General features: G+C 46.7%; 2 protein-coding genes across 5 annotated transcripts; one reads left to right on the forward strand and one right to left on the reverse strand.

Annotated features, from left to right (window-relative positions):
* Positions 1-39,120: 39,120 nt before the first annotated feature.
* On the reverse strand, positions 39,121-40,050 carry LOC138525894 (nucleophosmin-like). The gene has a single exon (XM_069636182.1). It carries the CDS (start codon positions 40,048-40,050, stop codon positions 39,121-39,123), a length of 930 nt encoding a protein of 309 aa, XP_069492283.1.
* A 686-nt stretch (positions 40,051-40,736) lies between these two features.
* On the forward strand, positions 40,737-241,644 carry TIMMDC1 (translocase of inner mitochondrial membrane domain containing 1). 4 transcript variants are annotated; one of them, XM_069635718.1, is made up of 8 exons: positions 40,737-40,910; positions 116,720-116,912; positions 157,729-157,894; positions 178,831-178,919; positions 214,337-214,404; positions 222,070-222,148; positions 224,443-224,553; positions 240,704-241,644. In XM_069635718.1, exons 2-8 carry the CDS (start codon positions 116,731-116,733, stop codon positions 240,852-240,854), a joined length of 846 nt encoding a protein of 281 aa, XP_069491819.1. In that variant the 5' UTR covers positions 40,737-40,910; positions 116,720-116,730; the 3' UTR covers positions 240,855-241,644. The 4 variants fall into 4 exon arrangements, with proteins under 4 accessions (XP_069491819.1, XP_069491821.1, XP_069491818.1 ...); XM_069635717.1 differs by having other exon boundaries at positions 40,789-40,914; XM_069635719.1 differs by lacking the exon at positions 40,737-40,910 and adding an exon at positions 73,146-73,167.
* The last annotated feature ends 46,714 nt before the right edge of the window (positions 241,645-288,358 follow it).

Consider the following 288,358-nt stretch of genomic DNA (forward strand, 5'->3'; position numbering starts at 1 on the left):
GGCAAAAGAAATGTCCAACCTGGGAATGAAGATGATGATGGCAGAGTGTCCCCCTCTGCTGACTGTCTCATGTACGGACACAGCAGCTGGATATGATGATGAAAAGGATGAAGAGAATGGAAAATCCACAGCTGCAGCAGTCTACCCTGATGATGAAGAGGATGAAGAAGAACAACTCCCCAGCAGGATGATGAAAAGGATGATGAAGAATGAAAATCCCCAGCTGCAGCAGCACCTTGTGGGCACAGATGTTCCAAAATTTGAGTCAAAGGAGAACTTTGGGCTAAGCAGGCCTAGCCAGTGTAGCCCTCCTCCTCGCTTTCACTCGACGTAGGAGACCCAACGATCAAAACAAATTTGAAAAATGGGCATGGGTATGCAGGTATAACTTCCTGCTAGCAGTGTGTCCAAAAATTTGGCCTGGATGCCACTCACCGCCCAAACCGGAGCTCTGTGAAGTTCCACGACTGAAATTCAAAATGGCCACCAGACGCGTGGTCGAAGCACGGCCTACGGCATGAAACGAAATTCAATCAAGATTCCGCTTCGGGAAAAAAAATTGATCTTTCAATCACCGCCGGGCCCAGGCATCATCCCCACCTCGTCACCACTTTTGGGGGTTTGTCCTTACCCCAAATCGCGATGCCCATAAGCCCCACAGCGAGTACAGACTCACTCACACACACACACACACGTCCGTACTGCTCGGGCTTTCCGGTCACTCTGCCGCGGCCGGGAACGCCCCTTTTATTTATACTGCATGCGGCGGCGTGCAACGCCACGCCGCAGCGTTCACGTCCCTTCAAGGGGCAGCGCCACACTCTGCATTTGATTCAATCACGCCACCCTGATCAGTAGGCTCCGTGAGAACCTTGGCAGCACAGATCAGGCCCTGGCAAGTGTGGGGTACATTTACCCACCCAGCAAAATTCCCCTCCATCACCAACCTGCACTTCAGCAGTTACCAGCAGAATGGCGGCGCTGGCTCCATTGAGCACCATTCCCTTGCATCAAAACTACATTTTGAACCTAAATAATGATGGCTGCGCTGTCTTTGCCGAGCCCCTATTGGGCAAGATGGAACAGGGAACACAGAGAAAGGCTGTCAGTGTGTTTCCTTATGCGTACCAAAGAATAGAATTGAAAAGCAGCGCTGCTTGGCTGCTCGCTCAAAATTCCCCAAATGAAAAAGAAATATTTTGCATTTAAATAATTGAACCTGATACCCTTTTTCATCTGTTCAACAATACACAGTCCTGATCCAGGAGACCCAGCTATGCCCAGCCATATTCAGGTTGTGCTCCAGCAAAAGAAAGCATTTCTCACTGAATGACAGCCTGTGTCAGGCAAAATCGTACGGGGGGGGGAAAAAGGCTTCACTTTGCAACAAAATATCACAGATTGCTGTGTAAGAGAAACTGACTAGGGCTGCTAACAATGTTTAGAATCTAGATGGAAGAGAAAACCGCATTGGGAGTCGACAGAAAAAGGAAAATTCACCACGTGTAAAAAGAGTTGCTTTTGTAAACAAGAAAAATGGCTGTTTTAAAAGTGTAAGGTTGAATAAGGCCCTCTCCTTGCCTCAAAATGTAAGGGGGGTTTTGTCTGAAAACATATATGGGATGTTTAATTTCAACAGACTTGCTTCTGATTGAGAGAAAAAAAAATAAGTACATTAATAAGTGCATGTACTGTGAAAGCCACAAAACAGGTTTCCTGCTTGGCTTCAATGGACATTTGCTTGCTGGGAACAGGATTTGCCTTCCCCCAAAGGGGCCAGCCTCTTGGAAACTATGATTGGACCAAGAGGAAGCATCTGACAGGTTTGTCAGACTTTGTGGCTGGGCTCGAGCATGGTACAATAGATTCTAGGACACTTACGTGTGAAATTGCAAACAACACCTCCCCTCAACTTCAACTGGGGGGGCATCAAAGCCAACTCCAAAGCAACCTTTGAAATGATGCCCTTATTTGGGAGACAATGCTGGCCATCTGGCTCAAAAGACTACTTTAATTAAGAAACTTCAAGGCTGTTATTGCTGCAACCGGACAACGCAGTAATGCGAGTGTTTTACAGTTTAAATGCAATTTCTGTGGCTTTAAATTAAGACGTGGTAGCCTTCACTAGCATGTTGGGAATGGAAATGACGGAAAATTGTGTATTCTGAGGAAAGTGTATATGGTGCCACTTTGAAATTCAATACTAACATGCCTTATGAAGCTATAGAATTGTAAGTGAAAGATTTCCCACGAAAAGACTGCCATGCTCTGTGTGGAATATATCATTTGCTTATGTAATTTGCAAAAGTGCCACAACTGTAAAAATGTGCGATTTATGACCTAACTGATTTTTGGCAAAAATTACTGGGGGGGATGGCTCTGTACCTCATAGAAACACACCCCATAACACTCAGTCCCCTCTTCCAGCCCAATCTGCTTCCAGGGAGGAGGCGACATGACATAGGCTGACCTATCCAATTCTTAGGGGGAGGTCTAGCTTAGTTCTTCCCCACAGTAAATCCTGTGAGGTCATCCCAAGTTCACAGAGACAAAGGACAGACTCTTCTAAATTTTCCAGCTGCTGCGTATCCAGACATTCCATATTCATCCTGCAGATTCCAGATCCACTGCCAGGCCAGGGCATAGCTGACTATCCAGGCAGAACCACCCTTCAGAACTAAACCCCATACCAAAAATCCCACTAACTCAGGGAGAAAGGGGGAAAAGCTGTGGTACCCTTTAGAGGGTATCCTGTGACCAGACCGGCTTTTTGCCCCACTACCTGCATGCCGCTGTGCCGTGACCAGACAGGCCCAGATGTTTTCTGCTAGGAGAGTTCCACCATGGAACTCAAACTCCCCAAACTCCAGCGCTGATTGTGTATCTCCCTGTCCGAAACAACACAGCCTACCCTATCTTGATACCTTCTCTTGGTTCCACCTGCCAAGTAATCCCATCCATACCCTTATAACGTGTTTAAGTCTGAATCCTCTGTTTATCCTGTTTCTTAATTTCAGGTGTTGGCGCCACTCTTTCCCATCCCTTTAGTCCATTGCATAAATCCATAGTCATATTTGGAGTAAATGAATTAATTTCCACATAAAGAGACACACGGCATGAAGGGGGTTAAGACGGCCGCTGAACCTGTTTCATGGGCAGCGTGATCTAGTTACAAAGATATAGTTGTATTAGCACTTCTTTCCAAACGATGTTCTCTGTTAACTGCTTTTATTTTCCCAAAACCAAATATCCTTTCACATTGAAAGTCTCATCCAGTTATTCAGCTATAGCCCCTCTTTCGCCTTGCTATTATCCCTGTGATGTGCATCTATCACCCAGCCTACAAACCACATTCCGATTCTGTCTATTTCACATGGTTGTTTTCCAAACAGTTTTGACATTTAAAACTGTAAAAAGAGGAAAATGCAACTTTTCAACGTGTGATTTTGGCTGCACTGCGTTCTTACTTTCAAGTTGATTTTTGAACTGTATGCCCTTTGTTCATACCTTGCCTTGTAGTTGTAAGTGTTCTTCCATCCCTGATACTGTTAGAACTCAGATTTATCTCATTTATCCAAACGCACATGTAAATTATTTACCAATTCCCAGTGTTGCAATTGCAAAGGTTTTCAAACCCGATTTTGCCTCCCATTTCGTGAAAAGTCAGATTTGAATTCTGTTTGCTGCCTAGTATCCCTGACTCCTTGCTGCTCCTTTCTATCCACTCGAAATTCGATTAGGGGTTTGAGGGAACATTGCAGGGGGAAATCATAACTCGGGTGCCATCTACCCGAACAGTAAAATTGCTCCTATTCATCTGTGGTTTGGATATGTTCAAGTGTATTTCATCAGTTTACATTGTAATGATCACCCCATTGGTGATTGCTGCCCAATATTAAAATTGTGTGATTTTCTTTGAATTTAAAATAAATTATTGTATTCCCACCAACCGGCCTTGTTCATGGTCCATTGTGACCCAGGGTATTTGTAAAAGGGGGTATGAGACAGGTTGGGTGCCAGCTCACTCTGAATTCTAGGAAATAAAGAAAAAGTATTATAAATTGTGCGCTACATCCTAGGATAAGGGCAAGAGTCCTTGTCCGGTGTGTGACGCCCGATTAGAAACATTAACAACTTGGGGGCTCGTGCCAGAGATTGGGTAAGTGTTGCCACCCGTGGCAGCTTGAACACAGCAGGCTACCCTTCAAGGTAGTGAAACTTTGTGTGGCTAGAAAGCTGTGTTACGCTGTAAAAAGTGTGTCGTCAAACATAGACCCTAAGTACCAGGCCTATGTATAAAATTAAAGCTAAATCAACCCCAAAATAGACAAAAAGCAACAGAATACAGATTACCCTTATATACATAAATTAATAAAGAAATAACACTTTCCAAAATGACATCAGTAGAGATAAATATGGCCAGGGAGCACCTTCTGCACAAATTATTTGTCAGAGGAGAATGGGCGCACCAAGATGAGGAGGTCTGGCTAGGAGAGATGATGCAACAGGTCACCGCCATGGACATATGGCAAGACGGTAGCCTGTTACATCAAGCCTTATGTGAGTTCTACATGACTCCAAATCTTGAAGAGCAGATTAAAATGGTCTGAATCACAGCATACATGTATCTCCATGTGGGATTGAGTCAGTCAAAACATGACTAACTGTATGCACTTTGTTGATACCTTGCCTTGTAGTTGCTAGTGTTCTTACATCCCTGATACTGTTAGAACTCATATTTATCTCATTTATTCAAACGCACATGTAAATTAATTATTTACCAATTCCGAGTGTTATTTATGCAATTGCAATAGAACTATTGTGCAAAACCAATCTGAACTCTTAACTCAAACCCAGACGGAGCTAAAACTAGTGCAACAAAAATTGCAAAAGAGCCAAGATTCTGAGGTCCACGTTGAGAACTACATCAAACAGTTAAAAGAGGACTTGGATCTAAAACAGCAAAATAATGCAGACCAAGAGGCCCAATTAAATGCCATTGTGGAGTGTCAAGAAATAGTTGACTCTTAACAACAAGTGAGATACAATAACGCCAGCGCAGAGAAAATGGTCACTTTAAAGAATCAGATTTAAAAAATAAATTGGAAGAGCAAAGTAATACATTAATTATGAAAGAACTCCACTTTCAATCAAAATTTGATGAAGCGCGCCAGAAATTAGGTGCCATAACGCAACAAAGGGATGACCTGACTGAACAAAGGGGCACTCTGTATCAGAAAAAAAACAGGCCCTATACCAGAAAATGTGCAATTTCAAAACGAATCTGGAGAGAAGGGAGTCAGACCTCCAGGGAGTGGCTGGCATAAAAGAAGAATGTGACAGCCTAATATGGGACGACCTAAAAATGAATGCAGACTCAGACAACAGCACTGCCTTGATACTCCTAGACCTATCAGCAGCATTCGACACAGTTAATCACAACAGCGAGATTAGAAGGACTCGAAATAACAGACACCCCCCTACTATGGATCAAATCTTTCCTAACAAACAGAATGGAAACCGTATGGATGAAACCCTTCAAATCCAGCCCGAGAGATTCCACCTGTGGAGTACCACAAGGATCATCCTTCTCCCCGCTACTATTCAACATCTACCTATATCTACTTATCAGAACCATCAAAAGTCAAGGCCTCACCTGCTACAACTACGCTGACGACACACAATCTTCAAAATACAGGACAACCTGGAAACAAACTCAACGCTACAAAACTGCCTCTGCAATGTATTACTCTGGATGAACTCTGCCTCAAAATCAACCTAGGCAAAACAGAAATAATGATCGTCACAGAAAATGGAGGAGACAACCACTTCCCATGGCCAAGGGAACTCAGGACAACCCCAGCAGCCTCAATGATTGTAAAAAACCTGAGGGTCCTGATGGACAATAATCTCACGATAGAGCCACAAGTAAAACGCTCTTCTCAAGAAATGCTTCTTCCTCCTGCGAGCAGCAAAGAGGATCCTACCGTTCCCATCATTCGCCAACAAAACAACCACCATCATTGCCCTCGTCATGTCCAGAGTAGACTACGCCAACAGCCAAAGAAATAAATAAATAAATACAACGCATATAAAATGCGGCAGCCAGACTGCTTCTGAAACTACCCCAAAGAGAACACACCACACCAGCGCTGAAAACACTACATTGGCTACCAATAAAACAACAAATAAAATTCAAAACAATGTGCATCACGCATAGAGCAGTACACAACCAAAGCACTGAATTACTGAGAGACAAACTGCATCTTCATCAATCAACAAGAACGCTCCGATCAAGCATTGACATGAGCCTGGAACCGAACGAAACATTACAACAAAAGAAAACTCTGAGGATCTTCCTTTTCTCACCAAGCACCGAAAACCTGGAACGACCTTCCAAAGTACATACGTAACACAAGAAACCACCTACTATTCAGGAAACTACTCAAAACGTGGCTCTTCACGTCATAAATAGATGGTCCGGCCACAGGTGCACACTCGCAACTAAAACATCGATGAACGAAGAGACAGACCCTGGTCCACGCCAAGCAATCGACAGAAAAACCCTAAGGAAAACATTCCATGACATACCAAACAACTAACCGAGGACAGCCGTAATAGGACCAAAGACCGAATACATAGCCAGACGAAGACAGAAACACAAGGATGACTGATCAATAGGACCCTGACACAAAACTATAGCCATTCCCAAAAGACCTAATCATGGCAGACAGCAAGGGAATAGGAAACCCTTTACCATTAGCTCCAATCCAGAGGGCGAGAAACAGAAATAAGCACCCACACTACACAATGCTCAAGACACAGCAGGAAGCTAAATGCGCCATCACACACAAACCACAACTAAACAATAGCCCTAAGGAAGTCACGGAAACCAAAGAACTAACTGAAACGTAATCATGATAGAAGGAAACTAACGACTGACTACACAGACTGAACAAGACGGATGCACTAGGACACCTCATCAACAGCACTTTGACCCTGAACCATTTAAAGCTTCAACTGACCAGTGTCACATTAGATAACAAGAGAATAGATAGTACCAACCCAGTTCCACACCCGAAGAAAAGGTTCAGACACACCTATCACTCCATAAAATATTCACTATGGTACATTTGGATCTGCGCAGCACCACCACAGCGAGATGGCCCATAAGGAACCAGCAACAACCCCACCCACAGTGATACAGCTCAAACAAAACCAGAAGTACTTGAATCAGGATACAGACCCCACTAATCCCAACCCTCAATTTTCTGCATACTCAACCCACACAAAACACTCACAACCATTTCTCTCCCAGCAATCCGCACGCACTTTACCACACCGCATCAACAACACATAAACAGCACATGGGGTCTCGCCCGATCCAATACTTGCACAAAAGCCCAGCACTCGGTGTATACTGAGCAGAAGCTGCCAACAGCACACCTCCTCTCCCACACACCTACTCCCCTCATCTGGACTAACTGTACCCGGCCTCCATCCTGTTTACAGATCTGCCAGAGCACCTGGGGGACCAATTCCGTTGGTGACGGTGCACTATATAAGTACCTTTAACATAACATAAATTAATGGGACGTAGGAGACAAATGGAACTCTAGTTGGAACAAGCCATAGAGGCTCTAAATGTGCAGAAAAAAGGAGGTTCACCTCCTGCAACAGAAATTGTCTGTGTTCCCAGACCATACAGGTAGCGCAAAGAGACGAGGCCCTCTGTGAGGAGAAAAATGGACTCCACAAGCAGGTGGCAGCTCAAGAGAGGGTCATAGAGGCCAGTCAAGCCCTGATCGAGCAAAAAGCTCAGACCTTTGCCTATTATCAAGAGCTAGGGGCTGAGAAGGAGAAACTATGGGAGGTTGGAGAAAGAGTATGCCAGGCTAAACCCAAACTTGAGGGACCCTGAACAAGTAGAGAGGGACAGGGCTACCCCTGATCCCAGTGGGAAGCCCTCTGTACTAAGGGACTCAAACACATTTAATACTTTGTGCACTGCAGACTTCAGGTCTACTGGTTCACATGAGCCAGCAGCCATGAGGCCTTCAGAATTAAATAGGCTTAGCATGATGGAGCTGACAGGTCAGCGCCCCTCAGAAATTGATGGGCGGGCTTCCCTGTGTAGATACAAAAATACTAGGGCTGATGTCTCTGACCAGGAAGCCTTCTATGAGGAGATCAGAGAATTGTATCTGCAAAAGCACTATCTCCAAAGGGACCATTTGGTTCGATTTGCACAAAAACAGCATGAAATAAGGCCCCAAAAGATCATTCTGAAGATCTCCACCCAATCAGGGCAGTGGGGGGGGGGGATCCTCCGCCAACCCTGGAAGCAGGGAGGAGTCAGAAGACTACCGCCCTGTGCGCCACAGGGGGGAAGAAACTAGTCCCCACCATTCTGCAAGCCCCTCCCAGGCTCAAAGAATCAGGGTGCGCCTAGAAGATCATGAGGGGACCTCAAACAGTAGCGCCTCTGAGTCTGAGGGCGAGTGGACTCAGGTAACGTGGCAAAAGAAGGCAAATAAACAGTAGAGTTATGGTGAAAGACCCCGTTAGGTAGTTCAAGGCCATTCATAACACCATACCACAAAAACGCAAAATATTCTGTTTGGGAGCATTTGCAACTCTATGAATAAACAATGGACACTTTTCACCTTAAAGATAGCCAGAACTGCATAGATTATGACAGATGGACGTTCTCTCCGGAGTACTCCAGCTTCTTTCCTGGACTGGAAGGCCAAACCCATTCAAGATGGTCCACCCACAAGGCAGCCATCATGAAACACTTTTCCACCCACAGAAACGCCCAAGAAGCTCACAAAGTAGCCTACAATTTGCAATGCGGAGAAGATCAGGCCCCACGAGAATTTGTGCAGGAGCTAAAACACGCCTTTGCACAAACTAACAGGAGGGTGCGCACGGATAGCAGAGAGTTTATAACTACCTATTTTCATGCACTCCCAAAATACATCATGACCCAGCTGGTGAGGGATGTTCATGATAAAAGGACCCGGGACTGGGTAATAGAGCAGGCTACCCGGATCTAAGAGGTCCAAAAACCTGCAGAAAATAAAAAATCTGGTAAAAAACCCCAAACCAACCAATACCCCTGCTGCTGCTAAGGTGGCAGAGGTGAAGGTTGCCCTATTTTGGACCTAGAAATGGGGAGCCTAAAAATGTACCTACCCAAAACCAGCAAAATCAGAGGCAAAGAAGGTCTTCTAGCCAATAAGCAACAGGTTGCAGTCAGGAAGGTAATCCCACCAATGGGACCCCAAACTCTCCCGATTATGTAAGTCCCAGATACAAGGGCAATCGGCCTATCTTGGGGTATGTATGGACACCGCCAAGGGGGGGGAGATCCAACCAGGTAAGTACTGCCCTGGTAAACTTCCCTCCTAACTTCTCTCAGGAGGGCAGTAATCCCCCAAATCCTGGGTTAAGTTTCTTTCCCCGGTATCCACAAAACCCTAATTTGCAGGACAACCCTAATTTCTTTCTCCGCTTTCAAGAGCCCAGACTACCCAATCTGGGAGAGGGGAGGCCAAGGGTGGAGGGTTATCAAAATCCCCAATACTTGGGAGAAGGGATAGTGACCCTTCCCGTGAACCACCTAGGTATGGACAGGGACTCCCGTACCAACCGGAACGGGTGTCCCAACTGGAGCGCCAGGTCCAGAACCTAACACGGGATCTGAGTCGCATGTTGAGGGCTCAGCAGAACCCTCAGAGGTTTATGGTGGTTCAGAACCCCTGAAACCAAGGGTCTGGCACCCCACAACAATGACAGGGAGAGAACCCCAACAACTCACTAGTTCCAGAGCAGGAGGCATGGGGGGGTTCTAAAGCCCTAGAGGAAGCTTCCTTCCTCACCCGTGCAAAGCCCTTGGACACCCCGGAACTAACATTTCTTGCCCCCGAAAACCTGCAAACCAGGGAACAGAGGGTGGGTAGGAGAAATAAAGACATCCAAAATGCTCATTTTGTGGAGGAAGTTAGTGTCCTCCAGTTTGAAGGGGAATAATCCTTAGAGGATTCTGGGAAAAAAGCTTCTCATTCAGGGGCGGGGGAATTCCTCCCAATGAAAAATGGGTCCCAAGAGATCTGAATGAAGACTGGGTGGGTGTGGGGACTGATTCAGAGTCATCCACCCCTGAACCCCAGAATTGTTATCCTGAGAGATAAATATTAATGGAGGCATCCTCCCCACAAACTGGTTCTAGTGACCACCTCCAGGTATGAGGGGGCAGCACAGAGCTAAGGGAAAGAGGGGATTCCAAAATCCCATCTATTTCAGGATGTCCATTTTTTTATTACAGATTCCCAGACTCCGGCACAGAAAATTGTCCAAAACTTCTCGCCGGAGTCTAAAATAAAGAAGTTGACCACCCAACTTGCCCAAAATGCCCATTTCGTGGGCCCACTTGAGGAGAAGGAGGGGAGATTCTATGCCCCCGTTCGAGTGCAAGGGCAATGTGCATTTTCAGCACTGGAGGACACTGGATCCCAAGCCACTCTTCTGTCAAAAAGGGCCATTGAACAGCTAAATTCAGGAAGGGGGAGAGACACCAGATCCCTCTCACCCCTCTTCCTGGTCAACTCCAGAACTTCGACCGGAATTAAATTCCTGTCGAAGGAACTGCAGATTTGGAAATAAAAGGCAACATAAGGGGAAACACCCGGTCATAGTCGTGACTCCAGAAGGAACCCCATGTGTGTGAACAGGGTCCTCTGGACTCAGACTAACCGGCCAATAAAATTAAAACAGAGTGTCAACCACGTTAGTTTAAATGGCACACGCCACATGGTTGAACAAAAGTCTGATCATATTGAGTTTCAGTTCCAAAATAATCAAATACCCGACATTACAGTAATTGCTGTAGGAAAACACACAAGTGATGGGAACTCCTCTCCATTCCTGAAAATCAACCTTCCAGTTTGTGGCATTCCACACTGGAAGGAAATACTTTGAAATTTTATACCAATTCACAATCTGAAAATCCCATTCGATACTCAAAAGTGATGAGAAACCAGCTCAAAGTTTAGCTGACATTCAGATAATTAGAGAACAGTTGTTCCTACCTATTCAGTTAAATGAGAAGGAGTCTGTTCTCGCCAGAGTGTGTGTGAACAACGGAAAGAGCTTCATCAGCGAAGCCATGTTCAGAAAGCTCCCAAGAGATCCACCCATTCCCACATTTAAATTGATTGATAAGTGGGAAATGGGCCTGGAAACTCCCAATTCCAAACATCTCCTGCCTAGCAGGTGTATGCTCAACATTTCTGTAGGTGACAAAAGCATAGAACATAATTGTTGGGTCGTGCGAGATGTCCCTGCTTTATTTTATTTAGGCAGTGACATTCTCAATCGGTTTGCAATTAATTTGGACATGATCAATTACAAGGCCTGGTCATGACTAGGGGGCAATCCCATGAGCTTTGATGATTCAGAAAAAGCAATTCAGTCAGCCCAATTGCTGCCATATGCAGTTGAAGTTCAAATTGGAGAGGAGGTCACCATCCCAGGACGGACCCGACAATTCCCACTTGAATTAAAAAAGGACAGAAACTGCAAAATCCTGACGCCTATGTACATCTCAATGCCCATCTCCAACAGCAGGGGTTGGAGTTAAACCCAACACCATTAGTCAATGTAGAACAACACCATTCCAATATTGATGGATAACAGCGACCCTAGCAGGATCACTCTGGGTGCAGGCACCATTATTGGAATGGCGGTACCAACATTTTTCCATGATCTAGGAAATGAACTGATAGGACCAATCCCCAATGACTGCTTTGACAGTGACAATGACATACCACCAGACAGGATCTTCACCCGGCAAGGGGGGGGAATTTCCTGGTGTACTCTTCCTGCCCTTACGCGGTGGAAGAGGTGACCTGTGATAAACAGGATGAGGTGATATTCCAGGTCCACAATGACTGCCTCTCCTACCGGAAACCCTCTTTCCAGGTCAATACTCTAGCCAGAGACGCAGCTGGAGGAGGCCGCTGAGATAGCAAAACCCAAAGTAGTCCCAGGCTTCAGGCAAATGGTTGAAGAGCAGTTCAACCTAGCTGATGCCAGTGAGACTGGGGGAGCAAAAGCAAAAGTTGAAAGAGGCGTTCTTAGATTTTCAAGATCTCGTTGCTGTGGACTCGTACAACTGGTCGCACCAAGATCCATACTACCACAATTCCCAAGGACCCTGGGATGACTCCTGTGTTTGTGCAGCAATATCGCTTGCATCTCACATCCATGGAGTCCCTGACAGAAATAATCAACAACCTTGAGTCCCATGGGATAATTTGTCCAGTCCACAGCACCTTTAATAATCCAGTGCTGGGGATTTTAAAACCAAATGGAGACTATGCGCAGACCTTAGGGAGCTAAACAAATGGCTCCACATGTCCCAATGGCCTCTCCCCTACATTGTCCAAGGGCTGGCCCAGATCCAGGGGTCAATGGTGTACACTGCCATTGACCTGACGAATGAGTACTGGACCGTGCCCGTCAGTAGGGAGGACCAATACAAGCTGGCCTTTACCTTCGGGGGCAGCAGTACACGTGGACCCAGACTCCCTTCGGATACATAAACTCCGGCAATGAATACAACATCTTCTTACAAAGGCCATGCCCGACTTGGGTGAAAGGGGTAACTTGGCCTATGTGTATGATGTCTTGATGAAAAGCTCAACTGTGGAGGAACCCATAGCGGAAATCTGTTATGTTCTGACCCAGTTGAGGGTTGCCGGAGCAAAACTGTCCTTCCAAAAGGCACAGTGGTGCAGGACCAGTCTGACAACTTCTTGGGACATGAAACCTCCTGAGGGTCTCTGTCCCCAGGAAAAGAAAGTGGAAGCACTATTAAAACTAAAAGACCCCACAACTCTGTGTGAGCTAACAAGCCTCCTTGGACGGACTAATTACAGTAGGAAGTTCATTGAGGATTACGCAGAGGTCACAAGACCCCTGATCCATCTGTCGAGGGGGGGGGGGTCAAGTGGGAGTGGGGTCCAGGACAAGCAGAGGCAGAAAAGCAACTCAAAAGAAGCCTCTCACAAGCGCCTTGTCTAGCTTAGCCTGTCAAAAACAAGGAGTTCTTCTTGGAGACAGGGTTCTCGAATACATGCTTGACAGCAGTATTATATCAAAAGCATGACAAGGTCAATAAAGTAATCATGTATGCAAGCAAGACGTTATGCTCTGTGGAGGAGAAATTCAATGATTGTGAGAAGGCACTCCTGGCAACAGTGTGGCATTGAAGAATCACCGGCCGTTCATCCAGGGAGAACACATCATAGTGGAGACTCCACACCAGCCTTTGCAATACCTCCAAAGTGACAGAATCTGGGCTGGAAATGGGAGCAATTCCAGAATGACTTTCTGAATTCTGTCAATGCAAGGCTTTCCTGTGGAGGTTAGATATGGACAAAACAAGAAGAATCCCCTTGCGCAAGGTCTGGCCGACTTGCATGATTGTGCCAGCGAAAACTGTCTCGAGGACGAAAGTCTTAAATCCCAGGACAACATGGAGGCATACCTGAATTCCCCACACAAAGTCTATGAAGAAGTCTTCTTTGCTTCCTGCATCCTGGAGGAGCAGGATCGCCTTGCCACTGCTGGAGCAGTGGCCCCCCCCACACCAGGTGAGGCCAGGGATGTAATTCCCGAATTTACCAGGCCGCCACCCCAACTCATGACGATTTCGGAACCGGATGCCTTAAAACAGACAAAGTGCTTGTAATCGTGCAAGCGTTTGCCAAAAATCAACGTCTGGGCAAAGTGTTCTTTTTCTGCTGAATTGGCTGCTTTAATCTCATAGCCGCCATTAGACTCCATGAGGCCACAGAAACTCCAACATGGCCGCCTAACCATCTTTCTTGTTGTCACTGCCCCCACCAGGCTGAGACTGCTCTGATTGGAGCTCAACTTTGGCTTAAAGCGCTATATAAACCTAATAAATACAATATTGTATTTTGAGCCAATGACTTTCCCCGGCAGGCAAATGCCAGCCCACACACTAAGGCCACACAACAAGGCAGTCTCCTGTCCAGAGCCTGTCACAAGCCGTTAGAGCCTTTGGGGCAGGAACGCTGCCCCGTCGACCCGAGAGGTCTCCTTGGATCCCCTGCACTGCCTGAACACTTCGCCCGGGTAAGGCCCACACTTCTAACTTATACGCACCCAACCAGTTGTGCTGCCTAAACCACCTCTTCAATCTCTACTCGAGACTATCTCCCGTGCCCATTACGTGTAGATGCACTATTGCGGTGTGCCCGCGTCCAAACCCGTTGCTACGGGCTATGTACCTACTGTGTCCCATGCCATCCGGATGTACTGTATTGTCTCATTGCATATGTCGATGTTTAAGTAAACTCTCCTCCCGCCATATCTGCCACATTAGCACGTTGCTATTAGTGAAACACCTAGCCTGCCTCTATAACTGAGCTGTACGCGCCCATCTCCAGACCTCCTCTAGGCACACTGTGAATTAACACTGTGATTTGCTTCTCAGTCATTTCTATGTACCTACCTTAACCAAGCCACCGGCACCTGCAGATCCATTAGTATCTCAACCTGCCTGCAGTAGGAGCTGAGTTGCTAACTCGGTTCTAGCCATCGTTCACTTATACCCAACTAACATGGAATTAATCCATTGCCAACCTTTGCTCAATTCTGCACCACACACTACAGGGCCCCATGCACCTAGCGTACGATATTTAGCCCATTGTGCCTTCATTATCTGAACCTTGCATTCACCTATTGTGCTACCCTACCATTTGACTGATGCATTTAACCTACTGTACATCACCATCTGAGACTCTGACCCGCGTCCTACTGTGCTTTAACATTTGTGATTTGCATCTAGCCTACTTTGTCCCAACATTTGAGATTTGCATTTAGCCTACTGTGCCTTTACATTTGTGATTTGCATCTAGCCTACTGTGCCTTAACAAGTGAGAGCTGCATCTAGCCTACTGTGTCCCAACATTTGCGATTTGCATCTAGCCTACTGTGCCTTAACATTTGCGATTTGCATCTAGCCTACTGTGCCTTAACATTTGCGATTTGCATCTAGCCTACTGTGCCTTAACATTTGCGATTTGCATTTAGCCTACTGTGCCTTAACATTTGCGATTTGCATCTAGCTTATTGTGCCTCAACATTCTATAGTTTCTGTGCCACACTATTTGACTACTGCACTGAGCACTTAGCCTATCCCCAGCATGTTCACCTATCTTACTATGGTTGCAACAATACTCCTTGCTACCAGGACCTTAGACCATCTCAATGAGACCTTGCCAGTTAAGCCGGAAATAGTCCTGTATAGTCAACAAAATATGACCGCTAATAACCCTAGCCCTGCCACTCCCAAATACCTAATTGATATGGGTTCAGGAGATTCTGATAATATCCCATGTACTACTACCAACAGAAATCTTAAACTTCGTGCTAGACTATTCAAATTGTATGTACCACTCACAAGATCTCCACCACCAACAAAGATAAACTGTCACACTAGTATGAACACTAATACTACCAAACGGCCTACTCCCTCATCTGATCTCTGGGCCACTGCGAATCAGACTAGGACATCCAACCCTAAGCCGAGGATCCCCAATATTCCTACTCCCCTCCAGATTTCAGCCAAAACAGAGGCTCATTCCCTCAAGGGAACACTTCTAAATGTGAGATCCCTCATGGCCCAAGCCATAGACATAGCTGATCTAATTACAGAAGGTAATCTGGACTTCCTTCCTATAGCAGAGTCCTGGCTACACAATGCCGCAGGACCTGGGCTTCTGCTAGCCATACCAGATGGACACACTATCTCCAGACAAGATAGAGATGGAACCCGAGGTGGAGGAATAGCCATGATATCTAGAGAGAGCCTATCATTGAGACTAGTCCCCCACCTAACTCTGCAATCATGTGAAATTCTCACGGTAAAACTCCCTCTAAACAACTCCCAATCACTTACTATGCACCTAATTTACAGATCTCCCAGGCCCCACGGGACATTCGAGGAAGACTTGCATAGTATAACCTTAAACCTACCTCCCAACTAGTGTTGCTAGGTGACTTAGGATTCAATGATCCAGTGGACAAGCACGCCTTAGAAATAGCCAATACCCTTAATGCACTTGGCCTGTCGCAAAAAGTCAACAAACCTACTCATATAAAGGGCAGAACTTTAGACTGGATAGCCGGCTACAATTGCACAGGTACCATTACCACCATCACTCCTCAACCATGGACTGACCACTCTCGTGTCCTTCACTCTATCAACTACCAGACCCCAACAAATGATCTCACATAAGGCTCCACCTTGTCTAACTGGAAATAAAAAGAACATCACTGCAAATAAAGTGATTCCTGCTATCCTCCCCACTTTAAACGCACTGCCAGATAACCTTGACCTGAGCACCCTGGTGCATGAATACAACAAAATCATGCTTACTACATTGGATAAAATTGCTCCACTTATATAAAATTAAAGGAATGGTGCGGTCAGAAATATTATTGTCCCTATGTTTCGGCCATGTGTTTTTAACCATAAGTCGATCGATCATACAAACATACAGATCCGTATATTGAACGAGAGGCATGCGGATCCAAGCCGGTGCACCAGCTTGCTGATGGTGATGTTAGAGTAAATAAGGTTTCAAAGAAAAGAAAGAAAAATAAGGTTAGTCATAAACAGTTTAAATTTTTAGCAATTGTTTTGTGCCGAGGCCTTCATTATATGCTTTTTTAATGTAAATTGTACGATACTGTATGTTGGAGTTACACTGAACATCCTTTTTCCTATCTGTCCTGTAGTTGCCCGATGGAGTACGGACTATGCAGACACAGACAACGACACAAATGAGAGATGCTGCTTGCCAAACTGTTTTCACCATGGTGGAACTATTAATTGAGGCGCGTCGTCTTCAGACTTGAGATGCCTTTGTCCAATGGCCAGAAAATGAATTTAATGTGACCGGCGAATCCAGCAAAGTGTTTTTGGACAATTGCTACAATGCGACTGCTCCGCCAGATGAAGATGAAACTGAATGTATAGAAGATAGTTTTACATTACTCGATGACCACTTGACACAATCGACACCCACCAAAGTTGTCGACATTGATGTTTTTTCCTATCCACGGTCAAGTAACAGATGTTAAAATGACAGAGACTGAAGCCTCAACACAATTGACCGACGAACTAGACAAAGATATCAACTATAGTAGTATGTCCAGTTTGGGTGGTGTGTCCACAACGGTTCAGTCCGAAACATTGATGCAGGATGACAGTCGAATAAAAGAGGCCAACTACATAGTATTCAAAAGCAGCTTGATGGAGATTATAAAGATGCTGAAATGCGTCCATTCAGTGAGAGGGGAAGCATGTGGGAAGCCATTGGTGAATGTGACTCGTCTAACACAAAGCAGTAACCTCAAAATACATGCCACCTGTCAAAAGTTACATAAAACATTTTCATGGTCTGCTCAACCGATGCTGGGGAAACTGCCAGCTGGCAATCTACTGTGTGCAGCAGCTTTACTTTTCAGTGGCTCTAGTTTCAGGAAGTTATCCAGTTTCTGTCAGTTTGTGGGACTACATTTCATTTCTAAAATGGGGTACTACAAATACCAACGTGATTATCTATTCCCTGCCATTAGTGAAGCTTAGAAAATTGAACAATTGTCTATTCAAAGTACATTCTCCGACAAACGGTTCAGGCTAGCCGGCGATGGACAGTGTGACAGCACCGTATTTTCTGCGAAGTACTGCACATACCACTTTCAGGACATGGAAAGTAAGAAAATTGTGAGTTCGGTGGTCGTGCAGGTGTCGGAATGTAAATCCTCAGTGGCCATGGAGAAACTTGGTTATATAAAACCACTGGAATATCTACAATCGAGGGCGATGCAAATCAACCTCATAGCCACGGACAGACAGGTTTCAATAGCCAAGACAATGAGAGAGCAGATTCCAAATATTAAACATCAATTTAATGTATGGCATGTTGCCAAATCAATTAAAAAAATCTTAGCTGCGGGGGGGGGGGAGGAGGAGGGTTGGAAAGTATTTCACAGTGGTCCCAGTCTTTCAGCAACCATCTTTGGTGGAGCTCCAAAACATGTGATTAGTCTGTGGAAATTCTACTGGAAAAATGGCAGTCACTAATGCATTTCTACCAATGTGAACATGGCCATTTGTCCCCAGAGCAGGCACGGAAGAAGTGGATGATTCCATCTTCACCTCCACACAAAGCCCTTGTGAAGATTGCGTTTGATAAAACTCTATCAAGAGATCTGAAGGGACTCACAGAATTCTGTCACACATGAGATTTGGAGGTGTTCCACAATATGTGCCTAAGTACAGGCCAAAATTGCATTTCGGCATCGGAGGCATGAAATATAGGACATTACTACGGTATTAGCGCATAACGAGAATGCAGGCCGTGAACAATCGAGGACTGCAGGAAATTTAGGGATGCTTTGCTACACTATGGCCTTTACGAAAGCAAAAAATGGGTGGTCAAGCAAGTATATGATGAAATGGAATTCGATTTTGTTAAATATCTTATTATTAATGTCTTAGAGATGCATAACCATGGAATTGCGCATGAATCTGCTCAGAGCACACATACATTGCCACAAAACATTTCCAACGTGCCATGTCCACCCAAAGCAGAGCTCGTTGAACAGTTCAAATCCCGTTACAAATGATTACCATCAGTTTTTATTTTAGCCAAAAATGTTTTTATAAAGTGACAAAGTATGCAATTTTTCTTTTGAAATCTATCCTCTTAGTCCTTTTTTTTCTTAAAAATAGTACAATTATTACGATTGACATACAATGTAACACTGCTTTCACATTTCACAGTTTAGTCGAGCTACTGTGGGACCTTCATTTATCGTGTTAGTGCCCGATGGATAACAGTGTTTAAGAATCTTTGGGTTTTGGCAGTTGCCTTGCCATACAGTTCCCCTAACAGCTGAATATCTGCTCGTCACACAAAAGGGATGAGATCTAGGCTATATAAGATACTAGTCACACAAGAAGTACTGACTGTGAAAACATGCTATGGGGTAGGAGGCCGTGAGATAAGCAGAGGTGGGCCTATTACTAGACACACTTTGACTCTGTTTTTGTGTTTCATCGACTACAATTTTGGAGTAGGGCGCATTCTGTCATTGGCAAGTTTCCCCTACCCCTCAGCAGCACCACGAACAGCGAGCAGTGACAGCACCCAATTCTTTCCTCCAGGGCCCGTGCTTCAAAATTCAAGTTCTCATGGATGCATTGAGACGGGACGTTTCAAACTAAGAATGTATGTTCATCGTGAGTGAAGGTCCCCAGCTTTGAATTTTTGCTTGGGAGGCCCACGCGTCGCACACACAGGATAAGGTTCTATTGTTTTTTTACCTTGAGAGACAGGGACCATTCTGAAAGGGATTGAATTCAAGGAGGGGTGTAATAACGTAAGATATGATAAGGTTGTCCATTTTGAAACTGGACCTAGCTACATGTAAGTTCAGTTTATGAAAAATCGTTGACAAGAACGGAGTCTGCATTACACCAAGAGAATGGAAATGCCGAATATAATGCAAGTTTCTCTTTAGACGATTTTATACTAGAACTAGTCCAAATACGAATAGCTGACCATTATTGCTGGGTTACATTGTACTCGTTCGTTCTGTGTGGCATATTGCAATGAAGTGCAAATACAACCTTTGTGTGTTGGTCTTTCTACCGGGCACATGGGCAGTCCAGCATCGACACACATGTAGACCACCACTTGTTTCCCCCTGGTTCAATGCTAATAAATCATTACATTGTGTGTGCACCTCGAATTGTTGCCTCAGTTTACGCATTACGCTTAGAGCTGAACATACTATCCCCAGAAGCAAATAGCAGAGTACTTTGATATTCCACATTGTGTTCTCTCGGTTCACATTGTGTTACCTCTGCACGAATGGATCGGCTACTGAGACACATTTCTATTTTTATGTTCTGCAAACAGGTACATCCTGCCATTCTGCGATTGTCATCTATTCCAGACCCCGACGGTTTCTTCAACCGCCAGCTGCAGCTACATATCAATCACTGGATTTGACTCTTTTTTGGGACGATCGACAAAGGCCAAGATGCCCTTATGCTGTACCAGCGATTAGGAGCAACATAACCTTTACGGCGGTCTAGTGCCAAGTTGATGCACCAGCCTTGCAATTCACATTGCGGTCAAAGTGCTTCATTTACCCAAAACAAACACTGTACCAAAAAGGAACAGTGCGTGACTCACGATAAACATTTGTAGATCGAGAGCAAAGAAAAAAAAATTCCATTTTGATTGAATATGTCAATCGCTGAATGTTCTCGAAACATTTAATGTGAAATAAATGTACTTTACCAATTGCACAGTCTTGCTGTTTCCTTTTGAAGTACAGTTTCATATTCCAAATTGTGACGCGCTGTGTTGTGAGACAATGTGTGTTGTTTTCTGGGTTCTGCATCAAATCACGTAGGTGACAACTGAGCGCGTTTGGCTACGCTGCCCAGTAACGTGGCGGAGAATATCAATGATTTGGTGATGTCAGGCTCAGGGGTGGGGGATATGATTTAGTGCCGCAAAGGCAGGTCACCCAGGACGATGCGGCAAGTGATAAGATTATAACAAGATGGCCGCACCCTGCTGCCTGATTTTGCTTGTGTTCAAAAGACAAAAAGTCTGATAAGGTGCATAAGAAATGTTTGTCGACTTATGGTTAAAAACACATGGCCGAACCATAGGAACAATTAAAGCTAAAGCCCACCTTAACAAGTGGTTCACTCCACAACTAAAGGACCTACGCCTAGGTGCCCCTCCATTGAGAACAAAAAGAAACTAACTACCTCTGCGCATTGTAAAAATGAAGTCTGCCTGGCAAAATGGAACTCGTATAACAAACGCATTGCCAAATCTAACTCAAGAATGAAGGAATTATTCTCCACACTAAAAGAACTTGAGTCCCCGATCCCTATACCTGACTTATGCAACAAAAATAAGATCTGGTGCTCAGATATTCAACAGGTACTAGCTAATAAAATAAATACTCTCCAAAATAAAATAAAACTAAAGAAAGATTCTCTGAACCTACCACATTCCAATAATACCCTTCCACTTAGTGATACACCCACTGACCAGATCAATAGTTTCCGCTTTACCAAAACATCTGTTTTAGAGGTAGAAAAAAACTATCCCTTAAGCCATCTAAGGCAATATCTGCCAGCAACAATCATAAAAGATGCTGCTAGAGATCACCTCCTCCCTCCCCCCCATTTATTTCTAAACTGATCAATGCTTCATTTTACTCTGGCATTATCCCGGCCAATTTAAAACAATCCTGGGTTCTCCCACTCCTAAAGAAGCAAACTTTACATCCAATTATTGCTACCAACTACCGCCCCATCACGACGGTACCATTTCTACTCAAAACACTCGATAAAGTCGCTTATACGCAGATTCAAAAGTACCTTGAGCTGCATAAACATTTAGGGGTCAGACAGTCTGGCTTCCACCCTCTACATGGGACAGAAACTGCCTTGATAGACTTGAAAACACAGATTGATGAGCTGAGAGATAGAGGGAAGACAGCATTGCTCTTATTACTTGATCTCTTATCTGCATTTGACCTGGTGGATCATAAGGTCCTCTGTAGGCACCTGGACTCAGCAGCCCACTTCTCCACAGAGGCTATCAAATGGATAGAATCCTTCCTGAGCGAGAGAACTATGAGGGTGTTCTCCCCATCGGCAGACCCTACCCCGATCCTGTGTGGTGTACCTCAGGGTTCTTGCGTTTCCCCTACTCTATACAATATATTCACCAAACCTTTGTTCGAAGCTCTGGATCTTCTGGGTATCACCTACACTATGTAGATGATACACAGATTCTCCTCCCGCTTTCTGGGGATTATTGTAAGGACTTGGCGCTGGTGAATAGGGTATATCTCCTCATCCAGGCATGGATGGCCACCCACAGTCTATGCCTGAATAATGACAAGACAGTTGATAATTCTAGGTACTCATATCAATAAATTAGGTAACAAATACTCATCATTTACCATTGATGGAACCATTGTTAAGGTCTCCAAGGAGGTAAAAACTCTTGGCTTCTACCTTGACTCAACCATGTACTTTGATAAACAACTGACATCTCTTGCCTCTACCACAGCCTACACATGTAAGCTCATCAGAGCTGGTAAGCCATTTCTCTCTAATGACAGTTGCATTATCCTGGCTAGAGCATTAATCCTCTCTAGGTTAGACTACTGCAATGCTCTCTACAGTGGTGCTAACAAAGCAACTATCCAGAGGTTACAAATTTTGCATAATAATGCACTAAGAGCCGCACTATGCCTGAACAAAAGAGTACACATTGCCTCGACTAGACGTCAACACAAGTGGCTCTCCACCTACAATAGAATACAGTTATAAATGGCCTCCTTGACCCACAAAGCCTAATGTTGCCCCTAGCTACTTAATAGCCAAACTGTTGAGAAGAACTTCTAGCAGGCCAACAAGAGTTAGCAATTCTAACTGCCTTGTGGTACCAAGATTTAGGCTTACCAAGATTGGTGGTAATAGCTTTCCTGTGAAGGCTGCTAAATTTTAGAACTCCCTACCTCACGCTCTGAGAGTAGACCAACCTTACCTACACTTCAGAAAGAGATACATCACCCATCTCAACCTGACTGAAGGCTAGTCTTTCAAAACTGCCTATACAATACTACACTTCGCCAATGGTGCCCATCACTGTAAATAATAGTCAAATTGTACTGTATAGACTTGAATTGTATATAATCTGAACATTTTTCCTATCTTCTGCCTGTAATTAATTTAACCTGTACATTTATGTGGTTATTTTGTGATTTGAAACTTTGTAACCTTTGCATCTTTGTATTGTTGCACCCTGTTCCCTCCGGGTTTGGTGCGCATTATAAACAAACAAGTGCCCAGGGATGCCCCCAGTTTATGTGGACGGGTGCTCCTACCATGTTGACCACAGCGGGAGCAGGAACTAGTGGCCGGTGTTGGGAATGCCTGGGTAAATCATGCCCCAGAAACCTCTGCTGGGCACAAAAATCAGTCCCCGCAGTACTCAGGTGGCAGAGTTGATGGCAGTTCATCAGGCCATCCTCACTGCTATCCAACACCAACTCCACGAACTGGTCATAATCACTGATTCAGATTATGTCCGGAACGGGTTCGTGGAGCATCTGGTTAATTGGGAAGCCTGAGGCATGCTGTGTGCTAATAACAAACCACTAAAACATGGCAAGCTAATACAAAATATTGATGATCTGGTCACCTCTAATGGGATGACCATCTATTGGAAGATGATTAAGGGTCATTCCAGACTAGAGGGGCCAGACAAAACTGGAAATGACCTAGCTTATCAGCTGGCCAAACGCCGGACCCATCCAGGAGGGTGGGGGGTATCTCTTCGAGAGAGAGTCCCGGTTGGGAGAAATTCGGGTCACTGCTGTCACTAGGCCCCAGTCAAATGCTCACAATGTACTCTCAACTGCCCAGTGGAGTAAGGAGAACCCAGATACTGATTTAATCATGGCACAAAAAGGGGATCCAATTATTGGGAAATGTTATCAACACATTGAGGACCCAGGGAACTTTCCTCTGACGGATACCGATTACATTGGGAAAGAGGACCTCAGGGCATTGATGAAGTGTCCCAATATGTTCCAAATCCAAGACGGTTTGTGGGTAAGGAGATCCTTTTCTGGGTGTGACCAGTGGGTGGTAACTACCTCATTCTAAAGCCTGAAGCTAAGTCTCACCCATGACGTGGCCAAAGCCGGTCAGGGGTTTCACACTACTCTAGAAATCTTGCGGGAGGTTGCATACTGGCCACACATGGGGCAGGACCTCGACCAATATTTGAAGGGGTGTCTTGTGTGGGCACAATTTCAGCCAACTTCACTCACACACCGAGCTCCCCTCTAGAAGAGGGGGCTGACACTGCCCTGGTCAGATTTACAAGTAGAGTTCATCGGGCCCGTTATTCGCTCCTCTAGGGATAACAATTACATGTTAATCGTAACATGCTTGTTTACCAAATGGGTGGCCCCATATTGCAAGGCAGTAACAGCAGCTGCCCCGATTATCAACCACAACTTCACGTTTTGGCCTACCCCAAAGGATCGGGTCAGACCAAGGAAGTCACTTCACAGCGTAGTGATGACAAAGATGTGGGAGATACTTGGGGTAAAAAGGAAACTTCACATATCACCTGTCCTCTAGTGGGGGAGTGAGCGGTACAATAAAACAATTGTGGCAGATTCTGGGCAAAGTTGGGACATCCAATTACCGCTTGTCCTGATGCCCATCAGATCTACACCATCTTCTGCGACCAAGATGTCTCCATTTGAGCTAATGACTGGATGAAGGATGGTGCTACCTCAGCATCTGCTCTACAGAACACAAGAGCAGACACTGATAAACGCCTCCACAACACATGAGTATGTTGAGAATCTAAGAAAACACCTTCAACATGCTTGTGTGTACACTCAGCGGAATCTGGAAAAATCTGCAGAGGGGATGAAGACTCAATATGACTTGACAACCAAAAACGAATACCAAGTAGTAGACAGGGTCTACTTGTACAATTTCCAAAGGAACCAGATCAAGGAGCGGAAATGTCTCCCTAGCTGGCGCGGTCCTTTTGAAATTGTAGATAAAATTTCACCTGTCGCCTACAGAATCTGCATCCCCAAAGGAGAGTTGGCAGAAGAGAAATGGGTCCATATTAATCAGTTAAAGAGTTGTCACCACAGACACACTTTGCAGCCGATTGAGGAGCCAAGAGAAAGTCAAATAGAAGAGAGATCTGGAGAATGCGAACAAGAAAAAGAAGTACCAGAAGGGAACCGGTAGGTTCATAGGTATATCTAACGGAGTATTTTTTGTCGTTTTCATTTTCAGTGCAAAAGGAGATCACCAAAATCCCTAGCAAAACTATCAATAGTTATCTTTGTCTTGTAAGGAATTATTTGTTGTTATTGTCCGAGTGCTTGAATGACCGTAGGTATGCATGTCCCACTGCCATCAACCATCCGGGAAGACAGTTGGTGGGAAAATGCTGTAACCTTTCTTTATTCATCCATTAGGTTAGTACGGATTCAGGCTCCAGATTACCAAGGAGGACTTCCCTGGGGGCCCAGAAAAGAAAGACCAAAAGAAAATCTGGGGGTGTCACTCCACATTCCAAGGAAAGACTGAAGGAAAATCTGTGGGTGTCACGCCACACTCCAACGACAGATAACGGGAGGATTGTGGCGTACCGCTCCCTGATGAACCCTGTTGCCCAACTCTCCCTCAACAAGAAGTCTCAGGAGAGTGTGGTGGGGGTGGGAATTTATGGGGTACATTTACCCACCGAGCAGAACTCCATCACCAATCTGCACTTCAGTAGTTACCAGCAGAATGGCAGCACTGGCTCCGTGGAGCACCTTCCCTTGCATCAAAACTGTGTTTTGCAGCTAAAAATTGATAGCTGCACGGTCTATGCAGAGCACCTATTGGGCAAGATGGAACAGGGAACACACACAGATAGGCTGCCAATGCGTTTCCTTATGTGCACCAAAGAAGAGAATTGGTGCTGCTTGGCTGCTCGCTCAAAATTTCCAAATGCAAAAGGAAATATTTTGCATTCAAATGATGGAGCCTGATGCCCCTTTTCATCTGTTCAACAATACACAGTCCTGATCCAGGAGACCCAGCTATACCCAACCATATTCAGGTTGTGCTCCAGCAAAAGAAAGCATTTCTCACTGAATGACAGGCTTCGTCAGGCAAAATCTGTGAAATCACAAACTACTACCAGCTGTACGGGAAGAAGGCTTCACTTGGCAACAAAATATCACAGCTGAACTCTTCAAAAGAAGCCCTATTCCTCTGTCCCTATATAGTATCAGTGGGCCTTTGCCTTGAACAGATTGCTCTGTAAGAGAAACTGACTAGGGCTGCAAACACCACGTGTAAAAAGGGTTGCTTTTGTAAACAAGAAAAATGTCTGTTTTAAAAGTGTAATTTAGAATAATGCCCTGTCCTTGCCTAGAAATGTAAGGGGGGGTTTGTTTGAAAACCTATGGGATGTTTTATTTCAAACAGACTTGCTTCTGATTTAGAAAAAAAAAAGAAAAGTAAATAAGTATATTTACTGTGGAAGCCATAGAACAGGTTTTCCTGCTTGGCTTCAAGAGACATTTGCTTGCTGGGAACAGGATCTGCCTTCCCCCAAAGGGGCCAGCCCCTTCGAAACTATGAATGGACCAAGAGGAAGCATCTCACATGCTCGTCAGACTTTGTGGGTGGGCTGGAGCATGGTACAATAGATTCCAGGACACTGTGAAATTGCAAAGAACACCTCCCCTTAACTTCAACTGGGGGGGCATCAAAGCCAACTCCAGGGCAACCTTTGAAATGATGCCCATATTTGGGCGACAATGCTGGCCATCTGGCTCAAAAGACTTAATTATTAAACTACAGGCTGTTATTGCTGCCACCGGACAACACAGTAATGCGAGAGTTTTACAGTTTAAATCAATTTTTGTGGCTTTAAATTAAGACGTGGTAGCCTTCACTAGCATGTTGGGGATGGAAATGACGGGAAATTGTATATTCTGAGGAAAGGGTATATGGGGCACTTTGAAATTCAATACTAACATGCCTTATGATAATATGTACACATGAATAAAGTTATCGAATTGTAAGTGAAATATTTCCCATCAAAAAGTGCAAAAGATTATTAGAAGGATGAAACAATGTCATACAAACCTGGGAGTTGGACTGCCATGCTCTGTGTCGAATATGTCACTTGTCTATGTGATTTTGCAAAAGTGCCACAACTGTAAAAAAGTGTGATTTATGGCCTGATGCAAAAGTGACAGCTCTGTACCTCATAAAAACACACCCCATAAAACTCAGTCCCAATCTGCTTCCAGGGAGGAGGCGACATGACGATTATTTGTACAGCACCTATACACAATGTGTTTCAAAGCATTTCAACGAGGGAGGGAACATGGGAGAATACAGTTACATTCTTAAAAGGGCCTTGAAACAATTTAGAAAGTGATAATAACTATCATATCATAACAGATAGTACAAGTGTGTGAAAAACATTAAAGGAGAAGTGAGGGAGGAAAAAAAAAAAGGAGACAAAACTAGCAGTAGCATTACTATGCCTGACAGCAATTGTTGCAGTGCAAGAGTGACACGAGGATAGGCAGACCTATCCGATTCTTAGGGGTAGGTATAGCTTAGTTCTGCCCCACAGCAAATCCTGTGATGTCACCCGCATTATAAAAGGGGGAAGCTCACAGAGACAAAGGACAGACTTCTGAATGTTCCAGCTGCTGCATATCCAGACATTCCATATTCATCCTGCAGATTTCAGATCCACTGCCAGGCCAGAGCATAACTGACGCTATCCAGGCAGAAACATCCTACAGAACTAAACCCCATACCAAAATCTGACTGACTCAGGGAGAAAAGCTGTGGTACCTTTTTGGATAGTATCGTGTGACCAGACCGGCTTTTCACCCCACTACCTGCATGCGACCAGACAGGACATGCTTTTTTCTGCCCGAGAGTCCCACCATGGTGCCGTGACCAGATCCCTTGAGTCCAGAAGCCCGGTTATCTGTCCCATATCCCAAACTCCAGCGCTGATTGAGAGGATCTCCCCCTCCCCCTCCCAAACAACACATAGCCTACCCCTACCTTGATACCTTGACTTGGTTCCGCCATCCAAGTAATCCATCCATACCCTTATTGTGTATCGTGTTTCTTAATTTCAGGTGTTGGCGCCATTCCTTCCCATCCCTTTAGTCCATTGCATAAGTCCTTAGTCATATTTGGAGTAAATTAATTTCCACATAAAGAGACACAGCATGAAGGGGGTTAAGACAGCCGCTTAACCTGTTTCATGGGCAGAGTTATCTTCTTGATAATCTAGTTACAAAGATATAGTTGTAGTAGCACACTTTTCTTTCACAACCGATTTTCTGTTAACTGCTTTTATTTACCCAAAACCGAATCTCCTTTCACATTGAAAATCTCATCCAGTTATTCAGTTAGAGTCCCTCTTTCACTTTACTATTATCCCTGTGATGTGCATCTATCACCCAGCCCAAAAACCGCATTCTGTCCATTTCATCCGTTTTTTTTTTCCAAACCGTTTTGACATTTAAAACTGTAAAAAGGAAAACTTTCCAACATGTGATTTTGGCTGCACTGTGTTCTTACTTTCAAGTAGATTTTTGAACTGCATGCCCTTTGTTGATACCTTGCCTTGTAGTTGCTAGTGTTCTTCCAACCCCTATACTGTTAGAACTCATTTTATCTCATTTATTCAGCCGCACATGTAAATTAATTTACCAATTCTGAGTGTTATTTATGCAATTGCAAAGATTTTGCCTCCCATTTCGTGAGTTTGGATTTTAATTGCGTTTGCTGCTTAGTATTCCTGACTTCTTGCTGCTCCTTTCTATCCACTCAAAATTAGATTAATAGGAGTTTGAAGGGGCATTGCAGGGGGAAAATCTTAACTCAGGTGCTATCTCCCCCAAGAGTAACATTGCTCCGATTCATCTGTGATTTGGATACAATCAAGTGTATTTCATCAGTTTACATTGTAATTAACACCCCATAGGTGATTACTGCCCAATATTAAAATTGTGTGATTTTCTTTGAATTTAAAATAAATATTGTATTCCCACCAACCCGCCTTGTTCATGGTCCATTGTGACCCTGGGTATTTGTAAAACGGGGTGCAAGATGGGTTGGTGCCAGCTCAATCCAAATTCTAGGCATATTATAATTGAGCGCTACATCCTAGGCTAAGGGCAAGAGTCCTCGTCCGGTATGCAACGCCCTATTAGGATCCTCAACTGCTGGCTGACCGCTTGCCTCCAGAATCGACTCTCCCAGGCCCAACTTGGGTCCTTTTCTCTCCACCATGTTTCTCTCCACATTTGGTGTCCCCCAGGGCTCCATCCTCTCACCCTGGCTCTATCTGGCCCTTTTGGCCCACCTGATCACCTCCTCTTCTTTCAGTGTTATGCGGATGACACCAGGCTCTTTTTCAGGCTTCCCTCAGCCCCCTACCCCCCCCACTTCCCCATCTTCGCTGACTGATCAGTGATTCAGGATTGGTGCATATCCAATGGTCTCTGTCTTAATGCCAGTAAGACAGACCATTCTCATTGGGACCTTTGCTCCCACTTTCCCCCTCCCTCTGGCCGTCCCTACTTGGGCCCTCTACCCTCGCCTTCCTGTGAGGCAAAAAACCTCTCATCTTCAACCCAACACTCTCCTTTACTCATCACATCACGGATCTTGCCAAGAAGGCCCACTTCCCACTGCAACTCCTCAGAGGTATTCTACCGTTTCTCACCTTTGGCCAGAAGCTCACTGTCTCAGAGCCCTGGTTCTCTGTAGGCTGCACTACTGCAACAGCCAGTTTCTCAGTCTGCCCAACTCTTCTCCCCCTGCAACTAATCCAGAACAGGACTGCAAGACTTATCCTTGGCTTCAAGTCCAGGGACCACATCTCTCCAGCCCTGAAATCTTTCTGCAGGCTCCCAGGACCAAGTTCAAGACACACTGCATTGTCCACAGGGCTTTCTGGGGATGGGCCCTCACTATATCTAACTCTCTGCCTAAATACCTTCCTTCTCAAGCTCTTGGTTCGGCAACCTCTAACTCAGAGCGTCAGACACTCCTCCAAGCAGAGAGTGGGGGGTAGATCTCTCTCCTCTGCAGGTGCCTTACTCTGGAACAGCTTCCCTGCCCTTCACAGACTTGAGTTGGACAAACTGAAGTTTCAGAACCGGCTAAGACCTTCCTTTTCTCCTCTGCCTTCTCTCGCTTCCTTGCTAACTTACCCTCGCAGGGTACCAGGCTCTTCCATTACCAGTCTTCCTTGCACTGCCTCCTGTCCTACCGTGCACTTAGGGGCTGTAACTGTAACCCCTAAAGTGCTCAGCGCCCTGCACTTACCAGAGCCATGCTGCCCTGATCACACTTTCCCCCCTACCCTTCGCCATCTCCCTCACCCTGCACTTCCCATTGTCACACTTGCACAATCCGAATGTCAAATGGGGATCATTTGTCTTGTCTTCCCAGTCACCCCTCCCTTGTCTTGTGGCGCCTAGAAACACTCATGTATAGGGGCGTTATAAATATTATATTGATGGGTTGTAAATATAACAAAGGGAAAAACCCTCTGCCAACATACATGATCATGTCACCAAGCCTTGGTACATGTGTTTATTGTCTCCCCTTTGCAGGTGTCAAAAAGGAGAATCAAACCAATTTGTTCAGAAGACATGAGGCCTGAAATCCGACTACTGGCTTCATGAAAGAACAGTTAAGTGACCTTGGGTGCTGAAGAACGTGTCAGAAGTAATCAGACCACCAAACTCGGCCAACCTTTCCTATGGGATGCTCGTGTACTAAGTGCCCATTCTAATTCAGGGGTCAAAATTAAGATTGCAAAAGCAGGAGGGAGCTAAAAGTGGCTCATGGGTATGCAGCATCAACCAGCGACCAGGAGCTACCAACGGGGATCGAGGAGCTAGAGCATAGTGTTACTGCTCCTTATGCTTTAAATGTTGCATTTATAAATTGTCGTAAACACAGAGTTACATTCACATAGATGTGTCTGTTAAACATCAGTAGGAATGGGTAGCCAAAAGTAGCTCCTGGTAGGTGTCGGTGCAAAGTTAAGCAAGCTCTTGTGGGCTACAAGTAGGAGCTAAATAGCTCCCCTCAATTTCAAACCCTGAAATTGCTTTGTTTTGAAAAGGAGGTATTAAAAAATTGGGAACGCCCCTCCCCTATATGCACCAAATTTTTACCCATGGTGGTTTTAAAAAAATGCCTACTGGGACAGGGTCAGTTCTCTCCCCCCTATCTTTCACCCTAGATGGGCACACAGCATAGCCTAGGGCAAAACACACACCCAGGGCCAGCTAGCATTGGTTGGAGGGATAGAAAAGGGTTTATAAAAATTAAAATAAGAGAATTTAAATTTATGGACCAAAACTGTGTGTGATGCCCTTTAGGCCTCCTTGTGTTGAAAGGACACACCACCACTGGTACTCCCCCGTCTCTCTGCACATTCGACAGCATTGACCATACCATTCTACTCAACATCCTATCCCACAGGATGAAATTCTCAGGCACCATCTTAGACCGGTGCACCACCTCCCTTCCTTACTGAAAGGACACTGTCTCCATGCCGCCCTTTTTGGATCTGGCCCCAGCCTGGCTAAATACGGGGTCCGACAAGGCTCTTGCTTCTCTGCACTCCTTTTAAACCTATATACTGAATCCTTTGGACAGACCCTAGTAAACATCCATTTCCACTCATATGCATTTGACACAAATATACTCCCAAATCTCCACATCCTCAAAAGCGGTCCCTCCATTATCACCACCTGAATGGCCACCCACTTCCTCAAGTTCAATCCTTTCAAAACTTAATACCTCCTTATATATCCCCCACCAAACTCCTGGATCAAAGAACTCACCACAGACAACCCACACATTACTCTCAACAGCAATCAAATCCATTTGCTTCACAGTCACCACCTTTTATTCACAAACCACCCAGTCAACAAAACAACCTACAACTCCTACAAAAGATCAAGCACAATCTACCTCCTGATTACTTACACACTGCAGTCCAAGCACTGGCTCTAGCTGAGCTGGACTTTGGCAATGCTCTACTCACTGCACCCCAACCCCCCCCCCCCCTTGCACCTCCCTATGCCTCACTCCCCTTCAAGCCATAATCTTTCTTGCACGTTGCAAAACACACATTACCCCCAGCACCACTGGCACCCTGAACTCCAAAGAATTTCCTTCCAAGGATGTTGCACTGCTTTCAAAGCCATCCACCACAAAACCCTATCTAGCCCTCAAGACAAACTCAAACCTATCACATGCCAGCATCTCCTACACATTCCACTCCACAAACGAACATGAACACAAAAGCAAGCCTTTACCCACTGGGCACCCAGCCTACCTTTTCACATTCATGCTGCACCCTCTATAACCACTAGAAAGAGCCTCAAAACATACCTGTTCCACCCACACACCTCCCCTCGATCTACCCTGCTATCGCTTCACTATCCGAATCTTTCCATCATATTCTGAAAACATTTTGTAACTTTCACCGCCCACCATTTTCACCTTTGATCCTTGCAAGGCACATCAAGACCCTGTCAGTAGTGCCAGCACTTAAAACAAATCCAATAAATCTGCATCAGCGCCACATTTATGTTCATTTCAATATTTTGAAGGCAGAACTGAGGCATGGCCAGCATGATCAGGTAAGCAGCAAAGCGTTTTCTGATGAGGTCTCCTTGTCAGACATGAGAAATACTCCAAGCCTCTCAGATTTTTCAATAGTTTTTATTGATTTGCCAATGGACCTTGCGGCCTCTTCTCTGAACATACAAAGCACCACAACCCTGAGCCTGTCATCCTCAGTCTTAGGTTAGTCGTCAACACTAAATATTGAACCACCCTGTATACGTTCTGTCTTAGGCTGGTGGCGAGGATCTAAAAGGCAGAACACCTTCTCTACCCAACCCTACTCTAGCCGGATGTTCACATTGGAAGGGTTTGGGACTGGTGTCTTTCAAACACTCTGCTCAACTTGATGCATCACCTTTACATCTCACTCATTCTCCTTTTCATATCTACCCATCTCTCACTGCACCCTCCAACTCCAGACCTTCTGTTCTCCCCCTTGTCTATCCCTCTGAAGTTCCTCATATGCCTCGCTTCCACCCTTTGATGTTACCAACTCATCTCCGATCTTATTCTCCTTTGCCATCATACTCCTTCCTGCTGCTCTACTACTCCCTCCTCCACACTACCCCAAAACACCACCCTACTTATCCCCCAACTCTACTCTTACCCCATTCTCTCACACACGCTTAACATTCACTCACTCTTTGCATTGTTGAAAGAGTAAAACTGGCAAGCAGTGTGCAAAGTATTTGGTGAGACAAGCTTTCACTGCACAAGAACATACTGGCAACAACCGGGGGGCAAGGGGGGTTTGGTGAGGATTGGGGGCCCTCAACTACTACTGTTTTGAGGGGGAAAGATTCCCTGGATTTCTCCTTAGTTTTTCAAGTGAAAGACCGCACAAAGCTCCAGCAAGATTCATGCCTTCTTTCTCATGCAAAATTCATACATTTGTCAGGTTGGTATGTTGATGCGCACTTTAAGCTATACAAAAGAGCCCACAATCAACTAGAGCTGGGATCATGTGTGGTCAAGTGCCAAAGTTGGCGACTATTCTAAAATCCTGCACCTGTAACTACACATCAGGTTATCTCAGTGCCTTAAACTGTCAAAATTAGAAGATCCTGGAAGTCATTCAGTTTACACTGTGTGCCATTCAAAGGGCCTTTGCTAGAGTATCAACAGTAGCTCAACAGCAAAGTCAACGAGAAGAGTGCAACAAATCATTAAAAAAAATCCCAGAACGAACGTATTGGAAACATTCCAAACAAGCTTGCTTTTTAGGACTTCGAAGAAACATTTTTTTTCAGTTCAATGTTCCGCCCTCTTAAAACTGGACAAATCTCAACCCACCTTTAAAAAATAAAATAAACATCTCTCTGGCCCAGACTTGCCAAAATGTACTGCTGTGCCTTACCATACCAGAATCATGGAACACTTAGTCACTGCCCAAGGGCAGCAACACATCAACAGAAACAACCTACTCAACCCCTTCCAATCTGCCTTTCGATTGGGACACAGTACTGAGACTGCCACACTTCACATCCTCAATAACCAACATAACATCACCGACAATGGACGCATCCCTACTGGTCGTCATCCACCTCTCTCCAACCTTCAACTCACCGATCACGGCACTCTAACCCAACATCCTATCCAACAAGATGAAAGGCACCACTTTGGTTCACCCCTTTCCTTACTGACGGTACACTGTCTCCATGCTCCCCTTTGGAGTAGACTCCACCCTGGCCAAGAACAGGATCCTGCAAGGCTCCTCCCTACCTCCACCACTCGTCAACCAATATATGGAATTCTTTGGACAGACCCATAGCAAACATCCATTCCCAGCAATATGCAGATGACAAATGTACTCCCAAATCTTAAACCCCCTCAAGTCCACATCCATCATCATCACCTGAATGGCCACCAACTTCAGTTCATAACTGAATATCCCCTTATCTATCCCACACCCCCCCCCCCAAAATAGACCCAAACCACTCCCTGATAAAAACAACTCATCCTAGACAACTCACACATCCCTCTCCACAGCAGTCAAATCCATTGGCTTCACCATCAACTGCTTCCTTGCTCCACAAACCACATAGCTAATGTCACCAAAACGGTAATCTACAACGTCTACGAAAGAGCAGACATTTTTCCTCCTGATGCGGCCAAGCTGGACTATGGCAATGCTCTCCTAGCAGGACTCACCAGCAGCACCCTCCACCACCGCAAATCATACACAATGCAGTAGCCAGAATCTTCTTACACGTTCCAAAACACACATTACCCCAGATCGACTGGCACCCAATACACCAAAGAATTGCCTTCAAAGGGCCTTGCATTGTTTTCACGGCCATCCACCACAAAACCCTATCTAACCCTCAGGAAAAATTCAAAACCTACAAACTCCAGACAAGCACGCTAGCATCTCCTACACATTCCACTCTGAACACTAACGGACACAAAAGCAAGCATTTACCAAATGGGCACCCAGGGAACAGAACCCCCCCCCCCCCATTCCCCCCACACAACCCCTCCCCTCAATCTACACTGCTACCTCTTGTCTATCCCAGACTTTTCATATTCTGAAAACATTTAGCATTTTCTGTTTCATCTCACCTGTTAAACCTGTCGAGACAATGTAGGGACAGCGCAAAACAAAAAAGTTAATCTGCATTGGAGCCAAATTTTATGTCCGTTTAAATATATTGTAGGCAGAACAGAGACAAAACCGACGTGCTTAGTAAGAAGCAAATAATTTTCTGATATCTTCACCATGTGTTACAGATGACGAAAATACTCCAAGACTCATTGTTCAATGGTTTTTTATTGGTTTTCCAATTGACCCTGTGCCCCCCTCTCGCGCCTTGTAATGCACCTCCCCTCCCTAACCCAGGCATCCTTAATCAGGTTTGTAAATACTAACTATTGACCCCTACTGTCCCAAGTTCTCGCTTAGGCTGGTGGTGAAAAGCTAGAGGCAGAACACCTTCGCTAGCTAAACTCCCAAGGACTTCCAAAAGCACTCCCTACTCTATCCAGTTGTTCAGGTTCAACATTCTGCCCAACTTGATCTCTTCATCTCACTCACAATCACATTTTCATATCGCCTTCTCACTGCAATCCTTAAACTCCAGACCTTCATCTGTTCTCCCCCTTCTCTATCCCTCTGAAGTTTCTCATTCCTTCTATACCTCGATTCCACCCTATGATGTTACTAACTCCTCTCCCAATCTTATTCTCCTTTGCCATCATACTCCCTCCGCCATACCACCCCCTCCTCCACACTGCTACCGGCCTGCTCTATCCCCAAAACACCACCCTACTTCTCCCCCCCACACTACTCTTGCCCCATTCCCTCACACACGCTCAACAGTCACTCACTCTTCGCATTGTTCTTCCAATCTACCACTGTGCTTCTGAAAGGAGTAAAACTGGCAAGCAGCCTGCAAAGTACGGGGTGAGACAAGCTTTCACTGCACAAGAACATACTGGCAACAACCGGGGGGGGGGGGGGGGGGGGGCGAGGATTCTCTAGATTTCTCCTCAGTCAAGTGAAAGACCTCACAAAGCTCCATGCCAAATTCATACATTTGTCAGGTTGGTATGTTGATGTGCACTTTTCAAGCTAAATATCCCACAATCAACTAGAGATGGGGTCAGGTGTGGTCAAGTGCCAAAGTTGGAGACTAGTCTAAAATCCTGCACCTCTAACTACACATCAGGTTATCTCAGTGGCTTAAGCACTCGAAGACCCTGCAAGTAATTCAGTTCACACTGTGCCATTCAAAAGGCCTTTGCTTGAGTATCAACAGTAGTTCACCAGCAAAGTCAAAGAGAAGAGTGCAACAAATTAGCCGATTACAAACATCCCAGAACAAACGTATTGGAAACATTCCTAACGAGCTTGCTCTTTAGGAATTCAAGAAACTGGCATTTTTTCTGTTTAATTTCCCCTCCCTCTACTTCCAAAACTGTACACATCTCCCCCCACCTTTAAAAAACATCTCTCCCCCAGACTCAACAAAACGTACTGCCCTGCCTTGCCTCACCAGAATCATGGAACACTTAAGTCACTATCCAAGTGCAGCAACACAAACAACCTACTCAACCCATTCCAATCGGCCCATCGACCTGGACAGAGTACTGAGACTGCCACACTTCAGTCTTCACAACATCACTGACAAAATGACATCCCTACTGATGGTCACCCACTTCTCTGCAACCTTCAACAGCACTGACCACGTCACTCTAACCCAACATCCTATCCCACAGGATGAAACTCTAAGGCACCACTTCAGACTGGTTCACCTCTTTACTTACGGGTGGGGCACTCATGCCCCCCCCTTTGGAACCGACCCCACCCTGACCATGTACAGGGTCCTGCAAGGCTCCTCCCCATCTCCACTACTCTTCAACCCATGTATGGAATCCTTTGGACAGACACATAGCAAACATCCATTTCCAGAAATATGCTGACGACACACAAAAGTACTCCCAAACCTCATTCCCCCTCAAGTCCACATCCTCAAAAGCTGTCTCTCCATCATCACCACCAACTTCAGTTCAATACGGAATACCTACTTATCTATCCCACCTGCCCCCAAAGATAGACCCAAACTCACTCCCTGATCAAACAACTCATCACAGCCATCCCTCTCCTCAGCAGTTGAATCTATTGGCTTCACCATCAACCCCTACCTTTCTTCACAAACCAGCACCAAAATGGTAATCTACAACTCCTATGAAAGATCAGGCATCTTTCTTCCTGATAACTTCAGTCCAAGAACTGGCCCTGGCCAAGCTGGACTATGGTGATGCTTTCATCGCAGGACCCGCCAGCAGCACCATCCACTACCCCAAATCATACAAAATGCAGTAGCCAGATTCTTACATGTTCCAAAACACATTACCCCAGCTCAACTGGCACCCCCATACTCCAAAGAACTGCCTGCAAAAGGGTGTTACATTGTTTTCACAGCCATCACCCACAAAACCCTATCTAACCCTCAGGACAAACTGAAACATACACAAACACCAGACAAGCATGTCAGCATCTCCTACACATTCCACTCTAAACACTAACGTGGACACAAAAGCAAGCATTTACCAACTGGGCACCCAGGGAACTGCACCCTCCATCACCACTTTCAGAAAGAGCATCAAAACATTTTCCTCACACAAACCCTCCCCTCGATCTACACTGCTACCACTTGTCTATCCCAGACTTTTCACGATATTCTGAAAACATTTAGCATTTTCTGTTTCATCTCACCTTTTTAACTTTGCGAGGTGTGTCGAGACAATGCAGGGCCAGCGCAAAACAAAATAGATCTACATTGGAGCAAAATTTCAGGTCCGTTTAAATATATTGTAGGCAGAACCGAGACAAAACCGACGTGCTTAGTTAAGAAGCAAATCTTTCTGATGCTTTCACCATGTCACAGAGGACTAAAATACTCAATGACTCATGGTTCAATGGTTGTTATTGGTTTTCCAATGTACCGTGGCCCCCTCTCTTGCATTATAAAGCAACACCTCCCTAACCCAGGTATCCTTAATCCGAGGTTAGGAAATATTAACCCCTACTGTCAAAGTTCTCGCGTGGGCTGATGGTGAGAACCTAGAGGCAGAACACCTTCTCTAGCCAACCTCCCAAGCACAACCAAAAACGCTCCCTACTCTATCCAGTTTTTCAGGTTCTAAGGGTTTGGGAAAGGTGCCTTTCAAACACTCTACCCAACTTGATCTCTTCATCTCACTCACAATCACATTTTCATATCTCTCTCTCACTGCAGTCCTTCAACTCCAGCTCATAGTGTTTTCTCCCCACTGTCTATACCTCTAGTGTGTCATTCCATCACTGTCTCACTTCCACCCTTTGATGTTTCTATCTCCTCTGATCTTATCTTATTCTCCTTTGCTATCATCCTCATTCCTGCTGCTCTACTACTCCCCCCTCGCTACTCCCTGCTCTACCCCCAATACTCCACCCTACTTCTCCCCCTCCAGGTTACCGCACCCCTCACACTACTCTCAACCTTTTCACATACATGCTTCAGTCACTCTGCTTATACACTCTTTGCATGGCTCTTCCAATCTGACACTTTTTCTGAAAGGAGTCAAACCCAGGAAAGTAATTTGCAAACAAATTATGGGGTGAGAAGGAAACCTGTGAAATTCTGTTTGCCTCACAGGGCATTCTGCCCCATACGCGTGGACCTGAAATGACTTATCAAAAATAAAAAAAACTTGCTTATCCCTTCTTTAGATACCCGGTAAAACAGAACAAAATGGTATTTGTTAAACAGGGATTTATTACATGGGAACTTCGTGCATTGCACCGACAGAGTCAATATTTGTCAATACACAAAAGGCGTCCCTTAATTCAGAAGCACATTTGAACAAAAAGGTTTACTGGATGAAAAGTAAAGTACATCTACCTCCAACTGCAACTGAAAAAATGCCTAATTAAACAAACACTGAAACCTTGCTGATGGTTTGACTGCCGCAGCACCTGCGCAATCTACATGCCCTTCAGGCAAGCGTTTAAAAAGCAACACTTGGGCAAGAGAAAAAGGCGCGTCTACAGTGGCATGAATATTGTCCTGTGATAGAGCCCGAGTCTTTAAGGTCTGGGATTTGTTTGGAAACATTCCAAACAGGCTTGCTCTTTAGGACTCTGAGAAACTGGCATTTATTCAGTTCAGGTGCCTGGCCAGCAGCGACCATGCCCAGTTATCTCCTCTGGAAGTTCAAGGTGTCCCTTTCGGCCATGGGCCTCACTTCAGAAGCTGCCACAGCTCCTCCACGACCTGCGGGTTTTCCGTGTTAAACGTGTACTTGATGTACTTCTGGAAGTTTGTGAAGAGTTTGGGGGGCTGGCTGCCCTTGGCTAAGTTGGAGATGAACTCGGCCCTTATCTGCGCCACAGTCAGGGCTTTTTTCTTCCTGGTGGGCACGGGCACAGGCTTCTCAGAGAAGGGGGTCTGCACCTCTGCCCCCGCCACACCCTGGCCGTCTTCCTCAGCGGTCAGCACCGAGGCATCATCCGCCTTCTCCTGGACAGGCTGCGGCGGCTCCTCCTGGGCCTCGGTTTGCACGGCAGCATCTTGCACATCCTGCTTCTCCGCCATGCACGTGCCCTGCTCCTCGATGGCTGTTTGCACGGTGGCGTCTTGCACGTCCTTCTGGCCTTTGCATGCATTCAGTTCCTCGCTCGAGGTCTGCACGGTGGCGTGCTGGAAGCCTTCCTTGGCTGGGCACGGCTGCTCGCGTAACCTACGCCTCCGGCCACTGGCCTTCTTGCCAGCGTGCACCGCATCGCACTGACCGTTCACCGATGACCTAGTGGCATCACCACACCCCCCAGAGGCCACCAGGTGCTCGGCGCTGATGTGCAGGGGGCCGGAGCCCGACACGAGGCAGAAGGTGACCGGCGGGAGCAGGTCCAGGTCCCCCACGAGTATAGCGGACTGCAGAGAGGGCCGCAGGGCGGCCACGGGCACCCGTACGAGCGCGCCGCTGCGCCCCTCGCCTTCAGCCGCCAACACGTGCATCTCGTCCCGGGCGCCGAGGCCCAGGCACACCGTGCGCAGGGAGAGCTGCTCCTCCAGGTCCTCGCCGCCGGGGAAGAAGAACTTCTTCTTGTTACTAGTGAGCGTGCAGCCGAAAAGGAAGGTGTGCGTGCGCTTCAGCGCCGCGCCCGCCATGTGTACCGCCCGACCGAGTACCGGCCCCGGGGACCCCCTATCTATCCACAGAGCTCCCGAGCCCAGCGCGCGCAGGCACTTCACAAGCGCAGCGTTTCCCGTTTGAAAGACGTGAGTATAACGTGCACACGTAAAATCTGTGCGTGCGTGCGTGCGTCTGGACTCTCTCTCCGGTGTCGGCGCCGCGGCGCTCTATGGTACCGACCCGTACGTCCGGGTGTAGTAGCGCATAGAGATAGAAAGCGGCTCCCCAACTAATTCTTGACACGTGCTGCATGTGCAATTCCTCCTCAGTCAATCTAGCTGCCATATTGGACTCCCTAAAATCACCTTAAACTGAATGCGGACCGGTATTCCGAGGTGATCTATACTCTTTTCTTTCGAGCCTTTTACGTTTTAAAAGACAATAGAACACATGACAATATTACTTCAGAAGTTGTGATCGCATATAATGTGAGGGAGCACGAATATCTGGTCCCATCAGCCTGAACGGCAATGCCCAAGTGAGACGTGCTGAACTGAACCCCTCTCGTAACTGGTTGCACCTTGCCTCCCTTCATATAGTGCCTTGACACAAGAACTGAAGTAAAATAGAGCATGGCCGATGGGCCCTGGTAAATACAAACCAGTCTTTTTCCAAGATGGCTGCGCGCTTCACTGCTGTAATGGGGTGGGGACTTTGACCGTTTTCTCTTCCCTGTTTTCAAGGTTACGTAGATCCTGAAGCTACGTCCAGAGACTACAGTTCCCGACATGCCGCGTTGTCATTGACCCGATGTGTGCAGCTTGTTGGGACAGTGGGACAGTAGTTTGACATGTGAGAGACAAGAGAGAAATACATGAACGCCAGACAGTGGGCGGTAGGTGTGCACTCAGGGGGGTATGCAGCATGGGGGAGGGGGGCGAAAGTCCTGCTGCCTTTACCTTCAAATGCAGTGCTTGCCATTCCATAAATCTCATTCGCGCCCCCCCTCCCCCCTCCACCCCCATCAACTCTTTGGGTCACATTAGTGGCAGATGGTATTTTCAGACACATGACACAAATAAGAAAACTGCAGGACCATTACAGATGCAGGAATCTCCGCTAGGACAACACACATGCAAACCTCCTAATTTGCATATGATGTACACTACATGCATCGCCATAGAAATATGTTGAGCAATAGAGGTATGGCTTTAGTTTAATTCTCCCCATCTTGCATGCAAAGTCACAATAGCATCATGTAGATTAATTTCAGTCTAACAAATCCTCCGTGGATTTTAAAGCGGTAGCCATTATTTACTAAAGCATGCAGCATGTGCGCCCTTCTCATTTCTGATCACCCTCATTCACATTTCTTAAGGGACAAAAGTCCCTGCTAATAGTCCCCACTCCCTCCTATCGGTGCCTAATGGCTCACATTGTAATTCTCTGTTGACACAGAGCAACGTGTCTGGTTCTTGGGAGAGCTGCTCTGCTGCCCAGAGCTCCGCGGGATATTGTCCCGGCAAAGGGACACCTCCCCCATTCGGCACCCTCATGGACAATGAAGGTGCAGAACTGGAAAGCTGTCCTGCTGCCAGGACGATGAGAGTGCTGAGCAGGAACACTGCAACCCACAATGCCCTGCCAGCGGACTCGAGTCGAGTCCCGCTACCAAGTGTCCTAGTCTGGCTATTTAAAGAGCCGCTGGGATGGCAAGCGGCGCCGCTCCGTACGCCACTGTGTGGGTATGTGCTGTACAGAGCAGATTTGGCATGGGAGGCGGGAGAGGAAAGGCCGGGTACAAGGCATAGCATGGGCAAGGCCATACAAGAATACGGGATACTTCATGGGCCTGACAAATTAGCCAAATATTATGGGATGCATACGTTTTACATTCTCAGTATTGAACGTTTAGGTGTTCGTTTTTTAAGAAGGTCTATTTTGCTTTACTCACTGTCTTCTTTAGTGACATATAGAGACATATTTTGCTGTTCTCTCTGCTAATTGTGGTGGTTGTCCAAGGATGAAGCAGAGTTATTATTGCCCTTTTTTACCTGCAAAGACTTCTTCACTCTTGCAAGTCTGGGGGAAATGGGGTGCAAGTATGGTACCATGGTGTATATATTGTTAAAACGGAAAGCACGCTTGCAGCCGGGGTTCTGGGGTGTTGTAAACCAAGCACTTACAATTCTCGAAGGCAGTCATATGAGATAATGGGAGGGATGGGGAATTATTTCCCTCCATAAACAGGTGAGGCTAGTGATATAACTCAAAGGGGGCATATCTTCACACACAAAGAACAATCCAGGGAAGTAAATATAGAAACAATTCAAATTAAATGTGAAAATCTTGCATGCTGATGTAAGCAGGTTTTCACGTGTGGCTCACTGGGAACAAATAATGTCTCTTTATAATAAAAAGTACCGTTTCGTTGTGTTCAGAGCATTATTGAAGTTGATTCTCAAAAACCCATTCATACCATTAATGTATATTTCTTGTAATAAAAAAGTATATTGACAATTCAGTGTAAATGTTAAACTGTAAGGTTATTGGTCTCCCGTGTTTATACTTTCGTTTTCTCAGTCCTACACATCTGCCATTGGCTAGTTATAATTGACTTTTGCCAAGTGAGAAATCGTGTGCTGTGTATGTATATGTAGATAAGTGTGTGGGCGTAGGGGGAGCAAGTGTCTTTTACCCCCGTATCTGATATTTTGAACTGTTTTGGCAGTCAGGAGTTCAGGCTTTCTCACTAAAAGGTTCAACTGGTAAACCAGCCTGATTGCAGACATACAGGAAACACATCATTGGGTAACATGAGGAGTCAAGCAAACGTTGAGCTCCAATGAATGTGCAAGTGAATTCAGATGAAAAGGGACATTATTTCTTGAGTTAGGAAGGCTAGGCTATATGTACTTGCCGACAAGATAAAGTTCCGCTTTAGCCAAGGGTGGCCTGGAAAGGGGCACGAGAGGCAATTTCCCCCAAAAGGCTGGCTGGGCTTTGCTCCCTGCGCCAGAACTGCAATATGTAAGAACAATTAATGAAAGGCCAAATCCTTCAGAATCCACCCTGCCCCATAGGAACTAAATGTGTAGATGACGCAAGTCGCTTGTCTGGATTTCAGCAATGTTGTGCCTTGGTAGCCTTCAGTCGACAGGGGAAGAGGCCGTGGGGACATGTTCAGACCACCAAGGGGAAATGTACACCTTTCAATGGCAGGTTTTGTGACCTTGGATGGTAATGTTGGCACCACTATACCCCATACAGGATTGTTCTGTCATTATCCCCAGCAGCTATATCCTGTTAGTTTGTCCTTTGTTTCATTCTGTGAGAAAGCTTTCCCTGTGTTCAGTTGAATTTCTTGATCCCTAGTGAGTTTGTTTTAAAAAGAGTTATATAGCACCCATGGGCGTTACTATACAGGGTTATCGAAATGATTTTGCATTGTTTGTGGTACTCGCTTTTGGGCACTGTTGAATAATATACACAGAAAGATGAGGTATTCATTATTAGTAGAGCCATGGGGCGGGGGTCATTCAAAAGGTGATTGAATTTATTTTTAAATTATCTACCGCTGGACAAAGTTATCCCTGCGCCAGTGGTATTTCTGTACATGCACCCAATTCAAAGTTTAGCAATAGCGGGGGTGGTATTTCAGAAATACCACTTGAGCTATGTCAGAAATGCCACCTTTGCCGTGGGACGCAACAAGGTGTTTTTTAATACATTTTTTTCAGCCTTTTTCACCTTCAGTGTGAGGTAGACTTTGATTATGTTCAGTAGTGGCTCACACCAACACTGTACATTGTTTATGCTCAAAGGTGCCAATTCGGACCCTTTTCTGCGTTACATGTGTAAGACTGTGAGGGGGGGGATCCGAGATACCCACCCTTTCACCCCGTTAACATGGCTCTTTGTAAAAACATTTTGTTCACTCTATTGAAGAACAGTACTTGCTCCTCCCTTCGTACAGTTGAAACAATATTGTGCACATTTTTCACATCTGTCTATTTGCTTGGTGTGAGGGACAAGGACTTTGTGATTGAGCATTTTAGGTAAGAGAAGGGGATGCATGCAAGGTAAGGGAAGAGGGTTGAAATAAGGCTTAAAGGATAGTGCAAAAGGGGAACAGAAGTTAATTATACGGAACAGGAGGGCGAAGAGGCATCAGAAATGTGGTGCAAGGGAAGGACACTGGTGGGTGATGGGTAAGAAAAAGAGAGTAAATGAGACAGTTGTACACAGTTGGAAAGGTAGGTCAGCAGCTTGATTGACTGTTGCTGAGATCTGTGTCTGACCTGCATGGCACTGCACCCGGTTGTGGGACTGGCACAACCCCTTTCTTTTTTCTGTTGACGTGGAGCATACTTGCTTCAGGAATATGTGTGTTCAATTGAGACATTGCTTATCTTTTTTAAAGGCACTTTATCATGAGGCTTGGTGCTTTGAAAGTATACACAATTGTACAATACAAAACTATCATTAGAGTGATGTTGAATTGGAATGTGGCGTTGTTAGGTGTGCCAGCTGAAGTTGGCTATGCGCCCTAGATGTGGTTGTGATTTCTACGGTGTCGCAGATGTGTGAGGACGGAAGGAAAAAGGTCAATACCCAACCACTTATATTGTATCAAAAAAGGTAACTTGTCCTCCCACCAAAAAACCTGCGCCACACAACTTTACTTGACTGGAGTTTCGATTTATTTACATAGAATCAACATTATTACAAGTATTGATCTGAAGCTTCTTCCATATCGATGTATTTGCCCTCTCTGATGACACGTGTTTCAACGCTGCATGTGACTTTTTCAAATCTGGGCCAATCCCACCCGTGGATTTGGGGGGTGGGATATGACCCCGGGAGTTTCATTGTGTGCCTGTGCACCTGGGAGAGAACCGCCTCCCGTTCTGTGCTAGTACAGCGACTGGAGTCAGCACCCAGTGAATGTCGCAGTTGGAGCAGGCAAGGAGAGTTCTTTGTTTATTTAAGTGACTGTGAAGACGCTGGAGGGGCGGTCTGTACGTCTGTACTTCTGCTTTCTATGTGGTAGAGGAGAGGCACAGAGGACCCCTGCCGAGATTCTCAATATTGGTACGTGGTCGAGCAATCAAGGCCTCGCTTCTCAAGAGGTGATGCGAGCTGGTGTAGTGTAGTCCCCAAGCACCCACAAAGGAATGTCCGCTCACTGTATCGGTTAAAACACAGTCTTTATATAATTAATATTCAAGGTTATATACAATTTTACGATAACGCATTTTGTACTCGGTTATCTATAATGGCAAATGTTATCTATAATGGCAAATATAGAATTCTACGTAGTACCACAGTCACTATTAGATCTCTTTAAAGTGCATCAACTGTACGGTTAAATGGCACACAATCAAGTCGTAAAGGAAACCAACCAACCATAGAGGTAAGAGGAAAGCAGTTGGTTAAGACAATTGGCAGAATACTGGCCCCTACCGAGACACAGTTCTGTGTGGAGATCCCCCCCCACCTGGCAACCTGTAGAATAAAGAGATATCACAAGCCCAGTCCACATATTGTTCACCAACGATTTCCCAATGGTTCTGCAACCCCAAAGTACCTGGCGTTGTAGCGTTCCTCGTCAGGGAATCGACAGCCCTTCTTGAGTGTCCTCCCTTTAAGGCAGGAGTCACCGGTCGTCGAATGTCCGACGGAGAGCAGCGTGAGCTACGACGGTAAAGTGGCCGATTCGTTCCTAGCGGTGCTCGTTGACGGGGAAGAGTAAACATCCTGCTAGGAAGAGGCGTGCGGGGCACCTCGTTGTCGATAGTTCTGGACCACAAAGAGTTTGAAGAACTGTGGCCCAGCAAGGGCGTCAAGTCGTCGGTGTCTTAGTGGTCTTTGGGTGGCGGGAAACATACCGGTGGATACTCCTCGGCACGTCGACGGTCGGGCCTTCTCCAGCGGGATACAGCAGCGACGATGCGGACGAGAGCATCCTTGGATTAAGAGTTCTTAGGCAAACCGGAGCACGGCGGCTCCGGTCGGCAACAGCGGTCGTCGACAGTGGCAGACAACAGTCCGGGCGCTTCTGCTTGGGATTCCGCGGTAGTCCCCGTCTCGGGTCGGCAGCCTGTCGAAGGTCTGTCTACCAGGGAGCTTTGGCAAAGATTAGCTGGTGCACAATGGTCCCTCGTAGCTCGGGAAGAGGGTGCCTTACTAGGTCCCCTCTTTGGGTACGTCCTTGGTGACACAGCAGCTTTCAGATTGATGAAGGAGAGCAACAGCAATTCTTCTGTTCCAGCAGGGCTTCAAGGTCAATCGTCAGTTTCACTCCAGTTACTCTTCGTAGTTTGGACTTCAGCTCTGAACACTTCTGAACATGATTCCTAGCAGTGAGAGGTCCCCAGATATACTGTTGATCTCCCATTCATTCCCCGGGGTCACACTCGAGCATCCAATCACTACGAAGGGCATTCAGCAGTCTGTCAGCCAATCAGGCGCATGGTGCATTCAGGCCATTCTTCTCCATCCAGACACTCATAACACAGAATGTGGATTCGGACAAGTACGACGCCATTCAACACTACACACTGCATTCATACCAGTTTCTGGCAGGGCTGTCTCAGTCATTGTGTCAAACACTAGATACCAAGGAGTTGAAGGAGGGCACTACGTGTCGTTTCTGTGCGTTAATTATACAATCGTATTGCACTTGTTGAAGTTTTAGCCTGGGGCTACCTGTCTATATAGTTCCTATGGCATAAGGACCCAAAAATATGACCAAAGAAAAATAGAGTGAATTGACTCTATTAGGACTGGTGCTCTCAGTTTGCCCTAAAAATAGGGAATGTCCACTTTTGCAATGTATGTTCGTATTTTCGTGAAGATTCAAATTAGAAACTGTGCATCATTTTCTTAAAAATATATATTTTTATTTCACATCTAGTTGCTGTGACGTCTTTCTTCAATATTCTACTCCATATTCAATGAGGACTGGCATAAAGATATTGGCTCGAATTCTATGTACGTTTGCCAATGCATTTCGTACAATTATTTAGTTATGCCTAATCGTTCTCTATTTCAAAATAATGAATCAACATAATCATAAAATAATCACAGTAATTCCGAAAACAAACGCATGCAGTCACACATACCCGTTCCAAGATGTGTTTTTAAATGTTCCAACAGTGAGGTGGTGAATAGGAAAAACAGAAAAGAGAAATCTTTATTAGAGATCGGTAATGTTACTCGCCTTGCGATATTCACTTAAACCGTGTGGCAATTAGGTAATTAGTTAAACGTACCTTATGGTTCAAAGGGCTCTGGGTCCCGTCGAAGAAGTGTCCTCCCGTCGAAGAAGTGTCCAATCTGAGTATACCTGTTAATGTTATGTGAAAAGTTATCAGACTGAGGTATACGTCAAGAGTCTTTATACTTCCATCCCGCATGACTTGGGTAGGGAGGAAGTGGAATGGTTATTACTACAAGAAGGTGAGATACAGGCACAGAAAGAATTTATAATGACACTCTTAGAATTTATCAGCAATAACTCCTACTTCCAATACAAAAACTCATATTATTTACAAGTGGCAGGCACATCGATGGGGGCCATCATGGCACCCTCTTATGCCAACGCATTTATGTACAAATTTGAACTGGAACATGTACTCACAAATCCTCAATGGCAAAACAATCTGTCAATATGGATCAGTTACATAGACGATATTTTTGGTATTTGGACAAACACAGAACCTGAACTTCTAACTTTTTTTGACTATCTGAATAACATAGACCCCCGCATCCAGTTTACACATGAACACTCAAATAAATTCATACATTTTTTTGGATGTGGAGATAAAAGTTACTAACTGCGAATACCGCACCATGATCTATCCCAAGAATACAGATCGCAATAATCTCTTCCAAAGATTATGTTTTCACCAACCCAGCCTGATTAAGAATCTCCCTTATAGCCAAATGCTAAGGGTAAAAAGAATAGTCAGTGACCCTATGGACTGCCAAGAAGCATTGAAGGAGATGGGGAACAGATTTTTGGAAACAGGGTATTCTCAAGAAGAAATAGACATAGCTACTGCTCGCACAGCCACACAAAATAGAGAAGAACTCTTGAAACCCAGAACAAAAACAGAACAATTGCCCCCACTGGTCTTTGTATCAAAATATTCAAGGCAAAGCAGTCGGATAAAATCCATAATCAAGAAAAATTGGAATACCATAACCTGTGATCAGAGACTAGAACATCTCTTCAAAGAACTCCCTACTTTTGCGTATCAACGGAGCCAGAACCTCAAAGATAAGTTGGTTTACACGAAACCAATGCGCAAGAAAAGGGCAACAGAGCGGATAGGCACATTTCCGTGCCTTAACTGCAGTAACTGCAATTACATCATCAAAGGATCGAGCATTAACCACCCATACTCTGGAACTAAGATCAAGTTGAAAGACTATGCCACGTGTGACACACAGAATATTGTGTATGGAATCAAATGCCCCTGTGGGCTATTCTACGTTGGCCAGACACAACGGACTGCTAAAATTTGATGCAATGAACATCCTTCATGCATAAGGAATCACACAGTAAATTCGGCGGTGGCCAGGCATTGGCAAGAAAAACACCATAATCTGGCACAGATCAGATTTGTAATCTTAGAAGTGGTCCGCAAATATAACAAATATGAGAATCTTCAAAAAAGACTCGCCCAACGAGAAACATTCTGGATTGATCGACTGAGCTCTCTGACACCCAAGGGACTAAATGAAGAAATAAACTATATGTGCTACCTATGAATATCCACTTTGTGGATTAGCATAGTTGTCTTCTTCTAATCCAGTATCACTATCCCGTCATAATTTGACTTTGGCCTAACTGTATCTACAGCCCCCTTTTTTGAGTTGACCCTTACATGTGCCTTTGCAATTTTCCTATCTTGCTTACTGATCATTGACTCCCTCCCACCCTTCCAGACAAGGTATTCATTCCATAACTTTCCCAGTTTGTTTGTAGAGTATTGACTCCCTCCCACCCCCCTAGACATTGAACTGGCCCCTTATTTGGTTTGGACCTCTGCCCGCATTAATATCTTTGACAACTTATCTTAACATCGGGTCCTCCTTTAGGACCATTTTTTGACACCTGGGTGTAGTAGACACCCCGCTTTTAAGATGTGTATCACTTTACCTACTAAGGAACTGTTTTCACTGCATTCTCGTATTGCGCTATCAAGATGTGTACCTCTTTAACTATCCAGTACTGGTTTTCACTGCATTCATGCAATGCACAACAAGATTTTTCAACGCACACAGGCGTTAGACCGCCGATGAACAACATCCAGTACTACTTCAATAAGGACAGCGTGGTCATGGCAACAGTCCGCCTTCTGTGCATGCACAGAGGTGTGACCTAAGGCGTACGTGTTCCCACGCCACACCTTTGGATCCCCATGGCAACGCATACATTCTGCTCCCGTCATTCGCGCTTGCGCCCCTGCAGACGCGTTTGACCAGCACGGAGCAATTTTGTTGAGTAACGGTAAGAGTGTGTCCCGCGCTCCAGTTTAGAATGTGCTGAGTGATATACCTCAAACTGATAACTTTTCACATAACATTAACAGGTATACTCAGATTGGACACCTCATCGACGGGACCCAGAGCCCTTTGAACCATAAGGTACTTTTAACTAATTACCTAATTGCCACACGGTTTAAGTGAATATCGCAAGGCGAGTAACATTACCAATCTCTAATAAAGATTTCTCTTTTCTCTTTTTTCTATTCACCACCTCACTGTTGGAACATTTAAAAACACATCTTGGAACGGGTATGTGGGACTGCATGCGTTTGTTTTCGGAATTACTGTCAAATGATTATTTTATGATTATGTTGATTCATTGTTTTGAAATAGAGAACGATTAGGCATAACGAAATAATTGTACGGCCCTGACGAAGGTTTTCATAACCGAAATGCATTGGCAAACATACATAGAATTCGAGCCAATATCTTTATGCCAGGCCTCATTGAATATGGAGTAGAGTATTCAAGAAAGACGTCACAGCAACTAGATGTGAAATAAAAATATATTTTTTAAGAAAATGACGCACAGTTTCTAATTTGAATCTTCACGAAAATACGAACATTCATTGCAAAAGTGGACATTCCCTATTTTTAGGGCAAACTGAGAACACTAGATACCAGACATCCACAACAAGAAGTGCATATTCGTCACACACTCCATTCACCCAGGTCCACCCACAGGTGTACCCACAACATACAGTCGTTGGGAAGGCTCCAGCCAGTCTGGTCGGCACTTCCCTATACTACCATATATGGAACTTCCACCCAACAGCCAGTCAGGGGGAAGGGACAGAGTCAGCGCTTCCTGGGACTTCGGGAAGATCCAGGTAACAGGCGATGGAAGGCAAGAGGCCACAGGGGCCATCTTGTCTCCATCAGGAATCTACCGATTCCAATGACAGGGCCTGGGCATCCCAAAATGGAAGATGCTCAAGGCACTAGTCATTTCAGCACGGAGCTGCCACCAGCCCGTACCCTGCTCTGTGGGTCACACAAAGGTGCCCAAAAACATACACTAGGTGCACAGGGTTGTACCCCCACCCATGGGTGCCATAAGGCTATCCCTTGGGTCCGTTCACCAAAACCAAAAGAGAGAGCTGCACCGCCAGGAGTCCCACATTAACTCCTTCACGGAAAACACGACAGAACACACAATAAAAAGCAGTAAAGGACAAGGATACGGAGGCCCTGTCCCTCCGATGCATTTCCAGCATCACAGTGACCTCCTCACAATTATTAGAAATTGGAGTTGTACATTTGCACATTTCCTTATCTGTTTCGTGAAGTGAGGCTACTGCAAGTGGTTTTGCCTCCAAGTAATAGAGGACAGTAAAGGGCAGTCTTGGCAGTAGAAGCTGCCTGTAGCACTGTACTGGGATATGCCATGTCGGCAAAGGAGCGGACACTGTGGAAAAGCGTAAGTTTGTTAAAACTACAGTTAGTCCCCCATAGCTGTTGGTGAATGTGTCAGCCTGGGGCAAGGAGAAGGTTTACCCCTCATATACCGGCGCTAAGCAGTGCACAAGGTAGATTTGGCAGTTGGGACCGTTAAGACTGTACCCAAGGAGACATTGCCAGGGACGCGGCATGCTTGGAATATAGAGTTACTTCACCCGATGAGTGATTTTTAAAAGGATACAGTAACTTGTGTAAAGTGCATCGTCCATCTCTATTGTGTTCTGTCCTCTTTTGGGAGTGCCTGCTTTTCGAAAATGAAATCTTTGAATAAAACAACTTGTGCGTTGTGATGGAGTAACCGCACACAGAAATCCCAGAAGGCTCTGGAATCGGACACGAGGGCCACCGGAAATCAAGCGTTGCCTACATTAAAGGGGATAAAAATAAGAGAATAACAAAATTCATTAGACTGGTTTCTTTCAGGTAACGGTTGCAAATACATTTCCACTAGAACATTTGGGAGGAATTACGTTTGCTTTGCCGCTGCGTCTTAATAACCAACCAGTAAACAGTCATAACTCACCTTTAATTGATAACAATCACTCACTTTTAAACGTGTGCTTAAATCTTCAAAAGGATAGCGTTGGTGGCACGTAGGCAGAAGCAACGGCTTTACCCTCACAAGAATTTAATAACATAATTGGCACAAATTTGTCAGCTTCTGCTGACCTATCTAGGTTGCAAGACATTTAAGTCCTCTCCGAATCTACAGACAGCGAGATGGAAACGTCTGTCTAATAGCATTGAAGGAGTAACCATGACAAACTTGGGGTGGCGGCCACTGTGGATGCAATTTTTGCCATGTGTTCTAAAATGGCCAGTGAACTGAGGGAACTAAAATGATACTTGCAATAGTGGTCAACATTGGCCCATAGTGAAGACCCGATATTAGTAACTCTTCATGGGACTGTTCTTCGTTCCCATCGTCTACACCATGCACTGAATCTAGTCCCAGATTAGAAGTCAAGGATGGGCCATTGATGGAAACCTCTGGGGAGATGTTTGCAGAGTCAGCTATAAACACTCAAAGAACTATTTCAGAGGGTAACTCTATTTACTCTCCTCAAGAAATGGACTGATTCAGTCGCTGGCAATCAGTCAAGATAACGATACTACTGGTGGAAATATCAAACACCCTTTACCTCGTATTGGCAAAAGAAAGAGAGGAAGGAGTAAAACTTGAAAACAAATGAAAACGGTGAACGTGCGGCTAAAACGAAAATGGGGAAAGAAGCTGATGAAAATGGGATGAAAAAGCAGCCTTGTGCATTGAGAAGCCAAAACTTGCAATCCAAGAACCTTGCTCATGGTACTATACGAAGACCCACAGATAAGGAATTCTACACTGAGAAGGGGTAAGTTAGATAAATGGGTCCATTTTAAGGACGATAATGGAAAGCAAGAAGCTTTGAAATGGAAGCCGTGACTTCAATACAAGATGACACATCATCCCATTTCAGATACTGCAGTACACAGAGCGGCCAGCAATTTACAAAGCCATATAAGGCACCGATTAGTAACTCAATCAATCTCATCCTGGACCCAGCAAAGCCACCAGTGAGCAAGTGGATACAATGTATAGAAATTAATTCTACTAAGGAAAGTCCATTTGTCAATCGTAGCTTTCTATTGCATCTACCGAAACAACTTGCGTCTTTAAAATCATTAGTCACTACAGATATCAAGCATGTAGAGCTGCCTGAATCTGGTTGTCTGGAAAATTGGGTGTTGGTGGAGTTTGTTTCTCCTCTGGTTGTGAAACTACTTTGCGTAAACTTTGCATCAGTACAAAAACTGGGTTCAATATGATAGTTCGTCGTAAACATGAGGTATCCCCCTTTCCTATGGAAATTATGCATCCCAAATTAAGTACGACAATTGAGTCAAAACAAGGTCATACAGCAGAGCGATTATGCCTGCTATCTTCTGAGACAAAAACAGAATTGGGCCTGAGGTTGGGCCAAATTGAATGCTGGATACCGGAATGTTGGAAGAAGAAAACCTGTGATCTGTAGTCTGTGGGAAATGTACGCTGCTTTCTTGTAATACAAGGGGTTACCGCTACTTTTTATGTAATGGATCCGGCTTGAAAGTACTTTTGGAGAAAGATATATTTGCATTCCAAGACACTTTTTCCATTAGAGATTTTATGATTGATGGGCATAAAATCATTCACCATGCTGCTATACGTCATGAAAGAGGCAGACGTGGGGCGGGCCTTTGTATTGGGGCAAGCACATATTTGAACTTGGTAGACTTTGTGGAGGGAATCCCCTGTGTTTTTGTAGTTTGGAGGGGTTTCCCCCCGCTAATGAAGATCTTGATAATACATGTATACAATCATTACATTTCAGTAGCTCAAATAAGACTACTGTGATACCGAGGGGAATACCCTTATGGTGAACTGGTGTAGAAGTTGCTCAAAGCTGAGAGTTGTAGAAGTAGACATGTTGTGAAGTGATCCTGACAAAGATACCTACTTTGACCCCAATCTTGTAAAGAAAGACATATTAAGAGTTAACCAGGAACTATGTTTCATTAACATTTGCAGAAGTTGCATTTACTTTAATCTAACAACAAACTGTGGTGTTTTCTTTTCGACAACTGGAAGTTGTGGTAAAGCATCGTGGCCAAGAATAACACTGATGCTACTTTGATGAAGTGTAAAGTCTGTATTTCACCAAGAAGAGAAGCTTTTCTGTTGTTGGAACTTTGGTTAACAGAACCTTAACTTTGACGTTGAAGGAACCAAAAACGGAACTAAAAACTGAACTAAGACTGTATCACACATACAGATATCCTTGTTTCTTTTTGTTGAACACTGAAGTTGGAATTTACCTTGAAACCTGGGGAAGGGCAGTTCACCCAGTTTACCAATAGGAACTGAATATTATTGTTGATGTTATGAATTGCTATATATATTTTCTTTATGTATATACACTTGAGACTTTGTGTTATTGAGTTTACTTTTATTGGAAGTTGGAACCACTGCTTTGTGGGCTTGGGCCAGTGCACCAGGGGCTAGCAAATTATACTTGTCCCACGCCAAAAATTGCCAGCCCTCCCAGGCTTTGTCACCCAAAAGTGAGAATTATCCCCAGCTCTGCTAACTGCTGCAGAAGCCTTTTGTTTATGTAATTCTGCATACACAGCTATTTTATAGCTCAGTGTGAGCTGACCTCGCTTCAAATGAATTACTGATATATTTTTATAGTTTAATTGGGATCCTATATTTTCTGGGAGGTGTAGGGAGTGTTAGGCTCCAGAACCTCTAGAGCCTAACTCCTTTCACACAGAGAATCATTGTAATAATTTGAAGGTGTGAAAGGCTTCGGTAATGAAGTCATGAATTATTTTGCTGTGCTCATGGGCTGCAGTATATTCAATATCAATATGGCGATGCTTTGGGGAGGGGTACGTATGATCAGGATTGTTTGATGTGTTTTGCTGGTGTTACCTCCAGTATTGACCTTGCAGCTGCTGCTACTGCATATCTAATGAAAGTAACCTCTCCTAAATTGGAGCATAACTCTGAGTAGTTTGTGGGGTTTTAAGTTTTAGTACTCCATATAATAGTTTTCTCTGCTCCGCATTTGCTGTATCCGAAACGGAAGGAATGTCCACCCTGAGCTGGGTCCATAGTATTAAGGAGCACCTCTTTGTTTATTTCTGCCTCATTCCGGAGCACGAGGAAGTGCCCCCATCCAACATGGCCGACCGTCGCTTCCTGGAGTCTCATCTGCCCACACAGACTCCCTGCACAAGCCAACGGCATCCGCTGATTGGCTATTGAGCATTCTTACTCCCCATTGGGCACCGGCAGGCGAAGCCGGCCCACGTTCACTAAGGCCCAAGGAACGAAGGCTGCTGCCTGTTTTACGCCTGTTCTATGCCGATCGTATGCCGATCCCAACTTAATGGGGTAACTCTACTCTCCTTCTCAGTGCGCCGATTCACTGTCAAGCTGCGCAGACTACGCACTGCACGCCCAACACCATAACCTGCATTGGAGTGGATGCTCCATCCTCCCTGTGTAAGTCATTGCCTTAGATTAGCATCACCACGTGACTTGATTGCCATCTGCTCGTTCTCTTATTGCCCACCTAAGAGGAGCACATGCCCTGTGCACTCACTGTCTGCTCATCCCATGTGCTCTCCAGTGGCACTAAACTTGTCCATTGCAACATCGTCTGCTACTAAAGTGAATTCACCGGCAGTTCATTACCTTGCTCTGTTTATTTAGCCTGTACTCACTGTCTGATTACGGTCTACCACATTCACAGTAATGTGCATCTGCTCATAATTGCATACTGTGTACCACCTTGCCTTGCTGCATACAGCTGCCTTACCTGATTATGCTATCCTTGACTACTCATATCCCGTGTACACTGTATCCCACGATGTGCATTAAGCTACAGCAGTGGTCTTCAAACTTTTTGACCCCCAGGCCCCCCCTATACACATGTACTCCAAAATGTTACTCGGTTGCGAACGGTTATCGGGCGCTGGAGTATAATGGTGCCCCCAACGAAGGAGTGCATGCCACACACCACGTTGTTTCAAAATCATTGCTTGCAATGATTCAAATCAGATGAGGACAAATATTTGTGAACAAAGCATTCCGATTATTTTGCTATAATACAGAGGACTCGACTAAAAATAGTGTTGGGTATTTATTTCACACAAACGAAAACACCCAATATTGCAGTGAGAGGTGGCATACGGCATGAAGAAAATGGGGCCTTGTGAAATCCATACCGGCAAGGGGTGGTGGTGGTGGATGGCAGAGCTCTCAGTTTTGGGAAAAATGGAACGGTAGCGCAATCTGAGCAGGAACGAGGAGGGCAAGCATTGACTAGGGGTCCATAGATAGCTTGCGTTTAGGGGAGGAGAAAGGAAATGAGCTTAGTGTAGTAGTTGAATTTGCAGTAGTGACAGATGTGGTATTACATACCATTTGGGGATTTTCCCTAGAGCCAAGAACCTTAGTTATGGCCAAGTGCCATCAGTTTGTAGGAGAGGCTTTGCCGAAAGGAGTATCAACCTCAGAATTGGGAAAGAAAAAAGGTACCACCAAAAGTTGAAAAACATTCTCCAAAAGTCAGTAAATCATCTGTCAAACAGGACCAACACTGAAAACGAACCTGACTTCATATCCAGAGAAATAAATTTCAAGCTGCAAGTTACTACCAGGCATGAGAAGTCACTCACCACTTCAATTCGCCAAATGCACACCATATATATACTCCCCATGATCACTCGCTATTGGCGGGTGAAGGTTGAGAGCCCTGGTTTAACCAACACATTTTTTCCAGAACGAGGAGCATTGCGCAAGCTAGGGATCCAATGGATGACTGGAAACACAGCCATGGCAAATGAAGCAGGACCGGTGCTGCATTAACAACGCGGCTCCCCCATGGCAGATTGCTGGGCTCCAGCAATCTGCCATGGGGGAGCCGCGTTGTAAAAAAAAAACACCAACAGAGCAGTTCCGGTCCCCCGCTCGCCTCCTCTCCCCCATGCATGCCCCCCAATGTGGGGGATGCAGGGAGAGAGGGGCGCAGGGGGACCGGTGCTGCATTAACAACGCGGCTCCCCCATGGCAGATTGCTGGGCTCCAGCAATCTGCCATGGGGGAGCCGCGTTGTAAAAAAAAACACCAGCAGAGCAGTTCTGGTCCCCCGCTTGCCTCCTCTCCTCCATGCATGCCCCCCAATGTGGGGGATGCAGGGAGAGAGGGGCGCAGGGGGACCGGTGCTGCATTAATAACGCGGCTCCCCCATGGCAGATTGCCACGGGGGAGCCGTGTTAAACATAAAGCGGAACGAGTCACTTACCTCGGACTCGTCGGCGGCGGCGGCAGCAGCAGCAACAACAACAGGGAACACAGGACACCACAACGCAGCCTGGACGCGCGATCCAAATGCAGGAAAGCGCGCGTCCAGGCTGCGTTTATTTCCTGTTTCCATGGCCACGCCCCCACCACATCGCACTGGCTGAGCATGTGCATGGGAGCCAGTGGCTCCCCATTGCACATGCTCAGTTCAGTGCGGCCAAAAAAAAATCAAATAAAAACCTTACTCGTTTTCATTTTCTTTTGGGAGGCATCACGCGCCCCCCCAGGCATGGTGGCGCGCCCCCCAAGGGGGGCGCGCCCCACAGATTGAAGACCTCTGAGCTACAGGGTCAATAACTAGCCACATACTATTATCGCTATCAATGCAATTGTGTTGTGCCTTATTGTCGCTAACTGACCACTGCAATTGTGTTATGCCTTATGGTCGCTAACTGACCACTGCATTTGTGTTGTGCCTTATGGTCGCCCTTCTGGCCACTATCAGACCACTTGCTCTTAGACCATACTAGGTCAACATGCCCCTCACCAATAGCCTAACTGCTATATACTCACCCTTGTACACTTTCAGTGCCCTACCCACTAGATTACTGCCTACCTTTCTCCTCCTTATACTGCATTCAGGTTGGACCGTATTTAACCACACCACCACCCCTGTCCGCCACTCTCAACTGCATCACACCACAACTATGCCATCCTTCGCTCACCACACCAACCCCTACCTTAACAATCCAGCCCTCTGGATCCAACACTTCGCTACTAGACCTTTACCAAACATACCCTGCTCCATCACCTTGAGAAATGCTAGACTTGGCGCACGACTCACCCACGCTTCCCATCACTCTGCGCATCGTAGCAAACCCCCCCAGACCCCCACACCGCCTACACTCACGCCTAATCCTCCACCATCCCTTTCCAACTCCTCTAACTTGAGCAATATCAAAGGTGCGCTTATCAATGCCAGATCACTCTCGGCTCACGCCCTTGAAGTAGCGGACCTCATCCTCAACATCGACCTTGACTTTATAGCAATCACCGAAACCTGGCTCCATCCAGCCTCAGGTCCTCTTCTCTCCCTCGCCATCCCTCCAGGCTATAACATTATTAGACATGATCGTAATTCCAATCAATCCAAAGGTGGTGGCATTGCCATCATCCATAAAAATGCTCTAAACTTTCACCTCTCGGCCACACACCACTTTTCCACTCTGGAAGCACTGACAGCCAAACTGGCTATAACCCCTAACCACTCTATCACCTTCCATCTACTCTACCGGCCACCCGGCCCGCTCTCCACCTTCGCGGAGGACCTCTCCAACATCTTCACTCTCAACACCAAAACCAATTCCCAGGTCACAATATTGGGGGATTTCAACCTAGGACACTGCTGCCATGACTATTGACAATATCCTTACGAATGCTGGATTCACACAGTTCATAAACCAACCCACCCATGACAAGGGTAGAACCCTTGATTGGCTAGCCGCCCATAACTGTCCCATCAACATCACCTCTAACCACCAGTGCTCATGGACTGACCACAACCTAATTACATTCAACATCGAGTCCAAACCCGTCAGCCACTCAAGCATCGCACCTGCTACGGCCACCCGTAATAAACGTGATATCACCTGCGACAGACTTCTCCCTCTCCTCCTTCCAGCTCTCAATGACCAGGCTCTTTCATGCTCTGACCCTACGGCCTTGGTCGACGGCTTTAATCGGGCTATGCTTAAAGCCCTAGATACCATCGCACCCTCTAAACTGAGAAAATCCAAACCTCGAGCCCACCTGAACTCCTGGTTCACACCCCAGCTTAGAACTTTACGCAAAGAAAAACGAATTGCGGAATCTCACTGGAAAAGTAACCACTCTCCAGCCAACAAATCATGTCTACTCCTGGCCACCCTTAACTACAAGGAAGCCATACTCCAGGCAAAAAAAGACGCATACAATAAACGTATCGAACAAGCCAAATCCAACACCAAAGAACTGTTTAAAATCCTAAAAGAACTTGAAACTCCCGTCACTACACCTGACACCTGCACCAAAGATAGCACCTGGTGCTCCAAAATCCAAGAGGCTCTCCTAGGCAAAATTGCCACTCTCCAAATTAAAATTAATAACAAACAAACTAGCCTCCAATCTAACCCTCTACCGATCCTTATACCTACCATAAACTACTCCATCCCTGACTCTCTGACTCCTTTTAGCTTCTCTCCACTTTCCATTCCTGAAGTGGAAAAGATCATCGCTAGCCTTAAAGCTTCCAACTGCCATGGTGACCTTTGTCCTGCGCCTATTATTAAGGAAGCAGCGCACGACCTAGCACCCATCATCACTACGCTCATCAACTCCTCCTTTAGCTCTGGGATTGTTCCGGACAACCTGAAGGATGCGTGGGTCATCCCGCTCCTGAAAAAAACTACTTTGGACCCCAGCATACCTACAAACTATAGGCCAATCACCACTGTCCCATTTCTACTAAAAATCCTTGACCGTGCGGTGTACCTACAAATTCAAGAATACCTTGAATCAAACAAACTTCTGGGACTCAGGCAATCGGGGATTCGGCCACGCCACGGCACTGAAACTGCCCTTATCAATTTAAAAACGCAGATCGAAGATCTCAAAGACAAAGGCAAACTTGCGCTATTACTTCTCCTGGACCTCTCGGCTGCTTTTGATCTTGTTAATCATAAAATTCTTTGTCACCACCTCAAATCAGCTGTTCACTTCTCAGACAAAGCCTCTACTTGGATCAGTTCCTTCCTCAATAATAGAACAATGCGTGTGTTCTCTCCACTAGCAGCCGCCCCACCTGCTCCGGGCTCCTGTGGCGTGCCTCAAGGGTCCTGTGTCTCGCCCACGTTATATAACGTGTTCACCAAACCCCTTTTTGATATTCTGGACCATCTGGGTGTCACGTATACCAATTACGCGGACGACACCCAGATACTAATCCCTATCACAGGTGACTACACTACTGATTCCCTCGCCATCAACGCCATCTACCAGGTTATCCAAGCTTGGATGGCTCAACACGGACTGTGTCTAAATGATGAAAAGACAGAGCTCCTCATTCTTGGCTCACCACAAAAACTCACTAAACTCGACCCTGCTTTTAAGTCCTTCACCATTGATGGGAATACCATCCTTATTGCTAAGGACACGAAAACCTTAGGGATTTACATTGATTCAACCTTATCCTTGACTAGACAAACTAACTCAGTCTCATCAGCAGCAGCTTATACCTGTAAGCTTATTACTGCATGTCGCCCGTTCCTTTCTACAGCTAACTGTGTGACCTTGGCCAGGACCCTCGTACTGTCCAAGGTCGACTACTGTAATGCCCTTTACCTTGGTACCAATCGCTGTAACTTAAATAAGTTACAAATTGTCCAAAACAATGCGATTAGAGCGGCCCTCAACATTCCCAGGCGCCAGCACATATCTGACACTAGGCGTAACCTTCACTGGCTCTCTATCCCAGACCGCATTTCCTTGAAGTCTTTGGCTCTCACCCATAAATACCTTCACAACCAAGCACCCTGTTACTTGACGAACAGATTTGCCCTCCATAGTTCCACTAGACCTTGCAGATCGGCTCAAGCCAACTGCCTTGTCATCCCACGATTCAATCATCTCCAAAGATCAGGTGGAACCAGCTTCCCTATCTTGGCAGCCAAACTTTGGAACTCACTCCCTAATGAGCTGAGAGCAGAACCTTCCTTCCTGAAATTCAAACACCTTACCAAAGCCTGGCTGTCCTCCCAAGACATCTAACACTGCTCACTGCCCTATTTGTACTCTGACCTACCTTTGTTTTTGCATTCTGCTTAGCTTCTTACTGCTACTCTCCTGATTGCAAAATCTTGTAATTCTACTGTAAAAACATTGTTATACTGCCATGTTATGCATTTATCATGTTGTATCCAAGTTATGCGCCGGGTTGCCCCTGGGCCTGGTGCGCTATATAAATAAATAAATACAAATACAAATAGCTTGTGGGGTAAGCACTAGACATGGACATGGGCTAACCCACACTTTGCACGTGTGAATCTTGAAAGGGCAGACTTAGACCTTCATCTTCTCAAAGTCCCTTAATCTTGTTGAGGTCCTTTTATCATTCTGAGGTTGACACATGAAGTTGCATTAAACTGGTTAATAATAGCTGCTACTATCTGTAGCTATCCGTAGCTACTATCATAGAGATTAGAAGCAGGAGTAATCCAATATGAAGTGCTTTATAAAACCTGGGTTTTATTATTATTCTAATGAAATGCATGCCAAACCAACTTAACAATGCTTTTGACATTACAGACCCAACTGTAACCAAGGGTCTACGTCATTGACGGCTACATTTCTGTACAATTGTCTGTAACACTTAAGTTTTCCAGCACCCAGTTACCTCAGGGTTCGGTGCACGATACAAATACAAAAATACATTCCCCCACGTGTATCCTGGCATGTTAGCATAAGTAGCAGTCTGTTGCTAGAGCTTGTGCAGCACAATGACAAATATACTTAAAATACTGATGCTGAGAATACGTGAAGCTTCTTTATATTATCCACAGAGAGAACACTTAATAGGAAGGGGCAGCTGTGCTACATCTACAGTAGTATGTTATTATTGTTTTTAGGGTATTTATTGAGCGCAAGCCTAGCTTCAGCCAGAAACAGAGCACTTTCCAAACATAGGTGGAAGAACAAGGTGAGGGAAGTAGAGAAACAAGGGAGTGTGGAGGCTAACCGAGGAGGGCAGGCAATTATCCATCAAGAGATCAAGAAGCAACCAGGTGAGGAAACAGTGGGGATCAGATCATCCAGTCTCAGTTAGGGTTGGGAGTGGAGGGTGTGTGGGCAGGAGCTCCTTCCTGAACATGAAGAGGTGAGTTTGATGTGGATGGGGGAGGAGTTTCCAGAGTTTTGAGGCATAGATAGAGAAGGCCTGTCCTCTCTGTCTATGCCCCAAGACTGGAACCTGCAGTGCTGGCATAGTGGTGTCAGTGAGGGTCACGCCTATCTTTTTAAACTGCTTTTCTATCGATTATCCTATACCTCTCAAAAGGTCTGCCAAGAAGAAGCTCAAAAGGGACATCCTGGTTTCCAACCCAGGCATCCCCATCGCTGATACCTATACTAGTGCTTCCTCCAGACAGACCCTTACTGACATACTCTTTGTCATTCTCTCTCTCAAGGCCTATGGACCAACATATAGTCTCTGTTCCCTTTCCTTTTTCTTCTTATCCCGTTAATGGTGGCACCCAGTGGGAGGCCCTCCTGGCCCACTTCTAAGACCATCTTTAATGTCTACTTAAATGGCACCTTCTTGGTCCAGGGCCCTCAGGCCAATCTCCTCTCATTTGATAGATGCTTCCCGCGCCTTATCAACTTCCTTTCCTCTCTTGCTATCCCTTCTTACCCCTCTCTGGCTCCTCTGCCACCTCTTCGGCACTCTCTTCTCCCTCTCCGACTACCCTGCCTTCTCTTCCTTCCTCTTCTGCTCATCCTCAGGCACCTCCAACACTTCCGCAGGGTGTACCTCTGGCCTGTACCCTTCCCAGGAAGTCCTTCAAATGTGGCAACCTGCTCCACATTGCTACTCTCAATTCTTGATCAGCTGTCAAACACTCCTCTGACATCTGCCGTCTCCTGGAAGAGCTTGATTTGGATGTACTTGGTCTCGACGAGACTTGGATCATGGCCAGCTCTCCTTCCGACACTCCCCTTCCCGATGGCTGCAAGATCCTCTCCGAACCCACAACCAACCGCCCCGGTGGGGGTGTAGCCTTGACTTGGATCCCTGCTTCCATCATTTCAATGCAGCACAACTCCTCCTTTGAATGCCTGGTCTGCATGCTCTTTATCTCTACTGGCCTCTCTCTCACTATCTACAGGCCACCTGGCCAGGTCGCCATCTTCCTCTCTGAGTGGGCTGACCTCTCCTCCTCTCTCCTTGCCTCTACTTGTCAACTTCTCTTCCGTGAAGACTTGTGCTACCAGCCCTTCTTCAGGACTCTTTCGCAACCTCTGTCTCTCTGTCTGTCTCTCCCCCCTTCCCTGTGGCCCAACGCACTCTGCAGGGCACACTCTGCATGTTCTCATCTCCCCAGACCCACCCCCCCCTTCCCTAACCCTCTTACCACTCCCTCTCTTGGAATGATCACTTTCTCCTTTCTTCCCACCTTACTCACACTTCCCCGCAGGTCAAGCCGACTCCAGCACTGCCACCTACCTTCTCGGTCATCCCACCCATGAAGCGCATGTCAGTTGAGGCTTTCACTGCTACTTTCTCTCCTCCTTCTGCACCTTTGGCTGACTCGCACCGTGACACAGCCCTCTCTAACCATCAGCTCTCTATCTCTAACACTCTGCCTGTCATGAGGATCCACTTGAAGCCCAAATCCAAGTGCAACTCTTGGTACGATTCCAACTTCGCCGCAAGCGTAGGGCGGCGGAGAGGAAGTGGAGGTCACCAGGCGCACCGCCTGACAAACTGGCCTACCGCCTGCTCCAAAGGCAGTACAGACTCTCTGTCCGCTCTAAAAAGAGAGCCTACACCAAAGCCAGCATCTCTGCGGTGTAGAGGAGGGTCCCATCACCCTCTCTCCAGGGCATTGGCATCTCTGGGGTCAAGAAAACGCTCTGGAGCACATCAGCAGACTGAGGCAGACTTTTTCTAAGTCAGCAAGTTTATTTCTTCCAGCAGGCAAGAGACAGGAGACACAGGATACAGCATCAACGACATCTCTGGGACTCTGCTAAAAGTGATAAAATGTCCCTCCTTATGTACCCTTCTTGGTTGTCTCAGCTCCCTATCTATGAGGCAGAACACTCTCATTGGTTCAGGCACTCAAAGCCACGCCCCTTCCTCCTCTGACTGAGCTGCCAATTCACAAAAGCTCCCATGTCATACTTATACCTGTAACTGATTAAAACTGTGTGTGCTGTACCTAACCTTTATAATGGGACATTACTGACGTTAGTCCTGAGACAGTTTTAGCAACAGCATCATGGTTTCCTGTCCCAGAGGCCCAAATATGGGTATCTGCTGTATCCGCTCTGCTAATTGAACCAGCTGAATGCAGCACCCGATATCTTCCCTTGACTGCTACCTCGCTCCCACGTCAAGATTAGTGATAGGAAGCCCAGATACCATGTCCTTGACTACTGAACTCACTGAAGTATAATGAGGTAATTGTTTTATCCTTTCAGCATGGTTTTGCAGAAGTTCACATATTTGTATGCCCAGCATCCATCTTAGAGTGCCTGACTTTGTCCTGAACCCCAAAATGGCGAACAAACCCAATTTTTACCTATAACTTGATACCTGTTCCGAATCCCATTTTTTGGTAAAATATACTTATCATGTACTACTTAACAAGCCTTCTATCATTCAAGACATTCTGACCTCATAAACATGGATCGTCCTTTAAAGCGCTTTCCTGCAAAGCACCATAATTCTAATTTCTGCAACATTTGAAGGCATTGATCAACCTAATAAGTTACATTCAGTTTGAGGTGGAGGGGATCTGTCTCCACTACATTCAGTTTGAGAGGGAGGGGGTACTCATTCCTTTACACTCCGCCCTCTGTATAGTATTTAGTCATCCACTTGTTAGGCAGAATCCTATGCAGTTCCCTTAGGGAGCACTACAGAAGATTAAGACTACAGGTATGAGCAAGAAAAATCCCCTTTGGCTTCAGTCTGTAACACAAAGATTTAGTTGGTTGCTGTGGCTAAGCAGTCAGACTTATCTCAAGAGGGAGATGAGCAGTATTCAGGGTTTACACAATAGGTATCACAGTACTATGGTACAAGGAAACACTGACCAAAGCTTTGTATTAAAAAGAGAATATATATATTTATTTTATACACATCTAGTTCAACACATAAATCACAGTTGAAAAAGTAAGTTAAGTTAAGTTTAGTCAAGGAAAGTATATACAACTCCCTAGACAAGTTTGCAGTAGAGTGAAAACTGAGCAAAATGGCACAGTGAAAACCAACTACAAAAGGCACTCTAGCAATTTAGCGAAAGGGAGGGAAAGCACAAGTTAAACCGAAATATCTTCAGACACCCCCTAGCAACACTTCCCTGAAGTTTTGTGAACAAGTAATGCACAGTAATACTTTAGCAGAAAGATAAGTAATTGAAAACTGAGCAAAATGGCACTTCACAAGTTAAAACAGTAGGAGGGAGGAGGGGTTTAGAAGATTCAGGTGTATCAACACATTTCTCATTGAGAATCAATCTAGTGAGAGCAGATCTAACAAATCAGCCAGAGTCAGTAGGCCTGTGCCAGAGTCAGTGGTACAGGACCAAGAGCTTAGGAGCAAAAAATGTTCTTGTAGCTGCAGTCAAGTCTTTGGTTAACGAATATTGAAAAGGTAGATGCAAGGCGAAAGACGATGTTAGACGAAAGGGCGGCCGACCCCACAAGTAGATAAAGGATTTAAAACACCTTTAGGGCTACCGCGCAGAAAGGGAGGCCTGGTGGAACAAAGTACCTTTAAAATGAAGAAGTGGCTCCTGCGGCGGCGGTTGTTCCTGGTAGTTCCTGCAGTTCGGAGGATCCAGCAGAGGAAGAGAGGCTCTCGTCGTGGAGGAAGGTTCAAGTTACTGCACTAGTCGTGGTGCTGCCCAACGAAAACAAAAAAAGGTACGCTCCTTTAAATCGCGGTCCGGGTGGATGGCTGCCTGGCTATCCGGCCTCCAAGTGCTGGGCACTTCGACCAAGGTAGGTCCGAGGAAGCGATTGGTGAACCGGTTGGTCCCACCAGCTCAAGGGAAGAAGTCTCTTGCGAAGAAGATCTCCTCTCGTTGTGTGGAAGAAAAGTGGTGAGACGCTGCAGCAGGGCTTCACCGGTGGTGCAGGTGCTGAAGATGTCTGTGGCTTCTCTCCCCTTCTGTTCCGTAGTTCCAGTGGCGACGTCTTGCTCTTCCAGTCCTCAGGACCCTGCTTTTATGCAAAAAGAACCCCATTTATACAGCCTAGTTGTCACTCAAACAGTGGAGTGGTCATCTTGGCAGGAGGAAGAGTACAAGGAGAGGAAGGAAGAAGAGGACAAGGAATGAAAACACAATTACAAATGAATCGGAATTAGTAGTTAATCTATCAACCAGGAACCTTACAATCAAAGAAGTTAGAACACTTGAAAAAGGTCTAAAGTTCGTACCAACTTACAGCAATAATATGTTTAACACAAAGATCGAACTGTATAAACTAGTTCGTAAACTCAAACTGAAAACATACTTTGCTGAAACAACTAATATCATGGATACTCCCAACCAAGATGAAAATGAATACATTGAATTTAAACCTAAGAGCACATTTAATCCACCAGTGCACATACCAGCTATTGATATTTTTCATAATATGGTACTAAATGACTTGAAGAAAATACAATTCCACCAACCCAAAAGGAGAAATTTGAATCAAGGAGAATTATCGATTATTAAAAACCTTTTCACAGACGACTCTATAACAATCAGATCGGCCGATAAAGGAGGCGCTATAGTTATACAGGATACTGCACAATATGATTCTGAGTGTTTGAGACAATTGTCAGATACTGAGACATATCAAATCCTAGCGCACGATCCAACCAAAGACATTAAAGCTGAACTCAATGCTTTATTGGATACTGCATTGGAGAACAACTGGATCAGCAGCAAAACTAAAGCCTATCTGTGGACCCAATACCCTAAAATGCTGCATTTATACATTCTGCCAAAGATCCACAAACAACTCATTAATCCTCCTGGGAGACCGATAGTGGCTGCCACGGAAAGTATACTACAGCCCTTAGGCACATACATCGACTATTTCCTTCAGCCTATTATTCAGCAAACCTCCACGTATGTAAAAGATACCACTCACTTTCTACAAATTCTGGAAGGAATCGAGCTCACAACAGAAGATATTCTTTTCACCATAGATGTTGCTAGTCTCTACACAAGCATTCCACACAAAAGCAGTGGAGAAATTACTATTTGATGCAGGATGCATAGGAGCCAACAAAGAATTCCTCTTGATCTTATTAAAATTTATCTCAGAAAATTCATGTTTTAAATACAAAGAAACGTATTACAAACACCTTACTGGAACCGCAATGGGAGCCACCATGGCACCATCGTATGCCAATACGTTCATGTATGATTTCGAAACCAGGCATATCATTAATCACCCGCAATGGAGCATACATTTGAAAAAGTGGAATCGATACATCGATGATATATTTGGGATCTGGACAGGTAACCGAGAGGAACTCAACATTTTCTTACTGTATTTGAATAATATTGATAAAATAATACAATTTACTATGGAAATGGGCAACCCAGATATCCATTACTTAGATGTCTAAACAGCGATTAACGGTTCTAGGATTCTAACAAAATTGTACTCAAAACCTACCGACAGAAACAACCTTCTACACAGAATGAGTTTTCACCCACCCAATATCCTTTGTAATTTACCATTCGGTCAAATGCTGCGTATCAAAAGGATCGTAAGCAACCCAGCAGAATGTGATCTGGAACTAAACAAATTACACATGAAACTCAAGGAAAGAGGATATCCTGAGGATGATCTCCTAGCTGCCAGGACCAAAACAGACACACAAGATCGTGCACAACTGCTGTCCAAAAAACCTGAACGCAAGAGCCCAGATTTCATTTTTGTCACAAAATACTCGATTCAGAGTCGACAAATTAAAGACCGTGTACTTAAAAGATGGAACATACTGCAAAACGATCAGAGGACAAGAGAACTGTTTGCACAACCATCTGTGTTTGCATATCAAAAAAGCAACAACCTACGCAATCTATTGGTTGACACGGATAGCAAGAAATCTAAACAGAGAACTGCTGAGAAACACCCTGGGACATATCCATGCATGAGTTGCGGTAACTGCAATAACATTATCAAAGGACCCTATATATCACATCCAAGGACAGGAGAGAAAATCCAACTCAGACATCATGCCACTTGTCTATCTGAGAACGTCATTTACGCATTAAAATGCTCATGTGCTAAGTATTATGTTGGCGAGACTGCACGTAAGGTACGAGTACGTATCAATGAACACAAATCCTGCATTCGAATCAATAACCAAGCATCAGCCGTGGCAAGACATTTCACTCAAAATGGCCACACAGTAGCACAACTCAGATTTGCGGTGCTGGAGGTGATCCCCACTAAAGGACAGAGTGCGAACATGAAAAAATTGAGAGCCCAGAAAGAAGCGTTATGGATTGTAAAGTTGGGGTCCATGACACCAGAAGGGATGAATGAAGAATTTGATTTGAGTTGTTTTTTATAAATGATTTATATTATTGATGTCCAATTTTTGCACTACATTCATATGAGGATTACGTTGTGGTTTCCAGTTTTAATTTTGGTTTTATCTTCAGACCTATAAGTATCTTAGACCAATATGAATTATTATTTCACTATTCTTTTTTGCCTATCTGTCAGTCTCTTTTTCCATTTGAATTTTGTTTACTATTATTCTCACCACTTTTGATTGAATTTTTCATAACTAGGCATTTCTTTATCACACCCATACAATCTTTTATTTCCAGTTATTTATACTTATGTTTTCACATCGTCTAGTCTAGTGAGCCTTTGCTTTTCATACTCATCACATTACCCATATGAGCCTTTAACACCATCCCAAGATGGTCGCCTTGTTTTCCAAAAAGCGCAATGCAGAGCGCATCCAACCACGTTAGCATTTTTGGTTGCCACAGCAACCTCTCATGACTAAGCTAGTTTCCCTCTGCACGCGAGTGCACACAGCATTCTGCCGCTGCTCAGCGCTGCGCGAGATTTATTCATGTACTGACACTTTCCAGCCCCGGGTTTGGCCGCCTGTCATTCTACTTCATCTAACCTCCTGACAGTTCACCATTCGTTTTTTAGACTCGCTAACAGGCCCACTTAAATACGGACACGATCGTCTCCGTGAAAGGAAGCTATTTAGCCTAGTAACACACACGCGAGCAGCAGGTCAGTTTACCTGCTTTTACTTTGTCGCATTTCTTCTTAAATAGTCTGGTTTTAATAACATCGCTCTATGCATAGACATATCCTTATTTCCGTTTCATTTTTGTTTTTGTTTTCGGATTTCTGCAACTTGATGAATCCTGTGATGATAATGATCTGCTTATACATGACCCTCATGACATTCAATTGGTAACGTACAACTTCTAATGTGATATACGCATACACGGATGATTTGTTACATTGAATATATTGTATGATGTTTTCTTTTGCTGGGACATTGATACTGTTTCACTATTTCACTATTTACAAATGGTTGATTATACATTTACCATGCAAGTAGATTTGACCACAAGGCAGCTTGAATTTGTACGTTCACAGGCCCTGAGGAAGGGTTTTCAACCCGAAATGCATAGGCCTCCAATGTGACATTTCCAGCCTCTAAATCACAATACCCCGAGAGGGTGTAAAAGCTTATGAAACGAATAAGCAATGAATAAAGCTATATTTAATTTTTGGCTACAGTGAATAATTATTGTATGAAAAATACTTGAACTCAACCACTTTTGAGTGGTCCACGGGTGTGCAGCCCACACCGCTGGCCTCACGGCCAAGGTCTTTTTTTCCACATCTTGGCAGGAGACCCTCCAGCCTATCAGGATAGAGTGTGACATGGGTTGCGAAGGCAACCCTGTCCAGAAGGCCTACTCTCCCTCCCACACAATGGACCCACCCCAGACTCAGTGGCGCCGAAATGAGGGCTTCTTGGCAGAAGCCCGCCAAACGGACGAACAAAGGATCCCCGACCTGGGTTAGGAGTTAAGACTAAGACACGAGAAAGAATTTATATTAAAGTTCTGGCAAATAAAACCTACCGGAGTAAAGTTAATAATAAAATAAACCGGCGGTATGTTAGAGGCTGTCAGAAAAAGTGGTAGCCTCGAACAATCCCATACGAAAATATTTGCGGTCGAATATTTATGGTAGTGGCCACTTCCACCAGCTAGAAACTTTAGAGAGAGGGACTTTACGGTACCCCTTCGAAAATGAACCTAAGGGAAAAACTATGAACCCTTTCCAGTACCTCCATAGTAAGATGGGTTGTACTGGTTAAGTTCATAAGAATTGACTAGTAAAGTCAAAGGGGAATTTACATGCCCTGGGAGACAGTAGTCAGTCCCAGGGTATGGAGTCTATGTTTGGGGGTCGCTACGACACCCCTGTGTCACTGCACTGAGGGTGCTGTGTAGCACAGTTGAATAAAGATGGTTCCTATGGGGGAGAGAAAATCCCATAGGCGTTAAACACAAAAATAGCCTAGAACACACACAGCAAAAATGCCTAAGAGTGGGAAAAAGTCTCACTCTTAGCAGGTAAATAGAAACAAACCCTTCAAATCCAGCAAAGCTGCTGGTGGACTCTATAGGTAAGGGAAATTAGCCATAGAATGAGAATTCTCCCTAACACCACTCAATACACACAACTACACCCATGTCCACCCTCTTCAATTTTTAATATAACTACACATCCCTGACCTAATCACCTGTTTCTATAAACAATTTACTTCAATCTAATAGGTATCCTAACACATTTCTACAACGTCAGTACTAACACATTATACTCTCCTAGTCCAAACATGTATGTGTCCCTAAAAACTACTTTTATTTACTTTATCTGAGCCCCACCTCTATTCCCCAGTTTACTTTAAACTAACTAAATGCCTCAGATAATTTTACAGCCACTTTGAGGTAACCCATTGTCTGCACACATTTTGTCCATCTCGTGGCTCATATTCCACATCCTTTCCGCAGTCCCACCCCCCAACATTTTCTTTTCCTTGCTCCCATTGTCTTGCCCATTCATGTTTTCAGTGTTAAAAAATGTATTTTACTTCTCCTCAATACATCTTCTACCCGACTCATCTCGGTTTAGCATCACTGGACCGTCTGTGTCCTGTTGATTTTGTCCTCCTTTTTTTATTGGCTGCCTTGCAGCAAGTCCTTAAACCCTTTAATCCAAAGGCCGGTCCTTTCGCTTTTGAGTGTCCTTCTTTTCCATGGAGCACTCGTATTCGTTGTTCGTATGTCTGTTAAATGTCAATAAGAGGGGGCATTTTAGCAAGGGAACACAAGGATGAGGGAGTCTTTTGCAGAAACATTTGGAAAAATGGTTACTCTAATAGGGCTTTTAGTTGGGTTCCTATGTGACTTCTCTCTCCTCACGTGGTCAATGCTTTTAATTTCCTGAGGCATACAGGTCCTTTGTTGTCCATCTGTAATATAAAACTGAATGAGTTTTCTTTGACAAATAAGTATGTCTCTATTATCAATATATTTTTTTTCAACCCAGCCCCTTAAAACCCTTTTTACGTGTCCTGTCAAAAATTCACCTGTCTTCTAAACAAAACTAGATTTAAACAACAGTTTTGAGCGTCCCTGCCTCCTAGAAAAAGCTTCATCAGACGTTTTTGTTCTTTGCGTATCAAAGCTACTAATTCTCTCCCTTTTGTGATGCGCCTGCTGGAACCTGATTTGTTTACAATAAACATATTCAATTTGTGTAATATAATATTTTTAGGCAATAAATGCATTTGCCTGTCTCATTTTCTCAGCCCTTATGTCTTCTGGGCTTTCTTTTTATCTATACAATCAATGTCCCTTAAGGGGACTTTTTTCATTTTTTCTCTATATCGACATTCTCAGATATAGAGACACTTGAAATACTTAATAAATGAAAAAAACATTAATAAAGGCATATCGTCGACTTCTAGGCACACCCGTAGCAGAAGAGGACATCTTTTATCAGGGATCCCTGTTCTCTGTTAAAAATCAAAATAGAGACAAAAGTTATTCGGCTACTGGCAAGTGGGCCAAGTTTCTTCCTGACCTAAACTTATTTCTTCCTTCTGTGTTAGGGAGAATTCTCCAGAATGGCTAATTTCCCTTACCTACTGAGTCCCTCAGCAGCTTTGCTGGATTTCTAGGATTTGTTTTTCACCTGGTAAGAGTGTGAGCCTTTTCTTCCCACTCTTACATGTGTTTTGCTGTGTGTGTTTAACATTTTTGTGTTCATAGACTGTGGCGCTTCACCTACTCCATAGGCATCATCTTTTTACTGTCTGTGACACAGCACCTTTAGTGCAGTGACACAGGGTTGTCTTTTTCAGACTTCCCACTTTAAACTCCCTATTCTGGGACTCACTACTGTCTCCCAGAACATGTAAAGTAGCCATTGACTTTATTAGTCTTTTTAAATTCACAGACCCAGTACAACCTATCTTCCATAGAGTACTGGAAAGGGTAATAGTTATCCCTTTTTGTCTGTTTCTCATGGAACATTATTTAGTTCCCCTTTCTTTAAGATTTGGCTGATGGCAGTGGTTTCTACCCTATTTTTTTCTACCGCGGTCTATTTAAATAGCCTTGGTACTGTTTTAGGCTAAGCTAGTAGCCTCAAACTTAAATCCGCTGGACTTCATCTACTTTTATTTGGTTCCGGCTGGGTTTATACGTCATTTCTTTTTGTAAAGGTCTTTCTCTTGTTTTACTTTGCGCGCCAAACCAGGTTTGGTTCCTTTGTTCGCCGTCCTTTGGCGGGCTTTTGCACAGAAGCCCTCCATAGGAGCCTGGATATCTGAGGGGGACAGGATGTGAGGCAGGGGTTTGAGACTCCCTGCACAGGGTCTCCTTGGAGACCCATGTTGCACTCAGTATGATTGGCTGTGGTGACTGTGCTGCCAGGACAGCCACCCTGCTGTGTGATTGACAGCCAGGCTGTGTGAATGGGGAAAAACTGCATAAAAAGTAGGTCTCTGGGACTGAGAAGGCAGAGTCGCCACTGGTTCGAGAGAACTGAAGAGAAGCTGACAGAAAAGGACCTCTATCACGATTGAACCTCTCAGTGAAGCCCTGCTGTGGGTCCGAATCTCCAAACTTCGACGACAGGGAAGATCTGCAAGGAATCTACTCCCTTTGAGCTGGTGGGATCAACCAGTTCGCCAAACTACAAGCCAGGCCTCCCTCCTCTGGTCGAATTTGCTGTGCACAGCTACAGTGAATCGGATAGCCAGAAGGACCGGACCCTGCTTGGGTTTTAAGAAGCGCACCTTTTATTTGTTGCTTTGCTCTGCTGCTGGTTTCTTCCCTGGGCAGTGCAGGACCCTCTAGTCTTTCTACTTCGTGTCAGTGGGACAGCCGCTTCAGAAACCGTGAGCCTGACCTGCCAGGAACGTCTGCCTCAGCTACAGCCTTCTTCTTCATTTAAGGTACTGTTCTAACCCAGTTGTTCGTTCCGTCCGACCGCAGTGAAAGCATTTGAAATCTTTCGCCAATCCGAGGGCTTGTCCTTCTCCATTCTTTAAAGTAACTTTTCTTCCAACCAACTTCGTTCCGAAGTCTTGGCAAAGACTTAACCGCAAACTACTCTGAACTGTGTGATCCTCTGCAAAGACTCTGGTCCACTGACCTTGGCTCAGGCCTCTTGATTTGATTTCCTCACCGTAGTAGCCTTTTCTAGATTGCCCTGCTTACTTGGTGCTGCTTAATTTTTGTCTAACCTTGTCTTTCCCTCCTTTTTAAATTGCTGGAGTGCTATTTTGCTCACACTTAATTTTGAGCTTAACCTGTCCAGAATCTATTGGGTGGTGTGTAGTATATTAAGAGTGTGATTTTTCTATTGCTTTGCTTTAGTGGATTGTTTTACAACTGATGTATAAATGAATGTATATTCCTTTACTCAGAAACCTTGAGTCAGTGTTTGTCTGAATCATAGTAATTGCTGTCCTTTGTGTAACTATTGATACTGCTCACTTACTCTTGAGATAAGTCTGGCTGCTCAGCCATCGCTACCACTTTACTGTGTAGTACAGGCTTGTACCAAAGCGGAATTTGTCACTTGTAGTCTTAATTGTGTGTGGTGTTCCCAAAGGGTACTGCATATGATTCTGCCTAACATTCTGCTTAACAAAAAATAATTTCTCACTATTTTCAGCCCATTTAACTCACAGACTTTCCCTAACTCGTTGGTGCACAAAAGTATCACATTTCTCATGAACTCGCTATGATGCTAGGGCTGATACGTAATTCTCTGCTATTTTGGATGTGCTTCCTGCTCAGCTGTAAATGCTTCATTTGCCTTTGCTTCGCCATCTTTCTCCCGATCGCGTTGGATCATAGTCTTTTCATCTGTGCTTTGTTTTCATCCTGTTGAGACAAATAAAACATTTTGCTGCACATTATCTCTTCCTTACCCCACTATGCTTAATCTGGTCTACCCCTGTTTTTCTAGACTATGGCACCAATTCTTACTATGTGCCTTCATATTAGAACATAGGACACTCATTGTTTGCCTTTGTAAAATAGTAGGCTGTAGTCGGATGCAGGTTTAGCAATTTTAAGATTTATTGCGGTGATAACTTAAACAACAGCTCTTCTTGTGCTCATCAAACAGTATTAGTTTTCATGAGGTTTGGTTTCCGTGAAAGGGTTAATGAAGGCCAGAGTTCAAAATAAGCTCCACTTGGCTTCTCGCATCTTTAAAAGGGAAAATAAAGTCAACTTAATTCTTTTCCTCCACGGACCTTAGCCTTCAGTCTGACTCACCCTCTGTTCACTGGGTTAAGAAAACAAAAAGACAAAAATCCACACGGAAGGCACAATCCTTGATTTAATGGTCGACGGCTGGCGCTTCTCCTCAGCGAGTCCGCCTCTGATAGGGATCTCCCCTGTGCCTCTCAGTGAGCCTTTTAGTACGCCCAGTCGAAATCACCTTTCCATTCCTCTCTCCATTCCTCTCTGGTCTCCGGCTCGGCTTGCAGCTGTAATCAGAAACACCTGGTGAGCTTTCTGTTGCTGCATTTAAACCCCTCTCTGCTCCACCCCTCCCTTCAGTCTCCAGCCAGTTTTCCCTCCCATTCCCCACACCTGCAGGGCGTTTTCTTTCCGCAGTCCACCCAGTTTCATGCACTGTTTGACCACACCCTGTATGTCTCTGGGGCCACCGATCTACATGCGGGCTGATTGCATTATACCAGTGCCAGTCTTTGGTACACCTATTTCCATGCTGTATGATTGGGTTGTACCTATGCCGTTTTCCCTTTTTATTTCTGTCTCTGCCCCCCCCTTGGTTTCGTTCCTCGTGGTGGTTTCTGGGACATGTAGTTTTCTTTTGATTTGCTTGGCTGGGTCTCATTACTAGAATAGGATCCTCCCTTGGTTCTGTTGCCTCTGTGACCACCTCACATACTCCCCCCCCTGGAACTAGGCCGTTCGGGCATGTTCAAGGCCCTGGACAAGTAATCAGCTACTAGCTGATATTTTCCGGGTTTATGTACTGTAACAAAATGATAGGGTTGAAGGGTTAAGAACCACCTAAGGACTCTATGGTTTGAGTCTTTCTGGGTGGCCATCCATCGAAGAGGGGCGTGATCTGTAAAGATGGTAAATTTTCGACCTAGTAAATAATAACGAAGAGATTCAACGGCCCATTTTATCGCTAAACATTCTTTTTCTAAGGTGGAGTATGGTATCTCGTGTGGGAGGAGTTTTCTACTGATGAATGCTATTGGGCAGAGGTCTTGTTCTGATCCTTGGGATAGCACGGCACCTAGACCACATCCTGATGCATCGGCCTGTAAATAGAAGTCTTTTGAGAAATCTGGGCAGTGTAGAACTGGTTGGGTTGATATTAGTTGAATTAAGTGGTGAAAAGCTTGCACAGCTTCTGGCTTGATTTGAAGAGGCCGGTTTGTTTTTAAGGCGTCTGTCAGTGGTGCCGCTATGGTAGAAAAATGCGGTATGAATCTCCTATAATACCCTACGAACCCTAGGAAGGCTCGGATCTCTTTCCGGGTTTCCGGTATTCGTAGTTTTTTCAAAGCCTGTATTTTGTCCACCAACGGTGTGATTACTCCACCTCCTACAGAATATCCCAGATACTTGGTCGTTTTGGCTGCCAGCTTGGTTTTCTTGGGATTGATATGCAGTCCTGCCTCTTGTAAGGACGTAATTACTTTGATTAGATGTTCTAAATGTTCCTTCCAGGTTTTACTATAGATCACTATGTCATCCAAATAGGCAGCTGCGTATAGTTCATGTGGCTTTAGTACCTTATCAATTAAGGCCTGAAAAGTGGCAGGAGCCCCGTGCAACCCAAATGGCAACACCGTAAACTGAAATAGACCTTGAGGTGTTGCAAAGGCTGTTTTCTCCTGATCCGCTGGGTTGAGTGGTATCTGCCAATATCCTTTGGTTAAGTCCAATGTACTCAAAAAGGATGCAGCTCCCAGCTTCTCTATTAGCTCATCTATTCTGGGCATAGGGTAGGCTTCATATCTGGAAATGGCGTTTAGTTGCCTAAAGTCCATACAGAACCGGGTGGTATCATCTGGTTTGGGTACTAGTACCACCGGTGAACACCATGCGCTCTTGGAGGGAATAATGGTACCTAGTTTCAGCATGCTCTCTATTTCTTGTGCTATTTCCCCTCTTTTTGCTTCAGGTATTCTATAGGGTCGGAGGCGTATAATCTTGCCTGCCTCTGTTGGTATTGAGTGAGTAGCCATATGAGTCCTTCCAGGTAGACTCGAGAATGTCTTTGCTACAGAGCTCAGGGTGTCAAATAATTCAATTCTTTGGGTGTCGCTTAATTGTTCCCCCAAGTCCACATCATGTAGGTTACCAGCCGAATGTGTGACCATTTGTTCAGGGACCTACATCTCTCCTAGGGACGTACACAATATTGCTGAGTCTTTTTCTTTCCACAACTTGAGTAAATTAATGTGATAGTTCTGATGTTTGTTTTGTCTATCTGGTTGCTCCACCTCATAATTAACTGGACCCAACATCTTTGTTATACTATATGGGCCTTTCCATTGAGCAAGCATTTTGTTCGTGTGAGTGGGTAATAACACCAGCACTTTGTCTCCTATTTTAAGCGTCCTAGGTCTGCTTCCTTTGTCGTAATATTTCTCTTGCGTTTCTTGAGCTCGCCCCAGGTTTTCCTGAGCATAGTCCCTGAGTTTTCCCAGGTGATCCCTTAGTTCATTCACATATTCTGTTAGGGTTGTTTCATCCTGCTGTTCCCAAGTGTCCTTTAGTAATCCCAAGATAGATTTTGGCTGTCTCCCGAATAATAATTCAAATGGGGAATACCCTGTTGAGGATTGAGGTCTATCACGTAAAACCATCAATACCCATGGCAGTACTTTCTCCCACCCCAGACCAGTGGGACTGGTGGCCCTTTTTTATCATTTGTTTGATGGTTTTGTTATATCTTTCCACCAGCCCATCAGTCTTTAGATGGTACACCGAGGTCCTTAAATGGTTGATGCCAAGGGTCTTGCATACTTCTTTCATAACGTTCAACATAAAATTACGTCCTTGGTCTGTTACAATCTCAAGGGGAATCCCCACTCTAGCGAAATAGGGTAAAAGTACATCACATACTTGTTTTGCAGACATTCCTTTTAATGGAAATGCTTCTGGATATCTAGTGGCATAGTCCACTACCACTAGTATGAACGGTATCCTCGGCTGGTAGGCTCCATGGGACCCACAATGTCTAGCCCTATCCTCTGAAATGGCTCTTTGATCAATGGCATTATTTGTAAAGGTGCTCTTGCTGGTATATGGGGGCTTGTTTTCTGACATATATCACACTCTTGGCAATATTTGGTTATTTCAGCGTAAACTCCGGGCCAATAGAAGTTCTGCAACACCCTTTTTATGGTCTTGTTCTCAGCTAGATGTCCCCCTGTGGTGTGGTCATGTGCCAGCTGAATCAGCCCTTTCCTGTAGGACTGGGGAACCAACAATTGCTCCTTCTTTATGTTATCAGATCCTTGGGTTATTCGATAGATTAACCCCTGTTTCTCTTTAAAGTAGGGAGTAGTGGGTTGGACCCCGCTAGTGTCTAGAGCTTGTTCCCTGGCCCTTTTTAACATTTCATCCAGCCCTGTTTCTGTTCGAAATGAAGGCATATGGTCCCCCACCTTCCAGTCTATAATGGAAATGTCTTTATACGCTTCCTGATTCACTCGGTTTCTCCTTTTCTGGGCCTTAGATAATTTTTCCCGACTACATGGTCCCAATAGTTCTGTTTTTGAAAACGGGGCTTCTCTCAACCATCTATCGAATTCAGGTAGATCTGTTCCTATTAGGACCGGAGCGGGCAAGGTAGGAATAACGGCGGCTTTGATTGGAATCTCCTGCCCCTGTATTCCCAACACAATGTCTTTAGATGGATACCCTTTTACATCCCCATGCACGCACTTTATGTCAATGGTTCTCACCTGTTCGCTATCTTGCTCGCTCACATGGGGCTGTATGGCCGCCTGCCGGCTTCCGCTGTCCATCATTGCTTGACGGGGATGTCCATCGACTGTGACTTCTATCACATAAGGCAGTCGCTTCTTACGGTATTCCTGTGCTTGCAGGGATCCGATTTCCATTGGTTCAATTTTTGGTTTTTTGGAACAGAAACGCGCAATATGCCCCCACTCTCCACACTCAAAACACTGGGGTGCCTGTCCTTTGCTTAAGCCAGTCCCATTAGTGGTTCGGGGTTCGGCCTTGTTCCTGGGTTCGGTTCCTGGTCCTTTATAGGTTCCGATACGTACTGAGGAAGCTTCCACACTTGGTCTCAATTGGGTGGAAGGGAAAGGTCGGGTGCTCCCTGCCTTCTGATATGCTGTTGCCACGTCTATTGCCTCGGCCAGTGATAGATGGTGATGTTGCCTCACCCACCTCTGAATTGGTCCTGGTAAGGCATCAATGAACTGTTCCATCATTACTTTATCCTTAATCTGTTCTATTGTGGCTGTGCCTGTTTGCAGCCATTTTTCCGCCAAATCTTGTGCTCTGTAGAACAATTGTCTTGGACTTTCACCTGGTTTCAATCGGGTTTCTCGAAACTTGAGCCTGTAGGATTCTTCGTCCATGCCGAGTCTTTCCAAAACAGTTTTTTTAATCTCGGTATAAGGAGTGTCTCCGGTGGGGTTAGCCGCTTGGTATGCCCCCTGCATTACCCCTGTGAGCAAGGGAGCCAGATAGAAAGCCCATCTGTCCTGTGGCCATTGGGCTGCTCTAGCTATTCTCTCAAAATTTACGAAGAAAAAACTGGGGTCTTCTCCTACTTGGTATTTTTGTAGTACCGTAGGCGGTATTACTGGATGCGTCCGGTTTGTGGCCACTGCTTCTCCCAGTATTCGTAAAGCTTCTCGTCCTTGCTCTTGGGCAGCACTTTGCACTTGTATGGCCTGTTGGAGGGTTTGTCTGTCCGCCTGCGCCTGGTGACTTTGCACTTGTAAAAGTTGCTGCAGCTGCTGTTGCCCTTCTGCGAGTGCCTTTACCACAGCTTCCATGTCTTCTGCTTGGGCGTTCTCTTGAATCCCACCGCTGCCACCACTGTAAAATAGTAGGCTGTAGTCGGATGCAGGTTTAGCAATTTTAAGATTTATTGCGGTGATAACTTAAACAACAGCTCTTCTTGTGCTCATCAAACAGTATTAGTTTTCATGAGGTTTGGTTTCCGTGAAAGGGTTAATGAAGGCCAGAGTTCAAAATAAGCTCCACTTGGCTTCTCGCATCTTTAAAAGGGAAAATAAAGTCAACTTAATTCTTTTCCTCCACGGACCTTAGCCTTCAGTCTGACTCACCCTCTGTTCACTGGGTTAAGAAAACAAAAAGACAAAAATCCACACGGAAGGCATAGTCCTTGATTTAATGGTCGACGGCTGGCGCTTCTCCTCAGCGAGTCCGCCTCTGATAGGGATCTCCCCTGTGCCTCTCAGTGAGCCTTTTAGTACGCCCAGTCGAAATCACCTTTCCATTCCTCTCTCCATTCCTCTCTGGTCTCCGGCTCGGCTTGCAGCTGTAATCAGAAACACCTGGTGAGCTTTCTGTTGCTGCATTTAAACCCCTCTCTGCTCCACCCCTCCCTTCAGTCTCCAGCCAGTTTTCCCTCCCATTCCCCACACCTGCAGGGCGTTTTCTTTCCGCAGTCCACCCAGTTTCATGCACTGTTTGACCACACCCTGTATGTCTCTGGGGCCACCGATCTACATGCGGGCTGATTGCATTATACCAGTGCCAGTCTTTGGTACACCTATTTCCATGCTGTATGATTGGGTTGTACCTATGCCGTTTTCCCTTTTTATTTCTGTCTCTGCCCCCCCCTTGGTTTCGTTCCTCGTGGTGGTTTCTGGGACATGTAGTTTTCTTTTGATTTGCTTGGCTGGGTCTCATTACTAGAATAGGATCCTCCCTTGGTTCTGTTGCCTCTGTGACCACCTCACAGCCTTCGTTAACATTTTTCTTCATGTGTCTAAACTCTACCTGTGGTGGCATTTTGGCAACTATTAAAAGGTTACCCACCTTTCATTTGACGTCTTATATGTTCTGTGTTGTCTTAAGTGGCCATGCTTTCATCTATATACTACTCTTTTTTACCCCTGATTGCACCTATCTTGGGAAGAAATGGCTACATAATTGAAGACACTGGGCCTCATTACGAGGTTGGAGGTAAGGGAAAAACGATGCCGGTAAAGGATTACCGGCATCGCTTACCGCTACGGGCTATTCTGACCAACCAGACAGCTATTAGTGGCATCGTAAAGTATGTTGCTGTTAATAGCGGGCTGGGCGCGCGCACGCGACACACCATGCCGGCATTAGCGGCATACCGTAAACCGGAGAAGATCACAAGTGAGGCGGACATGCAAATAACAGCCTCATGAAGGCGGAAAAAGTGCCTACCGGCATGGCGTAAATACTGGCATTGCCGACCAGGCTTAAAGAGCCCTGAGCAGTGTTTCCAACTGCCACAGGTGCACACAATCAGCACAGGTGGAGGCAATGGAGTCAGGCCCAGTACAAAAGGAGCACACCCACACACCACACCCCCTCCCACACCAAAATGATAACAATATTAGTAGTTATACTGGGCCTGGAGGACATGCTGGCATTGCTACAACAGCAACAACAACAACAGGCAGCACAGGAGACGCAGGAGAAGGAGGAGGGTGAGACAGGCACAGCTTGCCCCACCAGTGCAGGCAGTTTTACCACGCAGGCAGCCCCCAATCCCTCGCATCAGAGCCAGTCCATTCAACCTAACCCCAGAGCAGATCCACACCCTGTACCGTCTGGACCGGGACACCATCACCACCATTGTGGACATGATACACGACGACATTGCCAGCCTCATAGACATCCGTACCACCATCCCCCCTCTACTGAAGGTGGTGTCTGTGCTCCACTTCCTGGCCACAGGCACCTACCAGCACAGGGTATGGCAGATGCATGGCATATCAACCATTATTCTCACGCACGCTAATCCAAGTGCTCGATGCCCTCCTGAAGCACACCAGCGACCACATATCCCTGCCACGGACCGCCCAGGAGATCTCCAACACCAAAATTGGCTTCCATGCACTAGCAGGCATCCCAAATTGCATCGGTGCCCTCGACTGCAACCATGTGGAATTGGTGGTCCCACATGCCATGGAGGTAGTGTACCGGGACCGTAAGCTATACCACTCCATCAATGTGCAAATGGTATGTGACTCAAACAAGATCATCACACATTGTTGCGCCCGATATCGTGATATGATATTCAGTGGTCCTGCAGAACTACACGATACCACGCTATATGGAGCGACATGCTGGACAATGTTCCTGGCTACTTGGTGAGTTGCAGAGCAAGCACATGGCAGTGAGAAGGGGAGAGATGCATACTTCACCTGGGTGAGATTCGGGGAGGGAAGAGATGCATACCTCACCTGGGTGAGATTAGGTGGGGGGGGGGAGAGATGCATACAGCATGTGGACATCAAGCACGAAATGCCAGATCATCAAGATTCTATTACCAACGGTGACAGGATCAAAGCATACGATTGACTACACATCACCCAGATCATGTCTACAACTGCCGTAGGCAACCACAGTGCATGAACACACCACAGTGCATGAACACTAGAAAGGAATAGGACACTCCTGCATCAACTAGACAATGCGACGGACACCTGTGGATAATGTGAATTCACACATTGCAGTTACCTTGAATATCTCCATTCTTGCAGGGATCTGTGGATGTGAGCAAGAAATCAATGCAGGCTTGTATGTGATAAGTACAGGTTACAGTTGATGACATCACTTACACATAACCATTTTTGCACCCATGCAAGTGATGCTGGCTATCCCTTGAAGAGGTGGCTCCTTACCCCTGTCCGTAACCCGCAGAACAGGCATGAAGAGGGCTAAAATTGTGCACATACGCGTACTCAGGTGGTGATTGAGCAGTCCTTTGGCCTTTTGAAGGCACGTTTTCAATGCCTCAGCAGGTCGGGAGGGGCACTCCTGTAAGATCATCATGGCATGTGTCATGCTGCACAACATGTGCATCAGATGGAACATGCCTCTGCCCCCTGATATTGAACTGCAACCGCTGGTGAGGCTGAGGTAGAAGAAGAAGATGGGGTTGCAGGTCAGGCAGGTGGCGATGCACATGAGGGACGTGCTGTGCGCCAGAATCTGATAGACCAATATTTCTAATACACATGGATGCGGAGGATGCAATGGATGTGAGACTCAGGCCACGTGTGTTGGGGGGACATGGACACTGTGCACTCTTCACCAATAAAGCACACATTCACAATAACAAATGTCCAGTCATGTGATTTTTCTTGACACAACGGGTGTATTAACCATAAAGTGAATAGGAAGTGCATGAACCCTCCACCCCAAACACCCTCTCCCCCTCCCGCCACGACTCCCCAAACATCCTCTTCCCCCTCCCGCCACAACTCCCCCAAACACCCTCTCCCTCCTCCCACCACAACTCCCCCACACATGGTGTGCACTTCAGTGCAGCATTTGTCTCCAAGAGTCACCAATAACCGGCTGCCCCTACTTCCCATGTCCTCTTCCAGCATTGGGTGGTTGCATGTCTGGCTGGCCAAAGGTCCGCGCGGACCTGCGCAGTGGACTGGTCTGCCTGGAGCTGGCAGAGGAGGAGGTGCTTGGTTGCTCCTGTTCCTTTTGCGGGACGCTGGCTCTCCATTGCATCCGCGTTGCGGCTGTGGGCCTGCCTCACAGCTGCCAACTCATCACAAATGTGTGGTGTACTGGCTTCGATTGTCAGTTTTATGCCCGTAGCGTATTCATGACACTTCTCCCTCGCCCGGGCACCCTCGCTCACATGCTGCCCAACCAGCTCAGTGAGCTCCTCCTGGCGCTGTTGGATGAGGGTGATTCCCTGGTCTCTGTCCCTGCCTTTCGTTGATGTTGGCAGAGATCCGGCATGGGTCCGCCATCAGGTGAGCTCTCCCTGGGTCTCCATCTCCCTGCCAATGACTCTCCACCAGACAGCTCATGGCTGCTGGCATTGGATGTGGGGCGTGGGCTGAGGTGGGGTGACAGCTGCGGGCTGAGTGTGCCCTGTCCTACGGGTGTTTGGCATGTTCCCTCTACATCCGACGGGGGTGCCGTGGCAGCTGCTTCTCCAACTGAACTTTTGACAGCAGACAGTGAGCCCTCTGCCACTCGCTCCGGTGTGGTGGGAGCGACAGGTGTGGGTGCTATTGCATTGTCAGTACCCCTTTCATGCCTTGTTGACGTGTCATCCTGTGTGGCTTTCGCTTTCTGTTGCATTCCTGGTTTGCCAGTGCCCCTTGATGCCTGTTGCCTCCTTCCATGCCCCTGGCCTTCTTCATTGGGGTTGCCGCCTGTGCTGCGGAGTCCTGTTCCTCACTGTCAGATTGTTAGCTTGTGGGGGACCAAGAGAGGGACAGCATTGGTGATGGGTCTACGTGCATCATGCATATGTTGGTATTGCTGCTGTTCTATGCATTTGGACTTTGAGTTGTGACATACAGGTTGCTTGCCATATAGGTGGGTCATACAGGCATACGTCTGGGTGACACATGTATGAGGGGCTGCATGCATGGGGATGTGATGTGGATGTGGACAGCCTATGGGCAGGGTTGTCTACATGTGTGTGATGCAACATGCATTGCCTCATTTCAGTGTCACATTTGGGGAACATCATCATGCTTTGCATTACAGTGTTTTGTGTGGACACTTATCTCCTTCAGACAATGACGGCACACCACGCTCCATTTCACCCACTCCCTCAATTGTCTCTATGCGCGCAGCACCTTTCTTCAGGGCCTTGGGCATTCTGATATGGTGTTGGGTGAAGTTGGGGCAGCTGTAGTGCTGATGCAGGTCCTAGGTGCTGAGGATGGCAATGGATTGTGTTATTAAAGATGGCCGCCATGCTCTTTTCCGTTCCTGTGAGATGACGCTACTTCCGGTTCCGCTTATTTACGGTCACCGCTATTAGCGGTCACCGCTAATGCCGGATCCATGGATGGTGGTAGTGCTATCAGCGCTTCCTTTGATGCCGCTAAGGGCCATTTTTGGGTCTTTAGCGGCATGGCGTTAATGTCCTTACCGGCATGGCGCAAATCTTGTGCCCGTGAACTCGTAATGGACCGCAATTAGCGGGCTCTTTACTGCACGGACACAGTAATTGCTCCATGCCGGTAAGGACCGTTACTTACCACTTACCTCCAACCTCGTAATGAGGCCCCCTTTGTCTCTACCTCTTTTTCTGTTACTCACTTGGATCCTCTTACTCTTAATAATGATCAATAGTGTGTCCACACCCTTCTAGTGTGAACCAATACTTACCTCTTCTTTCTTTTCTCCCTATTTAAGGCCATGCAGCCATTCCTCCTATGTTCACGCAAGGACCATGATTTTCATCTGTAACATAAGCCAACATCGTTACAGGCACTTAAGAAATTGTAATTTACTTACTCTTGTACGTTCTTCTTGAATTGGCTCTTTAAAAACTTGTCCTTGTCTGGTTAACCCAATTTTGGTCAACCATACCCCTTTTCAGGTTCTCCGTTACTTCCTGATGCTTTTTTATTGCTCTGCGCAATTTCTTTCAATGTTGGCTTTTAACCCTCATTGATGCTGTTTTTTTGTAAATTATTTTATTTTTGCATATTTTATTTAGTTCCCTATCCATTCATTCATCCAATCATTTCTTCATTCATTTTTATTTATTTATATATATAATCCAAATGACATGAATTTTTTAAACAAACTCTTTACTCCTATGTTTAAAGTAAATTATTTATTTTTATCTTGTCCTAATTCATTTTCTGGACCATGCCAAAACGGCCCAAAGTCCACCTATCGGTTTTTGACACTCTCTCCAAATGTCTTTAATTTATACTGGATGTTGCTACAGTATCGCCATATATACTGAAACGTTTCCTTTCCTTTCCTTTTAATGTGTGATGTTCCTAAAGAATGCACCACTTCATACCTCATTAAGCCCTATCTAGATTTATCGCCATTTGTGACGTTACTTAACCTAAACCTGTTCATGTGAACCATTACTGTCCTCCGTGATCCACTTTTATTATTCATAGCCATGTTTCCTTACTCTATGGCTGTTTCATATTTTATGGAGATCATCTGTCCCCCCTCTTTGTTCATAAATATCTGTGGTCTGAGACTGAATTCACCAAATACTCTCACCATCTTCCCACTAGGTCAAAATGTTATCTATAATAGTGTGCTTTCGTTACAACAATAAAAAACCTCTCTACCAAAAACGTCTTATCAGGCTCTTGACCTGTACTTGCCACTATAGATGCACCCTATTCGAATGGTGCATTTCTCAGAACAGAACAAAACGCGCTTCTCCTCGATCACCTAAACAACATCATCATGCTTAGACTTATATTGTCCACTTCTTTCCTCAAACACTGGCAGGTGCCTGTTACAAATATACCAAACATTTGTCATAACACATTCTACTCCAGAGACTGCTGATTTCTCACTAAACAAAAATGACATTTATAGTCTTGAAAAAACATCATCAACCTTCCAATATTCATTCCACCACCTTTCTGTCTCTGCTCCATGGACACACAGTCCCAATGTCTACCACTAGAACAAAAACTGTTCTCCCTTTGCCATATTAATTCTTGGCAACTTTAGAACCTAGTGCCACTAGCAATTCTGAACGCATCAAGCCACTTCTGTGAGGCAGTCCCACTGTGAAAGCATGCATACCCTTGTCGTTATAAAATCATTTCTCCCTTTTAAAACCAACACTTTCACTCTTGCGTCTCACTTGTTTATTCCGTGTTTACACATTGCTGAGCCTACATGTGGGCTCACTTACTTTCCCTCTTCAGTAAATCTGTTTTACAATTTTCCTCAGCTGCTGCACCTGTTGCACTCCCAGCACTTATGTCTGATACAATGTCTGATCCTGGGGGAAACCCTTCCTTGACTTGTGAAGTACATATTAGGGGGAGTGCTGTCCCCCTACTTGAAAAATGCCAATTTCTGCACAAATCCTTGGCTGCTACACATGCGTGCAAAGTGCTCTGATGTACCTCATGTCCAATATACAGGAGGAGGTCTCCTAACCTGCCCATCCTGCATGTTTTGATTGTTGTTCTGCATATTTTGAAACCCACCCTGATTATTCTGGAAGCTTCCCTGATTTTTCTGAAAGCCTCAAAATCCTCCCCTTCCTCGTGGAGCAAATCCATTATTACCCTGATCAATACTGCCTTTGGTTATTCACCTGTAATTTGTTGGGAGCATGACCCTTCCCCACTAGTCAAACTCGCCCCTTCTATGGCGTATTTTGACAATTCTTTCTGCTTTAATTTCACTTCTTTACTTTCCTAGCATCATTTTTCTTTCAATCCCTCTCTTGCAGTAATCTGCAATAATATGTGATGGTCAGCTGTATATCTGACCATGACTCTGCTTCCAGGCCCACTCATTTCTTAAGCCGTTTCTGTACGGTTTCTGACAGCCCTTGGTATCATGATGGTTCTCTCATCTGACGTGTCCGGATACAGCACTCTAAGCACTTTCCAGTCTGCCGCCCTACAATTATTTAAACAGTGCTCCATCATGAGCGGTTAAAACTCATATATCTTGCCTTTGACCAAATGTCATCAGTTCTATGTATTTCCTCCTGTATTTATTTCTAGTTCATGTATACATTTCCCAGCACCAGAAGTCGAAACTCGGGAGTTTGCACCTTAAGTTATCCTTGTCCATCTGGGGCCATGGTATATACTGTGGTCTGGCTCGCTCCACCTTTCTCTAGCAAGGGGAACTGCGAAGCCCCAACTCACTCTCATTTCTCATTGTTTGTCTGTTCACAGCAGGGACAATATTCCTGCACCGCCTTCTTCGTAGCACGACCTCAATTTTGCTCACATAAGGTTTCGATTCCCCCCTCTCACCATGGGGCTGCTCTTTAGGTCAGTCTGACTGCGTCAATGATTCTGATGCCCGAGGTCCAAATGCATCTAAATCTGACCATCTCACTTCTTTATTCACTGAAAAACACCCTTCAAGGCCACAGTGTCACCTTCCTTTTCTCCACGGAAGGTTGCTCTGTCCTGGCCTGACATATCCTGTCCCCACTAATGTCACACTTATCATTCTAGTCTTTATTTTAAAACACCTTGTCTATAGACATGGCTCTCATGCTTGAGGCAGAACAAGCCTCTCACATTTTCACTGTTGATTCTATAGCTTGCCAGCGATGCACTCACTTGTTTGTGATTCGTAACTTTTCCCATTACTCCTGAATATTTTCTCTGTTTAATCAGCTTTGACCATCGCAGGCTGTTGTGTACAAAAGCCTTCTTAATTATTTGCCCGCAATGCATGAGTGCCGCATTCCTAACTCTCTTTATCACGAGCCAATTTTAACTTTGGCAGACTTTTCCCTACTGCCGCCCAGTGCTACATTTCTTTCCTGCCATTTTCAACACTACTCCCCATTTTCCTAGCCTGCTTTTCTCATCTATTTCATTCACTATTTTTCGAATTTTGTCACATTAGCTCGAACAACATTTGTCAAATAATATTTCTTCCCATGTACTACTGTCATTTCCCTTAACCTATTTACTGTGCCTGGTTCATGTACATCTACCAGCACATTGGCCTGCTTTTTGCTGCATTTGGCACACAAAAACACAATTTGAATCTCGGTTGCACCTCTCTCAACTAGTGTGACCCTGGACCCCTTTTTTCCTGATTTTATTTCCAAATGTCTTCAAAATTCACAGATATAATATATATATATATATATCACTGGAAACCTTTTCCCCTCACTTGACACCTGTCTTCTGTACAAATTCATTTGGTGCACAACATTTTTAAACTTGCATGTATGCTACTATTGTAGTGCAATATTTCCCTGTTCTTAACTCCTAGCTATGGCGCAAAAGAAAACCCATTTCCTTTAAAAAAAAAAGCCTAATTTTTTTCTTATGTGCAAAAATTATTTGCCACACATTAAAACCAAATAACCTTTACACATTTCTCAAAATGCACTTATCAATAAGGCATTCATTGTCAGCTAGCTTTAGCCTGATCAAAACACTCCTCTCATGTTTGGGACACAGTCCATGAAAAAGTATTCAACTAACCATGAGACTTCAATCATGATTTCAACACATAATCAATCCCCTTTTCATAATTACAAAAGAAAAGAGCTTCTGTCATTTTTCAAACACTATGTCACATGTAGTCTAAATCACATTTCCATTCAAAAGACTGTTCTCTGCGAACATGGCTTATCTCATCTAACGGCGTAGGTTATAAAACAACACACTGTCCATTCTCCAACAGTGTGCACAGCCTTATCTTAGCACTCTTTTAACTACGCACTTCAATTTCCTTTTAAAAGGAATATATTTTGGTCTCCACATTCCTTACGTGGTGCGATTGTCCTTATCTATAGCTTTTAAACTCTAAAAGCATTTGTTGACAGGAATACAGCTCTTCTAACTAGCAGTTAGCTGCAAAAGAAAACACAATTCTTTTCTCCAACTCCTTTTCAGCCTTCTCTGATGTTGGTTTCTATCAAGATCGATGAAGATTAATTTTTTCGCTGTGTAAGGTTAATTAAGTAGGTTAATTAAGTAGGTTGACTTGTCTAGTTTTAGAAAATACACAAATTAACTCCGTAGTTACTGGATTTTGGTTTCTATAGGGTTTGAAAGTGAACTACTTTTTTCAAACTTTTTTCACTAAATATTATTATCAAAATTGAAACAGTGCGCCCCTATGTACTTTGATCCATAGCATATATTTATCTAATTTTTCATCCATAATTAAACATTTAAGTTTTCTTGCTTGGTGCCAATTTTTTCTTAAAACTCAATAAAATGCAATTCTTTCTTAAATTCAATAAAATACATTCTCTACAATACATGCATACACAAATGTACAGTACACAACACATTAAACACGACAGACAGATGAATGCATTCGAACGGTCACATATATTCTTCTCTCTACAGCCCTTCTCTGGGACCTATCTTACCCAGTAGCCAGTCATAATGGCCAATGCAAAAAGTCGAATCCAAAAATGTCGAAAAAAGAAAATGTCGAAAAAAGAATTTGTGTTTTTTTTATTTGTATGTTTTTTTGGCTTTAGCTAGTAAAAATAAACAGGGGGTTGGGAGGAACCCCCATTATAAAACAAAATTTAAAAAACACATTCTAATTTTTTTCCGACATTTTTGCGTTCAACTTTTTGGAATACGACTTATTCACTATAAACCGTCTTACCCCCTAAGATATCACATACAGAGTTTAAATCAACCTGTTTAGGTCTGTCTTTAACCAGACCCGTCGTCTATGCTTCCACTATGGGATTTTAGGTTAAGATTTCTTCTGGTACATTCTTGCAGGCCGGGGGCTACTCTATTTATCGTGGCGTCTCTCACGATATGCTTGGCCACACTCAAGTCAAGTTCTCAATAATTCAATTGCTTGGCCTCTCAAGTAAATTGCTCAATATATACAATACTCATATCCTCAAGTTACGTTTAACTCACCTTCCTGTTACATCCTAAGCTACTAAAAAAACATTGATTTTTTTTCTCCCAAATATTCGAAGGGGGGGGTACCCTATAATTGATAGAAATTGTTTCTTGAAAGGCCATCAACAGATAACCCCAAAATATTTTCTCAGAGAGGTTCCCTATGAGTGCTAAAATTGTTTCTGAAAGCTGTGCAAACATTAACTCAAAAAATATGGTTTAAAAAAAGCCTAAAAAAGAAGTTTTTTGTTTTTTTTCTCTAAAATGAGTCTTCCAAAAATGGAAAAATAATAAATTAATTTTTTTTGAAGACCCCCCTGAATTACCCAATTAAAAAAAAAGCCATAGACCAAGTGACATTACAAGAGAAAGAGTTAACGAAACTCCCAACAAAAAGTTAGACTTGTTTTCTATTATGTCCACCCTAACCATCTCCTTGCCCCCCTTTACAAAACTATGAGGCACTGAACAACACCTTAAAGGACCATCTGACTGTGGTCTCCTACATCCAAACTAGACTGTCCCTCGTAGAAGGATTTATCACCGCCAACAAATCTAAAAGATGATTGACAAAGGAGTCGACCACTAAGAGTTGGCGAAAGCCCATCAAGCAATTGCTCACACCCAAACAGATCCTCGAATATCTAAACCATTTGTTTTTGCTGCCCTTCCCACTCGGGAAGATTTACGCATAGCAGTGGAAAGCGTGCCCTCTCATTCACCACTGCTATCAATCCCAACAACCCTGATACCACAATCGGAGGCGTTACAACAAAGCCTGTCCACTGTACTTAAGAAATTGGTAAAGGAAAAACCTCCATCTGATTTTAAGCCTCCTGTGACGTCTCAAGCGAAGTTGACTATGTCAAAACTTACTACTACTCAAAAGCGGTCGACAAAAAATGAATGCCTGTTGCCGGAACTGGACTCAACTATCCAGATACTATCAAAGGGATTAACTGAGTCCAAGCCCTTAGATCAACGAGATATACAGCCCGGGGAGTCAGTAGCCAAATCTAGAAAACCATCATACCCAAACAATCTGCACTTTCCTTCGAAAAAAGAAGAACCGTTTTAAAAGGTTGCAGAGAGTTACACCAAAAGCCTTCGAAGTCATCTGTAGGTAGCCAACCAGATACAGACCCGACCTCGCCAACTGAAAGCAACCTGATGGAAATAGCTCTTGATCTGCAAAATTAATTCCTGGAAATTGAAAAAAATGAACCAGTCAAGAGCTAACGGGGCAAAAGAAAAGCGGTTTCCCCTCTGCAAAGCCCTTGCCTTGTCGAATCTGAATACAAGACCTCACCCAGAGCTCCTAGATCGTCAAGATCCTTCACCCAGGAAGACAAAAGGAGCATTACGCAGAGAAAACCTGAGAACGCTGAGCTGACCAGGAACCACAGGTCCAACGATCCTGACCCAGCAAACGACCAGGGCGGGGAACATTTCAAAACCCAGAACTCACATAAGGAGAGAGCAGTCAAAGAGCATCAACTCAACACTGGACATGAGACACATAGGATGCCCAGATGGAGATCGAAGGCGCTCGACACTACAAGGTCAAGATCCCGCTCTAAGGACCCCAGAATAAGTAATATGTACAAACCACTAAGAGCAACGAGACCTATGAGGCGACAAGGTGCTCTTCTGCAAGAATAAACAAATCAATAACGCAAACGAGCACAAACCAGGTTTCAAAACGTTTGCTCTCTACTCCCCTAAGAGGTAGGGAGCACACAAAAACAAGGTCCTGGAGGACTAGAGAAGAGAGAATAAAAATGCTAACGAGAACAGCAAGATCCCCCAAAACGCGCTCGATCCTCCTCGACCGCGTGCTGGACGACGGCAAACATATCATCCTAAATACAACAATGGCTCTTCTACATCACATCCCCTCTCTGAAGACACTCGCGTCCGAAGACATTGACATCATCGAATTTCCCAACGATAATGTGACAGACAGAGTGTACTTACACATTGAAATTCCAGTGGTGAAAAATCTGTTGATAGAAGCCAGAAGGAAACTGAGGTCATTAGGCTATGACCTGGAGGAAATAAGCCACCTGTCCTCTGACGTTATGAGGCCGTCTCCAAGGGCCTTATCAAGGCAAAAACGAGTCAATCAACGTTCACCAGCCGTTGCCATTGCCAAAACCCACGCCGGCTTTAACTCTAAGTTGGTTGATGTTAGAAACCCCTCACATTGGAATGCCTCGATCCTATGCGGCAAGAAAAGACAAGCAAGATGATTCCAGGGAAAAGTCAAAGACCCTGCAACCCAAGTCCAGCCTTAGCAGTTCGTCAAGACAAATGAAAGAAGAGGACGACCGGGGCCCCCTTCACCCTCCTGTAACTAAGCTCAATAACCCGAGAGCTACGAGGTCGGCTCGAGTTGATCAAGGGGCCGTTCACCAGGAGGTGCGGCCCTCTGGAGCCCCAACTAGCTTTCTTAATAGCAAGCTTCTACCGATCAGTACCTCCAAAATCGATTTTGATATGTCGTTTGAAAAGGAACGGGTCCCTCATGGCCCTCAAAAAAACTGGAATAGCACAAGACAAACCTAAAAATATGAGCAGAGGCCCCACCACTGGAAAGATCACCACAAACTGGGATTGGCTGCCGGGAGCCTTGGCAAGGCCTAAGCGATTCTAGCAATCAAATCAACAGTTAAATCACGCCCAGAAAGCATCACCGCAAGTCAACCCAAATCAGATGCTTCCACAAATAAACATTGGATCTTGGAATGTGTGAGGTTTTGCGCATTTTACAAGCATTTCTGATGTCAACCTGGGCAGTTTCGACGTCTTGTGTTTACAAGAGACCTAGACCATAAACAAACCCACCATTGATGGGTGTGACTTGGCCTTATCTCCGGCAATCAGAGCCCCTCGAGGAAGACCCAAAGCTGGCCGGATCATAGCCATTCGAACAGGTAGGGCTCTCCGCTTGGAAAAACGCCTCCTGTGTGAGCCTCACATATTGCCCATTATAATCTTCTGGAAAAGTGCGCTGGCCCCCAAAGATACGAAGTAGACGGAAAAGTTCCTACTGATCAACCTCTATTGGAACTCTAAGGACCCATCTTCAAATCACATCACCTCTAAAATCGAAGCCTAAATGGATGTTTCCCGAGATGAGCTTCAAGTGGATCACATTATAATCTGTGGCGATTTGAATGCCTCCATACATTCGGGCCCGGCGACTCGACCCTCCCACATGTTCTCGGAGGCAAGAGGGAAACTTTGGACCACTTGCCTGGATGCCAACGACATGCACATTTTACACAGCCTGTTGAAGCCTGGTTCCCCTCCAATCGCTACATGGGAATGTCGAGGATTTAAAGCAACGCTAGCTCACATATACATTTCCCGGGACCTTATGGCAAGGGTCTCGTCCTTTGAGATACGCACACTGAATAGCGACCATAATATCTTGAAGGCAAGTTGGAAGCAAGCAAACCCAGAGAATCAATACATGATGGCCAGAGTGGACTCTAATAACGGGGGAACCCGACTACGCTTACAGACATGGGCAATCGAGGTCATCACTAAAGAACATCTGCAGGCCAGAGCAAGGACCAACAATGCTGCAGACATGGCCAAACTTGATTATTGCCCACTTTTAGCACCTTACAGGATCTCAACCAGAGGGGACCAAAAGAGCAAATGCCACCATCATGCAAATAATCAATTTTTGAAAGCGCAAACAAGTGAGCTTCGCAAGTCCATCAAGAAAGCCAAAAACATTCCTACGCAGCGTAACATTGAGGAAACTAACACTGCCAAAATAACTAAAAACTGGCTGAAAGTTTACAAAATCATCTTGTACCAAGAAGACTCTGAAACCATGCTGAGAACACTGATTGGAAAATAATCTAAAGCATTTTGGTCACTAATATCGACAGGGGGGGGCGAGCAACTCAAGACTCCCTCTTAAGTAGTGTGAACGAGAGAACCTGGATATCACACTTCTCAAACCTGTTCGGCCAATTGTCAATAACACCCAGGAGAAAGCAACTCACTCTAGATGACTGGGACATCGAGCTAGATAAAAATTTTATTGCAGATAAAATCGCCAAGTTGAAACCGTCCCGAGCCCCAGGTCCGGATGGGCTTTCAAATATTGACCTTAAGGCCAACATTGATGCCTGGGCCCGCTTGATCTCAGAAATCTTTAAATCCTGCTCCATCTCGAAAACGATCTCTCCTTCATGCAAGACATCCAATGTTGTGGCGATCTTTAAGAAAGGGGAAAAAGGGGGCCCCTGCAACTATCGGGCAATAGCTTTGTTAGATAGCATCAGGAAAATCTTTGGCTCATTTTTACTTGAAAAATTCCAACTCTGCGTCGCATCTTCAGCTGGCTTTGATCCTTTCCAAACTGGCTTTACTAAGAATATAGGAACAACAGCTAATATCTTGCTGCTTAGTATTCTTAAAGCCAAGGTGACAAGAAGGCGCACCGAGTCTTGCACTGGCTTTTATCGACCTCTCCCAAGCCATCGATAGAGTCAATCGAGATAAACTGTGGGAGAAATTGAACAACTGGAAGTGTCCAGGTGTGATGCCGGAAATGCATCTGAGGGACAGGGCCTCTGAATCCTTGTCCTTTTTCTGTTTTTACCGTGTGTTCTGTCATGTTTTCTGCCCAGGAGTCCATGAGGGACTCCTGGCAGTGCAGCTCTCTTTTGGTTTGGTGAACAGACCCATGGGATACCCTTATGGCACCCATGGGTAGGGGTACAACCCTGTGCCCCTAGTGTATGTTTTTGGGCACCTGTGGGTGGCCCACAGAGCAGGGTATGGGCTGGTGGCAGCTCCATGCTAAACTTGACAGGTGCTCTGGGTGTCCTCCATTTTGGGATACCCAGGCCCTGCCATTGGGATCAGTTGATTCCTGATAGAAACAAGATGGCCCCTGTGGCCTCTTGCTTTCTATTGCCTGTTGTCTTGTTTTTCCCAAAGTCCTGGGAAGCCCTGGCTCTGTCCCTTCCCCCTGGCTGGCTGTTGGGTGGAAGTTCCATATATGGTGTTGTTGTGAAGGCCCAGCTAGACTGACTGGAGCCTTCCCAGTGACTGTATGTTATGGGTACCTCCTGTGGGTGGGACCTGGGTGAATGGAGTGTGTGACCAATATACACTCCTTGTTGTGGTTGTCTGGTTTCTGGCATGAGAGACAAAGACGGAGACAGCCCTGCCCGAAACTGGCCTGAATGCAGTGTGTAGTGTTGAATGGCTGGGTACTTGTCCCAATCCACATTCCTTGTTGTGAGTGTCTGAAAGGGAGGAGTGTGGCCTGAATGCACTGTGTGCCTGATTGGCTGACTGACTGCATGAATGCCCTTCTGTGTGATTGGCTGCTGTGTGTGTGCCAGCAGTGTGGATGAGAGACAGAATAGTATATCTGGGGACCTCTCACCACTGGAAATTGTTCAGAAGCATTCAGAAGCTGAGTCTCCACTCAAGAGTAACTGGATTTGCTGATCCTCGACGTCCAGCTGGAAGAAGAAGACTTGCTGTGGCATTTGCTTCGACGGAACTGAAGGTTGTCGAAATCGTCGAGGACTGACCCGAGAGAGGACCTGGTAAGGCGCCCTCTTCCCGTGCTCCGAGGGACCATCGAGCACCGCTGAACCTTCGCCGAAGCTCCCTGGACGCCAGACCATCGAAAGGCTGCCGACCGGAGAAGGGGACTGCCGAGGAGACCGAAGTAAAGCACCCGGACATCGACGCTGTCGAAGTCCATTGCCGTCGACCAGGGTTCGCAGGTCTGTGCAACCGCTGGAGGCCCGTCGAAGTTGTGTTGCCCAGCCGTGGGAACCACTTGACGCCGAGCCGCCGACGACCGGAGCCGTCCGCTCCTTGCCTAAGAACATTTGACTCGAAGGACTCCCTCGTCCGCACCGTCGACCGCTTTTGTCCTGCCGGAGAAAGTCGAGGACGACCAACGCGCCGAGGAGAATCCGCCGGTGGGTTTCCCGCCACCTCACGACCCCAAAGACTCGAGCGACTCGACGCCCTTGCTGGGCTCCCGTCTCTACAATCTTTGCGGTCCAGAACTATTGTCATCGAGGTGCCCCGCACACCTCCGCCTTGCAGGACGCCGACGCCCCGACGCCGACGAGCACCGCTCGGACGAAGCTGCCGCCTCTTCGACATCGTTCTACCTCGTTTGTCGACGGACGTTCGACGCCCCGTGCCTCCCGCTTGAAAGGGAAGGCATTCAAGAAGGGCCGTCGATTCCCCGTCGCCGAACCCCGAGGTCTTCGACGTTTCTCGACGCCTCTCGACGATCCGTGACTCCTGCTTTAAAGGGGGTCATTCAAGAAGGATCTGTCGACGCCTCTTCGAAGAACTCGACTCCACCAGGTACATTGGGGGGGGTAAAAACATTGTAGGAGAGAATAAGACTGTTGAACAATATATGGACTGGGCTTGTGTTATATCTCTTTATTTTACAGGTTGCCCAGGTGGGGGGATCTCCACACAGAACTGTTCCCAGTAGCAAGGGCCAGTCTTCTGCCTATTGTTTCAACCCTCTGGTATCTCTCCTCTCTCTATTGCTGGTTTCCTGCTTATTGATCTGCGTGCCATTGCTACAGTATTGTGAATGCACTGTTATGAGGACTAATATTAGTGGTACCACTTTAGAATTGTAGATATTTATCATTATTGGTTTTCCTGAGCACAAAGTGCGTTGTTGTGATAAGTGTACATAACCTTTGAATATTAATTATATAAAGACTGTGTTTTCAGTAATACAGTGTGCGGACATTCCTTTGTGGGGGCTTGGGGATACACTGTACTTAAGAACCAGCCTGCATCACCTCCTGAGAAGCTAGGCCTTGATTGCTCGTCCATAGCTACCGTAATCGAGAATCTTGGCTGGGGTCTTCTGTGCCTCTCCTCTACCATATAGAGAGCGGAAGTACAGACCCCCCCACCGGTCTTGACAAGCTGGTGGCCAGCGGTGGGATGCTTATGGTTTTAAGACTCAGTGTATAACCGTGCCACTTACAAAATATCCGCACTTTATTAGATTAAGGTTTGGGTGTGTACCAAATAACCGCATTACAGGCAATGGAGCCCATTGCAAATGGTAAATTGACTCGGATGAGCTTAGAGGCTCTCCAGAGTGCTTGTGAAGCCAGGGAGTTAGACTTTGTGGATAAGTCTAGGGCTGAGCTGATAGCTGCCCTGGTGGACTACCAGACTGATGGTGAAACCCTTGATGAAGGGGGGGATGCAACCAGTGAGGACTCTGCCCCTGGGGTTGTCGCTGAATCTGTTTCTGGGAATGCCACCATTCCTGCTGCCTCTGTTCCAAACCCCAGCAATTCCATGGAACTTGAGTTATTAAGGATGAAATTGGCCTTTGAATATCGCAAGTTGGAAATAGAAGCTGAGCTTAAGAAAGAGGAGCTGGCACAGCAAGTGGAACTCAAGAATAGGGATCTTGCGCTCAAAGACAAGGACACTGAATGTCAGAGAATCCAGCTAGAGAGAGCTAGAGTGGAGACTTCAGCTAGACCAATTGAGAGTGGCAGGTCCCCAGCCACCAAGTTTATGAAAGATTTGGTTGGTGTGTTTGTGGAGGGTTCAGATATCCTCCAATGGATTGAAGCGTTTGAAATGGCTTGTGCAATTCATGATGTAGATAAAAGAGATTGGGCTAAGTGTTTGTTAAGCAGAGTGCCTCAAACTGGATATGACTGTATTCTGAAGCTGAGTGTGGAAGAAAGGGGTCAGTATGAGTGTATGAAGTCTGCTTTGATTGCCAAGTTTGGCAAGACACCTACCCAATACCTTAAAAGGTTCAGGGATTTTAAGAAAAGAGAGAATGTGTCTTGGGTTGACTGGGTGAGTACTGCGCACATGAACATGATGGGGTGGATTGACGGTTACAAGGTGAAAACTTTTGTTGAGTTGTCCCACCTCTTGTTTTTTGAGCATTTTTCTGAAGCCTGTTCACCAGAGCTGCGTCAGTATGTGGCTGACCAGAACATTTTGGACCCCTTTAAGCTGGCTAGGTTGGCTGACAAGTGGGTCTCCCACCGGGTGTCCCCTAAGGACTCCAGTGGGAAGGACAAGGACAAAGAAAAGGGGACCTCTCAGAAAGCTGAGGAGTACCAAAAGCAATCACAGTCGGGTAAACCAAAACCTTCCTCTCCTAAGACCCAACAATCTAGTGGGGATAAGTCCTCTGTGGGTGGGAATAAGAGTAGTGGTCCACCTGCTGCAAAGCAGGTTCCCAGTGGTTCCAGTACCGTACCCCGCACTCCTGGCACTTGTTGGGATTGTGGGGCTCTGGATCACAAAAGGGGTGACCCCAAGTGTAAAGGTAAGGCACTTGGAGTACAGGCTGTCAGCCTGAACTACCCTTACCCCCTGGCTGAGGTGGAGGCCACTGTCCTCCCCTCCTCTACAGGAATCACATTTGGTGCTCCGGTAGAGATTTCCTTAGTGTCCCTTGGGGCCTGGGACCAGTACGCAGAAGTACTGGCAACTATCCCGCAGAACACCCGTAGGTTTTTGAGAAGTGTCCTCCTGAATGGCCAGCCTTCTACTGGTTTGAGAGACACTGGGGCAAGCATGACAGTGGTGGACAGGACCCTGCTCAAGCCAGAGGACTATGACGGTGCTCCTCTGCAAACCACCAGGTTAGCTGGTGGGCCTCCCAAATTATCGCCTGTAGCCCTAGTCACACTCATGATTGGAGACAAGACAGCAAAGCTTCCTGTCCTGGTTCAGGACAATGTCCCTGCTAACATTCTGTTAGGAAATGATCTAGTAGAGTTGGGGTTGATCTCGGATGGTCTTCCCATGACTGCTGCTGCAGTCACTAGGTCACAGGTGACACCGGGTCTGGCTGTGAGTCAGGTACCCGAGCCAACGGCGAGGCCTAAGGCAAGAAGAAGGAAGACCAAGAAGGCCACCTCTGTGGAGGGAACACCTTCTCTTCCTGCTGTTCCGACAGCACCCATTGGGATCCATGCTCCGGACGGGCTGGGTCCAGTGGAAAACCCAAACTCAACTCCTGTGGGAGAAGAGACAGAAGACTCTCCTGTGGGAGAGGTTCTCAACCCGGAGGATCATCCCGACCTTCAATGCTTGTTAGCTGAAGGGGGACCCTCCCGGGCAGACTTCTGTAAGGGACAGAGAGAGTGCCACTCTCTCGAGGGCCTGAGGAAACAGGCCCTGTCCCAGGCACAAGGTGAAGTGCCTAGGACATTCAAGATTTATTGGGAGGGTGAGCTCCTTGTTAGTGAGCCCACTAAGCCCGAACCTGGTGCCCGCAAGAGGTTGGTGGTACCCCAGGTTTACAGGCCCTTCCTACTGCAGTTGGCGCATGAGGTGCCCTTGGCTGGTCATCTTGGGACCAAGAAGACTAAGCAGAGGCTCTCTGCCCATTTCTACTGGCCACGGATGGGAGTAGAGGTGGAGTCCCACTGCAGGACCTGCCCAACTTGTCAGTTGTCTGGCAAGACTGGAGGCAGGGTCATTGCCCCACTGCAGCCATTACCAGTGGTTGGCACACCATTTGAGAGGGTGGGCATCGACATCGTCGGTCCCCTTGACCCTCCCACTTCAGGTGGACATCGGTTCATCCTGGTCTTGGTAGATCATGCCACCCGGTACCCTGAGGCAATACCCCTTCGGACTGTTACTGCCAAGGTGGTTGCCAGGGCTCTCCTGGGCATTTTCACCCGTGTTGGATTCCCCAAGGAGGTTGTCTCTGACCGAGGATCCAACTTCATGTCTAGTTACATGAAAACCATGTGGAAAGAGTGCGGGGTAACCTACAAGTTCTCCACCTCTTACCACCCCCAGACCAATGGTCTGGTTGAGAGATTTAACAAAACTCTCAAGGGCATGCTAGGTGCTTTGGAAGAGCCCCTAAGGAGGAAATGGGATCTCCTCCTGCCATGCCTGCTGTTTGCTTACAGAGAGGTACCTCAAGAGGGTGTTGGTTTCAGCCCCTTTGAGTTACTCTTTGGACATCCCGTGAGGGGGGCCCTCGCCTTGATCCGAGAAGGCTTGGAAGCCACCCCTCCAGGTCCCGCCAAGCAAGTGGGGGACTATGTGTTAGGCCTCAGGCGGAGGATGACACAAATGATGGGTCAGGCAACAGCAAATCTCAAGGCCAGCCAGGAATTGAATAAGTACTGGCATGACCTGAAAGCTTCGCAAGTGGATTGGACTCCGGGACAGGAAATCCTTGTGATGGAGCCTACCAAGCCTAGAGCTTTGGCAGACAAGTGGACTGGACCCTTCAGGATCATCTCCAAGATGGGCGAAGTCAATTATCTGGTGGACATGGGAGCCTCTGGGGTAGCCCCCCAGGTATTCCATGTCAACAGGCTCAAGCCTTTCCACAGGCGAGCAGAGGTCTCATGTCTCTTGCTAGCTTCAGGGCAAGAAGAGGATGAGAGTGAGCCCCTTCCCGATTTGCTGCATAGCAACCCTCAGGATGGCTCAGTGGAGGGAGTACAACTCTCTCCAGATTTGACAACAGAGCAGCAGAGGGCCTGCCGGGCTTTGCTCCAGCAGTATGCCCCTCTGTTTTCACTGACACCGGGCCTTACACCGTGGTGTAAGCACGAAATTGACACTGGTGACAGTGTGCCTGTCAAAAGCAGGAGCTATCGTATGTCAGATACCGTCAAAAACCACATCCAGGCTGAGGTCGCCAAGATGTTGGATCTGGGTGTTATTGAACCCTCCACCAGTCCCTGGTCCAGTCCAGTGGTCCTTGTCCCCAAGGCAAGTTCCCCGGCGGGTACCAAGGATTGGAGGTTCTGTGTGGACTACCGAGGAGTCAATGCCGTCACCAAAACTGACGCGCACCCATTGCCCAGGGCTGATGAGCTCGTGGACACTATAGGTGCTGCCAAATTTGTGAGCACCTTTGACCTTACCTCAGGCTATTGGCAAATAGCTCTGACGGACCATGCCAAGGAAAAGACGGCATTCTCCACACCTGAGGGACTCTACCAGTTTAGGGTCATGCCCTTTGGGTTGAAGAATGCCCCTGCCACCTTCCAGAGATTGGTCAACCATGCGCTCAGTAGGCTGGAAGCCTTTTGTGTGGCTTACTTAGACGACATTGCCGTCTACAGTTCCACCTGGGAAGAGCATTTGACACATCTGGATAAGGTGTTGCAGGCCTTGAAAAGGGCTAACCTCACTATCAAGGCCACCAAGTGCCAGATAGCTCAGGGGAAAGTTACCTATCTTGGTCATGAGGTAGGAGGGGGTCAAATCCAACCTCTCTCCAGTAAAGTACAGGACGTACAGAACTGGGAGACTCCCACTACTCAAACCCAGGTGAGAGCCTTTTTGGGCCTCACTGGGTACTATCGCAATTTCATGGCAGACTATGGAACCATAGCTGCACCCCTGACAGCTCTAACTTCACCCAAACAGCCTAGGAAGGTTAATTGGACTGAAGACTGTCAGAGGGCCTTTGATGGCTTGAAAGAAAGTCTGTGTAGGGCACCTGTGTTGAGTGCGCCTGACTACAGCCGACCCTTTATCGTCCAGACGGATGCCTGCGACACCGGAATTGGAGCTGTCTTGTCCCAGTTAGATGACAAAGGGAGAGAACATCCTATCATATTCATCAGTAGACAACTCAAGGGTAGAGAACTTAGGTGGGCTACTGTTGAAAAGGAATGTTTTAGTATAGTTTGGAGCCTTAGGCGTTTTAGGCCCTACCTTACGGGGTCCACCTTCAAGGTCCAAACAGATCATAAGCCCCTGAAGTGGCTTATGCAGATGAAGGGTGAGAATCCGAAATTGCTCAGGTGGTCGATTAGCCTACAAGGGCTAGACTTCACCATAGAGCACAGACCAGGGAAGAGTCACGATAATGCAGATGGCCTTTCCAGAAGGTATGTTGACCGTCTGGATGAGGGTGTCTATCCCGTGGGAGATTAGGCACCCTCCACCTCAGTCTGGGGGGGGCGACTGTGATGCCGGAAATGCATCTGAGGGACAGGGCCTCTGAATCCTTGTCCTTTTTCTGTTTTTACCGTGTGTTCTGTCATGTTTTCTGCCCAGGAGTCCATGAGGGACTCCTGGCAGTGCAGCTCTCTTTTGGTTTGGTGAACAGACCCATGGGATACCCTTATGGCACCCATGGGTAGGGGTACAACCCTGTGCCCCTAGTGTATGTTTTTGGGCACCTGTGGGTGGCCCACAGAGCAGGGTATGGGCTGGTGGCAGCTCCATGCTAAACTTGACAGGTGCTCTGGGTGTCCTCCATTTTGGGATACCCAGGCCCTGCCATTGGGATCAGTTGATTCCTGATAGAAACAAGATGGCCCCTGTGGCCTCTTGCTTTCTATTGCCTGTTGTCTTGTTTTTCCCAAAGTCCTGGGAAGCCCTGGCTCTGTCCCTTCCCCCTGGCTGGCTGTTGGGTGGAAGTTCCATATATGGTGTTGTTGTGAAGGCCCAGCTAGACTGACTGGAGCCTTCCCAGTGACTGTATGTTATGGGTACCTCCTGTGGGTGGGACCTGGGTGAATGGAGTGTGTGACCAATATACACTCCTTGTTGTGGTTGTCTGGTTTCTGGCATGAGAGACAAAGACGGAGACAGCCCTGCCCGAAACTGGCCTGAATGCAGTGTGTAGTGTTGAATGGCTGGGTACTTGTCCCAATCCACATTCCTTGTTGTGAGTGTCTGAAAGGGAGGAGTGTGGCCTGAATGCACTGTGTGCCTGATTGGCTGACTGACTGCATGAATGCCCTTCTGTGTGATTGGCTGCTGTGTGTGTGCCAGCAGTGTGGATGAGAGACAGAATAGTATATCTGGGGACCTCTCACCACTGGAAATTGTTCAGAAGCATTCAGAAGCTGAGTCTCCACTCAAGAGTAACTGGATTTGCTGATCCTCGACGTCCAGCTGGAAGAAGAAGACTTGCTGTGGCATTTGCTTCGACGGAACTGAAGGTTGTCGAAATCGTCGAGGACTGACCCGAGAGAGGACCTGGTAAGGCGCCCTCTTCCCGTGCTCCGAGGGACCATCGAGCACCGCTGAACCTTCGCCGAAGCTCCCTGGACGCCAGACCATCGAAAGGCTGCCGACCGGAGAAGGGGACTGCCGAGGAGACCGAAGTAAAGCACCCGGACATCGACGCTGTCGAAGTCCATTGCCGTCGACCAGGGTTCGCAGGTCTGTGCAACCGCTGGAGGCCCGTCGAAGTTGTGTTGCCCAGCCGTGGGAACCACTTGACGCCGAGCCGCCGACGACCGGAGCCGTCCGCTCCTTGCCTAAGAACATTTGACTCGAAGGACTCCCTCGTCCGCACCGTCGACCGCTTTTGTCCTGCCGGAGAAAGTCGAGGACGACCAACGCGCCGAGGAGAATCCGCCGGTGGGTTTCCCGCCACCTCACGACCCCAAAGACTCGAGCGACTCGACGCCCTTGCTGGGCTCCCGTCTCTACAATCTTTGCGGTCCAGAACTATTGTCATCGAGGTGCCCCGCACACCTCCGCCTTGCAGGACGCCGACGCCCCGACGCCGACGAGCACCGCTCGGACGAAGCTGCCGCCTCTTCGACATCGTTCTACCTCGTTTGTCGACGGACGTTCGACGCCCCGTGCCTCCCGCTTGAAAGGGAAGGCATTCAAGAAGGGCCGTCGATTCCCCGTCGCCGAACCCCGAGGTCTTCGACGTTTCTCGACGCCTCTCGACGATCCGTGACTCCTGCTTTAAAGGGGGTCATTCAAGAAGGATCTGTCGACGCCTCTTCGAAGAACTCGACTCCACCAGGTACATTGGGGGGGTAAAAACATTGTAGGAGAGAATAAGACTGTTGAACAATATATGGACTGGGCTTGTGTTATATCTCTTTATTTTACAGGTTGCCCAGGTGGGGGGATCTCCACACAGAACTGTGCCCAGTAGCAAGGGCCAGTCTTCTGCCTATTGTTTCAACCCTCTGGTATCTCTCCTCTCTCTATTGCTGGTTTCCTGCTTATTGATCTGCGTGCCATTGCTACAGTATTGTGAATGCACTGTTATGAGGTCTAATATTAGTGGTACCACTTTAGAATTGTAGATATTTATCATTATTGGTTTTCCTGAGCACAAAGTGCGTTGTTGTGATAAGTGTACATAACCTTTGAATATTAATTATATAAAGACTGTGTTTTCAGTAATACAGTGTGCGGACATTCCTTTGTGGGGGCTTGGGGATACACTGTACTTAAGAACCAGCCTGCATCACCTCCTGAGAAGCTAGGCCTTGATTGCTCGTCCATAGCTACCGTAATCGAGAATCTTGGCTGGGGTCTTCTGTGCCTCTCCTCTACCATATAGAGAGCGGAAGTACAGACCCCCCCACCGGTCTTGACACCAGGAGCCATCCATGCTCCGATTAAAGAACTCTAAGAAACCTCGATGAGAGTATGGCTTAGCGGAGCTGGCCTTCTCTCAAAGGACATCCTCACGTTTAGAGGAGTCAAACAAGGTTGTCCATTGGCTCCGGCGCTTTACAATGCCTACACGGGTGTTAGGGAGAATTCTCTTTTTAGGCTGAATTTCCTAACCTAGTGAGTCCCCCAGCAGCTTTGCTGGATTTTTGGGGTTTATTTTTTTCTCCTGCCAAGAGTGAGACTCTTTTACCCTCACTCTTGGGCATGATATGAGTGTTTTTCTTTGACTCTAGATGTGTTTAATGGGCTATGGGGTCTTTTACTCCATAGGGCTTCATATGTTTTTGTGATGTGTGTTACACAGCACCCTCAGTGCAGTAACACAGGGGTGTCATAGTGACCCCCCAGTATAGGCTCCATACCCTGGGACTGACTGTCTCCCAGGGCATGTAAAGTCACCATTGACTTTACTAGTCTTAAATTCTGATCAGGACCAGCACAAACCATCATATTGTGGGCGTACTGGCTGGGGCTGGGGCAATTCAATTGCCCCGGGGTCTGTTAGTCGAGGGGGCACGTCTCCGTCCCCCCTGATCGAGTTTTGGCTGGTGGCAGTGGATACTACTTTTTATATTCAACCGCAAATATTTCTCTATGGGATTTTCCCATTGTTCAAGGCTACTATCTTTATTTATTTAATTACGATAGCCTCGAACATACCGCCTTTTATTTAATTAATATTAATTCTCCGGTTGGTATTTTTTGCCAAAACTCGGTTCTAAAATGGCATTTGTGTTCTCTTCTGCGACTCCAACCCAAGTCGAGCCCTTTGTTCCACTTTTTGGCAGGCTTCTCCACAGAAGCCCTCCAAAGTGGTGCCACTCTGTCTGGGGTACTTAGGAGGTGTGGAGGGGGATTTAGGCACCCTGGACTGAGTTGCCTAGGTAACTCAAGTCACACTCCGTCCTTATTGGCCCAAGTGGTGAGCCGGCCGGCTCACCACTTAGCATGTTTGAGTGACAGCTAGGCTGAGTGAATGGGGGTTTTTCTGCATAAAAGCAGGGCTTTGGTGACTGGAACTTCAGAAGTCGCCACAGGACCTAAGAATGCGACGAGGGAGAAGCTGAGCCGGCCTGCCACAACGACCCCACCGGTGGAGCCCTGCTGGACCATCTCACCACTTTTCCTAACGACAGAGGAGATCTTCCGCCGGAGAGTCTTCTTCCTTTGACTGGTGGGGATAACCAGTTTCACCGTCTTCCTGACGTATCTCGTGGCCGCCTTGCCTGTGCCAAGCACCCCGGCAACCGGGATACCACGTTTTACCACGACCGCAAATTAAAAGGTACTACCTTTAACTGGAAAACTCTGCGGCTGGTTTCTTCCCTGGCAGTGCAACAATCTTCATCTTTCCTCCAAGTCGAGATCTTCTCTTCCCCTGGACGACGATGAGACTTGCACCCACTGCCAGGAACAACTGCCACTGCTGGAGTATCCTTCCCACTTAAGGTACTGTGTCCCGCCTGGCTTCCCTTGCCACCGACTATACGGGGTAGATTTAGCCCCCGGCTTTCGAACCTGGGTTAGCCTGGGACACCCTGGCAAAACTTTTCTGAGCCTCTCTAAACTCTTTTTGAACCCTCTGCAAGACTTTCTAAGCCTAGTGTAACTGTGTGATCTTGGGAGCATTTGTGCTCTGCTCTCTCTAAGAGTGGGCCCAGCCTTTGGACTTTGGCTCACCAGTGACTTTTGCTCTTCTGCCTTGCTAACAGTGTTCCTAAATCTTAGAGTGGTGTACCTTTCCATATTCTGTCTTTTTCCCCTCCCTTTTTCACAAACCTATTGGAGTGCCATCTAAAGTTAAGCGCTCACCTCTGTATGAAAATAAGTGGTGTTTACTAAGACTTATCTGATGAGGAATAAGGGGTATATATTATAATAGTAACTGTGTTTAGAGTGTTTTACAATAAGAGTGCTGGAGTGTTTCAAACATTGTGTTTTTAAATAAATAATTATATAATTTGATACCAAAGCTCTGGTCAGTGTTTGCTTGTATTATTGTGTCTGAGTGCCTATTGTGTATACTTTGCATACTGCCTAACTCTTCTTGAGGGAAGTCTGACTGCTCAGCCACAGCTACCAGGTAAATCTGGGTGGTACAGACTGCTACCAAGTGGGTTTACTGCCAAACACCTGTAGTCCTAAATCTTTTGCAGTGTTCCCTAAGGGAACTGCACAGGTTTCTGCCTAACATGTACTACTTAACAAGCCTTCTATCATTCAAGACATTCTGACCTCATAAACATGGATCGTCCTTTAAAGCGCTTTCCTGCGAAGCACTATAATTCTAATTTCTGCAACATTTGAAGGCATTGATCAACCTAATGAATTATCGACATTCGGTTTGGAGGGGGGGTCTATCTCCACTACATTCAGTTTGAGAGGGAGGTACTCATTCCTTTACAGCGGCATCTAACAACTTAGCTGAACTTTTCAAAATCTGCAAGGAGCTGGCCAATCCTGCTGCAGTCTCTGCCTCTCATGTTCCCTCCCTGGCCTTCTGCACGGCCCTGGCCTCTTATTGCACCACTAAAACACAGGACATTGTGTCCACCATTTCTTCCTCCACCTCCTCTTCCTTCTCCACTACCACTCCTAGCCCATCCGAGGCCGTCTCTTTTCCCCCTTTCTCCTCCTTTCCCCTGTTCACCTCTGACAATGTTTCTAAACAAGTCCGATCTATGAAAGTCTTGTCAAAGCAGGTTCTCCCCTACTCTTCCGGAACCATCAAGGACCACATCGACACCCTTGGCCGATTTCTGCAATCACCCCTTTGCCAACTGGACTTCCCCTCCCCCTTAAGCACTCTCTCGTGCAGCCCCTTCTAAAGAAGCCCTCTACCGATCCTTCCTCTCCGGCTTACTACCGCCCCATCACTCTTGGATGGGAAACTCTTGGAAAAGCTGCCATCTCCCAGCTTAATCTACATACTGAATCTGTTGGTTGCCTCCATGACCACCAGTCCGGATTCAAAGCTGCCAGAAGCACGAAACTGCTCTCCTGAACACCCATGAAGACGTGCTCTCCAATCCTGACTCTAATCTCTCTTCTGTTCTCACTCTCCGCGATCTATCCTCTGCTTTTGACACGGTCAACCATGCCATCCTGCTCAATCGCCTCCGCGACCACCTTGGTATTACTGATCTGGCTCTGGCCTGGTTGACCTCCTTTCTCAAAGACCGACCCTCTCAGGTCCAACTGAGGTCTTTCCTCTCTTTATTCTCTCTCTCTCTACCTGTGGTGTTCCCCAGGGGTCTAACCTCTCTCCCTGGCTCTTCAACCACTACCTGGCACCTCTTGCCTACTGCATCGCTACTTTCTGCTCCAATTATTAATGTTATGCGGATGACATTCAGCTCTCTTTCAGGGTCCCCTCAGCCACCTCTGGTTCTTCTCTCACATACCAGACTGTCTGGCCGCCATTTAGGAATGGTGTGCCACCAATGATCTCTGCATTAATGCCAGTAAAACTGAGATTCTCCTTTCCCTCCTTTCCTCTCTCTGGCCATTCACTCTGGGCCCTCTTCCTGTGAGGCTGAAAACCTTGGTGTCATCCACTCCACCCGCTACTTCTCTCCTCACATCTCTGACGTCACTAAGAAGTCAAACTATCAGCTTCACCTCCTCAGAGGTATTCTTCCTTTTCTCACTTTCCCCCAGAAGCTCACTGTCTGCAGAGCTCTGGTCCTCTCTAGGCTAGATTATTGCAACAGCCTTTTTCTAAATCTGCCTGCCTCTACTCTTTGACCTTTACAACCTATCTAGAACAGGACTGCAAGACTTGTCCTTGCCCTCAAGCCCTTGGATCAGATCTCTCCAGCTCTGAAATCTCTTCACTCACTCACCGTGGCTGCAAGGATTAAGTTCAAGACCCTGTGCATCATCCACAAGGCTTTCTGCTGCCTGGGCCCGTTCTACCTCCAACTTTCTCTTCCAAAACATCTTCCTTCTCGAGCTCTCCGCTCATCCACCTCCAATTTTCCGAGGGTCAGTCGCTTCTCCAAGCAGAGAGTTGGGGGCAGATCTATCTCCTCGGCTGGGTCCTCCCTCTGGAACAGCCTCCCTGCCTCTCTCAAACATGAGCAGAACCACCTTCAATTCCGGAAGCAAGTCAAGACTTTCCTTTTCACTTCCGCTTTCTCTCCTCTTCCCTGCTGAGGCACCTGATTGCTCTGCGCACTGTTCACCTGGTCACCCTCTGAACTCGGGGCCAGGCTCCTGCATGTCCAGTTGTCCTCGCACTGCCTCCGGGCTCCCCAGCGCTAAAGGGTCTGTATATGCAACCCTACATTCCTTCCGCTCTGCACTTATGAGCCACACGCTGGCTGCACTTGTGAGTTAACTGCACTTCCCCCTTCCCCGGCACTTCTCCCCTTCCCTCTTCAGCGCACTTGCATGATCTGGATGACACAAGGCCTAGTAACATCGTTATTTTGTTGTCCCTTTGTTTCCCCCTCCTTGTCTTGTCCCGCTTAGAAACACTTGTGTACAGGCACGTTATAAATGCCTCATCATATCATATCATTTTCACCAGAAACATGCAGGGCACTTATTGTATTTTCCTGTGGTGTGGAGTGTCCCTGGTGGCATAAAGGGCATGGTCAAGGCCAGACTTGAAGGGATTAGGGTAGGATCCAGTACAAGTAATTCAGTACTGGCAAACCTGAGCTGTTACGAGAGAGGTTTGCTTTCCCAGATAAGGCGCAAGTAGTATTTTTATTTGTATTTGTATTTGTTTTATTTATAACGCGCAAGCCATCAGGCCCGGAGGCATCAGGGCGCAAGTGTATGGGGGAGGTTGACATTGGGAAGCAAGTTAAAGAAAGAAGAGTCTACCCTGGCTTGACACATGTAGTCCATAGTGAATGCATTTAGCTTGCTGACTACATATCCTCATTAGTGCGATGCATGGCAGTGCATAGTCTCCGCTCTTCACCCACTTAATCAAAACCCTTGGCAGTAGTCATTGTCTGTAGAGCTTGGTCTGTAAAGCCAAGAAACTGCCATTGAGTGAAGAACTATACCCCCCTCTGCAGCTGGTCTCCTGAAGAAGGCTGGAACAGTGCACTGTGAAACTACTGCAACAAAATAAAAGCTCCTGGGGGAATCAAGCCTGCCTAACTGCACTGTTATGACCCCCAGTCTGTCATGATTGTCATCATGAGATGCTTGCCAGTGCCTAACATTCACCCCGGGTCCCTGACATTTCTGATATATTTCTCATATTTGCCCTAGCTCCTCAGAGTTGTGCTTTCACAACTTATATATCTTGTTCCCAATGTATCCGTTTATGGCCAGAGGTACCGCTAACCCCATTATTAAAACAAACCAGCAGATCCATCCATCAAGTGATTAAGGAAGGCGTGTGCGACTTAATACAGTGCAGTTTCGCTGCGTTCCCAGTCTAGTCTTCTTTCTTTCATATTGATTTTTATTTGTCCTGGTCTGCGTCTTTATGCCCCCGGGGTCATGTTTTGCATAGTACAAATAAAATAAATAAATAGAAAAAACATGCATTTTTATGTCACCCTCCAGTGTGTGGGGAGAATTAAAAGCAAAGGAAGTATGCCTGGAAAATCCAGTTGGAGGCAGTAAAAAGCTGCAATGTTCAAGTGTAACACGTCCAGGTCAATTGTTATGAGCTTCACCTAACGCAAGACACAGAGACTGCTTCACGCATAAAGCCAGAGGTGCTAAAATAACCCATCATTTTAAATAAATATACATTTCATCAGTCGCTGCGTCCTTGAGCAGCAGCACTGAAAACATGAAAAGTGCATGTGAAATGTGAGGCGGACAACTTCGTAAAGTTTTCTCAACAAATGCCATATTATTAAATTAGAAGGTTGGATGAACGCCTCACTCTTCCCTACTCTGACGAGGAATTTCCTGCCTTAAACAAACTATAGGAAACGCTCTAACAAAGGATATCTGTCCCTCACACTTATACACATAATTAATAAATACGGAGATGCATGGCTGTTCAAAACAATGGTAATTGAATTTGCATTGTATCAACAGTCTCTCCCCTTGCCCAGATTTGAAACGAAATTCTGCTTCACAGTTCAAAGAACGAAAATAAGGTAATCCTGATTTGCACCAAAGTTACGACACAGTGCTTTGTAGCCTCAAGAAGTCAACAAAAAGTTCCAATAATCCGATGTTTCAACACAGTAAATTAAAGGCTCTTCTTCTTTATATCATTTTATATCATTTTAGCTTCTTCAGATGAAGAACAACTTCGCAGTTCATCAATAGCAACAATAATTGTCTTGCTCAGAATGATTTGCCACAACTGAAAAGTTTAAATAAGCACAACTTCTTGGCAGCTTTACACAGCTCCTTTCTTCAGTAACACAAGCACACACATTGCCTCTGTCAAGACCTCTTTGTAGCACTTCTTTAACTTCCACCTGGATTATTCCCATGCCAGGCCTACTATCTCCAAAGGTTTGCCATTGTTGTATACTCCCCTGCCAGAACAACGTTTCACAACAAGAAGTGCTTCTGTGGTTACGATAAACTGACAAGAGGTTCACAACAGCTTTGCTGGATTCAACAATGTGCAGCTTCAAAACTCTTAAGAGCTCTTTAGAGAACACAAGGTTCACATTTCTGCTCCTTAATACATTTCGATAAATAATGCTGCTCTTCTTCTGAATATCTTTGCCAGAAGGGCAGTCTCTTTTTGTCACTCTTGTTTTCCCACTACAGTGCTAACCAAATATTGACAATTATAGGGTCTCATTCTGTCTCTCTCTTGGCGTTGGCAACTTGAGTTTACACCAACATTTAAAATATGGACAACAGGTTTCACCACTTACAGATCTCTTTTGTTTGTCTCTTTCTATTGCTATTGGTTAAATTATGTTTGCCTTGACTTCAGTAGATTTTGCCTTGGGCAATACTTTTGGGTATTATATTGCCCCATCGGGTGGTTGGGTTTTCCATAGACTTGCACGTCTAAAGTTATAGTAATTTGGTTTTGTTTTACCGGACTTTCACTGCTGCTCAATGGTACGGTATTAAACATTGCTTTGGGGACCGCTTTTACTCACACGCGAATGTTGCGTTTGCTGCTTTCCAATTGTTCGCTATTAAAAATCAACTTCAGAGTTACTTTCACTCATCTTTCGCTGCTCTTCAACTGAATGCCTGTCTGGGATATGCGAATGGGTACGGAGCGCTCTGGGTATCTACCAGCATGTGAACTCACTGGATAAGTCGTGCATCTCCTGTCGCCTGCCCGCTCACAGGATTTCTTCCTCTGTGGCTCCTCGCGACCTGGCAAACTGCTTATTGGAATCCTCGTTCACCCACGCTCCCTGCAACGGGACCCCTGTCGCTCCGAAGACCCTCTGGTGAGCGACAGCCACCGGAGACAACCTTGAGGCCCTCAGATGCACGCCAGCCACCTGAGATGGCCACCTGGGAACGAAAGCTTCCCTTTCCTTTGCTTTCTGCTGCGCAGCCTCTGCATTTCAGGATTCGAGAGTCCCACACCCTCTCAGGACCGGCAGCCGCATTCTGCCATGTAGCGCGGATAGCGTCTTCTCTCTCTCCCCGCTTCTGTTTGGGCTACAAGCAAGCACCACGCTGCAGCTGCTGCTTGCTTCTCTGCTTTCCCTATGGCCTGCACCATAGAGGGCCTTTTATGCCTCTGTCTCCCTCGGGTGTGGGCCATCTGAATTAATGATCTGACCACTCCTGCAACATTTTACCTTTCTAGCCCTCTTCCTCGTCCCAATATTTAGGGAATTATGGGACTTGAAGTCCCAAATGGCAAAGTTAGTTTTTCGAGTTTGATTTTTACTCTGAAGCCCATGTTTGTTCTTTACAATATTCTTAAAAGGAAAATCACAAGGATTAGTTACCAGGCCTGATTGACAAGAGGAAGGCAGTTCTTTTTGGCCATTGTTATTCACAGATTTCTTTTCATTATGCCTTTTATTCTAATTATAATTGTTCATTTATAACATGCTTAATACAAACAAGTCGTTTCGGAATTCGAACCTATGTTGCACTGGGCAGTCCTGCTTCCTAGACGGACGCGTTGCCCCTTAGCTCCCCTTCCTCCCCAGGAGGGTTAGAGGTTATTAGCCTTACAAGTCTCTAGGATTTTGGATGGCTATTTATTTCTCCCAAGGCCTAGGAGTTGATTGTATTCACCCCAATTAATACGTGTATCTTTTGGAACAAAAGGATGAGTATTCCAGGCCATTATATATTTTGGCATTAAGGAGACATCCTCCCTAGGAGAAGACAAATACTGTGTCTCATCCCACTGGATCCTCTCACCCCCCCTAGGCCTTTTCTCCTCCCAGGTAATCCTCCTGCAGAACACCACCCTCAAGGTCAGGATCGAGACTTTAGGCAAGGGTTTAAGAAGCAATCCGTAGGATTCATCACAAATGGAACTGCACATCAATGGCCCAAGTTATTACTACTGAAAAACATCTGTGTGTACAACAGCACTATTGTGCTGACTGCATGTGAACTTAGATACCAAAGTGTGCGAAGGAATAGGCTTCTTGCAGCAGGGGAAGAGATTACCTGAACTGAACAGATGCTTCCGTTAATGGCCGACTTCAATGATATGATATATGATATGATAAGGCATTTATAACGCGCCTATACACAAGTGTTTCAAGGAACAGAGGGAAGACAGAGACAATGTTCAAACTACGCCAGGTGACATTGAGATTGCGCAGGGGCAGGGGATGGGGAAAAGTGCGGGGGGAGGGGCAGTGCATAGGATAAACAGTAAGATAAATAAAAACAAATAAAAGTGCGGCAGCTGTTGGCGAGTGCAAGGGTAAGTGAAGACATCAGGTGTCAATGAATGGTAAGGGGCTGTAGGGATACAGAAACAGTCCCAGAGTGCAAGGGTTGCCAGGAGGGCCGTACAGGTGTGCAGCTGGCCGGGAGGGGACCTGATCCCGAGATCAGAAGTTAGCCAGGTAACCAGTGCAGTTTCAGCCAGGAGATCAGCAGGGGAGAGGAGGAGAGAAAGCAGAAGCAAAGAGGAAAGTCTTGAGGTGCTTCCAGAACTGGAGATGGTTCTCCTCAAGTTTCAGAGAGGCAGGGAGGCTGTTCCAGAGGGAGGCCGCAGCAGACAAAAGAAATCTACCACCAACTTGTTGCTTGGAGATGCGACTGACCCTGAGGGAGTTGGAGGCAGATGAGCGAAGAGCTCGAGAAGGAAGATATTTAGGAAGAGAGAGTTGAAGGTATTGATGCCCCAGGCCCCAAAAGGCCTTGTGGACAATGCAGAGGGTTTTGAACTTAATCCTCACCGCCACTGGGATAGCCAGTGCAGAGATTTCAGTCCTGGAGAGATACGATCTCTGGGATTGAGGCCAAGGACAAGTCTTGCAGCCCTGTTTTGGATGAGTTGCAGAGGACAGAGAGTAGAGGCAGGCAGATTTAGAATGTGGCTGTTGCAGTAGTCCAGCCTAGAGAGAACCAGAGCTCTGGAGACAGTGAGCTTCTGAGAGAAGGAGAGGAAAGGAAGAATACCTCTGAGGAGGTGCAGCTGGTAGTGTGACTTCTTAGAGACATCAGAGATGTGACGAGAGAAGGAAAGTGCGCAGTCAAAGATGGCCCTGAGGTTTTTAGCCTCACAGGTGGGAGCAGGAAGAGGGCCAAGAGAGGCTGCCAGAAAGTGACAGGAAAGGAGGGAGCAGGTGTGCCGATGAGGAGAATCTCGATCTTACTGGCATTAAGGCAGAGATTCTTGGCGGCACACCATTCTTGGATAGCAGACAGACCAGTCAGAGATGAGATAATCCATGCTTTAGTGTTAACCTCTCGACCTTGCCAGATGGTCAGAGTTCAGTCAGTTGGCATACTGAAGGGTGTAGAAACAACCACTCATGAAAACTGTTTAAATTGTGCTGGAGCAACAAGCCCCCAAGTGGAACAATACGGCAAAGCTGATCATTTGTGTGAAATTTTTATGCCAAGTCAATTAACAATCTATATTTCACCAATGATTTTATATTATTTTACATTAGTTATTCGTCAAATAACGTGTCCCTTTCGGAGGAGCCTCCACTTGCATTTCCTTAGTGGGTGCCTGCTTAGGAAGCTGACATTGGCCTCTATGTGTGTTTGCTGATGCTTAGCATATAAGGTATAGGGTCAAAAACCTCTGTGCGGTAAGGTAATGGGTTTCTTAGTTCCTCGCTTACCATGTAAGAGAGGCATGATCTGTTATTAATTGGAATGGTTGCGACGTGGGGTAATATATTAATGCCATGACCACCTAGTTTATTGTATGATACTCCAAATCAGTTGCTACGTTATTTCTCTCTCTGAAGGAAATAGCGTCCAGCTTGTGTACAAGGTTTGACCTTCTATTCCCCCTCGTTCCTGTGAGAGAACTGCGCCTAGCCCACCCGGAACACTTCCGTTTGAAGGCTAAATGGCTGGGAGGTTACTGGCATAATGTGGAGGGGTAGATGGCAGACACTCAAACATCGTCGAGTCAATCCTTCAGTTCCTCAAAGGCCATCCGACTTTTGTTTGTCCATCCTTGTTTGACCAGCAGCCTGCCTTACAACCTAGTCATTGGGCTGACAATGCTTGAGAACCTTGGAATGGGCCTCCCGGTAATATTTGACCACGCCAAAAAAGCCCCTTTATTCTTTCTTGTTGGTTAGTAGTGAAGTTTCGGAACAGCTTAAACTTGTTTTTTTTCTGTGGCTGGACAATGTCTATTTTGATGTAGAAGGCTAAGTACTGAACGGTTGCCTGCGCCAGATGACACTTCTCTGGATTGGCTGTCAACCTCTCTTTCTGGAGCATTTGGGCCACCGCTTACAGTTGTATGTGTTCGCTAGTTGATATTGATTCTGATGTCAACAAAGCACCCGCATAGTCTGGTGTGGTTTTAGGACATGAGTCATTAACTGTTGAAAATTTGCTGGGCCACCATATAATCTGAAAGGTAGCACTGTGAGTTATAATGGAACCCCTGCGATCAAGAAAAAAGTATTTGCCTGCTCTTCTTGGGCAAGAGGAATCTACCAATACCCTTTGGTTAGGTCTAATGTTGAGATCTATCTGGATGCACCTACGTTTTTCCAATTATTTTGTTGCTGTGGCATGGGACAAGCATCAACATGTGACATCTTCACCTTCTAAAAGTCTACGCAGAAGAGCCATCTCCCATCCGGCTTCCCAGCAAGCACTATCGGAGATGCTTTGTGATGTCTGTAGGGCTTCATGACTTAGAGCGTCCACATCTTCTGGCTCTCTGCTGATGGTTCACTGTCTTTCTTCCAGTAGGCAGTATACCCTTAGCCATACCGATTTTCCCATTGCAGTGTGTATTTGTTAGACAAAATCTTATACTCTTCCTGCCGTTTTAACAAAAATGCATCCTTGAAATTCTCCATGAATTTGCAAATTTCCCAGGACTTATAAAGCTGAAAGTCTTCGGGTCTCATCGTCTGAAAGGGTGATTTGTTTGGTTCCTCTCTAAGGTTACAGTTTGCAATGGCCAAAAAAGGTACATTATCCAGCTCGTTCCACTTCTTTAGACCGCTGACGTGGTATAACTGAGAAGCTTCTGATTGTCTGTTTGCTGGATCTAGAAGTTTTGATTGCTTATGACCATGAACACCAAGTAGGGTCCGTGCCTCAAGGAAAAACACTTATTTTCAGATCTGTTTACTAGAACAATAACCTTATTTCCCACTTCACATCTAGATAGTTGTGCTTGCCGATCTCGCTGGCCACAACATATTCTTAAATAAAGCACACAACCCAGGAGTGTTGCCCAAGAATTAAGAGCTCATGGAGGAGCTATCCAGGCTTTATTGTGGAAGATTATAAAGAGAGGAAACAGGTGATAGAGAAACATTTCATCCAGAGACTATTGAAGAAATCACCAACCCTCGAGAATAAGGATCTTCTCTTGGATAACTCTAAGTTGTTTATCTTAGTGTCAGGGTCAGGTAGAGTAAGGTTTAGACTGAGGACGTTTTTATTTAAGGACTTCCTGACAATTGACCAGCACCCTTAGTCTTTCAGATAGGTAGGGTGAACCTTTTAACGATAAGGAACGTTGGACCATATCTATTTAATTTCCTTAAAAACCACTAAAATGGCCGAAAAGTGGCCTACTCCTTCTTCCGACCCGCCACAAAATATCAAGGCGATTATATTGCATGCTTTTTATTATGTTATTATTACTAATATTGCCATCCATTGATATGTTTGATTTTATCATTCTTATTTGTATTATTTTCATTCTACCTTTTTATTACTGTTTTTTTAATAAAGCTTCAACGTTGAAGGGACTGTGGATTTGCTGTGTTGGTCTGAGAGTGGCGGGATTTCAATCGGGCTTCCAATTGGCTGTGCAATTTAGTGTTGCAATTATTGTGCAAGGATCCCGTTACTGTGCACAGATGTAAGGGAGCCTGGGAGGAGGTGACTTTTCATACTTCTTTTCTTTCTGTCCAAGTTGAGCAAGCGATGGGAGTACCTGACCGACACCTGCTTCTGGGTGTAGCACAGCGCCTGAACCCCATTCCCAGGGTCTTTGCAGAAGATGCCCATCCTCGTAGCCTGGACGGGTTACCGCTGCCCGGATGCATCAGCGGTCCACTCCCTCCCGAGTCCGGATGGGACCGGATCCGAGAGCTGTTTTATCGAGAGTGAGTACTTCTCTGTTTTCTGTCGTGGTGTGAGTGCCTCTCCATGTGCAGCCTGAGAGTGAGTATGCTTCCGCTTGTAGCCTCAGAGGGAGAATGGCTCTCTTTTCTTCCTGATTGAGTATGTCGCTTCTTGCAGCAGAGACTGAACTGATCTACACCTGAAACATCAGTCATTAAGGATTATGTTTTTAACCCGAGTGTGAATGTCTCCCTTTGAACCCTGAGTGTAAGTGTGTCACTATTTGCAACCTGAAAGAGACTGCATCTCAATATTTACCCATCACCATGTGCAGCCTGAGGGAATCTCAGCAATGGAACTGTTGCCATTATTACTGCTCCCTTCTCGTTCAGGTTCGACTAAAGTTATATTTGAGCACATGCCTGGAGTTATTTCTTCCAGTAAAATGGAGCAATTATCAATAATGGAGTACGAGGGAGAATAATATAAACCTAGGGATCATGTTTACTGCCAACATGGCTGGCTGTACTGTAAAAGGGGTTGGCAGAATCAGCGAGACTAATACCGCCAAATGTATGAAGTGCCCCTGTGTCTCCATTGGAACCTGCAAAAGAGTGCACCTCCTATTTAAGCACGAGAAGGAATGTATTTTAGAGTGTGGTCCAAGAGCAAGTATATTTCTGTTTAGACCTGTTGCCAAAACACTGCTAATAAGAAAACATTGCCTTGGGCCAGGCTATTGTTTCAAAAGGCAAATAGCAGGTTGGTCGGTCTTTCATGCAGAATGTTGTGCAGAGAGATGGAGAGAGAGAGAGAGAGAGGTGCAGTGACAGGGAGGGAGGCACAGAGTGAGGGGGAGGTCCAGAGAGAGGGAGAGACGGGTGCAGAGAGAAGACCGCCTAGCGAGGGGGGGGCCGCCGAGAGAGAAAGGTTGAAGGGAGACCGAGAGAGAAAGAGCGAGGGGGGTCACAAAGAGAGAGAGGTCGCATAGAGGTACAGAGAGACTACGCTCCGAGAGAGAGACACGCATAGAGAGAGATGGAGATGAGTGCCGAGAGATAGAGAAAAATTAAAATAAATAAGACATTGGAAATATTGGATACCAGCTAGCATATTCTCTGGAAGTCGAAACTACAAATGGCTAACCAGGTTTGCGTTAACCTAGGTTTCCCTGCCATTTGACAGTGATCAAAACAAAGAGCATTTTGGGAAGTAGGACCAGACCCAAAGTCCTTATACAAATCCAAAGCTGGAGAAAAGGGTGGATAGCTTGGAACCAGCACAGGTCCAAATCACTGTCTCGCGCTTGGAGACCATTAAGCGTATTACAAAAGATGCATTGAATCTCCCCACCACTTGCACTCCCAGAGGATGGTTATAAAGAGAGTAAGTTGTTGGACTGAAGGTGGAAGGATCAGTGGAGTCGCTGACGCTGCTGACCCGTGCCCTCTCCATTAAACCCTGAATGGGAGGTGGACCATGGTCCAGTGGATTGGTCCTTCTGAACTAGCATTGGATGCCAAAAGTGCTGTTAACCCAGAAGTATTGTGTATCCTGAAAAATGCTGTGGATCCCGAAAAGCACCGACTCTGAAAGGCAGATCCTGACCAGGAATGCAAAGGTTGACAGCCAAGCCTCTGAAAGTTTGGGATGTCTGAGAGGAATTCATTAAAGAAAACAAACCTTTTATTTGCTGCTCTACAAGTCTCTTTCTTCACAGACTGCATTGGGAATACCCAGGCACCATTTCCTATGCTGCGTATCTAAATGAGCGTTTCACACATGCGCAACACTGTTTCTGGTGTGGTCCACAATGATTAATTGCCCCTGAATCATTTCGTTTAAAAATGTAAAATGGTGTCTGCATCTGCAGGCTTGTGATGCTGGAAATTCATCGGAGGGACAGGGCCTCCGTATCCTTGTCCTTTACTGCTTTTTATTGTGTGTTCTGTTAGTGTATGTTTTTGGGCACCTGTGGGTGGCCCACAGAGCAGGGTATGGGCTGGTGGCAGCTCCATGCTGAATTTGACAGGTGTGCGGAGTATCTTCCATTTGGGATACCCCGGCCCTGCCGTTGGAATCAGATGATTCCTGATGGAAAACAAGATGGCCCTGTTGGCCTCTTGCTTTCTATTACCCATTACCTTGTTTTCCCAAAGTCCTGGGAAGCCCTGACTCTGTCCCTTCCCCCTGACTGGCTGTTGGGTGGAAGTGCCATATATGGTGTTGTTGTGAAGGCCCAGTCAGACTAGCTGGAGCCTTCCCGGTGATGTATGTTGTGGGTACCTCCTGTGGGTGGGACCTGGGTGAATAGAATGTGTGACGAATATGCATTCTGTGTTGTGGGTGTCTAGTATCTGGTGGTTGACACAATGACTGAGGCAACCCTGCCCGAAACCGGTATGAATGCAGCTTGGAGTGTTGAATGGCTCGGTACTTGTCCCAATACACATAACTTGTTGTGAGTGTCTGGAGAGAAGTGAATGGCCTGAATACCTCATGTGCCTGATTGGCTGCTTGCCTGCATGAATGCCCGTAGTCGTGATTGGATGCTTGAGTGTGACCCAGCGGAATGAATGGGAGATCAACAGTATATCTGGGGAACTCTCACTGCTAGGAATCGTGTTCAGAAGCTGAAGTCCACTACGACGAGTAACTGGATTAACTGACACTTGACCTTGAACCCCTGCTGGACGAGAAGAATTGCTGTTGCTCTACTTCACAATCTGAAAGCTGCTGTGCCCTCAAGGACTGACCCAGAGAGGACCTGGTAAGGCGCCCTCTTCCCGAGCTACGAGGGACCATCATGCACAGCTGATTTTTGCCAACGCTCCCTGGTAGACAGACCTTCGACAGGCTGCCGACCCGATACGGGGATAGCTGCGGAACTCCAAGGAGAAGCACTCGGACTGTTGTCCGACACTGTCGACGACCGCCGCGCCGACCGGAGCCGCCGTGTTCCCGTTTGCTTAAGAACTTCATTGATCATCGGACGCTCTCGTCTGCATCGTCATCCGCTTGTCTCCCGCTGGAGAAGGCCCGACCATCGACGCGCCGAGGAGCATCCACCGGTGGGTTTCCCACCACCTACAGACCGCAGAGACGCCGACGACTCGACGCCCTTGCTGGGCCACAGTTCTTCATCATCTCTTTGCGGCCCAGAACTATTGTCACCGAGGTGCCCCGCACGTCTCTTCCTGGCAGGACGCCAATGCTCTGTCGTCGACGAGCACCGCTAGGAACGAAGCTGCCACTTCCCTGCCATAGTTTACCCTGTTCACCGTCGGACGTTCGACGACCCGTGACTCCTGCCTTAAAAGGAGGGCACTCAAGAAGGGCCGTTGATTCCCCGACACCGAACGCTAAGTTCCCCGACACCTCTCGACGATCCGTGGCTCCCGCCTGAAAGGGAGACACTCAAGAAGGATCGGTAGGTGCATCGTCAGAGAACTCTACTCCACCAGGTACATTGGGGGGGTAAAACCTTAATAGGAAGAAGTAAGACTATTGAACATATGGACGGGGCTTGTGCTATATATCTTTATCTACAGGTTGCCCAGGTGGGGGGATCTCCACACAGAACTGTGTCTAGGTAACGGGGCCAGTATTCTGCATTTGCTTCAACCATCTTACGTTCCTGCCTATCTCTATTGCTGGTTTACTCGTTATTGATCTGTGTGACATTTTAACCGTACAGTTGATGCACTTTAATGAGATTTGATAACATTAGTGGTACCACTCTAGACGTGTATATATTTACCATTATTGACTTCCAAGTACAAAGTGCGTTATTGTGATCGTGTACATATCTTTGAATATTAATTATATAAAGACTGTGTTTTCAGTAATACAGTGTGTGGACATTCCTTTGTGGGGCTTCGGGGACTACATTGTACTTAAGAACCAGCCCGCATCACCTCCCGAGAAGCTAGGCCTTGATTGCTCGTCCATTGCTACCAAATAGAGAATCTTTGCTGGGGTCCGCTGTGCCTCTCCTCTACCATATAGAGAGCGGAAGTACAGACACCCCCTACCGGTCTTTACAAGGCTTCTGTGACTTATTTATTTGCAAGAATAAATTGTGGGGCCATCTACGTTTTTCTACCATGGGATCTTCATTAACATTTGTAAATAATGAATATCTCCACCTGCAGAATTGTATGACTTGATATTGAAACTAGATTACAAATAAGTAATGTATGCCTCCTCTTTCAGGGAAGTTGGCTTGAGTCAGAATGTAGTTTGAATTATGCAGGTGAGTGTGAGTGAGTGTTGTGCTGTTCAGTGGGGCTGGCAAGCAGCCCTAAGTATGGCAGGCCATTCTACTTGGCCAAGAAACACACCATTTCCAAAAGCAAACACATCACGGAAGCCACGACTTCACCAGACTGGATGCAAACAAATGCAAAAGATGGAAAAAAAAGTAATGGGCCTTTTCCTGCTGTGCACCCTGTGTTTGGAATAAGTTGGCACAGCCTACACTTCAGAAGGGCCCTGTAGCTCCAGGATAGGCCAAAAATATTCAACGCCTTTACAGCAAACCCGAAAATGGATATTTATTTGGTCAAATTTGTACACTTCTTTGCACAAATATAAATGGTAACTGGGGGAGAGGTATTAATTGGGAATGGGGGAAGTTGCAGGGTTGCGTGCAGGGTTGCGGGGGGGAGGGAGAATCTTCCCCCACATTTATTTGTGCGAAAAAAGGAACAAAAAGTCGGGGATTTTGGGATTCACAGTAAAGGATTCAGTATTTCCAATAGATCCTACTCTTCAAAGAATATCTTGTCAATCAGTGATCGCTCCAATCAACTTCTCCCATCCGGAACTCCTTCCATCCCTGCTACCTCTGCACGAATGCATGTCTTTACATTCACTTTGCCTCATTTACCTCTTCAGGTCTTTATTTCTTCTGTTTTTCACCTCTTCTAACATTCACTTCATTACAGGGGAAGACCTCCCACCCTCCCTTCTTTGGTAACTCATACTCTTTCCCCTAGCCACTCCGTGACCCCAACCCTAACCATCGAGCTAACATTAGCACCTTGACTGTGTGACAATGCAGACAAATGAAAGGTAAGAAGAAGTAAATGCATGAAGAAGTGACCGTCTGAAGAGATAAATATTGAGGTTTTTGTGGCAAACCCTCCACATACATGAACCTCATTAAACAGCCCCTCCAATCGATTCCCAGCCCCACCCCCCATCCCCGCTTCCCAGTATCTCATCTACTTCCTCTTGTTCCAGTTGTCACAGCACAGTAGGCTTCAATGTCAATTGTTCGTTGAGAATCAGGCCATTCCACCTTCCGCTCACCCCTCCGGGCTCCCCTCTCCCCCATATCCCTCTCATATTCCCCCTCCTGCCCTTGCCTCTTTACGGTGGGTGCAAATCATTGTCCTTCGCCAGATCATTATACTAATGGGACCAATGGACCGTCACCACCTCCCGGTCTTCACCCGTCTCCCAATTCTGCAGCACCGTTAATTCCGCTAGCCCCCACCTCCGTACATCCTTCCGCCATAAATTGACCGTCGGGCCCTGGGGCGATTTCCACGCTATTGCGATTTGGCGCTTAGCCAATATGAGTAAAAAACGGCCCATTCTGTTACACACCTTATTTCGCTTTCCCCCCGGAAGTTTCCTCCACAAACAGGTCTCCGGACATCGCTCCAGGGTGGTTCCCAATATCTCATTCACTCCCCTGAGGACCTCGTCCCAGTATTTTACTATAACCTCACATTCCCACACCATGTGCCAGAACCCCGCCCACTCTGATCCACATCCGGGACATTCACCCAACCGATCCCCCATCATCGCCCTAAGTGCCAGAGGGGTGACATACACCCTATGCAGAATATTAAATTGGACCAGCTGGAGCGGGCATTCCTCGAAGACTTCCGGACCAGGTCCCAAACGTGCCCCCATTCTTCATCTGATATAGGCCTCCCCATATCCACTTCCCACTTCCCCTTAACCTTCAGCTCTCCCCCTACCAACCCCTCCCCCAGAGCCTTATATATCCGCGCAATACGTGCCCTACCCCCATCTGGTCAAGTAGCACTCGAAGAACTGGACATGGCTCCGGCTCCTCAGGGATTCCGTCCCATAACTCTGCCATCCTGCGAACCACTGCCCCATATGCCAGAAAAACACCCTGTGGCAGATCATACTTATCACACCACTCCTTGCAGGTAAGAAGCTTCCCACCCTCAAAAAGGTCCCCCACCTTCTCACAACCCTTCTCCCTTAACCTCCGTATCCCCTCCCTCCCAATCGCCTTGCGAAGCTGCTGGTCAGTCACCCATGGGAGATTGCCTTCGTATCGGCCCCTCATCCCCTTGCCTCCCACATACTTCCTCCATGTCTACCTTACCACCTCGAAAACCACTGATGTCCCGGTAGCTCCAAACGGATGCCACAGGAGCTCTACCGCCCTATGGTCCGACTTCAAGGGCCCTACCAAAACCTTAAGAAACTCTGCCACCGGTTGATCCCACACCAATACCGACTGTAGCTGTGCCGCCATGAAGTATTTTTCATAATTCGGGAGACCCAACCCTCCTCCCTCTCTAGTTCGTCACAGCGTTTGTAGGGAGACCCTTCTCCTTCCTGTACCCCACAGCAGTTCCCTAATCTTGACATCCAGCATTTTAAAGAACACTTTCTTTGCCACATATGGTATATTCGTGAAAAAATAGAGCAAACGTGGGAGGATCATCATTTTACATAGTGCCCTCCTCCCCATCAATGACAGGGGCAAACCCTTCCAAAACTGGATGGAGTCACCTATTTTAGACAATGATCTCCCCGTATTATGCACAAACGTGTCCAACACCTCATGGAACACCTGCACCCCCAAGTACCGAACTGACTCCTTCTCCCACCGTATCTCCAAGTCCGGCAGTTCCTCTAACGGACATTCCCGTAGCCCCCCCAACGGAAACAAAACCGACTTCTCTGTGTTTATACGGAACCCTGACATATATCTAAAGTTCCGTAGTATTTCCAAAAGGTCTGGAAGATATGTTTTAGGGTCCCCTACATATCACAACAAGTCACCCGCATAGAGGGACACTATGTGTTTCTGCCCTCCCGCCTCGATTCCAGCCTCTGCAATTTCCTGCCGCAAGAACACCGCCAGAGGTTCCAAGGCTAACGCAAACAAAATTGGAAAGGCCGCACACCCCTGCCTTGTCCCCCTTCCCAACTCCCACGACCCCGACACCCAATTGTTAGTTCTCACCATCGCTAGCGGTTTAGTGTACAGCAAAGCCAACCACCTACAAATATTCTTCCCAAAGCCAAATTCCCGCAGCACCCGAAACAACCACTTCCATTCCAGAGAATCAAACGCCTTCATAGCGTCAAATGATGCTATCGCCATGTCCCGCCTTTGTGACTTTACCTGATCCATCACATGATGCAACCGGGCGATGTTACCCGACGTGCTCCTGCCCCCTGTAAACCCACATTGGTCAGGGTGTATCAAACTTGGCGCAACCGTCGCCAACCTAGTGGCCAGAATCTTCCCCAGGATTTTCCCATCTACGTTCAACAGCAAGATGGGCCGATAGACTGCACAGACTCTCGGATCGTTCCCCTCTTTTAGGATTACCGTTATTACCGCCTCCCTCAGTGATTCTGGGAGGCACTCCCCCTGGAATGACTCCTCGTAAACCTTCTGAAGCTGCGTAACTAGGAGGTCAGCAAACTCCACCGGGAGTCCGTCGCTACCCGGCGCCTTGCCCCTCCTCATAGTGCGGATCGCCCAGCGGATGTCCTCCTCTCCTATCGGGGCCTCTAATTCCTCTCGGAATTTTCTTGCCTTTTCAAAAACTCCCCCACCCTCTTCCTGTTCTGATAATGCCCCAGTCCTCGGACATTCCATGTCCCAATTTTCAAACTTCCTAGCTTTCCCATCCGATGCACTGAAGCTTTTTCCCACCATAGCACTTCTCCTGTTCAGCCTCCCCATCCGCCGTGTCCACTCCTCCCTCCCCCTCCCACATCTCTTTCCCCTGCTGTGCTAGCCCCCATTTCTACTACTCTTACCCAACTTCCCTCCTCCCGCACCGGACCCCATCTTGGTGCCAACCTCCGAAACCCTCCCCCCTTTCATTCTCACCCCGCTCCTCCCTCCCCTCCCTACACCCTGCATAACCCCACCCACCCCAAACTCCTTCCTGCTCCTCCTTCCTCCTCTGTAACTACAGACCGACTGGACTACTCAGCCCCCCTCCCTCACCTCCCTTGGGGTTGGTAGTCAGTAGTGTTGCATAAATTAAGGGCTTCACCACCTGCCCCATGCAGCCCCACCAATGTACTCCCCCCATCTTCTCCTATACCTCCTCCGCTCAGAAAGCCAATTATTGCTGGGTCCCCTGCCATTGACATCTCGCTGGGCATTACCCAGACTCTTCCGTCTCCTGACCCGCCCTCATTTTAGGGCCCCCTGATAGCGGCTCCACTTGATGTTGCCCCACCTCCAGCCAATCCCATACCTCTCTCGGAGACATAAAAAAACACTATTTCCCCCCCCGACAACACTTTCAACTTAGCCGGGAAAAACATCATGTATTTTAAATTGAGTTCCCTTAGTCGGCTTTGCACTGCCTCAAAGGACCTCCTCTGTCGCTGCACCTCAAGCGTAAAGTCCGGGAAAATCCTCAACTTCGCGCTACCGATCATGTAGTAGCCCCTTCTGCGGGCATCCTGCAAAATGGCATCCCGATCCCGGAAATTCATGACTTTAGCCACCAGTACTCTCGGCGGCGCACCCAGCGGTGGGGGTCTCCCCAGGACCCTATGCGCCCTTTCCACAGTGAAGAGATTGGACAGGCCTTTAATCCCTAAGACTTTCAGCATTAAATTCTCCACAACAACTCTGCACTAGGCCCCTCCTCTCTCTCAAGAACGCCAACCAGACGGATATTACAACGCCTGGAGCGTCCCTCGGTGTCCTCCGCTATAACCTCCAGTGTTCAGGTAGCCCCCACCAGGCCCGCCACCTGATTCTTCAACTGCTGGATATCGTCCTCCACCGTACTGACCCTTTGCTCCACCTCTGTAACCCTCTCAGACACTTTGCGGAGGTCCGCCCTCACCAGAGAGACATCCACTCCCACCTCGTTGATGCTCTCCTGGAGGGTATCCCTGGAGACTTGTATCGCCTCCATTAGCGCATTTAGGGTCACCGCACTTCTGTCCTCCCCTGGGGGCCTCTCCTGTCGATCTGAACCCTCCTGTCTCCGGGCACTGTCCTTAGTCTCCGTGTACTTGTCTATCCGCTGTTGACTCTTGCCCATTTTAAAGCGACTCTTAGTATCTCGCCCCCAGGCGTGGGTTCTATGAATTGTCCTCAGCCGGCACGCCCGTGCCTCACGTTCCTTTATCTCGCCTGTGTCTCTCAGTAGGGCCCCCTCTCCTCGCAACAGATGTCTCAGTGTGCCAAACCCTCGACACCAGCCTTATTTTTCCCGTCAAGGAACCATGGCCCCCACGTCTCTCCTTTTCAACTCCCCCACTGCCCACTTTTTCCAGCGCTTTTCAACAGGAGCTGGGAGTTTCCTACTGGCTATTGCACCACTCCAGCCCCCAGGAGTCAGCCCCCTCCTCCGGGCAGTAGGTGAGCGCACTACTCCACACTGCTTTCAAAACGTCCTTTCCACTGCTCTGGGAACAACTGCATCCCCCTCCTGTCATACAACCCGGGAGAAGACAGGCAGCCCCTAAGGGTCCTCCAACCATGGGGGAACAAGAACTCCGCCCCCTGCCCTCCACCTCAGTGGCTTCTCCTCCGGCTCCTCCACAGTCCCCAGAGACACATTTCAGTCACTCCAGTGGGGGCCACCCCTCCGCACTGCCCCTCCACTGGCAGAGAGAGAAAAAAAAAACAATTCAGGGCAAGTACCCTGCGTAGCTTCTGGCCACTCCGGGATGGTCCGACGTCCACGGGAGCTCCACCGTGCTCCGTCCAACCAGGACGCCGCCCCACCTACCACCACTTCAGCAGCCACATCTGCAGGGCCGCGATCCAGGCTCCGGCATCCCAGCCCCAGCTGACCTCCTCACAATGCAGCTGTAGCAGATCTGTCCTGCGGGTCCAGTCTCCGGCTCACATGCGTCGGTTCCTGGCAGGTACTTCCCCCACCGCAGAGTGCACGAGTCGTTTCACTCCCCCTGCGACGTCCTCTCACGCCAGCATCCGCATGGACCGCTCCACACCGTTCTCCACAAGGCAGAGCCCAGTCCGCCCCAGCGGGTCTTACCGCTGATGCCTGCCCAAGCCAAATCTCCTCACCGCCCGTGAGGCAGTGTCGAGTCCTGCTCCTCCGACACGGCACCTCTATGTCCGTCACTGCCCCTGCTCTGCCTGGGGGCGCCGTGTATGTCCTCCGGCTGCGGGCTGCCAACAGTCCTCCTCCTTCTCTCTCACTACGCCACAAGAGCCATCTTGAGTGCCCCTTCCCGCTGGGCAGTGCGGATTTTTGGCGAGCGTACAAGAAAAGCGCCTCTCTCCACACCTCCCCCGAGGCCACTATCCACTGCCTCTGGATTTCAGGCTTTCTTCCCAGCCGTCTACACACCGGCCATGGGAGTTTTCATGCAGGATTTTGCCCGGATTTTGGGGCTGCACGGGAGCAGCAGGAATTCAGCTGCACATCGCTCGGCAGCTAGTTTATGAGGTGTTTTTGATCAAGGTTTGATCTTTACACTGTAGAAAAGAGAATAAAAAACACAAATTCAGCGTTACACTTATAAAAGAATAAAACGCATAAATTCATCATACATTAAAACATTATTTAAGATAAAAGTTTGTGTACATCCCCGTACATCAGCACTGTAATGGATCTAATGTCGCAAACAGTCGGAAGCGACTGCAAGCGATAGCGACACTGAAGTGCGGCTTGACTGTACGCCTAGTCTCGTAGTCTCGTTGGCTGTAATAGTCCTTTCCTTGAAAGTGATGAGGTTCGGAGCATTGAGCACTGAGGAGACTCTGGAGGAGTTTGGGAACACGGGATTCCTCTGGCTGTGTCGTCTCCCTGTTCAGTGGACCCGTGGACCCGTGTAGCACTGGCACACACTGCAGACATTGGCAGGGTGAGTTGTGGGGGTGCGCGGCTTAGCTCTGACCGCTGTTGGTGGTGTCCGGCTGCGGACGTATGTCACCCGGTGTCTCGTCACTGGTCTGACGCAGCTCTGACTGCGGTCTTGCTCCTGCCCCATGACATGGCAGTGGCTTGGAGCTCTGTAGCTATTGCGCGGCGTTTAGAGTGTGGCGAGTCTTAGAGGGTAGGACTCACCGGGAGCTCTAAGTGTACCACCATCCTTCCGCACTCCTCTGCCCTGCTGAACAGTTTCCTATTATGGCAGTGGGCTCCTGTGTGGTCCTGTCCAGTGGACCCACGGCCTGAACCCACGGTATAAATTGCTGCACTGTGTGGGGACTGGATCAGGGCTGTCAATAAGGCCAGAGTGATTAATATTAAGCGCAATGGCGTTTCCTTAGGCACAGACTGGGGTGTATTGGAGCTTTTCACTCCCTATTCTCACGAGTGCCTAGAATAGTTGGTGTGAGGGGCCTTCAGCCAGATAGAGGTAGTATAAACTAACTTTCTCCTGGACACTGGTCTAGTCAACAACTCAAAATGCCCCCAGGGAAAAAGCTGGCACAAAGCAAATATAATTTGCGTAAGACGAAGAAACAACGGGAGGCAGATGTACTGCAGAGTGAAGAGATGGGAAACCCCAAGGAAAACAATAAGAAGAACCCTAAAAAGCCCACCCTTCCGGGCCACGGGGTAATTACTGTTTTTTTCCCTCCACACCTTATACCAGAAATTAATTCCACGATTATTGAGGAAATTGTACCCCCAGGAGCTGGAGAGGGGGATCCAATGAGTTCCACAAATTTTGACGACATTGATAACAACTCTCTACTAGAACACTGCCTGAGCATTCAACGAAGGATGATACCCAGATCCCCAGGCTGTCGAGAGATAAAGGTCTGACACAGGGTATTAATCCGTTGTCCTCACCTGTCAGTGCCTTGGGCCATTCGGTTCCGTTGAGCAGATTGTCTGCTTCCCCAAATATGGTAATGGTCTCAAAGGAGGACGTGCCGAACACCGAGGAAGGAGATCTACCCTCTCTGTTCCCTGGAGCAAATGAATTAGCAGAGATTTGATCTTCTGTGGCTTCTCTTCAATTCGCCCTAAAAATATTACTCCAAATAACAGGGCGCATTTTAGCTAATACCAACTCACTGACCACTGCCCGGGCATATGAAAATCATGAGGAAGTGAAGGCAGAAATCAATCTATCTGAAGCCATTGTTATAGCTGAGGAGGTAAACACGATACCAGATAAAGAAGCTCTGTAATTATGGATCAGAGCGAGGTGGTCTTTTTTTTCCCTTAAGCAACGCAAATTGGCAAAGGACGCGCAAAACCACAGGAAAAAGTTGACATTGGGCCCCTCAGACGGAGAAACTGCAAACATTGGTGGCCGCTCAAAGAAAGCCCAAAAAAGGGCAGATAGAGCTAAGAAAAAGATTAGCTCGGGAGGTGGCTGTCTGTCCAGCTGGTTGATAACTGATCAAGATAAGAGCAAAGACCAGCCCACTGAGTTGGTACAGCCAGCAAGGGAGGAAGTGATTATAGAGGAAGGAGGTATACCGACCGCTGATGAATTGGAGGAGCAGGCAGTAGAGTGGGAACAACTCGAGAATGAAGACCAATTGGTAGAGCAAAGTCAATCTAGGAGCCTGGTAAATCATCCTATCTCCCGCAGCCCATAGCCAAAGCCAGTAATAATCCTACTAAATCAGCAGAGGTCGGGACAGACTTCCAACCAATAGGATCTGTCTGATCAAGAACCTGTATAAAAATGGTGAACGCAGATGGCTGTCTCGATCAGAGTTTCTGACCCGACTATACTCAGTCCCGGAATTACGTGTCCTGAAATCTGACGACTTTCAGTTCGTGGAGCCATTGAAGGGCCGGAACCCCCATGTCTCCGCCTTGCATTGCAAGTTCTTATCCACTGCACAGATGATCAGGAAATATTGAGACGAGTTGTGGGAAGTGGATGTTGAGATCGATGCAGCTCTGGATGAAATTGAGCCCAGTATTGAATATGAGGAAACAGGTGGGCTGGCTAAGTCGGTTGTGTGTCCCATGGTACCCAAGGGAAAGAAAGTTGAAGTTGCGGATGTCCAACTTGTTCTAAAATGGCTAGCGGAATCTCTATCTGAGGTGTTACCCAAACGCTGAAATTTATCACTACTATCCTGGAATTGCAGAGGATTTGCACATCTATTGGCTTTGGAGGGATCAGTAAATGTTGTCGCTAAACATAGTCTAATATGTCTTCAAGAGACTTGGACTCATTGCTATTGAATGGCTATGTGAACTATCAATCCTTTGCTAAAAGGGGGGAGAGAGGTAGACCATTTGGTGGCCTGCTGATAGGGGTGGCTAGTTTTTTGCCCTTGAAGCGGATATTTTGCAACCAAGATAACAATTTGTTGGCAGTGGAGGTCGAGTACGGACCCAAGGGTAAAGGGGAAACATTTCTGCTGATAAACCTATATAAACCTCCTCACGCCTTGATAAGCGAGTCACTGCAAGAAGCCCTTCACAAGCTATTAGCCTCTTGGTCAGTCATATTGGGAAACAGAGCGGTAATTGTAGTGGGTGACTTTAACTGCCGCATTCTTTGGAAGTTGAGAAAGAAACGTTTATTGACTCACATTAAAACGGATGTGAAGGGGCCGCAATGGCGCCAATTATTTGACGAATGGGACTTGGAAATGCTGAACGGTTACACTGCAAGTGACCATCCCGGGAAACATACGTGGACAATGGTTCTTCCTCTAGTATACTTGATTATATATTCATGTGCCCAAACATGCTGTTGGATGTTGATGATTTGATAGTCTCTTTGAACAAATGGAGTGACCATTCTGCACTCAAGTGTGTATTAAATATCTCACAAAGAGTTGCAGATAAGAGCAATATGGGTACAGTACATGTAAATAAAGTAGGTTCAAGTATAAGCTGGTCTGCCAAGAATATTAACCAGGCGTCAGTCTTTTCTAGCACCCAAGCATCAACCCCCAACTCGGAGTATGATTCGACCAGAGGGTGGGGTACGCCCGTTCAACAAGATTAGAGATGCTATGAGGGGGTTGTGTATGAGCAAGAAAAAGCATGGCCCTTCAGAAGATATTAGGGCGATTGCGAGGAAAATTAAAAACAAACACAGAGCTAATATTAAAAACCTACGTCTCGCTGAAAGATCCTTGGCATATCAGAAATTCGTACATACCATCTGCTTCAAAAATGTGCGTAGCATCTGGGCACTTCTTGGTGAAGTAAGGGAGACTGTTAAGGGTCAAATGACTAATCCTATCAAAGCTGAGGAATGGGAGGATTTTTTGAAGAATCGTAATGCAGTCTTGCAGATAGGGGAGATCTCTCCCCCCCGAAACCGACTAGACCAAGCGTATCTTTTGATATATTATATACGGCTATATTCAGAAAGATAAAACTTTAAAATCCTCTAGAGCCCCGGGACCAAACGGTCTAGCTAACATAGTCATCAAAAGTCAGCCCGAGTTTTGGGCCAGTTTGTTGGCTATTTTGTTTGAGAAGATAATGGCCCAGTGGTTAATTCCAAGCCGTGTTGATACCGGTATATAAAAAGGGTAACCGGCTAGATCTGAATAATTATAGATTACTCTCCATGCTGGATACTAGAGGCAAACTGTTTGCCTCCTTGCTGCTCAAGGAGCTTCAATCATGGGTAGACGAGGCTGATATTTAGTCTAAATTCCAATGTGGTTTCAGAAAAGGCTACTCTACTTGTCATAATCTTACGGTTATGAATTTGCTGGGATCAAGGGCTCGCAGAAGGGATGATCCTCCGCTTTATGCACTTTGCATTGATTTTAAAACAGCGTTTGATCTGGTCCCTAGAGAACGATTATGGTCTAAACTCGCCGCTCTGGGCTGCCTTGTTGGCATACTGTACTATCTCAGATTGCTACACTATAACAACTCAGTTAGGTTAAAATTAGATCAAGAGGGGCACCTGACTGGCAAAGTGCAGCAGAATAGGGGGTGAAACAGGGTTGTGTGACTGCTCCTCTAGTATACAACCTCTACGTTCATGACATACCGTTAGCTCTAACTGCCGCCCGTAATTGCCTGCCTAAATTTGGGGATGCTGTTTGTTCCGTCTTGGCATATGCAGACGATTTTGTCATTTTTGATCATACTATCAGTGGTCTCCGTAGATCTGCCATGGCGTTGTGGGAATATGCCGAATGAAATGGCCTCATCATTAACCTTGATAAAACCATGGTTTTGAGATTCACCAGTAAAAGAGTCTCTCGCATCAACCTTATGGTGGATAATGTCATGGTCCCTTACGCACCTCAATATCGCTATCTGGGTATTGACTTCGAGCCCAGTGGGGAATATGTGGCGTGTAAACTTTCCCGTACCACACGCGCATCGCAAGTAACAGCCCTAATAGCTAGTTTCACAAATAAGCAAGGAGGCTTCACACTATGTGGCACACGACAACTGTATTTGCAAATATTTATCCCCATGATGACCTATGGCCTAGAAGCACTCTTTGACTTAGATCTCATCTGGCTCCAGGTCATTGAGGGGAAAGGAAATTTTGACGCTGTGTACTTGGCCTAGCTCCGGGAGTTCCAATGGCCATTATACAATTGGAACTGGGATTACCCTCGCTGAATGCCATTGTTATGAAAAAGAGGTCAGGGTTTTTTCTAAAAATGCGTAGTGGAATATCCAACCCTCTTTTGACAACTATCTATCAAGAACTTTGTAAGAAACAAAATCCCTGGTCACCATCTATGAAGATGACAAAATATCTTGCGGATATTGGCTGGACTTGGCGAGAAGGGTGTACTCTAAGCGGATTCACAATGCTCTTGACAAGTGTGTTGAAATGTGGGATTGGTTGGAGAACTTTGCCCACCTCAGCACGCTGAAAAGTTACCAATTTGTGCAATATAGGCTATATTCATTTATGAAACCACAAGCGTACCTCAACCTCTGCCCCTCTAAAAGGCTGCAACGCTTTATTCTCCAGTTAAGGTTGGACCAGCTTCCGACCTTGTTGGTCACGGGCAGAAGAGAGCAGATACCAATGCAACAACATATCTGTCAGTTGTGCAAAGCAAGCAATGCATTAGAGTCAGCCAGACATGTATTGACAGAATGTGGTAGTATGATCGATGTAATCCATCGCTATATTGGGAAGCACACCCATGACGTGGCAACAATCAGTGCCCCATTATTTTGGCATCATTGCATAAATTGCAAGAGTATGCGAGCTATGATTGCTTTGTATAATATCGGGCTTAGGATAGAAGAAATATTGGGCATTAAGATCTCAAACCAGTGTTAACATCTAACAATAGATACTGCCTATGCCCTGGGTCGATGCAGACTGTCGAGATCGGAGTACCCTAAGGTACTGTCGCTCTGAGGAATTTTCTAATTTTTGCACATCTTTTTTTGCCCTATTATGCAGTTAAGGTGGTATATTATTGTGGGTGTTATTGTCTAACTTTTATTGCTAGCAGTTAGACTCGCAGAAGGGATGAACCTCCGCTTTATGCACTTTACATTGATTTTAAAGCGGCCTTTGATCTGGTCCCTATTTATATTTTAGCTCGTGTATGATGTGATACTTGATTATTTTGATTATTTTGTCATGTTTTGTTATGTTATTTGATCTTAAGCATTATCTCATGTTTAATTGTTGTTTTTCTTTATGTGTAAAGTTTATTAAGTAAACTGTATCACATTAAATACATTATTAAAATTAGTAATGGAATCGGGTATCAAGTAATTATACATCTCCCTATACATAGATTTCAAAAGTACTACGTACCTTGTACCTGAGCTTACATGATTTAGGGGTATCGTCTAGATTTTACATTATGCCCCTTAGAAAGATCCACATTGAGGCGCTGACAGATGTCAGAGGCGTGTTTGACAGCTGAACGAGAGTTGACAGTAGCAACATGGAGCAGTTTGCCACATCTGAAAGACTTCCGTAGAGAGGTACAGGCTTGAGGTACACCCTGCGGAGGTGAAAGAGGGGCCCGAGTGTGGGCAGAGGAGGACGATGAGGGTGCCAGAGAGGTGGTGGAAGGAGTAGCAGGAGAAGGGAGGAAGTTGAAAAGACGCAGGAAACGCCTATCAACAATGAGGCGATTGGGCTGAGGGCTCTGAACCAAGATGGTACCATTTAGATTGGAGGAGTGGAAGGGGGCCAAGAGGACCTCCCACCTAGTACCCCATTAATAGGAGAGGAGGAGAAAGGAGAGAGACCAGAGATCATATGAAGGGTCCATAGGTCTGGAGAGGGGACGCCAAAGAGGATATCAGTGAGAGTGTGTCTGGAGGAAGCACTGGTGTAGGTATAAGTGATAGGGAGGCCTGTGTTGGAGACCAAGATGTCCCTCTTGTACCTCTTTCTTCCAGACGTAGTGACAGGGATAGGGTACGAGGTAGAGTAGCAGTTACAGAAAATGGGAGCACCAGAGAGCACCATCAGTAATCACCCCCCCCCCCCCACTTAAGCGCCAAAGGCATGGGTGGTAGTGTTCGGGAGGATTTTTTTAATTTTTCAAATAATTGCCATACGTAATCTGGATGCTACCTTTATTAAGCTAACTATATCCTGTCTGCATTCACTTTGTTTATTTTGACATTCCTAAAAATATAAGTATGTATATAATGCATAATTACAGTTTTGCTCCTGTAAAACACTGCATTGTGTACATGATTAACAGTAAAGTTTAGATTAGCATATCTAAATCTTAGTGTCAATTGTATTTCATTTTGTTACGGAAAATGCATCAAATTGACGAATCAGCACTTTTAAAAATGTACATGATCGCACGGCCAACTGCTTTTGATGGCAAGCCTAGTTCTGTGGCATGTTGGTTGCACACATCTGTTCAACTGGTACTCAGCCCATGAGCTGATCCCATACTCCTTGACATTCTATCTTTTATTTTTTTGTTTAAAGATTTTTATTGAATAAAATTAGGAATACAAGGTAGCAAATATACATATTATATGACAAAAATAACATTGAATATAGAGCCAGGTATGCAAGATGTAGTGAGGATTAATACGAAGTAAGCCAAGTATCCTTATATCGTATAGTATTAAACTGTACAAGAGATTTTTGAGTATTGGGGAGAACACACACTAATAGATAACAAGACAAAACAAAACACCAACTGGACATAACACACACAAGAGGAGGGAGAAGGGAGGGAGTTAAGGTGTGAGGTACAAATAAATCATACAATCTTACAGGATAATGATTCACAGGTTACCAATGCAGAGTTACACAGATAAAAACTCATTAATTGCCATTTCAACTGAAACATATTTTGTAAATCAGGGCTAGAAGCATTACATCCTTGCAATCCTTGAATATTACATATAGAATACCACCAAAATTTATAATGAATTTTGCTTAGGTTTTTCCAATTAGTCGTGATATTTTGGATTGCTACTATTAAGCATAAGTCCAACAGATATCTAGCATGTTTGTTGCGAGAATTCAACAAGATTCTATGTTTCTTTTTTTCCCATAAGAATTTAGTGAGACATGAATCTATGGATTTGAAGAAGGAGAGAGAAAGAGGAATAGGCAGCATATAGAGGAGATAAGGTATTATGGAGGAGATCAACATCTTAATCGATTCCAATCTACCCCACCAGGAGAGATATAGGGGGGACCAAGAAGATGCTAATTCTTTGACTCTGACTATTATGCTATCCTCGTTGTGTTTACGAATACTATTGATGGAAGCAGAAATATGGATACCTAAATATTTGAATCCTATGGGACACCATTTCATACCTTTAGTGCTAGTGTGAGACAGGGTGCAATGTCTGTTGAGTGGAACAATCTCAGATTTGTCCGTGTTAAGTTTGTATCCTGACGCATCTGAAAATCTGGAGATAATAAAGTAAATGTTGAGCTCCCAGCTGAGGGTTTTTTAAGAATATAAGTACATCATCGGCATAAACCGCTGCTTGAATATGTAAATTATCAAATGGAATTCCAAAAATAAAATCATTTTGTCTTATGGCTTTGAGAATAGGGTTCTAATGCTAGAATAAACAGGATAAGAGATAGTGGGCAGCCCTTACGTGTTCCTCTAGGCAAGGCAAAGGAGGAGGATAATTGTCCATTTACAAAGATTGTAGTTTTGGGATTGGAGTATAAAACCTTAATCATGAAAACAAAAGAGGGACCAAAGCCATGCCACTTGAGTGCTTAGAACAGGGGTCCCCAACGTTTTGTGGCCAATGAGCAACTTATCTGTATGAAATGAAATGGTGAGCAACAGCTGAACCTCGATGTAAAATATCAGCGTTCAGGTGTTAGCAAATCGATTGTTAATCAAATAACAATCCAACTGAAGTTAATATCACAAAAAAGGCACGTTAATGTGCAACAATAAACAATTTTTCCATTGGGTCTCTCTCCTGTCTCCTCCTGGTACCCTCAAGATCTTTATTTCTTTGGATGTTTTGAAATGGTGCATTTGTGTGCACATGATTGAGTAACATTTTTGTCAAAATCTAGTAGGATTTAAATACTTCTTTCCAGGTTATTTTTTATAGGATGCCCCCCGCCCCCCAAACAATTTTTTTAAACACAGAAGCATAGAAGTATTTGGCAGAATTTTTAACCGCATGTGAAAAATCATTTCAATAAATGCTCATAAGCGACCGAGTGTAGCGAGGGAGCCTGAATCACACTAGGAGCGTTCGGGGGGGGTTCTCCCCCCGAGAACTTTTTTAAAATAATGTGTTAAAATGGTACATTTTACAGCACACTGACTTTGACAAATTGGGCAAAATGCCACACAGTTTACTGCCCGTTTTGTAGGGTAACACATGAAAAATGTACATTAGATACCAAGTCACTAACCATGCACAGGAGCATGTTTCTGAAATATTTTTTATGATGCCATTCCCCACAATATATACCAGTATTATGTCAGTGTAAAGAAACGTTCATGTTTCTGCCCCAACGTGTCGGTGCGGGCTGGACCAATTTATGCCATTATTCATGTAAGAACACTCATGTTGAGTTTGACATAATGCCAAAATAAATGCCATGCCACTGTAAGAAAGCATACCTATACTGGCTGCACCAATGTAGCATGCCCGTTTAAGAAAACCTCTCCATACATGACTTCAGCAATGCAGTCTGATACCACACCAATGACACAACTCTCATAGCTTTTGTTTTGCCGAGAATGCTAGAGAAAGAACACTGCCATTGTACATGTACTGGCTTCAATGCCCCCCCTCCACCACTATCTGGCTTTCTTGCTCCCCCAGCCACAGGAACACATTCATATTCTCATTAATACACATTCACGCGAACAAGTATACACAGTCACACTGCTTTCTCATTCCCTCACACACGCACCCAAACACCACACTACAAAATCCAAACTGTATTCTCATTCACATGCAGTACCATTCATCCATTCAATCATAGATGACTACGACATACACACCACAGCCATCTCACTCACATGGAGACTTAGACATGCCACACAGACCTGAGGCTTATATACACGCATACATACACACATAGCAAAACATGATTTTCTGGTTACCCAGGCTGCTAGACACTCCTGCTATAGGCTCCCATGTTGCATGTCTGGCTAATGCTCGCCCCAAAGCCAGGAACCAAGAAGCATGGAGAGCTTCCTGGTTCTGACAGATGTGGTAGAGCCAGAGCGCTACCATTTTGCCACTCCAGGCCAAAGAAATGTAGGGGTGGTGCAGGAGTGGCCTTGCACAGACTTCAACTGCAGCACTCCAGCCTGCAAACCCCAATGGGCCATGCAAGGCGGCGGAAACAAAATGATCCTGGCCTTCCATGACTCATAGAGCAGGTGTGCTGGGATACTGTAGTTTAGTGGCATGGAATTCAGTCCAGGAGCCCTCCCTCTGAGAGAGGGATCATGTTTTAGCTAAGCTTGCTTCTGGCTCATCCATAATGCTTAGCAAGTCAGCAACCTGTTGCCACTTATGAATGAAAACCCCTGCACAAAAGGAAAAAAAACTGGTAATAAATGAGTACGACTTACATACCTCTTTGCAAGGGTTTTTATTGTTCACACTCAAATGTGCGAAATCTTTAGCAATGGAGCACGTTAACACACACAATGACAGTAACGTTAGTCAACACTTTGTAGGCGTCAAATGTCTCTTAACCGGTGGGCTTGATGTTTCTTACCCAAGAATTTTTTTGAATATTGTTGAACCAATTTAATACTTTGATGCACATGATAACAGTAAACCTAGCCAAAATGTTGTAGGATTTAAATACCTCTTTGTAGGGCGAGGGAGAGTTGAGAGTTAACCTCCCAATGATTTATTTTGAAATGTAACAGAAGGAGCATATCTATGCACAGAAGGACAGTAAACTGGGACAAATTCTGTAAGGGTGGGTGAGCATTGGTCATGGACATTGACATTCATAAAGAGAAAATGCATAACACTTTAATCAGATTAAGTTTAACTTTCAAATGTCTTTTAAAATAACATAAGAGAGCCTCTAGACATGAAAGTTATTCAGATTGATAGTCCCCATCCAGGATCCATACATTGATTTCAGATTGTTCATGCAATACAGAACATGTTACCTCATGGAGTGATGGTTCCTACTTCAGCTATGTTTAACAACAATGCATTTGCAATTTCGAAGCAAACATCAGTAACTGATGGATGTGAAAGTAGCTACATGTTCAAAGGTACAAAATGGAAAAATCTCTTTCAAAGTCTTTGATGCAAGTGTCCAGATCTGTGGCATAATACCTATATTTACAGTTGCTAACTTTCTCAAGTCTGGAAAGAGATTTTAAATGCCTTTTCAGATATCCTTAAATGCAAGTGTAATTTGAATGCATTAGCAATTTTAGAGCATTCAGTTTGAATATTAAGTCACTTCGCAAACATTTTCTAATGATTGAATATCTTGCCATGTGTAAAGTAAAAACATCATCCAGGTCAAGTTATAATAATTTGAGTGCATTTGAATGTAAGTTGTTAGAGCAATTGTAACACCAATGGAGTTTAGTGTGAAACTTGACACTGCATATCTTCGGCCAATTTGTCAAAGTTGGGGGTGTAATGGGTTACTGCAAGTTTCATGCAGTCATTTAGATGTGTGTTGGTCAACTGAGATCGGTATTTTGATTTCAGAATCTTCATTGTAGAAACTCCAGACTCACAGAAGTAAGTTGACCCAAAACAAGCAAGCAAACACTGAGAGGATTGCTTCAGAAGTGGGTATTTGGACTTTTGAACCATGGCCCAAATTTCGGTGTGTGATGATCTTGCTTTCAGATGCAAGTCTACTTGCAGAGTAATAATTTCCATTTCAAGGTCTGGGATGCTTAATCTGAATGCATTTGCAATTTGAGATACAGTGTCAGAGACATCAGTTTCCATGAATGGGTTGGCTATAAAAGTAGCCACAGGTTTAATGATCATGAAATCAGAAAAACCTTTCTCAAAGTCTTTTCTGATCAGGTTGAGATGTTCAGCATACATATCTTTGTCATAAACAGCACTTTCCCTTACTAACTTTTCCAGACTGGGAAAGTGAGTCAAGATACCCTTTTCCATTTGAGTCATCCATAAATTCAGTTTGACTTTAAATGCATTAACTGACCCAATAAGTTCTGTTATTGTTTTATGTTGTCCTTGGAGTTCAAGGTTGAGAGCATTCAGTTTAGATGTCAAATCATTAAGAAAAGCCAAATCAGATAACCATTCAGGGTTACTGAGTTGCTCAACTTGTACCCCTCTTCCTTCTAAAAACACAATAATTTCAGGTAGGAGATCCAGAAATCTTTGCAGTACTTTACCCCTGCTAAGCCATCGTACCTCTGTATGGAAGAGTAAAAAACCATATTGAGCATCCATTTCATCTAGAAGTGATTTGAAAAGTCGGTTTTGCAATGGCAATGACCTTGCACGTATAGAATTGAAATTTTTAAAACGACAGTCATGACATGCTGATAATTGAGTACCTTGGAACACAGTGACTGTTGGTGAATAATGCACGGATAACTTCTGAATTCTGGAAAGTCTGGATCTCTTCTGCAAAGAGCAACAAAACCAATATTCCACCCTATCATGGCTGGTGCAACATCTGTTGTTACTGCCACAAGTTTCTGAAGTGGCATATTGATGTATTTTATAAACATTTTGAAAGCTTGATAAATGTCTTCTCCTCTTGTCTTCCCCATAAGTGGAAGAACTGCTAATATGTCTTCTTTCACACTGCTATCTTCAAACACCATTCTAATAAAAATAGATAGCTGGGCAGTATCTTCTATATCAGTTGATTCATCAAACTGCAAACTCATAAAATCACACTTTTCTAAATCACTCCTAAGCTGAAGGTCAACATCTTCTGACATTACCTCAATTCTACGAACCACTGTGTTTCCTGAGAGCTGGACATCTTTAATGGCAGCTATTATTTGAGAGTAATTTTTAAAGTCCTGGAACAGTGAATCAGCAGTTGCAAGCATAGCTTCTTTTACTATTTCACCATCTTCAAATGGTTTATTCTTTTTTGCAAGAATATGGGCCACTTTCAATGATGCCACAGTTGCTGCTTTTGAATGAGAAACTGTTTTCTTAAAAATTGATTGCTGAGCGCTCAATGCAGTTTTAAACTCTTTAACTCGTGCTCGCCTAAGATTACTGTTGGTTGTGAACTGTTGGCCTTTCCAAATTGCATTTCTTCCCAACTGAAACACTTGCTTGACAAATTAAACATATAGCTTTCCCTTTGAAACTTGTGAAGAAATATTGTTCTTCCCATTCATCCCTAAAAGTATATGAATATGGTCTTGATTTCTTCAGTGGTGGGGAGGTATAGGTAGAAGCCATTTTGTTTCACCAGTCTACACCTGACAAGAGTACAAGTTGAAGTTCTGAGTCACCTCAGCTGTGTAAATAACTGGAAAAAGAAAAAAAAAGACTGTTACCGACTACATTCTTTGCACAGCCCCCCACCCCCCAATGTATTATGGCCCCTCTTGCTTATTTATGTGGCTCTATGTTTTATGAAACATTTTGCCTTGTTAGTTACTACTACCGGCCCACCTATCACATTCATCACCCTCACTATCCTATCGCAACACTGATGTTTTCCTACTGATTGACTCTTGTGCGCTCCCTTCTTCTCAGCAGTGCTGACATATGAAGCGCATCGAGGCTCCCAATAGTGGCAGACAAGCGCTGGACAAGACCACTTAGGTATTATTCTACACTACAGAGTAGTGTTATATTTCAGCATGTTTCCTGAGCGACTCAAGGAGCACATACAAATAAAAAAAATAATAACAATCAGTTGTTTGATTCTTTTATCTTTCAGAGAGTTTGGGTGGCAATCAACACTTATTGTTGCGCTGGTATACAGGTGAAAGCTGTTGAACACACAAGGGGAGCTTGTGACACCCATGGGTTCCCTAGGCCTCCCTAGGTGCTCATTACCCCACTTGACAACTGTTGGGAGTTGTAAATAGCTCAGCCCAAGGTGGTAAGTGCCAACCTTGACTGTCCTAAGTCACATGCACTGCCTCGGCTGTCCTCAGGTGAAGGCTTAGGTGCCCTAGGACACTCCAGGATTTCTGAGGACTGCAATAGGTTAGTCATGGGCTGTGGAGATCCTAGGATACAAATTAACCTAATTTTATCATGTTATCAAAATGTTGGGTCAGACATCCATGCTTTTCTTCAGAAACCCTCCATAGTCGGTGTCCAGTACACTATTGTGTTTGAGTTGCAAGGTCACATCCTGTGGGGGGGGGCAGGGGGGGTGTGTGTGTGTGTGTGTGTGTGTACGTGTGTGCGTGTGTACGTGTGTACGTGTACGTACGTGTACACTAAGAGGTTGTGTCAGAATGTGGTATGTGGAATGTTGGCCTGTGATATGAATACTTTTTCAGTCCTGGACACAGTCCTAAACTTGCCTTATGTGAACAGGGTGTAATCCACCCAGTCTTGTTTTTTTTTGCTTTGTATTCTGGTACTTGTAGGATACAATTCCCAGAGTGTGGTGAAAAAAGCAGGACTAAATAGGTAGTGTGTTTGTGTGTGTGTGAAAGGAGAGAGAGATACATAGATAGAGAGATAAAGAGATGGAGAGAGCCGGAGAAGGGGAAATGGATCTGCTAATGTGAGAGCCTTTTTGTTTAATAGAATTGTAAGAGAGGTGGTTAAGTTCTCTACCAGTGATGTCTTTTTGTGTTCACATGAAAAGTGTTGTCTTATGCAATGTGTCATTATGGTCCCAGCTGTCCATGCTTGTGGGGTGATGAGCAGAGCTCCTGGTGATTTGGTAATTGGGTGTCACAGTATTAAATAGGTCCTATGATGCCATGTTTGTCAGGAACATTGAACACCCTGTGTGTGAAGGACCAGGGTGACTTGTATGCCTGACTTACGACAGGTAAGTAATCTGGGAGAACAGGTGAGTGATAAGAGTGGTGCCAGTCACCAGGGAGACCTATTCTGAATCAGGGACTGTGCTTTCTGCCATGTACCCTCCGTGACTAGACAGCCTGTGGACGTAGTCGGCCTATGCTGGGTACACAATACCCTTCTTTAAGAGAGTGTCAGCTGTGCTTCCATTGGAATGGAGGGGCAGGGGAGCTCTGTACACAGAGGTGCAGAGACAGCAGACAGGGTAAAATCAGAGTGGTCCTGAGGCTGTAGAGTGCAGTAGGCTGAAGGGGCAGTATGGGTTTGGGGTTTCTGGGAAAGATTGAAAAGTGGCAAATGTTGCAGCGGATCCTAGCTACATGGATGCCACGTCCCTGGAACTTGGGTTCATTTCTTTTTTCAGTTTATAGTGTGTCCAGTAAGTTTTAGTGAGACAGAGAGAATTTGCAGTGCCCCACTTCGGTTTGCATGACCAGGCCTTGGTCCACTGGCGTGGGGCTGCCAGGTCGGATGGGACACATGCATTTTCCCTTGAGCTCGCAGTGAGAATAATCACCAGTAGCAGAGGCAGGTTTTAGTGCCAGGGGACAAAGGGCTACTCCTAGTATGTAGTTCTCACTGCAATATACAAATTGGCTTTTGCCTCCAGGGACATCACAGAGCATTAAATGCACAGATTCTCAAGTGCCAGCTCTGCTGTAGCTAATTGTAGAAATGCTAAAACATGGCATAAGAATGCACTCCATCACGCAATGTATGGCGTAAAAATGGCACTAATATCAAGACACTTGTCACCCGAAGTACATAAGGATCAACCTCAAAAGACACCTTAACACTGCTGCCCCAATACCTGAATCAGACATGGCAACAATAATAATTCTGTGAAACAAGTATAAATCTCAGACCAGCTCAGTGGAGTAACTTTGCTGAAAAAGTTGGGGGGGACATGGCATATGTAGAAAAGGTGCCCCAGCCAAATGAATGGGGACAAAATGGTGTGTCATGAAAGTTGGGGGGGACAAACACCCCTGTCCCCCCCCTAAAATTACGCCCATGGAACAGCTTAGTATCTTGATCTGACGATAAATAAATATGCCTTGTGTAGTGAAAGTTCGGCAAACTGTTTTATTATATTGCTGGCAAAATATAACTGACTCTAAAAATGTGTCTGATACTTTACTACAATTACCACACACTAATTTTTTTGGGGTTTTTTGATCTCTAGGTTATCTTTATGCTGAAAATGAAAAAAGGAACTTTTAAATCCCAGCTTCACCACTTAACTAAAATATGTAATCCTGCACAGATCTTTTTATCTCTCTGTGCATTAGCTGCCAACAGTAGAAGTCACTAGAAGTGACTACATTCAAACTGTCTGCTACTCAAAGGAAGCATCAGTCATGATATTGCTCCATTATTTCTATTATCAGTAATAATAATAATAGTGGCTGTTCATACATTGCACATCATTGGATTTGGTTTTTGGTTTACTCAGAGCAATTTCTTATAAAGTAACTTCCCCTGACCATTCCAAGTATCACTCATGTCACTCACTCTGAAGTCAATTTCTGTGATGTCAATAGTTACTCAAATTAAGGGGCCCGCACATCTTTTGCCTCACAAGGCCATGTAAACCCTATAACAGTCCCTGTTTAGTAGTATGCTTGCCTTCAGCACTCTTGTGTAGTTTCCATCATTCGCCCTTCTTTCACATCTCCTTTTTCTCCCTCCACCAATCTGCCTGTGCACCTAGCTGTCCTGCACCTGTATTACTTCTGTGCACTCCTGCTACCCCTACTACACCCCTCAGAGAGTATTCTTGTGCCTTCTCTCCTGCACCACTCTTCTCTGCACAATACTGTCTCATTGCATTATCCCTCTCTCCATTATAAAGATTCTTCCCTTCTGTAACCCTCTCTTCTGCATCATGTCCTACCCCTCACCTGTGTTCCAGTGCTCTCCTCTGCCGCCTTTTCTTATGCTCTTTATGTGTCTGTTGCACCCCTTTTTCTCCATTGTATACTCTTTACTGAATCCCTCTCTACCCTATGTCCTCTTGCATCCCTCTCTTCTACACCCAGCATGCCTACTGCATAGCAGAATCCCTGATGCTGCCTGCAACTTATATCTCAATCCCAAGGAACATGGTAAAATCAGTCAGTGTCCATTCTGTTTAGATCCATACATCCAGTTCTATCCCAATCCCCTTAGACAACCCTCTGCCCTCTCTGCAAAGCAACACAAGCTGATATTTTAAACATTCATCCCATGAAAGAGGGTAAGACAATAGTGGAATGAGAGGTAACATCCTAGCACACTACAGCTTCTGTCACTGGATGCCTGCATCTGTATTAGTGCATAATGTATTAGTGCAGCCGGTCCGTTAGCACAGCGAGTAGAGCGCTCGCTTTGACATCTGTGCAGAGCCTGCTGACACAGGTTTGAATCCCAGCAGGGCCAAACTCAGCCTTTCATCCTTCCGAGGTCAATAAATGAGCACCACACACCGTGGGTAATAATAAGCAGCGCTCAGATACCCGAGGGTTAGTAGCACTATATAAATGCTAAATTATTATTATTTTAATATTTCTACCCACTGCATGATGATCATGAGATTAATTGCCTCGGGGCAGTTTGTGCAGCATTATTTGCCCTTATACATTTTGGACACCAGGCTATGCACTTTATGCCATGAAGTGCTGAATAATTAACCAATGCTGAAAAGTTTGTCTGAGTTGCTAAAAAAGATCTTTAGTGGCAAGAGAACAACAAAAGAAAGGAAACCTGTCGGTTGTATCATGCAAATTGAAGTGTCATGTACAAATGTACATGTAGCCTTACAATGTTTGCTATTTCCTTTTATTATACTTTCCTCCTGTAGTAACATTGGTTTGTCAAATTTCCTGACTGTTATGTCTGGGGAAAGGCTTGTACGATCAATTTGTGTTAGCAATGAAAACTGAAGGGGGAACACTGGGATTTATAAAGGCAGCTGTGAAATTCTTGCACTTTTTTTTCACACTGTTTATTTCTCTTGCCTGCATGTACGTACACAACTGTGCTTTCTCTTGAAACTTGAGCACACACTTGTCACACTTTCAACTAGCACTCGAACACTTGTTCAATCACATCTGATCACTCACATAATGTTGTAAACATGGACACTGGCAGTCACTTGCTCGCACACCCTTTCACTCTGAATAAACAAACATATGTTAAAAAAAAATTAAATCATTAAAAACTCGACCTACCTGACCTTGCTGTATAGAAGTCACTTAGCAAGATAAATGTGAATTTCAGCTTCGGAGGCCAACACTGACAGCAGTCCCAATGCAGATAATATGCTGAGAGATAGGGCTGGTTACTGCCGCGCACAGGAATGACAGCTGCACGTTAATTTACGAGCAGCTCCACTGTCCTTTCAAGTGAAAATGGCAGTGAAACTTGAAATGGGGCAGGCACGTGGTTCATGCCTGCGCAGTATATCTTTCAGACACATGCGCAATCCAGGCCCTTATTGAAGAGCTGGCGAGCAACATGAATGGGGGCTGCGAGCAACATGTTGCTCGCGAGCTACAGGTTGGGGACCCCTGCCTTAGAGCATGAGTGTTCTCAGTGGCAGAAGGGGGGTCACTAGGACTAGTGACCAACAGGCAGTGTTAGAATAAGTTCTTTAATAGCAAAAGTCAGAGTTTCCTTAGGAAAACTGGCAAACAAGTGAGTACTTTACTTCTAGGGTTAGAAGAGGGTCCAGGGGCTTCACAGAAGACACCCCAGCAGGATTCTAGCAGTAGGGCTGGGTGTTCTGGACGAGGGACCTCCCAATCACAGAAAACACCCCAGGACTACACAGAAATCCCAACAGGCTTAAGGTAAGTATATACCCAAGCCAACACAGTACCTCAGCAATGAAGAAGAGATTGCAGCAGGCGAACTTCAGGGACTGCAGCCAAATACCCGGTCACTGGATTCCTTGTCCTGGAGACGGACCACAAGACCTCAGAAGGGACTTTGCAGCAGGGATCGATGAAGAAGGCTCTAGGCAAGATTTCTATCACAGCTGAATGCGGTTCTGCGGGTTTGGTGCCTTGTCAAGGAGCACAGAAGAAGACTGAAAATCGCGGTTGAATTCTCGTCGATAAAAAGGTCCAGCAATCTTGTGAGGGGACTTTTTGGACTCGATTCGTGTCTCTGGAGATACACCAGGATGCCCACAAAGTTTCAGCGAGATTCGGAATTCGGAAGACCGTGCACCGCACAGTGGCTGGAGGTCCCAGGGTATTGGGGTATTGCAAGAACGCAAGGTCGCAGCAACCCGTGGAATGGCTCAAACTGCAGGTCTTCGTGAGTCTAGTGGGTCTAGAGGCTCTGGGTTCGGCTCGTCGTTTTCGGAGACCCCAGGTCGATCGGAAGGAAGGGCTGCAGCAGGCTCCGGTTACACAGCAGGCTCTCCGGTCGCTGGAAATCATTCCCGCTGCTTTTCCTTTGTCATCCTCTTCGGTTTTCTGTTCCAGTGGTTGAAATGACTTCAGCTTCCAGGTTTCCAGTATTTATCAGGTACTGCAACACAACCTCTGCATTCTCTCCCCGCATTTTACAAGGAAGGGGCGTCTGGATGTCCAATCAGGACAGCCAACCCCCCACTGGGATTTGGCCCAGTTGAAGGAAGGCCTAAGACAAAGGAGGGAAGTTTTGGACTCCTCCCCCACTTCCTGTGCTTGCAGACTGACTGGAGCCTGGGCGGGGTGTCCAGGGGACTCCTGCCAAAGACAAAACACAAACAAAGGAATTTCCCGCCCTGGATGTCAGGGGAAGGAACAAGAAACGACAAGAAACACTAAAATGGCAGAAAAACAAGACAGGGGCCATTTTGGTAAAATGAGCACCCTTAGGTGCCTTTACTGCAGCTGTGATCACAGCCCGTGGTAAAGGTGCACCAAATTAGTAAAAGGTATCACTGCCACCAGCCATTAAAGGTAAACTTGTCACGGTAACATAATTGTTACAGTTTTAATGTGAAAGGGGATACCTTGTATCGCCCCAGCACTCCACATAAGGTGGGGTGTGCTGGTTTCACAGAATAAAATGTAAAAGGGATCCAAAGATACTTTCCACCCTTGGGAACTGTAGTTCACTCAAGGTTAGCAGAAGAAAGTTAAATGGGGAGCCCCTATGGCAACCCAGCAACAACAGGCACTTATTGCCAATAAGTTGTTAGACATGATAACTTTAAAAAGACACTATGGAGAGTCTTAAAAATGACACCCATAAAAAGAGTTAAAGATGAGGTGAGTGTGGAAAAAGGTTCCCACTCACTGAGGTATTAATGAAAAATATCCCACTAGAAAAGCAAAAATTTCTGGAGTTGAACCAGGAAAGGAAGATTTACCAGCTCTGTGGAAATCTTACCTAACACATACTTTGCCATCCACAGAATTTCTGTCCAGCTTTGGCTTGTTTGGTGTAATAGACAGTGCAAATACTGTTCCATGGTCTGGTTTGCGTGCTCGGTTTGGCCGTTCGTTTGAGGGTGGTGACTAGAAGACAGACTGACTTCTACTCTTGCCAGGGCACAACATTTTTTCCAAAAACGAGATACAAATTGGCTGTCTCTGTCAGAAACGATTATGGTAGGGAATCCATGTAACTTGACGATTCAGTCTAGAAAAACCTTCGCCAGGGTCTGAGCTGAGGGAATACCTTTTAGAGCTATGAAATGGGCCATTTTGGAGAAGAGGTCCACTCCTACGAGGATGGCATTATAACCTGAGGTAGGAGGTAGATCAGTGACGAAGTCCATTGATACTGTGTGCCAGGGTGCTGGCGGAATGGTGATTGGCTGAAGGAGGCCGGCTTGTTTTTTCCTGGATGTTTTGCATTGTGCACACACCTCACAGGTGCCTATGTAGGTGGCAATATCTTCTCTCCAAGTTGGCCACCAATAAGATTTGCTTACTTTCTTCATGGTTTTGGCTATACCCGGATGGGCTTCTAACAGTGAGTCGTGGTAGTCTGATATGATTGCTTGATGCAAATCTTTAGTTGGAACGTAGAGGTGTTTTTGGTAGTATGGTAGTTTGTCTTGAATGGTGAACTGATCTTCCTTTGTGCCCCAAGCCAGTAGGTCGTCATCACACATATTTTCTTTTATTGTTTCCTGCAGAGTATTTAATGGAGATGGGCCGATGCAGAGGCCGAGAATTTTATGGCTGGGTATGATCTCCACCAGGTTAGGGGCATTGTAGACTTCCTCTCCTGTGCCAATGCAGGATAACACATCCGCTTTCCCGTTCTTAACTCCGGGGCTTTAGGTGATTACAAAGTCATATTCCATTAAGGATAGGGCCCAACGGAGTTGCCTAGAAGACTGAGCTTTTGCTGAGCGTAAGTATTGCAAGTTCCGATGATCTGTTATTATTGTGATGGTGTGTTTTGTTCCTATTAAGTAATGTCGTTATTCACACAGTGTGCTTTTAATTGGTAGGAGTTCTTTTTCAGAAATTGCATAGTTTAATTCTGCTGGGGAAAATTTCCTTGACCAAAAGGCAATGGGGTGAAGGCATCCGGTTTCAGGATTTTTTTGAGACAATACGGCCCCCATGGCAATGCTTGAAGCGTCCGTTTCGACGATGTACGGTAAATCGTGCTGTGGGTGTTGCAGAATTGGGGCCTAGGTGAATTTTTCCTTGAGAGCTCAGAAAGCTTCTTCCGCCGCTGGTGTCCATTCGAACGTTCGGTGTTTGCGCAGAAAAGACGTTATTGGATGTACAATATGTGAGAATCCTGGTATGAAGCGTCAATAAAAGTTTGCAAACCCTAGGAAACTCTGTACTCCCTTTACAGACGCGGGCGAGGACCAAGTGAGGACTGCCTCCACTTTTCTATTGTCCATCTTGATCCCCTGCAGTGTAAGTACATATCCCAGAAACTCCACCTCGGTGACATGGAAGGAGCATTTTTCTAGCTTTGCGTACAGTTGGTTTTCACGCAGTTTGCGGAGTACAGCTCGCACGTGGGTTACGTGCTCTTGGGGAGTGGTGGAGTAGATTGCGCATACATCGAGGAGTTCCCGTAACACATTATTCATAAAAAGCTAGAACGCAGCCGGGGCATTGCAAAGCCCAAAGGGCATGACCTGGTATTCGTACAAGCCATAGCGGGTACGGAACGCAGTCTTCCACTCATCCCCTTTCTACATGCATACCAGGTGATATGCGCCACGTAAGTCTAGCCTGGTGAAAATCTTTGCTTGTCTCACCTGGTCTATGAGTACTGGTATCAGAGGTAACAAGTACTTATTTTTTATGGTGACTTGATTTAGGGCCCGGTAATCAATACACGTTCTTAAGTCCCCCTCTTTCTTCTGTACGAAGAGGAGTGGGGAGGCGGCTTGTGACTTAGATGGTCTAATGAAGCCATTGGCCAGGTATTGATCCAAGCAGTTCCGTAGATGAGTGTTTTCTTCCTCGGCTAATGCATAAATGCGGCTGCATGGTACTTGTGCCCCTGGTTGCAGGTCGATCTGGCAGTCGTAAACTCGATGTGGTGGTAATGTATTAGCTTGCTCCTTCGCGAACACATCCTGGAACTCCTGGTATTCCTCTGATGAAGTGCCCACCAAGCCTAAACCTGCTATCTTTTCCTGTGAAGCTAACAATGGGCTTCCTTTGATCCCTTTGATGTCGTAACAAGAGGCGCATTCTGTGGAAAAGAGTAAGGTTTGAGCTCGCCAATCTATCTTTGGGTTGTGCGTCTCTAGTCAGGGTATCCCAAGAATGAGCTGGAATTGCTGGGCAGCGATAAGGTCGAATCTAATACTTTCTCTGTGGCCATCTTGGCAGATTAAGGTGATGGTGGAAGTACACTGTGTTACTAGTCCCGAAAGGAGTTGTGTGCCATCCACAGCTGTCACGCTTTCTGCAGTGTCCTTACGGTGGAATGCTAATCCCAGGGCCTTTGCAGTGTTTATGTCCAGGTAGTTCCCAATAGCCCCACTGTCTATGACAGCCTTGAAGGCATGCATTCGGGTGGTGTCATGATTCCTGCCCCTCATGTCCCCAGCCCTCCAAGATGTCAGGCTGGAGCCAGGCCACGATCACCTACATGGCCCTCAAGGGCCTCTCTATCCCTCCAAAGACCCACTTGCAGTCAGACTTGGCGCTTGTGGCACCAGACTCACTCACTCCCATAGGATGACATTGGGGATTGGACTTGTAGTGCATTGATGGGGACAAGATGGATGCCCCCACATATTTCGGTTCCCAGAACTGCATGTGCGGTCTAGTCTTTTGGGTGTTGTTCAGCCTAGAGACACCTGGGATACCCAGAGTCTATTTAAGCCACACCCAGGCTGAGAAACATGCTTTGCGTTTTCTGCACCTGCAGCGTGACACACACTGTGTTCGGATTGGTCTCCAGTAGGCCTGCATCTTTCTTCTGCGCTTAGCTCCTGCAAAAACAAGAACACCGTTAGGAGCAGCCTTACCTTGCGTCGCTTCTGCCCATCATTCATTGCTCCTTCTGTTCTGCGGGCATCTTCGGCGGTGTCATTCCCATCCCGGCACGCCGCTTCCTAAGGAAAAGGGAAAAGAACAGAAAAAAGGCATTAGTAAGCATTCAGCAAATCTTCGCTTATTTTTAAATACTGTACGAGCTTCAAACGCTTACCTGAATCCCAGCCGCTCTGGGGGAACTCTGTCTCCAGACTTTTCATCCATCTGCAAGAGGGAAAAGGCACTCCAGGTTAGCGTGGAAACATCTAGAGGCGCCGCATACCACGCTTACCCACCGCATTTGTTCTTCATAACCGGCATCCACGCTGAAATCGCGGCACCTAAAAGACACAGAAAAAGAACTCAGTTCAATGCAAATACGAAAGGGGTGCATCGCGCATCGCACTCTCACACACCTTCAGCGCTACTCATCTCAGTAGCATGCCGCCATCCCCAGACGCCGGCCATCATCTAAGGAAGGAAAGGAACGAAGTTAGAGAACTGTTCAAAAGACTCATTTATACTTACCTGTCGGACTTTTGTCAGTGAAGTAACTAGGCAGCAACAAGCCTGCATCAATCAACACGCCCCTGCGCTGAAAGCAGGACAGAGAGCACACTTTCCAAGAAAACAAGGTGAGCTGTGGATCAAAGGGAAGTGTTGGACCCCGGGGAAGAAGGGGTTCAAGGACACAGAGACAATAGGGAGTTAAACTCTACCAATCCTGTGTTTCAGGCCCAGTCTCCGGTCGAATAGCCTCCAGGGAACAGTTCGAGGTCGTAAGAGGTCAGAACAGGCTGAGTGACGTCCCCGTGGATACCAGGCGAGCATTACAGGTGGGCTGTGAAGGGTCTACCAAAACCACAGGAATACCGAAATGTGAGATCTGAGTGCTCCGTTCCTGGCTTGACATTCCGACCTCTACATCTGCCGGGCATTGGAGTTTTCTGCTACCGCACCTGTGTCTTCCCCTGTGTTATCTAGTACCCCCATTGTCTTCCGTGTGGGGGTTATATCGTGCAGTTCCGGAGGAAGTGACCAGATTGGCTGCAATATAAGCAAAGTTTTTTCTGACGCCTGTGTTCTCTCTCTGCCTTGGTGAGTGGTCCCCTGAGAACACCCAATTGCATGGGCTATGAGTGTATTTCTGAGGCCTGTCGATGGGATGCTTCCTTTGGTCGTACACTAGACATACACTGGTCTATGCTCTGATCTGGTTTGTTCGGCCCTGCGATCCTGTAACCGGTGGTCTAGTTGCATAGTTAGGTCGATGTATTCACTGCAATCTTCGGGAGGATTAACTACTTGCGCCAAGACCTCTTTTAATTCTCCTCTCAGTCCTCAATAAAATAACATTATTCGTTTTATCCTCTGGCCAACCTGATTCAGCTATTAAGCGATTGAATCTGGCGACATATGAGATAAGATCCTGAGCACCCTGTCGCAGAGAGAGTAGCTCATCATCCAGGGCCTGACCTCGAGTCTGATGGGCAAATCATTTTTCCAGTTCACGCTGAAAACCTGGGTAATTTCTCAGTAAAGGGTCGGTTCTAAGCACTAACGGGACAGACCAGTCCGCCGCGTGCCCTTCTAAATAGGAGAGGACAAAAGCTACTTTAGCTTGGTCGTTCAGGTGTCTGGTTTGCATATGAAATGTAGCCGGCATTGATTCATGAACGCTCCAAATTTCTTGGGATTCCAGGGTTGCTAAAGGGATGTTGCCTGGAAGCAGTAACTGAACGGGTGTGGCTACAGGTGCCACCATAGGCTGCCCCAGTGGAACTCCACCTGGTAGGGGTGCTAGACCAGCTTGGGTCTGTAGGAGCTGTCTTGCCAAATCGTCTGTTTTGTCCCTGTTGACTACCAGTTCACGCCTTAAGGCATTTGTCTCTGAGCGGGCTGCATGCACCTCGGCCCGTAGTTCACCTAACAATAGGGAAAGCTGGTCTACCTCAGAGGTTTCCATCGCTCGGGCAGAGGTATTGAGGTTGGCTTTGTGTTCTGTCACACTCACCTGTGTCTCTGCAGGAGCGATGGACGAGCCTCCCTTTACCCCGAGTCTTCACTTCCCCTGTTTCACCCGGAGGAATACCTGTCAAATACAAGGTGTACACTCAGACCTGAATTCACCCGATTCCCCTGAGCCCTTCCCTTCGCTTTACTGTGTGCTGTGATGTCCCCCTATGGGCTTACCTTGATCTTTAGTAGGATGTGCACTCCATCCTGCATTCGCAGGGGCGCAATTCACTCATGTGATTGGTGCCAATGTCTGTAGGCTGCGTTCAGATGCCAATTGCTGTTTTATGCCTTCACAGCGAGGCCGAGAGTTCAAGGCGCCAATTTCTTCACTGGCTAGAAAGTCCTTCCCACAAGTGAACGTTGCGCGGAGAATGTTGAGTGTCCAAAATTGTCCGTATTGTCTGTTTGACGGTATTCTTGTGGTGAGTAGCGCTGCGGGTAGAAGCTATCTGCTGGAAGGTTTGCGCAGCGCCTTTAATTCGAGCGCGCCTGGTAATGTCTGTCCCTTTCCCTTGCAGGAGAAATTATGTGGTATTAGCGCCTCGAGTCCTGGTTCAGCGCTCCTGGAGACTTGGTGGTTAGGTAAGTTTGCACGGAGGCTTTTGGTAAGTATGCACCGCGTAGAGAGAGAGAGCGCAGTGAAATAAGTGTCCGTGTTATTGGAGCGAGCGCAATGAATAATGTCTCTTCTTTCTTTTACAGGGGTTTGTGCGCTCGTGCAACTAACCTGGATTCCAGCGTCATGGGAAGATTCAGTGAGTACGCACAACGTTATTGATGTGCGCGTGTTAACGCTGTTCTTCTTTGTTCTTAAAGGTGCTGGTGTAGAAGTCCCCCATTGAATGGAGATAGCTGCGGCGTGGAGTAAGAACCAGGTATCCTGAAGCTGAATGATCCGGAGCAGGTAAGCAGAAGTAGGATGATCCGGAGCAGGTAAGCAGAAACAGGATGATCTGGAGCAAGTAAGCAGAAACAGGATGATCCGGAGCAGGTAAGCAGATGCTGGCTGATCCAGAGCACGGCAGGTGTGTTGCTGATACTGCTCACAGTAAGCAACACGAACACTGGAAGAATCCTGGGTGTGGTTTATATAGCCAGCCACACCCAAACACTAGAGAGCTCAAGAGTTATCATGCACTTCCTGCAGGCATTAGCAGTTCTTAACTATATAATTAGAATTTCTCTTTCTTCCCGACACCCCATCGTCACTACTTTCACTGTTTGGCAACAGGAAGTGATAACCAGGAAGTTACTACAAACACTAGGAAGGAATTAAACAAGGGATTTGCTATGGGTTCTTTGTGTGCCTATGCCAGGCCTGCCAAGCCTCCACCCAGCTTGCCCCAACTAACTGCCTGATACCTATGACAATTTTGGCTAAACTCTCTGAGCTTCATGTTCACCATAAGTAGGGTGGCCTCCTGAAATCTTCCAGGCTAGATTCTAGAAATCCTTAACAGAGGGGTTAGCCAAATCCCACCGAGGTAGGTGGCTGAGCAGTCAAGGCTTAGGCTCAGTAAAAGTATGAGCATGGCCTAAGGCTGCAATGAGTCCACACAGATTAACAGCAATAATTCAAGTTGGTCACTACATGAAAATACAATTATTTATTTCTTAGGACTTTCCAAACACACGAAGCAGAAACATATCACAGCTAAGTAAGGTATTGAAAAACCATGTATCACACATATATACATTCACCTTTAGAGATAATATCACTTACTAGTAGTCAAAGGGTAAGTAGTTCAAGGTAGGAAAAACAATAAGATTAGATGGAATAATAACAACCCAGTTCCCTCTGTCTTATTTAGTCAAACCCTAAGATGTCTGGGGCCTTGCGTCCAAAAGTCAAAGGTTCCAACTATTGTTTCTCCAGGGAAACTATTCAAGAAGTGATGCAATGGGCTGCGGTGGTGTTTGAAAAGTTCTTCAAGGTAAAGGTCAAGTATTTACTTCAAATCTGGCAAGTACCCCACTCTATAATGTAACAAAGGTAAGTCTTAGGGCAGGATCCTTGACCCAGTTTCGAACAAAGGCCAGGCCAGAGGTAGTTTAAGAAACAAGGGCTCTCCCCCTAATGTTACTGTATGGGAGACAGTGGGGACAGAAAAGGGTATGTTCACCCGCCACCCTGACTCTGATTCTTCTAGATGACACTTCAGGTCTTCTGGAATTCGTTGGGGCTCCAATCTTCTGTCCTTAGTTTGGGTGAGGGCAGCCCAGGGGTCACAGGTGCAAAGGTCACTCATGTCGGGACCTGGTCATGGTTCTCGCTACACGGTTCCAGGCAACTTCTTGAAGAAGACGCCCAGACGATGGAAAGATGAAGACCTCAGCAGTGCAGGCCCTTCAGGACACCTCATGAGATTCCAGAATAAGGGTTCCTGTGGAGGTCACCATGGTCCGGCGAGACAGGTGATCTTCCTCCGCTGAAGAGAGGCAGCCCAGCTCTGCTTCCCTTGTGAAAAGGTTGACATTGCAAGGACACACAACGTTTGGCAAAAGCTGAAGATCCTGAGTCCCAAGGCTCTGCTCGGAACAGCGACAGCTGCAGCGCGGTAGCCCAAAAGGGAGCTGGTCAGACCGCCATGTGGACCAGGGACACTTTCAAAGGCTTTCATCATGGGTCTGTAAGCAGGGCACACTGGCTGTTCCTACCCGTCAAAGCACCAAGAAAGGTCTTCTGAGATCTGGCGGAGGAGCAAGGCTTCACTGGGCCAATCTCTGGAGTCAATGCTGGTCTGCTGCAGAGGTCATCCTCGGGTTGTCAGCGGGCTGCCCTTTTTCGCAGAAGTCTTGGTTCCAACAATGATCTGTCGAATAGCTGCAGGAGCCCTTCTTTTATCTCAAATTCAGACTGGGAGCAAGCCCACCTTTGGTAAGTACCTGCAACCTTCAAACAGGCCAGGGTTGTCCAATCTTGGACATCCACTGGTCATCACATCTGTTCAGCAACTCACCTTTAGGTGCCTGGGGATGTGGGCTGGGATCAGAGAGTCCAATCCCCCTCTGGTTCATACACACAAAGCTTACTTGCCCAAAAAGGGGTTACCAAATGTGGCCTTTCCTGCCCTTAGAAGGGAGGAACAAGGCCAAAGGACAAGATGGCCAAAGAACAAGTGAAAACCTCTTGGCACAGCCAGTTTGGTGTGCTAGCCACCCTTAGTAGCCATTCGCTGTAAATGCAAAAGTGCATGTGAATATTATCACAAAAACTGTAGAAGTCACAAAGTTGCCACCAGCTTATCTTGGGTACATTGTCAAAGTAACAAAAAAGCCATCAGGGAAAAGGTTGTAAAGATGCAAAGTATCCTAGCTGCACTTCACTGTAAGGTGATGTGTGCAGTTGTAAAAATAGAAGAATTCCAAAGGAGAGACAGTCTCTCAGTACTGACAGTCTGAGGGACTCGTTGTTTACCCCATAAGAATGAGCAATTGAGCAAAACAGGCAAGAGAAGTAAATCGGGAGGTTTTACTGTCTTCCAAAAGTCAGGACAGGGTTGATAAATAAGCCAAAAGACTGGGGGTCCCATAGGAATCCATGGTGGGAAAGGTGCAACCAGGAAACCTTTTTTAAGAGTCTTCTTAATCCCACTTTTGTTCAAGACATCTACCAAGAGCTGAAGGCGGGCTCACCACATTTTTTAGGGGTTGCATATTTGGTTCGCAAGCCCCATTCACAGAGTTGCATTCATTTAAATGTTTTGGCAGCTTCCAATCCGGAGAAGCCACATCATTAATGCTTTGTGGGCTCTTTACAGGCAAACTGTCCTGATGGAGCCTTGAATCCAGATGCACATTTATGATGGTCTTATCTGGTCATGGCCGAGGCAGCCCTGGGACTGCCGCCCTTGCCGAACCATGACGGTATATGACCACACCCATATCACATTCACCCATGCGTGCACGCAGTGTCTGGCTGCACGGCCCTGCACTGGAGTTTGCATAGGAATGATCGGTAGAGTGAAGCTGCACTACTGGAATTGATAAAATCTGCCTCCCAGCCCCTTCAAGCCAGCAGTGCCAGGTTACTCACGAAGGAAGAACAGCGTCCCTGGTGTGACATGGCCTTCAGGGGGCACACGTGATAGTAGAGCCTCTGAATCATCGAGAACTCCTCAGGGAAACAACTGGAAACCCAAACAGGGGTCTCCATATGTTTTGGACTCAAATTCCCATCAGCCCTAGTCAGCATAGTCGATAATGAGGATCCTGGGAGTCGTAGTGCTAAACATCTGGACCACCACAGGTTGCAGACCCTGACCTAGAAGGACAAAACAAAGCATTCAGGTGTGTTGCAGCTGGACTGTGGCTTATTTATTTATAGCTGATTCCTAAGGCACGGTTCAGGAAATGCCGTCACTTCGTGGGAACCACAAGTTGGGAGGGGGAGGAGTGCATTGACGTTCAGTCTTGTAACATTCGGGACAGAATGAGCTTCGGAGGATCGTTCTCAGGCTTTGGACTGGAGTGGGAATGGAAGACTCTGCTTGGAGGCTATATGGGAGAGTTTACTCTTTTCATTGGAGAGCACTGTTCTCTGTACATAATACTATAAAGTCAGTCTGGCAATCACATGCTTTAGTTGTTGAGGGTTGATCACACTTTATGTTGTTTCCTGAGGGCTAGTAGGATGTGATATTTACGGTTTTATTTTATTGAGAATTGTAATGTGCGCATGGCATTGAATGGAGGAGGGCTGGTTTGTGGATTGCCTACTTTTGCTCATTGCGTCTATGTGACCAATACTATGCCTTTTTTCTTGTTCACAGCGATATGCAGGGGTATCCAGAGGAGCTAACGAACCTTTGGAAAGGCACGATTACTGCAGGGTTTATAGGGTTCTTGTACGGAGGGGTCCCTGCCGCTCGACATGCCAGAGAGCGCTTCATTGAGCAGAGCCAAGCTGAGGTATTCCGTCACCGGATCGAGGCTGTGGTAAGTAGTGAGGCTCGCCTACCCCTTCTGCTGCTTATTCCAATGAGTTCAAAGGAAACCTACCAGACTGCAACGCTCAGGTTTCATTCTCGTTCCAATGGGGATGTGAAGAAGAGAAGCGGAGCACAGGGTGCTTTAGAGGCCGGATATAAACTCGGGAAAGAGTTTAGGAGAAAGTGAGACCCCCATTGTCAATTCTTTTTCCTCCATCTTTAACAAACGATCTGTGCTTCTTTCCAATCATCTGTGGTTAACCTTTGGTAGCAAAGTCGATCAATGACGTCTGTTCTTTGCAGGAGAGTTTGATTGATGTCCTGCAAGAGGTATTTACTTAAAAACATTTGACTCTTATATTATCTTCTCCTTCAATACACTAGCAAATTATGCAATAGAGTATAAGCCAGAAGTAAATCTGTCTAAATGTTCTTGAAATTTGACCCAAAGAAAGTAAAGTATGTAGGATAAACCCATGAACCACCATGACATCTAGAATGAACAGGGCCGTTGTTCGTTTGTCCAGGTGCTAAGTCAATTGAAAATGTTTTCTAGCCACCAAGCCTTGTGGTTCTGTTGGAGGTGCTAGTTGCTTTTTTATGGCGCTTTATTGCTCTCATTCAATTTGGTGGCACTCAAAGGCCTATCGTATAATGGGTGACCCCCAAGATACCCTGCTACAGGCTTTTAAATACGTTATCAGAGGATCTCTGATAATGGTCCTCTCATAATAACTGTCCAGTTGCCAACTGCTGAAGGTGGGATACCCTGAGCTGAGATTTTTAATAAGTGAATGATGTAGGTCATTGGATTCTGAAAGGGAGATCTGCTAAACAGATCATCCCCCTGATAATGCTTCCTGCAAAAAGAATAATGCACACATTGTACCTTGCCATACCCAGCAGGCAGGCGGCAGGAGCAGCAGAGCAAGTTCAAAGGTTATATGTGTATTCTTAAACACTGCTCCAGGAACTCAAACATTCTAACAGCCAGAAGTGTTTTTTTAACAGTCTACACCTCTGTTTAAAAATGTACCAATTGCATACCTCAGCAGCCCAGTGGCAGTTGTTAAGACTATCGCTAACCGTTTTACCGCAGCCGCAAGAATCGACAAATGAAACCAATACCTGATCGGGTGCTCGTGCAACAAATCACAGTATCTACTGTGTGCGTAGAACGCAAAACTCGGATGGACACTGGCCACAGGCATGGCTACCTGCACACATCAGAATACAGCAAGGACTTTGATAAATGTGGTTGTGCTGGTCACATAATTCTATGCCTACTTACACCAGACTAGCCTCAACACCTTTGATAGTATGCAGTATGAAGCGAAGACCTATGACAAATTCAGGCATGCTGAACACATTGTGAGTCTCTAGCATGCACACCATCTCCTGGCTCCTCTCAGCACCCATCCCATCCGTAATCAAGGCAGGGAGAATCTCCAGCCACTGTGGTACTGTCATTGGCTGCAAGAACAAAGCAGCATCATTGAAAGCAACACAGCCGGTGAGTTGGGGAGACAGATACAAGACCGGTCTGTGTTGAAGCCAAGGTTGCAAGCAGCAACATTGTATGGCAAACGCTGGAACCAAGATTGTTAAAACACATGTAATGAGAGACGCAATGAAGTTAAACTGCTGATGAATGATTTTCACAGCAAGCTACAATACCTTTGACGGAGTGGTCCGGCACCACGTGGATGCTCAATCTAAGGTCTCTGTAAGGTACCAAGCTGAGAAGTGATAAAAGTAGAAAGTTGGACTGAGCCTGGCGGAGGGAGATCAATTGAAAGCTTTGTGTTAAAAGGGGTCTGAGCCCGGTGGAGGGAGGCCCGGGGTGAATCGAAAATCACCCAAGAAGTTATACATGAGAATCTTGACGAGAAAAGAACTTTTGAATGTTTTTTTGTTGCATCGGCCCCTCTGAAGTAAGAGACTTTGGGCCTCATCACGACTTGGGCGGTAACGCTATTAGCGCGGGCGGTATTAGCCCTACCGCCGAACTCCCCGGCGCTAATAGCGCCGGATCACGAGTTTGGCGGTAATGTAAGTCCCCATTCCCCACTGAGCCCATTCGGGAATGCCCCATTCCCCATTGGGCTCAATGGGGAATCTTCACGCTAAAACCGCTGGCGGATTTCCCGCCGGCGGTAATAGCGCGAATTTTCGGCGGGTTTCCCCCCAGCTCAGAGCTGGGGCGAAATCCGCCGAAGCCCTGATTCAGCGGACCCTTAAATCCGGCGGTAATAGCGCTACCGCCGGATTTAAGGGTTACCGCCAAAGTCGTGATGAGGCCCTTTGAATGGCAAAGAGACTTTGAAATAGAAGATCCTGATACTGAGATTTGAACTGCATCCTCGTGCTAGAGAAGCCAGAGACTGTGCTAAGCTCGAGTGTGCCGCCTTATCCCGTGCTGAAAACGTGGGCAAGGGAAGCCAATGCCTTGAATATCCTGACATGTCATTTCCTGAACACTTATCTTTTGCATAACATTGTTTCCCACACTATTTTGTGTTTAGAAATAAGGATTGGCAATAGGTTTATTAGTATATAGGCCCTATGATTTTGACAGACTTGACTAGAACTGTGTTATTATTGTTTGATGGTCATAGCTTGCTCCCATCTTTAGATTTAGGATTAGATGGCCATTTTTTCAAACCCGATTGAGGTTCAATATACACCCTTGAACTGTGATCACTTGGGTCTGTCTTACTGTTTGATACCATGCCTTCCTTACACCTCCAACACTCTGGACATCGGACCCGAGGGCGTTCCCACCACCAGCGCATTTAGACTATAATAATTTTAGGTGCTATATAAATGACAACTACAATACAATATGTCTGGTTTTACAAGGTGGCTACTGAGATTACATAATTATGCAGCCACACAGCCAAAAGCATTTAGTGTCATTCATTGTCTGCTTGTTCAGCAGGGCTCAGTCGTGACAGGGCCTAGTGTCTATTAAGCTGTCTTGGCTGTGTGTCCAGTTCAGCCAGGAAGCCCGCTTTTTGATCCTTTTGAGTAGGGTTAGCAACTTTCTCCTTTGAACAGGAACATTCCCTGTGAGGTCCCCTGGGAACAGTGCTTCAAAGGCAGTCATCTCATTACAGTGGTCATCTTTGCACCAGGGCACTGATTACTGTAGACCTTTTGATGTAGGCAGACGGAGGAAAGGTCAGGGTTAGAGTAGCCCAGAAGAGAGCTTCAGAACACAGTGCGGCCTCACCATCTTCAATTTGCTAGTGCTCCCAAACTTCCTATCCCCGGCACCCTACTTCCTGCAGGTAAGGCGCTCTGGGTATGACGTCAGCAGGCAAAGGACACTTGATGCAGCAGCCTAGATCGGCCCCTTAGCAACTGGCTTGCTCTGGACCAATCCTCTGTGGCAGTTTTCCGTAATAAAATGGAAAACCTTTCCTTAGTGGATTCATCTTGGGAACACTTTTGAAGAAGGATTAACTGGAATCTGATTGGGAGTACAGTCTACATAGTCCTCCGCCAGACAGGTGCAGATCGGAGTTCCAAGGAAGAGGAAAGCTCTTCTCCCTAACCATGCAAATGTTCTGTTTAGAACAAGGCCTACTGCAACTACGGCACTGGTACCAAGGACCCTGCTCACTGGTGGGGATAGACCCTGCAAGTGCACTATTAAAAACCTTCCGCATTGGGAGGGGCAGAGGAAAGGACTCCCCTAACTCCTGTAACCCTGGACTGAGTCAGTAATTTCAGAACCAAAGCAATGACCCTGGCTCTCCCTGCATCCCCGATTATTCTCACAACGGGTGGTGCCCCTTCAACACTATTCAAACTGCTGTAAGATAAATGCTGGCATCATCTTCGACCTGCGCATCTGAGTTTCGCTTGATTCCGAAGCTCTGCCGTCTCTGCATCGGAAGGCTGCCAAGTCTTCTAGCATCCCCAACTTGATAGCACCCGCCTAGTTAGCAGTTTCTTCGACCTCCATGCCGTTGCTCCTGCAGTCACCCAACTCTGTGTTAAGCGAGCTGAGCCTGCTTGCCATGGTAAGCTAGTCTCGGTTTCTCCATAACCCAGGCTGCCAAGTCTTCCAGACTTGGCAGCTGTCCTGCGACATTCTGCCATTCCCAGACTTGTCGACCCGCAAGCCGTTGCTGCTTCTGACCACCACTGCATCGTTGGAGCCAGTTCCCGACGCTCCCCAGCTCACTGCTGAAAGCACCCAGATTCCCGGCTCAACGCTACACTGTTGAGCCCTAAACATCAAGAACTAAAGGTGTTTGAAGTGGCCTTCTACTCCTGGCCCGCTTTAAAGTACCCTAGTGAATTTTAAGCCCCCTTCACTACTTTTTGAAAGACAGATTGCTAACCTTTGACATTTTGCTGCTGAATACTTTGTCTGAGCGCCACTGAATATTAATCCATAGATCCCCTTTTTTCCCTCTGTATTTTGCCTTATAGGGGTTGGCCAGTGTTGTTTTTATGAACTGTGCACATTTTGTTCAAGAATTAAAGATCCTACTTTTATAGAACCCTGGTTGGACATTCTTTTATTTTGCTACAGCTGCATTTTTGTTGTTTAGATTGCTTCTGTACCAGCTCACAACCCTGCTGAAGAGTATAGCCTGCCCCTAGCCCACTTTACCACAAGAGGCAAAGGAGGTATACCTGTTGCCTATGTAACTGGGATCTTTGTTGGCTTAGTAGTAGTGTGGGGGCTGAGTAGGCGCTTCAGCCACTACTCATCCTTGTACCCCTCCAGAGCAGTAGTCATTTTGTCACAGTAGCCTTCAAGCGGTTGGTACCATTGATGGTGCTTGGAGTGAAGCTCAGGCTCTATGGGGCAGGCCTCCCCTTGCTATAGCAGATCTCCATGACCTCGAGTGTGTGCTACTTCATCCAGTCTTCACACGAGGATGCAGCACCAGGTCCACAGCATCCAGGAGAGATCCATGGGCTTAACGTCCGGGTGCTCACAAAGCAAGACTCTGCTGTGGGCAAGTTCACAGCTTACAGATGCAGCTGAGCTGCTCATCTGAGCTGTGTAAAAGAACTTTAGTGAGCCAGGCAATAGATCCCACAGCACTCTCTTAAAACACTTTATCTAAGGCAGGCAGACTGGTCCTATTGCTTGGTTAGGGAGTTGCCACCTGCATTGGTTCAATCCTAACATCACTAAAAGGAACTCTGCGGGTTCTGAATTCAAAGTGGTTCTCTAAGCCAGTGCAGTCTATGGTCAGGGGGGCAGTGCCATGTGCATTCATCAGAAGCATGGGCCACTTAAATGCTCTTCTGCATCTAGTCCTTACATGATGAAGTGCACGATGGGAACGGCTCACTTTTTCAACATGCCACATTTGCAGTGTTCCCGCAGAGACTGCTGGGGAACTTTGCAGATAGGCTGAATAGCTGTTCAAGGAGCTGCGTAATTTTAACTGTTATTGTGGGGCACAGGTTGGAGGAAGTGTCCAAAAGGGGTCGACTTAGCTCCCAACTATACCAATGGCAATTCCCCATTCATTACACAGCCAGCTGTTCTTTCAAAAATGGTCTGATTTTTGGCCGTGCAATTCGGGGATAGGTTTTAGTTACCTTGTGTTTGTTTGAGCAGAGATTGGACGCTCACTGTCTTCTTAGTTATTATGCATTACTTATAGCAGAAATACCAATTTCAAAGACCATCGCAAACAAATGTGCAAACTTTACTTCCAAGAAAAGAAAGACCAGATTTACGACTCATAGCTCACTGAGGTTTATAAAGTTCAGGCTGCCGCTACACATTGTTGGATCACATATACAAAATATGGGACCCTCTGTAAAGCCTCAAATCAACACCTGTAGTCTTAAAAATGCAAGTAGTTGCTGCAGATCATGCCTATCCCCTTTTGGTAGCAGACCCATCAGCGGCAGGAGACTGCACCCACAGAGCTGCCGGTGGATAGCGACACATGAGATTAACGGTAGTAGTGGAGTTAGGGATATTCAGAAGAAATCTACTAAACTGCGGTATGCGACACTTCAAAATAGCAAGACCGCCGCAAAGGGAAAACTGTATTCAGAACGTAGAGGCACTCTGGTGACTACTTTGGAGGAGGCTGAACGTGGACTGGTCTCTGTCGTGAATCGGGCTGAAATCTGGAGGTGGACTGTTCATGCATATTTGATATGTAGTCTCTATTTTAAAGATAACAGTAGGGTTCTGAGCGCCCCCTTTCTAGTAGAGCATTGCTCAATACTGCTGTTAGCCAGTCCTAGAGGCGAAAGGCTGTGTATTTCTCTTCCAATCCCCTGATCTGTAGCCGAGGAAGTGTGAAGTCCTGTTCCCATAAGCCAGCTCTTAGATTAATCCCAGGATGCAAAGGGTTTACATTTCTACTCTTCTGCCCCATCCCATTGCAGATTAGGAAGACTGGGTGTCCCTTAGTCTTTTAAGAAGTCCAGTGGTGGAGGTCAAAGGCCTTTGATGATCTTTGAAGTGCAAAGCTGCCCAATCCCCACAGCCCATTTTGCCCTGAAGGGGGAGCCACCTGTAGCCTTCTGTACTAGAACCATCCTAATGGGGATGTCTTCTTGCAACATCCCCTTCATTTCTCAAGTTGACAGATCTACTAAGGAATTTCAGCCGCTCCCATGGATCCATGCATCATTTATCATTTATATCCCACCTAGTCTCAAGTACCTGTGTGCCTTTCATGTTTCTTAATGTATAACAAAATAGTGAAATATTTCATACCATGAACACTTTTAAACTAGCAAAACATAAAACAGTCAAAGCCACAGAATGCACTCATCTGAGAGTGTCGTACAGTGCAAACAAAAGAAAGGCAATTCTAGAAGGACCTAAAGTACACTTTCCCTAAAGCCCACATTGCAAGTGTTTCATGGGCCTGTACTCGGATGAGCCATTTCAGCGGGCTCCTGGTTGCTGGGAAGACTGGATGATGAGCCATTTCAGCGGGCTCCTGGTTGCTGGGAAGACTGGATGATGAGCCATTTCAGCGGGCTCCTGGTTGCTGGGGAATTCAGGCTGGACTATGAGCCATTTCAGCGGGCTCCTAGTCGCTGGGGAATTCAGACTGGATGATGAGCCATTTCAGCGGGCTCCTGGTTTCTTGGGAATTAAGATTGGATGACGAGCCATTTGAGCTGGCTCCTGGTTGCTGGGGAATTAAGACTGGATGACAAGCCATTTCAGTGGCCTCCTGGTTACTGGGGAATTAAGACTGGATGACAAGCCATTTCAGCGGGCTCCTGGTCGCTGGGGAATTCAGACTGGACTATGAGCCATTTCAGCGGGCTTCTAGTCGCTGGGGAATTCAGACTGGATGATGAGCCATTTCAGCGGGCTCCTGGTTTCTTGGGAATTAAGATTGGATGATGAGCCATTTGAGCTGGCTCCTGGTTGCTGGAGAATTAAGACTGGATGACCAGCCATTTCAGCGGCCTCCTGGTCGATGGGGAATTCAGGCTGGACTATGAGCCATTTCAGTGGGCCCTGGTCGCTGGGGAATTCAGGCTGGACTATGAACCATTTCAGCGGGCTCTGGTCGCTGGGGAATTCAGACTGGACTATGAGCCATTTCAGCGGGCTCCTAGTCGCTGGGGAATTCAGACTGGATGATGAGCCATTTCAGCGGGCTCCTGGTTTCTTGGGAATTAAGATTGGATGATGAGCCATTTGAGCTCGCTCCTGGTTGCTGGAGAATTCAGGCTGGACTATGAGCCATTTCAGCGGGCTGTGGTCGCTGGGGAATTCAGGCTGGACTATGAGCCATTTCAGCAGGCTCCTAGTCGCTGGGGAATTCAGACTGGATGATGAGCCATTTCAGCGGGCTCCTGGTTTCTTGGGAATTAAGATTGGATGATGAGCCATTTCAGCGGGCTCCTGGTCGCTGGGGAATTCAGACTGGACTATGAGCCATTTCAGCGGGCTCCTAGTCGCTGGGGAATTCAGGCTGGACTATGAGCCATTTGAGCGGGCTCTGGTCGCTGGGGAATTCAGGCTGGACTATGAGCCATTTGAGCGGGCTCTGTGCTGGGGAATTCAGGCTGGACTATGAGCCATTTCAGCGGGCTCTGGTCGCTGGGGAATTCAGGCTGGACTATGAGCCATTTCAGCAGGCTCTGGTCGCTGGGGAATTCAGACTGGACAATGAGCCATTTCAGCGGGCTCCTGGTCGCTGGGGAATTCAGACTGGATGATGAGCCATTTCAGCGGGCTCCTGGTTTCTTGGGAATTAAGATTGGATGATGAGCCATTTGAGCTGGCTCCTGGTTGCTGGAGAATTAAGACTGGATGACCAGCCATTTCAGCGGGCTCCTGGTCGATGGGGAATTCAGACTGGACTATGAGCCATTTCAGCGGGCTCCTGGTCGATGGGGAATTCAGACTGGACTATGAGCCATTTCAGCGGGCACCTGGTCGATGGGGAATTCAGACTGGACTATGAGCCATTTCAGCGGGCTCCTGGTCGATGGGGAATTCAGACTGGACTATGAGCCATTTCAGCGGGCTCTGGTCGCTGGGGAATTCAGGCTGGACTATGAGCCATTTCAGCGGGCTCTGGTCGCTGGGGAATTCAGGCTGGACTTTGAGCCATTTCAGTGGGCTCTGGTCGCTGGGGAATTCAGGCTGGACTATGAGCCATTTTAGCGGGCTCTGGTCGCTGGGGAATTCAGGCTGGACTATGAGCCATTTGAGCGGGCTCTGTGCTGGGGAATTCAGGCTGGACTATGAGCCATTTCAGCGGGCTCTGGTCGCTGGGGAATTCAGGCTGGACTATGAGCCATTTCAGCAGGCTCTGGTCGCTGGGGAATTCAGACTGGACAATGAGCCATTTCAGCGGGCTCCTGGTCGCTGGGGAATTCAGACTGGATGATGAGCCATTTCAGCGGGCTCCTGGTTTCTTGGGAATTAAGATTGGATGATGAGCCATTTGAGCTGGCTCCTGGTTGCTGGAGAATTAAGACTGGATGACCAGCCATTTCAGCGGGCTCCTGGTCGATGGGGAATTCAGACTGGACTATGAGCCATTTCAGCGGGCTCCTGGTCGATGGGGAATTCAGACTGGACTATGAGCCATTTCAGCGGGCACCTGGTCGATGGGGAATTCAGACTGGACTATGAGCCATTTCAGCGGGCTCCTGGTCGATGGGGAATTCAGACTGGACTATGAGCCATTTCAGCGGGCTCTGGTCGCTGGGGAATTCAGGCTGGACTATGAGCCATTTCAGCGGGCTCTGGTCGCTGGGGAATTCAGGCTGGACTTTGAGCCATTTCAGTGGGCTCTGGTCGCTGGGGAATTCAGGCTGGACTATGAGCCATTTTAGCGGGCTCTGGTCGCTGGGGAATTCAGGCTGGACTATGAGCCATTTCAGCGGGCTCTGGTCGCTGGGGAATTCAGGCTGGACTATGAGCCATTTCAGCGGGCTCCTAGTCGCTGGGGAATTCAGACTGGATAATGAGCCATTTCAGCGGGCTCCTAGTCGCTGGGGAATTCAGACTGGATAATGAGCCATTTCAGCGGGCTCCTAGTCGCTGGGGAATTCAGACTGGATAATGAGCCATTTCAGCGGGCTCCTAGTCGCTGGGGAATTCAGACTGGATAATGAGCCATTTCAGCGGGCTCCTAGTCGCTGGGGAATTCAGGCTGGATAATGAGCCATTTCAGCGGGCTCCTAGTCGCAGGGGAATTCAGACTGGATAATGAGCCATTTCAGCGGGCTCCTAGTCGCGGGCGAGGTAGATCATGTGCATCTTCTGTGGTTTTGTTTACAGATGTTCTCTTTGCAAACGGCCATACATAATCCCTCCAAGCTTCTTCAATATGACTTTTCTGGGGTAAGTGGTGCAATCAGAAGCTCTCGCGTCCCCCATCATTTGCAAGTTGTTCATAAGGATGTATACGAGTTTGGCCGTGGCAGAATTCTTTGCGGCTGAATTGACCGTGGTCAATTTTGCTGCAAAGACAATTTTGCCATTGCCAAATCTGGCAAAACCTAAACCCCCACGACCCCTAATACATCCCCCCGACCCACTCGCTACTTACCTTTTTGGCGTCAGCTTTTCTTCGGACCCTGCAGCGTCAGTTCCGTCCCTCCTACGCGGGTCGGATCTGACGCTGCAGGGTCTGCTTTTCTTGGTTTATTTTTCCTGTCCCCCGCCTCCAAACCTCCAGAAGCGCGGGACTACCCCAAAGGCCATCACTACCAAACATGGGGAACGGGGGACACCCCTGCTCCGCATGTTTGGTAGTGATTACCCAATCTGATCAATTCAAATCGATCGAATGGTACTGGCTGAATTCAGCCAGATGTACAATACGATCAATTTGAAATGATCAGATTGGGTAATACTGTTCATGACATGCCCCTTTCACATTAGAATGCCATGGGAGGATCTATATATGGCAGTGAGTTGATCATTGGCTCACTGTATTCTTATAGTATATAATGCTTTAAACATGCAGATCCAACGTCCACAAGAGGGCACATGTATAAACTACGAGAGTGACATGGTGACACAAGGGTCACGTGGTGGATGATGTTGAAAGTAGTGACGTCATGGCACATTTAGGGTACACACAATGTGTCGCACGTCAGGGGGTTGGCGCTGCACAGAAAAACATGTGCAAAATGATACCTTTTTCAGGGTAGTTGTTCTAGCACTTATATACTTATATAGGGGTAGGTAGAAGAGCAAAGAGATGGGGATTTATTTAATATATAGATTTAGTGTTGGGTAGAGGGGTGAGTGTTTGTATGAGCAATATGTGAACAATAGAGCCAACCATGTTTTCGTAGGCCTTTTGTGGAAATGCATTTTCCGTCAGCCATGTTAAAGGCTGTAAATTTCATTTTTAGCTGTGTTTTCATTCTGCAGTGACCAACGAAGATCAGGATGGCAGAGGATGCCAGATAGTATCTAATTTGTTTTTTCGGTGATATGATATGATATCATAGGTTATTTATATAGCGCCTAAACACAATGTGTTCCAAAGCGCTTCAAGGCAAGAGAGGGAACAAGGGAAAATACTATGACATTCTTACAGGCTATGAACAGTAAGGATGTGAAATTGACTATCGTACTTGGCCTGACGACATTTCAGATAGTGCAAGAGCTAAGACATAGATAAAGGAAGGGAGGGGGAGATTGGGAAGGAAATGGAAACAGACAGGCGACTACCGTATTAGGCCTGATGACATTTCTGGTAGAGTTGGAGGGGTGGTGGAAACAAGTAAAGGAAGGGGGAGAAGACAGACGAGGTTACTATCATACTAGATCCAGGGACAAATGTGATAGAGTAAGTGCATAGAAGAAAGTAAGGGGAGGAGGTAGGAAAAGGGAGAGGAGGAGAGAACAGAGAGCAAATCAGTTAAAAAGACTGGAGAAGCAAGAGGGGAGAGCGAATACAGTTGTAGAAGTCAGTAGTAACTCATAATGTTGCAATCCAGGATACAAGATGAAGATGGGAACAGCGTGATTCAGGGCCACCATGAGTGCAAGATGCAAAGGAAGTCCAGCATGAGAGTTGAGAAAGGGTGATGCACCGTCAATCAATGCAGTCCATAAAAGGCCACAAGACGGTGATGGTGAAACCAGAATGTAGCAGGACAGACTCCTGCAGAAGTAGGCTGGAGGAGGGGACGGGGGGCAGAAGAATCGAGCAAAGCAGACATCTGTGGGTGAGAAGGGGGGGGCACAAGGGAACATCACAGCGGGACCAGAGGAGTTGGTGATGGCCTGTGGGGACAGAGGGAGTAGACATAAGTTGGTGCATGCTTACCTGCTGTCTGAGCCGGGGGTCGAGTCCTGGGTGCTCCTGGTCCGTACAGGTCCAAACCGGAATTGCCCTTTTCTTCATTTACCCTTTTCTTCGTCTGCACTTTTCTTCGTCTGCCCTTTTCTTCGGACGCCCGGGTGAGAGATGCCCTTGATCTAAGAGTTAGAACAGGAAGGAAGAGGCAGGGCTAAGAAGGTGGGTGGTGCTTAGGCCAGGTGACCTAGATCCATTTGCACCTGCCCCCCATCTGCAAAGGTAAAGAGGCAGGAGGGCTCCTTAAGTAGGGAAAAAGATTGGCAACCAAGAAGGCACCTTGTGGGCAGGGCTTGCTAAGTAGGGAAAAAGAGCGGCTACCAGGAAGGCACCAGATGGGCGGGGCTTAGGCCAAGTGACCTAGATCCACTTGCACCTGCACCCCATCTGCAAAGGAAAAGAGGCTGGAGGGCTCTTTAAGTAGGGAAAAAGAGCGGCAACCAAGTAGGCACCAGGTGGGTGGGGCTTACTAAGTGGGGAAAAAGAGCGGAAACCAGGAAGGCCCCAGGTGGAGTTCTTTCTCATGGGAAGAGAAGCACACCCAGCCCAGAGCGTTCCCAGCTGATAACATGAAGACCACAGTGCATACGCATAGAAGCACAGGGAAGATTACTAGGGTAAAAACAAATTAAATACAGTAAATTTAAAATCCACCAAGGTACCTTGTACGTTTTTTCAAGCAAAGTTGGCAACGCTCCGTGAGAAGGGACGTAGGGAGATGGGGAGGTAGCGTGGCCAGCAGGTGCATGGGGGGTGTGTGATGGATGGAAGGATCCAATCAGAGGGACGGGACTGGGTGTGCAGCAGTGTTCTTGACCTCGCTGATGTCCGTGCGGCACCTTATTGGTTGGGCTCGATGAGATGCTCTCGCTGCCTCCAACATGAAGGGCCAATTAGCATTGAGCTGGTTATCCCTGTGTATATTAAAGGGTTCCAGCCAATGAGAATGTAGAGTTTTTGTCAGTCAGCACCTGTTGATGTCATTGAGGGGTGTTATGCTATGTGTACCAAGAAATGCCCCTGGTATCTGGTAAAGGCTGGACACCTGGGAGCAGCTTTTAGCTTCTGCTTATACAATCTTAATTCTGATCCCTGTAGTGCAGATGGTAGTTGTAGCCTAAAACATCTGGTGAGTAAAAGGTTGCAGAACCCTACACTAGGTTTCTTCCGGGGTCTGGCATCTTATGGTACGTACTCTTGCTTAGCGACTCTTCTAGCTGCTGCAGACTGGACAAGATGTGGTGGACCCCTTCCCTAGGTATTGTTGTCCCTATTTATCCAGGGAGAGTTTAGAAGCAGGCTGGCTTCTTTACAAACTTGTTTTGGCCATTGGATTGGCTGAGGCTGTGTGATTTAGTTTCCAAGTCTTAGATGTGTTCCTTGCTCGCTTCTAACAGATATTTGAAACACTGAACACGGTTTGCTTTTCAGTGGCTAAACGGGAGGCTTCCTCACTTGTTCCTTCCATGTCTACAAATGTGGCTTGAAGCATTGATTTCATCTTGGGATACGTCTTTTTATTGTACTGGTGTCTGCAGCATTCCACGTCCACAGGATTTTGATTTGCGGCTTCTTATTACAGCTGTCCCCGACCTCTAGGACCAAGATGGTCCTAACAAATGTGGCTCTTGCATGGATTTCATGCATGCGCTGCTTAAAGCTCTGCCGGCTTCCTTGGGATGTTATTCTAAGGTCTGCAATAGGTTTCACAATGGGAGCGAATACCGTATTTTGACCAGGTTTGTTTCCTACTAGCAAGGCAACATTAGACAGAGTTGCTTGAAAATCCTGTTCTATTTCTTGGGTAGAAATCTCTAATATGCCATTGAGCTTCTTAGACGCAGGGATCTTTAACCTCTTGGTGTGTGTACACTGCCTCTTGTTGGAGGTGGCGAGCCTGTGGTATCCCACTCCTGCCACCCTCTGGCAGGCGATCAGATAGCCACAGGAACAACCAGTCCCTGGCATCTTGCCTCCTCCCATAACAAGGCGAGTGCAACTTGCCACAAGATTTAATGTGATCAAACCATGTAAGTCCCCTGACCTTCAGACGAGCAAGAGCAGTAATTCTGCCAAGATTGAGCACAGAGGCTAAACGGTGAAGCCACAATCAGAAGGCGAGATCCAATGTTCAATATCTCTAAGAAGATGGAAATTGGCCACATGAACTCCTGTGAACTTTGTGCTATGGGAATCCTGTCTATGCAGAAAGAAGTTATCTAGCCTAGAAAAGGAGGTGTGTATGTGTGTGTGTGTGTTCCTCCCAAAGAATCTCTCCCTTGAGGCGTCCACTAGTAGGCAGATTTTAGATTGAAGTCGTCCCCCACTATGACTTATCCATCTGCAGGACCCTCCAATAAAAGGTTGATTAGTCTATGTGCATTCACATAGAACCACCTACCATCTTCAATGCCATGTTGAGCTACACGCATCTGCCCCACAAGACCCTCTGTATCCTGTCATGAATCCTGCAGAGTCATCACTGACCCCCCGCATAAAGTCCCCTCCCATGTGGCCATCTGATCCTGACCCTGGGGGTGGTGTTCTGAGGGTGGATCACATGGAAGGCGATGGCTGTCGGGGGGAGAGTGGAGAGTTCACAAGGAGAGAAGCAATATACTTCTCTTTATTGTGAAGAAGACCCATTAATTCCAGGGTTTTGGATGGCTTGCTGCCATTATTCAATACCATCTGATTTTGAGAGAATGAGAAACACGTCTAAACAAAAACCCATTCAGTCTTCATGTAGATATGGTGCAAGTAAACCATGCAAAATATTTGATGTTTATGGTCATTGTAATGTTGGTGCAACTTTTCAAATATGTGATGTCAAATCTATTAAATCCTCTTTGGACTCCAAGTCCCAGAAATCCTCAAGTACTGTGATGAGGAAGAGGAGCAAGGAGTTCATGTCGAAGAAATGTGACTTTGTAAAACATTTCGGTCGAGTTGTCAACAAACTAATCAGCTGCACATTTTAAATGTTCAAACCTTCTACAGCTGGAGAGGCCGAGAACAAGATCGAGACAAGGACAAGAACGTGAATTGCAAAGTGCACAGAGCGGGAAGCGCGGCTGGCGATAGAAGAAATCCTGCGACGGACTGTAGGGAGAGAAGCACGCCAGAAGGCAGCTGTAGGCACTCGCAGCAGTCGGGGAGAAGCTCCAGTCCAGAAGAAGCAGACGGTGCGCAGCGGAGCTGTGTGTGTGGAGATGCGTTCCGGAAGAGCAGCACAGGTCTTGGTGGCGAAGGCTGGAAGAGCTGATGCAGAAACACAGCGGAGCTCTGCCACTGAAGGACAGCCAGCCCCTCGCAAGTAACTCTCAACTGAGCATGATGAGCCGGCGAGTCAGCCCTATAGTGAAGATGGCCACGGGATGTGCGAAAATGCTCACAAGCATATGATGAGTACTTTTGAGTATCAGCCTAGTAGAACTGAGTGGAGGAGGCTAATGTGGTGCAATTTCCCTGACATGGGAGGTCAGTTGGGCCAGCATTGCCTAAGTCAAGAAACATTGCCAAAAGAACAAAAGGGGCAACAATGGTGTAATTCTTCTGACTTAAAGAAGTCAGGGGTGAGATACTTGGAACACGCATTGCCAAGAGTCAAGAGAGATTGTTAAAAAGGAAACCAGCAGATATTGAATGATGGTTTGGGGGAAATTGATACAAGTAACACTTAAGGAGAAAGTGAAACCTTTTTGGACAAGGATACTGAAGAGACTGCAACATATACAGAACAGAGCGGCCAGACTCCACCTTAAACTATTATGAAGAGACCACATCACTCCCACGCTTAAGATGCTACATTGGCTGTCAGTCCGAAAATGAATCGCATTCAAAACAATGTGCATAACGCACAGAGCAATCCACGTCCAAGGAGCGAAATTCTTACAAAAGAAAATCATATTTACCAGCTGACCAGAACACTCTGACCCAGCCGCAACATACGCCTGGAACCAAAACAGTACACAAAGGAAAACAACTTGGTGGATCAGCTTTCTCCTGCCTAGCTGCAAAAACTTGGATTTCCCTCCCGAGAGAAATTTGAAACACGGAGGACCATCTAAAATTCAGAAAACTGCTCAACTCTGAACCGAACGAAAACGAATGAACAACACCCAAATCCCTCAGAATGACCCCCACACAAGACAGTGGATACAAGCGTACAACAAGTGCAGGGAGCTGGAGAGACCTTCGTAGTAGGAGGGAGACCTGGGTCCCCATGGAGAGCCCAGACAGAGTCTAAAGAGGAGTCTAAAGAGGAAGATGGGAGCACCCCAGGTCACAGGGGCACAGGGGCCAGGCAGAACCAGAGCACAGAGAAAAGGTCCCGCCCAACCAGACGCACCCCCGCAGAGGCCAAGGAAAGAGGTAGCAGGTGCACACAAGCATAGGCCAAAGGGAAAAACAGGTACAGAAATATACCACCCAGGACACAGGGTTGGGGGGAGGGGGAAATCTCTAGATAAGAGCGTAGGAGATACGATGGAGGGCCACCACTAAACCAAACTCCACTAACAATCTCATCCCTCTGCTCACACCTCTCAAATTCTGACACACAACCATACCTATACTGAACAACAAACCGCACACACTTCACCACAACAACAAAACAAACCACACATAGCCTCTCACAACAGCACACAACAGCTACTGACCGGAAATAAATCACACCCACCTTCAGCAAACAGTGTAAACCGATCTGAAGCTGTCGACAGCACATCACAGCTCTCCTGAGCCTTTTCCCGCTAAGTCCTACTAACTTACCCTACCCTCTTGCCTTTCATGTCCACCGGAGAACCAGGGGACCACTCCAGTGGTGATAGTGCACAGTATAAAACATAACATAACATTCTGAAAGATCAGGAGAGACTTCCTCCTTTGCATATCAGTCTCATGGAAAGAACATTTGTTTGATCATCTTGAAGAGAGTATTGGGGAAAAAGAGACATTTGTAATGCCATTAAGAGACTGGTTTTGACACAGAATATTGGGAACAGTTTGCTTGAGATACTCGAGGGGAAGGGGGTCAACCCTTGGATAAAAGAAGTGTTTTATTGAAGTTGTATGTTTGAGTTGTTTCTCTTTTCTGCTGAGTTGAACTTTGAATGATTTGCTTTGCACATTTTATATGTGTATTAGTGTGAGGGTCAAATTGAATTTGGACACCAGGTCAGCCTGCTTTAGTTTTGGTTTTATAAGAAGGCACACTCTTCTTAGGATGGGGAAAGTTAGGCCTTTATCCCGACCCTTTCTAGTAATAAAATGGCTAGGTTGCAAGGGCTTCTTGCATGTAATAGCTACTCCCTAGGCAGTGGTCTTCAAACTGTGGGGCTGGTCTTCTTAAGGTGGGCCCGAAGGAAGTCCACGTGACATGCACGGTTCTTCAAAAAGGGAGTGTGGTGAATTGTCTCAATAGAAAATATAAGCCGATAGGGTATCTGTGGGGGCCTAGCAACAATTTTATTTACTCAAGAGGGGGGGTGCATGGAATCAATATTTTGTGGCTCAGCATAGAAAGAATAAAAAGATGAATACCACTGAGTCTTTAAGCAACCCAGCAAGTTTGACCCTCATATAATGGGATCAGCATAGGAACTTGTGCTTAGCGTGCATCAGGTGTGCTCCTTTTAGAAGGATAGGGTCCATCTGGTGCACCACAGGGCATAGGGCTTTTGCCACCTGTGAGGAATCTGGGGGCATCCTCACTTCTTCTCCCCGGTGGTCCTTCTTTCAGCTGGCCAGGAAAAGGTCTTTTCTCTTGGATCCCGACCCTGGGGGTGGATATGCGAGGGAGGATGATCTGGGTGGAGGGAACATGGGGAAAGGGTGTCTTTGGGTGAGACACAGAAGCCTATAGTGCCCATGCCTTTGTTGGCTATTAACAGTTTTTTCCCCTTACCCCCAAAATGTCCCACAGCCATTTCACTTTAAGACTAGGACAAGGAGGAAGCAACTGGGAGTAATGCACACTTCCATTCATTCACACCAGTTTGGTACTGAGATGAGGAAGAGGGCTGTGGAGGAGCTCCATTGTAAAAGCCAGACATGTCCAGCTAATAGGCTTAACTATGGTCAGGCAACTGAAGTGAAGGACTTGCACCTGAAACCATTTAACAAGTCCCAAGTGTATAAAATGGGGGATTGCCCAGTGGAGAGAGAGAGAGAACCGGCCTGGACACGAAAAACGGCATGGAGAGAAGGATGTGGTGTGCAGAAGCAGAGCGGGCAGGAGAGGAACAGGCTGGGGGGAAGCCATGCTGAGCAGGGGTGCGAAAAGAATACCAGAGTCAAAGCAAGCCATGAGCTGGTCGAGATGCCTGCTATTCCCCTTTGCCCGGCGTTCACAGCAGGAGCTGTTGGACACTAAAGTCTCCTGAACGCCGGAGGTCCCTGGTAGCTTCTGCTAAGGAAGATCAGAGCTACATGGAGCAGGATCCGAGGATGGAAAGCGCTGCTCGCTGGAGCTCCCATGTGGAAAAGGCAGAGTGGAAAGAAGCTGGGAAGTAGTATCGAGACACTCGGAGGAGCGGCAGCAGTCCGGTGAGTGTAAAGAAGGGAACACTCATACCATAGCGCTGGGGGGCTGGAAACAGGCATATCAGTTTGTCCAACGAACTGCAAACTGTTACAATTCCTGTAGAAGACTAGATCCAGTGTTGGTGAATGCTGAACAAGCTGCAGAGTGTTAGAAGTACTTTTGAGAGTGACATTAGCATTGTTGAATACCGAACTAAATGAAAGATGTGTAGGCCTATTTGAATATAGCACAAGATCAAAACAAGTGATAAGCACTTATGAATAAAGTGAAAACAAGGTGGTGGTTAAGGGTGAACACCACAGAATGGGTAATGTTAGATGCATGTTGTGGCAGCACTAAGAGAATGCCAAGGGTAATCTGAAATAAGTGTTCATCAATGACACCGGTCCATTGAACACTTGCCAACACCTGTGTTGGCAGATATCTGCAGAAAACAGAAGCATAACAAAGTGCCAAGGGTTATCGGTTGCGTGACCTGTGATGGGTGGACCGTGTGGTCCGACAACTGCGCCTAGACCGAGTGACCCTTACTTGAAAAGAGCCAAGGAAAGCAAACGAGAAGAAGCTTGCATTTTCCACAGTTTCTTGTGAATGAGAACTACAGAGAAAGAGCAACCTTTGTGAGGTATTGAAAAGCCTGGGTGGTTAAGGAGTTGAACTGGAGCTGTTTTGAAAACCAAGAGATTTTAACTGATTGTTGTTTTGAACCTGGAAGAGCTAACTTCTTGGGGAAGGGAATCCCTGGACATTGTGAACTGTGCTGAACTCCCGGGGAAAGGAACCCTGAGGCCTTTGGGAAAGCAAAGAGCTGGAAGAAGCTTGGAACTTTATGTTGACCCCTATGTCTTTTGCTGCTGACATCCCGAAACATGATATATATTTAGTTGTGAGGGCAAGTAACAGTTTTGGACACAGACAGACTTTTGAGCTGAACTTACTGGCACAGACTATCCTTAGTTTTCTTTAGGTAGGGAACTCCCACCTTAGCATAGGGCAAGTTAGGCCTTATACTATAACTATCCTGGCATTTAAGAAACATAAACACTTACTTAAAAAGTTGAATCTGTTGTCTGTGCCGCACTTCTTGATGCCTTCACACGCCCTGCTTAATAATTCCTGATTGTCTAGCACTGATACAATCGTTATTCCATGTGGAGGCAGCGCCCTCTGACCTTAAATAACTGCCCTTTTCCTGATCTAATGAGTGATGTTGTCCTAGGGCCTCTTTCTGTTTTTACTTGCTTTGTGCAGCGTCTGTTAACGCCTCTTCACCTTCCACCCTGAAATCTGATTGGAGCTGAGGGGGGGAAGAGTGGAAGCCTGTGAGCTGGTCTGCTCCTGGACTTCCAGGTACACATGAATAGGCCTGAAGGAGAATGGCTGGAACTCGCAGTGCTTCCTGTACAGGAGGAAGCTGTTTGAATAAGGCCTAGCAACGTTTCCAGCTTGAGCCATGCTTCTAAAAGAAGCACTGAGCAGGACCTATTCAATTCAGCAAATGTCACCCCAGTCTTTTTTTTTTCTTTGCATGCTGGCACTTGTCTTGGATTTCCCCATTATAAATCTAGGAATAGAAAGTCCGGGAGCACAAATAAAAAACTAGGACTGGCCGTGCCTCTCTCTGAAATGGAATCGAGCATGCATGATATTTGTATCAGCTAGAGCTGGCAGGATAGGTGCTTAACAGCCTAAAATATAGACTGGTCTCATATCCTGGATTCGCTTAACTACAGTGTGTGATCCTGGGCAAATCATTTGACATGATTGTGCTGGGTCTGCCGGAACTGGGTTGCTAGGTATGGGTTGGGTGTTATGGGGGATGGTGGAAGGATGCCTGGTAGGAGTTCTGTGTTTTTGGCAGGCAGGATGGCAGGCATGGATTTTCTGTAGTGCATGTGTGCAGAGGAATGATGCCAGGCAACGGGTGGGTCTCGGGTTTCAAGATTCACACTATCGGCTTGGCTCTTGTTTGGCTGTTGGATCTTAGCCCAACTCCTTGGCTCCACACTGCTAGAGGCGAAGGACATTAAAGGGGAAGTTCGCTAAAATAAAATGCATTTTCTCAAAAGCAAATGAGGCTCAAAGTAAAACTGTGCTTGTGTTTCTTTGTGCAGCTCTCTTTTGTCACTTTTGTATTCCATTTGAATTGGTGCAATTAAATGGTGTTTGCAGTCGGGAGAGTCTGTCTTTATCTGATCTGTCACCGAGTGGGAAATACTAGAAAGCGCCCCTTGACTTCTCCAGCAACATTCAGGCTGTTCTGGCCCTCCTGGCACCACATAGTATCCCTAGGGAACATGTACTATGCTTTGCACTTGTATGCCAATGAAAAGATTGCACCATGGTGCAGGCCAGGGGCTCATGGTGCAGGCCAGGGGCTCATGCCAGGGGCTCATGGTGCAGGCCACGGGCACATGATGCATGGCTGTTATAGTTGCGTTACTGTTACAGTGCCTCCTCAGGCTTTGCTGCAATTGTAATTGCCAGGACTCCAGACTTTGCCCTGCCTCACTGTGTGTTCATGAGTCCATGCCTGCCGGCAGCCAGGGTCTCCCCAAGTGCCTGCTCCCTAATGTCATGTTCTTCTTCTTGTCACAGCGAGCGGCCCACAATGCTGCACTGCGTGGCTTCATACGTTATGGCTGGCGATGGGGCTGGAGAGTGGCTGCCTTTGTGACCATCTTCAAGTAAGTGTTTCTCTTTCCACTTCTATCTGAAATGCTGGTTCCCCGTCTGTTGCTGTCTAACCCTAGGGGCTGCGCCTGCCATGCTAGGAATTCTCTGTAGGGAACACTTTCAGAGAGTCTGTGCCTGAGAAAGTGAATGGCTCAGGTACTGTGCACAACAGACCCCCACGCCACTTGCTTAGGAATAGATGCAGGTCAGTTATCACTTCGAGCTGCAGGGAAGTGGAGGCAATATGGAATGAGAATGTTTTCCACAACCTATTCTCCTTGTTTAAAATAACTGAATAATCCACAGAATCTGCAGTTCTTTACACCTTGTATGGATGTGTCTATAGAGGTCTTCCAGAGCATCAGCAAAATCAAATAGAACTCGGAACATGCGTGGCAGAACAATTCCGCACTGGTGGGCGATTCAATGTAGGGAGCGTGTACCGGAAGCAGCTACACATAGTAGCAAAGTGACCATCACAGGTGCTGTGCGCTGTTGAGGTTACCAGGGGCGGCTTGCCCTTATACACACTCTGGGCATAACTGTGCTTCTAGGGAGCAGCGGTTTTTATTATTCCCATTGATTTGACCCCAAAGAAACTGGCCTATCCCCTCAAGTCATGCAACTAGGCTTCATCTCCAGTCTCTAGGGTACTTTTTTTTTCTTTCGGAGTCTAGTGTTGTAAAGCAATTTTCCTAACTTGATTGCCTGGTACAAATTGCAATTTGTCCAAAGACTGGTGCTGGGATATGAATGGCAGACTAGCTTTTCAGACCAAGCTAATCCCACAACAGCACCTGGGTCTCAGTCCTAATTCACCCCCAGCATAATGTCTTGGAGTGTGTGTCTAAAGGGTGTCTTGAAACTATATCTAATAAACACTGCCGAGAGACCCTTCCAGGTGCCTGATTTTCTCCTGTCTCAGAGAATTGTTCATAAGTGCCAGAAGCTTGATGGGATGGGAAGAGGACCCCCAATTCAATTTCAACAGAACATACTGTACAATCATGAAAATATGGTTTGAGTTATACAAATGTATTTATTGAAGATGCCTGGTGAAGGTTTTTTACTCACTGTGAGCAGCGTTGCAGGGCCCCAATGCTGGAAGATTCGCTTTAAAAAAATGAGAGCCTCGCCTTTATTTCCGGTTTCTTCTTTTTAGGTCAGAACTCAATTTTCCCTTGTTACTAGCTTTTTGTTCTGCCTTTTTTCCACCAGTCAGAAGCTTTAGCAGTCGTTCTCTCGGCTCAACCTTCACCCTTCGGCCACCTTAGTTTGGGTTTCTTAGTTCCAGAAGTCATCTCCTTGACTCCGTTTTATAATGAAGGTAATCTCTCTTGGATTTCCTTGGTTGGTTTGTGGTTCTCCCACCACATTTAGCAGTATAGAACGTGGCTAGCTTGTTATGGTGAGTTTTTCTTGATGCCCTTGTGCCAACTTGGCTCCTTCAAGCTAGTTATTTAGTATCCCTGGAAGGCTTGCCAGTGCTTAAGATTCGGGACAGGGCTCCTGCATAACCTTTTCTCTTAACTGGTCTCTGTCTCTGCTCTTCAGGTATTGGCCCTACCAGTCTCTTGACCCAGGTCTATAAGACTTTCAGCCTTGGTGTCTGGTTTCTTCGTAGCCCCGTGCCTGGCCATGCACTCATGGGACAAACTAAAATCCCCAATGTAGAAGGCACAGGATCACAGCGTGTGTGCGTCAGTACGTACGCAAATTCACAGTGAAAGGAGGTTGCCCTTTTCACCTGTGCTTGCAATTAAGCTCAACATGCTCTGCTGGGTTCTATGGCGTGCACAGCACTAAGATTAGGTTGGTAACTGAGTTGTTTTCCCTCCGTTTGCAGCACAAAAAGGTGCTAGTTGGGTAGCAATCCCAAAGCGGGTCACGGTGGTGATATATAATCCTGTGTTGGTGTGAGAAAACACCTTTGTTCAGCTTGTCCATTGTGGGACGCAGCGCTCATCAGCACATACCAAATACGCAGTAAAATAACTGCCTCTTCGTTCGCCCGCAGGTCCAAGGGCCACTGATAAGTGCTGATATGGTTGATATCTGTATATGAGTACTCCTCTCGTGTCTGCACAAGCTAGCCTTCCATCGTCTCACACTCTCCTTCCCTCACCCTCCACAAGTCGCGGGCTCCGCAACGGACCTCGGCTCAGCCTCTCGTGGTCGTAATGATGTGGGAGGGCATTCTCTACGCATCAGGTTCTCCTCCGCGCAGTTACATATACATCTTGTGTTAAAGGGATATCTTCCTTCTCTTGTGCACTTTATTCTTGCATTGCCTTCAGCCAAAGATCAGTGCCCTGATCTTCAGCTTACCATATAGTCCCATAAAGACAATTGTGTTGGTTTGTCTAGGGAGCTCCTCACAGGAACGGGAGTCCTTGTCCCCAAAGGGGGAGTCTCTCCCAGTGAGGCCCCACTTGCCTCGACCCCTTAGGATGGTGTTGCGGAGCGGGTTCGCCTCCCTAGCCTCACAGGGTGGGGGCTACCCCTTGGGGAGAAGGTACGAATACCTGCAATTCGTCACAACAGCCAGAGTTATATTAATGGTATGCCATGTTTTGTGCTTCCATTCATGTTCTGAGAAAGGGGCATTAAGCACAATAACCAGGGTGTGAACAGATATGGGAGTACATGGATTCCAGTATGTTGACAGGCATAATGAGAACAGTTGTTGTAGAGGTTTAATTGTCAGTGTGAGAGCCAGTGCAGTGTGTCAGAAAAGTCTTTCCTCATACCCTCTATCTATTCAATGTGCTTCCCTTAATCTCTTTCCAGATATCTGCCTTCCCTATGTCTATCCACAACCTCTTGTTAACCCTCTGCTCCCCATTGACTGCCTAGAGGAGGCCTGCATGCTCAAGTAAACATCTAGTGCCAGCCAAGGTGGGCAGGTTGTGTACAGGTTGTGTACATGCAGCTTATTTTGAGAGTGTGGATTGCATTTATGACAGATTTGCAGGCTCAAGGTTTATTAACCACGCAGGCAACATGGGAACGACAGCCTCCACGTGGCGATATGATGAAAGTATTACAGGATGTTCAGAGAGAATTGGACTACGCTTGAGTAGAGACTTCTGCATTATGTACACAGGTACACACCCAGACAGCTCAAGCAACCCCTTTACAGGCATCAGGAGGTGGGTCCCAGGCAAGTGGCAGGGGGAGCGCCACACCTGCTTTTGTGATGGCGCCATTACCGGCGCCAGCAAGGTTTACAGAGCATGCAAGCAAATATCAAATGTGTATGACACAATGCCAGTTGCATTTTGTCTGTAAATTCTTAGCGTTGAACTCGACACAAGCAAGAACCGCTGTGTCATTTCCTATTTGGTGGCTGATGCAGCCGCATGCGCGGCCCCTTTAATCAGTAAGGATGATCCCCTCTTGTATGATTGGGCTCGTTTTAAGAATACATTTAGTCTGATGTTTGATAGATGGGCGTTTCTCTAGCACTCTAAGTGCACTTGATAGATGATTGCAGCAGCTTGGCATGTGACTATGTCATGTGTAAGGGTGCAGAAGGAGGAGACTGACACACAGGCGGCATAGTGATTTCAATCGGCTTTTATTAGCCCAGAAAATAAAGGGAAACCTAACTTTCCCTATTTCTGAGGTGGGTTTCCCTGGCTCAAAATAAAATACTGAGTGTGATGTCAGAATTTCCCTGTAACTCAAAAGTCCACCGTCCTGTCTCCAAAGTCTCTACCTCTGTCCTTTACGCGTATAACTGAACTAAAGGTTGTGCAAATGATCTTGGTCCAGGTGAATGACTTCCTTCTCCTTGACTGGTCGTGATTTGCCTTGCAAGTGCTTTACCAGGAGGAATGACTCCCTTCCCCTAGTCCACGTATTTCACAGGATTACCAATCTTGTAACACTCTGTATCAGGAAAAAAGTCTCTCTTTGTCACTCCAGGGGGAATGACTCCCTTCACCTGGTATTCAGGCTTCACAGTTCCTCCCAATGCCAGGGGGAATGACTCCCTTCCCCTGGGCTCTTCGCAGGTTTCTCCTTTCTGGTTTCATTAATGTCTTTCTTTGTCACTCCAGGGGGAATGACTCCCTTCACCTGGTATTCAGGCTTCACAGTTCCTCCCAATGCCAGGGGGAATGACTCCCTTCCCCTGGGCTCTTCGCAGGTTTCTCCTTTCTGGTTTCATTAATGTCTTTCTTTGTCACTCTAGGGGAATGACTCCCTTTCCCTGGTATTGAGACTTCACAGTTCCTCCCAATGCCAGGGGGAATGACTCCCTTCCCCTGGGCTCTTCGCAGGTTTCTCCTTTCTGGTTTCATTAATGTCTTTCTTTGTCACTCTAGGGGAATGACTCCCTTTCCCTGGTATTGAGACTTCACAGTTCCTCACAATGCCAGGGGGGAATGATCCCTTTCCCTGCCCTCTTCACAGGTTTCGTCTTTCTGGTTTCAGTAATGACTGTCTTTGTCACTGCAGGGGGAATAACTCCCTTCTTCTGGTATTCTGTTTTTTTCATAAATCCACACAAAACCAGGGCGAATGACTCCCTTCCCCTGGCCTCTCCACTTTAGGATTTCTTAGCCACACAGTTCACACAAACATAGGGTCCTCAACCCAGGCTTCCCCCACTATTGCTTACTTAGTTCACTAGCTTGCCAAGTACTGCCACGATGAAGATGTTTAAACTTTTTCTTCTTCTTAGCTGCGGGTCCCAAACCCCCTATTCCCAGCTTCGTTTAGCAAGCCGGCCTGGTTCACCAACCTGCCAAGCACTGCACAAGTAAGATGCACTTGCTTCCTTATTCTCTTTTGGTGCAGGTCCCGACCCGTGTTTCTCTGGTTGGTTCACTAGCAGACTTGGTTTACTTGCCTGCCAAGTACTGCCATGAAGAAGATTCATGATAACTCCTTCTTGAGGTTTCCCTTCAGTGTTAGGGTTTCTAGTATGACCCCACTTTGGGAAACTCTTTCCCTTAGGTGTTCCCTGCGTCCTCTCTCAGCCCAGGGATTTTTGTATTACCTCCGTTATTAGTATGGGGTATTAGGTTACTGCCACACAAGTCCCAAAATCCTCTCGTGTTCCCATTAGCCGGCCTGTATATCCCTGTACCCTTCAGGATATTCTTGGCAGACTCCAGTCTGTCCTGGGGTTCTGGTGCACGTCTTCCGCTGTTTCTACGTCTCTCTCCTCTTCAGCGGTTCCGCTGCTTTGCCTTGCATCTGCTTTGGACCGCACAGTTACCTTCTTTCCGCCGGTCGTTCCACGGTTCCGCCAGTCGCCAGTAAGGTCCTTCATGGTTGGACCATCTAGAGACGCTTGCGCCCTTTTGCGGCGTCCCAGTTTGCAGCCGTGCTGACTTACTGCACCACTCTTGGCTCCTCCTACGATGGCTTGACAGATTGCTTAGTCCCTCATTGTTTTTTTTTCTCGGTTTCTTCAATCAGTTTTTGGGGAACACTAGAATTCTGGCGACCTTCTTCATAGCCCCGCTCCTCCTCCTCATCTCAGTCTTTGTCCCACACGTCCTTCCTACTTAGGTAGTCTTGACTCTCCATCGTTTCAGTAGCGGTTAACCCTATGGTCTTACATACATGGGGTGATGTGGAATTGTTTGTGGGTGGCTATGAGGGTTGGATTGGAGGCGATCATACAGCGTTCTCCCTAGAGGTCTCTCCCCATGCACCACCCACAGGGTGTCTGGACTGTTGGGTAGCAGCCTCACCTACCTGGCCCCATGGGAAGGGGCCCCCCTGGGTTCGTCACACATGCTTAAGACGTCAGGCAATGCATGACATCCAATGACAGAGACTAGACATGTGAGGCTGTACTATGCATTTGGTGGATAAACAATACATAGGAAACATTAGTATTCCATGTCCTTTCTGGAGCGCTTGAGGCTGCGCTTGCACGTGGGTGCAGCACCTGCCCATGGAATGCTGCGCCTTTAAAATGAAAGGTGCTACAACAATAAATATTCCGCTCAAAAGCCAAAGCTTATTGCTGATCAAATGTCATTTTTCATAATGTATCTTCCTCTCTCATGGGATATACCTTCGCTTGAAACACCATTACATATGGCAGAAGATGCTACAAAAATATAATCGAACACATTTTTAAATCGTGTCAGCTGCTGTCACTTAACACCAGTAACTGACCTTCTGCCTTGACCCGGAAGTTGAAGTTGGTAGTATAATAAATAACACTTGAACTGTTCAGCAGAGAAGCTCTGAGCTCAACATGCAGGCCTCTTGCAGCTCGATTTCTGCAGTGACTGACTGGCAGCAAAGGCAGGGGGTGCCTTAACAAATGCCCCCCCCTACAGAACACGCATGTGCTCTCATTGCGATCCTGTGGTGTCCATGACGCTGCTTCATGAAGCCGCTTTCTCTTAAATGCTGATGGTGTGCAGTGGGGGTAGGGAGGAAATGGTTCTTAATGATTTATTGTGGGGAACTCGTCTAGATTGTATTTATTTCTTCTCTTGTTGAAATGCTGATTCAGGAGGAATGCAACAGCAATGGAACCCTTTTCCTAATGGAGAAGAAAACCCCATAAGGAGGAGAAAAACATGCGTTTATGTTTGTACTATCTGTGTGATTTTGATCCATTTGTGGGACAGACCCAGGACACCCCCCCATCCACTTCCCCATCCACTCTGCCTGGAAAATAGGGGATCCTGTCTGCCAGTGCACAGGAGGAGATGCTGCAGATTCCTAAGGGAAGCAGGAGGCTTCTAAGAAAATCCATGCAAATGCCCCCCCCCCTGTGGTGTGCCACCTCTTGTAGAGAACAAGTCCCTCCCAGGGCTCGTGCTAAAGGCCACATGTAAGTGACCATGTGACTAAACAAATAAAAGGGACGAGTCAGTTCTGGGCAATGCTGCAGGGCCGCCCAAAGCGAGGCAGGATAACTGCTGTTACCATCAGCAGCCCAGGAGAGGGGCAGCCCAACCCCATCCCCGTCTGCTCCTCTCCTTCCTCTCCCAGCTGCAGAGACACGCAGTCTCTGCAACACAAAGCCAAGGAAGGGTGAGGTGTGAACAGTCACCTCACCCTTCCTCCAAACAGCAAGGTGCTAAGCGCCTAAGGAAACCAACAGTCAGGCAGGGCCCAGGTTCAAAGACCTGCCCCCCCCAGGGGGCCAGAGAGTCGGCTATCCAGCCGGGGGCTGTGACACAGCAGTCCCCACTACTATACATAACAAAGACCCAGGGCTCCCCTGGGTCTTATAAATAAGAGCAGCATGCTCGGAGAAAATGCAATCTGTTTGTGGACCCTGAACGGGGACCCAAACAAACAGGAGGTTCACTGTTTACTCAGTGTCTTCCAACCTTTGCTTCTTTAGCAGCGTCTTTTTCCCCTTGAACATTGTTACTGTTCAAATCATCTGAGCCAGGGAAGCGAGCGGCGAACACTGGAGAAACAGAAGAGAGTCCCCAGGGACGTGCCGTGTGGAAGCAGGATTCCAGCCCAGCCCGAACGAAGGAGGAAGAGGACAACAGAACAGCCCGGCGCAGACGGCGTCAATTACAGCTTCTGCTTTCAGGTGAGCCGCCACGCCGGGATTGTGAAAGAAAAATAACTGCAACTGTTTCAACGCGTGCAATAATAAACATCCGCGGAGAGCCGGCAAGAGGCAGATCCTCAGATGGACTGAAAATCCACGCGCTTTTGGTCAATTTCAGAAAAGAATGTTGCAAGGCTGAATCTCAGGCCACGGGGAAAACTTTGCTTTATAAACCACACGCCTTTGGTCAATTACAGGAAAGAATGTTGCATGTTTGAAGCCCTGGCCGCGGGGAATCTTTTGCTTTATAAACCTGGCCAAAAATAAGCAGCGCACAGTAAACTGGCCTTACAGCATTATGCAAATACAATTCTAGAGCCAGGCCAACATCTGGCATAATTATTCATTTCACGTATCTGTTGTCTTTGCGGACTTACAAATGCCTTTTTTAGGCAGGGGCAACAACATAGAGACTCAGAACCAAGCCAGCACTGGGCGTAAAAGCAGTTGGCTGAGCATAAGCAAAGAAATTGTGGGGCAACATCTACCAGTTACCCAACACGGGCAACAACATAAAAAGCCACAAAAAAAACCACAATTACAACAGCCAGTCAATTGTAGTAATTTTTTCCTTTTCTGTAAACAGGCCAAAAAGGAACATGGGTCCCAAACGGAAAGCACAGGAACCCACAACACCGGCACAAAAACCAAACCAACTCGCCTTTCAGCAGCCATAGAGGTTATAGAACACTATGGATGGGCATGGGTCAGGGAAAACATGTATGGCCTACCAAAGGAAGGAACACCTATACCGCCCAGCCAAGATGAGTGCACAACACCGTCAAAAAGAAGGAAGTTAACAGAAAGCGCCAGGAAAAGGTAACAAAGAACTGAAAAAATGATGCAAAAATATGTCTGAACTACAACAATTATTGCTCGAAATCAGGGGAAAACAACTACCACCCACAGGGGAACCTGGGGCCACAAATCCTACCATACCTCTAGAACCCGCTATAACGGTGGCCAACATCCCTACAGCACCAGTCCCTGCAAAACCACTCCCGCAGGTGCCAACAACACCAACAACAGCCACCACAATTGCGCCAACAGCAGCAACAACAGACCCAGCAGGTGCCTTAAAAGCATGGGCAACCCCCATTACAGACACTCTGGGGCAGACAGGAGCAAGCAGCAACAACCCAACAGACATAGTAATGATATGCAATGCCCAATTAAACTTAAAAATGAAATCCTTCAAGACCGAAATACTAAACAGGTACAAAAGATGCCTAGCATGGAACATTGACACCACAATCAAAGAAGCCATATGGGTCAAAGAGTTCATCGAAATGTTTTCACTGATAGAAGCCCAACGCAAAGGGAAAGATGCTTTTAGGGATCCCAAAAAGATAGAGGAGAAAGCCATAGCCAGAAACGCCCAGGTAGAACAGAACTGGGACAACTGGCTGTAGGCCTTTGCCATCCTGGCAACAATATATGAGGAAAAATTCCCCAATTATGGCAGAAAACTATGGGCATATATGGATAAAATCAGAGAAGTAAAAATCACCCAGAGAGGGAAGACCTGGCTATCTTATGATATTAGATTTAGGAGAAGCATGTCAGGGAGGCCAGCAATAGAGTGGGACGAGGTCCAGAATGACTTATACACGCTGAATGCCGAGCCTCCATCAGAGGAAGAGGCCCCGCAAACAACCTCCAAAAATAACAAAAATGCACAGGGTCCCAGACTTAATGACAACGAAAAGCACAAAAAAGGGGAACAGCCCTTTTGGAAGAAGTAGCCATGGGCGGCTAAGTCTAATGCCCACAGGCAGAACAAAAACCACTCCCCCAAAGGCGAACATTCCATGCAGGAATTTTGGAAAAAACCTGTGCACATGGGGCAAAGAATGCTGGTACAAGCACACTTGTACAAGCTGCAACGGTGACCATGCAGCAAGCAACTGCACCAGACTGCCAGCCAAAAAAGACTAGCACCAACCTCCCCCCACCAAACCCATTTTTAGCACCAGGCAGAACTCCCATAAACCCAGGCAATTTTAGAGAAGCACTCAACAATTACCCAGACAAGGAAACCAGCGAGGCGATATGGCAGGGTTTCACCAAGGGTTTCATCATCCCTTTCAAGGGCACAGGGTCACAGAATGTCCCTATGAACCTGAAATCAGCCAGGGACAGCCCCCTGATGGTGGAGAGCAAAATCAAGAAGGAACTGCTACTGGGCAGGATTGCAGGACCCTGGGACCACATGCCCCTAAAGAACTACATAATATCTCCACTAGGTTTGGTCCACAAAAAGGAACCTGGGAAAATGAGGCTAATTCATCACCTACCCTACCCCAAAGGCCAATCGCTAAACAACGGCATTCCACACACGGAATCCGCGGTATCCCAGACACACTGCCAAGAGGCGGTAAGACTCATACAGGAATGTGGCAGGAACGCCCTAATGGCCAAACTGGACATCGAATCTGCTTTCAGACTCTTGCCAGTCGACCCAGATTCACAGCAATGGCTAGGTTTCACTTTTAATAACAAATTCTATGTAGACAGATGCCTACCCATGGGGTGCGCGGTATCCTGCGCCCTATTTGAGCAATTCAGCTCTTTTTTCCAATGGGCTTTCCAAAAGCAGAGACCAGGGACCAAAGTAGTGCATTACCTCGATGGTTTAATGGTAATGGGACCACCAAATTCTGAAGAATACAGCAGGGCCCTGGCGAAACAAGAACAGATGGCCTCACAGTGGTGCACCTCCCTGGCAATTGAAAAACCACCAAACCAGACACCAACATAATTTTCCTGGGGATTGAAATAGACTCTGCAAGGGGTCCATGCAAAATCCGAAAACAAAAATAACAGAACTCTTGGAAAAAATACAAGGCCTGACAACAAAAGACAAGGGGACAGTTAAAGAAATACAATCGTTAGCAGGTAGTCTCAACTTCGCATCCAGAATAATACCCCAGGGGAGGATATTTTCCAGAAGCCTGGAGCTAAAAATCAAATCATACACCAAACCCCACCTACACATCCGGCTAGGCACAGAGGTGAAACAGGATCTGGAAACTTGTGGGAATTTCCTTAAAGATTTCAACGGGACCTCACTTTGGCAAACGCCTTTGAATACTTGGACAAAAAGCATCCTTTTCACCGATGCAGCCGGGAACAAGGGGTTTGGAGCCATACTAGACTCAGAATGGGTGGCAGGTCACTGGCCCAACTCATGGCAACTGGCAGGGTGGACAAAAAACATCACCCTCCTATAAATATTTCCCATCTGGCTAACCTTACACATCTGGGGCAGGCAGCTAGCTAACATGGAACTCTTGGTCTGGTGCGACAACATGGCTGTAGTAGGCACCATAAACAGAAGGTCTACGAAATGCTCTTTAGTGGTGAAAGTCCTACGAGCCATTACAGAAGTCACACTACAAGAAAACATTGTGGTCAAAGCAAAGCATGTTTTGGGGGCGGATAATAACATTGAAGATGCTTTATCTCGCTTTCAGTAGCCAAGATTCCGGGAGCTAGCGCCACACGCCCAAGAGCAGATGACGCCAATTCTAGCGGAATGCTGGGCAATAATGGAAAACCAAGAATAACGGCATTAACGCCAGCGCTAGAGAGCCCAGGCCGGGATGCAATATGCTGGCATCCATACGAGATAATACTATTCAAAACAGCACTTTTTCTAGCCTACTTCAGGGCTTTCCGGGTTGGAGAACTTATTGCCTCCAGCACCAAGGCCATAAACGGCTTGGGTGTCATGGAGGTCATAGTTAGACAGGAGAGCATCAGCATAGAAATCCAACAGTCAAAAACGGGGGCCAAAAGAACCATCAACATTTGTTGTATTGATGAGGCAACAAACTGTCCGGTATGTATCACCAACCTTTTATTACACGCAAAGGCCCAAGGTGGGGGGAGGTTCCTAATACACAAGGACTCCTCTGCGCTAAGCCGCTACCAATTTAAAGGGGTGCTGATGAAAGCAATCAGCAAAGCAGGGTGGGACCTCAAGGGTTTTGGCACCCACTCTTTAAGGATAGGTGCTGCCACCTCAGCATGGCAAGGAGGCCTAACACCTCGAACAGCTAAAAAACATAGGGGGATGGAAGTCAGATTGCTACAAAAGATACATCAGACCACAGCTGATATAGCCATCCTCCGTCACTTTTTCTTTCCCCCAACCCCTGCAGAAAAAAACGGCAAACGGAGTACCACACTCTGATCAGCGTGGATAGTCGGCCACTCATTTGTCTTCAGGACGGACAGGTGGGCAGAAGAAACCAAAGAAGGGCTACCTTTCAGAAACACCATTGCTTCATGGTGGGGATACAGAGGCCTACGGTGGGCCGACATCCACGAAACACTAGCTGAGCTGGTCGCATACAGAGACCCGCCAGAATTTCTGATCATACATCTAGGGGGCAATGACCTGGTTTACATTGGTAGGAGATTTGCTCCTCACTTGCTGGCATCTCACAAAAATGGAGGGGTACAGAAATATACTTCTCGGCCATCTTACCCAGAAAGAAATGGCTAGGGGCCAACTGCTACAAATCTGTAGACATTTCTAGAAGAAAACTCAACAGGGGGCTAGAGAAATTCTGTACAGCAAGAGGACTGGGCTTCATAAAGCGCCCGGCCATTACACTAGGTGACCCGGACCTTTGTCAATGACGGCACTCATTTATCTAACCAGGGCATGGATAATTTCTTTCGAGAAATCTCAGCAACTCTAGCCTCCAGGGGTTGTCTATAGGGGATACTTTCGGGGGAACACGGCCAGCGCCCCCTCTATTATACATAACAAAGACCCAGGGCCTCCCTGGGTCCTATAAATAAGAGCAGCATGCTCTCAGAAAACACTGTTTGTGCACCCTGAACGGGGACCCAAACAAACAGGAGGTTCACTGTTTACTCAGTGTCTTCCAACCTTTGCTTCTTTACCACAGAACCCTCCCACCCTACAAAAGAAGGGAGAAGAACAAAGGAAAAGAGGTACTAGGCACTGTACGGTGCCCACAACAAGTCGTGGGACATGAGAAGGCGGGCACGGGCCAGAGGGGGTAACCTCAGGACCCGGTGCCCAAAAGCATGATACTATTATGATATGTGATTATTGTTATCTCCATAACCATATCTGTACAGTAAAATCCTATGGCCTTTTATTTCCAACACTTGACAAAAGTTGTGAGCCAAATTATTCCAGGTGTGGGTAAGGGGTCGGCCAATACTAATGCATGCATATGGGTTCAGCAGTTACAGCTCGTCAGTCGATGTAAACGGGCTCCTTCCTGCTCTGTGCGCTTTACTGCAGCTGGGCCACGCTGTCTCTGATGCCACCCCCCAATGCCAGCAGAGCCCCTGCTGGGCAACTCTGCACCCACGTATCCACAGAGCCCCTGTTGGGCAACTCGGCAGCAAGGTGCCGGTACCCCTGCTGGGCAACCCTGGCGCCGTCGTTGCTGTTGGCCTGGGTCCCCCCCAGGCCATGGAAGCACCCGTGTGTTCACGGGCTGGCAGGGTGCTCCCTATCCCTTCATGTTCGCTGGGTGCTCCCAGCCTTGGTCTGCCTGGCCAATGTTACCGCAGGCTAGGATGCAACATTGGCGTAGAGGAATAATGAACCCCGCAGTGAAGTATCCGTAATCCATGATCAGAGCTGTCCAGGGAAGTGAACGTGCCCCAAGATGAAAGGTAAAACTCTCCCGCCTGGTCAGTGGAGAGCCGGCTGTTGCTGCTGCTGCAACATCTAGAATCCCAGCAGCGAGGTTGATCGCCCGCTGAGGAGCCGAAAATGACAAGAGCCTGTACACTCTGCGAGCAAGCTGATGAGGTGGCCGTGGAGCTCCGTGTCATAACTGGAGGAGAGGAGGCAGGTGCCTGCAGAAGAGAAATGGAGCAGCGCTGTGGCTGCGGCATGCCCGGCCTGCCTGGCGGTGAGTGAATAGGCCGCTCCATGTCGGAGCCATTGAGAATAGAGGCCTGCTGCACAGAGGAGATCCCTGGGCGCTGGCTGAACTGTGCATGCTCCGACTCGGAGCTGGTGAGAAAAGAAAATGCAGTGCTCCTGGTCGGTCAGAGCAAGGAAGGAAAGAACCCGGGCCGACCGACCGGCGGTGAATTATGCAGTGCTCCGACATGCCTGAAGGAAAGGCTGAAGGCACAACGGTGCAACAGTGATGTGCCTGCGGCATTCACAGGCCGCATACCAAGTCCGAGTTCAATGGATAAAGAAAGGTCCTACTGCTGAGTTTAGAAAAGGGAGACAACTTGTCCCCTCTCAGACAGGAAAAGAAGAGAGCTCCTCCTGCAGTGATTCCGGGCCAAGAAGCCGTGAGTTTCTAATATGCCCCGTGGTCGGAAAAGTGCCTGGTGTGCCTTCTGGGCGCCGAGTGGATGGAAGTGACTAAGGTAAAGGCAAGCAGTCACCCATCTCGGAAGCTGTAACGGGAGACAGGGACATGCCGCTCTGCCCAGAAGTCACTTTCACACGTTGTGGGCGAAGAGCCCAAATTCACTCCACTTCCAACATGCTATGCTGCTCTTCTGTCTAGTGAAAGTCCTCACCAGCGAAGTAGGTGATTTCCGGGTTGCGCCCAAGAAGGATTACATTTCAGCTGATCCAGAAATATGTCGTATTGAACAAGATGAAAATATATGCCTTCTTTCTGGATCTTAAAACTGCTTACGACTCAGTGTCCCGTGAAAAACTGTGGTCTATCCTTGCCCCGCGAAATGTCCCGCCTGACCTGATGAGAATAATTAGTTTATTGTATTTATTTATTTATTTATTTATTCAGATTTGTTGAGCGCACAACATCCCAAGGGCATCCTGGCACTTGTTATAGACAATTCTTAGTTACAGAAAATGGGAATATGCAGTTTACAGTAAGTTTGCAACAGTTACAGACAGTTTAAGGAGACAGTTAATATAAAATACAAGGTACAGCTTATTATACAAAGAGTGAGGTTTTGAGCTTTCTTCTGAAGGCAAGGAGGGGGTTTTCAGCTCTAATGTCTGTGGGTAGTGCCTTCCAGGATTTAGCAGCAATGTAGGGGAAGCCTAGGCCACCTGCTTTGGCATAGGTGTAGAAGGTTAGTGTATTGTGTTCTGGTAGGTCTAGTAGATGAAGACTTGTTAATTGTCTCTGGTAGGTATGAGAGTGCAGAGCAGGTGAGGCATTTATGCGTGAGGGTGAGGATTTTGAAAGTGATTCGCTCTTTGACTGGGTGCCATTGAGCAGATTGTCTGGCTTGGGAGATATGCTCCCTTTTTGGGATGCTGAGAGCTGCACAAAGTGCATTGTTCTGCGTGATTTGCAGTCTTTTTAGGTTTTTTTTCGGAAGTGCCTGCAAGTAGAGCATTGCAATAATCTAGTTTTGCACCAATAGTTGCTCTAGCTATTGATAGACAGTTGGGTTTGGATAGGTATGGTTTTATGGCATTTATGAGCTTGGTAGTGTGTGCAGAGGATGATGTGATAGCGCTGACCTGTCTAGTCATGGATAGGGTGGAGTCTAAATAGACCCCTAAGGTCTTGACAGATGTGGACACTGGGATGATAGTGTTATCAATGGTAAAGTTTGTGTACTGTTTATCAAGTTTAGTAGACTATTTTTCTGACTTAGTATAATTATTTTGGTCTTATCTCCATTGAGGCAGAGGCCATTGACCGCCATCCAAGCCTGGATGGTGGAGTAGATTGCGTGAAGTGCCTTGGCGTCTTTGTGGTAAGAGCCAGAGAGGTAAGAGTACCTGCGTTCATCAGCGTAATTGGTGTACGCAATACCAAGTGAGTCGAGCTTGTCGAAGAGAGGCTTCGTGAACAAGTTGTAAAGTGTTGGGGCTGTGCAGGAGCCCTGTGGGACTCCGCAGTGGATAGTAATGGGGGTGGCGTTTGCTATGTTTGAGAGAACCTTCATTGCTCTTCCTGCTTCTTTAGAGAAGTTAGCTGAGTGTGTAAGGTGGGATGTGAGAGTCTTGTGGTCAACGAGATCGAAGGCAGCCGAGAGGTCTAGGAGTAACAGTAGGGTCGGCTTGCCTTTGTCCATGATTTGGGTGATCTGGTTCTTTAGGTCTACAAGGGCTGTTTCTGTACCGTGTCCTTTACAGAAACCAGATTGCCTAGTCCCGAGGATGGAGTGGGTTTCCAGGAAGTGTTTGATCTGGTTGGGTTGTGGGCGGCTTCGTCTAGTAACTTGAGGAGGAAGCACACAGTGGTTATGGGTCGGTAGTTATTCGGTTGTAGTGGGTCTAGAGTAGACTTTTTTAGGAGAGGGCGGACCCAAGCCTCTTTGAGGCAGTCCGGAATAATGCCTGATCTGAAGGAAGCATTAATGAAAGCTGCCAGGAGCGGCGCAAAGCAGTCAGCGCAGTCCTTGATGAGTTTAGGAGGACATATGTCACCTTTGCACGTCGAGGGTTTGAGGTTTTTCAGGAGGTTCATTACGTCCGATTCACTGATGTCACTGAAAGTGAAGACGGGTTTGGTGGAGGTGGTTGTGGTGGGTGTTGAGTTGGTTGGCTTAGGCGCAAGATGTGGCGGTAGGGCTTTGCAATGATCCAGGATTTTATTTTGGAGGAGATCGATTTTGTTTAGCATGGCGGATTGAATACTAAAACACCAAGCTTCTTCTTTGACAATTTCGTCTGGTGTGTTGGGTGGCGAGATGTGCTCGTTGAAGACAGAGAAGATTTCCTTAGGGTGCGAGCTCTGAGTCTGTCGAGTCTGCACATAGTGAGGATGCACTGAAGTGGAGAAGTTGTGGTAGCGTGAGGGTGGCAGATCTGTAGCGGTCTGATAGAAGTGTGTATGGCATTAAGTGTCGGGGATGTGAGAGGATGTTCAAGGGTGTTTGTTGAAGAGAAGTTAATGCAGTGTTTGGTGCGAGAAAGGAGAGTGTGAGTAGGAGAGTAAACAGAGTGGTGTTGGGGTGAGGGAGGGAGGTGAGGATCTTGCTGGAGACTTTGGGCATCATTGTATGCATTGGTCAAGGACCGCAGGTGGTAAGGGAGACCATACAGGGAGTATCTTCAGGTGTTTGAGTATGAGTAACAGTATGTAGTTAGCAATCGGAGCATAGGGCTCAGTAGGGAATGATATTGGAGGAGTGATTGCAGTTGGGTAGTTTTTCAAATGCAGTAGGCAAGTGACTGCAATAGGCAGTATCAGGGTCAAGGCAAATGTGCAGCAGACTTTTATAAGGATTGCATTTGGAAAACGAACGTTCTTTTACTAGCAGCCTGATTCCCAGCACTGCGAGCCACAAGAGGCTCTTGCTGAGACGCTTGCCTTCAGGAGGATGCGGAGCTTACCAGCGTTCACATGTCGGATCACGTGACACTTTTACAGCATTTAACGCTGCTCCAAGCACACGAGCGGCGTGTGCAGCAGACTTTTAGAAGGATTGCATTTGGAAAACGAACGTTCTTTTACTAGCAGCCTGATTCCCAGCATTGCGAGTCACAAGAGGCTATTTCTGAGACGCTTGCCTTCAGGAGGAGGCGGAGCTTACCAGCGTTCACGTGTCGGATCACGTGACACTTTTACAGCATTTAACGCTGCTCCAACCACCCTTGCGGCGTTAAGCCCATTGGGGTCAAGGCCAGAGGCTGTTGTGCGGCTGTTTGGTGCTGGAGGTGCTCACTCTGAAAACAGTTAGGAGGTGATTTGACTTTTGCTGGTGGATTGCCTATGAACTTTGGCTATAAGTGTGTTTTTTCTGGAATTGGCATTATTGAGTAGGCGAAGTAACTCAGTGACTATTTGATATTTAGTGGCTGTGAACTTGCCCTTTTTTTCATATTATTATGATTTATGTGTCATTTGTTTTGTTCTGTGTAGTCTGTTGAATTTATCCTTCTACCAAACATTTGCTACTTTTTTAATTATTATTTCGCATACGCGATTGCCTAAGTGAATTGTTAAGTGTATTGCTATCTCGCTGTCCAATTAGATAGCGGGAGAGCTGGTGTGAGCGTGGAACAAGGTGATTTGATTTTGTGTATTTATTTTATCTTTCTTTTGATATTATTATTTAATATTTAACTTTGTGTTGACTATGTCCCGGTTAATAAATTCACTGAAAACAGGCATGCCAGAGCATGTGGTAAACACATATAAACTGGTCCCCCCTATAACCAAAAAAGATTTAATTGTTAACAGACTTAAAGCCAATACAGACAAAAAGCGAGCGAGTTCCTTAAATATAGATATTCGCACTTTCTGTACATTAGAAGTTGTGGGGTCGGAAACAACTACCTCTGTCCCCCCACAAAGTGAGACCAATATGCTAGCAATATCTAATGTCTTTGGTTCAAACTCCTCAGGCTATTTGTTCTAATGCTTTGGCTCTAACTGAAGTACCAATTACTCTAAATATGCTTTCTAAGGAAATAGTGTCTGATCCAAAAGCATGTTCTACAATTGTACAATTGCAACAGGCAGGAAGAGAAGTAGCGGACACAACGATTGCATTAGCTTATACATCAGGAGAAATAGGTATTTCCCAAGTAAGTATCAGTACTGATGTTCAAGTAGAACCACTAGTGGCTAAATCGCCCTCGGCTGTACCTTTGTGTTCCGTTGCTGCTCAGCATTTATTACGAGCTGAATATGGAAAATTAACAGCCGTGGGTGAATTTAGTGACGATACCTTAGCTTCTATGAATGAGTCCAGTCCACATGATCTCGAAACACCTGAGGTCATGTATATATGTTCCAATACGGGTGATCTGATACAATTTGCTGAAAACTCACATATGCATACATCTTGCGTTGAAAATGTACAAACTCAAGCTTCTATTTATTCCCCCAGTGGAAAAACTGAATCCAGAACTATTTAAATCTCCAGTACTTTTCGAGAAATCTCCATCTAGCATCTCAAATCTATCCTTTGTAGCCCCAACACCTAGACCCACTAGATTTAATGATCCTGACAACAATCATCCGTACTTTACACGTGATAGTCAGATGCCATATAAAGACAATAGGTTCTCTTTTCCTGAGGCTCCGGCATTAAATAACACGTTAAGTGCAATGAATACAACACTATTGTCCTTAGCAAAACTATATGAATCATTAGAAGAAAAAATATCATGTCAGGCAAGAGAAGTACATTTGATTTATTCACTACTTAAAAAAGAACAGCAAGCGCAAATTCCAATATCTCGCCCACTTTTATTGAAGTTCATAACTCAATCTACCCAAACGAGTGTACCTCAAAAACCGGAAATGATGGGAGACTTGTTGGCAAACTTAGCAAAACATTCCAACCTTGCAGCAGATGCCGTCCAAGAACCAAGCACTCAATTAGTACCCGGTAACTTGAAAGAGATAACCTCAAAAGTGCAAAATACTTCACTTAATATCCAAAGCGTAAGTGTTCAACCAGTCCTTGTTGACCCAATCGGGGTAACCCCGAAAATACAAGGAATATCATTTGCACCCATGTTTACCAACTTGAAAGCCCAGGTGGCAGCTCCTACTCGGTCTACTGAGCAGGTTACTGACCTTATAACTCAGCAATCCACTGTTAACAGTAATTCCGTGTTGAAAGTTAAAAAAGCTACGAAACTAGTGATCTCGGCTAGAAAAAAAAGGAAATTGAATTTAAACTTTGAAAATCAGCTTAGGAGAAAAGAAGCCCTAAAATATAAACCACTAGACGACTTGCTTGCTATCGCGGTACCTTCGTCCAAAAAACCAATGGGAGATGATGTGCTGGGTTTAAATATGGTTATGTCCACTCAAGCTATAGCTGCAGATACAGCGGCCCTTCCAAATCTTTTAGCCGCAGATGCAGTCCAAGCAATGAGTTCTGTAGTAGCTCCGTCCAAAACCTTAGTCACCCATGGAAATGCATCATACTCAACAGTTGACATCATACAGAATTTACGCGAAGATGTACGGGTTTCTTTTGCAAAACACTCTAAGGCAAATGATGCTCTCGTGCAGTGCTATTCAGCTCCTATTAGTGAGTGTCAAGCCAATAAAGTGCATGGTACTCATGTAGAAGTGGGAAATACACATTTAAATAATACTGTTAGCATGTTGCAAGATCTACGTGAAGAAATGCGAGTCTCTTTTGAAAAATATACCAGAGAAAATGAAGCCCTTAGACAAACCATCAGGTCAGCTAATCAAGGCATACGTAGCAATCCTGATCAATTTAAGCAAGTTACTCATAAAGAAATGCCCAATATTGAACTTCTGTTGAAAGGTCCTAAAATGTTACAAATAACGGCACAACAGGAGTCTGCTGAGCAGGGGATTATGGGCCCCTCAACTGATAGTAGGTCGCCCAGGATCCAACCGACTGAGCATGACCCCGGGATGTCTAGGCATGTTGGTAAAGGCCAATACAAACATCATCATCGCCTACTCATCAAATGTCGTGGCTACCCTTTTGCCACATATGACCTTAATCGTGCTAGTTTTTTGAATATTTGTGTGGAAATTACCGCACTTGAAGACATAACATCTGCGGATATCGGTTTAGTGGAATTTGTTAATGATATAGACTTAGCAGAAGCACGATTGTTTATTCAATCAAGGGTTGTTTTAAACACTTTGTGGCTTGCACGTACAGCTTTCTACAATCTGGGCTTCATTCTAATGCAGGATCTGACCCTCCATGACACGAATCAAATGAATATCGATCGCCCAAAAATCAGAACATTTGGTGACAATGTTACATCTGTGACATCGGCGGTAGGGCGCACACAAAATGTCTGGGTAGCTGACAATTGTAATGTGAGATCATAACAATCCCAGACAATGGTTTCTATTTGCCTACTCTCCTGGAACACAAGAGGTCACATACATCTGATTAACAACAAGAGCAAGGAGCTCCTTCAGTTTGACATACTAGTGCTCCAGGAGACATGGCTTCATACAATACCAACTTGGGATCAATATAACATCTTTATGGTACCCGCTATTGAGCAGTCTAAGGGACGTCCCATGGCTGGCTTGTTAATGGCCTTTAAGAAGGACAAGAATCTTGAAGTTATTTGGCATAGATCTCCCTCACCCTGCTTCCAATATGTTAAGATCCAGCATGGTCAAAGCTTGTGTGCTACAGTGAAAATATATTGGGGCAAAAGACATCTGTCCTCTAAGGTCTTTTTTGAGACTCTGACCCTGATTCTTGATCAATTTTTATTAGACAACACTATCATCAACACATTTATAATGGGCGACCTAAATTTGCATTTATTATCTTCTAAAAACCTGAGGTCCATGCTTGATGAATGTCGTTGGTTGTCTATAATGGCTGATCGGAATTTTGTTATGGTCAATGGCTCACTACAAGGAGATGTGCCAGCCAAAGCCACTTGGCACAATGCTGGTAATCATGCAACCCTGGACTATATCTTCGTAAATGCTCACTTTTTGAATAATATAACCATGTTCTCAGTCAAGTCAACTATCCTGAGTGATCATAGTCTACGCCATTTGACATGCGATTGGCCGAAAAACAAAAAACAAGCTTATAATATTAACATGTCTAATTTACAGGTTAATAATGCTGGCAATCGTATAAAATGGTCCCAGTCGAAATTATGCCAGTATAGAGATGTGTTATCCGAATTATACACTGTTGACAGTGAATGTGATAGTGGGCGCTTTGTACATGCTATGCAGATATTCCCAACACAAAGAGTACACCCTAAACGTGGTATTCAATCTCACCTTCATGCCTTTGACCTTGAAGTTAAATTCAGGAAAAGTGATTTAAGGAGGAATATAAAAAAGCTATCTATTGTATATAGTTTGAATCCAGGGTTTAAACTTGAGCTCATAAAACAGCTAAAAAACGAGTATAAAAAATGGTCTAGAGGCCGGCGTGCTTCCCAATATCAACATGATGGAGAGGTAATGTTGAAACAGATTGTCCTCAAATCATCTGGGGGCATATGGGCTCTGTTAAATTCCATATCAATCAAAAGTCAGCCTGCATTACAAGTGAATTCCATCTCACAGCAGTGTTGGAAAGTCTTCTATGGCAATATATATACTACACCATTTTCAAGTATCGGTTTAAATTGGGTTAACATTGTTGGCAATCATAAGGTGATTTTAAACCATGATGATATACTCTTTTATATATCCAAATTGAGTGTTTCCAGAGCTGCTGGACCAGATGGCCTACATAATGCTTTAATAAAACAAAATCGATACCTATGGTCGGATATATTGTACCGCATGTTTAAGCACATTATGGTGACAGGCTCTGTTCCAGCAAATTGGAAAACTTTGAACATTTTGCCAATATTCAAGAAAGGAGACGGGGCAAATCCGGCCTCCTATAGACCCTGCTAGACTGCCCTGGAAAAATCTTTGCCCGTATGATCTTGGGTGAGCTTAATAAATGGTTAAATCATCTAAACCACAGAGATCCCTTTCAAACAGGATTTGTCCCCGGCCTAGGTACAGCTGTCAATCTAGTCACCTTGCATGCCATCATCCAGTTAAATAAACAATATAAACAACCAATATATGTGGCTTTTGTGGATTTTAGGTCCGCTTTTGATCTTGTTCCTAGGGAACTACTTTTTAAGAAATTGATGGACTTAAGGTGTCCATGGCACATACTCAAATGGATCATTGAATTACATTTTACATTCAAACACTTCCATTTTGATTCATTTGACTAATGAGGGGTTGCTGTCTGAACCCATAGAGACCTCACGGGGCTGAAACAAGGTTGTCTGTTGGCCTCTCCATTGTTTAATTTTTTCCTATTAGACTTTGGGGCCAGTTTTAGGGGGTTGATCATTGATCCCCCTAAATTGCAAGGAGCAGCCATTAATTGGATTCTCTACGCTGATGACATGGTGTTATTGTCTAAAACACCAGCTGGCCTGCGCATTATGTTAAATGCGCTAGACATCTATGCCAAGAACAACTGCACCAGTATTAACACTAGGAAAACTCAGGTGATGCAATTTGGTATTAAGAAAGGACAAAAAGCATGCCATTGGCAATTACAAGATACGAATCTTCTGGTTGTGAAGTCATACATCTACCTGGGGGTATGTGTGAGTAGTCAAATGACTGATAAACCATATGAAGAACATCTTCAATTGAAACATCTGAGTGCATTATCTCAAATTCGAATAATTCGGGCAAAATACTGTAAATTTTCTATAGACCCCATGATTATTTACTATAAACAAAAATATGTTCCTACAATTTTGTATGGGTCAGAAACAAAGAAATGTCAATCCTATGTTTACTGGTCCAAATATGAAAGTAGTTATTGGAAAAAATCACTCATGCTGCCAAACTCTGAATCTATGCCGATCATTAGACATGAATTAGGTTTAATATCACTTTATGTAGTATACAAATGGAAAGTTTGCTAACTATATAGAAAATGTGTTATGAAAGGTAGTACTAATGGGTTACTCACCATCATATCTCGATCTACTGCTATCAAATGATAATTTTGCGAAAACATGGCGCGATTGTGCTAAAAAAAAATTCCAAGGAGCAGATGTTTCTGAAATGTTACTTATCGAAAATCCAAACAAAGCTAAATCCACATTTTGGAGATCAGACTGGATTAAGACACGAGATGCTTGCATGAAAATTCAGAAATTTGTTAAAAATCCTTTTGCCTTAAAAGTACAGGGACTTGTGGAAAAATATTTAAAGCCGTCTCCTAATCCCAAACATCGGTCAGATTTTTTTGCGTTTTAGATTGAATATATGGCCCACAAAAGAGATATTTTATAGATGGAAGAAGATAACTGCCCAGGTGTGTCGTTTTTGTAATCAAGAGGTTGAAACACCTGGTAATTGAGTGTGTTGGTCTGCTAACAGTGAGGCTATTTTACTTCAGGCATTTGTTTAATGAGACTGCGGTTATCAAACATGACCAACTATGGTTAATACTGCATGGAGGACAATCAAAACGGTTAAAATGTGCACTTGTGAACTATTTAAATTAATTAGAAATTAGGTCATATGAAGTCAATGATGGCTAAGAATTGGAAATGTGCAAATGTACTTATATACCTATCATGTATGTTAAGTTGAAAAACATTGAGAGTGAATAATGATTAACTTGTGATCACTTAAACAAAAATGTTTGAAAGTCTGTATAATTGTAGAAACTGAATGATGAAATGTTTCTTTCATGAATTAATTTTAAATTTTGTAATGAATATGTTGAAAGGTCAGGTTTTTACTGATCAAAACAACAATAAATAAAAACAAGGCAAATGACTGCAATAGGCAGTATCAGGGTCAAACACAGTAGGCAAATGGCTGCAATAGGCAGTATCAGGGTCAAACACAGTAGGCAAATGGCTGCAATAAGCAGTATCAGGGTCAAGGCAAATGACTGCAATAGGCAGTATCAGGGTCAAACACAGTAGGCAAATGGCTGCAATAGGCAGTATCAGGGTCAAACACAGTAGGCAAATGGCTGCAATAAGCAGTATCAGGGTCAAGGCAAATGACTGCAATAGGCGGTATCAGGGTCAAACACAGTAGGCAAATGGCTGCAATAGGCAGTATCAGGGTCAAACACAGTAGGCAAATGGCTGCAATAGGCAGTATCAGGGTCAAGGCAAATGACTGCAATAGGCAGTATCAGGGTCAAACACAGTAGGCAAATGGCTGCAATAGGCAGTATCAGGGTCAAACACAGTAGGCAAATGGCTGCAATAGGCAGTATCAGGGTCAAACACAGTAGGCAAATGGCTGCAATAAGCAGTATCAGGGTCAAGGCAAATGACTGCAATAGGCAGTATCAGGGTCAAACACAGTAGGCAAATGGCTGCAATAGGCTGTATCAGGGTCAAACACAGTAGGCAAATGGCTGCAATAAGCAGTATCAGGGTCAAGGCAAATGACTGCAATAGGCAGTATCAGGGTCAAACACAGTAGGCAAATGGCTGCAATAGGCAGTATCAGGGTCAAACACAGTAGGCAAATGGCTGCAATAGGCAGTATCAGGGTCAAACACAGTAGGCAAATGGCTGCAATAGGCAGTATCAGGGTCAAACACAGTAGGCAAATGGCTGCAATAAGCAGTATCAGGGTCAAGGCAAATGACTGCAATAGGCAGTATCAGGGTCAAACAAAGTAGGCAAATGGCTGCAAGAGGCTGTATCAGGGTCAAGGCAAATGGCTGAAACGTGGAGGCATCCAAGCCTCGCTTTCGTGCCGCGCTGCGCCCGGCATTTTGTTTTCACAAAAACAATGTGCGGCCAGCTGATTTCCACGGCAACAGCAGCTGATGGATCCTGATGGGGGTAAGGGCACGAAATGGCTGGCAAAATAGGGCGGAATTAAGGTGATGCGATCCTCAGTGGCTGGATCAGCTGATTTTGTGGATCGGATCAGCGCTGGAATGACGATGTTGCCGTGGTTCAGCAGGAGGTTGGTGGGGGCTAACAGGGCCTTTTTCGGCCTTCGACCTTGTACTCTGATAATAGTCCGTCCGTCCACTACGGGCTGGGCACGGAAAACACATGCTAGATTCAGAAGGTCATTGATGCATTAGTATTGGGGTGCCAGGATCCCTCGAGACCCCAATAAATACCCAGCTTTATTTTACGCAAATGACGCAGTCCTTTTGTCCACTACCCCACAAGGCCTGAAGGAAGCGCTGGGAATATTTATTGCAAAATGTAAGGAACTAGATCGGGACCTAAACGTCGATAAATCTAAAGTTCTGGTATTTAGGCCCCGTTTTGCAAAATTTGCCCCGTTGATGTTTCAGGCGGAAGGATCACAGTTGGCTCAGGGTAAATACTTTGACTACCTTGGTCTAAGGTTTCAAGACACGGGAGTGTGGGTAGAGCAGGTGAAGCACTTGCTTACCACCTCGGAGAAAAGTAGTGGGTCCATCAAATCCTTCCATGTGAAACATGAAGGAGGAGCAGTTTCACCCACTTGAACTTTAATGTCAAACAAGCGATACCTGCAGCTCTCTATGGGGCTGAACTGTGGGTCCACGCTAATATGAAAGAATTAATCTTAAGTGAACGTAAGTTTCTCAGAAAGTTGTTACTATTGCCCAACAGTGCTCCCTCTAATTGGTGTTTATTGAACTGGATGTAGGGCCGGTGGTTGCTCAGTTTAAGCTCAACCCTGTGTTATTCTGGCTTAAGCTCTGGAATCAAGAAGGCCTAGAAAATTCATGGTCCCCATTAAAGCATCTTATGTCACTAGATGGGGGAGTTCAATAGCATGGCTCCGCCGTATGAAAAAGACGGTGTGAAGTGGGCGAAAGTCATGTTTGGACCAATCCCGAGTGCCTTGGTGCAGGTGCTAAAAAAAGAATCAAAGTGGTTTTGGCCAGTAATGCGCATGATGATCTGTTAAACCTGGCCTTGGAATGAAAAAAGGGCCTGGATTATCGCGAGCTCAATCCGTTTGGCCGGAAAGCATCTTTGGAGTATATTCGACCTGCGTTCGAAAGGTCCTTATTTTTACGTTTTAGATTGGGCATTATCCTGTGGCGGCTGAGACCCATTCATGGCATGCTTCCAACATGGCTGAGTGTCCGATGTGTGGGAACCCAAAAGAAACAATACTACATTTCATGCAATTATGCCCAAAATCCATGTACCTTAGGAGACTGTAGTGGAGGCCTCTTTTGCTGGATGCTAGGGGTCTGGGATACCACATCAGCACTGACAGCCTCATCACGAGTTGGGTGGTAGCCCTTAAATGCGGTGGTAACGCTATTACTGCTGCATTTAAGGGTCCGCCAAACATGGGTCTGGCGTGTTTACCCACAGCTCAGAGCTGGCAGTAAACGTGCTGCAAAAATTGCAATTTTCGGGCGCAATTAGCGCCACTCTATCAGCGCGCATTAATTGCACCGCAAATTCCCCATCCAGTGGACCCAGTGGGGAATGGGGAATTAAGTTTACCACCCAACCCGTGATCCAGTTGTAATACCGCCGGATGGGTGGGCAGTAACGCAAATACAGATGGGCTGCATCCCAGTCGGGATACCGCCCAACTTGTGATGAGACCCTGAGTCTGTTAAAAAAGAGCCTAGATCCTTTTGTGGTTTTTGGTTGTGCACGATATATCCATAGGCCCTGGCTCTTAAGGATGAAGGGGTGGTAACCAGATGGTATCCAAGAAGTTCTTAGTATAACCCACCTCAGGGTAGCACACACGTTTAATACCTGCTTTACTATGCACTCCGTAAGCAGCATCCAGCCTGTAGACTTTTAACATTATGGTCTAAACTGTATCCTGAGGCTGCGAGTAATACTCTCCTCAGGGGTTTTATTGTTTTTTATTGATTACCGTTTAATATATATCCAATAATTTTTAGATCCTATGATTATATGAACTGTGTAAACCCCCATTTTTATCTGAGTATTAATTTTATGTCGGTTATGTTTGTTTCTTGTGTTTACTGAGTATTTTTCTCATATTTGTTATTTGATGTATGCTGTCTGTTTAACTTGACGCCGCACGCCCAATGAACGCTTTTTTGATTCTTGGGTTTCAGATATGGGTGGCTAATTGACGTTGTTTGACAATCGAGGTCACCTTTTTGATTGCAGCAAAAGGATGTGTGCTCTTTGGGGAGAAAGGGTGCTGCAGGCACCTTCCAATGAGGAGATGTGACCCAGACGCCCTGGCACCAGTGCCCAGCTAAAGAGGCTTTAGGAAAAGGGGTTGCAGCTCTGTACGAGTGCTTGTGCACCCTTCTGTGCCAACAGCCCCTGCCTGGAAGGGGGAGTGAAATGTGTGACCTGTCACCTGGCCACAATGTTGCTGCCTGACCCCACCATCGAGGGACTAGGGCGATGTGGCCCCTGGTGCTCCCAGGCACGGCTTTCCTGGCCCGAACTGTGGACTGGACTTTCCCGAACTGACCCTAATGTTAGTTGGGCGGGTTTCCTGCAGCCCCGCAAATGCTTAAAATGGGCTCAGTGGCCATCCATAAATGCTGGGAGCCTGCAGACCATGGACATGCTTAAAGGGGCCCCAGCTCAGATGTGGTGTGAAGCTGTGCCCCTGCATTTGGTGGGCGTGCTTAAAGTGGCCCCAGCTCAGATGTGGTGTGAAGCTGTGCTCCTGCATGTGGTGGGCGTGCTTAAAGTGGCTCCAGCTCAGATGTGGTGTGAAGCTGTGCTCCTGCATATATATGGTGGGCGTGCTTAAAGTGGCCCCAGCTCAGATGTGGTGTGAAGCTGTGCTCCTGCATGTGGTGGGCGTGCTTAAAGTGGCTCCAGCTCAGATGTGGTGTGAAGCTGTGCTCCTGCATATATATGGTGGGCGTGCTTAAAGTGGCCCCAGCTCAGATGTGGTGTGAAGCTGTGCTCCTGCATGTGGTGGGCGTGCTTAAAGTGGCCCCAGCTCAGGTGTGGTGTGAAGCTGTGTGCCTGCATGTGGTGGGCGTGCTTAAAGTGGCCCCAGCTCAAATGTGGTGTGAAGCTGTGCTCCTGCATATATATGGTGGGCGTGCTTAAAGTGGCCCCGGCTCAGATGTGGTGTGAAGCTGTGCGCCTGCATGTGGTGGGCGTGCTTAAAGTGGCCCCAGCTCAGATGTGTTGTGAAGCTGTGCGCCTGCATGTGGTGGGCGTGCTTAAAGTGGCCCCAGCTCAGATGTGGTGTGAAGCTGTGCTCCTGCATGTGGTGGGCGTGCTTAAAGTGGCCCCAGCTCAGATGTGGTGTGAAGCTGTGCTCCTGCATATATATGGTGGGCGTGCTTAAAGTGGCCCCAGCTCAGATGTGGTGTGAAGCTGTGCGCCTGCATGTGGTGGGCGTGCTTAAAGTGGCCCCAGCTCAAAGTGGCCCCAGCTCAGATGTGGTGTGAAGCTGTGCGCCTGCATGTGGTGGGCGTGCTTAAAGTGGCATTCGGTGGTTTAAGTTCCACTCACCCAGCTTAATAAAGGGTTTGTTTAAGTGTGGAATTTCTAACGGGTCACCAGCAGTCCACCAACCCTGACTGGCACCCCGAAATGCGGACCAACGCTCAGTGTATGTTGTATGTTTGAAACCACCAAAGTATGTTTGTAGGTAGTGATTGTCCCAACCAGAGTTCCAATGTATGTGACTACTGTTTGAAACGGCCAATTGATTTGGTGCCCAGTGATGCGTGTCATTGGTTTGTTCATTATGGAAAAGAAGGAGTGTGGTGTGCCACCCCTTATAGAGAATGCGTCACTCCCAGGGCTCGTGCTAAAGTCACATGTTAGTGACCATGTGACTACACAAATAAAAGGGACGAGCCACTTCCGACTCCTTCCTGCTGTCTGTGCTTTACTGCACCGCAATGCCGGCACTGGGTGGAAGGCAGAGGGCTTGCTGCTGCAGGGCCCTAAATCCTGACAGTGCCCCTGCTGGGCCACGCTGTCTCTGATGCCCCCCCACGCATGTCAGCAGAGCCTCTGCTGGGCAACTCAGCTGCAAGTTGCCAGTGCCCCTGCTGGGCAACCCTGGTGCCGTCGTTAGTGTTGGCCTGGGTTCCCCCGGGCCATGGAAGCACCCGTGTGTTCACGGGCTGGCAGGGTGCCCTCTGTCCCTTGATGTCCGATGGGTGCCCCCAGCCATTGTCTGCCTGGCCTGCATGACCACAGGCCAGGACTCAACAACCCCTGGTCATGTATGGACATGGCAGGAGGCATTTGCCAGGGTCAAACTTCACCAAAACGTGTAATAGTCCAGATTTCCATGCATCTGGACTGCTCATAATGCAAACTATCCAAGTTGTGCAGGGGGAGGGGGCAGCTGCGTGTTTGTATGCACTCTTCTTTCTCAGGCACAGTCGGGACACACAAGTTGTGTTTGTTCTCACTGTTAGTGTACAGCTAAACATCATAACCCTGTACTGGAATGTACTAGTACCTCTTCTAAAGCAAATCCCTTTGCATTGTGTGTGTTCTGAACATCTATTAACACCTCTGCAGCTTGCGAATGGCAAAGCCAGGTCTTATTAAACATGTTTTTACTTCATACATAATCTACCAGTGTCTTATCTTTACAACTTTCTGGGCCTTCCTGTTTCCTCTCTGTGAGTCTAGCCTGGGTGTTCAGCCAGTAGGAGAGCACAAGTAGCAAGCCAAAGCTTTGCCTACTGTTAAAAGACGACATCGGGACCTTAAAGTAGGAGTAGAGGGAGAACTTTCTTGCCACGGGTTAACTGTACTATTGTCCAATGATGGCATTTGAGTTCGGGTGGAATTTCAAAACACTCCTGGTTTATCCTGCCACCTTGACCTCTGTATGGAAAAAAGACAATGGGGTTCATTGTAAGTTCCCCGGTCTGGAAAAACGGTTGCTAAAATTGCTGGTAATTCCACTGGGGAAACACAAGTTTGCCAGTGGAGGCACTGACTTACTGAAAGGCCTGACCTGCCGGTAAATCAGTCCCCTACCGCAAATAAATGTCAGAATCGCCGGCAACGTTACTACTGGTACTGGGCAATCCCATCCGTGGAGTCCCCAGGGACTCCCTGCAATGGGAATTTACCCCCCTTTCCGACGCTTTTAATATCCCGGTAATACCAAGATATCAAGTGGCGGAAACGGTAGGGACAGTAGGATTTACTGGAAGCCAGTCAGAGCTGAAGCCAGACGAAATGGAATGGGAGTTTGCTTGGAGAGGTCTGACCGTGGCGGTCTCTGCCTGTGCATGTATATTCATCTATTTCAGAGAGCACCCAATGGGTACGCTAGGAGAGGTCTGACCGTGGCGGTCTCTGCATGTGCATGTATATTCATCTACTTTTCAGAGAGCACCCAATGGGTACGGTTGGAGAGGTCTGACCGTGGCGGTCTCTGCCTGTGCATGTATATTCATCGACTTCTGAGAGCACCCAATGGGTACGCTAGGAGAGGTCTGACCGTGGCGGTCTCTGCCTGTGCATGTATATTCATCTACTTCAGAGAGCACCCATTGGGTACGATAGGAGAGGTCTGACCGTGGCAGCCTCTGCCTGTACATGTATATTCATCTACTTCAGAGAGCACCCAGTGGGTACGCTTGGAGAGGTCTGACCATGGCGGTTTCTGCCTGTGGATGTATATTAATCTATTTCAGAGAGCACCCAATGGGTACGCTAGGAGAGGTCTGACCGTGGCGGTCTCTGCATGTGCAGGTATATTCATCGACTTTTCAGAGAGCACCCAATGGGTACGGTTGGAGAGGTCTGACCGTGGCGGTCTCTGCATGTGCAGGTATATTCATCGACTTTTCAGAGAGCACCCAGTGGGTACGCTAGGAGAGGTCTGACCGTGGCGGTCTCTGCATGTGCATGTATATTCATCTACTTCCGAGAGCACCCAATGGGTACGCTAGGAGAGGTCTGACCGTGGCGGTCTCTGCATGTGCATGTATATTCATATACTTTTCAGAGAGCACCCAATGGGTACGGTTGGAGAGGTCTGACCGTGGCAGTCTCTGCCTGTATATTCATCTATTTCAGAGAGCACCCAATGGGTACGCTAGGAGAGGTCTGACCGTGGCGGTCTCTGCCTGTGCATGTATATTCATCTACTTCAGAGCGCACCCAATGGGTACGCTTGGAGAGGTCTGACCGTGGCTGTCTCTGCCTGTGCATGTATATTCATCTATTTCAGAGAGAACCCAATGGGTACGCTTGGAGAGGTCTGACCGTGGCAGTCTCAGCCTGTATATTCATCTATTTCAGAGAGCACCCAATGGGTACGCTAGGAGAGGTCTGACCGTGGCAGTCTCTGCCTGTGCATGTATATTCATCTACTTTTCAGAAAGCAACCAATGGGTACGCTAGGAGAGGTCTGACCGTGGCGGTCTCTGCCTGTGGATGTATATTCATCTACTTCATAGAGCACCCAATGGGTACGCTAGGAGAGGTCTGACCGTGGCGGTCTCTGCCTGTTCATGTATATTCATCTACTTCAGAGATCACCCAATGGGAACTCTAGGAGAGGTCTGACCGTGGTGGTCTCTGCCTGTGCATGTATATTCATCTATTTCAGAGAGCACCCAATGGGTACGCTTGGAGAGGTCTGACGATGGCTGTCTCTGCCTGTGCATGTATATTCACCTATTTCAGAGAGCACCCAATGGGTACGCTTGGAGAGGTCTGACCATGGCAGTCTCAGCCGTATATTCATCTATTTCAGAGAGCACCCAATGGGTACATTAGGAGAGGTCTGACCGTGGCAGTCTCTGCCTGTGCATGTATATTCATCTACTTTTCAGAAAGCAACCAATGGGTACGCTAGGAGAGGTCTGACCGTGGCGGTCTCTTCCTGTGGATGTATATTCATCTACTTCATAGAGCACCCAATGGGTACGCTAGGAGAGGTCTGACCGTGGCGGTCTCTGCCTGTGCATGTATATTCATCTACTTCAGAGATAACCCAATGGGAACTCTAGGAGAGGTCTGACCGTGGCGGTCTCTGCCTGTGCATGTATATTCATCTACTTCAGAGAGCACCCATTGGGTACGCTAGGAGAGGTCTGACCGTGGCGGTCTCTGCCTGTGCATGTATATTCATCTACTTTTCAGAAAGCAACCAATGGGTACGCTTGGAGAGGTATGACCGTGGCGGTCTCTGCCTGTGCATGTATATTCATCTACTTTTCAGAGAGCACCCAATGGGTACGGTTGGAGAGGTCTGACCGTGGCGGTCTCTGCCTGTGCATGTATATTCATCGACTTCAGAGAGCACCCAATGGGTACGCTAGGAGAGGTCTGACTGTGGCGGTCTCTGCCTGTGCATGTATATTCATCTACTTCAGAGAGCACCCATTGGGTACGATAGGAGAGGTCTGACCGTGGCGGCCTCTGCCTGTACATGTATATTCATCTACTTCAGAGAGCACCCAGTGGGTACGCTTGGAGAGGTCTGACCATGGTGGTTTCTGCCTGTGGATGTATATTAATCTATTTCAGAGAGCACCCAATGGGTACGCTAGGAGAGGTCTGACCGTGGCGGTCTCTGCATGTGCAGGTATATTCATCGACTTTTCAGAGAGCACCCAATGGGTACGGTTGGAGAGGTCTGACCGTGGCGGTCTCTGCCTGTACATGTATATTCATCTACTTCAGAGAGCACCCAGTGGGTACGCTAGGAGAGGTCTGACCGTGGCGGTCTCTGCATGTGCATGTATATTAATCTACTTCCGAGAGCACCCAATGGGTACGCTAGGAGAGGTCTGACCGTGGCGGTCTCTGCATGTGCATGTATATTCATATACTTTTCAGAGAGCACCCAATGGGTACGGTTGGAGAGGTCTGACCGTGGCAGTCTCTGCCTGTATATTCATCTATTTCAGAGAGCACCCAATGGGTACGCTAGGAGAGGTCTGACCGTGGCGGTCTCTGCCTGTGCATGTATATTCATCTACTTCAGAGCGCACCCAATGGGTACGCTTGGAGAGGTCTGACCGTGGCTGTCTCTGCCTGTGCATGTATATTCATCTATTTCAGAGAGCACCCAATGGGTACGCTTGGCGAGTTCTGACCGTGGCAGTCTCAACATGTATATTCATCTATTTCAGAGAGCACCCAATGGGTACGCTAGGAGAGGTCTGACCGTGGCAGTCTCTGCCTGTGCATGTATATTCATCTACTTTTCAGAAAGCAACCAATGGGTACGCTAGGAGAGGTCTGACCGTGGCGGTCTCTGCCTGTGGATGTATATTCATCTACTTCATAGAGCACCCAATGGGTACGCTAGGAGAGGTCTGACCGTGGCGGTCTCTGCCTGTGCATGTATATTCATCTACTTCAGAGAGCACCCAGTGGGTACGCTTGGAGAGGTCTGACCGTGGCTGTCTCTGCCTGTGCATGTACATTCATCTACTTTTCAGAGAGCACCCAATGGGTACGCTTGGAGAGGTCTGACCGTGGCTGTCTCTGCCTGTGCATGTATATTCATCTATTTCAGAGAGCACCCAATGGGTATGCTTGGAGAGGTCTGACCGTGGCGGTCTCTGCCTGTGCATGTATATTCATCTACTTTTCAGAAAGCAACCAATGGGTACGCTTGAAGAGGTATGACCGTGGCGGTCTCTGCCTGTGCATGTATATTCATCTACTTTTCAGAAAGCAACCAATGGGTACGCTTGGAGAGGTCTGACCGTGGCTGTCTCTGCCTGTGCATGTATATTCATCTACTTTTCAGAAAGCAAGCAATGGGTACGCTTGGAGAGGTCTGCCCGTGGCTGTCTCTGCCTGTGCATGTATATTCATCTACCTTTCAGAAAGCACCTAATGGGTACGCTAGGAGAGGTCTGACCGTGGCGGTCTCTGCCTGTGGATGTATATTCATCTACTTTTCAGAGAGCACCCAATGGGTACGCTTGGAGAGGTCTGACCGTGGCGGTCTCTGCCTGTGGATGTATATTCATCTACTTCAGAAAGCAACCAATGGGTACGCTTGGAGAGGTATGACCGTGGCGGTCTCTGCCTGTGCATGTATATTCATCTATTTCAGAGAGCACCCTATGGGTACGCTTGGAGAGGTCTGACCGTGGCTGTCTCTGCCTGTGCATGTATATTCATCTACTTTTCAGAAAGCACCCAATGGGTACGCTAGGAGAGGTCTGACTGTGGCGCTCTCTGCCTGTGCATGTATATTCATCTACTTTTCAGAAAGCAACCAATGGGTACGCTTGGAGAGGTCTGACCGTGGCTGTCTCTGCCTGTGCATGTATATTCATCTACTTTTCAGAAAGCAAGCAATGCGTACGCTTGGAGAGGTCTGACCGTGGCTGTCTCTGCCTGTGCATGTATATTCATCTACTTTTCAGAGAGCACCTAATGGGTATGCTAGGAGAGGTCTGACCGTGGCGGTCTCTGCCTGTGCATGTATATTCATCTACTTTTCAGAGAGCACCCAATGGGTACGCTTGGAGAGGTCTGACCATGGCGGTCTCTGCCTCTGCATGTATATTCATCTATTGGGTACGCTTGGAGAGGTCTGACCGTGGCTGTCTCTGCCTGTGCATGTATATTCATCTACTTTTCAGAGAGCACCCAATGGGTACGCTTGGAGAGGTCTGACCGTGGCTGTCTCTGCCTGTGCATGTATATTCATCTACTTTTCAGAAAGCACCCAATGGGTACGCTTGGAGAGGTATGACCGTGGCGGTCTCTGCCTGTGCATGTATATTCATCTACTTTTCAGAAAGCACCTAATGGGTATGCTAGGAGAGGTCTGACCGTGGCGGTCTCTGCCTGTGCATGTATATTCATCTACTTTTCAGAGAGCACCCACAGGGTGCCAGGGGACCCATAGCGTAGTGCACGCACGGGAATGAACCACTCTGGGATGTTTCTGCAACCATTCATGGTCTGGAGGCTAGCGGTGTTGATCCACCATTAGTAGCAAATGCTAGTGTCTCATGCACCCCCTGCGTGCCCCCCCCATCCGGCTTCATGGTACACGTTGAGCATTTTAAGGGTGTACCTAGAGATGAACATTTAAAAACCTAAAGGGCATAGGACAGACTGAAAAGACTAACCCTAGTTTGAGAGTTTTTGACTTCTGCCTACCATCTGTTTCCCTGGATAGATGCACTATTTGTGCCCTCAGCCTGGTTAAGCCTGGAGATGTTCCCTCGCTGAACAATTGGTTGCAGCTCTGAACTCCTATCAAATCATATATACTGCTTTTATCAACAAAACAGTGGCACTACTTAAATTTATCAATGAAATTGCGCTTTGCCTAATGAAGGTGGATATGATCTCTGTGAGGTTGCCAAGAAATGATTCCGGGTTCGTGGTGGTATTTGAATGAAATGTATTGCTTTAGTTCCGACAGCCCTGCCACATGCCTGTAACTGAATAGCTTCTCAGGTCCGCCCCCTGAGATGTCTGCTGGCTTGCTGAATTTGTAGCTGTCTTGTTGATGAGGATCTTGTTGAAGGAGTGAGTGTGACCGTTCTCTTGCTCTTTCTTTGCAGCGGTGTGAGCACGGGCCTGGCGGTGTACCGCGATAAGAACTCCTTTGGCCACTTTGCTGCTGCAGGAGGTGAGCTCCAGCTCTTACTTGCGCGTCTCTGCAGCAAACATGGCAGCTCTAACCGGCTTCACCCCCAAGTGGCATAGCCTACTGGGACATAGGCTCCTCATCTTGAGGTCGATGTTGACATTGCCGCTCTAGTGGGCTTCACCCCCAGTGGCATTCCTGGAAGCTGCAGTGGTCTAGCCTACTGGGACATAGGCTCCTCATCTTGAGGTCGATGTTGACATTGCCGCTCTAGTGGGCTTCACCCCAGTGGCATTCCTGGAAGCTGCAGTGGTCTAGCCTACTGGGACATAGGCTCCTCATCTTGAGGTCGATGTTGACATTGCAGCTCTAGTGGGCTTCACCCCAGTGGCATTCCTGGAAGCTGCAGTGGTCTAGCCTACTGGGACATAGGCTCCTCATCTTGAGGTCGATGTTGACATTGCCGCTCTAGTGGGCTTCACCCCCAGTGGCATTCTTGGAAGCTGCAGTGGTCTAGCCTACTGGGACATAGGCTCCTCATCTTGAGGTCGATGTTGACATTGCCGCTCTAGTGGGCTTCACCCCAGTGGCATTCCTGGAAGCTGCAGTGGTCTAGCCTACTGGGACATAGGCTCCTCATCTTGAGGTCGATGTTGACATTGCCGCTCTAGTGGGCTTCACCCCCAGTGGCATTCTTGGAAGCTGCAGTGGTCTAGCCTACTGGGACATAGGCTCCTCATCTTGAGGTCGATGTTGACATTGCCGCTCTAGTGGGCTTCACCCCAGTGGCATTCCTGGAAGCTGCAGTGGTCTAGCCTACTGGGACATAGGCTCCTCATCTTGAGGTTGATGTTGACATTGCCGCTCTAGTGGGCTTCACCCCCAGTGGCATTCCTGGAAGCTGCAGTGGTCTAGCCTACTGGGACATAGGCTCCTCATCTTGAGGTCGATGTTGACATTGCCGCTCTAGTGGGCTTCACCCCCAGTGGCATTCTTGGAAGCTGCAGTGGTCTAGCCTACTGGGACATAGGCTCCTCATCTTGAGGTCGATGTTGACATTGCCGCTCTAGTGGGCTTCACCCCAGTGGCATTCCTGGAAGCTGCAGTGGTCTAGCCTACTGGGACATAGGCTCCTCATCTTGAGGTCGATGTTGACATTGCCGCTCTAGTGGGCTTCACCCCCAGTGGCATTCTTGGAAGCTGCATTGGTCTAGCCTACTGGGACATAGGCTCCTCATCTTGAGGTCGATGTTGACATTGCCGCTCTAGTGGGCTTCACCCCAGTGGCATTCCTGGAAGCTGCAGTGGTCTAGCCTACTGGGACATAGGCTCCTCATCTTGAGGTCGATGTTGACATTGCCGCTCTAGTGGGCTTCACCCCAGTGGCATTCCTGGAAGCTGCAGTGGTCTAGCCTACTGGGACATAGGCTCCTCATCTTGAGGTCGATGTTGACATTGCCGCTCTAGTGGGCTTCACCCCCAGTGGCATTCCTGGAAGCTGCAGTGGTCTAGCCTACTGGGACATAGGCTCCTCATCTTGAGGTCGATGTTGACATTGCCGCTCTAGTGGGCTTCACCCCAGTGGCATTCCTGGAAGCTGCAGTGGTCTAGCCTACTGGGACATAGGCTCCTCATCTTGAGGTCGATGTTGACATTGCCGCTCTAGTGGGCTTCACCCCCAGTGGCATTCCTGGAAGCTGCAGTGGTCTAGCCTACTGGGACATAGGCTCCTCATCTTGAGGTCGATGTTGACATTGCCGCTCTAGTGGGCTTCACCCCAGTGGCATTCCTGGAAGCTGCAGTGGTCTAGCCTACTGGGACATAGGCTCCTCATCTTGAGGTCGATGTTGACATTGCCGCTCTAGTGGGCTTCACCCCCAGTGGCATTCCTGGAAGCTGCAGTGGTCTAGCCTACTGGGACATAGGCTCCTCATCTTGAGGTCGATGTTGACATTGCCGCTCTAGTGGGCTTCACCCCCAGTGGCATTCTTGGAAGCTGCAGTGGTCTAGCCTACTGGGACATAGGCTCCTCATCTTGAGGTCGATGTTGACATTGCCGCTCTAGTGGGCTTCACCCCCAGTGGCATTCTTGGAAGCTGCAGTGGTCTAGCCTACTGGGACATCGGCTCCTCATCTTGAGGTCGATGTTGACATTGCCGCTCTAGTGGGCTTCACCCCAGTGGCATTCCTGGAAGCTGCAGTGGTCTAGCCTACTGGGACATAGGCTCCTCATCTTGAGGTCGATGTTGACATTGCCGCTCTAGTGGGCTTCACCCCAGTGGCATTCCTGGAAGCTGCAGTGGTCTAGCCTACTGGGACATAGGCTCCTCATCTTGAGGTCGATGTTGACATTGCTGCTCTAGTGGGCTTCACCCCCAGTGGCATTCTTGGAAGCTGCAGTGGTCTAGCCTACTGGGACATAGGCTCCTCATCTTGAGGTCGATGTTGACATTGCCGCTCTAGTGGGCTTCACCCCAGTGGCATTCCTGGAAGCTGCAGTGGTCTAGCCTACTGGGACATAGGCTCCTCATCTTGAGGTCGATGTTGACATTGCCGCTCTAGTGGGCTTCACCCCCAGTGGCATTCTTGGAAGCTGCAGTGGTCTAGCCTACTGGGACATCGGCTCCTCATCTTGAGGTCGATGTTGACATTGCCGCTCTAGTGGGCTTCACCCCAGTGGCATTCCTGGAAGCTGCAGTGGTCTAGCCTACTGGGACATAGGCTCCTCATCTTGAGGTCGATGTTGACATTGCCGCTCTAGTGGGCTTCACCCCAGTGGCTTTCCTGGAAGCTGCAGTGGTCTAGCCTACTGGGACATAGGCTCCTCATCTTGAGGCTGATGTTGAACATCTGAGCTCCTGAGCTCCTGGACAGGTCTTCTGGGTGGGTGGGTGGCTGGTATTTAGAATTTCAAAGTGGCAGTGTGTCCCTGAGTGCGGTTTTCAGCCACGGTGGAAGGCAGAGTGTGTCCACTTTCGCCTTTTCCATATACTCATGCAGTTCCACTTTATTTCTTCAATCCATCTTGTCTGTATGTGGCCACTTCATCGGCCGCCCTTCTTCATGGGTTCTGGGAAGGAGAGCAGCCTGTGGAGGGAGCACATATGGATAGGCACAGGGCTGTTGTGGAGATACCGCATTTGCATAGGGAAAGTAAAGGTGATCTTTGTCGTGGAATCACGTGTAGACATGGAAAGGGCAAGAGCGCAAATAGCACAAGCAGGTATCAAAACAAAGGAGATGTGAATATTTTGAAAGGACTAGAGCGACATGGCCAAGGGGTCATTTTTGCATATGTGCCGGACCATGAGGGACTGACCCGAAGGACTGGAATGATGAATGGCATTTTTTGCTGTGTTTATGCAGTGGAAAATAAGGACATCGAGAGAACTTAGTGTCTCCAATGATGGCAGTGTGTGCATGGGGTTGTATAGAGGGGTAGATCGCTGGTAGCATCGCAGTGGCCATGGAATGCAGCAATGTCCCGAATGCCGAATGAGTGAAGAACATTAATGAAGGCAGCCCCCGTGGGAGTGAAGTACAGCAGAGGAGGGACATCTTTGAGGGTTGTATTAGTGCAGCAGCCCCAGTGGGAGTGAAGTACAGCAGAGGAGGGACTTCTTTGAGGGTTGTATTCGTGCAGCAGCCCCAGTGGGAGTGAAGTACCGCAGAGGGACTTCTTTGAGAGTTGTATTGGTGGGAAAGCCCCAGTGGGGGTGAAGTACAGCAGCGGAGGGACATCTTTTAGAGTTGTATTCGTGCAGCAGCCCCAGTGAGAGGGTAGTACAGCAGAGGAGGGAGGGACATCTTTGAGAGTTGTATTGGTGGGAAAGCCCCAGTGGGAGTGAAGTACCGCAGAGGGACTTCTTTGAGAGTTGAATTTGTGCACCAGCCACAGAGGGAGTGAAGTACAGCAGAGGAGGGAGGGACATCTTTGAGAGTTGTATTCGTGCAGCAGCCCCAGTGGGAGTGAAGTACAGCAGCGGAGGGACATCTTTGAGGGTTGAATTTGTGCACCAGCCACAGAGGGAGTGAAGTACAGCAGAGGAGGGAGGGACATCTTTGAGAGTTGTATTGGTGGGAAAGCCCCAGTGGGAGGGTAGTACAGCAGCGGAGGGACATCTTTTGAGGGTTGTATTGGTGCAGCAGCCCCAGTGGGAGTGAAGTACAGCAGCGGAGGGCCATCTTTGAGAGTTGTATTGGTGCAGCAGCCCCAGTGGGAGTGAAGTACAGCAGTAGAGGGACTTCTTTGAGAGTGGTATTTGTGGGAAAGCCCCAGTGGGAGGGTAGTACAGCAGCGGAGGGACATCTTTGAGGGTTGTATTGGTGCAGCAGCTCCAGTGGGAGTGAAGTACCGCAGAGGGACTTCTTTGAGAGTGGTATTGGTGGGAAAGCCCCAGTGGGAGGGTAGTACAGCAGCGGAGGGACATCTTTGAGGGTTGAATTTGTGCACCAGCCACAGAGGGAGTGAAGTACAGCAGCGGAGGGACATCTTTGAGAGTTGTATTGGTGGGAAAGCCCCAGTGGGAGGGTAGTACAGCAGCGGAGGGACATCTTTGAGGGTTGTATTGGTGCAGCAGCTCCAATGGGAGTGAAGTACCGCAGCGGGACTTCTTTGAGAGTTGTATTGGTGCAGCAGCCCCAGTGGGAGTGAAGTACAGCAGCGGAGGGACATCTTTGAGGGTTGAATTTGTGCACCAGCCACAGAGGGAGTGAAGTACAGCAGAGGAGGGAGGGACATCTTTGAGAGTTGTATTGGTGGGAAAGCCCCAGTGGGAGGGTAGTACAGCAGCGGAGGGACATCTTTGAGGGTTGTATTGGTGCAGCAGCCCCAGTGGGAGTGAAGTACAGCAGCGGAGGGCCATCTTTGAGAGTTGTATTGGTGCAGCAGCCCCAGTGGGAGTGAAGTACAGCAGCAGAGGGACTTCTTTGAGAGTGGTATTGGTGGGAAAGCCCCAGTGGGAGGGTAGTACAGCAGCGGAGGGACATCTTTGAGGGTTGTATTGGTGCAGCAGCTCCAGTGGGAGTGAAGTACCGCAGAGGGACTTCTTTGAGAGTGGTATTGGTGGGAAAGCCCCAGTGGGAGGGTAGTACAGCAGCGGAGGGACATCTTTGAGGGTTGAATTTGTGCACCAGCCACAGAGGGAGTGAAGTACAGCAGCGGAGGGACATCTTTGAGAGTTGTATTGGTGGGAAAGCCCCAGTGGGAGGGTAGTACAGCAGCGGAGGGACATCTTTGAGGGTTGTATTGGTGCAGCAGCTGCAATGGGAGTGAAGTACCGCAGCGGGACTTCTTTGAGAGTTGTATTGGTGCAGCAGCCCCAGTGGGAGTGAAGTACAGCAGCGGAGGGACATCTTTGAGGGTTGAATTTGTGCACCAGCCACAGAGGGAGTGAAGTACAGCAGAGGAGGGAGGGACATCTTTGAGAGTTGTATTGGTGGGAAAGCCCCAGTGGGAGGGTAGTACAGCAGCGGAGGGACATCTTTGAGGGTTGTATTGGTGCAGCAGCTCCAGTGGGAGTGAAGTACCGCAGAGGGACTTCTTTGAGAGTTGTATTGGTGCAGCAGCCCCAGTGGGAGGGTAGTACAGCAGCGGAAGGCCATCTTTGAGGGTTGAATTGGTGCAGCAGCCCCAGTGGGAGTGAAGTACAGCAGCAGAGGGACTTCTTTGAGAGTGGTATTGGTGGGAAAGCCCCAGTGGGAGGGTAGTACAGCAGCGGAGGGACATCTCTGAGGGTTGTATTGGTGCAGCAGCTCCAGTGGGAGTGAAGTACCGCAGAGGGACTTCTTTGAGAGTTGTATTGGTGCAGCAGCCCCAGTGGGAGGGTAGTACAGCAGCGGAGGGACATCTTTGAGGGTTGTATTGGTGCAGCAGCTCCAGTGGGAGTGAAGTACCGCAGAGGGACTTCTTTGAGAGTTGTATTGGTGCAGCAGCCCCAGTGGGAGGGTAGTACAGCAGCGGAGGGCCATCTTTGAGGGTTGAATTTGTGCACCAGCCACAGAGGGAGTGAAGTACAGCAGAGGAGGGAGGGACATCTTTGAGAGTTGTATTGGTGGGAAATCCCCAGTGCGAGGGTAGTACAGCAGCGGAGGGACATCTTTGAGGGTTGTATTGGTGCAGCAGCTCCAGTGGGAGTGAAGTACCGCAGAGGGACTTCTTTGAGAGTTGTATTGGTGCAGCAGCCCCAGTGGGAGGGTAGTACAGCAGCGGAGGGCCATCTTTGAGAGTTGTATTGGTGCAGCAGCCCCAGTGGGAGTGAAGTACAGCAGCAGAGGGACTTCTTTGAGAGTGGTATTGGTGGGAAAGCCTCAGTGGGAGGGTAGTACAGCAGCGGAGGGACATCTTTGAGGGTTGTATTGGTGCAGCAGCTCCAGTGGGAGTGAAGTACCGCAGAGGGACTTCTTTGAGAGTGGTATTGGTGCAGCAGCCCCAGTGGGAGGGTAGTACAGCAGCGGAGGGCCATCTTTGAGAGTTGTATTGGTGCAGCAGCCCCAGTGGGAGTGAAGTACAGCAGCAGAGGGACTTCTTTGAGAGTGGTATTGGTGGGAAAGCCCCAGTGGGAGGGTAGTACAGCAGCGGAGGGACATCTTTGAGGGTTGTATTGGTGCAGAAGCTCCAGTGGGAGTGAAGTACCGCAGAGGGACTTCTTTGAGAGTTGTATTGGTGCAGCAGCCCCAGTGGGAGTGAAGTACAGCAGCAGAGGGACTTCTTTGAGAGTGGTATTGGTGGGAAAGCCCCAGTGGGAGGGTAGTACAGCAGCAGAGGGACTTCTTTGAGGGTTGTATTGGTGCAGCAGCCCCAGTGGGAGTGAAGTACAGCAGCAGAGGGACTTCTTTAAAAGTGGTATTGGTGGGAAAGCCCCAGTGGGAGTGAAGTACAGCAGCAGAGGGACTTCTTTGAGAGTGGTATTGGTGGGAAAGCCCCAGTGTGAGTGAAGTACAGCAGCAGAGGGACTTCTTTGAGGGTTGTATTGGTGCAGCAGCCCCAGTGGGAGTGAAGTACAGCAGCAGAGGGACTTCTTTGAGAGTGGTATTGGTGGGAAAGCCCCAGTGGGAGTGAAGTACAGCAGCAGAGGGACTTCTTTGAGAGTGGTATTGGTGGGAAAGCCCCACTGGGAGTGAAGTACAGCAGCAGAGGGACTTCTTTGAGGGTTGTATTGGTGCAGCAGCCCCAGTGGGAGTGAAGTACAGCAGCAGAGGGACTTCTTTGAGAGTGGTATTGGTGGGAAAGCCCCAGTGGGAGTGAAGTACAGCAGCGGAGGGACATCTTTGAGAGTTGTATTGGTGGGAAAGCCCCAGTGGGAGTGAAGTACAGCAGAGGCAGGACTTCTTTGAGGGTTGTATTGGTGCAGCAGCCCCAGTGGGAGTGAAGTACTATAAGCTATATACACAGATGTGTGTTTCTCTTGTTTGTGCTACTCTGTACTACTGTGAAGGTGACTACCAGGTAAATATTTAGATGAACCTAAGCAGAGATTGATATCTAAGAAGAGGATTGGGTCGTTGCTAGCCGGATTCTGTTCCGTATGAAATACCCACCCTCGCATACTTCATAAATCAGCTAGGTGATGCAGGGCTCAAACCCTGACTAAGTGTAACGTATGCATGGCAGTGGAAGGGGGCAGAAGGGGTCTAAGGACATGATATCAGGAATCTTGGCACATGGTGTAAGGAGGACCTTAATGTCTTTGTTCTTATGTTTTCAAGCGGTTACAGGTGGCCTGTTCAGATTAAACCTCGGTCTTCGTGGCATGGTCGGTGGCTCGGCCATTGGAATGATGCTGGGGTAAGTAGAATGTCTTAGTGCATGGAGCTTTAGTTACGCAGTGGTGAATCCTTACTCTGTTTGTACATTGTGATAGCACATAAGCCTGTTTACTCGCCACCGCTCCATAAATCGGCTTTAGCTTTTTCTGTGTATTGCCATAGAAGCAGGCAATCACAGGACACTGCACACATCTAATTTGACAGCCTATGGATTGCGCCACGGAAATGAGCACTGACAGAGCACCCTGTTATTCTTATTTAGATTCCTGGATGTGGGGTCAGAGAAGAACTCAGTCACTGAACACCTGATGGGATCAGATTTAATTCTGTGTGTGTTCTTCCCTAGAAGAAGAAGCAGAAATTGCCAAAATAGTCCTTTACGCTCTCTGTTTGGTGCCTCAGTCGAGCCCAGTCACAACACTGCATGACTCTGCTTTACTTCCTGCATGTCTCTTGTTGCACAATAGGTCGCTCCACAAGTCTGTTTTAACTCCCACTTTCTCGGGGTGTAACCGTCACTGCAGCAATGGTACCGAGTCCGCTTAGTTGGACCGCAAGTCCAACATGCTACATCACTTTGGTGAAGGCAGCACAGTTATGCTAATGCTGCTTGATCTGTCTTCAGCTTTTGCTGTGGTGGATCATGGAATGCTGGTGCAGAGGCTCTGTGATACAGCCTTCTTCTCCCCGGAGGCTGCTAATTGGCTCAATTCCCTCCTCTCAGGTCGGCTAGCCAGAGTTTTTCACAACGATGCTATGGCCAATAGCTACCTAGTCCTATGCGGTGTACCCCAGGGGGCATGCATCTCACCCACACTCTTTAACATCTATACCCTCCCCCTCTTTCAAATGCTGGAGGACGACCGTATCCTGTTTGCAAACTACGCCGACGACACTCAGTGCCTGACCAGCCTCTCCGGGAACCATGCAAAAGGTACCATCATAGCAAATTACATCTATAACTGGATTGAGTCCTGGATGAGGGTCAGTGGTCTTGCAATTAACACCAAAAAAACTAAACTGATGATCGCTGGCACATCTGCCCAGTTAAGGACATTTGGGATTGAATATCAATCCCTGAACATCTCAGGTTGCTTGATTAAAACCCTCCCTAAAGGCAAAACCATGGGGGTCGTCTTGGTTCAGGAACCATCTCTGAAAGCGCACATTAGCAGCCTTGTCTCCAGTTCAGCCTACTATTTAAAGCTATTCGCACAAATCACACCTTTTCTCAATGGGTCTAATTGTGCAATGGTTGCAAGAGCCATTATTGGAGCCCGCATAGACTACTGTGCAAGGCTGCCAAGGGAGAGTTGGTCCGCTTTCAGGGCGCTCAAAGCAATGCTGTGAGAGTGGTGCAAGGCTTTAAGAAATATGCTCACGTCTCCAATGACCAGGACGGCTCTTCATTGACTTCCAGTGGAGAGATAGTGACGTATCGCATATCAATGTCTTCACGGGCAAAGCCCCAGCTACCTCGCGGATAGACTAGCATGGCTTTGCCACAAGGGGAGCCCTTCAGTTTAATAACGCCAACATGCTGCTCAACCCCAAGGCAAAACTGGACGTTGTGGCTCGTAGCTCCTTCCCGCACACGGCGTCAAGACAGTGGAACAACCTGCCTCCCGATTTAAGATCCTACCCAAGCTTCAGGAAATTCAAACACAACCTTAAAGCTGGTCTTTTTAGGTGATCTCCTCCCCACCATTCTCGCACTTTGTTCTTGTTCCAGTGTTCTGTCCTTGCAGTGTTATGCCTGCGGGCTTCGTCTAGGCGCATTGGAAATAAATTAAATAAATAACACTGTACACTGTGAATGAACCCTAAACCCCTGTGTGTGGAACCACTTAAGAGCCAGTCACAGGACACTCCAGAGTGCCCGTAATGAGCAGTCAGAGGAAATCTCACAAAGCCGCGTCAGCTCAGCTCAGCTCGTCGTTTGTATAAAATAGTGCACTGATAGAACACTCCCTGAATCTCTTGTAACCCCTCGTCTTTAGGGTTAAACTCGTCAGAGGACACTCTGCATTCCCATGGATGGTTCCGTAGAGCAGCGTGTTTGCCTGTAATCTTATTGATCAGCTGTAACTTCCTGTCTGTACATGCTGCCGCCATAGGCAAGCCCGAGCACAGAACACTCCCAGAACACTCCCAGAATCTAGGCACACTCTCTTTCTGGTATAGAAAACCTCTATGAATCGTCTTTAAATTCCTCTACGTTGCCATGACAAATCAATAACCCTCCACGAATGAACTTCAGATTATTATCGGCAGTGCACCCCATGTTTCTGCATGAAATATTGTGTTTTTCAGGGCACCAATAGGCGCTGTGATGACAGTCATGCAAATGGCAGCAGGGGAGACTTTGAGGGAGCGAAAACGGCGGGAGCAGAGGGAGCGCTACGAACTGAAGCTTCAAGAGTGGTAAGACGCTACTTTCCTTTTTAATACAGTGTGTGCTTATATTCAAGTATCTCGTATATCAATCTTATCCTGTAGAAATGCCACAGTCTGTATGTCTGAGCATCTTTGTTTGAACATTTACAAAATACATTGAAAGCGCTCCAGCTGCCTCCACGAAAGAGATGCCGGTGTTGAAGGCCAACACGTTTGATTGGGTTCCACGTCCATGAGAACGACGCATCCAAGAGACAATAGGAGACCTGAAACCTCAGATTATGTTGCATTACTGGAATCCGACTTGGATGGCATCTTATGAGGTTGCCTTTAGTGCCGTTCTGTATCCCCTCTCAAAGACAGTTGCCCCACAAAGGGCATCTAGTTTGTTTTTCCTATCAAAGTTAAACTATTTGAACCTGTCTCTTTCAATATATGTGCTCATTTTGCATGTGAGGCCTCCTATCATACAAAGGAGGTCTCCTTGGTGAAACAGATAGTACAGGGGCCAGCAGCTGCATGTTAATTCTGCTAGTACTGACCACAGCTCCTTTGTGGATACCTGTGCGGTTGGCCTCTGTGGTGAACGCTCTGCACTGCCTTTTCAAATTAGAAGAGTGTGAGAGTGCAGTTGCTGCCAGAGGAGACTGCTGGCTCTTGTTCCCCTGGAGACGTTGAATAGGGTTACACCCTGCAACTTAGAAGAAGCCCTTCACAGCGTGGAGCGCCGGGGCGGAGAGAGCAGTTACTGGCAGGTAAAGGTAATTGCCCCATGGGCTCTAAATATAACCTGCAAAATAAATCTGAGTCTGCCTGCAGCACAGGAGTGCTCCTCAGCCCACCGATTAACACTAAAGTGGCCCGAAGTAAATCTATCGAGTAGGGTTTACACCAAACAGACCTTAACAAGACATGTATGAGGGATAGCACAGAGGCCTTCCACAAAAGACACAGGGCGCCCCCAAAATGAAGTCTGACACCAGAGAATAAAATCACAAACTGTTTTCCACCAAAGGGCTCAGTTAAGACCCAACTTCAACAAAAGCCTTGAATCCAGTGGCCCTGATTGCATCAACGAGTTAAGCATGCAGAAAATGGAAGACCTTGCTATTTTCGCTAGCCAACAAAATCGAGACTGAATCGCTTGCGTCAACAAGGTCCAGATAAAATTAGATCAGGGTATGCCCTCAAATTAAACAGAGTTCTGACCAATGATTCGATTAGCACTAACTCATTCAATTTCACCTCTGACTTCCTAGTCTACACCCCACTCTGCGAGATACAGGTGAACAAATAAAGTTGACTGCTCCCACCATTTCAGCTCCGAACGTAGTGCTTAGTTCATTTGTCAGCCTCTATAACAATATCAGAGACAAAGTAAGATCTCATACGTCGGTGCTAACCGAAATTAAGTTAATACTTGAAAATTGGAAGCCTTCTCCCCAAGACACAATTTTAACTACATTAAAGGATGAGTCATTAAGCCCACCAGGAAGAGCTGACGTAAGAGGAAAAACTACAGTGGTGGAGAAAGCCTCTGTTATGGCAACTATAGTTGGGCTAAATAACTCCATAATAGTTGAGAGCAATCAGATTGCGTCGATAGATGTGATGGACACGAAAACGAGCACTCAGGAAAGCAATGAAAAAGAACAAGATGCGCTAAACTGACAAAACATAAGAAATAAAAGAGTACAGCCCCAAAAGAAATCTATGAAACAACAAACAAAGGGGCGAATAAGAAAAACTCAAGAACATTTCTGAGGATCTAACAGAAGAAGCAGCTGCAGGGCCATAGAAAATATGACTGATACCAACCCCAACCATGTAAACCTTTGAAACATTGTCCTGATCCTCAGGACAGAGAAGAATATTCAAACATCTCTTCAGGATTTTTAACAAATGCCAGGGAACCTTAAGTGAGGAAAAGTCAGATAAGCCAGTGGGCATGCATCATGAGGGAGGCTGAATGGTTGGCCAGGAAGGGACTGCGATCTTTGGATAGAGAGAAGCAAGTGTTCCAACGGCTGCGAGGGAACAAGGTAGTAGTTGCTCAATTTCTACTCCAACCACTCTGGCTACTACTCTACCTCATTATTATAAACAGCCTGAGCGAAACTTCTCTACAAATGTGAAGCGCATTGAACAAGCCAGAACTGAGACACAACGAATGCCCAATACTTCCATTGACCTTATATTAAATATGGTACAGAAAACTCATCCATTCTGAACATTGAAATGTATCCTCCGAAAGGATGACCTAATTATTCTGAATCGTTTGAATATTCTAGCACTAATTAATGAAAGACCATGCTTAGGACTCATCACCCCAAAAGACATAGAATTAGTAGACCTCTTTGACGCCAGTCGTACCGATATAGTTGCTATTAAGGTCCCATCGAAAGTAGCATATTGAATGCTACTAGCAGAATCGGAGGCATTGAGACAAATGGGGTATGAGCCTTGTACCTTGTGATACTCTGGGTAAAATGATGAGTGTGGGGATGCAATAAAGTAGGACAAAATTGCACCATCTAAAATATGGAGTATATCTTAAGTTGTCATGTATTGAGAAATCCAACTCAAATTGAATGGTGCCATTGGTTGAGCTGGATTAAAACAGAGCTCCGGTAAACCGTGACTGATCTTGGCTTCGAGCGACGCTACAAAATGAACTACACGTACATGGTAGACGCTGCCTTTAGTGTGAATGACATTGTTTCTTTTTTGTCTTGGAATGTGAGGGCCTACACAAAATTGCTGCATAAATGGAAACGGTATGCCGATCTTAATACCAATACTATTTTATTCATCCAGGAGGTATGTTCAAATTCACCAATTACCTAGGATGGCTACCACCTGGTTCAACAGCTGGCAACCTGTAATAACAGAGGCAGAGCATCTGGAAGATTTATAATAGCTATAAAATAACATGTCCCCCCTGTTTGAAACAGTTACAGATACATTTAAAGGTTTATTGGCAGCACAGGCAACCATATTAGATGACATTAAGAAGAGAAATCTACTGATGATCAATATTTATTGGAACCCCTCAGATTCTGACACTGAAGACATGATCCATGAGTGTAGGATTTCTTTGGAATGCTATACTTCTGACTCATTGGATTGAGATATTGGAATTGTGGGTGACTTCAATTCCTCCTGCCTGACATTGCCAAATGAGAAAGAGGCATTTCCCCTAACTGAACATTCCCAGGCAAATGAAACAAGCATACGTGGAGGAAAATGGAACTCCTTTATGAAAGATCGGGGCTTGCTCGTGGTACACGGTACTGTGAGAGGAGATACACTGAGCAAGGACACTTAGCACAGAGCATTGAATTTCTCCACAATAGATTATGTATTTATAACAGAGTCAATGTTTAAAAGTTGTAAAAACAATGACATCAAAAATACTAACTTAAGCGATGCATATGTTTATTGCAGCAATGGATTTGGGATTGACGCTGCCTGAACACACTGACGCTGTAGGATTGCTACTAAAGTTTAAAAAACAATAGAATAATATGGAGGCCGAAAACTGTAATCATTTTCAACTGACAGATTCATCAGCATTACAATAGCATGGCATTAAGGGGGAAAAATTGATGAATTTAAAACTGACAATTATGCTACCTTTATACATAACACAATTGACGGATTATCCATGAATGGGGTTAAAATAACAACACGCGCACATGCATATCATCAACAAGTCCAACTAAAGAAAAGAAAACTGCGTAAGGGGACCAGGCTAATAAAAGGACTGCCCATCAGAAAAATGGAGAAAAGAATTTAAGCTGTGTCAAAGATAAAAAAAAGGGCTAAAATGTCATTATTCAAAATGCACAATGGAGACTCTAGTGCTATTGTAGAAGAGCACCCCTAGAAGATGAACTTTAACTCCACCAGCAAGCCTGTCCCCTTACAGATACTCTAGGAGTATTGAGTGAGGTGTTAGTAGTGCTGACATAAGAGACATTCATGCGTGGAGCGGGCTGGAGTGCGTGGAGCGGGCTGGAGTGCGTGGAACGGATTGTAGCGCATAGAATTGCGTGACTTACATGGAATGGTTTGGAGAGCATGGAACGTTTGAAAGAGCATGTAACCCACCATATCACATCCCCACGCTTACTCTCTTCTTTACACCACCATTCAACTAGAACACAGATACTACAACACCATTCGGTATAACTTTTCTCATACCAACATCCGCCGCTCACTCCCCATCACTCTATGTAAACACTGCTGGTTACACAACCCCCAGCCTAGGCGTTCTCCTCAGGCCTAACGCAGCAAGAACCGGTCTGGATAAACCCTGCCAGAATGAACACATACTCCTGATCCCTCAACCACCACACCTACCGCTAAGAAGCAGCTATTACACGAATGCCACACCAGCTGCACACATACCTGGTGCTCACATGCACCTTTGACTCTCTCTACTGACTTGAACTCCGGTTCTCAAGGGCGTTCAACCTACCAGCGCCATCAGACCATACCAGTGGTACATAAGGCGCTATATACATGCAAAGTAACATAACATAATATAACATAACATATGATAGGGTGCTAAACATTGTCTTTGAAAAATTGCATAACCCCAGTGATGTATTGGGAAATTTTTATTATTATGTTATACTAAAAATGGAAAAAAAAAGATCTTGCAATAAAGTAAAAACACCACCCGTTGATAGTGTTTGTAGAAGGGTTTGTTGTTGAAGTAACGTGCCATCATGACATGCTATTTCTATGCGACGGGGAGCAGGTGCTAGAAGCTGCTCTCAGGAAAAACTCCACACGTTTTTGGTCCCTTATAAAAAATGTCAAACAGAAACCTAGGGAAATCCAATGTAACGCCATTAGTGAGGACTGGTGGGAAAGACACTTGAAGGATTAGGGTGAATACATTGCGACCGATTTTATCGCGTGATTGTACTGTGCATACGAAGCGTTTCTCGCAGACATACGTTCAGCATGTTTTAAATGACTTCTAAAGCACAATAAAAAGAGATTTATTAAAAAAGAATATTCTGTACCTTTTCCAATCCGCAAGGTACGAGTGGATTGACCAGAGGCTGAGCACAACTTCCGGACCCTGTTATTTTGCCGAAATCTCAGGAGCTTTTGGCAAAATAAGAAAAGTTAGAAACGACGCAACCATTGTCGGGACTGCGATAACACACAGAGGCTATATACGAAGTATGTGGGGGGCACCCCCAAAACCCCTGACCATCCCCCCTTTACTTGTACACCCCCTATCCTGCTTGTGTTACCAGGTACGTGCACACTAAACGTTTTGTTTCGCTATGTATAGAGTGTACTGTGCCTGACATAGAAACCGAAAGTATTAGTTGCGCCATGAATACTTTTGTTTTCTATGTCAGTTTTGGTGTGCGACCACAATGTGTAATATAACCGATCATATCGGGTTGCGATGCTTTCACCATGCAGATTTCCACAGTAATCGGTCATTTGGTGAAATGTTTTCGATGACCACCCCATAGAGTGTGTCACAGAGTGACCTGCAGGAAGGACACTGGGAAATGAATATGGACAGTGGCGACATATTGGAGCTGATCAGAAAAGCATCTCATTCCCAAGCACCACGTGCTAATGCCTTAACATAACTTTTAAAGGTGCACCAGAACTGTGGGCATTCATCCTTTATTTACTGTTCAAAGATATATTAAACACGGTTTATAGTGACATTTTCGAATAACATTTGGTCGAAAGTCAATATGTCGAAAAAATAATGTCAAAAAAAAAATTTTGAATGTCTTTTTTTGTTTGAAATGGGGGGGTTCCCCCCAAACCCCACTTATTCTGTTTTAACAATTTTTATACTCGCGAACGCAAAGAAAAAAACATGTAAATAAAAAAAGAAAGCATTCAAAAATTCTTTTTAGACATATTTTTTTCGACATTTTTGTCATTCGACCAAATGTTTTCAACATTATCACTGGATACCATTAAAAACGTGGAGCACTTCCAGTTCATGGAATACTTCAAACATACTCCCCATTTACAAAAAGGGAGACAAAAATAACCCAGTTAGTTAATGCCTGATCGCTCTACTACACAGAGAAAGCAAGACCTTTGCGTCTTTGGTATTGCCAGATATTGAGGTGTGGGCTAGGTCAGTGGGCAGGCTGTCCACGTTCAAACAGGATTTAAAAAAGGAATCCTAGCTGGGAGAAGTGCATGCCAAGGATGAATACTGCCAGGCAGACCTAACCTACCTCGCATTGTGGCAGGAGGAATGGGTGGACCTTAGCTTCCATGGAAAGGCCTTGGCTAGTGATCGATGAGCTCCCCTCTCGGGATATGACTAAGGCAGTTATGATGAAATCTTTATATTCAGTTTGAACTAAAAACCCCAGAGCCTAACCTGGCGGCAGGAGTGGCATTAAAACAAGACCAAGCTAGTTTCTTGAATATTTGGGTTTCTTGACTAATTACTGCACTAAAAAATAAAGGTTGTTTGATGGACAGAGACGAAATGCCACACGTATTCCTAAGGGTTCTTCATCAGTGCAGAACAAAGGAAACATGGACTAACCTCCTTGTTCATCAGAGGACACCCCACTCAAGAGGGGGCAGGCTTTGTGTTCATCCTTGGAGGAAAAGAACCATGCATGCAATTGATAGGATGGCAGCCCAAAAACCTCTTTGCAAGCGGAAGAAAGGCTTATTACATGCAAAAAAAAGGTCTCCGACGGTTCCGTAGAAACAAACTGACATGGAGTTCTTCTTATCTCAAGACGGTACCCCTTTTTATAGCGAAACAAAACACGAATTAACATTTCTACGCATAATGATGAGTACAACATAATCCAACCACCCTCACTGGCTACCACCTATGGAACATGCTAAACCCCCCTATATTCCCTTCACCGATTGGCCACATCTACGCTACCTCCATTCCCCTAGACACGCGGTCCCCTACATCGTCACTGCCGAACCCAATTGTGTTATTGTTAGGTTCTTCTTGATAAGCTCGCAAATTTGGGACCATCACATGATGTGCACCCTCCTGTTTCAGATGCGATCAAAGAACCTTGCCGAGGCCAAACCTGCTTTTACTAAGACAAAAGGCTTCCTCATTAACCCAAACCCCATGGCGCACACAAGCTGCATCCCCGACCTTGTGCTACATTTATTGACATCACCTCTGCTCCCTCTGTCCCGAATCAAGACGTTAGACACAGCTCCATCTCTGCCCCCTACCTCAGGTGCCCATGGATGACGTGACTGTTACAGAATTGCATGCAGTACCCTCTGGGACCACCACATACAATTAGGGCTACAGGTGTAAGCCAAACCAACCTTTGGTATAAAGCTGTAACACACAGTTTTTGGTAACGAGCTGAGCAGCCAGGCTTATCTCAAGAGTGAATGTGAGCAGTACAAGAGGTTACACAGAGGTCTTTCAATCACAGTGGTTCAAGTAGACACTTATATTCAAGGTTTCTTGGTAAAACACTTATTATTAATTTATTACACAATCTTTTAGAAAACATTCTCTAGAAGGAGGCAACTTAATATTATACACAAACACACTTCAGTACTGAACCAATAAGTTTCTGAACAAGTTATGCTCCCCTGAAGTAGGAGCAAAATGGCACTTCAGTTACTTTCAATGGTAGTAAAAGGCACAAGTTAAGTAGCATAGATCATAAATACTTTCTTAGGCAGTGCAAATAGTTTCAGTTCACAAGAGGACTCAATTCAGTTCAATAGGCATAGGCCAAAGTCAATGGAGTAGTGACTTGGAAAGGAAAGAGCAGTTCTTGTAGTAAACAGTAAAGTCTTTGCAAAAGTTCTCAGAAGTAGTTTAGACGAAAAAGAACTGTATGTTGGGTCACAAGCTGATTAGGCCTGCAAGTTGGGAAAGTTTCACGAACTTTCACCGCGAGAGTGGCGTTCTCTCAATCGGGTTGGCACATTACCTTAATATGAAGAACAAAATGCAGCTGAAGACGTTGGTTCCTGGCAGGGCCTGCAGATCTCACTGTTCCTGAGCCTCACTCGTGGGGACAAGCGGGGGACTCCTGCACTGCACAGGATCATTGGAAAACACTGACAAGATGGAGTCACTTCAGTTCCAGTAGCTGTAATTCAAGCACACAAGCTGGTGTCCCCCTCCGTGGTTAATCCCAACCAGCTTTGAGAATGGTATCCAGTTGATTTACGAGTTGATTGGTCTCACCAACTCAAAGGAAGAAGTCGTCCTTGAAGGGGCTTCTCTGTCGAGGTGAACTTGGAAATTCGGACTTGCAGCAGGGCTTCACTGGGCAAACCAACGGCCCAGGAGCTGCAGCAGCCGTCCTCTTCCAGCTCTTCTTCGGTTCTTTCGTTCCAGTGGTCGACTCTGCTTTCAAGTCCAAGAGACTCGCCTTTTAAGCAGTTCTCTCCCTTTTATTCCAGCCTAGCTTCACTCACCCATCAGGGTGGCTGTCCTTGCCGGACAGTCAGCCAGCCAATCACGTCAGAGTGCATTTGGGCCTCCTAGGAAACTAAGCACAGGGAGTTTCGGGCACCACCGTCATTTCCTGCCCACCCAGACACTCAGGCGCCAGATGGGGGTTCAGCACTGACGCCTGCAAAAGGCACACAATCAAAGGGACTAAACCTGGTTTGGCATGCAGAGACAAACTCTAGAAGGACCTTTCCAAAAAGAAACAGCGAAAAAAGAAGACCGGGTCCGGTTTAAACAAAAGGGTTTAAGGCGCCATCTTGAAAAACATGGCTCCCGTGATTTTTAGCTACCAGTGTTCGCGGTCGGGAAAAATCATGGTAGTTCATTGTAAAACCACTGCCACCAGCCTTTTCAATAGGAAAAGGTAGCATTTGACTGCTACATGAGTATTTAGACACAGGGGATACTATGTAATCCCTTCATCACTCCATTGTATGATGATGTGTGCTTGGTCTAGGAATTTGGAAATGCTAGTAAAGTCAATTTCACTTTACATTCTCTGGGAAACAGTAGTTCATCCCAGAGAAGGTATTTAAACCTTTGGGAAGTCTAAAAGATAGCCCCGTGTCACTGCACTGAGGGTGCTGTGTGACACACATGAAAAGATGATGCCTATGGAGTTATCTAAAACTCCAAAATCAAAGAACACAAGTGTAAAACACACATCAAAATACATGAAAGAGTGGGGAAAAAAGGCTCACTCTCTTTCCAGGTAAATAAATCAAGTCCTCAAAATCCAGCAAAGTTGTTGGGGTCTCTAAGGTGAAGGGAATTAACACATTTATGAGAATTCTCCCTAACAGTGACGAGACCACCTCTCTTGAGTCTGAATTTCGAGGATTTGTTTGCTTCAGCTGTGTGTAGAGGAGCAGGTGGGCACTTTCTCCCTAATCTCCGCCCCTGTAGCACCATCCCAGTGGAATGACAGACGAGCCACAATTGGGAATCTGTGCATGAATCCTAGCAATATTCCTTTACAACGTCGAGTATATGAGAGAAGATATGCACTCAATCATTTAGAGTGTACCCACAAGCTGACATAGTGGAGGAACGCTACCAAGAAAGATGCCCTTTGCCGAGCTGTCCAAATGCAGCCATGAACAGAATCGATGTACGTTAAACGACCGCAAAAGAATGTCATAAAGAAGATATAAGAACCTATGCTTAAACGATATGAAAATAGTTAAAGATGACGATGTAATTGGAACACTTAGAGAAACATGCATTCAATGATACAGTAATCATGAAAACAAAGAAGAATGAAGTGACTCATAGGTCAATAACTGTAAATACGCCGTAACGCAAGGTAGAAAGAACACATAGAAGCTTGCTTATAAGAGGTATATATTCAAACGTTTAGGACGACCATAGAACAAGATGGACAACGGCTTATGTCAATCAACCCAGCTAACTCAAAATGCAAGCCCAAGATCCAGAAGTGAAAAGACGATGAAGGGGCTGTTTTTCCCTTGCAAAATAAAGGAGTTCATTGGCCTGACACCAAGGATGCTATTTCGAGAGATGAAGGCAAAGTACGAAGGAAGTTTAACAAGGAGACCATGTGCGCAGGACATATTTCTCAAGATTAGGAGGAACAAGAACATTTATAGATGCCAAGTATTGAAAAGCGTATGAAGTTTCTATGGGATAGAGTGAGCAAGTCTTTAAAGGCCAAGAGAAGCAACTGCACCCAGTGTAATTGAATCAAATAGTGTTAAATACACTGTCGAAATGGACACATTTGTGGTTTCTCAACACGTGACAAAGAACTCACAAAACAAGGGCTATTTATTAGGCTTAAAACTAAGATAATTTATTTTTATTTTATTTTATTTTTTACATTTGTAAAGCGCACGGACATCGAGGCGCTGTTGCAAGAAAGTGTCTTAGTTACAAGGACAAAGACTTTGCTCAGGGTTACAGCGAGCGTAAAGCTTAACAGTGAGGCGAAGCTAGTACATGGTGTGTTACTTAAATCATATATTAGCAGTGCAGGTTACAAAGCATGGAGAGAAGTAGCATACAGCCCTGGAAAAGCAGTGATGGCAGTCGGGCACCGTTTACACACAGAAGTTTTGATAGCTTTCCGGAAGGCTATGTGTGAGTCAATGCTTCTGCGGTGCAGTGGTAGGGAGTTCCAGTGGGTCGCGGCCATGACAGGGAAGCTAGAGCCTCCTGCACGAGTCTCAGGGTCTTTGGAATGGTGATTCGATTGGTGTATGCGGTTCTGGTTGGCCTGTCTGTGATAGGTTTGGCAATTCTCTGTGATGGGTACAGTGGGGCAGTGTTATGGATACATTTATGCGTGAGGGCGAGAGTTTTGAAAATGATGCGTTCCTTGATGGGGAGCCAGTGAACTAGTTTCCTGGTTGCTGAGATGTGGTCCCTTTTGGATATGCCAGTGGCGGCCCTGATGGCATTGTTTTGGATAGTCTGGAGTTTTCTGATGTTTTTAGCGGAGGTGCCTGCTAGGAGGGCATTGCAATAATCAAGCCAAGGCCCGATTATTGCTCTTGCTTTGGTGAGGCAGTTCTGCTCTGACATAAAAGGTCTAGCTGCATTGAGCAATGTAGAGTGGTAGGCCGCAGCGGACGCTATGGCATTTACCTGTCTGCTCATTGAGAGTTTGGAGTCAAGGTGGGCCCCTCAGTTGACCCCCTGGGAGAAGGGGATTTGAGTGTTATCGATTGTGAAAGAGCAGTACTGTTCATCACGTTTTGTTTAGGGTTGCAGGTGATCCAATAAGTAGTAGTTCGTTTTTTTAAGGCACAACCAGTTTTCTGCCATCCAGGTTTGAATTGTGGAGGAAATGGAGTTTAGGGTTTCCATGTCGGCCTCATAGTCACTGGTAAGGGGGATGAGGACCTGCATGTCATCAGCATATTTCGTATATGTGATGCCTAACGCATCCATAATGGTGTGCCTACCTTGAATGTTTCGGGACAGTGCAGACTGGCAAGGTCAATCTTCAAAAAGAGGACACTGGCATGAGGCCACCCGATGAGAGAGGGTAGACTAATTGGGAAAAGAAGGGAAGGGCTGACAGATCTCAAAGCACCTGGGTTGCATTTCTATGTACGTGCTGCTAGCGAGCCGAATGTCCAAGGTTGAATTTGGGTTGACAACCAATCAGAAAAACCTGCCATGCACTTTTACATACAATGTTGCAAGTATTTTTCTGTTGCCATATTCTTTGCTGTAATCATTATTATATGTATTTAGAAGTAGCTCAGGGCATGTCCTACAGACAAAGGACCGCCAATGAGAGAGGAATACTCATGTATTCTATATGTAGACAAGTTCCCCTAATCCAATCCCACCCCTCAATAGGTTTTTGTGATATGCCCCGTAGGATGACGTCATAGATGATGCATCTAGCATTATATAAACTACGTATAATAAAGAAGACAGTGTGATGCTTCATGAATCCATTTGATGAATGATGATTAACCCTGCTTTCCTTCATTGAGATAAAAGCAGTATTTAACCATCTTCTTTGAGTCGTACCTGTTATTTGGTCCGAGACATTTTATTGGTAATTCCATCTAGCATTAAGATGCTTCAAGGTGCTTGAGCACATGTGTGTCTAGGTGTAATTCAAATGGGGTTTCTGCCCCGGGGTGAGGGCCGTAGCGTTCTAAATCTTTACCTGGCTCATTGGCATCGCAAATCCTTGTGCTCTATTCTCATGAATTTTTCCTTCAATCACACCAAACTCGCTGTTACCATACTACCTTGCTGACTCCATCTTCCGCTTATTTCCATCCTTCCCACACTTCACGCTATCCTGTGTCGCTACAATACATCGACTAAACACTGGGCCCATAATGCTGCCCTATCTATAACCTCTGCAACCATAAGATGAATACATCTATTGCTCTTTCTGTACACCATTCACGGGAGGATACTTTCGGTTTGACCCACGTAGTAAGCTGCTCCAGACAAACAACTGTTCGAGTTGCTTTGAAGATTCTTTGTAAACTTTGACACTGGATAAGAAAATAGGCAGAACCGCCTGAGTGTCCCAACGCATAGTAGATTTTATTGCTCGCAGAACTATGTTCCCCCAGTGAGGTCCCATTAATTGTCGGGTCGGGTGAATAAACGAACAGGCGATCTATGCACCCCCGGTGATAAGAAGCTCTACACTATCACAGCTATTTGTAGCCGTTTTTCTCACGTCCATTCAGGATACTATTCAAATTGACCGGGGTATATGAAAGAGATTTCCATTTTGAATAAAAGAAATTGTCTGTCCTGAAGAAGGCCGAAAAACCACAGGTGTTAAGACACTAGAGATAGTGTCTCAATCTGACACAAGACAAGACTTATTAATTCCTAAAGTCTAATATCTAGAATACGGCTGCACCAATACCAGCCAGTTCTCATTGTATTTTCTAACCCTTATCATGTTTTTAAGATTAGACTCAGCTGATTATGCACTTACTGATTGATATCTATATATCGTTCTTTTCTCTTTTTAATTTTCTAAATGTGCCTTTGACAATAAATTGATGTAGACACATTTATGATTATTGATTTGTAATGTTTTGTATTTTGTGAAAGTGTATAAGTAAGACGGTTATTTACGCTGGTTTAGCAATAGGAGATTTGCATTATAAACAAATGTGACTAACAGATATATCACTTTACCCAACCTGCCTGGACGATGAGAGGGGTAGTCATTAGTCTTTCTTAGTATAAGTGCTTTGTGCCTTGTTCTCCCGTGCCGAGACTACGACCCCCCATTAACAAAAACTAAGGGAGATTACCTGATTTAATTATTTCTTTCTGTGTTGCTACATGTGGGTTTCTAAATGTATAAAACAAACTAAAACAATGTAAATGTTGTCTGCGGCACACCCTCTCCGTTGGTTGCTCTCAAATAGGTTTTCCTCAACCTGAACCTTTTTGCCTGGTTAAAAGAAATGGCTTTGTTCAAGGGGTCTACAGGTCCCATAATCCCATGACTACGGGGACGAGGAAGAGGTCTGAAGAGGCATACTGCAGCAGCAGCAACCAGGCAATTAAGCCTAACGCCCCACACCTGAGAGATCCTGGGAGGCATAAAATGCCCCCTCAGGTGCAGGCAATTGGATGAAGCTGAAACTGTAACTGGAATGTCAGCAGTAGTAGCAGAAGGAAGAAGGCATAGGCTGGCAAACCAAGCAAAAGTGGGGGAACAAGAGGTACGCCGGAACATGGAGACAGATGATTTCACCTGTTTGTTCTGAAAGTCTGAAAGGGTCCTGTTCCCCTCAAACTTTGAAGTGTAGAGGCTAGGCAGCAAAAAGCATGCAGGAGAGGTGTTTTTTCCCCATGTGAGCATTATTGCTGTGGGTGCAGTGCAGTGAATGTGCTGGAGACCGAGGCAAGGAGCAGTTGTCAAGCCGGGCCGAGATACCTTCACAGAGGAAGCATTGCCGGCAACAGTATCCAGTTCCCTATTCACTTGCGTATGGTTTAAAGCAAGTAGAAGTTTTTAGTTGAAGCTATGATATCTGAACAATGGAAATGCAGCTCTCGCGTATAATAAGAAAAGGCCTTTTACTCGCGTGAAAAGCAAACGCTGCTTAAATCCATTGTTCAATCCTTAAAAGACTGTTACTGTCTGAAGAAGTGGTTGTGGGTGCCTAATTGTGATTTCTAAAGAAAGAATTAACTCTATTCTTTACCTTAACGCAGCATACCTTTCATATATAAGATTCATATATAAGAAGTTAAAGTCTATACATTATTGAAGAAGATAACAAGCATTGCTGAAGCCAAGAGCCTCCCCATTTTAAAAGTGAAACCAGCCTTTATCAGAGATAAGAAGCAATCTAACTGTTACTGTGAAGTTAATAATAGTTCAACTGGCCTAAAATACATATGCGCAAGCATTACCTGAAGCTAAGAGAGTGGTACCAAGACATCTGGGTAATTACTTCGGCTAAGAAAGTTGAGGAAGGGAAACTAGCTGCTTGTAAAGACTATTTTGAAGTTGACACAACCTGTAGGGCCAGAGACTGTGGAAGACAGAGAGAAGTGAGCCTTAAAGGCAACCCCAGGTTATTGTGACATACATACAAGAGGCAAAGAGGCTGCCCCTTTTGAAGAGAGATATTCAGAGGACGAGTGCCTTGCCTACTTGAAGGCGTTGAAGTACTTTAAAGTGTATCTTTTCGAAGCCCGTCTAGATGTACCATACATACAAGTACCAATGGTTACTAGGACCAGTGTGTTGACGAGTGACGGATATTGGTGGAATCTAGGAAGGGTGGCAAAAGTGAGGTTGTGATAGGAGGGGGAAATCTTGTTTTCTGCTTATATTAGAAAACTCATGTGTAGGTTTCTACTGGGGGTTCTAGAATGAAAGCGGAGAAGGAGAAGGTCAAGAGAGGAGGACTGTGGTGGCCGTTGCTGTAACTGTATATGTTCTGTTTAATCAAAATAAATACATAAGACCTGAAGATATTTGCAGCAGTGAACATAACATTTTACTATATAACGTGGCTACATTACTATCCCAGGCTCTCTCACTCTACTCTCAAAAGCTCCTCACCCTATCGGTCCACCGCTCCCATCTGCACCTCCACTTGCTCCCTTTCCTTCACACTGTTGGTGTGCTCCCACTGGAGCTGCTTAACACCGTAAATGAAACCGAACACCACTGTTCAGGATTTGAACGTGGCTTTAAATCAATACCTCCTTGACCTGGATTCAGCTCCCCAGCTATCATTCAGCATCATTAAACCATCCTCGACCACAACATTATCCTCTTGCTGATCCTATAGAAGGTGTCTTGCCTGCATGAAGGGACAATAGCAACCAGGCAGCTGCTATCGGGTGCAGTCATCCAGAATCGAAAGCCGTTTATGGGGCCCTCCTTTGTATCAACCATTGGCTTCTTTTGTTTGGGCGGTGGGTGTGAGCACAAGTTTGATTTATTTTGGTCCCAAATCATGTTATCCAGTAGCCAGATTCTCAGTTGCTGACAAGTTGCATGCTTTGCCAAGACACAGATGATCATGCATTGTATCTCTTGTTTGCAGCCAGATTTGCATAGTTACACGATAATAAGTTGAAAGGTTATCTTGTTTTTGGTTGTTAAGAAAGGTAACCTCATAAGGTGATTTCTTTTGGCTTGGTTCCAAACATGTTGCCGTCGTCTATACCTCCTTATGGCTGCCATCGTCTCTCTGGCAATAAGGCTCCATCCCCGTAAATAGGCGCTCTGCGACCTTTCTGTCCTCCCCATTCTATGTGCCAGTGTTCTTCCTCCATCAGCTGTCACCTGCTATTACCACTTGGTGCTCCCCACCCATATAATGAATCCTCTTATGGGATTACTGCCTTTGTAAATGTTTCTGGTAGAAGTACTCTTCTATTTCTGATGAACCTTAATGCAATGTGTCTTTTTTGGAATTTCTTTTATCATGACACCACCATTTTAAAAATATAAATATTTTTGGAGTTGTGTTCTGGTATTATCCAGCAGGAGATCTACGCATATGTATCCATTACCCACAATGGAGAGCCAGGGTCGTATGTAGGTAACCGGCTCCTTCTATACCCGTCTCTCATAGTTCATTCCAGATTTACAGACATCGGACACATGTAGTTTGCCTTTCTGTCATCTTTACTCTGCGTGGCCGTTACATTCAGTCTTTTTATGCTCCTGCATCTCTCTCTAAACCTTTTGTCTTTTCACAGGGCTGCAAGACTAGATGTCACTCAAGGAGCCCTTGAAGAAGTAAGCATTGCTGGGCCTTCGTTCTCTTCTGAGATGGATGCCCAAAAGATAGAGGAACTTTTGAGCCTTCCCAGAAACCCTGGTGTGCTTCAACCACATGAAGATGAATAGCTACCACTGTGATGGACCCAGGGACTTGAGAGGAATGCTGACTCTGCAGCAGACATACTGCAACCTAAAGTCTCTCTGCAAGCCTTCATCACTGCAAAGTGCTTCAACCACATGAAGATGAATACCTACCACTGTGATGGACCCAGGGACCTCAGAGGAATGCTGACTCTGCAGCAGACATACTGCAACCTAAAGTCTCTCTGCAAGCCTTCATCACTGCAAAGTGCTTCAACCACATGAAGATGAATAGCTACCACTGTGATGGACCCAGGGACCTCAGAGGAATGCTGACTCTGCAGAAGACATACTGCAACCGAAAGTCTATTTGCAAGCCTCCCATCCTATTGCGCATGGCTGTCTCACTTGCAAGGTGATATCCACTGAACCTTGTTGTATGACTGGCTCGAAAGCGGCAGTCACTTCACTGACCTGATGTGGGCAATGTCTCTTCCAAATTGAGACAGAACATAGAGCACGGAACGGTCAACTACTTCCGCCCCCATCAATCGGAAGGAGGACCCTGGCTGCGCTGGGTTCTCATTTCTGAGGCAGAAGAAGGACTTGCCACAGTTCTGTGGAAGGGTCTGAATAGCTGGCTCCAGACACAAGCAAGCCATACCTTTGTCCTCCTACGAGCACACGGCTGTGCCCTTCTATTGCTGCTGGAGCAGTCGCTTCATTGATTACCACTCAACTGCAGCGGTTATAGGGTATTGAATGAGAATATTGTTCAGCAGTTCTTTACCTTTGTTACTTCAAATGACTGTCCTCATAAATACATTTAAAATACCTTTCTTATGCATTTTTGTAAAAATGTGAGTGATTGCATTTGTGCCGGAGTGAAAATGCTTCGGTAACAGTCTGTTTGATTATTTAGTCAAATGAGTTATTTGTATCAATATAGACAGGAATAACGGATCTTCATCCACAGAAACCTCGGGGGGCTGCAGAAGGCGTAATCGGGGACCTGCAGAAGGCGTGATCGGGTCCCTGCAGAAGGCGTGATCGGGTCATCGCAAGAAGGTGTGATCGAGCCCCCGCAGAAGGCGTGATCGGGCCCGCGCAGAAGGCGTAATCGGGTCCCTGCAGAAGGCGTGATCGTGCACCCGCAGAAGGCGTGATCGGGCCCACGCAGAAGGCGTGATCGGGCCCACGCAGAAGGCGTGATCGGGCCCACGCAGAAGGCGTAATCGGGCCCCTGCAGAAGGCGTGATTGGGCCCCTGCAGAAGGCGTGATTGGGCCCCTGCAGAAGGCGTGATTGGGCCCCTGCAGAAGGCGTGATCGGGCCCACGCAGAAGGCGTAATCGGGTCCCTGCAGAAGGCGTGATCGGGTCATCGCAGGAAGGTGTGATCGGGTCATCGCAGGAAGGTGTGATCGGGCCCCCGCAGAAGGCGTGATCGGGGACCTGCAGAAGGCGTGATCGGGGACCTGCAGAAGGCGTGATCGGGGACCTGCAGAAGGCGTGATCGGGGACCTGCAGAAGGCGTGATCGGGTCATCGCAGGAAGGCGTGATCGAGTCATCGCAGGAAGGTGTGATCGGGCCCCCGCAGAAGGCGTGATCGGGGACCTGCAGAAGGCGTGATCGGGGACCTGCAGAAGGCGTGATCGGGGACCTGCAGAAGGCGTGATCGGGTCATCGCAGGAAGGTGTGATCGGGCCCCCCTCAGAAGGTGTGATCGGGCCCCTGCAGAAGGCGTGATCGGGCCCCTGCAGAAGGCATGATTGGGCCCCTGCAGAAGGCGTGATTTGGCCCCTGCAGAAGGCGTGATCAGGGACCTGCAGAAGGCGTGATCAGGGACCTGCAGAAGGCGTGATCAGGGACCTGCAGAAGGCGTGATCGGGGACCTGCAGAAGGCATGATCGGCAACACTCTAAATGGAGTTGCTCTCACGTGTTGCTTGCAGCCCTAGTGCCCATTCACTTTGAGCTTCAGAGACAAAATGAATACTTTCAATGACTTTTATCAAGCTGTTAGTGCAGCCTTGGCGATAGAGCCCACCATGAATGGCCCCAACAGACAGAACCCCATCTTGGCCAAAGTATGCACATGAAATACATATCCATGCACCATCCTCCCAAATGGAAGCTCATTGCCGGAACTATGTGGGCACAGTCTCCTACTGAGGCTCACATCCACCAAACAACCCGATCAGGTGTGAAATCAAGACCAGCCGCCACACTCCAAATATAACACACGAGTCTGGCACTAAGACTTATGTTCTCACAAGCACTTCAAGAGTGAAACTAAGACGCCATTCTGTCTGAAATGCAAATACACGACAAATATGAGAATCTTATGACCAACCTGCTTCTAATTATTTTTTAGGGATGAAATGTGTACACCCTATGCATTCAACATACAAGCAGAAGCCAAATTGGATTGGTTTGGGTGTTGCTGTCTGGATGACATTCAGAGTCGTGGAGGACCATGCAGTAACCAGGCTGCACTGCAGAACCCGCCACCCAAGCGATGGCGGCGCGTCCGCAAGCTATAAAATATACATGGAACCCTTTAGGGTTAATCTGAAATGCAAGAAGAATAAAACAAGGAACACAGGCATTGCCTTATGCTTTGGGTGACAAGCATATAGCATGTATGGTATGCGTTGGTGTGTTTTCCTAAGTATGGTTTGCTTGCAGGAGCACTCCTGGCACAACACAAATGTGATTAAGCATCAGAGTTTTGATACTTGCTGTTGTTTTTTGCTTGTTATTTGTAAGGGCTTTGTTGAGACGAACACATTCATGTACCACAAACACAATCAAAACATATCTTTGGGATAATGTGCATATCACTCCCCCCTGCCGGGGTTTGAGAAGACCCAGGGTCCCTGAAACAACTGGTGCTTTCTGGGGTCCCCAACAGAAGGGGAGCAAACAATTGCATTAGGCCGAGTGACTCGCTAATCGATAGCATGTTACTGCAACCTATTTTTTTTTTTTTTATTATTTTTTTTATTGAACTTTACACAGTTAAAACTGAGTTTTGTCAACGAAAACAGTAGCAGATCCGACCAGGACGAAACTCTTCAGGGATCAGCAGAAGGAGAGAAGAGAGAAGAAAAAGGAAGAGAGACGACTTCCTTTTTGTCATTCCGCCATTGTTGAGGCCAATGAGGGGGTAGTTTCCACGAACACATTGGCGTTAGTCTGCATGATTTTTGTAAAGACTAAATCGATCAGTTTAGACAGTGCCTGAGACCATTTGGTGCTCTCCCCGGAAATTAGTCTATTCCATATGTCGTCTTTCTGCAACCTATTTAGGTTCATTGGGTTGCATCGTCACAATGTTTGAGCACAGCTGTTGCAATGGCAGATGATTGCATTTTCAATAGGGGACTTCTACTGTTTGTATAATGTGGCTAGGTTTTTTGCTTATTCTGAGTGTACACGAAGTGCCACTGCCGGCAGACCAGTCTACAGTGGAAGGATGGATTTTCAGGTGGCGTGTCTGATTGGATCAATTATACATTTGTGTGTACGTGGATGGTCGGTTTGTGATGACCAAGGTAAGTGATCTCAGTTGGCATTTCAATGTTCATTTTATTTTGATTGTAAAAGGGATTAGGGATGACTACTAATGGTGATGGAATTAGGAACTGCACACAAAGGGTTCTGGTTTCCCGCTAGACCCTTCACTTTCTTTAGGACCAGGTTGTCTGCCCTTGCTTCTCTTCCCTGAGTTATTGTCCTCCTTTTTGGGTTGTGGGAGGGGGTGGTCAGGCACCCACTCTGTCTCTGGCATTTTAGTTCTTTCTTTCTTGCCTGTTGTGGATATTGCCAGGGTTACATGTTAGTCCTCCTGGATTTGACTACCAGGAGGACTATTTGATGGTCATTTGATTTGACTATCGGGTGCCATCACCAGGTACCCTTGGGTTGCCCACTGGAGGTTCAGGCATCAGACATTGCAACAATGGATGGACCCCAAGGTATGCCACAATTTCCCCTCCACCCTGAGGTTTGCTTTTTCAATGTATGCAAGTAGCACTTTCCTTAGTTCCTTCTCTGAGGCTAAGTTCCAGCCTTGAACTGCCCGCTTATCTACCAACTTGGGAGGTCGGATCAAGCACAGTCCTTAAAAGTATCGATTGCCTATATGGTCTTGGGTTCTCTTCCAACTCTCTGTCCACCTCTTCTGCTAGATCTCTCCCCACTCGTTCATTTCCTGTCTTCTCTCTCCTCTTCTTCCTCTGCCTCCTTTCCTTTCTTTACCTTTGTCTTTTATTTATTTTCTTCAAACTTCCCTCCTTACTTCCTGGATAAGGATCCTACTTCTGTCCCGTCTTCTTCATCTATTGTGGTGAACCAGAAGGAGGAGATGGACTCATAAATTATTTTTTAAGTGTGTAATGAAAATAAAAATGCCTCGCTGGCTCTATTGCTATGCAGGATTTCCCTACTCTCTCTAGAACGGGTTGGCTCCTGGAACCTTTTGCATCCCACCGTCTGGTGTTTGTTCCACTTTGTTTCCCAACCCCCAGAGGTACCGATATGTAGCTTGCAGAGCCTTATGGCTACAGGCGCACGAGCTGGGCCCTTCAGACCCAAGGTTCTCCATCACATCTTATGAACCACAGTGGCTATCTTGGGATGTCAAGGTGTCCATAACAGAGAAGGCTAGGGATGGTGTGAAGGCCCTGGAGAGTCCCTCCCTGTATTCCACCACCAAAGCAGGCAACAGTCCACATCTCCCAGGGCCTCCCAACCCCTATTCCCTTCCCTCTTAAATGTGACCGTGCAACATACCTGTTCTCGAAAGCTCTCACCTAAGTGTGATAATCTCATTGAAGGCTCATCAAGCTTCGTACAGAAGAGTAGAACAGGGGTTTGTTTTTTATATCTTAAGGGTACTCCCAGATGTCTTGTTCACCTCTTTCTCATCAGGGTGCCACTTCCTCTGATATTTCGATTCTTATCTTTTTGTCTTATCCAACCAGTGATTAAAGGTCAGGCAATCAGGCCATATAACTCTCTCTCTCTCTGGCAACTCTAGTATTACGGCTGCCTTGACCTATACAGTCTCACCCTTGACATCAAAGTACACTTAGCCCTTTGGATAGATTTCCTGTCCTGCATGAAAGCAGGTGACTGGTACACCTTGATTAGTTTGAAGCTGTTCCTGGAGGATAAGCTCTACTTGTATGACAGTTTGTTGACTCCCGGATTCTAGCAAAGCAATGATGTCATGGCCATTCACAGCTACTGAAACATATCATTTATTTTTGGCCCATTGAACCCAGCACCATGTATTCAGGGGGAAAAGACCCAACATGCCATAGTCAGAGGAGACAGATGTAAAATGGAAAGATATCAATCTGGCCGACCAATCACACACATAGGAACAGGACCAGTCCTAAAACTTCTCTAGGTTCAGTGGCTTTTACGCCCAAGTCTTCGCCAGTGGTGACAACCTGACATGCAAAACTAAGGGGTCAGCCGGGAACCCTAGTCATCCTATGCTCTCAGTCAAACTATGTGAGACCAGAGCACATACATATGAAAGGGGCAGCATAGAGGTATAAAAGCCACCACTAACCCAGTGGAAAGGCCAGATGTTGAAGAAAATAGATGCTTATCCACCAACACAGTTCTGCATGGATACCTATGTTAGTTTTAAGTAAGCAAAGAAGGGGCCAGAACTGGAAAGAGAGACATACCACTACAACGTGTAACTATCCTTTTACTTCGTCTATTTGTTGTATTTCAGAGAATAGTGATGCCTGCACTGCAGAACAAGAATAGTTCCCTGTCTTATCCTGATAACAATATGAGTAAAGCAAGTGGATTACAAAATAGCAATAATTGTACCTATTAACTTATCTCTCCACTTCTATCTCATCCGTGTAAAGGAATTCTCCCCACTAACCTTGTTATTACACCAGAGCTTATGTGGTTCCTTGGCGTACAAGACAGCCCCGCGATCATGGTCGACAGCCAGTTACTATCTTGTAGGCATAGCGTAAGGTACTTTAATCCAATGGGGCATCAGCATGTACAGCTTCAAAGATTTTTAGGTTTCAGAAATCATACCAGCCATTCGTACAGGATGTTTCAAATGGACATATAGTTTAATTTCCATATAGTCAATAAAGATATTGGGATCTTGAGATACGGGAGGATAACTCGTATCCATTGCTGGGGATTTTCTGTCCTCTTGGGGGAGGGAGGGCCACCCCCTGTGGGGATCTTGCTTGCCCTGTCTCCTGGGGCAGTAAAGCTTAGCGTGCTCACCACCATAATCCTAAAGGTGATGGCCTCCCCTTGGGGAAAAGGGACACATTCCCTAGATTTGTCACAGCGGACTGACATCCTCCTTAGTGAAGTCATAAAATCTTCCACTTGTATTGAAGTCAATGCACTGAAAACATATGGAAGTTACTGATAAAGGGCAAGGCAAAAAATGTTTAGGATTCTTTGGAGACTGCTGTTTTCATGGCCACTGGGCAAGGACCACTAGTTCCATTATATAAAGGGTCCAGGTGGACCCAGTCCTGGCGCCTTTGGAACCAGGCTCATTAGAAAGTGTGCTCTGCACACTTTATTTCTGGTGCACGTGTTATTTCCTCTTCTGCAGCGCCCCCACGTGCATCCAGGTCGGGCGTGGCCATAGGAAAACATTGGGCTGCACGTGCAGCATCCTCTGGTAGTGGCAAGGTGGGGCCACAAGGGGGAGCCAAGGGGGCATGGCTGGGCCAGGCTATTTAAGCCTTCTCCGCCTGCATGCAGGTGCTTCGCGTTAGTCTGCTTATAACAGCGTAACGCCCCCCACCGCCTGAAGCGTTCTTACCTGATTTCAGCAATACCATTGCTTGAAGCGCAGCTTACCTGACTCCAGCAACATCTCGAGTGCGCATCTTACCTGATTCCAGCAATACCATCGCCTGAGCACATCTTACCTGATTCCGCTAAGGTGGCGTGCAGCACCTTTCTGGCGCTTGACCTTAGAACTAAACTTACCTTCTACTTGAGACATCGTAAACTCCTCTGGCCCCTATTTGCACTCGCTTCCAATACCGCGACGCTGCTGGGCCCTTCACCACCTATTGGGGAGAAGGAAAGACATTACCAGGGTTATGGACAAAAATCATGGAAAAAAGACATTGCATGGACAATAATCATTGTTGGGAAACACTTACCTTAGAAGTGCATCAGCCACAGCCGGTCTGGGCTACCACGCACATGGACCAGTGAAGGAGCTGGGTCCATTAAAGGCGCCCTTGCAGATGAGAAGCAGGACGGAGAGCTCATCCTCATAAATAAATAGGTGAGACTATATGGGTAAACGCATGCTCACCTCATTCTGCGAAGAAGGGTTTGAGGGAAATCACAGTCCGACCACAGCATTCTCACGGCCTCTCGTATTCTCTCAGGGGCAGTGCCAGCAACCAGCGCAACCCACACTACAGGAGCAGGGGAAGAAGCCTGATCCAAGGGAGCCAAGTCCAGGGAGGGCTCCAACCGTGCCCCAACGTCCTTGCAGAGACCAGATGAGCGTAACAGCTGTCCATTCCTGTGTTCACCATCCAGTGTTCCTATTAAAGATTTACAGGACTAACCACACCAGAGATTTGAGACCCACGTCTGATTTCCATGATAGGTGTTTGTACACACAATTGTTTTGTGCAAAGAAGCTATACCTTGTACAATCAAAGTTTGCAAGGTAACCTATGAGCATGTACTGGGCTCTCATAAGTGTCGAAGGTAATGATTAGGAAGGATGTGTTTGAGATCATTGAGACTCAGGGGTGGGCTTCTCCTATTTTGTAGCCAAGAAAGTAAATGGCAAGCTCAGGTTGTGTGTGCACTTCCACATAGTGACTCAGGGGTGGGCTTCTCCTATTTTGCAGCCAAGAAAGTAAATGGCAAGCTCAGGTTGTGTGTGCACTTCCACATAGTGACTCAGGGGTGGGCTTCTCCTATTTTGTAGCCAAGAAACTAAATGGCAAGCTCGGGTTGTGTGTGCACTTCCACATAGTGAATGTCTTTAGAGTTGCAGATTGCAATCCCCAACCTGCGGGACATTTTGCCTGTTGTGGGGGAGGATAGCATTTTATTACAACTAACATAAGTGCCTACCATCAGAAAGGCATCAATGAACCGTGCAATGTTCATGTCACCAGGTTGCCTCTTCAGGTTCAAACGTCTTCCCTGTGCCCTTTGCCAGCATGGCCTTAATTTTTCAACAGCTTATGTTCAATCTATTGAAGGGAATACAAGGAGTGCTATCCTTCCAAAACTATACTCTTTTATTGCAAGCCCCAAGAGGAACTTGACATGGCATTGGACCAGGTACTTATGGTATTGTGTGGTCATGAGGTTGAAAATTTAGGGCGCATCATTTCCTGTGAAGACACCAGGCCTCATAGCATTGGACTAGGTACCTATGGTGTTGTGTGGTCATGAGGTTGAATATTTAGGGCGCATCATTTCCTGTGAATACACCGGGCCTCATGGCATTGGACCAGGTTCTTATGGTATTGTGTGGTCATGAGGTTGAATATTTAGGGCGCATGATTTCCTGTGACTACGCCGGGCCTCATGGCATTGGACCAGGTACTTATGGCGTTGTGCGGTCACGAGGTTGAATATTTAGGGCACATCATTTCCTGTGAAGACACCAGGCCTAAAGCTGACCTTCTAGAAACTCTAGATAAAGCTTGAGCCCTGTTGATTATCAGTTAAGTTTAATTCTCTGGCGGGTGGAGGGATTGGCAGAATTATATGCAAGGTTTGTAAAGTGTTTTGCCCACAAGACTGAGTCCCTGGGGCAGCTCCTTAAGAAAGTGTAATAAAGTGGGTTCCATGCTTGCTAAAGTTACTTCTCAAGTTTTTTGCCAGTTCTTATAGTTACATGTTACAGGACACTAAGACATTAGTATGGACAAACACTGGCTCCCATCACCCAGGCAGGGAGGGGCCAACTGACCCTAAGTAGAACACTCACCAAAGCATTCTCTCACTCATACATCTACCACATGACACTCACATGACATCACCAGGCACATCACAAGCCACAGCAGACTCAGACAAGCACTTTACAACACATCTCCCTCCATTAATGGAGCACACACACAAGGGCACACACACCACTAGCACTCTACAGACAAGCACGTCATAACACATCTCCCTCCTAAACACATACATCAACAGCATGGACTCAAAATGAAGACCTGCACCCATCACAAAACAAGTCTAAACCAACGTGCTAGTTACACAAGGGACTCCAACAGCTATGCAAAATCCGAAACTGCCCCTATGCATATCCAGATAACTTTCGATAAAACACAAATCTCCTTCCGTCTGTCCCTGCCACGAACAAACTCAAGACTCACACTCTAGACACCTACCAGCCCAGATCCAAGGCAAAATCCAACCTGCAAACCAGAACCACCATACAATAACTTTTAACATTACGCCTGCCCCTGCCAGAGGCGAGCCTCCAGGCTGCCACCCTGAAGCACACCCTGCCATCCTGATGCACTGCTTGACACCCAGGATGACAATCGAATCACCACAACTGGAAAGAAACAACTGGGGAAAACACCAACACCCGGTAATATCACACAATCTGCATGCATCCCAGACACATACACACAAATTACACCAATAGACTCAGCAAATAGAGCACATCCAACCACGCCAAGATATATAAATCTTCCAACCACATGAAGATGCTGGCCAGCCATCTCCAAGCCCACCGACACAACGTTAGGTTGACCACACCGCCCATCTCAATGGCAGCTCCAACGAGTCATACTATCAAACCTTGACCCTCACACAATGGTCAGGATTGACAACACAATCACAATAATAAAAGAAATCACCAGACTCATCAACTTGGACAGCGTCCCTAACCAGTACCCACAATGTAATCTAAAAAACAGACTTCCTGCCCCTAAAAGATGAGTACGCTATTACAGTCTACAATGCACTACACTCCTAACTTCACTTTGCCAGAGATAATATCTTCCCTGCTCTCCGTAGTGCATAACTAAAACCAATCAAATCAACAATTGCCTGAGGCGCTACCTCCCAGCATTTCTATCACCAAAACACCACCCATAAAATTAGTGGAGTATACTAATCTATCAACATCTCAAGTGAAAGAGACGCTACCCCCAACAGTCAAACTAAGCAGAGGCGCTACCTCCCTAACCTTGGTGGTGCACATCACACCCAACGAGACCAACCGATTTAAACACTGCACTCAGAGGCGCTACCTCACAGCACTTATCACTAAAACGGAGCGCTACCTCCCTAACCACAGTAGTGGCTTTCATGTGCTCCAACCAAACAATAGTTAATATACTTCAAACTGAACTGGAGCATCTACTCCCGTCATAGCCATACACCAAACTCTACATGTATCACTTGTACACGTGACATCATGACACTTTAACACATCTTCCATACCTGTCACACTTATCGACCCTCACATCTAGAAGTCATTCCCCATACTTCTTGAGCTACATAAACATTAAGTGATATTTCTTCTTGTTTTGGGATTCGAAACAATATCTTTTACACTAGCACGTCCAATTGCCAGTCCATAGGGTATTTGTAAACTCAAATCCTAAAAGTGCATGTTTTTTTTTTTTTTTAAAGAACCTACAAATCCTCAAACTGTTAATCTAGGCCACTCACGCAAGTATGCTGCAGTTCTATACCCCTGCTAAAACACCTCACGCATTTCACTTTTGAACTTACAGCCATAAGAGCATTAACTATAAGACATTATCGCATTCCGTCCATTTACCTGCAAATCCTCAAAATTTGTTAACGTTCTAACATAACATCATGCCTTAACGTTTGCCACGCAGTCATCCTACCGATCTGTCACACCGGCAGTACACAAAAGTATTTAAATTATGCTACAGGCCACTCATACTAGAATCACCCTTCTTCCGCGTTATGCACACTCATATCTTCACCATGCCAGCTTACTCTCTTCATACTCTGCACTGTGCCCAAACAGCTATGATTTAAAATACATTCACAACAACAGTCATATCATTTCCCACAAGAGAAAATCATGCCTAATATTCCTTGCGATTGCCGCCGACGTTCACAGGCTGCACAGCTCCACTATCACAGCCAGTGCTAGCTACACTTTTGCTTTCTTCTTCCCAGAAATAGTACGTAGTGCATTGCTCCGTTGGTACTACATTGTCACCTTAATTGTTGGCCGCTTCTGAAAGCCTCATTAACTGAGGCGGAGCGGCTTCACCATCCAAAGTAGTGGTCTCATTTCAATCGCTTCCGGACCCCACCACGTGGCCCCATCACGTTGCGTCCAGAAAGTTATTTATTTCTTTCTTTTGCATATTTTTTTTAAAGCGCTCACACAGCCCGTGGGCATCGAGGCGCTGTTACAGGAATTGTTCCGGTTTTTTTGTAGTCCTTTACTTGAACACTGCAAGTATGCTACTCCCATAAACTCTGTGACCTGAAACTGCAGTTGCCCTTTCTGATTCTGGAACAACGAATGCAAAATCCCATTGCTTCGCCAGCACCCTTGAATCAAGCATGGCGTAATCAGTCAAAGCTGCTCAGCGGGACACAGCTGAGCTCGGTAACCAACGGGAAACGCGGACAGTTGCTTGGTACACTTTAAGAAACTGGGGCTGGTTACGAGTCCAAAAGGGAAACGTTTCAAGAGCAACATCTTCACGTTCATCTGGGCACGTTCACTCCATTACCTTTCAGTTCCTGGTACTGCTTACTGACAGTGACGGCGCGTCGGCCCGTCTCCTTTAAAATCCACACTATTTTCAAAAGCCATACATCGCCGCTATTCCTCTGTAGAGACACCTCCTCCTGCTCTTGTGCCCATCTGAATAAACAATTCCCTTACACTTGATGGCCCCTTCCTGTCCCTTGAGCCCCAGGACCTAGCACTCCCAAGTCTTATGGGCTGCTAATCCTTAGCGGGGGAATCTCATGGCCGCGCCTCCCCGTCCTCCCTGTCCCTGGCCGGCATGCCCCTGCCAGGCCACTCCCCTCCCCCTACCCCACCTGTACACCTGTACCCCCACAGTGATGCGTTTACTGGAATAACAACATAACCAGGGGCGTTGCTAGGGGGGGGCTAAGGGGCTATAGCCCCTGATCTTTTGGTTGTAGCCCCGGATAGAATCTCAGGAGCTACAGCAAAAAGACTAGCTAGCCCCCAGTCCCAACAGTTCCAACATCAGCATAGCCCCAGGTCTTTTCCAGACCTAGCAACTCCCCTGAACATAACACAATTTTAAAGTTGGAAGTCTTAATGCCACAGCAGCTTTATTTGCATAAAGTCAAGGAGTTATCTTACAGGCGATCCATGAATTCACCACACCACGGGTTTTTCTATGCCGTGTGAGGCTTCCTAAGTATGCTGCCCCTCCTCCCCCCACCGTCTGCATCTGGTCAACGCTTCCGGTTAAGTCCGGCCCTTGCTGCCAGCTTCTCTCTACCCGTGGCCATTTGATATGTTACCTTGTATCGCACTTCTAGACATTTCCCCCCCTTTGCGCTAAGGTACCTGATTCTAACCCCCCCGACACTCTTCCCGGTGTCCTATGTCCTGGTTCTAGCTAAAACAGGCAGCCACTCTGGTGCCACGCTATTACGTAGGTTCCTATACCGACACCATTTACCGGTGCCCCACAACATCACTTACCCCAAATCACATATTCTATACAGACACCACCTTCCGGTGCTGACTAACACATTTCTACCTACCTATACAGTCATCGCTTTGCGATGTCCAGCTATCCTAACGCACATTTCTACTCTACTCTGTGCTCCCATCCCAACTGTGCCGCTTCTACCCTAGCCCTACCTCCAAGCTTCGGGCCCCAGGTGTCCCCATTCCGGCTTACTGTCCCCCGGGCAGGGCATTGCCTTAGTACCCGTGCTCCCAGTGCCCTCCCCCTAGGCCCTCCTCCAAGGTCTTACCCAGCGCCCTCACCCCCGTCAGGTTCCGTAATCCCTAGCCCTAACCCTCCCTCTCCCCGGGTTGCTCCTCCCCTCTCGTGGTGCCATGTTCTTTTGCATTGGGCCCCCCCAACTCTCTCCCTTACAGTTCCCTGAGCTCTGTTCACCCCGAAGACTCCCACCCCCGTTCTCTCGTTTTCCCCCAAGTACCCCGTCTATTTGCCCGCCAGCCTTGCGCTTGCTCCCCCTCTTCACCTCCTTGAACTTTGTGCCCCCCCGGTTCCCTCTTGCCACCCCTCGAGCCCTATTTTGACCCCCCACATCCCCTTTGTATCCTTCCTTCCGTTATCCCTTCCCCCCACCTGTTTCTTTGGCAACCCTGCTTGTGCCACCATACCTTCATCTCGGTCCCCCCCAAGTTCCCTTGTAGACCTTTGTTTTCACCTTGTTTTCCAATTTTTTCTTTCCACCCCCCCTGCATTTTAGGGTTGGAATATACAGACCCCACCTTCCGGTGCCGACTAACACATTTCTACCTACCTATACACTCATCGCTTTGCAATGTCCAGCTATCCTAGCGCACATTTCTACTGTACTCTGTGCTCCCATCCCAACTGTGCCGCTTCTACCCTAGCCCTACCTCCAAGCTTCGGGCCCCAGGTGTCCCCATTCCGGCTTACTGTCCCCCGGGCAGGGCATCGCCTTAGTACTTGTGCTCCCAGTGCCCTCCCCCTAGGCCCTCCTCCAAGGTCTTACCCAGCGCCCTCACCCATGTCAGGTTCCATAATCCCTAGCCCCAACCCTCCCTCTCTCCAGCTTGCTCCTCCCCTCTCCTGGTGCCATGTTCTTTTGCATTGGGCCCCCCCAACTTTCTCCCCCTACAGTTCCCTGGGCTCTGTTCACCCCCAAAGGCTCCCACCCCCGTTCTCTCGTATTCCCCCAAGTACCCCCGTCTGTTTGCCCCCCAGCCTTGCGCTTGCCCCCCCTCTTCACCTCCTTGAACTTTGTGCCCCCCCCTGGTTCCCTCTTGCCACCCCTCGAGCCCTATTTTGACCCCCCACATCCCCTTTGTATCCTTCTGAAGTGGGAGAATGGAAGAACAGGCTCCCACCCTTCCCCTCTCGTGCTTGGCCTAGAGGATCACGGCCTAGACACCCGCCACGAGAGGAGTTTGCCTATCTACCAGACGACCAAATACCCTGGTACAGGAACATACGGATGTGCCCATCTACTTGCCCAGCAGCCCGCCCTGTCCATGCCGACACCTGCGGCACGGATCAACTCGACTAAACCTACACGTCGTTAGAGATGCCATGACGACCTAGCCAACGGTCAGCACACCTGTGCAAACATGCACACCGGACACTCCCACACCAATCCACACGAAGAACATACTCAGTGCTATGACGTAGGCGACAGAGATACCCACGGACGTGCATCTTTATTATTTTCCACATAGGCTCTCAAAATGCAGAAACGCAAGACGCATAATGAATTTATCTAAAAAGGCTTGCTCACGCTTCTTCTAAGAACCATGTACCATAATGAAGAATATAACGGAGACACGATACTGAGGATAGAGCAATATGATACCGTAACCTAAGGCGCTCTGCATCAAACGGTTCCACCTATGCACCAGGCCCAAGTAGGCCGCAAGCAAAAGCTTCCATGAACATTGAATGAGCAAGAGCTGGGTTGCTGACCCTGCAAAATGAGCCCGGCGAAAGCACACCGCCAAGGGCACGATGTTGCAATCTCGCACGCCGCAATCCGACGCCAAGGTCGCACCTGCAAGATAAACCAGACACACAGTAGGAAAAACAACATTGATTGTGTTGAATTTTGCCTCAAACACGGTCACACCGCACGTGACAAAGCCAAACTTGACGGGATACCAAGCCCAGGAGGAAGGAGACGCCTGAATCCCACGTTTCAAGACACAGGCAGATACAATTAAAAGACTAATTGGACATCTGCAGCAGTGGGAGTAGTCGACCTCCCAACATATGAATGAATCCTCACATTGTTTATACCTACCCATAGTAAAACATTGTTGCAAATGACAGGTGCACCACGAGCTGGGAACAGCGATAGTCCCAGACTGGGAGGCTCGCGAGCGGACCAATCAGAACATGGGGTTTTTATCACTGACGCCATTAACATTGACCAATCCTCAGAGGTCTTCATGTAACAATTTTCATGTATCAAATTGAAGGGACAGCCCAGGTATACCACCTGACTAACCCTCGACCACTAACACCGTTCTCTATATGTATGCTATACTAACCCTACCACTCGAGTAACCAATCCAGAGTGGAGATAGGTTTTTTGCTAAACTTTCCGTAAGCCCTCGGCGAAAGGGCGAGTACTGTGCTGTTTTGCTGCGGTGAGACAAACTGTGAAACTGTGGAAAATCTATTTGGAGGTGCGTGTGCCTTTAAGTCAGCGGAAGCAGGAGGATCGGGAGGATCAGCTGACTTTAAAAGAGCCGCCTCCACGCCCTTGCGGCGTAAGCCCTCGGCGAAAGGGCGAGTACTGTGCTGTTTTGCTGTTCTGCGTGGTCTGCGGCAGGAGTCCCTGTCGGACGACCCGAACTAAATCATTACGCCGTTGTGATCTTGACGTTTGCCGAGTCCTTGAACTAATCTGCCTTAAATAACACCAAACTCTGATGCACTCCGCCAAGACACGCGCACAAACCAGGAAAAGGACCGCAATGGACGGACTCCTAGACTCCGTGAAGACAGCTGCAACATGCAGTGGGGCGCTGAATCTAACAACCGTAAGTACTCTAAGCACACAAGCTTGTGTTGAGATAGGTGACGCTACACGAACACGCCCAACGGTCGACGTTGCTATCAACAACGCTGAAATAAACGTCGAACGTGATTACGACGCCCCAACACACAAGACCGATGTGCAGTGCCCACCACACAATCTAACTAATAGCACTGACCCGACCTTAATGTCTGTGCGTTCAGATAGCCTTGTGGTTAATGCCGGTCATGTTAGTCTCGGCCCAACGGCAAATCCAAAGTCTGACTTCATGGAAGAGGCACAGGTGTCAATGTCGGTTGTTGATCACAGTAGAAAACATAGTGGTATCGATGAAAGTTGTTTGAACACAATGGGTTCTATGGAACTTAATACTGGGGAAAACGGCGTAACGAATCTTATGGAACCAGATGAATGCAACAGTAAATCATACGTAACATACATCAACCCTGATACCATGGTCGATAGAGATGGAGAAAACCTACTTTCGCCGTGTTGTACTTCCACTGATGCCGCAGATGCCTTCAATCATGATGGTTCTTCTTTCAATGAAATACTGGTCATATCAACAACAAATGCATTAAACATCTCCGGTGCCGAAATTCCTCAAAGAGATGATGACTTGTGCAGAAAGTCACCAATGCTCTCTACTTTACCTAACTTGGAATCTTGTACTGAAGCAGCCAAAACACAAGGTCCCGGGAATCGTAGACCTTCATTAGACATTGCCAACAAGCTCATTACAGATCTAGCACTAATGACCAAACTCCAACAAAACCGACAGGTTGAAATAACGAACCAAGGCCACTTGACGCTCACAAATGAACGGTCAGAACAAGTAATGCACGAAGCGACACTATGTGGCCCCCAAAGTGTCACACGTACACCACTTACTAGAACTAAACGTAGGTGGTCTAACACAGACAGTTTATCACCGATACGCTGTTCCCAGGTAAAAAAAACAAAAGTGACCTCCTCTTTAAATCTTCCCAATGATCAAACGAGTTCCGAATTCTCCTCAGTTGAACACGTCGATCGCTCTAAAACCATTAGACACCAACACCTACAAAATAGTCCGACTTCAGAAACTTCTTCGTCGGATTCCTCAATCATGGAGCGTCCCTACCCGAAAATCAGATCTTGCAGACGATCAAATTCCTCAAAACAAATACGTACGTCCAATACACATGAGATCCCCCGAACTGCACCTGTTGCTAAAGACTTACAAGCTGTTATTATAGCATCTATGGGAATCTCCATTGCGCCCTTCTTAAAACTGTATGAACAGATGAATGAAAACATAAAAGATCTTACAACCTTAACCGCCCTACTAAACACAAAAATAATCGAACTAGAAAGGAATGAAACGAAATACCGTACCAAAGTAAGCTCTACTAACGACAAAATTGACTGTATTCTAAACTCTGTCTGTAACTTTACCGCAAACAATAATGAAGACAAGAAACTGCTGGCAGAAGTAGCACGGGAAGCCTTAAAACTTTTCAAAGAACATCCAGGGAAGCTGACGTGTAACACAAACTTGGAAAAAACTGACTCAGTTAAGACGCATAGCGACACAGACAACGCAACTGAGGCAACATCTATAACACAACAAGGAAATCGTAACGCGACGAACCATAACTCTGTCACTCAAAAACAAAATAAAACGACTCAGTCGGACAAGAACGCAAACAAGATTGACGGATCTCAGTCACAGAAAGAGTGCGTGCCCTCTGTGTCTAAGATGTGTGACAAAGACTCCTCCTCGCAAACGACAGCCTCATTCGACGAGATGGTCGAAATCAGTCGCCAATCATGCAATCCTGCAACGGTTGAACTCCAACTGGCATCATCTTCAGGAACCAAATCGGTCTCGAAACAAAAGGGGTCAAATGATGACATAACACCGACAAGACCGAGTGTCGAGCCGACCACCGCTAGTGTGGAGGTATACGACATATTTAAAAAAAACAAACGGCTGTCAAAACCAGAGCACACACTCACTGTTGGGAAGTCTGTCAACTGCGAGAAAAAATCTAAAAACTTACCGTCCAGAAATATGAGACGTGCAAATGGATCCAGAAAATTTCTACGAAACCTGAAAACAGTGCAACTAACAGTTGATGGTACGAGATGCAACTTTTCCAACCCTGCTAACCCAAAAATCACTCAAAGAAGTGTAAACACTTATGACAAAACCTGTTCTCCTGAAAGAACTTCTGATGACGATCTGGACTTGATAAATCTATCTACATATGAGGGTGATGAAGTAAACCAAACAGACGAGCTGATAGATCTTGCAAATGAGAGTTCACCCTCACAACATGCAGGAGTGCAAGACTCCCATCCATGTAATTACATAGAGAAGGATCAGTCCGACGTCTTACTTGACACTCAAAAAACAACAAAGACACGACGCACATGTACTATCATCAGCACTGCCGATACGATCTCTAACCCGAACATCAACCAGGATTCACCATTCGTAACATTGGCGGAAAGGCGAGCCAAACTGGCGACCTTAAGCACCAAGGATTCTGAACCGGTATTAGACCAATCCACGGCTTCCAAAATGTCTATAAAAAAGGTCACTTCAACGATCCTTGAAGTAAACGGCAATCCTGATTCACCTTTTGAAACACTAGCTAAAAGGCGGCTTAAGCTGGCGTCGAAGAATCTGAAAGATGGTGACTTCGTTAGCAGTAAAGAGGAAGCCTCCCAGAAATTCACAGAAACTGGACAAAGTGGCTTGACCTGTCTAGGACGCTCGAGCCACCAACACCAAGCTGTGTATAATGAGCATAGAGATGAAACGAAACCGAACGCCAAAAACATGTCGTCTAAATCAAAAATAACAAAAAAGGAACCTTCCTTCGATAAACTAATACTTGAAAGGCTCGACTCCTGTGATAACATGATCCTAAATCGACAATACTTATCCAAACTATTTTACCTGATACCGAGTCTGCGAACACTTAACTCCGATGACGTGAAAATAGTAGAGTTTCACTGTGAAGAAAGAAACGATATGGTGACCCTACACCTTGCTTCCAAAATCATTCGTGAGATACTGCTGGATGCGGTACCTGCATTTTTATCTCTAGGTTTTGACCTATACCCACAATGCCTCGTTGACAAAACTTCAGAGTCTCTTCTAAATAATACACATGACAAAGGCCAGGAAAGCATAAAGAAAAGAACAACTTCGAATACAAATCCCAAAGAATACAAAGACTCGAAATTCGACACATCAACTCGAACCGAGTCCAAACCAAAGGACTCGGAAGCAACTCAGTCATATTTAAATGACCAAATCCAACTAACTATTGAAGGTATGGATAAAAACATCCGAACAACTCTAAAGAATGACGTAGAAAATGGAAACTGGTCCTGGTTAGCGGCAAACCTAAATAACAAAAACCATGATTAACGCTTAAAGCGGAGCTCACCTCAGTGTTATAACTTCGGATCTTGGAACACACGGGGCTTTGTTCATCTATTCAACTCCCCTTGGATGCACAATTTAGACCTGATCTGTCTACAGGAAACTTGGCTGACAACCTGTCCGATGTCGCCTGCCTTTGAGATAGTGGCAAATCCAGCCATTAAGCCACCCAAAGGCAGGCCAATGTCTGGCCTTTTGATAGCGGTCAAAAAGGATCGTGGACTCAAAATAATCGAGACTAAAAATGTTTCATCATACATACAAATTGCTAAAGTGGGTATTACCTCCCTTGACAAATCAGAGTACATGTACATAATTAATCTCTATTGGAATCACACTTCCACCGGTGCGGTCAAGTTTATAGATCAGGTGACCGCTGTATTGGACAACTTAATGGAAAACTCTAGCAGTCCATCGATTCTTCTATGCGGTGATCTTAATATAGACTGCTTGAATTCGAATACTGTGCCAAAAAAGAATTCCGCGAATTACAAGGTCAACGAAAAAACGGGACAGCTTTGGATGAACGAAATGAACCTAAGAAACCTTACACTTTTGAATGGGAACACACCGGGTGACATCCCAGCACAGCCCACATGGAGACGAGAAACTCAATTTTCAACAATAGATTATCTCTTCGTGTCTGAAGACCTTGCAGCCAAAGGACATCGGCTCGAGATTACCGAAATGAAATACAGCGATCACAACATGCTAAAGATGTCGTTCAATGCCAACAGGCAGACATCCCGAGAATTATGGCCCCATGATATTATGTACCGATCCGGAAGAATTCGTCTTAACCTCAAAACCAAAGACATAAACTCGGTAACATCCGCTTTGGAGGACGCTCAAGGCGTGATTGAATATCAACACCTGCTGATCCAATTTGCGGAACGTAAACAAGGCCTTAAACAACAAAAAACACTACACAAACATAAGTTTGATTTACAAGTATTGCAACGAAAACGAACGTTACGCAAAGAAATAAGGATGTTACCTAGAAGTAACAAGGAACTATACGCCGCAGAGAAAAAACGTATAACGCAAAAATACAGAAATTGGAGAAATAATCACTATGCTACAATCTTGCAGAATGACTCCGAAGAGATGATGAGCAAGCTCAAAAACAAAACTCAGCTGAATTTTGGCGTATAATAAACAATCTAGCCGCACCACAAATAGCGCTACAGGTATCCCCAATTTGCCAAGAAACTTGGGTTAAACACTATACGAACCTCTTTTACACACTTGAAGTGGAAGATAAAAATACAAACGAGCATAAAATCCCATGGACACTGGAGTTCGACATTAATGACATCACAAACTCAATTAAGAACTCCAACGCTTCAAGAGCTCCAGGGCCTGATGGCCTCACGAACTATACAATGAAACAAAACCCGAATGAATGGGCAAAGCTCTGTTTACTCCTCTTCGAAAGAATAAAAATAAAACGAGCTACCCCAAGATCTTGGAAAAATGCCATAATTGTGCCAATCTTTAAAAAGGGGAATAGATTGGACCCGGGAGACTACCGACCTATCGCCTTGTTAGACGTAATAGGAAAAATCTACGCAACTCAACTTCAACAAACCTTAAAATCGTGGGCACTTAAAAATGATCGTAATGATCCACGACAAGCAGGTTTTGTTAAAGGCGTAGGCTGCGGTCTTAACACCCTTTTGCTGAATCTCTTAAAAATGGAGTCAATACGAACCAACACTTCCATTTATGTCGCATCTATCGATTTTTCACACGCTTTCGATAGTGTTGACCGTCTTATTCTGTGGGAAAAACTCAAAGCTTGGAAGTGTCCTGCGGATCTTATAGACGCAATAAAAGAGCTCCATTCGAACACTACTGTACAAGTCAGACTCGGCCAGGGAGGTTCCTTATCTCCTCTGATTCCAACTTATAAAGGAGTGAAACAAGGATGTCCCTTGGCTGCAATTGTGTTCAACCTCTTTATCTCAGATATAGGAGACGCACTAAACGAGGTAATAGCTTTTCCACCCAAGATTCACGGCTCGCAGTTGGGTCACTTGTTGTATGCTGATGACTTATTAATTCTGGATGTCACACCGGTCGGCCTACAGCGAAAATTAGATGCCTTAGAAGAATACGTAAAGGAAAACAAGCTTTGCCTAAATAAGAAGAAATGCGAAATCTTGATATTGCGTAACCTGTCAGCCTACAAAAAGAGATCAACCAACTTTGTGTGGCACTTGGAAAAAACACCACTCAGAATCTCCACTCACATAAAATACTTGGGATCCATAATAAGTGCACACATAAATGATAATCCTTGGGTTGAGGCCACAAAAAGGAAATGTCAACAATTGGCTTGTCAGGCAGCGATCATAAACAAAAAATTCGGGAAATTCTCTATAAAACCAGTGATCAACTTTTACAGAAATAAAGCAATACCGGCCCTGATCTACGGTGCGGAAAATATGTTCGGTTGTCCATATGAGTTATGGAACACACTCGAAAACAATTTTTGGACTAGAGCGTTACATATCTCTAAAGGATGTCCGACTAGCAACATAAGATTTGAACTGGGACTGACCTCCATACAAGCGAGAGTTTGCTGGAATGCTTGAACTCTATACAGAAAGTCACAGCTCGCCAATGCAGCCCCTCAATTCAAAATAATACACAAGCCAGACTCAGAGCCCGAATATACAATGCTTGCTAAATGGAATCGGCAATGCACTGAAATTCTGGACGCAAATAACATTACCATCACTACCCTACTTGAAAATCCTGAGAAGGCCAAACGTAAATTATGGAATGCGGATTGGCACCAAACCAGTATCGACAGATCTAGCTCTCGTCTTCTAAGAGAAGCTCCACCAGAAGCCAGAGAGCTAGACAAACTACAACCGTATCTGGTACAATTTCCCGATCAGAACTCAAGACTACTATATCTGCACTTCCGGCTCAATCTGTTTATGACAAAAGATCGTACAGGCACTTGGAAACATAAGAAACCGAGAGATTTAATCTGCCGCTTTTGTAAATGTTCAACAGAGACATTAAAACACCTGACGCTACTTTGCCCTGAATTTCGCTCCTTGCGAACAAAGCTATTCGGATCACTCTTTGAGGCACGAAGTACCTACACAGCTGATGATTGGTGGAGGATTATGTTTGAGGGTACTGATCGAAAAATCATGTTTGGTCTAGTTCAATTGTTAAAGGAGCTGAAATTCCGGCTAAAAGATCTGATTTAGATAGTAGGAAGAGCCGACTGACAAAGTGTTTAAACAGTATACATCTGGTGAAAGAAGTAGGAAAAATGTATTTTGCTTTCTGTTTTAAAGGTTTTTTACTTATTGTAAACCATATAAAACTATTAAAAAAAATAAAAATAAAAAAAATAAACTTTCCAAAGTGACGCAAGTAGCGCGTCATACTAAGGTAAAAAGGGCCTGCGAGCCCCACGATTGTGTGTGTGTCAGGACGGACGCGTACGCTCCTTGACCCATCCCTGCCGTTTTGTCTAATAAACAGCAGAGTCACCTTGCTTCTTGCGTGTGTCTCATACTCTATCTCTTTTGGGATATACGGGAGGAGTTGGGGCCTCCCTGCCTGGAGGTCTGCGGACGGCCCGGCCGACCCCGGCAGAATTTCCCCCCGACAAGTTGGAGGCACTGCTGAGATCTGTTTAAGATCTGCTTTTTTATTTTTATTTTTTTTTCCCAGGTACTCCCTTTGCAAGGAGGCCTGGCGGTGCGGCCCCCTCTGCCGTTGCCCCCTTCTGAGGACTACAGGACCATCGTGGAACTGCGAGAAGACCGGACAGCGCAATCCGGATATTGGCCTTCGGGAGCCGGTTGAGAAGTATCCCGCCCGCGGTTGGCGAGTGTCCAGACGTGGTCCAGGCGAGGGGAGGTGGCGAGCCGCTTGGAGGGGTGCACGCAGTCGAGCGGCCCCGCATCAAGAGAACTTGGTGAGCATGCCACGCACAACAAGCAATGTGAAATTGTGAGGGAGGGGGGAGGAATTAAATACGGGAGGTGGGAGGTGTTGCACAGGTGCGCGGCGAAGGTTTGACAATTTAGTGTAGGCAATGAAATGAATGGTAGCCGAACGAGTGCGAGAGCAGTCGGCTACGTTACGCGAGAGAGGGGGGCGGAGCACGAAAACATCACGAGCGGCCGCTCGTAGACACTGATTGGCCTAGGTCGCGACTACGTGTAAGGGTGTGTGTGGTTTCCTACGAGTTGGCATGTATTGATCAATGAGTAGATGAGGATCTGTTATGACCCTAGGCGGGGTCAGCTGGGTAAAGGACACGCTGGAGGCCAGAAGTACTTATTGTTACTTTAATCAGGTGTCATCAGGAGATTCTTTAGTAGTTACAGGATCAGAGTGGAGCCCACTGGCTCCCACGACCCAGGCTACATCATCTCAACTGTCCCTGGGTGGAACACTCACCACACAGCATTCCAACCAATCATACCCAAACACTCCATTCATGACATCACTACTCAGGCACTCATCATACACACTCCAAGAGGACAGAGAGTCACCCTTAACACCTCCCTTCCTTCAAAGCCTAACTATCCTAACACCTCCCTTCCTTCAGCCAACACCAACACATCACCTCCTTAAAATGCACAACCTCACACGGAAGAGCACCAACCACACACACAAGCACACCAAAGCCAATACCAGGCACCTGGGGAATGTTTCCAACATGACAAAACAAACGAGAACAAAACCCAGCCGCCTCAACTACTCTCACAACCCATCAGAAGACACTGATCACCTTCCATTCCCCACCACCACCAGGGAACCTCGCAGCTGCCACCTACGAGCGCAAACCGGCCCCACCGTGGGCATACACACCAAAGCAAATCCACAGACCCTCAAAGAACTCATGACTCCTTTTATTTGACCCCTGCCACGGGCAAAATCGTGGGGCTGCCACACCCACGCGCAAACTCCCTAGCTCGGGATAAACCAGGTCTTGCTCTGACAAAGCAACCAATAACTCACTATGAAACAGTGACCACAGGGCGATATTAGGAAGGCACCAGATACCATATGTCACACGCCCGAATATCAGACAGCCAGCAACTCACACACACAGCTCATAAACACGCCCGATACCAGACAGCCAGCAACTCACACACACAGCTCATACACACTAAGGCCACTCCCACCAGAGGAATTCCACAACCAGTACCCAAACACCGATCCCAGAATTGGCGGCCGTTCCAATCTGAGCCATCAGCAGTCAGGTCTCAACCCAAAACATCTAACAACAATGAAAACCTCCGGCAACTAGATGGAAAAGTCGAATTAGCCTAAATTACAGGGAAGTGCCACCGACAAATGACACTCTCTGCAACTCAATTTAAGAAACAAGAAAACCAACCCAAGCCAACTCACAACTTGGACAAAATGCCACTAGGTGACCTTGGGGTGAAACGCACACATCCTTTAACTCACCATCAGACGCGAGTCGTGAAGGCGTCCCCTCACTCTCGCGCCACAAACAGTATGCAGGCAGCGTCCTGCCAAACAACTATTCCTAAAACCAGTTACCTCTCAGAACACCAAGTGTAACTCACATCAATGGGCCATAAACACCCATACTTAAAATACACTTCAAAGGGCTGCACGCACCCATACTCATAATACACTTTAATGAGTAACGCACACACGTGCTCACAACAAACTCACATCAATGGGCCGGTCAAGTGGCACAGCGAGTAGAGCGCTCGCTTTGACACCGGTGCAGAGCCTGTTAACGCAGGTTCGAATCCCGGCGGGGCCAAACTCAGCCTTTCATCCTTCCGAGGTCGATAAATGAGCACCACACACCGTGGGTAATAATAAGCAGCGCTCGGATACCTGAGGGTTTGTAGCGCTATATAAAAGCCTAATTATTATTATTATTATTATTATAAACACCCATACTTAAAATACACTTCAAAGGGCTACACGCACCCATACTCATAATACACTTTAATGAGTAACGCACACACGTGCTCACAACAAACTCCAGTGTGCGACGCACACTCATGCTAGAAACACACTCCAAAGGGCCATACACACCCATGCTTGTAATACACTTCAATGGGCCACACACACCCATACTCATAACACACATGAATGGACAACACACACCCATGCTCAACACACTCATCAGTGGGCCGCACAGACCCATGCTAATGATATGCAACAGGATGCACATCATACCTACAGATGATTTCTCAGGAAGTAGATAACTATCTTGACATTTCCTACAGCTTTGCTCACTTTAACATTTCCTAAGTCTACACTTTTAAACATTTGCTTTTTAGTAAAAGGAACACTAAAAGTCCACGTTGCCTGAAACTGCAACGTAACCAACCTGCAATTCCTCAAATAGATGTTAGACTGACACAAGCTAACCTACCCATTCCACCTCCATGCAAACGTAAATTCTAAGGAGTGCAAAGGCAACACCTTGCCGCATTATAAAGTCCACGTCTACCCATTCCACCTCCATGCAAACGTAAATTCTAAGGAGTGCAAAGGCAACACCTTGCCGCATTATAAAGTCCACGTTGCATGGTTCCATGATGAAACATAACATCCTGCAAATCCTCAAACTGTTATTCTGATATGCAGTGAACCGCTATTAATAGCTCGCTATATTGCTGCACTCACCGCACAGAATCACTCTGGTCGAATCTTTTAAAATCTGCAACAAGCAAAACAGTCCACACACTCCTTTCACAACAATGAAACACAATCCCTCTTTGGTATTTCCAACAATAATGTACAACCTCACAAAATCCAACATTGCATTTTTTTGGCTGTGGAACATTCCGTCAAATCAGTATCTCGTCCATAAAATACTTTGCAATGACTGACTATGCTTGGGACATGGAGAAAAACAGTAACGGTAATAACGAGGCTCAGCTGGATTACGATGAGACCCCTGCTTGCTTCGAGACCAAGTTCAGTTTAATGCCAACCTGGGAGAGGCAGGCTCGCAACACTGCCCCATAATTTCAAGCAGCACTCCTTCGATCCCCTTGAAAGGCAATGATAGACAATTCATGTCAGTCTCCACTACGACGCAGCTAATACAGGAAACCCAGTACACGGAAAGGAAACTTCATTTCCTGGCCACGCTGAATGACGTTGCAAGGTCCATTATTCGAAACCCTGACGCAGCTCACTGGATTGCCACGAACTTCAGAGCACCGAGCATTCTCTGACAGTACAGAATCTTTATGATCCAGCATTCCACACAATCGCTGAGTCCCCCTGCTGGGTTGATGACATCATCACTACAGGATGGAAGATGAGGCCGCAAGGAGCTCCAGGGCTCCAACTGTCACCATGCGCGTTACGGGACGGCTGAAACTAAGGTATGGAATCCCAATACATGGGTCATGCCCAGTACCACGGCTCCTCACTCACATAACATCGTGAACCATTAGGTGGCTGGAAAACTGACAACCCTTCACTGCAGCACACTCTTACTGCCATCCTACAGAAATGGGTGTTTTTCCATAGACACAGGCTCCTTTAGGCAGTCTCAGCATACTATTGATTTAACGGTTCTCCAGGCAAGACACACTCTTCACTTCTTAGAGCCTGCACTTCCTAGCTCCACCTCAGCTCTGCACCAGCGGTGACAGATGTGTCTCTGGCGCCTCTCCCTGGTACAACAAGAGCGACTTCTGGCATAAACATTTTAACCCTGTAGTGCCAACAGGAACAGTCTCTTGGGTTACATTGCGTGGAAACTAAAACACCACCTCTCATGTTACCGGGTGCCATTATCTGTACCATTTTTTGAAAGCCACTGGAGACACCCTCTTTTCCCCTGGGTGGTGGGACTCATCATGGGGGGCAGTGGGCCCCCTCCTTTTTTCTCAGTCTCTGTGATCCTGTGCTGCACCCCCCGCAGCAGTCCTTTCTCCTCTCTCTCATCCTTTTCTCCCACTGTCTGGCCCCATTCATGCAGGTACCTGTCTTATCCAGCTTCTTCTCAGGGTCCGCCTTCATCAAGAGCATCCTCGTCGCCAATATAAGGTTATGACCCTAGGCGGGGTCAGCTGGGTAAAGGACACGCTGGAGGCCAGAAGTACTTATTGTTACTTTAATCAGGTGTCATCAGGAGATTCTTTAGTAGTTACAGGATCAGAGTGGAGCCCACTGGCTCCCACCACCCAGGCTACATCATCTCAACTGTCCCTGGGTGGAACACTCACCACACAGCATTCAAACCAATCATACCCAAACACTCCATTCATGACATCACTAATCAGGCACTCATCATACACACTCCAAGAGGACAGAGAGTCACCCTTAACAGGATCCCTATTGTTCGAGCAAGAAACTCGATAGGTAGATGACGTTTCCCTGTAGGCGGTAGCTAGTTAGTTGCCCAATACGGAAGATAATTGGCTGGTTAAGCCCTCCTGTCGAGGGGCGTATAACACGCGAGGCGACGCAGCTTGCGCAGTCCGATTATATTATTGATTACCTTGTTCCAGGAATGACAGGAAGACAGCTGTGAGGTTAACGGGGGTAGATTGCAAGTGTATTTTGGACTTAAAGAATATATAAAGAACTTACCAGTAGTTTGAAGCGATCGGTGATGTCACCAGTAGGGCCTTTCATAGGATATCCCGAGCACAAGGCATTTTTCTTTCTGAGAGTGGTGGGGAAGAGAACTGTGGTAAGGGAGTGGAAACGGAGATAAAGGGTAATGAGTTGATCGGGGAAAGGCGAAACGGGGGACGTGGCTGCGCACGGAGAACGCCGGCCACGGCAAGTGTAGAAAAAGGAGGAGGAGCAAATGAAAATAGGACGACTGTATAAGAACGTCACAAGGGGTACGCAGCCGCAGGGGGCTGCGCGCGTCTCGGCCCCAGGGGGCCGTAAGGGTGCTGTGTAAAGGAAGAAAGAAAGAAGAAAATATACAAATGTAAATACTATATTTTAATACTTTTTCTTAGCGGACTATCGCAAGTCCCCAAACTTACGGGGCCAGGTAAAGGTATAAGGCTGTGTATTGTAAGTGTTAGTAAGATAATAGCTACCAAATAGGGGAAGGCTAACAAGTGAAGCGCTACTATGTCATACGGGACAGGATCGGGAGGGTGGGGGAACACCCTCACTACCCCACTACAACACATATGTACGACACTGTCACCCATTGGGAGAAACTGATCAAGTATAGCATAGAATGGACACAGGGGACGGACAACAAAATGATAACACCATGGCCGCCTAATGGTAGCTTTGATCCATATACCCAACATTCACTATTAAACCATCTGCATAATACATACAAGGGGAAGAAGTTGGCAAACCACGTGGAGGATTTTAACTTATGGAGGATGTTCCAAGGGTCCCGACCAGGACCGAATGGAATGTTCACTGTGGGGGAAATACTGGAAGAAAAAGAGATTAAGGAGGAAGGAGAGGATGGGAAAAAGGGGAGTGGAGACCCAAAGAACACGGGGAACGGACAAGAGGGAGGAGAAAAGAATAATAACTCAAAAGAAAATGAAATAAAACAGGAACCGAGCAACGATATACCCCTAGAAAAGGTGGTGAAAACAGAGGGAGGGGGGGTTGTACCCCTTAAGAGAATTAGGAGAAATAGAAAGAGGACAGTTAAGGGCGGCTGAGGGGTACTCGAACCCGGCATACAGCCCTCCACCATACGTGGCTCATAGGAAGATGCCAGCAGGGGAGGGGAGGACTGGAGAAGAACAAACTGTGGAAATAGGACATGATGAGTGGGTAGCTGCACAGATACTATTAAAATTACGAGGTTCATTAACAGGAGAAGAGAAGGAGGTAGTAAGGAAAACAGACGAGGATAATACCAGGGAGAGTGGAATGAGAGGGGAAGAGCTGTTACGACAAAAGGAAGAGATTTTGGAGGAACGACTAGCAGAGTTAAGGGATGAGCAGAATGAACTGATCAAACAGCTCGAGAGGGAGGAAAGAGAGAGAGCGAGGGAAAGGAAAGAAGGTAAGAACGAATTGGAGAATAGAAGGGAACGAACTGAGGAGCAAAGGAGAGAAGCTGAAAGGGTAAAAGCAGCAGCAGAAAGGGTATCAAGAGCAGTGCTACGAGAGAGGAAAAGGGAAGAAGAAGAGAAAGAAAGAGAAATGGCAATGTGGAAGAAGAGATTACTATCAGAAACGACTAAGAAATATGAAGAAGGGAGGGTGATAGAGAGTATATTAGTGTGAAGCAGCAGCGCCTCGGCTGGTGCCGCGGCGGCCACGGCGTGAAGCCGACCCGCACGAGTCGGGAGGCGCTGTCGCGTCCGCGGCCCGAGAGGCCAGTGAGGGGAAAGGGAAACCCGCGGGAGCCGCTGTCGCGTCCGCGGCCCAAGAGGCCAGTGAGGGGAAAGGGAAACCCGTGGGAGGCGCTGTCGCGTCCGTGGCCCGAGAGGCCAGTGAAGGGAAAGGGAAACCCGCGGAGACTAGCCGCGCGGCTAAGGCCGCTACGGGGGGACATGGCGGGGCCGCGCAGGAAGACGCTATCTGCAGCCGCGGCGGGGCCGCTCGGCTCTCACCTGTTCGCCCCAGTCCGGGGGGTGGGGAGCAACGTTCACGGCGACGACGGGATACGGGGGAGCAGCGCCCGGCTCGCTGGCCCCGTGCTGACCATGCCGCTGCCAGAGCTGCACGTTGCTGGGGGGGAGGGCCCAGCCTCAGGACGCGTCCTTACGCGTCGCAGCCACAACCGCATGGCCAACACCACCGCCCTCCACCGGGGAATCGGGAAGAACGACATGCTGGGATGGCAACCCTTAAGAAAGGAGGGGCCATGTCCCAGGGACCAATAAGATGGGGGTTAACTCAAACCCTCAGGGATTGGTGGGGGCTTGATACCTCCACCTGTGATAAAAGAGCACCCAGGGAGACTAACGGGTTGTTCTCATTACACAGGAGACAGAGAGGAGAGAGGAGAGCGAACCAGAGTGGTGGGCCTATCCGGACAGCGGCTCGAGATAGGACCAAGCCAGGCCCAGCGCCGTGGTATTACAGAAGGACGAAATACCGGTGAAGTTAACCGGGAGGACATAAGACTTTTCTTTCAGCATCGGCTGCCTTAACCCCATAATAAATATTGTTTTAGCACGTGTCTGTCTCCGACTATAATTCCACCCTTCACACTGGCGACGAAGGTGGGATTTTTGACAGCGCGATGGAGTCGTTAATAAAGACCTTGTCTGAGGGCCAACAACAATTGCAACAGATGCTACAACTGCATTCCCAACAAGCAGCTGCGGATCGGCAAGCCTTTCAACAAGCCATACAGCTGCAGGGCTCTATATTGACCACCGCACAGGACAACCAGCATGAGGCCATGTCCCGTCTCACCGATGCAGTGGCCAGCACTAGAAATCAACCATTGGTGCCCTCGGCCCTCCTACAAAAATATAAGGACGGAGAGGATCCCGCCTTCTTCTTTACTAGTTTTGAACGTATAGCTAGAAACGCACAGTGGCCTCCTGACCGGTGGGGTCAGTACATCGCCCCCCTACTGTCCGGGGTGATGCAGGGCGCCTATCAGGCGGTAAATCCCAACGGCAACACGCCGTACGGGGAGATCAAGGCTGCCGTACTAGACCGCTTGGGCTTGGACGACGAGGCCTACCGGATCCGACTGAGGGAAACCAGGCTCAGGACCGGGGAGAATCCACGCCAGCTGTACTATAGGATAAAGGACCTAGCAGAGAAGTGGTTGTTGGCTCCAAACCCCGCTAACCAATCCCTAATCGATAAAATAATTCTGGAACAATTCGTCGAAGCCCTGCCCGGCCAGATGCAAAAATGGGTTAGGCAGCACCATCAACCCACCCTGACAGAGGCCGTGGATATAGCATCGGCATACCAGAAGGCAGGCCACTTCCGACTACCAGCTACAGGGGTATCGGCCCGCATCGCCATCCCGATATCCGACCCCCACATGATTAGGGGTAACCGAGCCTTACCCATAAGATGGAGACCTCCCGATGAGAACAACAAGAGACCAGGAAACGAAGAGAAGGCCCCAGCACCGACCCCTAGCTACAAGCAACCGCAGTGCTATGAGTGCAACGAGTGGGGCCACATAGCCCGGTTTTGTCCCAGGAGAAGAACAGTCGAACCCATGGACATCGGCTATCTGACCCCGATGGACGAGTGCGGTGTCCCAGGACCATATGTGGTGGACGTTCGAGTCGACGGCAGACCATCACGTGCCCTTTTGGACAGCGGCAGCAGGCAGACCGCCATATCACCAACCGTGAGTAACGCTCCCTGCTTACCTAACATAACTGTACCTATCCGATGCATTCATGGGGACACCAAATGTTATCCGATGAAGGATGTAGTGATTGACTTGAATGAAACCTCTTCTCCCTTGAGGGTTGCCGTCCTACCTTGTCTCCCAACCCCGGTGGTAATTGGGACCGACCTCCCCGGTTTCGGTCGGACATTAAGGGATACCAGGGAGGGGCAGTCCCCGTCCAAAGCCGATCTGGCAGGAACCGACACCGTCTCCCAGGAACCCCCACCCGGGCGAAAGAGGAGGACCCGAATGGCATGGTGTCAGGCCAGTTACATGACCCGACCTATTGACTGGAAGCTAGAAGACAACGAAGACACCATAAGGGGCGAGACCCTGACTGACCCCACCCTACGAGTGGCCAGAGAAAGAGCCGCCCGGGAAGGGGAACCCAACATCGCCAGAGGCCCAGGGTTTCTACTGCGACAAGGTCTCCTATACCGAAGGTATAAGGGTGACGATGACACCATGAAGGAACAACTGGTGCTACCAAAGAGCCACCGACTTATAGTGCTACAACTGGCCCACAACCATCCCTGTGGAGGTCACATGGCCTCTCTTAAAACCCAACAAAACCTACTAAAGAGGTTTTACTGGCCCGGCATTTATGGAGAAGTTGCCCAACACTGCAAGAACTGCCCCACCTGCCAATTGACTAGCGGGGTTCTACCCGCAAAGGCACCACTACAGAAAATGCCCCTCATTGCAATCCCATTCCAGAGGATCGGCATGGACATAGTGGGACCCTTGGAACCAGCCAGCCGGGGTTATAGATACTTACTGGTCGTAGTCGACTACGCTACTCGATACCCCGAGGCCTTTCCCCTAAAGGGAACATCGGCCCGGTTGTTATGCGACCAGCTGATCCCATTCTTTGCCCGAGTAGGAATTCCCTCCGAGATAATCACCGACCAGGGGACCAATTTTATGTCGACCCTCTTAAAACAAGTATGTGGACAGTTCCAGATCAACCAGTTGAGAACCTCAGTATATCATCCCCAGACTGATGGGCTGGTAGAACGTTATAATCAAACGATCAAGAAGATGCTAAGAAGGGTGACGGGACCAGATGGAAAAAACTGGGATCGGGTGGTTCCCCTAGTGTTAATGGTGTTAAGAGACACCCCCCAGTCATCCACCGGCTTCTCTCCCTTCGAGCTCTTGTTTGGGAGACAACCTCGAACTATACTAGACCTGGTTAAAGAAGAATGGGAAACCACAGAAGAAGTATCTTTAACCGAGTATACAGAGGAATTAAAGGAACACCTAACCGCCCTACGTGCCCTGGCCCAAGATAACCTTGGACGTGCCCAAACAATTCAAGAAAGAAACTATAACAAGGGGAGCCGTATGAGAACCTTTAACCCAGGGGACCAGGTATTGGTACTCCTGCCCACCAGCACCAATAAACTGTTGGCGAGATGGAGAGGGCCGTACAAGATCACTGAAGTACTAAGCCCAGTAACCTACCGGGTACACCAGCCTGATCGTACCACCCCTGAAAAGGTCTATCATATTAACCTTCTAAAAAAATGGAATGAGCCTCTTCTGAGCGCCTTTGTATGTATCGAGGAAGCCAAACCGGACGAGATCCCGAACACCGTTCCTGATACCCTGAATTCAGTCAATTGGGGAGACACCCTAACCCTCGAGATGAAGACGGACATCAGGAACCGGTTATCCCCTTTTGCTGATGCCTTCTCCGCCTTACCTGGAAGAACCGGTGTACTTGAGCATGTTATCAAAACAGATCCCGGACCACCTGTGAGGCTTAGACCCTACCGGATACCCGAAGCCAGGCGAACCATCATCAATTCCGAAGTGGACGAGATGCTAAGGATGGACATCATCGAGCCTTCGGTCAGCGTTTGGTCATCACCCATAGTGCTTGTCCCTAAACCGGATGGCTCGGTTCGTTTCTGTATGGACTACAGACAATTGAACGCGGTGTCCCGATACGAAGCCTATCCGATGCCTCGGATGGACGAACTCCTGGAGGGCCTGGGAGCAGCCTGTTTCTTAAGCACTCTCGATTTAACCAAGGGATATTGGCAAATACCCCTTCGCTCCCAGGACAAGGAGAAAACTGCCTTTTCCACCCCACAAGGATTATATCAGTATAAAGTCCTACCCTTTGGTCTTCACGGGGCTCCCGCCACATTCCAGAGTTTGATGGACATCATACTGAGACCGCATACTGGATACGCCGCTGCCTACCTGGACGATATAGTCGTATACAGCCAATCCTGGGAATCGCATCTGAACCATCTGGAACAAGTAGTGGCTGATTTACAGAAGGCAGGCCTACATATCAACCCCAGGAAGACCACGATGGGAACCACTGAAACCAAATATCTGGGCCACATAGTAGGTGGGGGCGTGCTGAAACCACAGTTATCCAAAACACAGGCTATCCAAGACATACCGACTCCTACCAACAGGAAACAGATACGAGCTTTCCTGGGATTGATCGGGTATTACAGAAGATTTATCCCTGACTTCTCCTCGATAGCCGCTCCCTTGACGGACGCATTGAGACTCAAGGGGAATCCCGACCTGACCAACGACCCGAAGGCCTTGAACGCCATAGCACACCTAAAACAAAGGATCACGTCCAACCCGATCCTCTGTTGCCCGGACTTCCAGAAACATTTCTTTTTACAAACGGACGCCTCGAACCAGGGCCTGGGAGCTGTATTATCGCAGAGGAATGGGGAAGACCTGCAACCGGTGTGCTTCATCAGTCGGAAATTGTTGCCCCATGAAGCGGCTTACTCAACCATTGAGAAGGAGTGTCTGGCCATCAAGTGGGCTGTTGACTCGCTCCGGTACTATCTATTGGGTCGCCGGTTCACTCTGTACACCGACCATGCCCCCCTCCAGTGGCTGGCCCAACACAAGGACACGAACCAGAGGGTCCTACGCTGGTTTCTCTCCCTTCAGCCATTTGATTTCGTCACATTGCACAGGCCTGCCAAGTTTCAGCTGGTGGCTGACTATCTGTCTAGGTGTTCACCCTGGCCCGAACGGCCTGGGATTGGGGTGGGGATGTGTGAAGCAGCAGCGCCTCGGCTGGTGCCGCGGCGGCCACGGCGTGAAGCCGACCCGCACGAGTCGGGAGGCGCTGTCGCGTCCGCGGCCCGAGAGGCCAGTGAGGGGAAAGGGAAACCCGCGGGAGGCGCTGTCGCGTCCGCGGCCCAAGAGGCCAGTGAGGGGAAAGGGAAACCCGCGGGAGGCGCTGTCGCGTCCGCGGCCCGAGAGGCCAGTGAAGGGAAAGGGAAACCCGCGGAGACTAGCCGCGCGGCTAAGGCCGCTACGGGGGGACATGGCGGGGCCGCGCAGGAAGACGCTATCTGCAGCCGCGGCGGGGCCGCTCGGCTCTCACCTGTTCGCCCCAGTCCGGGGGGTGGGGAGCAACGTTCACGGCGACGACGGGATACGGGGGAGCAGCGCCCGGCTCGCTGGCCCCGTGCTGACCATGCCGCTGCCAGAGCTGCACGTTGCTGGGGGGGAGGGCCCAGCCTCAGGACGCGTCCTTACGCGTCGCGGCCACAACCGCATGGCCAACACCACCGCCCTCCACCGGGGAATCGGGAAGAACGACATGCTGGGATGGCAACCCTTAAGAAAGGAGGGGCCATGTCCCAGGGACCAATAAGATGGGGGTTAACTCAAACCCTCAGGGATTGGTGGGGGCTTGATACCTCCACCTGTGATAAAAGAGCACCCAGGGAGACTAACGGGTTGTTCTCATTACACAGGAGACAGAGAGGAGAGAGGAGAGCGAACCAGAGTGGTGGGCCTATCCGGACAGCGGCTCGAGATAGGACCAAGCCAGGCCCAGCGCCGTGGTATTACAGAAGGACGAAATACCGGTGAAGTTAACCGGGAGGACATAAGACTTTTCTTTCAGCATCGGCTGCCTTAACCCCATAATAAATATTGTTTTAGCACGTGTCTGTCTCCGACTATAATTCCACCCTTCACAATTAGAAAGGGAAAGGGTGAGATGGGAAAGGAAGAAAGAGGATGAAAGGATATTGGAAAAGGTGAGTAGTGAAGTAATGGAGGAATTAAAAAGGAAAAGGGAGGAAAATGGTAGGGAGATGGAGGAGAGAAATGAAGGGAAAAGAGAACAGAGGAAAAGGGAGGATGAAGTAAAGGGGTATGAATATAGAGACACAGAAGTAGCAACAACATCAGCGCAAAGGGGAGCGGTTGGTAAAGGAGAAAAGGGAGAACCGGACCTAATAGACTTAAAAACAGTAACAATCAAGGGAAAAAAGACAGATTGGGGGGTGCCGTTTACGAATGACTTTTGTAGTGAGGAAGAAGAAGGAATGGGGAAGGAAGGAAGAAACAGTGAAAGGGAAAGCCTAGATAAACTATACATCACCCGGGCCAACACAGACTCACCATGGATCCGTAGGAGAAAGGATGAATTGGAGAGAAGTGAGGAGGAAGAGGAAGGAATAGCGGAAAGACAGACACATGCGGCCACACCGTCCCCATCACGCCCTCTCCCATCCCACCCTACATGCTCAACCACCTCACGCTCATTACGTACAATCAAACTTGCGCCCTTCACAGACGAACTGACACCCTATGTAGGTCGGCTTAGAGACCTCCCTAGACGCAGGCAGGAGGGACAAATACACATGCCCGCATTAAATACAGGAAATGATGGAAGAATGGGAAAAGATGGAGAAGAAAGAGTTATGAGCAGGGGAAATACGGACGATGTAGGAGAGAGGGAAGAAGAGGAGTGGTGTGAGGACTCGATTTTATGGAACCCAAAGGGTAAAACGAGATACAACTTAATGCCACTTCTAGAGAGGGGAGGGGTTAGACCACAGTACGTCCCTTGGAAGCATACAGACAAAGAAAATAAAAAGTGCAGGCTCCCATCATTAAGTGGAGGTGCGGGTAAATGGATATATGAAATGGAAAAACACACCGCAGGACAGAAACTGGCAGTGGGAGATGTAAAGGGCCTTCTAATATCGATATTAGGGGATGCAGCGGATGACATTTGGAAGAGAGCAGGATTCCCTGGGGTAACAATAGTAAACACATCGCACGATGGGGCACCATTCGCAAACTGCAGACATGCACTATGGCAGGCACTGAGGGTGCAGTACCCAGACACATCAGACATAGGAGCAATTACCTCACGCAAGATGCGTGAGAACGAAGATCCTGTTGATTATATCCAGGAAATCCAAGAGAAGTGGCGCATGGAAACTAGAGAACAATGGGACAAAACACCAGCAATATTTTAGAATATACTAGTACAAGGGCTCCCAGAAGGAGTTCAGAAACAACTGAAGAAAGTAGTGGGAATGGAAGCAAAAGCATGGCCAGAAATAAGCCTGACAATAGTGCATCATTGCAGGACATGGCAAGGAAAAATGAAACAAAAGGAAGAGGACAGGAAAACGGAAGAGGCTAAACTAGTACAGAAAAAACTTACTAAATACACAATGGAAGGGGCACTAATAACTACACCTACAACAATGACCCAAAGCCCCACACAAGTAGTGGCTGCACAAGATCCCTCCCAAATACCACCCTCACAGACTATAACACAACAGGTGCCGCAACTCCAACCATACACGACCAACATGGGAGGAGGATACTCAATGCCAGGAGCTGGGTATTATAATTACAACAGGGGAAGAGGAGGAATTATGAGAGGGAGAGGATACGGATATAACACACAACAGCAGGTGGGAGGACTTAGAAATTCCTACCCCACAGGGCAACCAGTATACCAGGACAACACAGGGAGCTTTCCATGGCAGAGCAGGGAACCACCGATGTGTTGGAGTTGTGGATTATTAGGGTACATGTCACGCACGTGTAGAGTAAGACCAGGAACACCATCATGGAGCGAACAGGGACAACCAAGGTACACACAGGAACAGCAGGGCATACAGCAACAGCAGACGTTGCAACAGGGAAATGAACAGCAACAACTAATAACACAACAACAGCCACAGACATATTCACTGCCACAACAACAGGTAGCGATAACACAACAACCCCAAGCACAACAAACACAACTGGGTGGGGCGACGGTCCTGGGACACAACCCTTACACAGGAAATGGTCAATCATTGTACCCTCAATAGGACAGCCCACAGACGGCCTTGGTGTGTACCATCCTGTCAGTAACACCTAATAGTGCGGAGGAACCACGCATAGAGGTAACGATAGGCGACAAAAAATTATCATTCCTTGTTGACACCGGGGCGACCCGGTCTTGCATAAGGGAAGGTAAATTTAAGATGTCGGGCGAAGCCATGAACACCCAAGGATTCTCTGGGGCTAGAGGGTTGGTTCCTTTTACTGATAACATTCCCTTATCTATAGGAGATTATGACATGTCAGTTCCACTTTTATATTATAGTGCCTCGCCAGTAAATATACTGGGGAGAGACATAATGAACAGGTTTAATATGACGATCTCCTTTACGGAGGACGGCATAATTTGCTCTACTCCAGGGATTAACATGCTCACAGCACGACAGATTATGCAAGCATACTGCGGACAGACAGCGATTAGAGCTGAGCCAGTATATGGCAAACTCTTCCAGTACGGGACAGACATGGCATTTGCATGGATGCCAGGGATAGAGGGAAAGATCTGGAGGAGGCCAGCAGCCTATTTGTTCAGACCAGAAACACCAGTCAATGAACCAGAAGGAAAGGTGGTTCCAGTGGACATTGAGAGCATTATAGCAACAGCTGATTACATTGCTGTACATGCCCAAGACAGAGAAGGAAGAGCATGGAGGGCAGTGATAGCACTAGCAGAAGGATGCAGACTCACCCAGGTGTCAGATGAGGAGCTGTTCTCAGAAGAAAAGGAGGAAGGTGAAATGGTGTTTATGATGAGTGTGGAAATATGGCTAAGAGTGGCGTACAAACAAGTAGCACAGAAAATTGCAATGGCACTTGAGGCACCCACATCCACCCCAGTTCCCTTCTTTAAGGAGGATATGACAAAGGTACCCACATCATTATGGACTACTAGCCCCTATGACGTGGGGTGCATAAAAAGTATAGGGGGAGTAAGGATAAAATTGAAAAAAGGTGCAATACTCCCCAGAGTGAAACAGTACCCACTATCAAAAGAGGCAGATGACGGCATTTATGAAACCATAACGGCCCTTATAGATAATGGCATATTGGTCCCCTCAGAATCACCATGTAACACGGCTGTATACCCAGTGCGCAAGGCTAAAGGGGGGTCTTGGCGCTTCATACAGGATCTCAGGCCCTTGAACAACATAGTAGAAGCAGAATACCCCATAGCCGCAAACCCGGCCACAATATTGTGTGGCATTCCAGCAGAAGCATCACGATTTACAGTGATCGACCTTAAAAATGCTTTCTTCTCAATACCATTGCACCCAGACTCACAAGATCTGACAAGCTTCACTTACAGAAACACAAAGTGGAAACACACCAGATTGCCACAAGGGTATTGCGAATCACCCTCAATTTTCAACAGAGTAATACAGATGGATTTGGGTAACATTGAAGTGGAAAGCACAGTGTTGCAGTATGTCGACGACATAATAATTTGCAGTACAAACGAAAGAACATGCAGAGAGGACTCATTAAAGATGCTGACAATATTGGCTGAAAAAGGTTACAAGGTAGACATGGACAAGTTACAATACTGTCAAGAACAGGTACTTTACATTGGTCAGCTCATATCCCAACATGGAAGAAAGATTGCACCACAAAGAGCACAGGCCATTTCAAACACACCAGTGCCACAAACAGTGAGGGAATTGCAGCAGTTCCTGGGTCTGTGCAACTACCGTAGAGCATGGGTATTTGATTACAGTTCATACATAGGACCCCTGCTTGAGGCGTTAAAGGAAGCTAATAAAAGGGAGAAAAAGTTGGGGTGGACAATGGAAATGAAAGAGGCTTTTGATGAATTGAAAGACGCGATATCAACTGCTCCGGTACTGGCATCCCCAGACTATGAGCGACAATTCTTTATATTTTCACATTGCGACTCAGCGGTAATGAAAGCAGTGTTGGCTCAAAAAACAAGCATGGGCTACAAACCAGTAGCATTTTACAGCGGCCACTTAGATCCTGTTAGGTCATTTCCCTTGCGAACAAGGTCTCGCCGCAGCTGCTTTTGCGGTAGAGAAAGCATCAGCAATCACCATGGGGTGCCCAACTACACTGTTTGTGGAACATGCACTATTTGCGATATTGAATAAACCTAAGTCCACCCTAACCACGCAAAGGGCATCAGGTTATGAGATCATCTTATCCAGAGCTGAACTATCAATTGTTAGATGTAGCACGGTCAACCCGGCAAGGTTCCTAGCAGAAGTAATTGAGGAGGGAGATTATGCCCACGACTGTACGCAAATAACTGAAATGTACTCATGTACTAGAAAGGTTGAAGAGAACGCACTAGAGGGAGGTGAGCTCCTGTTCATTGATGGGTCATCAACTATCGACCAAAGGGATGGTATAAGGAGGACTGGGGCAGCAGTGGTAAAAATGATGGAGGTACCGGTGTGTGTGTCAATGAGATGTGTACAACTACCACAGCATTATTCCGCTCAAGCAGCAGAATTAATTGCACTGATCTTGGCGTTGAAGGAAAGCTTTGACAAACGAGTGACCATATATTCCGACAGCGCATATGTTACGTCCACTGTCCACTCAGGGCTCTCGAAATGGAGAAGAAGAGGGTTTAGCAGAGCTGATGGCACTCCAGTGCAACATGCCCTCCTATTGGCTGAATTAATTGAAGCAATAAATGACCCCCAAGAATTAGCTTTGGTCAAATGCACCGCACACACCAATGGTGAAGACCATATCTCAAAAGGGAATGCAGCAGCGGACGCACATGCGAAGTATGCTGCATATTTTGGTGAGATATGGAACCCCCCAGAGTCACAGAGAGGGAGAGGGAGGGGAATGGCTAAGGAGATGTTGATAAGAGAAGGGTACACCCGTCTCCCAGCCACACAGATAATGGAGCTACAAGCGGCTGCACCAATGGCAGAAAAAGAAATATGGGTAAAAAGAGGATGCACAATGTCACCAACTGACGCACTATGGCGCCAGGGTGACACTGGATAGATTGTAATACCACTGGCACTATTGAACACCGCCCTGAGCCAACTACATCACCCAGCCCACACAGGCAAGGAAGTAATTGCAGCACGAATTAGGGAAGACTGGTTCTGCCCCGAGTTAAATTCTCATGTGTCAAATTTTATCAGCAATTGTCTCACATGCCAACAGTTTACGGCCGGTCACACTCTGAAGGTGATAAGAGGTACTATACCCCGGCCAGAGGGACCTTTTCGACATCTCCATATTGACTATGTCGATATGATCAACGTATGTCAAGGAAATAGGTATAGGATTGTAGTAGTATGCCCATTCTCGAGGTGGATTGAAGCAGGGCCCTGTTCACACCCAGATGCATTTAGAGCAGCTAAATTCCTAGTGAGTGAGGTCTTCCCCAGGTGGGGAGTGTGCGAGGTACTGAGGTCAGACAATGGCCCACATTTCGCAAATGAAATGTTCCAGCACATCACATCCTTGCTGAACATCAAGCATAAATTTGCATGTGCATACCACCCACAGGCCAACGGTATATGTGAACACCTGAATGGCCTATTAAACGAGGTAATTGCAAAAATATAGCAAACAACAAAGAAGAGTTGGTTGTATTGCCTTCCACTAGCCCTATTTGAGCTAAGGAATAGACCAGGTTCCGACCACCACCTCACCCCTCACGAGGTGGTTACCGGACGTCAAATGCGCCTTCCCCCTAACGCCAACATCAAGAGCATTTACCGACCACAAGAGTACTGCAAATGTCCTTGGTGATGAAATGTACCAATATGTGTCTTCTTTGATTACTAGTGTAGTGTTTGTGTCTCAACAGCTTGAGCGCACGCGGGGCGGGTCTAACAGCGATCAACAAGAAAACGTGGATAAAGAATTGGAAAAGGAAAGTCTGTGCAAAGTTGCTAAAGGTGACCATGTACTACTTCGCAATTTCAACAGAAAGTGGAACAGTCCACGATTCACCGGCCCCCATCTGGTAGAGGAGGTATCAACGAGAGCAGTAAAGCTACAGGACAAATGTGCCTGGAACCACCTACACGACGTAAAGATCTACAAACTCCAGACCCGCCCCAGCGCCACCGACAGGGCCACTGGAAGAACAACAACAGCGTCACCAACGGAGGAAGAGACTTCTACCACAACTAACGGCCTAAGTGTCCCCATACCCTGCCACCCCTCAGATTCCCCAGAGACAACTACTAGAAAAGAAAGGGGTGATCCCCATACCGCCCACCCCATGGTTACACGATCAAAGGGTAAAGAGACTTCCGCCAGTTGAGCCCCAAACCCTCTGCCCATTGACCCCCTACCCACTGTAGTAATAACTGAACTGAAGGACATTGTTTTACATATATACACATGTAAACACCTGAATGTTCTCTTTCTTTTCTCTTGCACATGCAGGTACAGCGTATTATTGTACTGTTAAGAAAGTAGATAACTAACCAATTCACTGCCCAGGAGTAGATGGTACCCTCAGACGATAATTACCTGGAAGAATTGTCACACCAATTTGTATATGAAATAAAAAGGCCAACGTACCTGAAAAGAAGGAGGGTACGTGTCTACTACACAGCATTCCTCTTGGCCATAGAACATTCAATGCCCCACCTCCAACCATACTTGCCTGCCCTAAGAGATAGATCACTTAGATTGGCGTGGGAACAGCTCTTCGCCTGGGCACTGAATGACTACCTGATAGGGAGAGCTTAAAAACAACAACTAACACCAATAACAAGCATATTAAGAATTTTCAGGCGGGCAACTGTAACGTCGCAAGAATAAGCTGCCGGACTGCAGCAAGGTAAGAGCAAAATGCCGGTGAAATTAGCATTTGTAATAAATTTGATAGGGATTTTAATGATCACCGGGTTCTTGGCTGCCTCTGTATGGCAGTACAGCTATCAATATTATTGCTGTACCCAAACCTAATACACCCCCACCCCCAGCTGCAACAGGTGTTATGTCAGGTGGTACTAGTAAAATCCCACACAAGGGAAATAGAGTTAAACGCAGCACATACTCCGATAATAAAGGCATTGACAACTACATACAAGATTCAGCACACATCTCAAACAACATATGGTACCAACACATGACCCACATAGGTAAGCAGACAACAGAAGACAGCTGCTACGTTTGCTCATTGATCCCATACGCCATGAGCACTTCTCGAACATTTGTTGCCGCGGAGATTGATGAAAAAATAGCACGATGTATAATATACCTGGCACTGTTCCAGACGAAAGGAAGATTTCAAGGGACAGTGGTGCAACTGGTGTGGAAAACACGAGATACATATCCATATGAAAACAACTTCCTCAAGACTTATTTGAGTTACCACAAAAGCAGTTTATATGCTGAAGGATTCAGATACATAACAAATGGTCCTGAAAAGGGAGAAACAAAGAAAGTAACACTGCAGTACCTACCATGTGATTGGTACGCCACTGAAGTCCCTGGTAAAAACGGATGTTGGGAAAGACCACTGATGATAATAACAGGGAAGGTGTACATGAACAACAAATGGGACATAGGAGTGGTTGGCAGCAACATGGTAACAAGAGAAAATATTTCAACTATTGATGGACACAACCATAGATGTTGGATGACTTGGATCAAGTACGTACCCATGCTCACGTGGATGGAGAAGGATGAAGACCCAATAACAATACTGCCGCTAACTGCGCCTAAGGTATGCTACCAACATAAAGGAGAGGTGGACGTAGGATACAACACCAACTGTGAAAGCGTGATGGAGTTACCTGAGGGGGGAGCAGGAACAGCAGTAGTAATGGACCATTACTGGGCCTGTGGAGACAAGGCGTACCACACACTGCCCCCTTTGTGGAATGGTGTATGCACTATAGTACACGTTAATGTACCATCACTAGTGGTACCCCAGAAGCATGTGAATATGGCGAATTTCCCCAAGATGGATGAAGGGAACAAAAGGAAGAAGAGATCTGCACAGCCTCGGAAAGGGCCAGAGAACCGACGCAACGGCAACAACACTGTCCTCAACAGAAGGAAAAGACAAGGAGAACCTCTGACAGGAAATTACCTGTGGGGAAGGTCGGAAACAGCACTCACCTCAATTCCGCCGGAACACAGACTATTCAGCAGAGCAGCTATGTTCTTCTCCTCAATAATACATCCTGGACTGCAGGCCTACGCAAACGCAAAATGGCTCCAGATAACTAGGTGGGAACTAATGATGACAATGAACTCTACAGTAAATGGATTCAACGCAATAAAAGAGGAATTGCGAGCAGTAAGAATGGTTGCACTACAGAACAGATATGTACTGGACCTCCTCACAGCAATGGAAGGAGGAGTTTGCGCAAAGATAGGACAATCATGCTGCACATTCATTCCTGCTAACGATGCTGACAATGGTACACTCACGGAAGCAGTATCAAAATTGGCCCAGATGCACTCAAAAATGATGGATGAAAGTAAAGGTGTGGAAAAGGATGAGAGCTGGTTTTCAATATTATGGTCATGGATGCCATCTTGGCTGTCAGATGGACTGAAGATTATAGTTAGATGTACTATTTTGGCTGGAGCTACACTGAACATAATAATATTTTGGAAAGCCCGGAAGGCACGCACCACAGACGAGATGATCGAAATGGTTGGTATACACCTCTTGATGCCAACAGATGACGGCCAACACACAGGCACAATCATAAAAGAGAGAGAGAAGTTGCGCAACCAGATCATCACCAACCACCTGGACCCACCATCTGTGAAGCTCGAAAACCCAAGAAACCCAAGGAGCTACATAGGGAAATGGGTATACTGCACTCCTGGAGGAACCTGTGAATATATGTATTGGTCATTTGAAGACCATGTTAACCACTATGGACATTTGGGAGGAATAACTAAAATATGGAGAGTAAGAGGAGATAAAGAGAAGGATATTTTTGTGGTCGACAAGTCGACCAGAGGGGGGACTGAAGTGGGAGAATGGAAGAACAGGCTCCCACCCTTCCCCTCTCGTGCTTGGCCTAGAGGATCACGGCCTAGACACCCGCCACGAGAGGAGTTTGCCTATCTACCAGACGACCAAATACCCTGGTACAGGAACATACGGATGTGCCCATCTACTTGCCCAGCAGCCCGCCCTGTCCATGCCGACACCTGCGGCACGGATCAACTCGACTAAACCTACACGTCGTTAGAGATGCCATGACGACCTAGCCAACGGTCAGCACACCTGTGCAAACATGCACACCGGACACTCCCACACCAATCTACACGAAGAACATACTCAGTGCTATGACAGAGATACCCACGGACGTGCATCTTTATTATTTTCCACATAGGCTCTCAAAATGCAGAAACGCAAGACGCATAATGAACTTATCTAAAAAGGCTTGCTCACGCTTCTTCTAAGAACCATGTACCATAATGAAGAATATAACGGAGACACGATACTGAGGATAGAGCAATATGATACCGTAACCTAAGGCGCTCTGCATCAAACGGTTCCACCTATGCACCAGGCCCAAGTAGGCCGCAAGCAAAAGCTTCCATGAACATTGAATGAGCAAGAGCTGGGTTGCCCGGCGAAAGCACACCGCCAAGGGCACGATGTTGCAATCTCGCACGCCACAATCCGACGCCAAGGTCGCACCTGCAAGATAAACCAGACACACAGTAGGAAAAACAACATTAATTGTGTTGAATTTTGCCTCAAACACGGTCCCACCTCACGTGACAAAGCCAAACTTGACGGGATACCAAGCCCAGGAGGAAGGAGACGCCTGAATCCCACGTTTCAAGACACAGGCAGATACAATTAAAAGACTAATTGGACATCTGCAGCAGTGGGAGTAGTCGACCTCCCAACATATGAATGAATCCTCACATTGTTTATATCTACCCATGGTAAAACATTGTTGCAAATGACAGGTGCACCGCGAGCTGGGAACAGCGATAGTCCCACACTGGGAGGCTCGTGAGCGGACCAATCAGAACATGGGGTTTTTATCACTGACGCCATTAACATTGACCAATCCTCAGAGGTCTTCATGTAACAATTTTCATGTATCAAATTGAAGGGACAGCCCAGGTATACCACCTGACTAACCCTCGGCCACTAACACCGTTCTCTATATGTATGCTATACTAACCCTACCACTCGAGTAACCAATCCAGAGTGGAGATAGGTTTTTTGCTAAACTTTCCAAAGTGACGCAAGTAGCGCGTCATACTAAGGTAAAAAGGGCCCCACGATTGTGTGTGTGTCAGGACGGACGCGTACGCTCCTTGACCCATCCCTGCCGTTTTGTCTAATAAACAGCAGAGTCACCTTGCTTCTTGCGTGTGTCTCATATCTCTTTTGGGATATATGGGAGGAGTTGGGGCCTCCCTGCCCGGAGGTCTGCGGACGGCCCGGCCGACCCCGGCAGAATTTCCCCCCGACACTTCCTTCCGTTATCCCTTCCCCCAACCTGTTTCTTTGGCAACCCTGCTTGTGCCACCATACCTTCATCTCGGTCCCCCCCAACTTCCCTTGTAGACATTTGTTTTCACCTTGTTTTCCAATTTTTTCTTTCCACCCCCCTGCATTTTGGGGTTGGAATATACAGACCCCACCTTCCGGTGCCGACTAACACATTTCTACCTACCTATACAGTCATCACTTTGCAATGCCCAGCTATCCTAGCGAACATTTGTACTCTACCCTGTGCTCCCATCCCAACTGTGCCGCTTCTACCCTAGCCCTACCTCCAAGCTTCGGGCCCCAGGTGTCCCCATTCCGGCTTACTGTCCCCCGGGCAGGGCATCGCCTTAGTACCTGTGCTCCCAGTGCCCTCCCCCTAGGCCCTCCTCCAAGGTCTTACCCAGCACCCTCACCCATGTCAGGTTCCATAATCCCTAGCCCTAACCCTCCCTCTCTCCAGCTTGCTCCTCCCCTCTCCTGGTGCCATGTTCTTTTGCATTGGGCCCCCCAACTTTCTCCCCCTACAGTTCCCTGGGGTTCGTTCACCCCCAAAGGCTCCCACCCCCATTCTCTAGTATTCCCCCAAGTACCCCCGTCTGTTTGCCCCCCAGCCTTGCGCTTGCCCCCCCTCTTCACCTCCTTGAACCTTGTACCCCCCTGGATCCCTCTTGCCACCCTCGAGCCCAATTATGACCCCCCACATCCCTCTTTGTATCCTTCCTTCCGTTATCCCTTCCCTCCACCTGCTTCTTTGGCAACCCTGCTTGTGCCACCATACCTTCATCTCGGTCCCCCCCAACTTCCCTTGTAGACCTTTGTTTTCACCTTGTTTTCCAATTTTTTCTTTCCACCCCCCCCCCTGCATTTTGGGGTTGGAATATACAGACACCACCTTCCGGTGCCGACTAACACATTTCTACCTACCTATACAGTCATCGCTTTGCAATGTTCAGCTATCCCAGCACACATTTCTACTCTACTCTGTGCTCCCATCCCAACTGTGCCGCTTCTACCCTAGCCCTACCTCCAAGCTTCGGGCCCCAGGTGTCCCCATTCCGGCTTACTGTCCCCCGGGCAGGGCATCGCCTTAGTACCTGTGCTCCCAGTTCCCTCCCGCTAGGCCCTCCTCCAAGGTCTTACCCAGCCCGCTCACCCCCGTCAGGTTCTGTAATCCCTAGCCCTAACCCTCCCTCTCTCCAGCTTGCTCCTCCCCTCTCCTGGTGCCATGTTCTTTTGCATTGGGCCCCCCCCAACTTTCTCCACCTACAGTTCCCTGGGTTCCATTCACCCCCAAAGGCTCCCACCCCCATTCTCTCGTATTACCCCAAGTACCCCCGTCTGTTTGCCCCCCCCAGCCTTGCGCTTGCCCCCCCTCTTCACCTCCTTGAGCCTTGTGCCCCCCCCCGGTTCCCTCTTGTCACCCCTCGAGCCCAATTTTGACCAACCAAAGGGATCTCTTCTTG

Source organism: Ambystoma mexicanum, chromosome 7p (genome assembly GCF_040938575.1).
Source record: "Ambystoma mexicanum isolate Mex_15411 chromosome 7p, UKY_AmexF1_1, whole genome shotgun sequence".
In the NCBI taxonomy this organism is placed as follows: Eukaryota; Metazoa; Chordata; class Amphibia; order Caudata; family Ambystomatidae; genus Ambystoma; species Ambystoma mexicanum.

Excerpts from the sequence above, each read along its gene's own strand:
- LOC138525894 (XM_069636182.1), bottom strand. The coding sequence starts at position 40,050 with ATGGCGGGCGCGGCGCTGAAGCGCACGCACACCTTCCTTTTCGGCTGC.
- TIMMDC1 (XM_069635717.1), top strand. The coding sequence starts at position 40,890 with ATGAACGCCAGACAGTGGGCGGTAG. Across the intron at positions 157,895-178,830 it reads GTCACCGGATCGAGGCTGTG|CGAGCGGCCCACAATGCTGC; the intron begins GTAAGTAGTGAG and ends TTCTTGTCACAG. Across the intron at positions 214,405-222,069 it reads CCACTTTGCTGCTGCAGGAG|CGGTTACAGGTGGCCTGTTC; the intron begins GTGAGCTCCAGC and ends TATGTTTTCAAG.